The following is a 221,197-nucleotide window of genomic DNA, read 5'->3' on the forward strand; positions in this document are numbered from 1 at the left end:
ATGCATCATAGCATCCCATCAGCAGGATGTCAGGTGTGATGGGGTCTGGTATGATCGGGTGGATGGTGTCTAGCCCCAGCTGCTCAACCCTTCGTAACCTTCCACCAACTCTGATGAGTTCCGTATCCTTATCATATTCGGGTGATAAGGAGTTCAAACAGCTGTTGGTTGGCAATGGTCTGCCAGACCTGAGTGCCTTGGCCTCCTCTGGGAATGACTCTGACTGGGCCTTCATCAGGAGGAGTTTCTCAGCTTTGATGTAATCGTCTCCTTCACTGGGCGAGCTTGAGTTTGGGTCAGCCGCCCCATGTAGGGAACACGCTGTTGTCTGCATGAGATCCTTCCAGGTGGAGAACATGCTGATTTCAGGAAGTTGAGGGCAGGAGTTAACCCTAACCTGTCCACAGAAAGATGATTTCTTCAGCTCACCATCCTCTGGCTCTGGATATGCTGGTGGGCTGGTCGGCCAATGCTCCTCGGATTGACATAAAAACTCTGGGTCTTGGTGCCACCGGTGTGGTCCTGACAGCTCCTTCAAGGTCTTGCCCCGGGTAATGTCATCAGCGGGGTTATTCGCGCTATCCACATATCTCAAGGTACTCCCATCTGTAAGACTCTGGATCTCTGCCACCCGCGTGCCCACAAAAACTTTATAGCTGCAAGATTCTGACTTGATCCATTTGAGAACAGTAGTAGAGTCCGACCAGAGAATAACCTTTCGAATGGGCAGCATGAGCTCAGCTTGAAGGAGACCAGCTAGTTGTGCACCAGTGAGAGCGGCACTTAGCTCCAACCGTGGCATGGAAAACTGTTTCTTTGCAGCCACCCGGGATCTAGCCATTACAAACACAACATAGACTTCCTTCTGAGCAGTTTCTGTTCGCAGGTAAGTGACAGACCCATATGCTCTCTCGGAAGCGTCGCAAAAGATGTGAAGATCTCTGCTTGAAGCAGATGAATCAGCAGACGCTGGTGCATAACATCTGGGGATTTCCATTTGGATAAGATCAGGAATCTCCCTTTCCCAGGCAAGCCATCTGTCACGAAGGCTAGGTGGCTGGATCGGGTCGTCCCAGCCGAGGTGCTCCTTCCAAAGATCCTGTACCAGAATCTTGGCCCGTGTGGTGAACGGTACTGTATAACCTAGCGGATCGTACTGACACACAAGTGTTTTGTAGACGTTCCTCAGTGTGGGTTCAGTTCTCTCCCCCAGTCGATGTCTGTATTTGAGTCACAAAGTCAATCCCAGAGTTGGCTCCCAAAGGTCCATGCTAGACTGAGAGAGCCATAGGTCACTACTCTCAGATCTGACATTGGATGGAAGATGTTCAATGACAGCAGGGATGTTGCTGGCCCATTGACGTATCTCAAATGGGCCAGCAATGCACCAGTGTGGAGCAGCTGGCGCAGACTGTCGACTAGGGCCTTAGCTTCCTCTTGGGAGTGGGTGCTGCGGAGGCAGTTATCCACGTAGAACGACTGCTCTACACAATCGACGAGGTCATGATTGGACCTACAAGTGTCCCGGACGTGCTGCTGCAGTGCATAGATGGCGCAGCAAGGGCTGCATGTAGTGCCAAATGGTAGCACTTACCATTCATAGATCTTCGGCTCTTCATCTTTCTTCATGTCCCGCTAGAGGAAGCGCAGCACTGGTTTGTCTGCTGGCAAAAGGTGTATCTGGTGGAACATACCTTTGATGTCGCCACTCACAGCAACTGGATACTGTCGAAACCGAAGAAGAACTCCTAGCAAAGATGGACCTAGGGCAGGTCCAAGGAGGAGAATAGAGTTGAGGGACTTCCCTTCGTACTGGAAAGAGCAGTTAAAGACGATCCTGTCCTTGTTATTGTGTCGCACCATGTGGTGAGGTATGAACCAGGATTCTGCAGTGGTTCTAGCTATCTCATGTGGAACCACGACTACATAGCCCAACTTCTCCAGCTTCTGAATCTCCTGACAATATACTTTGGCGCGTTGTGGGTCTTTGGCAAGTCTCCTCTCTATACTGTGCAGACTTGGCAAGACTAATTCCATAGGAGCTTGAAGTGTGGAGGAGTTGGTGTGACGAAGCAGTGGTGTGGCATACCTCTGTGTCCCATCGACAGTGACCCTGATGGTGGATGTCTGGAGTAGGTTTAGAGCTTGCTGATCTTGCTTCGATCGGGTTACCTGCTTCTCGCTCACATAAGGCCGCGTATCAATCTGCCAGAGACGCTCAACATTCCTGAAAAGCTCACTGGTTGGCACAACTGTTGCTGTGAACAGGCACTGCGGCTCAGTTGCAGGAGTCTGGTCGATAATGATGGGACCTTGGAGCGACCAACCAAGCTTGGTATGGACAGCGATGGGTCCCCCTGTTGGGCCCAGATGAACTGGTTCTGTAGGTGCCAGGAGATGAGGCATGTCAGAGCCGATAAGCAGCAGAGGTTGAACATGGTCTACCAAAGGCAGAGGTAAGTCACGCAGGTGTTTATCGAGTATTGCATCAGTCTCCAATGTTTGGTCCCTGTTGTACAGCAAGACCTTTACAACCTTCAGCATCACCTTGGGGGAACGGTTTGGCCTATCCAAGTACACTGTTGTAGTCGGAGCAGTCATCATGAGCACACTCTTCTGGATCTGCTGGACCGTACAGTCAGGTGTTGCTCTCTGCAGGTATTACAAGGTTGTTTGAGGGTGCAAACCTCCGGCTGGTGAGTTCTTCCACATTTCCAGCACCGCTGTTCATCAGTTAGCCACCTCACCATCTGGTCGGTGGTCAGTTTCTTAAACTCTACACAAGCGTTCAGGAAATGCTCCTTATTCTCGCAGCGGGGACAGTATGGCTTTGGTCTGGATGAGGACTTTGGTCGGACAGAACTCCCTTCTGAGCTGGGGGTTTCCCAGGAAGTCAGGAAGAAGGCTGTAGATTTCTCTTTTGGTTTATTGGGAAGACGCTGGTCTTTCTTTGTCGGCTTATAAGCTTCAGGACTATAGAGTGAAGCAGCTCTACCTGCGATGCGATTCGCTTGGGATTTCATCTGCAGCCAGGGACTCAGATCAGGCAGGGTATAGGTTTGGTCAGTACCTGTCCGAAGAATGCCTTGGTTCAGGCAATGCTCTACAAACCCATTGTGATAACTGGGTGGCATCTTACTCAGTAGTCGGTCAACATGAGACCCACATCTTAGCTCAAAGCCGTTCTGGCCCTCCAGTGTCCTAAGCATCCCTACTAGAGATTGGATAGACAAGGCAAATGCATCAAATTGTTCTGCGTCGCCGAATTTGATAGCTGGAGCATTCAGAATTGTGCCCAATTCACTTTGGACTAGCTGACGTGGTTGCCCATACTTGTCCTGCAGGGCGTGCATGGCCGTGGTGTACGGCGTTGGGTCATGCATGTATGCCTTAGCTAGCTGGATTGCACTAGGTAGCCGTAGGTGCCCAGGCAGCACTTGATATTTATACTGCTCATTCAGGTGTGGATGACTGTTCAACAGGTTGTCAAGGGCCATTTTCAATAAGGCAAAGTCACTTTCACGGCCACTCTCAAAGGAGGGAATCATAGGTTTGGGAATGCCATACCCTGTGGCGAGGAAAGGGTACGCATTAGCTGTCGGTAGTTGATGTAGCTCGGACTTAGTCCGGGCGGGAGTGCAAGATAACTCTGCTTCGGCAGGGTTGGTGCAGGCTGCACGAGCGTACTGCGATGGCTGAACTGAGAATGGAGTAGATGCCTGGTAAGAGGTATCAGTTGCAAAGGTAGTAGACCGAGGTCCAGCTGGAACAGTTGGGTGCAGCACTTGGGGCATGCATTGAGAATGCAATGGATGCAAGGCCATGGTTACTGGAGGTGGAGCTACCACGGGCGCTGGAGGCTGAGTCACGGTAAGTGGTGAGGGTGGAGTGACTAGCGGTACGGGAGGCTGACCCATGGGACCGACTGAAGGTAGAGCTGCATGGGTGCTCGAATTACTATCCTCCGATGGGCATGGTGAGACTCTGGAACCACTGGGTTCTTGTGCTTTCTCTTTAAGGAGAAAAGTAACCATCTTGGCTATCTCCAACTCGTTTACCCTCTTCTTTAGCTGTCGTCGCCTCTCCAGCTGTCTGTTCAACGACTCTTGGGTTCTAATGGCTTCTTCCTAGGCTGCTGGGCCTCTCTGGCTTGAGCTTGAAGTCGTTGACATTCATATTTGATTTGTTGATCCTCTTCTAGGTGCTGTTGGAATTCCTCAAGTTCTATCTGCTTTACTAGCTCTTCGAGCTGGGCTGTTTCCAGGTCTGATAATGCGTGGGAAGGGAATCTGCCTACCAACGATCGTGATGCCCTTGTGGACCTGGAGCTCCTCTGGGATGAGCGTGTTTTACCACTATGTGAACACTGGGAAGCGGTAGCCGGTTGCGTGGTTTGGGTTTGTCCCTCAAGAGGGAGTGTTGAAACCTCATAATCGGTCAGGTAAGCAGGTGGCCGTCACTCTCTCTGCGGAACACGTGGGGGTGCTGAGTCAGCCTGGACATCTGTCTGTTCCATACCTTGATCAGTACTCTAATCTGGCTCGAAGGACCATAAAATGGAGAGAATGTTGTCTCCAGGAGTTTAGCTGATTTAGAGCGCCAAGGTATGGTGGGTGTGTTCCGGTTAAAGAACACGGAGGCAGCTTCCAAGTTTAGGAGATTTATTCAGCTGTGGTCTGTAGTAACGATACATAAAGCAACTATCAGTACACCACACAGAAAACATTCAACATGCCCAGACATAATTCTAGCACAGAGATAGCACAAGGAACTGTATTCAACACTCATGTCTATAACAACTTCAACAATTACACAAGATTTATAATTAACATTAACTAACTTAGTAGCTTACATAGCGTATTAGCATAGGATAACATTAGCATAGTCACGAGGTAACAAATACACACAATAGCAGCTGACATCCTCAACATCATGTAAACGGAACTCACCTTCTGGCATTCATACACAGCAGTAAACCAAAAACTATGAGATGCTGGTGAGAGGACACAAGGAAAAATGCTGGCTATTAGCAGCTACAAAGGCAGACTAGCAGCACATGGCACAGTGTGGTGCATTCAAGGAGCGTCAGCATAGATATGGTGAGTTCAATAACGTAGGACATATCAATTTCCACAGCGAAAACACTATCTATAAACAAACCACAACACTTCAACCAAGCAAACAACATGCAAACAGTGGGCTTTCTAACACTATTGTACTGTCTTTCCCTCTTCACACTGCACAGAAGAGGAACTGGCAGCAAGGTTCAACACTTTTCTTCCATCAAGACTCTGAAGACCATTACTCTTTGTCCACAGGTTTAATGATGTAGAAAGTGTGAAACTGAAACAAACATAACACAATTACAATTACAGTATATTCTTTAAATCTTACATATACACTGTACCTACAAGTCTACAATAATCTAAATCAACATAGCGTAGCACTTTAGCTGCAAGAATAAGCATTAGCCGTGCTCTAAACATGTGGCTTCAACAACGTATCAGAGTTACACATTAAACTTCCCTCATGTCACAAAATACAACCACAGAACTACAGATAAGTATCAAATAAACAATATACATACAGACGATGCTCCAAAAGACGAAGGATTGAGGGCAGATGCATGTGGATTCATGGCAGTCTCCTTGGCCATGTGCAAACTTCACTAAACCTTACTACTTCCTGCTTCCTGTGATGTCACCAGGTATCAGAACTATTAAAGGGACAGCTGCACTAACACTATCAGCACACTCCCCGCCTGGCATGATAGAATGCCACAACTAACATACAATACAGAACAGTTATACATGGTTATATATGTATATAGATATAGAGTAACAGTTCAGTCTTTGTCTGGATGTAACAGAAGAATGAGCTCCGACACAGGTCTCAAAAATACTTTTGTCCCATCTTGCCTGGATACCTTCACCTCCGCCGTGCGGACCTTATTGTCCTGGCTAGGGAAGACTTGGGTGATTACTCCAAGACGTCCTTCATTTCTCTTGAGCTGCTGATCTCTGAGAAGTACAATGCTCCCAGGCTCCAGATTGGGTTGACTGTCCTGCCACTTTCTTCTTGGCTGCAGTGAAGAAAGATACTGTCGTCTCCATTTGCTCCAGAAAGTCTGGGCCAGATGCTGCACCTGACGCCATTGTTGTTTACACATATCTTTGACATTGGAGTCTTCAGGTGGAGCTGATGGAGTACCCATCTTCTGAGTTAAGAGAGTGGCTGGGGTTAGTAGAACTGGGTCACTTGGATCAGTAGATACTGGTATGAGAGGCCTGGCATTGATAATTGCCACCACTTCTGCCATCAGCGTAGTAAGGACCTCATGCGTCAAGTTTGATGTCTCAAGATGCAGGAACATTGAATCGAGGATTCTTTTGGCTATTCCTATCATCCTCTCCCATGCGCCACCCATGTGAGACGCATGTGGAGGGTTAAAGACCCATGCACAACCTTTTCTAGCTAGGTACTTCTCAACAGACGTGGAATCAATATTGGATGGAATCTTTAGTTCAGCTGACGCACCCACGAAGTTTGTGCCTCTGTCCGAACGTATTTGTTTCACAGGACCTCGAATAGCTAGAAACCTCCTGAGGGCATTGATGAAGCATGAGGTGTCCAGAGATTCTATGACCTCTATGTGGACTGCTCTAATGGCCATACAAGTGAATATAACTGCCCATCTCTTACTATGGGCGAGACCACCTCTTGTACGCTGTGCAACAACACTCCATGGGCCAAACACCTCCAGTCCAACGTAGGTAAATGGTGGTTCCATAGAGAGGCGATCTGATGGCAGGTCAGCCATCTTTTGTTGTTCAGGGAGGCCGCGGAGCTTTTACCATGTGACACAATGGTGGATGACAGTGCTCACCAATCTCTTCATACCTATTATCCAGTAGCCTGCTGCACGGATGGCACCCTCTGTGAAGTGGCATCCCTGGTGCAGGGTTTGTTCATGGAAATGTCTGACCAGCAATGTTGCAATATGGTACTTACAAGGAATGATCTTAGGGTTCTTTTCTTCATGAGGAACCTCTCCATGTCTTATCCGACCACCAACTCTGAGGACGTTGTGTGTGTCAATGAAGGGATCCAGGGTCCTAAGAGGACTCCCTTGAGGGATCACCTTATTCTTTTTGAGACAGGCCAACTCTTCAGCATATGCCTCTTCCTGCACAGTTTGAATAATGACGTGCTCTGATAAACTGAGTTGATCAGGTGTACCTGCTTTCTGACAGAAATGCCACCCCTTGTATTGCATGGTCCCTTTGACCTTACGTGTGTGAAAGCTGTTCACAATGTGAAGGAGATTAGCAATGGCACGTTTCAAAGCTTGCCAGGAAGAAAATTTGGAGAAACGGTGGGACCCAAGTAGTGTGCGAGAAGCCTGTGTTTGCAAAGTAGAGATTTGCGGGCGGATCTCAGCGTCCATGTTTGCATCCACAAGCTCAAAGGAGTCTGGTTCTAGAGAATCTTGCATAGGCTCAGTCAGAAAAGGAGGTCCAGTGAGCCAAGAGGTATCTGAGAGAAAGGCAGCCGGTACAGACCTTGTCGCACAGTCTGCTGGATTTTCCCCTGTAGACACGTACTTCCACTGCTTAGGATGAGAGGACCTTCTGATGCGGACAATACGATTGCTGACATACACATAAAAGCGTCTTGTCTCGTTATTTATGTATCCGAGCACTACTTTGCTATCAGTGTAGAAGGTGATAGCATCGATGCGCATGTCAAGCTCTGATGATATGAAATCTGCTAACTCCACGGCCAGTACAGCTGCACAAAGCTCAAGTCTGGGGATTGTGTGTTCAGGTCTGGGTGCCAGCTTCGCCTTACCCATAACAAAGCCAGTATGAGTATTCCCTGCTTCGTCCACCACCCTGAGATAGGCAACTGCTGCAATAGCCATTGTTGACGCATCAGAAAAGACAAACAGTTCTCTCGTCTTTGTTGTTGAAAGAAAGGCTTTGGTATAGGCTCTTGGGATCATCACGCCACTTAGGTCTTTCAGTGAATCCCGCCAAGACTTCCATTGTTCCTGCATCCCTTCAGGGAGCTGAGAATCCCAGTCACATCTTTGTTGTGTGAGCTCTCTTAGAATGTGCTTCCCTTGAATGGTCACGGGAGCCACAAATCCCAAGGGGTCATACACGCTATTTACCACTGATAGGATGCCTCAGCGTGTGAAAGGCTTCTCTTCTTTGTTGACTTTAAAAACGAACATGTCGGACTCCAAGTTCCAATTTAGTCCCAAGCTGCGCTGTACAGGTAGAATATCTGAGCTCAGATCCAAATCCTTCAAGTCATTTGCGCGATCTTCAGGTGGGAAAGCCTCCATGACCTCTTTGCTGTTAGAGGCGATTTTGTGGAGCCTCAGGTTGGAGTTTGCCAGAACATCCTGAGTTTTCTTCAACAGACAGACAGCACTTTTTACACTTGAAAAAGATTTAAGTGCATCATCGACATAAAAGTCATGGCAAACAAACTGTTTCACCTCGGGGTCATGATGTGGTCCTCCATCCATCGTGGACTGCCTGAGGCAGTAAATGGCAACCGCTGGACTAGGACTATTACCGAACACATGTACAGTCATGCGGTACTCAATGACATCCTGTGTAGGACTGTTGTCTCTGAACCAGAAGAACCGTAGGAAGTTACGATCTTCTTCTCTCACAAGAAAGGAATGAAACATCTGCTTGATGTCTGCAGTTACTGCAATGGCATCCTTGCGAAACCTCATCAGAACTCCCAGGAGTAGGTTGTTGAGGTCAGGTCCTTTCAAGAGAACATCATTCAGAGACACTCCCTCATGCTGTGCACTTGAGTCAAAAACAACACGGATGTTGCCAGGCTTCTTTGGGTGGTACACTCCAAAAATGGGTAAATACCATCGTTCCTGGTTTGGAGTGAGAGGAGGAGCAACTTCAGCATGACCATTTTCGAATATTTTCCCCATGAATGAGAAGAAATGTTGGGACATCTCAGGTTTCCTTGCTAAGTTGCGTTTGAGGGAGCTGAAGCGGTTAAGAGCTTGCTGTCTGTTATCAGGGAGGTGTTGTCTTGGCTGCCTAAATGGCAAAGGAGCTACCCAGCTGTTACTGGCATCCTTCTTGAGCTCTCGTTTCATTATTGCCATGAAGGCAAGATCTTCAAATGATGGTGCTGGTTTATTATCCTCTCGGGTAAGCTGGAACACTGTGCAGCCTAGCCCACCATCTTCTACATCATAGGCACACTTTGAATGTTCGGGACCGTATCTCTCTTTAACCTGGAGAACACTCGGACATGGTTCAAAAATAGTAGGACGAGACTGTTCAAGAGCATTGGTGAAGTACGTGTTCACACTGCGCGGCTTATGAACATGTCCCAAACAGACATTGCCCACACTCACCCATCCCAACTCAAGTTTCTGAGCATAGGGGGCATCAGGGGGGCCATTGATGTATTTGTGAACCTTATGAAGTCTAATGACGTCACGTCCAAGTAAGAGCATAATGGGAACATCAGGTTCAAACTCTGGAATAAGGTGAGCAACTGGTTTCAGATGATCATGGAGGAGAGCAGCACTTGGTGATGGAATCTCTGCTCTGTTGTCTGGTATCTCATTACACTCCAACAGGCCTGGTAGTAGCTGAACTGTTTTACAATCCATTGACTCTATACAGAAGCCTGAAGCTATCCTCCCCATGTTCTCAGTCACACCAGAGCATGTCTTCAGTGTGTAAGATGCAGTAGGGCATTGCAAGTCAAACTTCTCAAAGAAATCTGAGTGAGCCAAAGATCTATTACTCTGCTCATCTATAATAACATAGGCCTTTATGGCCTTTTCACGTTCTCCTTTAGGATAGACTCTGGCCAGGCAGATCTTGGAGCAGTTCTTAACAGTGCGGTCCTCTCCACAGATCTCGGTACACTGAGCAGTAACTTCTGAAGTTTGTGTGGGTTCTGGCTCCCCGCCATGCTCCAAAGGCATGCTTATGTTCTTTATCCACGGTGCCTGACCTGGATGTAGAGCAGATGAGTGTCTATCACTGTTGCATTCAGTGCACTTAATGATACTTTGGCATTCCCTCGCGGTGTGCGTTGAGGAGTTGCAACACTTAAAACAGATGCCATTCTCCCTGAGAAAGTTCATTCTTTCTTCGAAGTGTTTCTCTCGAAAGGCACGACACTTTTGTAATGTGTGAGGTTTCTTATGTATAGGACATCTCCTATCTGGATCCTCCACGTTCTTTTTGTTTCTGTTGTCTGAGCGAGCAGCAGGTGACACTTCTGTTTTGTTGACTAAAATCTCCCTTTGTCTACTGTTTTTCCAAGGAGGTTTTTCCATTTTAACCATCTCGGTTTGAGAAACAAAGTTGAAACTTGGATCATTCCTCATCTGTGCTTGCTGGTAGATGAAGGAAACGAACACTGAGAATGGGGGGAATGTTACACAATGTGATTGTTTGTAACTGGATCCATGAGAAAGCCATTTTTCTTGTATACCATATGGTAATTTTTGGGCTATTGCATTTACACCTCTGGGGGTATCAAGATACAAAAGACCAGGCAGATCTCCCTCGGCCTTGGCGGCATCTAGTTCCATCAGTAAATCACTGAGGTCCCGGAGCTTGGAGTAGTCTTTATTGCCAATTTTGGGGAAACTATCCAGTTTTTGGAACAAAGCTTTCTCAATAGCTTCAGATGAACCGTAAGAAGCATCTAGTCGGTTCCAGATCATGCTCAGCCCTTTAGCTGGTTGATTTATGTGGATGGACCTAATACGCTTTGCATGCTCAGCTGATTCACTTCCCAGCCATTTGACAAGAAGATCCATTTCTTCATCACTTGTTAGATTCAAGTCTCTCACCGCATTCTGGAATGAACGTCGCCAGGCCCTGTAGTTTTCCGGTCTATCGTTAAATTGTAGTAGACCACTTGTAACGAGCTCACGTCGTGCTAGAAATCTGACAAAGTCTGTCACATGTGGATCAGTGGAGTAACTAGGCCGCTGAGAGTTACCATATGGGTGATGGGGAAGAGCTTCCATGGCGCTGTTGGTCTTCCAGGGTGGCTGATGTGCAGTTACACTGCATGAAGGCCTTAGAAAATCTTCATAATCATTTTCTTTGAGTACTCCGTAGTAGTGGTGCTCTGTCTGTTGAGCTGAGTTGCGATTCACATCTGATGTGACAAAGGGATTAAGGCTATTTTGTTTACGTGGAGGATGCAGTGGAGTATCAAAGACAGTAATAGCAGCGTCGGGGGGACCATCACTCAGCGAATTGAGACGTGGCATGCACACCGTATTATGCAAAGGTTCCTCAGGAAGCGGCTGCTGTGTCTCGTCCTGCAAGGGTAAATCCTCCTGTGATGCCACCTGGATGTCTCTTGATACTTCGGCTTGTTTCTCCACATACTCTTTTGTACGCTCAACAGAGTTGACTGATGTTGCAATGAGAGGAAGTTTACAACTGTGTTTTCCTTCACTAACGCCAACCGCTGCTTCTAAAGCTTCTGCCTTCGCTACAGCTGCAGCAGTTTCCTTTTCTATGGTCAGCATTTCTATAGAAGCTTCCAGACGAGCCTTTTCCATTTTTAACTTCATTTCTTGCTCTGCAAACGCTAAACGTGCCTTTGCTGCTTCAGCATTAGCCCTAGCTCTTGCAGCTGCAGTGCTGGTAGCCGATCCATGAGAACGTGTGGTTGACATAGAAGCATAAGACCGTGTCTTCACTGACGATGGCTTTGAATCCATAGTGTAGGCAAGTAGAGGCTATGTAGCATGATAGCAGTAGCTGTTGTCACATGCACTGTGTTACCTTGTCTGTAACTCAACGTCTTTTCACTGTACTGTCTTTCCCTCTTCACACTGCACAGAAGAGGAACCGGCAGCAAGGTTCAACACTTTTCTTCCATCAAGACTCTGAAGACCATTACTCTTTGTCCACAGGTTTAATGATGTAGAAAGTGTGAAACTGAAACAAACATAACACAATTACAATTACAGTATATTCTTTAAATCTTACATATACACTGTACCTACAAGTCTACAATAATCTAAATCAACGTAGCGTAGCACTTTAGCTGCAAGAATAAGCATTAGCCGTGCTCTAAACATGTGGCTTCAACAACGTATCAAAGTTACACATTAAACTTCCCTCATGTCACAAAATACAACCACAGAACTACAGATAAGTATCAAATAAACAATATACATACAGACGATGCTCCAAAAGACGAAGGATTGAGGGCAGATGCATGTGGATTCATGGCAGTCTCCTTGGCCATGTGCAAACTTCACTAAACCTTACTACTTCCTGCTTCCTGTGATGTCACCAGGTATCAGAACTATTAAAGGGACAGCTGCACTAACACTATCAGCACAACTATGCTCCCAGCAAATTTATGCCAAGGTCAGACTGTGCAATGTTCAGAGAAACTGCAAAAAATCCAAGAATTACATCTTAGACTGCAGACCTTAGACTTGAATAAGTGTGGCTTTTTTTTGAGGGGTTGCCTGGAGAAAGCCTCTTCTCTCTAAAAACCAAAATAAACAACAACAAAAAAAAAAAACAAAACAAAACATGGCAGCATGTTTTAGGTTTGAAAAATTGTATCTGAAAGAACAACAGAGCAAACAGAAATAATGCAGTGTTGTATTTGGTGAAAACCAAAAACAACACATCAACACAACACTTCAAACCAAATGGCCAAATTTAGGCTTGTTTTGCCCAGGACCTGAGCACCTTGCAGTCATTGAAATGACCATGAGCTCCTCTGTATACCAAAGTGTTCTAGAGTCAAATGTGAGGCCATCGGTTCAAGAGCTAAAGGTTGGCCAAAAGTGTGTGATGTAACAGCAAAATGAAGAGTGAAGGTGTTGCAGTGGTCCAGTCCAAAGGCTAAACATCAATCTGATTGAAATGCTGTGGCAAGACCTTAAGAGGTCATGACATAAATGAAAGCCACTGAAGCTAAGCAACTTTCTGAAAAAATTTTGATCAGAATTTCTCCACAACAACAGCAGCGTCCGATAAAGTAATGCAGAAAATGATTACTTCCTATTTATTCCCGTTAAAGGAATAAATAGGAAGTTAAAGTTTTTTTGTCACATGACTGCATAAAAAACCCTCATATGTAGAGTACTGCATTGATTCTGTTGCTTTGCATCCTTTTTACTATGCAGGAAGAGCTATTTTGACTGTTTTTTTAGGCAACGCAGTCAGGAATGTCCATAGATGGTATAAAAGATGGATGAGCTACTGTAGAGATTGCCTATTGGTTTGTGAAGTCCCATAAAGCCTCAAGTAAGCAGCTATCTTGTGTTGATGAGTGAAGAGTAGATCTGGACTTGTAGCTAACACACACTGAAACTCAGACTAGGACATGTGAACTTGACACTGATACTGGCTCTAAACAGACATCTAGACATGACAGACTGAGGAGACAAAGAAACACAGAGAGATGAACATGGGACCAGGAAGGGAGAAAACAACGGGACAGGACTACAAATGGGACTACAAATGTATTCATGGAGGCTGAACAAAGAGACACCAGACAGACATGACTGGGGATAAAGGAGGTAAATAAACACGTGGACAATGATGATAGGACACCGAAAGGGGGACAAACATAAACAAACGGGAAATGAGTAACTATATAAATGACAAACTCAGAGGCACTAGAAAATAACATCAGGAACTATAACATAAATTATCTTATACCTTCTATCCACAACTCAGAATAGTGGGTCAAAGTCCCAGGATCATGATGATACCGTCTCGCCATAAGAACAGTTTCTTCCCCTCTGCTGTTGGACACATGAACAATAACCGTATGACTGTTCCCACCACTAACACATGACCCTACGCTGTGTTCACTGCATCATTCCATGTTTGGCACTGATCACCACCTGCACTCATGTATATATCATGTATATATCTATCTACTTAGCACTTTTAATTCTTATTCTTATTTTTTATTTTATTTTTTTTCTCATGTCTATTTAAGCGTTATTTATGACAGTATGTTTGCACTAAGCACCGCAGCAATTTCCTAATGTTGTAAACCTGCTCAACATTTGGCAATAAAACCCTTTCTGATTCTGATTCTGATTCAATTAATTAATCAGCAATGAACACGGCATGAAGAAGCATGAATCTGCTGTATCTGCCACCAACAAGAATCATTTTCAATTATTTCAATGATTCAACAATATTTTCCTTCCAAAGTTACAAAAGGCCTCCAGGAATACTGTATGAGAAGTTAAAATGCCTTTAGAAGACCTTTCTATTACAAATTCCAGTTTAAAAAACATCTTAGAAGAATATTAAATATTGCTAACATTTGTTTTTAAGTTATATTACTATTATGATCTTTTAAATACTTACATATTATATCACATTATATCAGTGTAATAAATCTTCTTGCAGCCTATTATTGTTCAAAAGTCAATGCCTCAGCAATGCATGTGAGTGCATGACTGTGTGTTTTTGCAGGTCTGCCTGCACTATACATGTGACAGACTAATACTGCAGGGTTAAAGTGTTTAGGGAACACACATTGTCTTCTGGCTCATTGAGTTGTAGCAGCTGAAAATGCCTTCAGTGCTTTCTGTCCAAATAAAATGTCTCCTTTGCAGGTGACAAAACAACCTCATTATACTGGGGCTGTTTAAAAGACAATACAACAGGGTGCTATAGCCACCTCAACAATACTGTGAAATTAAAGATGTGAAGGAGCGGGTGGAGGAAGTGTGCAAATGGCTATAAAGGGTTGTAGGGGCTGGGTCTGCTAGTCTATATACTGCACTGAAGCTAAAGGTGCTACAGGTGAGGCGGATCCATGTCTTTTCTTTTTCACTGCCTCTTTCTCTCGGCGCTCATATCCACATCTCCAGTTTCTCTCGGCCCGATTTCCATCCCTCGCCCCACCTAAGTGTGTGAAAGTGTTTGAGAGTGTATCTCCTCTTCTTAGACAGTCTTGGTGTTTTTGTAAAGCAATCACTTGTGTGTGTGTGTGTGTGTGTGTGTGTGTGGGGGGGGGGGGGTTCTGACAAAAGTGAAATTATTGTAATGAATTGTATGATTTTTATGAGGAATCTGTTGATGCTGAGCTTGGTGGTTGAAGAGTTAAAAAGATAAACTGCACAAATTGTGAAAGAAGAACAGAAGCAATAAAAAGCAGAGGAAATGAAAAGGCGCTGGATGGTGGAGGATGATAAGGGGCGCACTCGTCAGAAAGGCAATCAACTCAAATTTTTAAAAGCGAGAAAGAGAAGTGAGAATAAACAGAGATGTGATGTGTCACATCAGGACACCTTTGCAATCAAAGCTGAAAGAATCCGAGGTTCACGAGTGTATGTGTGTGTGTGTGTGCGTGTGTATGTGTGTGTGTGCGTGTGTGTGTGTGCGTGTGTGTGTGTGTGTGTGTGTGTGTGTGTGTGTGCATGTGTGTGTGTGTGTGTGTGTGTGTGTGTGTATGTTTGTGTGTGTGTGCAGCTGCTTGCATGTATGATTTTTGATTTTGATTAGCTCATTATCAGGTCTGACCTTGTCACTTCTGTTGCTCCATGTGAGATATCATTGCTGTGATCTGCCTAAAGGAGATGAGTGTTGTAAACATTGCTGGAGGTGCAACATATCAGATATACATGTTTTCAAACACTCTACACTCATCCTGTTTTCAAACCTGTTAATCTCTGTCTCTTCTATTTTTTAATCTGTTTTGCTTTTGCTTTTCTCCGTTAACAACTTTCTCTGTATCACATGTTTTTCATCTTGTTCTTCATTCTGCATTTGCTTTTCTCCAGTTATTGGTTCCCAGCCAACCGGGCCTCTGCTTTGAGCTGTTGTGTACTTTGCAGGTCACTTGAAGGTCAGGCGAGAGGCAACATTAACAGCAGAAACATTTGGCCTTCAGGATAAACTCCGAAAAGTAATTATCTCCTCTCCACTCAAACTCTGAAGCATCCTCGCTCATGGCCATCATAGGGCATAGTTATTTGTTGGAGTGAACTTGGTGTGCACGGCAAAGAAGAATGTGTCCGCTGCAGACGTGGCACTTTATGTAACACTGGAGAGGAAGAGAAAGGTAACAATTTTGAGCTAGACAATATATGCCAGTGTATAAATCCTGTTCATCACAGCCCATTTACCAATATAAATATGGATATTACATTTAAAAAACGCTTTAAAAAAAAAAGAAAAAAAAAAGAATAATTAAATCTGATTAGCAGGTTAATTCATAATATTGTTGAATGAGTTAATTTTTTTATGTGCTGCAGCCTGGCATTGCTTCCAGTGGTGACATGGAAATACCTGCTCAGTAATAAGAAAATAATGACGTCACATTGCCCACTAACATCTTCAACACGTCCTTTTTCCTTCTCATTCCCGTGATGCGTTCATGGTGCAAATGTAAACTTCCCAGTTGTACTTTAGCATTTAGCTAGCTACAGAAGAGGAGCGAGTATAAGGGGAATAACATTGTTTTATTTTTAAGTGGCAGGTAATTTCAAATGCAACTTTTCAAACAGATTAACAAATGTCAGCAGACACACAAAGTGTTTCTGCAAAGATCTTCACACTGTCTCTGTGAGCTAAAGATTCAGCTGTGCAACACACAATAGATGGAGAAATATGTAAGAAAGAGAGGAAAGATCGAAGATGAGAGATTATTTTCACAGGTAAGCACTCCTCAGCAACTGAGACATTATAGACCAGAAGTTTAATTCTCACACGTGTTGCCCTATTTTACTAGAGTTTTCAAACCAGATGTTGGAGCTATACATTATGCATTACTGAATTATGTTTCTGTGAAAAAGTTTTGCAAAACAAATTGAAATACACCACTTCTGTGCTCTGCAAAGGATTTACGAAAATGCCAGGCAGCTTAGTGCCCCCTAAGCTTGTTAGTTTGCTATATTATGATAACATTTAGAAGGATTTGAAGTTGGTGACTCCTTACATCTGTCATACTGTTGCTAGGTTACATCAAGAGTAACAGATATCAATATATATTTAAATTATGATGCTAATTAGATTCACGTTTTATGTGACTAATGATTTTATGTGACTTATTTCTAATTAATTATTTCCCCCCCACTACACTGCTATACCTGATCTTATGTTTATGCCATGTGAATGGAGCCCCCCTCCTGTCAAATCCCACTTTAACACAGCATTGCAAATATCACTTTATACTTGGCTGAGGTGAAAAAACTAATATATAGATCAAAGCAATGTTATGAATGAACTAATACCGTTCGCTCGACTACTCAAAGCAAAACCTAAAATGTATCAAATCATCCATACGTAGAACCAACCCGTAAGACACTGAGCTGCTGCAACTGCGTGCGCCGCCATCCTACACCACCACCAATTATGACTTGTTTGGAAGGATTAATCATGACCTAAAATTTCCACTGTGGCTTCTTCTCTAACTTTACTCAATTTAGTCTTTATTTAAAGATGAGACAAAAAGCTAAATGGCATCATCCTCTCAAGTCTTAAATAAGAGTAGAAAATAATAACTGAGATCGTGAATTGAAAGTCTTAAATGAGGTGATTTATCAAAAGAATACCATCATCGTTCTTTTTATTCTTGCCACCACAGTCTCTTTGGTGGCTCTGTGTGTTACTCCTGTGATTGACAGGCATCCTGTGCAGATGCAGAGCTAATGGGATAGCCTCCAACATCCCCCCCATCCTTTTAATTATGGCACCTTGGTGAGTTCTGTCCTTTTTCAGTGGCACCTGAAGGGATCATCTCAAAGGCTAATTCATAATGCTTGGACAGTTATCGTGGAAAAACGACTGTTTTTTTTGTGCTAAATGTAGTTGGTAACTTGGAGTGTATCCGTTAGGAAGTGTGTAAATATATTTGCTCAATGTTGCATAAGCATGTGCACTTCAAGCAAACCCCAACTTTTAGCGTATATAGGCCAGCATAGGTAAGATGTACATGAGATGTTTTGTCCCTCCTTCCCGCTTTCTTGCCCTCTTGGCCTAGATACCCTGCCTCTCAGATTTCCTGAGGGCTGAGCCCTGGGCTTTTTGTCAATTTTGTTATAAGATAGTGGGGCCCAGACGCCCAGTCCCAGGAGCCCTAACACACAGCGCATTAGCCAAGTGCCTACAGTGTAGTACTGTCAGGCAGATGTATTTCTCCCTCCCTCTGTCCTGGACCCTCCTTCTTCCTTTCATTGGCTTAACAGGCAGAAGAAAAGAGGTGATTGTTTGGGGACAAGAGGGATGAATTTGTCTGCCTCAGACAGGAGAAGAAAAGCAGTTTGAAAGGGACTTGTCAGTGGTTGTGGATCGGGTGGTTGGAGGGTGTCCCACTTTTCAGAGAGAATGCACCGTGTGTCAGCATGTTCTACCTTTCCTCCCGAGCCCAGTCTACAGTCACAGTGTGTGTCTGTAGTGTGTATGTGTATGCTTGTGTCATGTTATGTGGAGTGAGTACATCAGTGTTTGTGTCTCATTTACATTTTTATTCCAGTATGGTTAGATGGGGACCGGCCTGCATGTGTTTGTAAAACAGATACTCGAACCTCTTGCTGGAATTAAGTCACTCTTTTTCTGTTTGTTACACTCTAGAGAAAGTTGTATCATTGTAGAGGTTTTTTTTTAAGTTTTGCAAAGGTTTGTGTTGTTTCAAGGATCATCAAGAATCATCACACATAACACAGGGACGTCTCTAATGCGAAGTAATGGCTGGAACTGCTTTTATTTGCAGTCTGCAGACAGATGATAGCGATGATGGTCGTATTTAAAGCTGGTCTTCTATTTTTTTGCTCAGTCAGCACTGAGCTGTGGTCAGTGCATGTACAGTTCTAAGGATACAGTAGTACTGAAGCACGGTGAAGTGGCTGTGCCTACCTTTATCTGTGCTTTAGAGCTTAATTTTTGTGCTTCAGGCTTTCCTATTAAGCAACACAGTAAATATGTTCTCTTCCATTCCTTTCATGCCCTTTCTACATTGAGTGTAATCCTTTTCCAATTGCAATTATTGCATCTTTAGTTTTTGCTTTAAATGATTTGAAATTTAAAGTCTTTAAGCTCAGAAGTTATTTGGAGCTGGAAGTTGATGCCATTTGCCAGGAGTTTTGGTGCTAGGGAGGATTTTACTGATAACGGTTTCCCTTTTTCAGTCATTCCTGTCCACTCTTTGACACCAGGTGAAATAAAGCAGATAACTAAAACAGAAAGAATACTTAAGTTTTGGTAAATGGACTGGTTCTTATATAGCGCTTTTCTACTCTTCTGAGCACTCAAAGCGCTTTACACAACTTGTGCATTCACCTATTCACACAAGCACATTGTTCTAAGTGCTTTCTAAGTAGCATTCACACACATTCATACTCCGATGGATGTATCGGAGAGCAATCTGGGGTTAATATCTTGCCCAAGGATATTTGGCATGCAGACTAGGGGAAGCCAGGAATCAAACCACCAACCTTCCGATCAGTAGATGACCTGCTCTACCGCCTGAGCTACAGCCACCCCTTTACATTAACTTTATTTTAAATAAAGTTATTTATTAAAATCTCACCTCATTTTCTCTCTGTAAAATGTGACATGCTAACAGGTGTCACGCTAATGCAGTTTTACACCTTTGCATTATTGGTCAATTGTGTTTCTGTGTCTTTAACCAGCAAGAAGCCTGATATTTTAATCACACACCTCCACTTTTTTTTAAAGAAAAGACATTTCAACAGCTTTAATAAAGCGCATCCATTAACAAACCAAACTGGATACCCTGCATATGTATTTTCCGTATTTTGCCCCTTTCTTATGCAAAACTGAACCCTTGTGTCCGCTATAGCTGTAATAGAAAAAAAACACTTTGTGGCCATTAGCTCACCTAGGTTGGACCCTAGGCACCATATTGCCCAGGTAACACTGTGTCTGTCAGGATGGGACGTATTACAGACTAAAACTACACGAAATAGTGTTCATTTAACATACACTGTTTAGTGTGTTTTAAGCTGTAATGACACTCAAGATTGGCTCTTCTATCACTTCTAACACACTTCTGACACATATTCACAAACTAGGCATGCTGGTTTGCCTTTTATGTCAGCAAAAAATACATATAATTTTCAATTTCTTTTGAAAAGTGCAATATTTTGCATGTTTTTCCTTGCTTAACAATCTGTGATGATGACCTGGACCTAGTTGGGACCTCTATGACAGATGTAACTTCTTTTCATTTATTTTATTACAGAAAATAATAATAATAATAATAATAATAATAATAATAATAATAATAATAATACTTTATGAATTGCCTCCTGGGCCACTTGAACACTCATGCACAGCATAGACAGTCTTGAGACTGGACTTCACCTCTAAATAAAAAAATCTGCATTATGGTCAGTTTATCAGTTTGATAGTGCTGATCCCCTCTTTCACTTCCCTCTAACTTTGTCTTTGTGTATTTCTTGAGATCCCTGCAGAGACATAATGTTTGTGCTTTGAAAGTAAATCTCATTGAATCTCCTGACATTTTCTTTCTTGGTTACTCAGTAGAAAAGTGTGGAACCAGTGTAATCTGTCAGGGTCACTGAGTCTTTTCAGTCACGTAATGTTTCTTGAACCATGTGCAACACAGCTGTTGGACCACTGGCAGCATTTTTCCCAAATGAAATTAATGAATTGTGTAAGATTCTGAGGAAACTGTAAAGCTAATTTCAGCTTAAATTTTTAGTTTCCAGTTTCTTTTAAGTGGCACAATGACTCTAAGGTGCTACATATCTTTAGCCCTTTAAACAGTGGAAATAGTATCCCAGACTTCACCAAGCACCATGCCAGCACTCAGTGCCAAGTGAAAGTTCTCATATCTACAAATTTGCCATCAGCTCCGTAATCGAATTATCTGCACACAGTAAATCCAAATTTTTCTACAGTTGTAAATAAGTAATTTATCTCCGTTTATCACAACAGAAATCCTACAGTGCTACAATGTGATTTGCTGTTTGTTTTTGTCTAAAATAGATTGTTATTGTTAACCTTCTGGAGTCAAGAAGAAGGCCCATGATCGATTTAAGATAACCTAGCAGCAACCACCCTCACTGAGGCTCGTTTCAAATTGCGTTAAAACTGCAGACGTGAAAACTGCATACCGGTTTTTAATCCCAGCAGTAGAATGATGTCGGTTTTATTGACAGTTGGATGCATATAATCTTATACCACAATTACAGAGTGAATCAAACACAATAACTGTGCTTATGTTGTCTATGTTGTGAGGACATGTAGGGCTTAGTGCATATGATGAACTGAGCAGGTGATCTGAATGTTCTGGCTCCATAATAGTCAGGAAATTCCTACAAAATGTATTCATAAATGTGCATAGTCAACATATTTCTTTCTTTTTATCCATAACACATGATACCTAACATGTTCCTGTTGTGCACTTTCATGCTTGCCAATGCACTGCTTAGTAAAATATCAAATTTATCCTCTGTGATCAGCATACTTGTGTCTTTCTCTCTCTTTATCAGCAAAACAAATACAGAAACTTTGTGAGGTGGTTTCAGTTCAGTTTCATGTGAATCCATATGAACTGTCTGTAGTCTCCAACCAGCACTTATGTTTTTTTAAAAAACATGTACTTTATTGATCTCGTGGGGAAATTCCTCTCTGCATTTAACCCATTCACTCAGTGAAGCAGTGGGCAGCCACCAATCAAGCGGCCAGGGAGCAGCGTGTAGGGATGGTAGCTTGTTCAGGGGTTTTGAACCCCTGACCTTCCGATCATGGGGCCACCACTCTACCTACTGAGATATCCCTGCCCCAAAAACCATCCGCCCTATTGCCGAAACCCAGGATTGAACCAGGGACCTTTAGATCTTCAGTCTAACGCTCTCCCAACTGAGCTATTTTGGCAATAGATGCTAAGCTGAAGTTACACTGGCACAGTGGCTATAAGGCCATCCCAGTGATTTATTTAGTTTTTGGTTGGGAGTATAAGTTATTGACTAATTTGTTTCAGGGGTTTCTTCTGTGTGACTATATTATATTACTAACATACTTTCTGGATGCCAATATGCATAAGTTTTGGACTAAAATAAAACTTGGGCTACAGAATTAAAGACACATAATCCTTCAAAAAGTCTGCTTTGATTTAAAAGCTATAAAAGGAATCTCAGCAATATTTTATTTTTAAAATTTTTTTAAATTTCTGGTTTCATTATAAAGTACTCTGTGATTTTATCTGTGAAAAGTGCTATATAAATACATTTTACATACTTACTTACAATATAATCAACTTTCTAAAGCTGAGACTATCCAGGAAATCCTAGAAAACTTTTAAAATATAATTTCTTAATTTGCGTGTAATCATATTCTCACTTCTTGCCTGCTTTCAATTCAGCAGCTGCTCCTCAATAAACACAACCATAATTCAGCACTTAAGGATCCAGACCTAATCTGGGTGAGTTGTTTTCTTCCACTGCTCACTGACACCCCCTCCTTCATCATTATTAGTTTTCTGCGTTGGGTTAAACACCGGTCCTTTTACCTTTCATCTCCTTTATCACATCGGTCTGCTAAGACTCCTCTGAAGTCACTTCTGTCCTTGTTTTTGATTCCAGTAATTGAATTTAGTAGAAAAACAAATGGAGTTGTTGCAATACAGGTGGGAGTTATAAATCTCACTTGTGAGGAGATTTAGGATGCCCACCCAGTCCTAAACCCTTTGCTGTGCCGAGGTCCCCAGAGAGGTTCAACTCTGCAAAATGACTCTCATTACTTGGCTGCTTTTTATCTCCTATTTATAGCAAGTCTCGTGTTTTTGCTTTGTCATATTTTTGGGGAGGACGTGGCCTTTTAAAAGGGTCTGTGAACAAGTCTGTGGGAGGCCTTGGAAGAATAACAGAGAAAGTGCTTCCAAGGTGAGAGGTCGTGAAAGTCTTGAGATGAGGCCGTAGGCTGCACTTAGGTTGACCCGTAGCTGTACGTCTCTGGGCTCGCTGCCTCAGGCGAGGACACCCTTCAGTTTTCTTAGGAACTCCTGCACTCACAGACGCTTCATAACTCTGATATGCATCAGAGATTAGAGACGGAGACATTCCGACACGGAGTATGTTTATGCTTGTTTACATTCTTACTGATTGTTTTCACACTAATTCCATGCTTTTTAAAAACGCATGCATTTTATCCTTGTTTTGTGCAATTTTAAAATCGGTACGCAAAAGCTTCAGAAATTAAAATCAGCTCTAGATACCAAACACTGCAGTTACTGTTGGGTGTTAAGGTTTCGAGTTAGCTCGTGTGGCTGCACAAACACACAATAAAGTGTTTCTTTAACTGTAAAGCATTACTTCTGTTCACTGTGAAACAAAACAGAGGACAGCCCTGTGAAATATCACCAAAATATGAAATGATTCTAAACTCCTTGTGCATCTAAATTGTGACTCAATTATGTAATTTTTTAAGCTGTATTTGTGGCTTAGTCATCTAAAGCAGATCTCAGGTTATTTGGATTGGTTTCTATAATTTCTGTGTGCAACTAAAACCCAGTAACAGCTTTAAAAGATAAACATTTTTGATTAAAAAAAACAATTATTTGAAAAAATATGTAAATTGTATTCGTCTTACATCACTGCTATATTAGTAACAGGCTGTCAAGAGTGTATTTCGTAAGAGTGTTATCGAATGAGCAGATGCAACTGGTTAAGTAACGATGGGAACATATGGCTCAGCCAGCTCCATTTCTGTCAACAGCACTAATCTCCGCTGCCAAGTAAAGTAACCTGTTTATTAGAAAGTGCTGCTTCATGACAACAAAGGCTAGAGGGGTAACTCAAGCACACTGAAACTGTACCATTGCATTTTACTGCAAATGCCGGCTTGTAAAGATGGAGAGCGTCAAAGAGGTCAGTGGGTGGGTTGGTTACTCCATGACATGCTGCATGTCCAGGTCAGACAGTGGGTTTTTTATTTTTGGTTTTACTCTCCCGAGAGCAGTCAAAACAATCTGTAACCACTACAGCAGCACATTATAACCAAGTTTAAACTATTATTAATATTTAAATATGTTAGCAAGATAACAGCATGCACAAACAAACATTTGGAGCCAGCTGAATAATTTGGTTTCCCCTTCCTTTTTAGTGTCTGCCATGCTGAAATTATTCACACACTGCCATTTGGTGCTGAGCAATTAGTGTAGGGTGGAGGACCTGGGTTTGAATCCACTGGATGGCTGAGACTACATGTATGTGGAATGTGTATAATCTCTGTTTGCCAGCACTCTGGCTTTCTCCAACAGGCTGATGTTATATGCCAGGTTAATTGGTTTATTGATTATTCTAAATTGGCAGCAGGTGCAATTATGAGAGAATGACGTCTGTCTCTATGTGTGAGCCCACCTGTGATTGACTGGTGACCTGTTCACAGTGTACCCTGCCTGTGCCCTATGGCAACTGAAATCATTATTAAAATTGATGAATGTACAGTTGGTGTTTGGTGGTTTTATCAGAGATTTTTCACAGGGAAGGAGCATTTGGTTGTGGATTTTTTGGGGTTGAGCATGCTTGGGACTGCTTGGGTTTAGTACCAGGAATTGGCAACATATCGTTGCTCACAGCCAGAACACCATTGTGAAAGGACCGGTTCACATCTGGTGTAGGCAGAATTCGAGGAGGGAAGAATGATTAAAACAATACTGATACTCTCATTAAAACAGAAGATGCTCTAACTGAATTCCTCTGCCAATACTGAAAAGCAAATAAGAGAAACTAATATATTGATGTAGATGTACTAATATCACAATGCAGTTTGATTGCTTTTTTTTTTTTTCCTTATTTGGAGTAATTTCTCTTGTTCAGTTACAAGTAGGGATGGGTACCGGTATCCGGTGCCATGATGGCACCGGTTCTGACATAAACGGTAGAAACCAGACCGTAAAGCAGCGCACATTTCAATGCTTTATTTCGGTGCTTTTTTTTCCTGAGATGTCACACACTTTGGATTCTAGCCAATCATTTTACCTTTGCAAGCGTAGTAGGCGGGCCCAGGTACGTACGTTCTTTTAGAGCAGAGCCAGAGATTAAAAACGCCCAAGGCGAAGCGGTCAAAGTCTGGCTGTACTTCACAGCAAAAGATGCAAACTCAGCACCCTGCAACAAGTGCTTTAAGGTGATACTGTGCAAAGGAGGTAACTCCTCAAATCTGATGAAACACCTGGCGACGTATAGCATTTTGTTAAAAGCCAAGCCCTGCCAGTGTAGCAGAAATGATGACGGATGATAGTGGCAGCAGCAGCCGTTCTTCTCTGCATGAGTAGCTTAATGTTGTCTGTGTGTAATTTACATTGAGTAGGTTAACCACGTTATTACATTAATGCACGTAAGGTGAACTAGCAAACACTGTCGTAGTTACATGGCTGTCTTCTTGTTTGATGGCAGATACTCCCTTCACCCTGGCCAAAAAGGCTAAAATGAAGAAAAAGTGGAAAACAGCTAAACATGAGAGGTTTTCGGACAAAGTTTGTGTTTTTTCCATTGTTTAAGCACTGCTCCCAGCCAAGAGTGATACCATATATGCCCTATAGCTGCAGAAAAGACTAACATTGTTATCTTTTTACAAAAAAACAGCTGAACGTGAGAGGTTTTTGGACCAATTTTGTGTTCTCCATTCTTTAAGCACCGGTTCGAGCACCGGTTCGAGCACCGTTTAAGCACCGGCACTGTTTCAAAAGTACCGGTTTGGTACTGGTATCGGATAAAACCTAAACGATACCCATCCCTAGTTACAAGGATATCTTTAAATCTAATTGAGTATTGTATTTGTGACATATGAGCACACTGAGAAGAAACATAAACAATAAAGACAATAAAACACACCTTCCAGCAAAGAGGAATGGGATGAAACAACTTCTTTGGTATACAAGGATTTGTGGACTTTTTTTCATTTAAGAATAAGTTTATAAATTAATATCATGACGGAAATAAGTGTCTTTAGTCACAACTCCTAGTTTTATATATATATTTTTTTATTATTTTTTATCGCTAACAGTATGCAACGACCACCCGATTTTGTGCTGTCTTACTCTGGATGGTGTAAGATGAATATGATACAGGTTATTCTAAACACTGAAACATCAACATCAGTGCTGGAGGACCTTATGAAGGTAAAATCTCATGCTCCACTGAGGAACAAGAACACAGAAAGGATACAGATTACCTGATGTACACATTAACATTACATTAACGTAAATATCAGTATACAGAAGTAAATCAGTCTGTCTGTACCTGTGATTTGGACTGATGGAACTTTCATGAGGCGAAAGCTTATTTATGTGAATTTTTGTATGTATTGCCCTTTCAGAGACTTATATGTTTGATATTGAACTGACAAAAAAAAACAGATAATGACCATGATTTTTTTTATTTCTTAAGAGTATAAATGTTGACCTGCTCAGACAAAGCGCTTCAGCTAAAAATATATTTATAACTGGGATAACAGTATCCGTATTATGATTCAGGTAATATAGTCCAAAAAAAAGAAAGAAAATAAATTATCTGAATAACAATATTACTTATAATAACAATAATTATAATAAACAGTGTCAAATTAGAATTCATAAACTTTTTCTGTTTGCTTGTTTCTTTTGTGAAAATTCCCATAAAATCGTCCATGAGAAAAAAAATCCAGCATATATTCTTTTAAAGTTGCGAAGGGGATCTCTCTTTCTGGGGCACCCCCCTTTGGTCGCACATATTTACAATATTCACAGTAACTACGAACCTGTTCCGCACACGTTAAACTGCCCTCAGGCCGTCAGCGGGAGCACAGGTTTGAGGTGCAATGACATTTTTGTGTTTACATGTCTGTGCCTGACTGAGAGGAAGCAGATTCGTTTTCCATCAAAATTGGTACCTATAGATAAGGAGTAAAAGGTCCTTGACCCTCATCGCACATCTTTTCTCCGACCCACCACTGGCATCATCAGTCGAGATGAAGACACACAAACCGGGTGCCTGTAACACTGTACACACAGTCCTCTAGTTTAGACCCTCATCCCACTTCATGTAACCATCTCAGATTCTTGTAGGCAACTCTACACCACCTCACCCTCTCACCCCATCGCCGTTACCATGTTGGAGTGGTGTGGGTGGCTGAATGACGGGTGTATCGGGGTGGGCGTAGGCAGCATGTGTCCAGTGTGGCTAAAAGGTGGCAAGTGGCCCATGGTCATGTGACTGAGAGAGGCGGCGCTGAAGTGAGCGCTCTTGTCGTGCAAGCTTTTTGAAAACTCCTCGTAGCTGTCGCTGGGCCGCTTGCTCTTTTTGGACTTGTTGGACATTTTGCGGTTGCGTGTCTGTATTCCTTCCTTCTTCATGGTCAGAGGCCGGTTCACCTGCACAGAGAAAGTTTGGTGAAGAGGTGAATAATGAGGTTAAAGTTAGGTGCTGGAGCTCACACCTAGAAGTATTAAATGTTTGTGAAAATAGCAACATATATTTCAAAAGTCGAAAATCAACTATGCATTAATCCATTCCTTCTTGCTTGTCCTGTCTGTAGCCGTTGGTTCCCACTGCAGTGTAAACCTTGTAAAGCTAGTTTTGTATTTACTGGACTATAATTTTTGATCAAAATATAAATCAATATATGTCAAATCAAAGAGGACTAAATTGTCCAGCTGTTGGAGACAGTTTTCAGCTGCTAATTAATACACAATGCACTCCAGGGACTGGTCACAGCAACAGCATCATGAATCATGCATGGTGGATTAACTACAATAAACTGTAATACACATGCTTGGCATCAAGAAGCAGCACCACTCAGTGCAATTCACTAACTACAAGTTATAAACACTGTCAGTGTTTATTAGCACAAATAATTAATTATTTGTTGTTTTTAAAAGAGAAATATGCACATCCACGACCACAGAGTCCTTTTTTTTTTATACCTTGAGCTTTAATGCTATTCATATGGAGGCTGGGCTTGTGGCAGTCCCACTATATAACAGTCCCACCATTGTGACTCTCAAGGGGATTACACCTACCATGGAAACAATAAAGCACAAAGAAAGAAAACACCAACGAATGCAACAGTGTCTGAGAGTAAAACAACCCTTTGTCTCTCTCTCCCCCTTTCCTCTCTGTCCTCTCCCTCTCTTTTCTGCCTCTCCTATCACTCAGCAATCAGGGTAAACTGCCCGCTCACTTCCCGTCTACTGGACCCCAAACTGGGGATCAAGGATAAAAACTTACATTGTGCAGTTTATAGTAGAGGCCGCAGGCGTTGCACACCGGGTCCCCATTCGCATTACGCCTCCAGAGTGTGGTGGTGGTCGTCTGACAGTTAGCACAACAGGTGCCTGCTCGTCTGGCTGCAGACTGGAAGAATAAATATCAAACTCTGATTAGAGCACAGGAAAATAAGGCATGTATGCAGAAATCTAGAATAGGCTTAACTTTCTAATCCAGTGATTTATACTGTTTTGTGACATTAAGGTCGCAACTGTTGACTCACAAAATTTGTTTTTATTGGACCATAAGAAAAAATAATAATAATCAAATTGTGGAGAATGCTCATGTTGTGTTCCCATGAGCATGTGTGACATTTTCAAATGCTTTGTTTTCAACCAACAGTCCAGTTACAGTTAATGATGACATTCGCTAACATGGAAGAATAAGAAAAACACAAGCTGGCAGTCACTGGGGTTAAAATCAGTGGCTCTTTGTGACCTTTACTAATAAAATTATGATTGATCACTAATTGTTATTATAAAAAACAAATGTATTGGTGACTAATAGTGGCAGCTCTGTTTAACTGATGTTAGCTAGCTCCTCAGTGTATTCACAGTTGATATAAAATGTATTATTATGATGTCATGTGGGAAATAGATTTTGATAGAGTATTGTGGTAACATCAGTGACTTCAAATTATGTTTATGCCCCGTTTTAAAAATAAATAAATAAATTAAAAAGCCAAATGAATCTGGGGTCATACGTCACACCTGATTGCGTCATGCTTTTAGGTGAATCCTTTTTTCACTGAACACCATCATGACTCTAAATGTTCCAGTAATTGGTACTTCACTAAAAATGAAGTGTGACGTCGACACGTCGTTCAAGCATTTTTCCAGCTTTTTTCTTTTTCTTTTTTTTCTGTGAACAGAGTGAAAGTAAGCGTACCCGGGGTGCACTGTGGCACACATCAACAGTTAAGCTTTGCCCCTTGTCCTTTTGTTTAAATTTTTTTTTAATGAAATTAATTTGCTTTCCTTTCTGTGTTGTGGACGGAAAGCCTGACCACTAGAAAGTGAGGTCTAAGCTTGCTAGCTAGTTAGGAGGCCGCAGGAGGAAGCTGGCACTGGCCCGCCGCTTTATCTGGACCGGTCAGATATCCGGATAGGAAACAACTGGAAGGCTTCTGAATACAAGACGCATTCGGAGCTCTGCGAGCCCGGGCCGACGTATACGGAAAGCATGCGTGATATATGATCGTATATGCATTTATTCTGCACTTAATGGCGTCGGGATTTTTAAAAAAAATATTATTATTTTTAGATAAAGCAGAGAATGAATCCTCTGCTATTATCCATCTCTGCTGAAAGGATTTAATTCGGGAAGTGACAGCCTTCAGCGCGCGTCAGCCCGTCTGATCAATGCAGGTTTTTCTCTGGCCGATTCACGTTTATATTTACAGGATTATTAAGACAAGACCTTCTCTTGTTTTGTGATTGGTCTTAATTACTAGCCTTTCCTCGTCTTCTTTACCATCTTTCCTTCGGTGCCAAGGTGTTTTGCGATGTTTGTATTTCGTCGTCCCTCTCGTAGCCAGTGGGATTCAAATATTACTTCTACAGAACGCTATTCTCATTAGAACAAATTACACTTTGACATGTTTAACTATATCAGTTCCCTCGGGGGCTCCTAATGTATTGATCCGCTGTGCCTTTGGTCCGAGCTTTTTAAAGCGCTCTCCACAAATCCTGGTGTAAAGTGTGGTGGCCCACACAGCTACACAGCTGCCTCCTATTGCAGCTGACAAACTGTAAACACAGCAGCTGAGCAGCTGCAGGTGGTTCCACGAATGCATTTCAGGTACAAAGATATAATTATTTATTTATTATTATTTCATTTTAATACGCTGCAGCCAAAAGCTGACGCTGAAAAAAATACAAAAAGCTGGAAAGTAGCATTCTTGTTGCTTCTTTCCTTAAAATTAGATTTCACCATAACTGTGACTTATCTTGTGTTAACTGTGTTAAACAATTGCTAGATGAATTCACAGTAATCAGTGGGATGGGTGTGACATAAGGTTGGAGCTGAACGCTGACCTACTTCTCTGTGAAGCAGTTCATAATAGGAAATATATGTTGCTGATGATTCAGTTCTTTATTGTCTTTTTAAAACAATTTGTCTGACAAACAGCTTTGTTTTGCTTTGTTTACTTACACACACACACACACACACACACACACACACACACACACACACACACACACACACACACACACACACTAATCTTTACTAAATCCCAGTCACCATACAAATTGTCAAAATATCAGCACAGCATATAGCAGCATTATGACCCATACAGTGTCAGCGAGGCTCCGAGTTGTTTTGATGGATAGTAATGATGGCCCTGCTATCGATGACAGTATCAGAAGTAGCTGTAATAATGATAACAAAACAATTCAGACAGACCCACTCTGCGAACAGTCTGAGCTAAAGGAGCAAGAGGTGAGTGAGAAACACAATTCCTGGAAACTGATTGGGAAAATATAACTTTCCTGGAATTGTACCTCATTCCCCTCACCCTTCACCTTACACTCTTTTATTTACTACCCTCCACAATGCATACACACACACATGCATGCATAGCCATTCAATTCCATATAAAGAGAGCAATAGACTCACCAGCCTGCGTTTAGGCTTGATCAGTGGTCTGTTCTGGCCATTCATCTTGTGGTACAGCCCACAGGCGTTGCACAGGTAGTGTCCGGTGCTGTCACGTCTCCACAGAGGTGTAGAGGTAGCTCCACAGTTTACACACTCACGGCCCTCTGAAGGAGAACACACATGGGCATTTGTAAAAACTGCCACTTAATTTAGAGCTTAGCCTGCGGGCCGTATTTATTCTTGGTGTTGATGTGTGCAAGTGTGCGCGGACATGTTTCATTTAGGTGGCAAGGTTGATGTGGCAGCTCTCCCAGCAGTTGTAATTCACACTGACAAACAACTTATTTTAAGCCCATTAAAGGTAAAATAATCTGCTTTTGTATCAAGTGATGCTTTATTTAGACAAGAAAATAATGTCTAAATGTGTTATACTAGACAATGAAGTGACTCTTTCAGAATTTACACTATCAGATGCACAAAGGATCCAAAAGCTGACTTTATTGTTCATCTCTGCTTCCTCCTCAATTTCCAAGGCTTCAACATCGTCTTATTTTTCTTCTAAAATAAGTCTTGACATAAAACACCTGTAACGCTACATTAAATACATTTAATTATTTTCAAGTACTTAAAAAATGCCATATAATTATGTTGTTGTCAAAGAAATACACTTGTAGCCAGTTAGGATTTCATATGTCATAAGAATAATAATTAATAAAAAGATAGTTTGGGTTTCCCTGGACTTTATCTCTGGTAACAAGTTGGTCAAACACAATCAGGCTTGAAGCTGATCTGTTATCAAATAACAATCAGGACAATGTATTAATGTCTTATGTAACAGAGAAGCGACTCTTAGCCTAAATACTGAGGTTTTTGGCTCCGTGCGCCTGCGGATCATCCTTTCACACCTCTGGGCTGGATCCAGTTCACTGTTCGCGCGGCCAGCTCAGGCAATTACAAAGTCACGCTCAACAAAAGAGATTTATCAAAGTGCCTCTGTGCTGGAGATCTGTGGAGTGTATGCTCCGGTCTGTAACATCATTCACTCCGAGAAAACGCTGATACTAAAATTTATTTAGTAGTTGTTTTTCTACTTGTGTTTCCCAAATGTGAAAAATTAATGAGGCAATCAGCACAGCGTGCACATAACAACTGACTGGCTGTGTTTAGTGTAAATTGCGGAGGAACTCAGTGCAGAATTAGGACGTAATTCATAAACAGACATTTTTAAAATATATTAAACTGATTCATGCTCTTATAATGTGGATGACAGTAAGACCTGGGAAAATAAACGTCCTAAAACGGCGTCTAGTTAAGGTTGTATTCTCTTGGTAAATGGTGCTCCTCTAAATATTTAAAATTATTTTTATTTAATTTTATTTAATAGCAGCTATTGTGTTGGTGGCGATTCTAACTGTGGCATTCAAAAACTACTCTAGGTTTAATAAACAGTTGGCTTGTATTTTTTACTGACTGGCCATAATTACCGAGAGTGAAAAATCTGTTTATTATTATTAACAAATTGCGTGAATTTAAAAGGAGGTTAAAAATCGCCAAAGCCAAACGAGTTACGCAAACCAAGATTTCTGCTTCCTAAGTAAAAAAGCCCAAACAGCAGGGCGCCACAGATCGTTTTAAAAACGCATACATCGCGTTGCTTTGTGATTTCCCTAGAGTTAAACATTCTTTAGGTTTAGTTTAGGCTGGTAAAAAAAATGAACTGAAGCGCTTAAACAGCAGTCCTGCAATAAGATCGTTACATAAACCATAGACAGACTTTACATACAGGTTCTGGCTGTGTAGTTTCACATTTACTTTGTTTTATGTGTGTATTTAAATGTGTGTGAGCTGGACTCACCGGTGCAGGACCGTGTCTTGCCTTTGTTCTTGGTAGTGAAGCTGGATGAGCCCAGCAGGCTGCCCGGGTGGAACAGGCTGCTGCCGTACTCGTGGGCCGCTGGGAAAGAGTAGGGAGCGTACGTTGGTATGGGGTGGTGGGTGGTGGGGGTATGGGCGTTCATGGAGGCCAGGCTGCTTCTCAGCGGACTGGAGCCCTCCATCTTCATGCCCTCTGGCAGAGACACTTGGTATTTGATAGATTCCTTCTCGTCGATTCTGGTAGTGGACGACGGAGACGCAGCCCCTGGATCCGGCGACACGTCTTTGGGTGGCGTAGGGGGGAAAGTGTACAGATGAGTGCCGGAGTGGGACGGCGGCGTTAAAGAGGATGCTGAGACCGTGTTTGAACTGCTGCTGCACGGGTAAACGGCGGAGAGAGCGCCGGGGGACGCAGAGCCAGGGTGGTGCAGGCTGGGCTTACTGAAGGGGCTCACGGCCCAGGCGTTGTGGTGGTGAGCCGAGAGGGCAGGTTTCCCTCCGTCCAGCCACGAAATCCCCGGGCTGTGAAGGAGATGAGGCCGACAGACCTGAGTCCCCGTCAGACGAGCTGTGAAGCAGAAGCAAACTTGTTATTGTGGAGCCGATTCCGACTGTGGCGGCTGCAGGTTTAGAGGCAGAAATAGCAAAGACTTGTTGATACAAGGCCTGATTTAAACATGTTAATAAAGTAGCATAATATCTTTGTAACAGAAATGACAACAGTATGCTCTGAACTATGCGTGCGTAAAAGCAGGTTAGGACTGCACTGTAAAAATTCTAATCTAATAAAATAAATAAAAACAAATAAACCATCCAGACTGTGAAATACAGAAGCACGAACATTTGGGTCAATGTAAAATGCCCCAGTTTATAAGAATCATAAGCCTGCGATGTATTTATAGGCAACATAAAATAGAAAATAAATTAACAGACGTTTTCACAACAACCTGCAGGTAAATTTCAGGTTAACTACTGCCTCTTTAATGCCATGACAAACATCAACTCAGCGCACATGTAGAAATGTGTTTTCTCTTCTGTTTCTGATAGACTCCCGATAAGCCAGCTGTTCCTGAGTTTCTCTGTTTATTCGTTGAAGTTGCACGCCTGCGTTAACTCCATCTTACCGTGCGCCTGGCTGTAGGACACTCTGGCCCTGGCAGGGTTGGGGTAGTATGGGTTTCCTTGTGAGTCCAGGTGATTAAAGAAAACATCCACCTCATCCGGAGGCAGGAGCTGCGCCGTGGGCTCCATGTAGTTGTGCCCCAGACCGGGATGGTGAGAGTCTGGGTGTTGTCCGTTCAGCACGGCGTGGGGATGCACCCAGCGGGGCTGATCGGCCGCCACGTCCATCTCTGTGACTCTCTGTAGCGCGTTCACAAAGTCAAACGATATCCAGGTAGGAAGGGGACAGAATACCCCTGAAATATCTCTCCTTCACGAGGTTTTCACTCTCGTCCACTCACAGCACAGAACTGGAGCTTTGGTTTTCGTCCCTCCCTAACTCAGCTCCTCTCCTCTCCTGAACATTCAGTCGAGTTTGACACTGGAAACCTGCAACAAGTAAACATCACAGGTTAATATTTAAAAAGCAGAGGTATTGTGCAGGCTTGTAGGCATCGGTGCACTAAATGCAGATCGTATGGATGAATCTGGTGCACTAATGATGCAGCGGTAGCAAAAAACTAAAACAAAAACAACACACACAAAAAAAACCCAAAACACACATCATTCAACACATCATTCTTTATACCCATCCACGGGCTGATATTCTGCTGTGCGACAATAAGGTAAACATATCTTACCTTTGACAATATTTTATCTACAGTATCCGGTCGGGTGATTCCTCTTTGGAAAACGGCTGTCTGTCCGCGTTTGCTGCTGCAGGTCCTCTACAGTTTACGATTGTGTTTGTCAGAGTAAACTCTGTCCACTGGGACTTAAAGCAACACGTATAACTGTGGCTGACAGCGCGGGGCCTGGCTTGTTAAGCTCATAGGCGGAGTCTCCAATAAAGCTTGGACCCAGCCAATTGAAAACTACCTCCGCAAAACCTCAGAGGCAGCGCCTGCGCCCAGAAAATCACTGAGACATTTCTGTAATATTCCTGCAGACATTGTCTGGCTGCTTGAGGCCAGGCGTGTGCAACTTTTATTGAATTTTAGGTCACACGCTGTTTAAAATTCGCCAAAATACATTTTTAAAATGTTTAGTGCATTTAGAATCAGTGTGAAATATAAAGCTCCCCCCAAGCCTACATGCATTTCAGCCACCGTGGCTAAGAGATCAGCTTCAACAAATCAGTATTTCTTGTTCGAGTGTGTCAGTCTGTTGCCGCATCTTATTTTGCAGGCGGTTTATTACATGAGACAGCTCCATATACAGCGAGCTCGCTGCTGTTTAATTAATAAAGGTGGGCTGATCATTTTCTTTAATGTATACATTAATGTTCCGATGAAGAAGGCATACTGGCAGCGTCAATAATGTTTATTAATCACCTTTTTATGTATCCAGTTATAAAATGAAGGAGTCAGTATTGCATGTCATTTTATTTGTGGTTACACGTTATTATTATTTTAAATATGTTTAATGGTTTGTTTTGCTGTGTGCAGGCTGAAAGCTCTCTCTCTCTCCCCCTCTCGCGCTCTCTCTCTCCCTCCTCGCTGCTTGATTGACAGACAATAATTGGAGAGGGAGCGCGTGCAGCCCCGGCCTGCAAACGCTGCCGCCTGCTTGACGCCGTCTCCTGACGTCAGTGCATCTTAGTGAAGAAAAAACAGATTCAGCAGGACATGAACTTTTTCCAAGACTGAGGGACCAGCAGAGAGAGAGAGATTTATCGGACTGTACTGTAGTCCCAGCGGATGAACTCGAGGAAGGACACTGCAACTGATATTTACACTTTGGGAGCATTAATAATACATCAAGTACATCCTCCTGACCCTGCTGTGATTTCGAAGAACAGGCCAACAACCGCCAATCGAACAGCAAAGATTGGGAAGAGGGCAGATTAAAGATTAGATTCGATTAGATTAAAAAGTTTGACTGTGTAAATGTCCTCATTATTTATTTATTTTTTTTGCAAACGCTCATTAAAGTTTTTTTTTTGTGCAAACGCACTATCTATCTATCTATCTATCTATCTATCTATTTATCTATCTATCTATCTATCTATCTATCTATCTATCTATCTATCTATCTATCTATGCACTATAATAATGTGTGTGTGTATATATCTATATATATAGATATATCTACATCTATCTATCTATCTATCTATCTATCTATATATATATATATATATATATATATATATATATATATATATATATATATATATATATATATATATATAATTCGTTTTAAGCAGTATTAAGAGGACATCCATAGCATAAAGAAAGCAGAGAATACCAGAGGGACAAGTGAGCAGTATTAGAGCTCATCAGCATGATAATGTGGAAATACACATGCTTTGAGTGTGAGCCCTTTTGATCTGGCCTGGCGATAAAAACCTTATCGGCGGCGAACATCCACTTCCATTTTAGGACTTGACATTAATTCTATCCACCCTTTTATTTACGGCTCTTTTTCTCACACGAGCCCAGGAGAAAGAGAGAGGTCGCTCCCCGATTCAGCTCTGAGAATTTCATTATAGGGCGAAAAAGGAAGTGGTTTCCCCTCACAATAAACGCCGAGCAGACTTACAGAAAATAGAGTAAAATAAAATAAAATAAAAAATTCTAAACGTGTTACACATAAATGCAATGATCTACGCCAAATCACAAATTATTATTATTATTTGTTATTGTCGTTGTTGTTGTTTTTACTTGCTGCTTTAATTTTTTTGCTTTTAATTATTTTCAAGTGCCTGTTACATTGATGTGTGCGTGTGAGACTGAAGGAGAGAGAAAGAGAAATCCAATCCTGGTGGGATCCTTGGATCCCCTGATTATAGCCCATCCCGGGGTAATTTTTCATCGGTGCTGGCTAATCTTTGTTCTTTGTGAAGATAATAAATAGCCTAATCGTTATCAGCGAGCTGCTGGAGGTGTCGGGGAGAATGAGGCTGATCGGCCCGGGAAATAGGCTCCAAAGTGCCGCGGAATAAATGGCATTTCTTATCTCTCTCTCCCAGATTATCGCCGCCTTTTCAAACTCGCACAACAAATACATCTAATGCAGCGAATGCATCACTTATACTGGACTAGATCTGTGTGAATGATTGATAGATAAACAGATAGAGAGAAGAGGGGCGGCGGGGGGTGATGTTGGCTATTATTTACAAGTTTAATGTTGTGCATGTGCAAAGTCTTTATTCGGTGCATTTGACAGCATAAATACAGCTTGGCTTCCCATTATTTTTGGGTTATCTGCAGGAGCCATCTGAGGTTCCGGCTCTTTGTTGTGGGATATCTAATTTCTTTCTTCTTGGATTTGACTGCATAAGAGTTAAACAGACGCAGCCGCTCCAAGCAGAGAGAAGAAGAAGAAGAAAAAAATTGAATAATGTTTTCACGTGTTGGAAATTTTGCAAATGGCAAAAGCAGGCAATAGAGGTATTAAGCCGCGCAACGGTTTGGTAACAGCGCAGAGATTGATATTTGTTTATTTAATCAGTCATGATCATGGCTGAAATCATGCATGACTCCGTTTTGTTTGAAAAAACTCCTGCTCATTTAAATAACAGAATAAAAATGTTTGGTATGTTTGGAGGAAATTAGGCTATTCTGAAATTCTCCCATAGCCCCAAGTTGAAAAGCAAATTTCAACAAAGAGAACGGTTCTACCATTATTTGTCATTTCTGCTATGTCAGGAATTTCGATATAAAGAGAACACTTTTATAAGACAATATGCTGTTGATAAAACTAATCAGGACAAAGCCTGTGGTTCAGGGCTTCATTCAAAGAAAAGGAAAATCAGTGTTCCGTCATGCAGACAAAAAGAATAGGAGGAACCTTTTTTGTTGTTGTTGTACTGTGGATACGTGTGTTCGTGGGGAGTGATCGGTTAATGCAGAAAAAAGGTATTTTCCAATATATACAAACTGGATGCTTAATAACTTGGCAGCTGCAGCAGGCCTGGGTGCTGCTGATGGTCTCCAGGGTAACGCAGATAACAGCGCAGTCATTTTCCATATCGTACAGTCTATTATATTCAAGGATTAGTTCTCCTTCCCGAAAAGGTCAAACAGAAAGTCAAACCAGGCAAGAGCGCTCCTCCTCTCCTCGCTCCACTCCCCCAACAATGACAGAGCATTTCCCATTTCTTCCCCCCTTTTTTTTTCATATTGCACCAGTGTGAGGGCCTTTGCTCAGATGCTTTGATAGATGCAAGCATCGCATAGCGGACAACAAACCTCTTTGCATGTTCCTAATAGCACTAATTCTGGGTTGAAGACTGTGACAAATTATATAAGGCTTCAAAGTGAGGTAGCATATCAGTCTTTGCAAACCCCTTCAAGTTGTGCCCAAGTCTGAGAGAAGATAGGGGTAGGTTGATGACTCCCGCACAGACGTAATTACAGTTCTTCAAACGCTGCAGGTAATCTGCCTGCATAGGTTACTCTAAAGTATACATTTTGAAGGCAGTTGAGTTAATACGCGAAATACCAGAGATGACCATTTAAAAAGTCTTTTCTTCTTCTTCCTTTCAGAGCTGATTGCTGAGACATCACAGCGGTGTGTGACAGTTATTCCTGAAGTCAAAAGTTTTCCTTTCATAGCAAATTTTTTGCGACAGGTCATTAAGTGCACATGATTTAACATCTAATGGAAATTAATGAATGAATGAATAAAGGGTGAGTTTAGAAGCACTTATAGATTAGATTAGATTCTGCAGTCAACAAAAAAATAATGGGAAAATAAAATAAAGTTCCTTAAAGTAGTGGGTCTAATTTAAAAAAAATAAAACTGATGTAATTCTCAGTTTCATTTTATTCAAAGTTACTTTTAAAACAATGTTTGTTTTTTATTTGATTTTTTCCTTATTAGAATTTTAGCATCATTCGAATTTGTTTGATTTCATGGATAATTAAATGTTTAGATAACTTAATTACTTGAATAAAATTCAATTTGAATTAGTTAAAATGTAATGTATTTTCCGATTTTATTGGATTGAGCATACAGTGACAGTCAGTGTTCAAGAATCCTTTTAAATAAAGTGAATACATAAAAAATTACAAATATGACGCCCATTAAAAAAAAAGTTAATCTCTCGGCAGCTTTTTGAATAACTTGTTAGAGCTAGACTAACTCTTGGCCTGCAAATTAGGAGGACTCCTAATGGTAAGACAAAACTGTGCTGCTGGTTGAAATAATCAGGCAGACAGTGACACCTAGGGGAGAGTAGTCGTTCTATTCACCCTGATTGGGAAGATTTAGATTCTGCTTCATTGTATATTTTGCAGCAAAAAAAAAAAAAAAAGGGGGGAGGGGGGGTTAAAAAGGCCAATGACTAGATCTTTGTATTTTTCACCACCATCATCCGGAAAACAAATGTGCCACAATGCTTTTGAGAGAAAGCTGTTCATCCCTTAAAGTGTCTGAGATTTACAGGATCTATGCCGAGGAGCAGAGATGCTGTAATCTCTCCTTTTCCTTATGCACACTTTACACTTTATAAAAATAACCATAGTTAGGCCGCTGTCCTTCATGCTTTGCAAGCTGCCGAGCAATGAGGTTAACAAAACGGGCCCAGCAGCCTCAGCACCTTAATAGTGTCATTAACAGATTCTTATTTACACTGTAATCCAGTGATGAGTTCTAACGTATGCCCACTGTGGTGACCCCTTGTGACAACAGAGCAGGAGAAAGTAGCTTTTTATTCTGTAATTACTGATTCTTCCCTATTCTCTAAACTCCTGCTGTCCACACATCTCAGTGAAAAACTATTTCAGCATCTTGAATATCTTTAAATATTCTCATTTGATCTTGCATTTCTCTCTGTGTAGCTTTTCTTAGTCATTACAGGTCATAGGTTCACTTCCTGCCCAGAGAGCAGCAGGATATGAGAGTTTACAACACCTTGTCACTAACCACTTGTCAATCAATCTCTGTTTCACTGCAGCTGTCCGGGGAGTTGTAGAATTCAAAACAACCTTTTCTCCCCCCTCAACCTTCGAGTGTTCATCAATTTCACTTCATCATTCTTTTGTTTTGTCTTTGTGCTAATCCAGTTCCTGTGGGTAGAGTGAGTGTACGTCCGAGTGTGCAGTGTATATGTCAAGGTGTGCGCTCAGTAAGGACTGTTCAGGGAAAATGGCCAGAAGTAAAACTAAAGGCTGAATTTAATAGTGACTTGTAACTTTTTCAACATTTTCTGTAATTACGACACCAAACTGAATAAGATAAATATGTTCACAGTTTAAAAGGAGATTCTCTGTGCCAATTCATCAAGTTCAGCTTCAGGCCAAAATCAGCAGTGAAGGGTGTGATGAAGGTGTGAACTGAATTTCACAACAATCCATCCAATAGTTGGTAAGAAATTTGTCAAAAAGACAAACTCATTTTGGGCAAAATGAGGCTGATAACTGCACAATGCCCCTTGTTTATTTCTGTTTCTGTCAGTCAGCCAGGAATCTTTAATGAGTTTTTCACAGATTAAATCAAGTAAAGTTAACCTCCAGAAATAGCCAGAGGAAATTTATCACCATCTATATGACAGAGACTTTGATGGATTTTATGAGGGCTTCAATAAGACATTTACAATCAAAAGAACCAGTTTTGACCAGAAGAAATCAGTCTGGAGCTGCAAAACATATTCTAGCTTTATGACGAGAGTGACACAGCTTATTTATCTAATTTAGTGTTGCATTTGCATGCAGTAATATCATGTTTTGTTGCTGTTATGAACTTACAGCAGTCATCTTTATTACCAACCGATTTTAAAATGCTTTAAAAAAAAATTAAATTTCCATTCATCTTATTAATCAGCTAGTTTTTTGTTATGTGGCTCTGGGAGCCACAGGCTCGAGACCCTTGGACCAAACATACATTTTTTGCATGCTCTGCATGTACATGTGCATGTGTCCTGGTACACATGGTGGTGTTGTGTGTTTTTGCATCTCTCTGCTCATTCTGTGTCTGATCCTCAATGATTTCCCGTCTATAAATCCCCAGACTTTCTGCTTGGCTTAAGCTGATTCTACAGAGCTAACCTATCCTATATGTCACACGCACATCAGACACAGAGGCGCTGAAAAAAAGACATCTGATCCATTCCTGTCTCTTACTTGGTCTTTGTGTAAAAAGATGCCTACAGCACACACACACACACACACACACACACACACACACACACACACACACACACACACACACACACACACACACACACACACACACACACAATAACAAAAGAAAATCTCGTAGCATTTAGAGAAATTCAGTGTGGCTTTTGCGGCTGCTCAGGCAGAAGACAGTGAAGTCATCAGAGTGCAGTGACAGAGTGTGTGTGTGTCTCTGTGTGTGTGTTTTCCCTCTTTGCCACAACTTTCTGCAGGTGCAAGAGAGAAAGCTACAGAGAGAAGAGAAACACAGCTGACCATTGGGCTGCTTTACCACATCCTTCATACTGAACTTTACTTTACAGACACACACACACATACGCTCATGCACACATGTACGCACATTCATTCTTTCTCTCTCAGTATTCATATTTCATAATTTGATAAGCACAGTGTGCATATTTAAAGGATTTATTGGATTATTAATTGTGAAAGGTCTTCCTGGTATATTATGATGAGCTGCTTCTGACCCCCTGGAGGTCGCCCGCATGAATTTTGTTGTCAGCAGGTATTATCAGATTAGATAATCCTTTGATTTGGAGTCTGCCTGATCAGCACTCTCAATCGTTTCACCCCCTCTCCTGTTATTTTCTCCGTCTTTCCCTCACATCAGAGGTGGATTATTATGGAATCGCATGAGACGTAAATGCTGATGGAAGTAAAGCGCTTTGGAGCAATAATTCACGACACTGAGAGCGCGCCATGTTCCTCTCCTGTACTCGCTAAAAGAGACTGAGGCTATACAGGGCAGTGGGCAAAGGCCTGGCCACTCAGCAGATGTGAAACCAATAAGATGCCTTTGGGAGATGTTAGAATGAGGAGATTTGTATCACAGCTGTGCAGCAGACACATTTGCAGGATGGCAGCTAAAGATGAGCAAATGAAGCACCTACACAGCATTAATGATAGCATTAATGTGGTGTTTCTAATAAAGTGCTTGTGAGCATGTATATTCATACACATGTGAGTGAATCAGTGAACCAGCTTCCTTCTGTGTTAAAAACACTGAAGATTCATTACTATGAGCAGCACATTTAATACGCAAGTGGTCAACTTTAATCTAATGTTAAAGTTGCTGCTTTAAAGTATCAAGTGAAGCTTTCTTATTATACCAGAAGTTCATCAAACACTGTTTTATCAAAACTATTATAACTGATTACATAAAATTTAAATGTCATGAATGACTAATTTTGATGTAAAGCTTATTGACTTTATTCACAAGTATTCAACTTTTTGATTAAAAAAAAGTGCTGTACCAGCAAGCACTGCAATAATTTTAGTCTCCAAAAGATTTTAAACATGCTGAATGTTAATCACATGAATATTTAGTTAATTAAAAGTTGTTGTTTTTTGTGTCAGAAAAAAACCCTGCAGTGCCTCCGCTCCCTGCCTGCAAACCCTCTCCACCTCCACTTTCATGCGCACATTCATGCATAAAGATGGAGCGAGGCCTGCCACTTGGCGCCCTCTGAGCCCTCCCTCCCTCCTCTCCCCTCCTCACCTCAGCTCCTCACCACATCAGGATACACTTGTTCTGGTGAATTCCGGTTTCAAACGGAACGCTGCCTTTCTCTGGTTTTTTGCAGGACCAGTATTAAAAGCAGGCACATGCTGTCTCTCAGTGGTCCTGTGGTCAGGGAAACAAGCCTCTAACGGCCTGTTATACTCACACACCTTTCAAACCTCACCCGCTCCTGCTTCCTCCCCACCCTCAAGCCTTCCTCCTACTCTCCTTGCACTTGACAGCCGCCATGCATGCCCTTATCGCAATGATAGCAGATTAAAGTATGAAAAGTTCCTTCCACTGCAGGCCACTAAGTTCATCCTCCCGCCTCCTTCATGCTGTCACCTCACCAGATTCTTTTCTGCTATGCAGTGCTGCTGAGCCCGAGGCTCATTTACACCACAGTCCGCATTAACACACCTGTTTTGTAATTTTGTAAAGTCTTAATTTCAAAAACTTACATCACTATGAGCAGATTTTGTCCTTTGACCTCCAGTACCAATTATGGTGCCCCCAGTGTTGAAAAGAGGCACGGCAACCTGAAGCTTACAGTCAAGTCAGGGCTCTTGTGCTTTCAGCGGTTCTCTGAAACCTTATGAGTTGAACAAAACTTATCAAAACCCCTGAAATAATTCACATTAACATATATGGCTTCAAAAATAAGACCTCAGTTATTGTTTTTACTCATCGCACTTCACATAAACAGGCTGTAGGTTAAGCACAGTTATTGTCTCCGGCTGTTTATTTTCTGACAGAGCACAGTGTTGCTATTGTTCTCTCATTTCTATAGACACTTTGTTTGCCTTGTTTGCTATAGACTACTGTGCAGTTTCTCATGTGAAAGTTGTTTTCCAGATTTGCTCTAAGCAACATTGCCACCTGCTGTTAAACACATGGATGGGAATATCACATTCCTACAACTTCAGTCATTTCCAGCAGTCAAAAAAGGGGCAGCCCACGTTTAAAACTGTCTCTGCCTTCATCCATGTTCTTAAAAAATCCTTTGAGTGTGAAGAGAGATTATATTCATTTTGGAGCCAAATCTGAGGAAAAACATAAAATGTTTCCAGGGTGAAATATTGAAGTGTTTTGTGAAGTCTTACTCTGCATTTCAATATGATATAAAGAGAAAGTGAGACTGATTATTATTAACGTTTGGTGGACTGATGGATATTACCTGGATAAACAGATTATTTGATTGGGAAACTTTTTTTTTCCCCATTTGCAGTGATTATTGGCCACCTATCCATATTATAAGAGCTTATCCATTTCAAGGTCACAATGGGGCTTGAGCAGGTTCCAGCTTTCACAAGGTGAGATGCAGGACTTACCCAAGATAGGTTAAGAGTCTATCATAGGGCATTTGAGATCATATTATATTTTTAAGTTTTTGTAACCAGATGGGCTGTTCTAAATTTTTTACATCATGTGAAAGATTATAAAAACATATTTTATAAGCACCACAAAAATAAATAAAAATAGAGCCTCCTGCAGAAAGATGAACACACTACTACTAACATGAGTTCTGTTTTAAATCTGATATTTTCTTGTGTCACTCAGAAATAAATGACACATATCTGAACTTCCCTCAGAGGAGCACAGTGTTTCTCAAAGGGATGTGCTGGCTAACCGCTGCCCAGTCTGGGCTTCCGGCCCTGGGGCAGCAGAGCCTGCTGATACCCCTCCGCACCCCTCCGCACCACCACTATCACCCCACTCCAGACACTGTGCCAGGATACTGTGGTGACACAACCCTGGGCGTCTGTTCCTCCCTTGTCAACAAGACTGATGGATGCAGAAAGGAGGAGAGAAGAAGAGATCAGGAGGAGTGATTGAATTTATTGAAAGCAGTTGCAGCTCGGAGCATGAAGAGTCGAAAAGGAGGAAATTTGAGAAGGTCTGAACAACATCAGTCAAACTCCTATTAAGTGATAGAAAGCAAAAATAGAGAGTGATGATGAACAGAAAGTGGTAGGAAGAAGTTTTTGCTCCATTTATTGATGACATAGAGTGAAAATTGATTGAGATACTGAGCTTGATTTTAGATGTTCATCTCTATACAGGCAGAATCTCTTAAAGATAAAAAAAAATTAATTTAGACTGACAGAATTTTATCCTGGTTTTAATTTCTTTTGTGTTGACTTCACATTTCATCTTCAGCTGAGACAAAGCTTTTCTCAGTCTCTACAATACAACCAGGAGCCACCAGGGGGCAGAACGCGGAGCCATCCAGCTTTGTTTCCAGCACACACGAAGACACACAGAGAAAATTAAACTAGAAAGCTGATATGTATAATAGGTTTTATGGGTGATTGATCATAATTGCTTATTGTTAGCCTGTGTGTGTGTGTGTGTGTGTGTGTGTGTGTGTGTGTGTGTGTGTGTGTGTGTGTGTGTGTGTGTGTGTGCAATATTATGTGTGAAACAGGTGAAAAAGTGAAAAGCAGCTTGTGGTTGTGTAACAGTGATTACCTTCCCATGATGTGTACAATGGGATCCATTTGTTTTTAAGAAGCCAAGCACATCATGCACCTCCTTATCTGCTGAGAGAACCACTGACTCGCGCGTGCGTGTGTGTGTGTGTGTGTGTGTGTGTGTGTGTGTGCATAAAACAGACATCTCCTTGTGTGTAGATAAGTAGTGTATGTGAAATACTTCGGCAGGTAGGAGGTCTGACAGCAGTGTGTCTGTGTGTTTAGATGAGAGCGCTGTCACACAATCACATTAGACAGCCTGCTTGTTGCAGAGACTGACAGCTCACTGCAAACAATGCTAAAATAGGGGCAGCATTTTACAAAGACTGTGAGACACACACCCACTGACTCACATACCTACTCCCAAAACGTCTTTGTCAAACACATCTGTGGATGAATCACCCCCGCTGACACCAACTCTAGAGGCCAGGGGAGGGTGACTGTTTCTGTATGTTTGTGTTTGATTTAATAGAGGTGGGTGGAGGACGGTTTGCCAACAGAAAAGAAAAAAAGAAGGTCCTGAGAGTTAGCGTCAGTGTGTTAGACCTCTACCTGGGAAAGTATTAGTCAGGTGAGATGGCCTGTCTAAAACTGGGCTACTCTTGGTTTAGTATCAGACTGTGAGCTTTGGCTCTTTGGCTTTCTATTAAAGCAGCTGGAGGCAGAACATACAGTAGGGGACTGTGGTTAGACACCCTGTCACATGAATCACAGTGTGATGAAGTTTTAGTTTTAGGAGTTGTGTATATAACAGCTGAGCTCTCTGCAGGGACAGAGTAAATGTTCTCCCATGACTTCATCTGACCTACAATGTCTGCAAGCTGCTGCAGGCAGCTTGTATTTCTGTAGGTCACAGAGCATAGACAGGTAGGAACACAAGCAAATTACCAGTATTAACTCATGCATGTGAAGGATGACTTTCATGTGTGGTTTGGGTTGTTTGTCTTGTCCTTAAACTGTTAACACAGAGAAAACATGCCTCCCCTGGCATCCTGTGATACATTAAGGTAGCCTTTTGCAGGTTATTGATGTGCAATAAAGATTCTGGAAATTTATTACAGCAACCTCTGCAATATTTTCAATATGTATTTAACTGTTTCACTGTTATGAAGTAACATGTATTTTTTGCCAGAGTGAGCCCATCATAAAAAAGTAGAGCTTCACAGTCTGCTAATCAGCATTTAAACATTGTTTCTTTTAGTCAAAGGAGCTTGCAAAGAAAAGCGTCTGGACTCTTTAAGTTGCTTGAAGACGTTTCACCTCTCATCCGAGAAGCTTCTTCAGTTCTAAGGTCAAATGGTGGGGAGTCCCGACGCTTTTCTTTGCAAGCTCCTTTGACTACGAAAACCTGGATGACTGAGAACCTTCACAGACATTATTTCTTTTATACTTTTTTTTTTTAATCTTTTAGCTGCCATCTGCATATAACTGATAAGTGACATGAAAGCTATGCTAAATATAGTGACCAAAGCATCTATCGATTATAAAAGAAGAAAGAAAGTGTCTGGTGTGATTATTACTGTAGTCTACTGCACAGCAAATTTTCCCCATTATGTTGTCATCATTATCTTTAGTCTGTTCCCATAAAGTTTCTGGGTCTTGTCTTCATCTCCACCCTCTTGAAGGAGTAGCGCTCTCCAGTTCGTCCATCTGTCAGGATGTACCACGTTCCCCAGTAGATGCCGTTGGTCACCCCGCTGTATCGCCCACGGTAGTACCGTCCATTCAGATTAGCTGCCAGACAAGCATCAAACCACCAGCCTGCACCATAGTACTGACCACAACTTCCCGACACATAACGGTCATAGTCTCTGTCAGCAGTGCTGAAGGACCTGCCGTCGTGGTTGTAGCGCTTACTGTAGCTCAGTGCATTACCTGCATCACCAGAATACTCCCGTGCTGTCAGGCGATACCTGGAAGATAGAGAAACAACATTTGAGGGTTTTTTTTGTTTTGTTTTTATGTGTGTGTTGTTTGTTAAAAGCCGAGTAAAATTATGTTTTATATTAATTTCACACTCCCGGCAAGGTGGCAAATGGATTGATTCTTATACAGTACTTTTCTACTTTACTTGAGCAATCAAAGCATTTTATATAACACGTCTCATTCACCCATTGATACAAGCACTTTTGGCTGTGTTGAAGTGCCTTCTAGCAAACATTCACACTTCTAGCAACCTTCACAAACCACCAACCTTCCAATTAGTAAATGACCTGCTCTACATCCTGAGCCACAGCCACACCAAGACAGTGAATGGGTGATGATGGAAAGAGTCCTGGATATACAAGTCTCCTAGCTTGTATAGTGTTATGTAGACTATCGTATATGTGGAAAACTAGAATGCAAAACTAAACTACAGTTTAAAGTAAGTTAAAGATGGTCATTTGAATTAGATAAAGACATTATTTCCCTTTGCTAAAGTTTGAAAGGTAATGTTAAAAACTTTATTAACTTTTAATTTATTAACTCTGCTGATCTGCTTCAGGATGTAGTTTGATCAAAACTGATTGGCAGCCATACAAAAACAACACACATCTCTCAGGACATTAATCACATTTTGACTGGTCACTGAATCCTATTTCCTTCAAACCAAAGCAGAAATAGCCCATTTGAAATATTCAGAACCTTGTCTGTTCGTGTAAACATGCAGTTCATGCTTAAGAAAAAAGTGATTGGGCAAACAAGTTTTCATGGCTGTGACTGAAGATAAAATAAATACATTTTTGTTGTAGCTGACTTCCAGACTCAAGTCTCTCTTTTTCTGACCTTTGGTCTAATCCCCAGGTAACTTTAATCCCTTAGCGCAGAAAATATATCTGTGTGCAGAGTGCTTCACCTCTGTGACTCCGAGGCCACTTTGAAGTTGCTGTAGGTGGCTTGGCGCCTCTGCTGGTGCCAGTCCTCCAGCTCAATGCGGAGTTGGTGTTGGCCACTGGAGGTAAGGGCATGCAACGCTGCGTTACCCAGCCAGTGTTCTCCTTGCAGATTTCCAAAGCCCTCCCGGTATTCCTGCCATGTTCTGTTGAAGTCCACTGAGCCATCTTGCCGATTCTGGATGACTGTCCACCCGCCACCCGCAGTCTCCATGTCACATTTAGCCTAAACCAATACAGAGATTCTAATATTATAAGGCCCAGATTTTACTGATCCACAGATAGCATGCACATCTCCAAAAGAAGCTGACCAGGGTGGTGTGGGCTTGGGGTGCGGGCGATATGTCTGTCTCATTTATGAGTGCGGTGAATCTGACATACCTCTAGTGCCGGCCCATTCAGGTCAGGCTGGATGGTGTAGATTCCATTCTCTTTGATCCCCAGCGTGTAAATCTCTGCACAGTCCCGAGGATGTAGCCTCTCCAAGGGGGCAACTAGGGCACACACAGTGCATTTTCTGCTTAGAAATGAACAACAATTCACGTGGCTACCTGTAATGCCCTCACCTGTGGGTGGATGTTGAGTGATGCTCTTGAGGAAAAGCAGCAAGTCTTTCTCCCCCTCTCTCCCCACCGCTGCGCTCTCTGCCAACCAAGAGATAGATTAGGTTATCAGTGAGGCCAGTCACGCTGTCGTCAGGGGCTGAAAATAGACGCTCCCCTGTATACCTCACAGAGAGGATGCATGATAGCGCTCTCAAGGCTTTTTCGCTTTGTGAGCTGTACCGCATGTGTCTGTGCATCTGTGTGTGCATGTATACAGAGTTTTTGCCATGCTTCTTAGTGCAGTTAAATTCCTATGTACTCACCTATGACCGACGCCTAGCAGGTCTCATTGAGGTTCTGTTTACTATGTGTGGGGGAGCGACTGCACTGGCATTTATGTGTGTGCATGTTTGTGTGTTGCAGAGATTGGGGATATAAAGGTGTACTACTTACCCAGTCGTTTAGCCATTGCCCCAAGCGCCTGGCTGTGACAGTGGAGGTCACACTCTGTCAGCACAGCTGCCATTAAAGCCAGGATGGCCCCAAGAGAATTGCTCTCCTGGCCCTCGTGACTCCAAGGTCCCCCAGTATCCTGGACAGAGCGCATGCAGCGCTGCAGCTGAACCAGGCGCTCTCTGACAACCCCAGTCTGTTAGACAGTGACACACATATATCTAAATCATTTTGTGAAAGTCAGAAATGATTCAGCACTCCTTAGTGTTATTCAGTCATGCATAAAAAGTCTAAAAATAAAGCAGTGCATGTGCATAAATATCATCCACACATCCTCACACATAACCGACAGCTCAGTTTTGTGTCACAGTGTGTCTCTTACACTTACATCACCCATGTTAATCATGTCCCTAACACACCTGTTCCTGCATGAGCTCAGCACAGCCATATGATAAGGATATTTTTAAAGCAAACCTAATTTTGTCCCTTCTTTGATTGCTGACGGTTATTGTTCCCTGGCTGGTAGGTGGTGCCAAGTCTAGCGTTCCATGAGAAAGAACCTGTTGGCATGAGTTTGGTAGTATGCCGCTCACTCTCACTACAACACGATGAGTAAAAAGGTAAACTTTAAGGTCTCTCAGGCTGCTGGAGTTAATTGACTGTTTAAGAGTTGTTTCTGGCCCCTCTGAGATTTTATGATTTTTAAACTGGGAACTGTGAAAAACACACACACACACACACACACAATGAAAGGTACTGTATAAAATGTCAGTTACCTTGTACTGAAACTGGGGTAATTCATGTTTGTGCTCCACTTTCCGAGGGACGTCCGAGATTGCTGCAAGTGAAACCCCTGTCCTGCAGGCAGTTGTCCCAGTTTGACCCTCACAAGCCCCGGTACCTGCTCCAGCTCCAGTCCCAGGCTGGATGGGTGAGGCCACTAGATTATCTTTGCAGGGAGGATTTATACAGGCTGGAGAGGCAACTGAGGATAGCAGCACTCCCACATAGAGGAGAGGAAGCATGCTAAACTTAAAGGAACTGAAAGGAAACATGGAAAAATGTTTTAAACCTCTTAAACCGTGGTCTAACGTTGTTCCTCCAAGTAGTTGCTTTGTGTTGACGATTCCCTGCAAACTTTCTCTTCACTTTCCTTCAGCTCATCAAGCAGTGCCTCTTCAGGCAAATAGACTTTGCTGACTTTGTCCTTTTTTTAAGAGGGAAAATTAGATCTTCATAGTCATGTCCTTGTCCATTTTGTGTTTTCTTCTCTGGGTTTCTTTCATCTTCTTTCTTTCTTCTCAGATCATCTCACTTGTTGTCCCCTTTCTCGTGCTCCTGCTAGTGAGGTTGCTTTGGCTCAGATTCCTAGATAAATGCGGCACTCTTTGCTGTCTGACACGGACTAATGCACCCACCCCCTAATACACACACACACACACACACACAATCTGTTCATCTCCTTAACTCATCTCATTGCCTCTCCTCCCCTCCCACACAGCCACACACAGAGATGCATGTTTACACATACACGCACTAAGAATGTGAATGAAAGTGCCGTTATATCTCAAACACACAAGCACTTTGATGGCTGTCTCTCATGATTTAATAGACTCTACACCTTGCCGATATGTCTGTCCTAATGATATAAACGATGTGTCCCACCTTGAGCAGCTCTTACGTTTTGCCATCATCAAGGTGCAAATGTGACAATGTTTGCAAGGATGAAAATCCAGCAGATGCTCCAAGTATGTGGCGCCTTCCCACCCATGAACCGTTTTCTAGCTCACACGCTTTTGTGTTGCAGTGTTTGTATTTACAAAGAGGCCATAAAGACTCCAGATTCAATAGGTGTAAGAAGGGAGGAATTTCTCTATAAACACCAGAGTCATCCCAGTCATCAAGATTCTACAGAGGCACGCTTCCAGTAATGAGGAGAACAAATGCACATACGACATTTAGTATGGAGAGATGATATATTAATGTGAAACCATTTTTAAAGACATTTTCTGTATGACTTTACTAGTATCTCATATCAATCTGGAGGAATTTAGGCCCACCTTTTTTTTACTGTGTTGCTCCATGAACTTTAGCATTTGACATGCCATTCGAGGTCTGTAGAGCCTGAGGTGTGCTTCATGTTTTGTTTTGTTGTTTTTTTCTTTAGCTTTTCTTTAATTTTTTAAATATGTGTCAACATTAGTGTGAATTTTCTGGGAAGTCCACTTTTGGGAAGATTGTGGTATTTTGTTAAGACTCACCTGAATACTCCAAACAAGGCAAACTACAAACACCTCTGCTTTCATAGAGGGGCTGATAATCAATTAATCAAGTGTACGTGATTAGCAGATCCTGCTGCTACTTAATTCCTGTGGAAGTAGTAAGGGTGTACTTTGTTTTTCAAAAAACTTAATAGAGTCCTGTGAAGACTTTCTTTTTCATGACTGCACTTCTGTAAGAGATAATTCATGTGAGTAAAACTGACAATATAGTAAATAACACTAACAGCCAATGAGAAGTAATAGGAAAAATATTAATGTTAAATTTATTGTTTTACACAGAGTGACAGCATGCATTTGAAAAAGGTCTGAGTTCATTAGTTCGCTTGGTTCTTCTGTTCAAAATGAATTTCCACTGCCCTCTAGTGGTGGACTACTCACTCCATCCATCCAACCATTATCTTAGATGACTCACTGGTGGAGTGTAATAATGCACTATAATTAAAATGACAACTCTAACATATCCTCCTGAGAACCAAGGATAAGAATCTTCCTATTGAACTTATTTTGTGATTTCCTTCCTCTTTGGAGCTAAAAGAGGCCACCCAAATACATGAGATATCAATGGAAAGACCAGTATGTCCTCTGTTTAGTACACCAGGACTTAGTAGGGTTCCTCAAATAAGTCAAAAGATATAACCCAAAAACAAATGTCCATCACATAAATGAATAGGCTGGTTCTTAGGAGAATATCATCTTAATAATACAATGAAAAAAAAAATGGTAGTTGGAAGTTTTGAGAGTTAGATTAGTTAAGATCAGTTCAAGGTGCCTCCCCAGAATGGTGTTTCCCACTGAAAAAAAAATGCTCATGTTCACTGGATGTTTTGTAAAAGTTATGTAGAATTACTTGGAATATGCAGCTCATCATCTCACTCATTATGTTAGAAGATTTAAAATATTGGTTGTGTTTTTGAATAAAGTGGAACAGCAGCTCTGAAGCCGATTTATTATCAATTTAGGGAACTGTAATTACTTGAGTCTGCATTAAGGGGCATCAGAATGACTACAAAGCTCCAACATGGCTTTCTATTATATATCCAGGCAACAGACTTGTCAGGTTTAGCCCAGTTATCTGTTATGTCATCCAGTGGGACCTATCTAGTACAAAGTCAGGTCTTGTGAAAAAAACGCAACCAGGACAATAAGCACACACCTGATAAAAATCATGCGAGTCAGGGTGATGATGTGGTCAGATCTGTCTCAGTGTGGGAGTTAATTTTTAACTGAAAGCTTGGCAACTTGCCTGTTTAATCCCAGTGTTTACTGTAATCTATCAATACATAACATCAGCAGGTTAGCATTTGTGCTCAAAGCCTGGGTAATTCTGCAATCTACGCTTAAAGAATTTTAAATGTTTTACAGTATTTTATAATATTTTAGTTGTTGTGTATTATGTTTGGTGCAACCCTAATACCAATACTCTGAAACTTGAAAACTTTATTGAACAAAATATTAATTTCTTGACCACTAAGTTAAAGCTAGTCACACTCATACTGAATACTAATTCAGTTTCAGCTTACACTTAGTAGGAGTTTAGGCAAGTTTCTAAATCAACCTTGCCCAAATTTTCACTTTTCATAGTCACATACTTTTTTGTTTCACTGATTTCAGTTTTTTGTTTTCAAACATTTGCCCGAATACACCATAGACACATCCACAAATAATAATTCAAACTGTTAAAAGGCAGTAGTTTAAAACTTTGTGAGCTAAGAAATCCATAAAATAAAATGGGTAAAATTAGGACAATTGAGTTTAATATTATTTTAATGTTTTTAATACGTGTCTGTCATGTTTGTTTTATATGAATGGCAACAGGGTTGAGAATCAGTACTAATATTAATGTTTTCTCTGAAAAGACCCGAGCTGTGGCATTTAATGGGCTGTGAAAGTCGAGGATAGAGAAGTTATACGGGCCTTAATTAATATTTCAGAAGGGGTTGTTATTGGCTGTTTACGTCTGACGTAGGGCACAAGCGTTGTTTGGGAGGCGGAAGTGAAAGAAGACAAGGGAGAACTAGGTAGTTAGCTGGTTGGGTGGCTTGTAGGCAGGCAAGCCTTAAGGCAAGTGCCAAATTTAAACACTATTTGTAGATAAATTACCTCGTGAATTTACGACACGGTTTTTGTTGGTGTCGACGTCAGAAACTTTTCTGGGAATCTCAAACGGGACATTGCCAAATCAACGCTAGCTAACGTAACGCCTAGTTAGCAACTGACGCTAGCTGCGCTGCACAACAACGGCTAGTTTTCTCGCAGCCGGCTTCGATACGGTGAGCAAGTCTCCTCTACCGTGTGTTACGAGCTGAAAGTAAGTTTTTGAGACGACAAGAAACTCTTTATATGTATAATGTTTGCCCACTTGTCAGTGTTTTGGATGTCCTGACGCTGTAGCTGCTAATGGTGGTGAGGTGTTTTTCGGCAAAAACAAGGCCGGCCTGTGGCTCCTCTGGGTCGAATCCAACAAGGAAGGAGACCGGCTAGTCGGGGTTGGTCTGTCGGCCAAAGCATCGTAAAAGAACAACAACAAAAAAAAAAAAACCCTAAACAAAAACAAAAAAACTCATCATTGTCAAATGTTGTGAAGGGGGATATTGGTGTCTTTAAACGGTGTTAATGCTCATGCACACAGAGAAGGATTTTTACCTCAGAACTACACATCACCGAGTGGCTGATTAGCTACTCGTCACTGTGTTCTTTGGCTACATCTTGATCCTGGTCAGTGTGACCTTTAAGCGATCTCCTCACCCTTATTGTCTACAGGCTGTGTTAAACAGATGTTATAGATGTCTGAGTGTTGCTAGGGAATCTTGACCTGTCATGTCTGTATTATGCGTTAAGTGGGTTTCGTTTCGCTTGTGGCTCACAGGTCACGCGGTTACACGTCGTTCAAGTTGTCTTAATTATACAACGCCCATTGCTTGTACCAACAGGCTCGAGACAGAAAAGAAACATCTTGCTATACATTTATTCAGGTTTTGAGTATTTTACTTTTCAATGACAGATGCTGTCTGACATTTACGTCTACCATTTTCTTATTGTTTCATTAAAAAAAAATACTGTGCACAGTATGATGACACATATATGGTCTTGCACAGTTTTTTAATTAAATGGTTGGAGTTGAAAAACTGGTCCTCCGCTGCAAACAGCCCTGTGAGTTTGGATTAGTCCTAATTTGTGTGTCTTTTGACGTTGTTCAGCATATCTATCTCTTCACTCATACTTGTTATAGCTAAAATACACACGTTTAAAAAGATGATCCTTCACTACTGAAGCATCTGTTTCCCATGTAGAAGCTGGTTAACAAGGACAAATGATGATGGCTTCCCTCTGTGACCTGGAGTAATTGACTGAACATTGTCTGAACTCTGCTTTCCAAAACTATTTTTAGTTTAGGGTTTGTTTTGTGTTGTTTGGTTTGCATTTATAACCCATGTCAGAGGTGAAGACTAGATGCTCTGAGCAGAAATGTATGAGCATAGAGAAACTGTGGTGGAGTCCAAAACTTGGACTTGGTTTTTAAAATAATAAATAATAATGAGCCTAATTCATGCACAGTCATTTCTTAACTGAGAAATACTGTATATTCATTCAGGCAGAAGAAATTATTTAATTTGTTTTGATCATATTAGTGAAAGGCCACCATCTCATTTTGGACTGAACCGCCTGTCAGAAATCGTAGTTGTTAATGAGAAATCATGGACTGCTGTTCATGAAAGTTTAAATGTCTGATCTCTGCTTCTGCTGTAATCATGTGACTAATTTAAGCACACCTCCGTGACAGTGTGTTGCTGTTGTTCATGCTACTGTCAACTATTTTGTGCTTCACAGGTATTGGATTTCCACTCAGAAAGAATGCTGGTGCTTTCCAGCTTATGGTTGTGTTTTACTTTAGTAAACTGATGCATGCAATTTGAAATGAAGTGTTCATGTTTACTGTTAAATGTTACCTAAAAGGTTATTGCTTCACCACCAAAACAAGATACAATTCGTGTATTTTTTTCACCCAAAAGGAGAAACATAATTGGACTTGACAATTAGACACTGCCACAGTGTATAATATATACAGTACATATCGTTATATGGTACTTTTCCAGCTCAGAGGAATTTCTGACTCTCAAAACAATAATCAGGCTGCGGGTTTCATTTAAATTTAAAGGTTTTTTTTTTTTTTAAAACATGTACACAATCTAACTGGAGCAGTAAGGTATTTCAGGCACATTAGCAATCATAAAGGCTACAGGGTTTTTTTGTTTTGTTTTGTTTTTTTCTTAAAGAAAATTCCCAGTGGGAGGCCATGTTTGTAATACACTGGTGAAACCTTGCTGATGTTTGTATACTACTAATTGTATACTATACTGCTATAATATACAATTAGGATCATCTTTAGCTTTGAGGAAATACTGCTACATGTTACTGCCAGACATCTGCTATTTCTGCCCTCCTTATTGACAGTGCAGTAATTTTCCCAGGTTTTGTTTTGTCAGTTGCATTGTGATCAGTGTTTACATAGCACCGATAGGACAAAGGTATGGGAGAAGATAAAGCAGTGTCTTAAGAAATCACATTTTATTTTGTCTATCTAGTCTATTTGTATATGGGAAAGGTTTATACATAGCCCTTCAAGACATTAATATACATTTTCACTGGAACCCACTGCAGAATTGGACAGAACTTAAAAGATTTGCTATAAGGTCAGATTTGCGTCAACACTGGAAGCGAAGCACTCATCGCCGATCCCATCAAAGCTGACATCTTGTTGCTTGTGGACATCGTAGGCTGTGGTTATCTAAGTAATGTTCTAACGTATTTACTACCAGATTATATGTCAAGCAACAGTTTTGTGCACTCTAATTTTCACTCACTTCAATCACTCGCCTGGTGGTGGTGAAGTTTCTTGGTTTCCACCAACTTTACCTCGCCAGCTGTTATTTCACCCTTAGTTGCTCTTAATCGCTGAATGCCATTCACTTTCTCTGCTCTCTTGTTGAAGCAAATCACTTTCTGTGTGGATGCAGCTTCAGTCTTGCATTGTATAATGATACTGGCTGACAAAATCTCTTTTTTTTTTTGTCCTAGTGAAACACCAAGGTATCTAATTTTCCTCTTTTTATTTATTTCAAACATTGCATTCTCAAATAAACAATTGATCACTTAAAGGGGGTGATACAGTATAATACAACACATATTAACTTAATCATGCACTGGGTAAGCTCTTGCTGAAATCTCTGAGTATTGGGGAAAATTGTGCACATCCCTGAGCAGTGAAGAGTGTTTGAGTGTTCAGAAAAGGCACAGATTGCACAACAGTTAACTACCACTCTTGCTCAAACTAAAGTGGCATACCCACTCTGGCTGACATAATCCATTGGTCAGTCAGTCAGATCCAGTTGTTTTGTCCAATTCTCCAGAATTTAGTCAACATTTTAGCCCCAAATTGACTAATATGTGTCTTTCACTTTTGTATAGATTCTGGGAAAAAATAGATTTAATTTTATTTATACATCTATTTGCATGTTGTCTCCCAAGTCATGTTGTATTTGTGACTGTGGTCATTTTATATAATTATATCTTGCAATGGTTGACGGTGTATTAAGCGTTACATTGTGCAGCATTGGTTTGTCAACTTAGTGACAGTGAAATCAGCAGAAAATATCTCATATGTCACTTGGTTTGGACTTTGAGGAGGAGTCAGTATTCTTAGAAGCAACCTCCCCGTGTGTGTGTGTGTGTGTGTGTGTGTGTGTGTGTGTGTGTGTGTGTGTGTGTGTGTGTGTTGAAGTGAGAGGGAGAGAGAGAGAGAGATATGTTCCTCGTGATTTGCCCAACAGCTTAGGAAGCACATGACTGAAATGAGTGGCATTCATACATGATTGGTGCAGGGCCATGAAACTCAAGACATAAAGTTGTCCAATAGGCCAGTCTGTAAAGAAACTGAATTATTTTTTGTATTGATTATGTTGTTCCTGGTATATAGACAGCTGGTGGTTAGGTTGTGACTTGCTATGACGAGGTCAGGAAAGCATTAGTAACTAAACCCTCTTGCTTTTTGTCTTACTGCAGCTGTGGAAAAATGACATCCAGGAAGAAAGTGCTCCTGAAAGTCATCATCCTGGGAGATTCAGGGTGAGTCACACAAACTATTCAATTTTTTTTCCTATTGTTGTTTTGCGGTTAATGTCTTTTAAATTTAATTTTACATTGCGCTACTTCCTCGTTGGCACAAGTTGTTGTGGTGGTGCAATAAGCTGTCGCCAGGCAGAATACAAACTGTGCTTCTTGTATATACAGCCCTTATCTGCTGCTAATCACTACTATTGCTATCAAGCTCAGTTTTCATGCTCATTATGCCGTCTTTCAAAAGTAGTTTTTATATTACAGTTATTCAAACATGGTTTCAAGGGAACTTTTAATTTTTCACAATAATTTATAAAAAAAAAAGCTTAGTAAACAGTTTCATAAGAAACCTTAAAGCTGGGTGAACCTGAGAACACTGAAATCTTTTTAGTATCCCTTTGATAATATGATTCACCAATAAATTACAGTATTTTATATGTAAGGAAAACATAATGGCCAAACAGGTTGAATCAACCACCATTCATTCATTTCTTATTGTTAAGCCAGGCTGAAATGTAACTCCAGGCCATTGAATATTTTAACTTGCAAAAATTTAAATAGGAATGATCCCTGTTTTGTTGAATCATATGACCACTTGGAAAGAATACCAAAGTTGACTCTGGTTCTTTGCTGATTGACCAGTAAGATGAATTTGTAGGTTATGATGTAAACAGTTCTCTGTACGCTTCAGTAGGAAATCTACGTCTTAATTTAGAACATAGCCTAATGTGCACCTCCTGAGAAATTCTACATTTCAGGTTGACACAGCCCGCAACGACTGAATGGCGTGGCAGGCTGTAGTATAGGGTTAAGAGGGGTTTCTGGTTATTTCACGAGTTAGGATGTTAAAGCAGTTAGTTAAAGCATCTGAAATGGTTTGTTAACTGTGTGAAGATACCTTAGTTTTGTCCTTGTATTTATTTATGTATAACAACAACATAGCAGTTTGGCAGGTAGCCACACCTGAGAGTGAGGCAAAGCCTTTACTCTTTGGACTTGTTCACCATTCTCTCTTACCTGTACCAATCGGTGCTCTGTCACCCTCACAGGTCAGTAATTGTTTGCACTGATTAAGGATCACGTTAAATTTGCTGAGTGTGTCTTCTTGTTCCACAAGAATGACACACTGATAACATCATCATAGCATGCAGCATTTCAGTTTCCTTTATCGCATGCTTTACGACCCTGTAAGTGGCTATACTGCTGTACAGACCATTTGCTAATGTGGTTAGCGATATGGTTGAAGCAGTCATCATTCGTCTTATATGTAGTGGATCCTTGTATTTAAAATCAGCTTGTCTCGATTAAGATGGATACCCAATGTGCTCAAGCTGGTGGAAATTCTAAAAGCTTTAACCACATTCATATATCACCAAACACAGTAATTTAATTGCTGCATATTTCATATTTCTGTTGTGCTGCTGTTTCTCTTCTCAGTGTTGGGAAGACCTCCTTAATGAACCAGTATGTGAACAAGAAGTTTAGTAACCAGTACAAAGCCACAATAGGAGCAGACTTCCTGACGAAGGAGGTGATGGTGGACGACCGACTCGTTACAATGCAGGTGTGGTATGATAACTAGTCGGAGGACTAAATTATGTGAGGACAAATGAAGCTTTAAGTTTTCATGGATTCAAGCACAGTTTTATTGAGAGTTGTTGTTTTGTATTATCTTTAATCCTGGTGTGCCTAACTATTGTTCCTCTTTCATTGCCTAGATCTGGGACACAGCTGGCCAGGAGAGGTTCCAGTCTTTGGGTGTTGCGTTCTACCGTGGAGCAGACTGCTGTGTGCTGGTGTTTGATGTGACTGCGCCCAATACATTCAAAACACTTGACAGCTGGAGGGATGAGTTTCTGATCCAGGCCAGTCCTCGAGATCCTGAGAACTTCCCGTTTGTGGTGCTAGGCAACAAGATTGACTTGGAGAATAGACAGGTTGGTATGAGATTCCTGGTTCTAGTTTCGTTGTTATAAGAATGACTTTAACTATGTGTGCGTGTCAGCTGTAAGTGCACACAGCACACTGTGGCTGTTACTGTTGCGCTGCTTTGTTTGGTGGATCTGTAGAAGGAGAAAAGACTAAATCATTAAAGACTTGCTGTGACCATAAAGATTAGCGCAGGTGTTGATGGGGTTGCTGTGTAAGGAATGTTAGAGGACTTGGTGAAACTACAAAAGTCACTTCACCTGAGCAGAGGAGCTTCTTGTGGCTAGTGAAGTGCATGCCTTGACTGGGCCTTTGTATAAGCTTGGAAAGCTCGCCTCAAGTTTATGTGTTACATAACAATATCAGAGTGGCTTTTTTCCAACGATAGTAACTCTAAACATTGAAGTAACTCTTATCCACACTTTGAAGTGGCATAATCAGAGCATAGACTTCAACATTACAATGTGAATTGACAAATTGACACCTCAGTAAAGCTATTCACGCCAGACATCCAAAAACCAAATTAAAAGCAGTTTGTGAGAACAAATGATACATGTTCCACCTGAAAGTTGTGCACTCACCTATGAGAAATGCTTGTTGAGCAGTTATTCCCCAAATGTAGCTGAAAAATCAACATTTACTTTTCCTCCAGCACTGGGAATATCTTTTTTTTATAAGCATAATATGACTTTGTATGCTTGTGACCTAAATATCAATACCTATATCATAATCAAATAATGCAGAAAATTGAGTTATTGTATTTTACAACTTATTTTAGCTTGTTGTTGTCGATGGACTCAATCTCTCTTTATATCCACAGGTGACCACCAAAAGGGCTCAGGCCTGGTGTCAAAGTAAGAACAACATCCCCTACTTTGAGACCAGTGCGAAGGAAGCCATAAATGTAGAACAGGCATTCCAGACAATCGCACGTAATGCACTCAAACAGGTGAGTTACAGGTTAATGGTGTGTGTGTGTGGTGTGCTGGTGGTGGGTTTGAAATGGGTTGTTGCATTGTGTGATTGTTGAATTTTAAAAAATCTTTCGGCTTTACTTAACTTCTTTTTTTCTTGGTGCCTTGCAGGAGACAGAGGTGGAGTTGTATAATGACTTCCCAGGGCCCATAAAGCTGGGAGGGAATGAAGGACCTAAACCCGCAACAGAAAGCTGCAGCTGCTAAGAGAAAACTTGGACCATCTTCTCTCTTGGCTTTTTGGAAACGCCCTGTCACTGGTTACATCACCTCCACCTCGCTCCCAGGGAAGGGAATTCCCTACTGGTCTTCCTCCTCCATGCCATTGTTCATTCCACTGACACGACCCTTCGCACAATGTGCTGCACATGGATGTGTCCCCCTCACAATTAATACACAAATTAATACACTAGTGTTCTCTTGTAAAATATGTTGACGAGTCCAGCGCCCAAAGATCACACAAGAGAAAAATGACACCCCCCAGCCCCACTCTGACCTCACGGTCCCTGACTTGATCTCCTGTGAGTGATCTCCTGTCCCAGCAACCCATTTGTGCAGATGATGCCCGACATTCACGCTAAGGGGACAAGATGGAGCCATTTCCAGAGTGCAATTGGGAACTCTAGATGTCCTAGCTGATTATCTTTAATGTGAGGCGATGTTGGCTAATGTCAGCATCCCAAGTTTCGCATTCTCTGATTTCTCTTTTGCTTTCTTTTGCCTATCTGTCAATGAATAATCTTGCTGAAGTATATATACAGATGTATTAATTGGCTGATGATGTTTTTGAAGCCAATCTGAAACACTTTCTTTCTTTTTGCACTTTGTATGTTTTTTTTGCCTTTAAAAATTATACAGGGATGACTGATTTTTGGGCAACGTCTGCTGCCAGATGCCTTTCAAATTAGAATTCCTCACTCTTTCCTTTTTTGATATGTCCTGAGAATTTGTTGAACACTCTGGTGATTATCTTTGCCTTTGCCCTTCAAGATTGTGCTTAAAGGGTTTATAACTGCCTAAACAGCACAGTAGAAATGTTATTAAGTAGACTCAAAGTAAAAGCTGAGTCTACTTAATAAGTCAGTGTAGAACATGGATTAATTGTCCCTGATATATTAATATTGGCCTTTTGTGTAACATTACTTGTACTGCTACTATTACTGCTGTATATGTTCTGTCCTTTCATCAGACGTCTTTCCTCGCTGTAGAATTACAATATGCATCACCAACACAGCTTACACCTGTCTTCTGTCATGTCTTTGTTATTGCTGTTCTATCTATCTGCTTGTAGCTCAGGTTGGCTAAGTACTTAATATTTTTAACGGATTGTGTATTACAGTGTATAGATGGTGAAGGTATAATGGACTGAAATCAAATGGATATTCTATCTTTCCATTTAATGAAAATATCCAGTTATTTGTCCTGGTAGTACTCCTCCTTATAAGAACAAAATTACTGCAATGCAAACAATGTTGTCAAAGAAAATTCGGACATCAAATAATAAAACTCTTGACTATATTAACAGTCTGGCATTCTGTGTCTCAGTGTATGTATGGTTGATGAAATTCTCAGTTTCTTTTTCCATTCAGACACCCCCTCAGGTGTGTAATTGTGTGAAGCCTTAATCACAGATGCAGAGAACTGATATACATTTGTTTTGTTTTTTTACTTTTTCCATCTACTTTGGCCTTCAGTTCACAACGTTTGAATTCACTGTAAACCAGTTAGTGTTATTGGTATGGTTTGTTTTGTTTTTTTAAGTAAATGAGAAAAAACTACTTGTATAGGTGTTGAATGCACTGTGCTTCATGTTTTAAGTCATTAACTATTGTTATCAGTTACTTTTTTAGGTACACCTGTTCAACTACTTGTTAGCTCAAATATCTAATCAGCCAATCACATGGTAGGGCAGGGGTTACTTTGAATGGTACCAAAAGGGCTGATCTAACATTTTTAGAAACTGAACTACTATAACAGACTAGTGTAATTTTTTTCCACCAAAAGTGAAGCACCACCATTGGTCAGATTATTCTCTTAAAAGCATCAGCTTGTCCCAAGGTCCAGTTCAGCAGATCAAATTTACAGAGGAAAATGTAGCTGAGCAATCAGTTAAAACAGTGCATGACTGTCAAAGCAGCCCGGCCTCTAATTTTATCCATCTGAGTTAGAAAAATCCACCTATTTAGCTGGGCATTGTTTGCCTTACTTTTAGAGGCAGCAAGTGGCCTGTAGGGGCACTACAGCTTCTAATTTTCAGTGGCAATTCCAATTTTCAAGTTGGAACTAACTCACTTCCTTGTTCACCCATTTCAAATTTTCTGAACTCAAAAGTTTCAAACACAGGATGGAACAATGAACTTCAATGAAAACAGGGTAAATCCCCCCCAAGATAACTGCAAACATGGCAATTCAGGGTTCAACATGCAGACTAGAGAAGCTGGGGATCTAACTACAGACAATCTGATCCGCTGATGACTCCTAAACCACCCCTCAGGAAAAATGATGGAGGACATAAAAAGTTATTTAGGCTTTTTCCCTGCGCAGCAGGGATAAAGCTTCTGTCCATAAAAAGCATCGTAAAATGCCCCTTCCTCTTTGTGAAATTTTGTCTGGGGGAATATTGACGTCTTTAAATAGACAGTCTATGTTAAATAAATATGCTAGACATCTTTGTGCCAGCGTTGCAGGCAAACGTGTCCTGTCACGTTTGTTTTCTGTGTTGAATAGTTTTTCTTTCATTTGTGACTTGCAGGTCACGCAGCTACCCGTGATTGTCTGATCATACAACAACTATTTCTTGTACCAACAAGCTTGAGGACAAAATGAAATCTGTTGCCATACATGCAACAGATTTCTTTTTTCAATTCTGTCTGACACTACCATCAACTTTTTTCCAACAGATATTGTGCAGAGTATAAAGACTGAGATATGTTATATGGACAAAATTACTGGACCTCATTCCCCAAAATCTTTAAATTCAGGTGTTTTCAGTCCCATTGCCACAGCTCAAGCACTGAGACATTTAAAAACATTTGTGAAAGAATGGGTTGTTCTAAAGAGCTCGCTGAATTCGAGTGTTGTAACAGCAACAATTCAGTTTGTGAAATATTTTCCCTCTTAGATATTCCACCATTAACTGCAAAATGTAACACACTGCAAAGTGGGCCAAATTAGGCCAGACACAACAGGCTTATAGTTTACTGGTAGAAAAATGCATGTTTGAGCTCTAAAAGGACATTCTGAGTCAGGAATACACCTGTATGCTATTAATCAGCTTTAAGGAAATACTGCTTACTGTCAGAGAGCTGCTGCACTAGTTTTTTCTGTTTTGTCAGTAAAACTGTGACTACCGTTTACTACTGATATGACAAAGGTTTGGGTAAAAGTTAAAGCAGCCTCTTATGAAATCTGTCATGAAATGGCTGTGCTGCAGGCAGGATAAGGATCCAGATGCATGACTTGTGAGACAAGAACTCAAAAAAGCTTTAACGCTGGAGTCTTTACATAAAAAAAAACACAAAAATAAAACGCAAAACAAGACAGGGCTAGAGCCAGGAATACAAAACTAGGACTCTAGGGGGGAGACACAAGGAACAAGGGAGCACACAGCAGAGAGGGGGGGCACAACAATAAACAGAGAGAGTCAGACAATAAATACACACCAGATAATTAGGGAAATGAGAAACACTGGCTGAAACTGCTCAAGGAAAACAAGAAAAAGGAAGCAAAACAAAACACGTGACACAAGAGACTATCAAAATAAAACAGGAAATAACACAGAGACAGAGACTCAAAATTACAAACAATCTAATTTCTCTCTTTCTTTTTTTTTACTTCAAGCTTTGGGCTCTAAAATATATCAGCTGATCACGACACTTAAAGGTAGCAGTACAATATATATTCACTTACTTATATTCACTTACGTGTTCAAAAAAGATTACACAACAGTTAGATCCAGTTGACACACTGGATGTGGCTGACCCACGGCTTAGATCAGTCATATCCAGTGTGGCAAACAAATTCTTTAATCAATGCATGTTGACACAGAACTCATGTTTGTGATTGTGGTTGTTTTGCATAATTATACCATACAAAGCTTGACAGTGAATTGAAATCTGTGTGCTGTCAGCTTAGTGACACCGAAATCAGCTGAAACATTTGATGTCACCTGGTTTGAGGAGGAGTTGGATTGATTTGCCAAACAGGTTATAAGGTACATGACTGGAATGAGTGGCATTCATACATGATTGGTGCAGGGCCATGAAAACTCAACACAGGAAGTCAGGAAAGCATTAGTAACTAAACTCTCTTGCGTTTTGTCTTAATGCAGCTGTGGAAAAATGACATCCAAGAAGAGGGTTCTCCTGAAAGTCGTCCTCCTGGGAGATTCATTGTGAGGTTTTGAGATTAATGTATTTTAAATGTAATTTTAAAGTGTGTTACCTCGTCGTTGGCACGAGTTGTTGTTGTTGTGCAATAAGCTGTTGCCAGTCAGAATATTAACTATGTATCTCGCATGTAAGACTTAGTTAATCCTATTGTTTTATGCACAATTATACCTTAGTTGCTGAAATACTGTTTAAGGGAATGTTTAAAACTACTTAATAAAGGTGGTTTAAGTGTGCATAACAACACAAAGCTGTGTATCAGATATCCACAACTGAGAGCGAAACAAACATTTTTCTTGATTGTCAGAGTTGCTTCCTCGTACCAATCACCGCTCTCTCACTCACGTGGATTATTACGTATTTGCACCGATCAAAGATGAAAATGAATTTACTGAATCTATTCTCTTATTATGGATGGATAATATTACCCTACTCTTGTTTTATTTTCCTTTACCACATGAATACAGACAATATAACCAGCTATACTGCTATACAGACCACATGTTAAAATGGTTGGTGATATGTTTGAAGCAGTCATATTTCAACCTGTCTATACTACATGCTGCTTTTATTTAAACTCAACTTGGAATAGAAATTAAAAAAAGCTTTAACCACATTCATATATCTGTTGTGCTGCTGTTTCTTTTCTCAGTGTTGGGAAGACCTCCTTAATGAACCAGTATGCCATCAAGAAGTTTAGTAACCAGTACAAAGCCACAATAGGAGCAGACTTCATGACGAAGGAGGTGATGGTTGGAGACCAGGTTGTTGTATTGCAGGTGTGGCATAAAAAGTAGATGGACTCTTTGATCATATGAGGACAAATGAAGATTTAATGTTTAAAGCTTCAAGCACAGCTTTATTGAGAAAAGACATTTCCAGGTCCTTAGTAGGACGTTGTTGTTCTGCATTATCTCTAGTCTTGGTGTCCTGGTACTAACTGCGTTTCTCTTTCATTGCCTAGATCTGGGACACAGCTGGCCAGGAGAGGTTCCAGTCTTTGAATGCTGCCTTCTATCGTGGAGCAGACTGCTGTGTGCTGGTTTTTGACTTGACAGCGCAAAAAACCTTCAAATCGCTTGACAACTGGAAGGAAGAGTTTCTGTTCCAGGCCAGCCCTCGAAATCCCGAGAACTTCCCATTTGTGGTGCTAGGCAACAAGATTGACTTGGAAAACAGAGAGGTTGGTATGAGATTCCTGAGACAAAAAGGTCCGGGTTCAGTATGTTTGTTGGAAGGCTGTCTCTGCCATAGCATAGATAACTTTACTTCACAGTACTGGTATTGAATTTCCTATCAGAAAGAATGCAGGTGCTTTCCAGCTCATGATGGTAAACGAAGTGCTTGTGTTTTAAAAGATTAGCTGATAGATGTATGTTGACTAAAATGAAAACTGATGGAAGTGTTTGTGTTTCTATTAAATTACTGCCTGAAGTGTTATCGACCGATTGTCTAAATCACACTTGATATTATTTAAAAACACTGATGAATGTACCTGAATGAGCAGACATCAGGGGACAGAAATCAACTGACCAGGTAAAACTGTATAACATAACATTTGCCTGTTTTTATATAAGAAAGCAATTAGGATGATCTTTGAGGAAATACTGCTAAATATTATAGTAAGACGGCTGGAGCAGTAGACTTTCTGTTTTGTTAGTAACAATGTGATGACTGTTTACATGCCACAGATATGACTAAGGTAAGGGAAAAGATAAAGCAGCCTCTTATGAAATCAAGGTTGATTTTGTCTCTCAAGTCTATTTATAAATGGATAAGATTTAAAGATAGACTTTCAAGACAATTTTTTTCTGATATGTTTCATAAATGAAAGCAGAGTAAAACCTTTTCTAGTGTCTGTCAATCAAAGCTAGGAAGGAAAGTCCAAAGCACTGAGTGCGGTAGGGTTGGAAGAGCCAGATCTTCTCATTCAATTTAATTATTTCTCTGTTAAACCTTCTCTTAGTTTTAAAATGTATGCTAAGCTGTAGGTCCATCTTGCATGCCATGTCAGCCTGAGCAGGGACAATAGAGCGAGTTCCAGCATTGGTGGGAGTTTAAACTAAAGAAACTGAGGCTGAGACAGATATTAGGTTGCAGCGATTGGAGCTGATAAGCTCTCGTTCTGCTACTGTAGGTGCACAGGTGTCTCCTGTGGAAATATTCACCCAGTTCAAGTGTTTTCTGAGAACAGAACTCAGACCTTTTTTCACTGAATTCAAGTGCATAGAGGTTTCGCTGCACTGGCCTCAGCATGTGTGAGCCATAATGCTGCAGTGTGAATTTACAGATAAGTCCCCGGAAGCTTGTTCTGCCTTTTCTGCTGAGTACGGTCTGGTTTATAAAAAGCTCAGACACCATCCTTGTGCCTGACGCCTACTGATGGTGTTTTAGAAGTCTCAGATAAACATCTGGTCAAAGCTACGATCATTTTACCAGAGAGAAGAGAAACTTGAACTGCTGGTGCTCTGCATCTAACGCTACTGAGGTGTGATGTTTATTTGGCTGCCACTTTGGATGTGTGACAATAATTGTGACTACATAAGGTCAAGGGTCAAGATTTCAACATCCTAGTCACACAGCCCTAAAGACTGGTTAGTGACCCTCTGGCAACTTCTGGTCCTGAGGGCTACATGTACATCCCTCAGGACATGGAGCTACATGTGTATCCGCTGACCAAAAACCTCCTTGAAATTGTTTCGGTTGCTAACAGATTGCGAATACTAGGCAGCTCTCCAAAGTACAACAAAAAACTGGAAATGGGCATGGCAACATATTGGTTAAACTTTAGTGAATACAAAGGACCTATAGAAATTCTGCATCTTTAAACTAAGATAAAAGCCAAAAGATAAACAATACAGCTGGTTTGTGGAGATTACTGCACAAAGTTTTTGTGGGATGGGAACCTCCCATCTCATGGTGCCTCTTGCTGTTTGCAGTCTTGCGTCACAAATCCAGTCAGTGGCAGTGACAGCCTGTATACTGGTTTTTCAGCTGCTGCTGAAGAAAAAGCTCCAGCACTAGAGGAGCTCCTTACTCATACTCTCTGGAGAGGAGGGTGTGTTTGATCATTTTACATTTCTCATTCTTTTGTATAGTAATCAACTGCTGAGTTTTATTTTGTTTATTTATTTTGTTTTTATTTTGATAGCAGTTTGTCCATCTTTTAGTTTAATTAATAATTAAAAGAAAATATATTTCTGCTCTTAAAAGTGCCTCCTTCACTATTTTTCTGCCTCAACACTTCTTCTTGCTTTTTCCGCGTCCGCTGGACGTCTTAGGGGACATAACAGATGTGTGAGAAAGGAGAAATTACAATACTGAGCAGAGGGAGTAAAGGCTATTGGCTATTGGCTAAAGGCTATTGTATGGGATAAATAAAGATGTTTGTTTCATGCCATTTGTACATAGCTTAATAAACTAGTGTTTTAAACATAGCTGATGTCCATAAAGTGTCACAAAGTAATCTCAAAGTTTAGAAATTCTTCAGTCTATTGTTAGATAAATTGTCTATAAAGGCAGATAGTTTAGCACTTAGGCTAACTGACCTAGTTGTGGGCCCACAACTAAAGATAAGAAGATAAGAATAGTGTGTCTATCTGTACTTTTGACTTAAACATTGGATCATACTTTATGATCAGTTAATACAGAAAACGGAGCATTTACAAAGTGTCCACACTGTTCTGACAAATCTGCAGCAACCGTGTGATTGTGTCAAATCAGAATGAGCCAGAATCTCGGAGGAATATTTCCAGCACTTTGTTGTTATAAAGAAATATGGCAGTTCTGAAAGCAAACAGGGGTCCAGCCTGACACCATCCAGTGAGTATAATTTAGATGATTATTAATGATATTGTATATCCACAGGTGACCACCAAAAGGGCTCAAGCCTGGTGCCAAAGTAAGAACAACATCCCCTACTTTGAGACCAGTGCGAAAGATGCCACAAATCTAGAACAGGCATTCCAGACAATTGCATGTAACACACTCAAACAGGTGAGTTACAGTTTTATGGAATTAGGGGAAAAAATGTTGGTTTTGGAATATATTGTGGCATTGTGTGACCGCGGACTTTTCAAAACTCTGTTGGCTTTTTTTTTTCAGGCCTCACAGGGGACAGATGTGGAGTTGTATAATGACTTCCCAGAGCCCATAGTATTTGGAGAGAATGATGAATCTAAGTCTTCAGCAAAAAGATGCAGCTGCTAAGGGAAAACTTGAACCATCTTCTCTCTTAACTTTTTGGAAACACACTGTCACCTTGGTTACATCACCTCCACCTCACTCCCAGGGAATGGAAACAGCCTACTGTTCTCCCTCCTCCATGCCATTGTTTATTCCATCAACACTACCCTTCACACAATGTGCTGCACATGGAAGGGCCCCCTCTATCTTTATAAACAAATTAATACACATTTCTAGCATCTCTCGCAGGAATCTTGGGGTAACCTTTGACTGATTTTTCACTTTGAATGCTCAATAAATCTCTGGTTCATCTTTGCTTTTATCACTTTAAATCGCTTAAGAAACTGAGTCAAACTCCACTGTGTCATGCTCTGAACTGGACTGAATATTTTTCATGTCTTTACTTCATTGGGTTTAAGTTGCTCATTTGTTTTGATGGTTATTATCTTAACAAGACCTCCTTGGAACTTTCAAGCTTGCACCACTGACAAACTCTTCTAAATACTCACGTATCACACTGTTGCTAATTCAGCTGAACTGACTCCCGATGAACTTCCGTGTACATTTTAAGATTTTTATTTTATTTTATTCGTTTTGGTTTATTTTTATAATAGACAAGCATCAGTGTACATCAGTGAACTTTTGCATCCATATATCTCCAGCATGTCCCAGAGGTCATGTGATGAGGGCTTGCTGGCTCTGCAGCATACAAAGATAGAGATAGAGTACAAAACACATCTCTCCCTCTGAGCCTGAGATCTGTGGACTTGGTGGATTAGTTTTTAAAACTTAGATTTATAAACTTGTTTTGGAGTAATTTTTTTGTTCTCATGTTTTAGTATTTTGTTGTTAAAAATTTTGATATTTATCTTAAAAGATCCTATGTACATAATTGTTTTTTGCTATATTTTAAACATGGTCTTTAACGCTATTTAGCATTGTTTTAACATGGGAGACTGTCAGGTTTGACTTGCTTTACAAGACACCATCTAGTGGCTATTAGAGGAACTGCAATTTTGGCACTTCTGCTTTAGCTAGACGTGTCTAGCGTTCATCCTTCCACAAAAACCACTACTACTCCTACTTAAACTTTTTGATAACTCAAAATATAATTTTGCCACACTTTTTCGTATATCACTTGTATCTTGTTAAAACGTGATGATCATGATCTTATCATTAATGATCATGCTGTGAGTGGTTCTATTTGTTGACTCCCACATTAAGGGTGGTGGGACTGGATATCGGGGCCTTTCTATCACCGTGTTAACAAAAGTAATATAGTCAGTCCAGTGACACACTGATACATATATTTTCATGCTTTTTATTTCAGTGTAGTCATAATACTCCTGAACTCAAACTCTTTCATTTGCCGGTGAATAATAGGAATTTGCACTATTAATGACTGTTTTTGAGCCTCCTTGACCTTAGGATGGATTTTAATGTAATGTACTTGCATTTGGAGCTTTTCTACTGACCACTCAGAGCACTTTAGACTAAAAGTCACATTTTAACCAAACATTTCTGCAGTGTTTTATTCTATACAATTCAAGCACTTCTCACATCCACAGCCACTTTAGAATCACCAATTAACCTAAAAAGCATGTCTTTGGACTGTGGGAGGAAGCCGGTACAGGCACAGTGAGCACATGCAAACTCCACACAAGTAATATTGCCACCACCTGTGAATTGTGATGGATAGTGAGATGGATGGGCTACTACGTCACTTACGTTCTCGCTTTTTAATGGCAGATGTGGCCACTTGGGATAAATTCACTTCTGGCAAAAGACCCAATTCACACACCTACGGTCATTTTAGAGTTGAACATTAGCCTAATCCCACACATGTCTTTGGACTGTATGCAGTTACCTGGAAAGAATACTGAAACTCAACAGAGAAAGGCTCTAGGCCCTTCTTGTTATGAGGCAACAGTGCTAATCACTGCATCACCATGCCTGTGAAGATGAATTTTCTGTCTCTATTTAGCTCAGTGACAGATTGGTAACCTGTCTATGGTGTCTATGACAGCTGGGATAGGCTCCAGTCCCTCCTGCCACCATGAATTGGATAATCAGATGAAATTGGATGGATGGGTGCAAAACACTAAAAAGTTAGAAAAATAGCAATAGGTTCTCCTAACTTTATAGAAAAAATGGAAATCACCCAGAATAACTGCTAACATGTTGGAATGGCCTTATACAACAGAACAATGCATCCTGTTGCAGACAGGCCTCGTTCACATAAAAGCATTTCTTTTTATCCATGTTCAAAATAAACATAGGGCTTACTAAAGTGTGTGTCACTGAGCAGTACCATGCAGTACTGTGTATTACCAGAACTCTCAAACTCTGAAAAAATAGAATTGGAAAGGAATCAAATGAGCATCTGGTATTCTTGTTCTGCTTTCCAGGCAAAGCAAGAATACCGGAAAAAGCAGTAATAGCCACAGGCTCTTCAGACGTTACTGACAACTGCAAAAGCTGCATTCCAGTTAGGTAAGCAATTATAGCTGCTTTACTGGAATGACTTACCATTTAAGGAAACTAAAATACTAGCTGGGATTAAATTCTAATTCAAGGTTTGACAGCGTTTCTAGTAGATAATGGCAGATGGTGTGAGCATAAATTGAGGCAATTTAAGATTTGAACAAACAGCTTGTAGTACAAGGGGTCATTTAAAGACAGAGAACCGGAAGGGGCATGTATGGAGGTGTGGTCCCACTCCTGAAGATATATCATCTCCATTTCCATTTCACATTACGGTGCATTATAATGTTGGTAGACGTTAATTAGCTATAACAGGCACTCACTTTGCTTTCCTTTTTAACGTAATAGTTTCGATCTACATGAAAACCTGAAAGGTGTGGTTTGTTGTGTTAACTAATTATCGTGGAATGTTCAGATTTGCAAATTGATGATGATTACTCTCAAGTCATGACAAACAGCTCATGATACACTTCTACATAAGTAATGCTACACTTCCTTTATAAATTATAAGTATTATTATCGATACTGGTATCAGCCATACTGGCCCTGTATTTGCTTGGTTACAGATCGACAGTAGCAGCGGATAATTTCCGGAATATTCACGGAAGAGACTCCGTTAGTGCAGCTACTTCCGCCTTTAGCCGCCTCTCCTGACACTGAGAAATGGTAAGAGAAATTAGACATATGTGCTTATGAAACGACATAGCTGAATAGTCGTACATATTCGGCGTTGTGGGTTTTTGGTTTGTAGCCGTTCGTTAACGGAAAATGCACCCATAAACGGATTTTGTTACTCCCCATTTGTGACACTTAGAGTAGCTAGGTGACCGGGATAGCTAACAGGCTAATTTTAGCCAGCTAGTTTTCTTGCTAAAAGAAAAGGCAGATTGCTGTTTGGTTATAGTTCATGCTGATGGTGAGAACAGATAGGTCCTTACTCTGTAGTAATATTAATTGTTAAATAGCGTACAGTGCTGTCTGCGGTGTTGAAAAGGGAGGGTTGCATCTGGCGAGCTGGTTGTCACAGCTGACCTGATGTTATGTTTGATAAGGAGAGATTTAGGGTGGAGGTGCTGCACCCTCTGGAGCTTATGTAAAAAAATTATTCTATTGCTAAGCCATGTTGCATGTTTGAATAAAAGCTTGTAACATTTTTATTTGTCTTACTGACTTTTGTAGGGCATGTGGCAACACTCACCGAACACTTTATTAGGCACACTTTGCTAGTACGTTTTGCTTCAGGTGTGTCTTGAATGTTAATAGCACAGATTGAACAAGGTGCATTCATCACAGATTTTGGGCCATGTTGGCACAATGGCATCACACAGTTGCTGCAGGTTTGTTGATTGCATGTTCTTGATCCAAGCCTTCTATTACACCGCATCAGAAAGGTGCTCTACTGGATCATTATCTAATCTCTCATCATTTTCACAAAACCAGTTTGAGATGTTTTGAGCTAGGAAACATGGTGTCTTATCCTGCTCGAAGCAGTCATCAGAAGATGGGTACATTGTATACAACAATACCTGGGTACTCTGTGGGATTTAAATGGTGCTCAGTTGGTGACAAGAGAATATTCTCATGCCATCACACCACCAATGACACCAGGCTGGATGGATCCATGCTCTCATGTAGTTTACCTCAAATGTTGATGTTACCATCTGACTGTTGAAACTGTCAGCAGCAATTGAGACTGATCAGACCGGTAAAGCTTTTCCAGTCTACCGTTGTCCAATTTTGGAGAAGGTTTTTTGTGTTGTTGTTTTTTTTTTTGTTTTTTTTTTAAGTTGTTGCCTTCCTATTAGCTTGAAGCACTGTGGCCAGTCACCTGACCTGTGGCATCAGCAAAGCATTTTCACCCAGAGAACTGCAGCTCACTGTATATTTCTTTTCCTTTTTTTTTTTTTTTTTTTTTTTGGACCATTTTCTGTAAACCCTAGAGATGGATGTGTGGGGAAATCTCAGTCAGTCAGCAATTTCTGAAATACTCACTTAAAACCTCCTTTCTTCCCCACTCAGATGCTCAGTTTGAACTTGAGCAAATTACTCGACCAGGTCTACATGACTAAATGCACTGAGTTGCTGCCATGGGACTTGCTAATTAAATATTTCCATTAACAAGGAGCTAAACAGGTGTACCTAATAAAGTGACCAATGAGTGTATGCTGCATTGTGATATTGATGACTTTTATTTATGCATGTGATCAGAGGATAAAGTGAACAAAGTCATTACCATTTTTTGGCAGTTAAAAAATATACAATATAAAATAAAATAAAAACATGTTTGATGAGGATCCCTTAAGTGTCATCAAACAGTATGTATCTCATTATGGGCTAACTCGCCAACTGAAAATCCTACTTTGGTTTTCAACTGGGTTTAGATCTGGTGAGTGCAAATGCCATAACATATGACTCACATCATTTTTAATACTGAGCAAACAATTCAGCCCTTTCATGCTCTTTGGATGGAGCCACAGTCATCCCCGAAAACCCCCACCCCGACCATGTTAGGAATGTTTTCTTGGTGTACACATACATATGGTTAAAGATGACTCGCTTGACCACATCCATTCTAATCTCTCTCAATTTATTTCTAATAAGGGGTGAAATTCTCATTAACCCTATTATAACATCTGTCTGTCACATCACATTGTCAGTTAACTACAGGAAGTTGCTAAATTGCAGTTGCCGACAACTTCCTTTTGGGGATGTTTTTACAGTAGATTTAAATAAATCTCCTGTCGTCCATGTGCCAAAAATGAATCGGTGTCACTCAGAGCTACCTGCGTTACAACAGCTGCATGTATTATGTTGGTTTCCCCCTTATTGATTGAGATTTTATATATCTTCTACACCAGCATCAGTAGTGGATTTCTTGGTGGTTTCTTTCTCCTGTTATGGATACCTTTATCTCGGTGTTAATGACAGGACTGTATTTTGACTTGACATACCTTTTGAACATAAACAAGTATTGCAAGCAGGAGAAATTGTATGAAACACTCATGACCTCTTATTGTCCAGTCACACTTGGCTGTACCTGGGAATAGACAGACATGGTTAAGAAAATATTCTCTTGTTTTTTTTCTTTGATTTTCACTCTCAGACAGCAACGTTGCGCCCGTATCTCAACGCTGTGCGTGCCACACTGCAGGCCGCCCTCTGCTTGGAGAATTTCTCCTCACAAGTGGTGGAGAGACACAACAAGCCAGAAGTGGAAGTGAGGTGAGCCTAGCAACAGCGTAAAAGTTGAAGGAGTTTAACATCACAATGCCTACGGACCTATAGTGTTTATAGTCTGTGTGTTTCTCTGGTTCTTTTTAGGAGCAGTAAAGAGTTGCTCCTCCAGCCTGTAATCATCAGCCGTAATGACAAGGAGAAGGTTTTGATCGAAGGCTCCATCAACTCTGTCAGAGTCAGCATTGCTGTCAAGCAGGTGAGTGCAGACCCTGACTTAGACCAGATGTTAGTAATTAACACACTCATGTAAACGTCACAGCTGTTTATAATGCCCATTATTATTTTTAATTAATTAACTAATTTGTTCTAGGCCGATGAGATTGAGAAGATTCTGTGCCACAAGTTCATGCGCTTCATGATGATGAGAGCAGAGAACTTCTTCATCCTGAGGAGGAAACCAGTGGAGGTAAGTGGCCTTGGAAAATGCATCAGTCACACTTAGATGGTTCCTATTAGAGGTGTTGGGCATTTTGTTGCCATTGACAATAATTATAATATTTAAAAAATGAAAAAACTTTAAAATTCTGCAGCTTTCTACACTCATATTTTATTATAATTCATTTGCCAAAAGAAACCAAAGACAACGTCAAATTTAACCCGCATCGTTATTATTGTTATTATTACTAATAATGATATTATCATCAGTACATACAGTACATCAATATTGTTTAGTCAGAGGATTTTAGTCAGTTGGTAGGTGGTTGCTGGGCAACATGGTGCCATTATGTCATTCATAATTTTGTGTATATAAATGAGATGTTAGTATTGTGAAATTAAACTGATGCAATGCCTATAACATGTTATAGGTGCATAAATGCCACAAATGGGTCATTTTGCACATGATAAATGTGCAAAAATACAGAAAATCGTATGATAGGTCATTGCACAGACTGTCCTGTAATTATGAAAGATAATGTTTTCTTTATTTACTGTGAACTTTCCTGTCATTTAATTGTTTATCTTTTCGTTAAGTATTTTTATGTAGTATGTAAGGGGTGGGCAGTGTTCAAGAGGAAAATTAAAAATAAAAACTTTTATGAACCTTCAAGTGTCATAAACATTATTAAACACAAAAACTTTATATAGTTATGTAGGTAGCGACATGTTCTTAAAAGTTGTTTTAGGTTAAAATAGCAGCTGCCCTTTTACCTCCAGTGTTTTCCACAAATAAAAGATACAGTTTAGTTGCAAATAACAAGCTCATTGATTCAAGTATTGAGAGTTATATTAATTTTTGAACTCAACAGCATTCAGTTCAAGTGAATGTGGTGATGAGATCATCGTTAGCGTTACTGTTCTCTTTAATTTCACAGGGCTATGACATCAGCTTTCTCATCACCAATTTCCACACAGAACAGATGTACAAGCATAAGCTAGTGGACTTTGTCATTCATTTCATGGAGGAAATTGACAAGGAGATTAGTGAAATGAAGCTGTCTGTCAACGCCAGGGCTCGCATCGTCGCTGAGGAGTTCCTCAAAAATGTGAGTTTCAGTAATTCTTTCACGTGCAAAACTTTAAATAAAGATGACCAAGAGTTAAAATATGATTTTCATTGCTTTTTGTTCTTCTGTTGCAGTTCTGAGAACGAAGAAACTCGGAAAAATGCATTCCTTTTGCAATCTTGGCCGTCACTGTGGAGCGTTCACATCAGAGGAGACAAACTATGATCAGCCAATAAAAGCTGAGCTACATAAGACGTACAGTAATGATGTACAGGCCAATGAGCTTTTAGCCTTTAAACTTAAATTCCCTCTGTGCTCAGAAATGTTGGTGGTTGTACATAATGAACATTTACGCGCGAAACATTCATTTCTGCCTTGAACATAATGAGTCAGGGCAGGTCCTTAAAAAGAGTTATCAATATTCATGAGCACAGGCTAATATGGATCTTTTTTTTCCAGATAATTTAATTTTTTTAAATATATAGACAATATATATACTATATGCATATTAATTTCCTTTTACTGTTTTGTTACAACAGACTTCAACCCATGAATGCAATCAATTAGATAATGATTCTTGCTGTAGTTCACAAGTACACAGACGAGTCTGTCGTCGATGAAACAAGAATACATTTGCTGGCAATGAAGACGAATAAAAAACCCCAGTCTGCTTTGTATTTTCTGTGATTTCTGTTCAGTCTTTAAACACAACTCCACAGTTTTCTTTACAAGAAACATTCAAATGTATTGAGGTCTAACAGCTGGAAACACAAAAGGCATATTGGGTTATTTTTCCCCCCAGTATAGTAATATAAGCCATTACCCCACAAAAAGTATAATACACATGTTTTTACACACAAATTTAACAAACATGCATGTACAGTTTTCACAGTTTTATGTTATACTCTTTTTCATTTGTGAAGGTTGGAGTGATTTAAAATGCTTTATGTAACAGCCTTTGAACGTTTAGTCTTATACACAAATAGCTTTGTATATAAGATTACAACAATGGAAGTGCTTCATTTTGTATTTTTAGCATATCAGCTTACGTTTTTGAGAAAACACGCTGCATGCATTTATTATCTCAACCCCCCCATAATGTTTTTTCAGGAGGGGTGGGTTGCTCGCTGTTAAATCTCTGGAATGATTTCATTTATAACACCGAGAGCAGTCACGGCACGTTTTTCCATTTAGTTAAAAAAATAAATAAAAATGAAACGTTAACAGCCAAGAAAAGGAAAACACTTAAAAAGCAATTTGTGATTAGTGTCCTCGATCTTTTTCTGGTGTTGTTTTTTTTCCTTCTCTTTCTTCATATAAAAACACCTTCAGAAACGAACAACGGGCCCATATGGCAGTATACACAATGCCCACTATACAGTAAATATTAATATAATCATGGAAGACAATGATTAAAGTTAATATTTTTGCACCTTTATCAAGGTCCACATATAAAACAAAAATCACATCTGCCTTTTGTTGCCCTCCCCCAAAGAGAGTCAATCTCTTTGCGATTAAAATAAATGTATAAAATGGAGGACATTTAGTGAAAGTGCTTTACAGTGAGTGTAAAAAGATGTCTCTGAGACAGGCAAAAAGCTGCCTCATTCAGCAGCTGAGCAGCACCGTGAAGGCTGTTCAGAAATCCTAAAAAAAAAACAGTCAGATGAGGTCTCAGCTGGAACAGGAAGTGGAGGAGTTTAGAAGTGAGCAGGGACTGTCTGCAGAGCGTCTTCAGTGCTGCGCTGCACATTCACATTCTGGAAGAGGGACGAGAGGAAAAAACTGAGTTACATTTAGTTTTACATTAATTCACCTGTTCATTAATTACCTGATTTCCATATTCAGTATAAGAATGAGCCATTGTCTCATGAGGTGGTACTAGCAGACCTTGTGAGTGCAGCTACAGTGATTCTTAATGATGACATTAAAAAAAATCTGTTTAAACTGTTGATTTCAAATAATTAAAACATATTCCAGAGGCCTTTAGAGCTTCGAAAGTTGAACAGATTTTTAATGTGTGTTAAAAGGGCATTACAGAAGCTAGCATTTAATTTTCAAGTATTGATACACAGCTTAATTATTGATAACTTATTCCGTTTCACACTCGAGCACGACTGATGTCAGATTTGTTAATACTGATATTTGGTTATTTAAAAACCTCATATTCATATACACTGACAGATACTTTTGTAATTTGTAGTTATTTATTCAGCCCGGCTACTCAGATCCGCTGGTTGTTATTTGTGGCCTTCCAAATGTGTGTTGCTAACAGGGAAGCTGCAGAGTGCCCTCTGGTGGAGAAACCATGCATAAATTATACCACAGCAACACTCAATTTACATTTTTCAGCTGTTATAAACATCAGTGTTAACACATCGCCAAACGGCTAATATCAGCCGCTGATCAAACATCTACCCACACCCCACTGACATGTATGACTTGAAGTCAGTTTTCTGCGTTAAGTGTAATCACTTTGTGTAATTTAGCTTTGACAAAATAAACACTTTGACCAAAAGAGTAGTGTGAGAAACAAACGTATTTATTTTTATCTAGATTTTTATGTGTACAATGTGTAAGACTCAACACAGTTGAGAAGAAATGATGTTACATTCAATTAAATCAGTCTTTTTGTATCCAGCAGCAAGTTAACATTAATGCTGATTTTTTGTAAAACAACTTATTGGTTCTATTGGAGGTTCGACATGTTCACTTTGGTAGCACAGACACGAAGCCTAGATTGCAATAGTGAAACTGTGAATCATTTTAGAAGCAGCAACAATGTTGAGATCTAAAGCAACAGTCTCCATCACATAGTTAAGAAAACAAGCTACATTATGCATAAAATACACGTCTATAAATAATGAATGTAAATACAAATCAGCCACAATCAGAAATAAATTAATTTTTTTGAAATGCCATTAAAACAACTTAAAAACACTGATGGAGTGCCCCTGTTATTTTTCCTCATTGTGTTCACACATATGCTACATATTTAAACTTAAGACAATAACACAGGATGGGTCGACTTCAGTCAGTGAGACCTCTGCAGTAAACAGAATCAATGCTGAGGTGTACGAGTTCACTTGTGTTCAGTAAAATTACACATCAACCAGAACTGAAAACATCATGTGCTAAGAAAATAGATTTAAAACAAAGTTAAAAATGTACTTCACAGCATAAAACGTTCAATTTCTGTTCTTATTTTTTTTTGTTTGACTAGCATACATATACCCTTTACTCACTCTGACACTATCTAACACCTGCCTAACTCCAAACACAATGTCTCACACAATCACAATCTAACACAAAGCTATTGGTACATGTTCATGAGCGCACACATTTATTTATCCTAAAACAGCCATCTGAGCATGCAGCTCTAGACACTAGCGAAAACGCCCCAGACGCCCCTAATTTGACGCGTTGTAACAGTTGCTGTTGTAATGCAGTGTATCACCACATGGCGGCGCCTCCTGTCTCATGACTGGTGTGTCACCCTTTTTTTGTTCTTCTTCGCACTCTCCCTGTAATGGATGCTCCCGTGTGTACGCGGACTAGTGTGCTCTCGAGTAATGTGTGGTAGATGTAGCACTTTTATTTTTGATATTGTAAATAAATGAGTACTTTTGGAAAGTCAGAAGCTGTTGCTCATTCGCTATCCACCTGCACACCTCCGCGGCTGGCTTCATCTCCACCGCACGTTACAACTGGCGCCCGAACAGGGACACCCAACCTCATTTGCCACAACAAGCCTCAAACACCGCTAGGCATGGCCCAGTCCAGCCATTGCTGACGCCTGGCCCCTCTGACCCAGGCCATGAAAAGGTGGAATTAAGCAGCACCACATCCCAGCCACAATACAGGCAGTCGGGAAACTACAGGGGGGGGGGGGGGGGAGGACATTTCACAGAGGCCAACCTTCCCCCAGTTACTAACGGAGCCTCACACGCCCGATTCACTACAGGGTGGACACAGTCTTGGACACTTGGAAGACAATTTTTCACAAGTCCACTGGAATACCCCACTAAGAACGAAAGTGAACTTCAATGCTTCATCCGTGGATGCTACCCTCGACACGGGTGCTTCCCTCTCGGCTGTACGAACAGATCTCATTCAAGTAAATGACTCTTACCCTAGAAACACAAGTGAGTGGAATGGTCCTGCAGTTAACCTCGCCAATAATGCTCCCTGCATCCCTGAGGGTGTTATTTGGCTCAATATTGGATTCATGAAGAAGAACTTTTACCAGCGTTTTGCAATAATACCAGATTTGTCTTCTCCTTTCATTCTGGGAATGGATTTTATGGCAAGAGCTTCTGTTTCTATTCACATTCCCACTAGAACAGTCTACATTGAGGACATCCCCTGCCCACTCGCAGACGATGAGGAGGACCTTCAAAATGATTACTCACATTCACCTGGAACACTGATGTCTTTGGACTTGGTTTGCTCAGACTTAACAGCCAAACTGTCTGAAGCAAGTCTCTCAGAGAACAAGGATGCTTTACTCAATCTGCTCAGCAAGTTTAGCTCCTTGTTTGATGGTCATCTTGGTCGAACGGCTCTCACTGAGCACGCCATAAAGACTGGCAATGCAACACTTGTCAATCTCCCACCCTATCGCACGTCACCTGCTAAGAAACGTGTGATTGAAGAACAAGTGCAACAAATGTTGAAGGACAACATCATTGAACCCTCCACAAGCCCTTGGGCAGCCCCTGTAGTTATTGTAAATAGAGCGGCCGCGGAACCAAGGTTTTGTGTGGACTTTCGAGGGCTCAACCAAGTTACCCGAAAAGACTCTTATCCCCTGCCTCGTGTAGATGAGTCTTTGGACTTTCTGGCACGGGGAAAGTTTGTCTCAACATTGGACTTAGCGCAAGGCTATTGGCAGGTTGCTGTAGCAGAGGACTCGAAGCCTAAAACTGCCTTCATCTCTCACTGTGGTCTCTTCCAGTTTCGGGTGCTGCCCTTTGGGCTCTGCAACGCGCCTGCAACTTTTCAACGACTCATGAACTCTGTGCTTGCTGGCCTCATTTACAAAACATGCGCAGTCTACCTGGATGACATTGTTATCACCTCACCTACCTTTGAACAGCACTTTGTGGACCTTTTGTGAGTGAGCTTTTTGAACATGTCGTTTCTGCCTTCGGCTCGGTGCACAGACTCACTACAGCATATCACCCTCAGACGAATGCTACCGAACGCGTCAACCGGACTCTGAAAACTGCAATCCGCGCTTATGTAGGTGATAAACACATATCATGGGACAAGTTTCTCCCTCAGATTTGCTTTGCTCTGCGTACCGCCCCCCATGACAGTACAGGTATGACTCCTGCCATGATGCTTTATGGTCGTGAGTTAGACACCCCTCTTGACCTTATCACTTAGCCTTCTACAGCAGGTGTTGATGAACCAGGTGTACCTTACCCTGAGACTCTGAGAGCCTCCCTGCAGGAAGCTCACGACCACGCCAAAGCAGCTCTGGACTATAGCCATGACAGACAAAAACATTACTATGACTTGAGACATCGACATGCCACGTTTCGTGTTGGTGACCTTGTGAGAGTTAAGACGCACCCCAGGTTGGACACTCAGTCTAACTTTACTGCTAAACTTGCACCACTGTTTGAGGGACCATTGTGTGTATCTCAGAGACTCAGTGATGTTAATTACAGGCTCACTTGGGTGGATGCAGGTGTTTATCATGTTGTGAACATGTAACCGTTCCATACCTGGGACTCTCTCACTTCCAAAGAACAATCTGTTTCATCTCCTGCTGGGAGAGAGACTGCAGAGGATCTGAACTCTGACTCTCAGGCACGCCCTGGCCCCCCTGCAGACACTGACATTGACTCTGAGCCATTCGCCTTTGATTTACCGGACGTTGACTCTTCTTCTGGTGTGGGCGCTGTCCCAGACAGTGTTTCACCCAGATCTGTCCAGCACCCAGCTGCTGGTGGACATTACAATCTCAGGCCCAGACGTGGCCCCAGAATTATGTCTGGCTGGAGCAACAAAAGATGGACTAATGATTTTCACACTACTAGGCTTGATCTGAAGTGAAATGTTTTGGTTACACCTGTTTGATGCTGTCTTGTTGCATTGCTATTTTGAGTCATGATATGTAGATGTTTCTGTTTGCTCTACTTAATCCAGTTTTATGGCTCTTTAGTGCGTTAAGGTTCATTCTTGGCATTTACAAAAAAAAAAGTGACAAAACAAAGAAAATTGATTTTCCACTGTACATGTTCACCTTATTTTCACCAAATTCATTTTTGAATGGTCTTTTGCCCTGTGTGTGTGCCAATCTTAGCTGTAACCTCTATGTATAGGGTACTGTTAGGGGTGGTGTGTGCTTTTTCAGCTGTGTACGGCTGAGGACAGCCTTTTTCTCACCAGGGGGGACTATGTAACAGTTGCTGTTGTAATGCAGTGTATCGCTATATGGCGGCGCCTCCTGTCTCATGACTGGTGTGTCACCCTTTTTTTTGTTCTTCTTCGCACTCTCCCTGTAATGGATGCTCCCGTGTGTACGCGGACTAGTGTGCTCTCGAGTAATGTGTGGTAGAGGTAGCACTTTTATTTTTGATATTGTAAATAAATGAGTACTTTTGGAAAGTCAGAAGCTGTTGCTCATTCGCTATCGACCTGCACACCTCTGCGGCTGGCTTCATCTCCACCGCACGTTACAGCATGCACATTCGCACCTCGACGCGCACCTCAATACAAATCAATTGCGCGTCAAAATTGCATATTTTGACACGCGTGAACCGGAAATGTCGGAGGAATGTGGGAGGAAGTTGTGCCAGACGGTATCTTTGCAAGATGGCAGCTGTCGAGCTAGCGTTTGAAGAGAGAATCTCCCTTCTCTATTTACTGTGGAGAGCAGAGCAGCGGCGTTAAGGAAACGTGGGGCGCGACTCGAGCAGAAGTGGCTGCGCTGGTTTTTCGCTGGACATTAGAGTGTGACACACAACTAGAAAAGTTTCGGCTGCTGAGAGAACAAACTACCTGGTGGAGTGGAGGTGGATGGAGGAGAAAGGACGGATGGCAGCGTCGTCTGCTGGCAAAACTGGTTGGAGCAATGCCAAAAATTCAAACCTGGTTGGCAGTCCACCCGTGGCGGAGGTTGAGCACGACTGTTCTGTGAGTGGGTCAGCTGTGGGCAGCTGGGAAGACTATGTTGATTTTGACGAAGAGGAGGAAATGCCTCTGGAGCAAGTGCAAGGTGAGCAGAGGAGGGAAAAGCATAAAAGAGGTGGGAGCAGTAGTGGTAGGGATGATTCTTTAGAAGCTAGAGAGAGAACAAGAATGTTTGTTGTTCTAAGATTCAATGAAAGAACACACGTCCATATTAAAAAACTGAGTCCGTTCGTGTTGACAGCTGAACTTAACAGTAAAGTGGAAGATATAGTTTCTGCTAAGGTACTCTCAGATGGAAATCTTCTTATGCAATGTGTGAATGAAGAGCAGCTCAACAAGGCTTTGAACTTAAAACAATTGGGGAAGTTTAAAGTAGAAAATGCTGGGCAAGTGGGTGCACAGACGGGAGGTGGATGCAAGGTGGTAATTTCTGGGGTGCCCATTAGTGTGAAAATGGATGATCTGAAAAGCAAAATCAAAGGAGGAAATGTGATTTCTGTGGTCAGAATGAAAGCAACAAAAGAAGGACTTAAGGTGGATAGTGAAAGTATCCTGATACACTTTGAAGAAGGAAATCTGCCAAGGAAAGTGTTTTTGGGTTTCATTAGTTATCCAGTACGAGCCTATGTTCCAAAACCTCTGAGGTGCTTTAACTGTCAAAGGTTTGGACACCTAGCAAAAAACTGTAAGGAAAAGAGGAGATGTGCTCGGTGTGGTGGAGATCACGAATATGGGAAATGTGGAGATGGAGTTCAACCAAAGTGTTGTAGTTGTGGTGGGAGTCACAGTGTTGCGTATGCTGTGAGAGAATGAAACAAGAAAATCATATTCAAAAAGTGAGGGTGGAGAAGAAGATCTCCTATGCTGAAGCAGTGAGGGTGATGAGAGTGAGTGAACAGGTCAACGTCAACCCAGGACAGGGTGCATCTCGGAATCAAGGAGTTACCCGGATCAACACGAATAGTATGGTTATTGATAAGATGGCATTGGTTACATTCATTGCAGGAGTGATAAACACCACAGCTGATGTGAGATCTAAGCAGGAGAAAATTCAGCTCATTGTTAAGGCGGCGATTAACCACTTGGGGTTAGTAGGACTGACATGGGAAGAAGTGAGGGACAACCTCAATTATCAGTCAAGTCAGGAAACATGATGTTCTTTTATGTAATCATGGTACTTATTCTTCAATGGAATGCAAGGAGTCTGTTGGTCAATGGCCAAGAGTTGAAGCATTTCATCAAACTACTTGATGTTAAACCGGATGTCATTTGTGTACAGGAATCTTGGCTTAAATCTTCTTTGGATTTTGTGTTGTATGGGTACAAAATAATAAGAAATGACAGGGACCGTGGTGGAGGGGGAGGGTGTGCAACGTTTGTCAAACAAGACATTCCATATAGACTCCTGGGTAAAGGCAATGATTTGGAGTATATTGCTATTGAGGTTTGGGACAGGAATGAACCAAATGTTATTGTGAATTTCTACAATCCTTGCGCCAGATTGGAGCTGCCGCGTCTTCGTTCAATTGAAGGAAGTGACTGTCGTAGAGTTATTTGGTGTGGGGATTTTAATGCCCATAGCAGAGTGTGGGGAGGCACACACACAGATAAAAATGGTAAGGTAATTGAGGAATTGATGGATACATGCAATTTCGTGTACCTGAATGATGGTAGGGGGACCAGATGTAATGTTGTTAATGGAACAGAGTCAGTTTTGGATTTAACTCTAGTCTCAACTGTCCTTGCAGGAATAAGTCAGTGGACCATCAGAACAGACACTACCATAGGCAGTGACCATTATCCTGTTTTCTGTGATGTTGGAGGGAAGATACAGGTATCTTTAAGAGAGGTGCATAAGAAGTGGAGTTTTCATAGGGCTGACTGGACAAAATTCCAAAAATTATGTGAGGAAACGATTGACAAGGTTGATAAGTCTGGTAGCGTTGATCAAATGAATAATCAGTTTATTTTATGTACTTATGGTAGCCACCAAGGCCTCAATCCTGACCAGTAAAGACAAGGAAAGTAGGACTTTGGTGCCATGGTGGACAGAGGAATGTCGAATTGCTGTAAAGGAAAGAAACAAGGCGTTTAAATTTCTCCAAAGAACCTTTAACATGCAAGCTCTGATTGCATACAGAAAAGCAGTGGCAGTGGTCAGGAGAACAGTGAGACAAGCAAAGCGGAGCAGTTGGAGGTTGTTCTGTTCTAAAATAGGAAGAACCACTCCAGTGGGGGAGGTTTGGGGCATGGTCAGAAGAATGGGAGGTGACCGGCGGGAATGGGATTACCCAGTTCTATCTTCAGGCCAACAGAACTTTGTAACAGCTCAGGAAAAAGTGGAGGTTATGGTGAAAACTTTTGCTAAGATTCCTAGCTCTGATAACATATCAGTGTTGGGAAAAGACAGAATGTGCCAAACTAAAACACGGTATTCGGAGGCTCTAGTAAGAAAGGCGCACATAGGCAGTAGTTTGGATGCGGCGTTTTCTCGGGAGGAAATGGTGAAAGCACTTCAAAAAACAAAGCCCACAGCCCCGGGAAAGGATCAAATTTGTTATTTAATGTTGAAGAACCTTGGTACGAAAGCGCTTAATAAACTGCTGTGTTTGGTTAACACAGTTTGGATTAAGGGTGAGCTCCCAAGTACTTGGAAGGAGGCTGTTATTGTGCCAATAAGAAAACCCGGGAAGGATCCATCTAAACCAGATAGCTACAGACCAATCGCTCTTACATCAAATGTGTGCAAGTTAATGGAATGTATGATAATGGCAAGACTGTCCTTTGAGCTGGGAAGAAAAGGGGCTTTAGCCAATTACCAAAGTGGTTTCAGGACAGCTCGGAACACAACTGATGCTATTATTAGACTTGAGAATGTTGTTAGGAAAGCGCAGACCAATAAAGAGTCTGTTTTGGCAGTGTTTTTGGACATAGAAAAGGCATATGATATGTTGTGGAGGGATGGGCTTTTAATCAAGTTGCATAAGTTGGGTATTGGTGGCAGGACATTCAATTGGATCCAAGACTTTTTATCTGGTAGGAAGATCCAAGTGCGAATTAGGTCTACAATTTCTAGTCAGTGCATGGTTGAGAATGGAACGCCACAGGGCAGTGCGATTAGTCCCCTGCTTTTTGTTATAATGATCAATGATGTTTTTTCTAATGTTCCTGAGGGAATTGGGAGGTCTTTGTTTGCTGATGATGGTGTGTTATGGAAAAAAGAAAGAAATATTGAGCACCTAGTGGGGAAGGTTCAGGAGGCTGTAAATATGGTGGTTGAGTGGGGATTTGACTGGGGATTCAGGTTTTCGGTGGAAAAAACTAAAATGATGTTATTTACCAAAAGAAAAGTGAGTGAGACTTTGACATTGAAACTGTATGACAAGGTAATTGGGAAAGTGAGCTCTTTTAAGTACTTAGGTGTTGTGTTTGATTCAAGACTGACATGGAGGGAGCATATTGACCGGATTGAAACCAAATGCAAAAAAGTTATTAATGTTATGAGGTGTGTAGCTGGGAGGGGTTGGGGAGCGAGCTCTTCTGCTTTGAAAAGACTTTACCAGGCATTAATTAGATCGGTCTTTGATTATGGGTGTGTGGCATATGGTTCAGCAGCTCCTTCTGTGTTGAGACGTTTGGATGTTCTGCAATCGGAAGCCCTTAGAGTGTGCTGTGGAGCTTTTAAAACGTCTCCAGTCAGTGCCCTACAGGTGGAGATGGGAGAAATGCCCCTAGATCTTAGGAGGAAGCAAGTATCGGTGAATTACTGGGTTCGTCTTGGTGGTCATGGTGACGCACATCCCACAAAGGAGGTACTTTTGGAATGCTGGGAGTATGGAAGAAGTCAGAAGGATCATTTTGGAAAGGTGGGGAATCAGTGGGCTAAGGAGTGTCATGTGTATGAAAATATGTCCTGCAGTAGTGTTCTCTGTGGTTCCTCCATGGTTATTGGAGACCCCTCCTGTGGACTGGTACTTGCTGGATCTGAAGAGAAAATTGAAAGGAAGAGTCGATCTTGTTTCAGCATTTTATTTTCACAGCTTGAATGAATACCCTGAGTGTATTCATGTGTTCACGGATGGTGCTAAAAGTCCAGGGACTGGATGTACAGGGTTTGGAATAGCAGTTCCGTCAAAAAATATTGAAATAAACAGACGCACTTCGGATGGACTGGCAGTGTACACGGTTGAAATGGTAGCAATTTTGGTAGCATTGAAATGGGTAGAGTGTTCAAAAATCAGGCAGGTGGTAGTATGTTCTGACTCGGCAGCTGTTCTTTCAAGTCTACAATCATTTTGTTCGAAGACAAGGCAGGGCATGCTGCATACTATTCTGGAGACTATAAGCAGAATAAGGTGTTGTGGTGGCAATATTCACTTTCTTTGGGTGCCAGCTCATGTAGGAATCAGTGGAAATTAAAAGGTGGATAGGTTGGCAAAAAGAGCGCTGACTAAAAATAGGACTGAGATGGAAATTAAAAGCAGCGGATCTGAAGCAAAAGGTATTGTTTGGAGGCAGGTTGTTCAGGAGTGGCAGAAGCGGTGGGATTCAGGGAGTAAGGGCAGGCAATTGTATCATCTTAAGAAGGAGGTGGCAGAGTGTAGGTTGTATAGGGGTAATAGGAGAGAAGAGGTGGTCATTACCAGGCTTAGACTGGGACATTGTGCATTAAATAAAACACTACAGATGATAGGAGAACATGAGACGGGGCTTTGTGGAGTGTGCCAGGAGGAGGAGGAGACAGTAGAGCATGTAATACTGCGGTGCAAGGGTTATGATGTGGAGAGGAAAGTTCTGCAGAATAGATTGAAGGAGCGGGGAATTGGGGAATTTAATCTGAAGAGTGTGTTGGAGGGTAGTAGGGCACAGGTGAGGGAACTGGTGGGGTTTCTGAATGATATAGGTGTTTATGAAAGAGTGTAGGTTTTTGTTTGTTTGTTTTGTTTTGTTTTGTTTTTTTGGACACAAATTGCAAACTCACTGTCTGACCCATACTCCGGAACAGTAGGAGGCGGTAATGCTCCTTTACGTTGGTTGCCAACCGCCGTTAAATACAAAGAAGAAGAAGAAGCGGCGTTAAGGACGTCCTCGCCGTACCTGGGTCCATCAGGTCCTCCAGAGGCGTGAGCAGTTTGGTGAGTTTCACCATTTGCTCCAGGAGCTGCGCCTGGACGACCGCGGCTTTCAGCGGTACCACCGTCTTTCCCTCGCCCAGTTTGAGGACTTGCTGTCCCGCGTTGGTCCAAGCATCGCCCGCCTAGACACCAACTACAGGCGCTCAATCCCACCTGCAGAGCGCCTGTCCATCTGCATGCGGTTAGTAAAAGTGTTTAATACGGTAGTCCTTTATTGATACCTGTGCTAATATATGCTAAACTATTGTTTATACACTGCTAACATGGATGTGGTATGCTAACAGTGAATGCTGTCGGTGTTTACTGATAGCAAACTGTGGTATGGAGACGACTGTTTATAATATTTCTAGTGATACTCAAAAGGTCTCATCAAGTCCCGATTTAATTCGATTTATGCTGTTATCAGTGTTTGCAATGATAGCATGGCTGTGATGTCATATCAGTGTATGCTCTTGGTGTTTGCTGATATCAAACTGGTACGAGGACCACTGTGGGTTAATCTTTGTAGTGATACTCACTCTTTTTTTTTTTTTTTTTTTTTTTTTTATTTAGACCTGGTTTAATTCTGGGATAGTTGAATATTTGTATATAATCCTCGCAGCTGTCAGACTGTGAACAGTTTGCTCCATCTTTAGTTATATGGTTCTATCTAGCATATTCTATCTTGATAAGCTATGTCTTATCACAGGTTAAGTTTTCAAAAATATTAACAATGATTTAAGCAAGGAAAGGGCTACATGTCAACATACAACTCTTTATTTCTATTAATGTCTTACTTCATTCCTACCTGATTGACATGTCTAGGAATTATGAGTGATTGGCACACTGTAGTGGTAAAAGTTGCTACCAATCAAATTATGATATGGTAAAGTTAAAACAAAACACAACTGACTGTTTTATATTATATCTAATATATATTATCAAATCAAATCACTTTTATTGTCACATCACATGTGCAGGTACACTGGTACAGTACATGCGAGTGAAATTCTTGTGTGCGAGCTTCACAAGCAACAGAGGTGTGCAAAAAAAATACAATAACATAAAACAAGCAAAATCTGAGAGTAATAAATATATGTACAATATAAGAGTGTATGCATTACTGGATGTGTATACTAAATATGTTTTTCTACGTGTGTGTGTGTGTGTGTGTGTGTGTGTGTGTGTGTGTGTGTGTGTGTGTGTGTGTGTGTATACATATTTTACAAATTAAATAGAGTAAACAATAAAATAAAATATATAAAATATACACAGGTTGGTAGTTGAACATGTGCAAAACAAGTGGCATTTATATACAGTGTGGAGTGCATAATGTTGAAGTTCCAGTAGTGAAGGTGAGGTGTCTATGAAGTGTTCAGCAGTCTGATGGCCTGGTGGAAAAAGCTGTCTCTCAGTCTGCTGGTACGGGACCGGATGCTGCAGAACCGCCTTCCTGATGGAAGTACTCTGAACAGTTTATGGCTGGGGTGACTGGAGTCCTTGATGATCCTCCCCGCTTTCCTCAGGCACCGCTTCCTGTAGATGTCTTGGAGGGAGGGAAGCTCACCTCCAATTATCCGTTCAGAACACCGCACTACTCTCTGGAGAGCTTTGCGGTTGTAAGCGGTGCTGTTGCCATACCAGGTGGTGATGCATCCAGTGAGGATGCTCTCAATGGCACAGCGATAGAAGGTCCTGAGGATGCGGGGGCTCATGCCAAATCTTTTCAGTCTCCTGAGAAAGAAGAGGCGCTGCTGCGCCTTCTTCACTGTTTTGTTTATGTGTACTGACCACGTAAGATCCTCAGCCAGATGTACACCAAGGAAGCAGAAGCTGCTCACTCTCTCCACAGCAGCGCCGTTGATGGTGATGGGGGTGTGTACTTCTCTGCACCTCCGGAAGTCCACTATCAACTCCTTTGTCTTTGCGACGTTGAGGGTGAGATGGTTGTCTTGACACCAGTGGGTCAGGGCGCTGACCTCCTCCCTGTAAGCCGTCTCATCACCGTTGGTGATAAGACCCACCACTGTAGTGTCGTCCGCAAACTTCACAATGATGTTGGAGTTGCTAGTGGCCGTGCAGTCGTAGGTGTAGAGTGAGTACAGGAGAGGGCTCAGTACACACCCCTGTGGAGCACCAGTGTTCAGTGTGATAGGGGATGAGGTGATGCTGCCCAGTCTGACCACTTGGCGTCTGTCAGACAGGAAGCTAAGGATCCAGCTGCAGAGGGAGCTGCTCAGTCCTAGATCCTGCAGTTTCCTGTCCAGCTTTGAGGGAACGATGGTATTGAATGCTGAGCTGTAATCCACAAACAGCATTCTCACATACGTGTCCGTCTTCTCCAGGTGTGACAGGGCAGTAGGTAGTGTCAGGGCTATGGCATCATTAGTGGCCCTTTTGTGGCGGTATGCGAATTGTAAAGGGTCCAGTGAGTCGAGTAGTGAAGAGCAAACGAAGTCCCTGATCAGCTGCTCGAAGCATTTGCTCACGATGGGGGTCAGGGCTACAGGTCACCAGTCGTTCAATGAGGAGATGGTGGAGGATTTGGGTACAGGGACGATGGTGGCCATTTTGAAGCAGGCTGGGACTATAGACAGAGAGAGGGAAAAGTTGAAGATGTGTGTAAACGCTCCAGCCAGCTGAGCCGCGCATGACTTGAGGACGCGGCCGGGAATCCCGTCCGGACCAGTAGCTTTGCGTGCGTTCACCTTCCTGAAGCACTTCCGCACATCCTCCTCAGACACAGTGTGCGCGCTGACGTCATCCGTGGTGCGCACACTGTCCGGTCTCATGGTGTTCGCTGTGCCGAATCTAGCGTAGAATACGTTTAGATCCTCACACAGAGAGGCCGTGGTCTGCGGTGTGCTGGTTTTCCCTCTAAAGTCTGCGATTGTGTTTAGTCCCTGCCACATACTCCGAGGGTTGTCAAACTGTTGCTCCACCCTGTCCCTGTACTCACGTTTGGCTGCTTTGATCGTTTTCCGGAGTTGGTAATGTGCATGTTTGTAGTCCGATGTGTTCGCGGAGGCAAAAGCGGTGCTCCGTGCCGCCAGTGCCGTGCGAACATCTCTGTTAATCCAGGGTTTTTGATTTGGGAAGGATTTAACTGTTCTGGATGGGACGACATCTTCCACGCATTTACTGATGAATCCGCAGACTGAGTCTGTGTACTCATCGATGTCATTAGCAGCCACGTGAAACATTTCCCAGTCCGCGTGAGCAAAACAGTCCCGCAGCGTAGACTCCGATTGGTCCGACCAACTGTGCACCGCCCTCAGGGTTGGAGCTTCCTGTTTCAGCTTCTGCCTGTAGTCGGGCAGGAGCAGGATGGAGCGGTGATCTGATTGGCCGAATGGAGCGCGGGGGAGAGCTTTGTATGCATCCCGGAAAGAGGTGTAGCAGTGGTCAAGTAGCCGGTCTCCACGAGTGTTGAAATGGATGTGTTGGTGGAGTTTTGGTGAAACTTTCTTCAGGTTTCCCTTATTAAAGTCCCCGGTCGTGATAAACGGCGCCTCTGGGTGTGCGGTTTCCTCACTGCTGATCGCGCTGTACAGTTCCCTGAGTGCTCGGTCAGTGTCGGCTTGTGGGGGAATGTAAACAGCCGTAATAATCACTGCTGTAAATTCCCTCGGTAGCCAGAATGGCCGGCACTTAATCATCAGGTACTCCAGGTCCGGTGAGCAGAAGGATTTGACCGGGTGCACGTTCGCATAATCACACCAGCTGTTGTTGATCATGAAACACACACCACCGCCTCTGCTTTTCCCAGTAAGAACCTGTGACCTGTCCGCGCGGTGCACAGAGAACCCCGGTGGTTGTATTGCGGAGTCCGGTACCTTATCCGACAGCTAGGTTTCTGTGAGGCAGATCACGCAGCAGTCCCGCATCTCTCGCTGGAATGAGATCCGTGCTCGAAGCTCGCACAGCTTGTTCTCCAGAGACTGCACATTAGCCAGTAATAAACTGGGTAACGGTGGTCTGTTAGTGCGCCGTCTCAGTCGAACTAGAACACCAGATCTTCTCCCTCTGCGTCGCCGTTTGCGGCCTCCAGGGTCAGAGAACAAAGGCGTCTGAGGTGAGATGAATGGGTGGTCTGCAAACGGAGGGTCCGTGTTGCAAAACTTGAACTCCGGAAAGTGATGAGAAAGTCTGTCTTTTATGTCCAGTAAGGTTTGTCGGTCGTACACAAGGAGACATGTGCTACTCGTGAAAAATTAAAGGAAAAGTAAAATTAAACACAAAAAACAGCTGTTGCTTGGGGGAGCTCGCGACGAGGCTGCCATACTCGGCGCCATCTTACAACATCTGACATCTATTATGTAATTATCCTTATAATTACAAAATGTTTTATGTAAGATTTATGTTTTGTAATTTAAATCTGACATCACAAAAGTATTTTGGAATTTGAATAATGTATTTTGTAACTGCAGTACACATAATACTAATTTTGAACAATTTTGTCCAGGTTCCTTGCCACCGGGGACTCCTTCAGGACCATCGCGTTCAGTTTCAGAGTCGGTGTGTCCACGGTGTGCCAGATCACCCCCCAGGTAGCGACGGCCATCTGGGACTGTCTAGTGGACGACTTCATGGCTGTGCCTTCAACTGGAGACTGGCGGTCCATCACAGAGGGATTCAAGGAGCGCTGGAACTTCCCTCTCTGCTGTGGAGCTCTGGATGGGAAGCACGTCCAGACAAAGGCACCCCATATATCATATAGGAGACACACACATTGATATACACTAAATATTTATTCCATTTCTTTTTTTTGTGGTGCCCAAATTTATGCACCTGCTTGATTTTGTTTAAACAATTGTTGCACACTTTTTGTAAATCCAGTAAACTTCTTTTCACTTCTCAAATATCACTGTGTGTGTCTCCTGCATGATATATTTAACTGACATTTTTTATTGTAACAACCAACAATTTATACAGGAAAATGATGGCTATTAACAAGGTTGCCCAAACTTTTGCATCCCACTGTATTAGTATATTTTGTCATTGGTATAATATGAAATAAATTCTACATGTGTCAAGTCGTGTGCCAACATTTGCTGTGTAGTAGAACTGAGACATTAGTCATTATAAAAATTTATTTGAAATAATATTAAAATTCTCAAACAGAAAAACATTAAACATAAATATATAAAATATAAGTATTTACAGAGAGACAGGAATAAAAACGACCAGCTGCTCTCCAGAGCAGGAACAAGGCTGAGGAGGAAATGCTCCATTGGAGACTGGTGTGGCCTCTTCAGGGACACCAGGATGGCCAGCTCCACCGCCGATGGACCGTCCTGGGACCCGTCCCTCATCTGCCTCGGAGCCGTCCTCCTCCGTGGGCCTGTAAAACAGCACAAAACACAAAGAAATGAGAAGGCTGCTACTAGATTTTCATTTTCAACATTGAGAAAAACAAAACAGGATATAATCAGATTGGTTGTAGATATTTAGTAAAGGTGATCACAAGGGAATCCCACCGAGTACAAAGCTATCAGTGCATGCTATATCTGATGCTACAATTACATACCTGTGGGTGCAGCAGCAGGAGCGGAGGGACTGGGTAGCCAGGAGAAGCAACAGGGGATGCTCTGCTGCAGAATCAGTTGGTTCTATCAAGACAATATTAAATGTTAACAGGTCGAATACAATAATCATAGAGAAAGTATATATAGTGGTCCCTCATTTATTGCAGCAGCCGTTCTCAGAATAACTAGCCCCTTGCCACGCACTTCATACACTTTTTTCCCCACAAACATGAACATTAGTCACAGTTCTCACAAGTTGATTCTCAAAGTGCAAACCTTTGTAGATTGCAAAACGTATTAAAATTACTCCACAAATTAAAGTATTATTATGCAGCATTTTGTCTTCATCTGCCTGCCACTTTCATGCGCCTTTTTCCCTCGCGGTGCAGGTGTCTATTTCCGAATGAGGGTCATACTTATGAGTGTTTTTGTGCTGTTTTTTCTATTGGACGTGATGGTTATCAAAACCAAACATGATAAATTTGGCAAGCGCAGGAGACACGACAAGGGGGAGATTTCTCAATCAGGCTGCAGAATGCAATGCTGTACTGTGCAATTAAAAAAAAAATCAGCGAAAAAGCGAGGCAGTGACGGATGAACAGCGGGACCACTGTATGCTGTTTATTAATAAACAAAATATATTTCTATATGACAACAAGCATAAAAGCAGAACGGTATTTGTACGTCAGTGGGAAAATAGCGGTGGCTTGCTAGCTTTTGTGCGGCTTCCCCGGGTCAGTGAAAAATTTCAAAAGAGAAATGAATGAACTTACCAGGTTGCCCGATCTCTTCACATATCTTCCTCCAAGCTCGGTCCTTTATATTCCTGTCTCGGTACAGAAAGCAGCTGGTGTCGTACAGCTCCGGGTTGTTTGCTACAGCGTTGATTAGCCTTTCCTCCATTGAATGAAGGGCTTTGGCTGGATCTGCCCCTTTGACCTAGGTCAGAGCCACGTCATCAGGCTCCTGATTGGTTGTCGCGGCGCGATTTGACGCTGGAGTTCAGATTTCTCCAACTGGAGCGGTTGACGCGATACGCGCGTATGCACAAAATGCAACACAAAAACTGATGCGCGTGGTTTTATTCGCGAGTCAAACGCGCCAGACGCGCTACACTGACGTGCGTTTCACGCATTTTTGCGTTTTTCGCGACGCAAATCTGCTTCCGAATTTTCGCGGGACCCGCAATCGCGTGTCATCGCGCTTCTACATTGACTTTACATGTAAACCTGACGCTCTGGCCGCCTCTATCGCGTTCGGTGTGAACACACACACAGTTGAGAAGAAATGATGTTACATTCAATTAAATCAGTCTGTTTGTATCCAGCAGCAAGTTAACATTAATGCTGATTTTTTGTAAAACAACTTATTGGTTCTATTGGAGGTTCGACATGTTCACTTTGGTAGCACAGACACAAAGCCTAGATCGCAATAGTGAAACTGTAAATCATTTTAGAAGCAGCAACAATGTTGAGATTTAAAGCAACAGTCTCCATCACATAGTTAAGAAAACAAGCTACATTATGCATAAAATACACGTCTATAAATAATGAATGTAAATACAAATCAGCCACAATCAGAAATAAATTCATTTTTTTGAAATGCCATTAAAACAACTTAAAAACACTGATGGAGTGCCCCTGTTATTTTTCCTCATTGTGTTCACACATATGCTACATATTTAAACTTAAGACAATAACACAGGATAGGTCGACTTCAGTCAGTGAGACCTCTGCAGTAAACAGAATCAATGCTGAGGTGTACGAGTTCACTTGTGTTCAGTAAAATTACACATCAACCAGAACTGAAAACATCATGTGCTGAGAAAATAGATTTAAAACAAAGTTAAAAATGTACTTCACAGCATAAAACGTTCAATTTCTGTTCTTATTTTTTTTTTGTTTGACTAGCATACATATACCCTTTACTCACTCTGACACTATCTAACACCTGCCTAACTCCAAACACAACGTCTCACACAACCACAATCTAACACAAAGCTATTGGTACATGTTCATGAGCGCACACATTTAGTTATCCTAAAACAGCCATCTGAGCATGCAGCTCTTAGATGGCAAACCTGAGGAAAAAATCAAAGTCATAGCTGATGAGAAAAGAGGTAGAAATGTCAATAATAAGCGACTTCACAGTTGTTTTGATTGCTGTCAGGGATCACTGGAGGACAGACAGTGAACGTGTGACTGAAAGTTTACAATCGCTGTGTGAAGAAGAAACAGACGGATTAGTACTGACTGCTAGGCCTGCTCAGGAGTGAGAGCTACAGTAAATGTTGGAATAGGTGTTGTGCCTCTCGAGAGACCAAAGGTCTGTAATACGAAACAGGACTGGTTAACCCTGGGTTTTCTCTACTACGAAGGCAGTTCACTTCTTATCGGAATACATCCTCCTGAGAACCGAGGAAAAATTCCTCTTCCCATTGAATTTTTGGAGCTAAAAGCAGAGATATCAATGGAAAGCCCAGGATGTCCTCTGTTTAGTACGTCAGGATTTATTAGCATAGCTCAAATAAATCAAAAGATATAGACCAAAAACAAATATCCTTTACAGAGGACATAAATGAATAGGCTGGTTCTCAGCAGGATATTGCCACGGTAACCCGATACAAAATTACAGCCTACTGACAGATCAATTCTCTGGATTCTCTATTCAGATCCCTCAGACCCCTGTTTGTACTGTGAAATGAGCATCAGCAATACATACAGACACAAATTTATTCTAAACCCTAAAACCTTATACTGAATCTGCACACAGACTAACCCAAACTTTAAATTCTATTTTTATATGAATTCTTTTCTCTAAAGAGTGTGAAACACCACTGAGTCTGCAGCTTAGAGAATCTAAACATTTGTAATAATGTTGCCTGAGTATTATTTGTTTCGTTGAATATTATTTGTTGTCGTGGTTCCTATGTATACAGTGTGAGGGAGCCTCCTGACTGAGTTGTGGGTCGGAGGGTAAAAATGCAGTGAGGTCAAAGGTCTGAGTGCTGCTGGTGACACCTACCTCTGGTCTGTCTCTTTGTGTGTTTACAGCATCCACGCTTAAACAGAAAGACTCCACTTCACATCCTGCATAAGAGCAAACAGTAGTTAGTTATAATACAGAAATGTTCCTTTTTAAATATACTAAATAAATATAATATGTTCACGCCCACTGGCAAGCCATTTTTAATATCTCAGGTGTTTTATTTTGAGAAACATTTTCACAATATTTATCTTAAAGTTTACATCTAACTGCTTTTGATACAAGTTAATACAAGTTGAAATGTTGTTTCCAATGATACAACAAGAATAGAATTTAAGGACTCATGTATAACTGTGAACGTGTTAGAAGCTTTTTAATTTACAGAACTTACCATAAGCCACTGGTGTCAACTTCAGTACTGTGTGCAAAGGGCACTTAAGATAAGGCAACTCATCTGTGGTGACAGAAAGTTATAGTAAGTTTCAGGGTCAGACTTTAAAAAGCATACTCTGATGGTAAAGTAAAAAAAACTTCAAACTACCTACTTTGAGTCCTTCTTACCTGCAGTCTTGTCCAGGAAATATGCAAGAAGACAGCGCAAGACTGCCTGGTGGCAAATCACCAAAACGTTCTCCTGTCTCTCCAACTCCATGATGACAGGCTCCAGCCGCTGAACCAGGTCTTCATATGACTGAATGAGGTTCGCAGATCAGTCACACTCAACTGTTTTTAAAACTCAAACAACCAAAAAACAACTAAAAAATCCTTAAAGAAGAAGTTTTATGCTCACCTCTCCTTTTGGATAGCGGTACCGGTATTTGTCTTGGTCTCTCAGGGCAAACTCCAGAGGGTAACGCTCTTGGATTTCCTCGTACATCATCTCCTCACACACGCCCTGTGGAAAGAGAGGAGGAAACATGTTCAGCATTTACGCAAATGTTTCCACAGAGGCTTTTGCACACAAGGAAAACTTGAGGTGGACATACAGCGTCGATTTCATTGAGAGATTTCCACTGTTCGTACGACACTCCAAGGATCTCCGCGGTCTGGATTGTCCTCTTCATCTGGCTCGTCCACACTTTAAGATTTTTGATGTTTTGCTCCTGGAGGAAATTCCTCAGACGTTTGGCAAACTGGACAACAAGAGAGCACCACAGAAGGATGCATTAGATCAACTCGGTGATTTGAAACATATGTGCTGCCATATTTTCTCTACATGCACAGACACTGACCTCTTTTCCTCTGTCAGACAAGCCCGAGTCTCCTCCGATGCGTCCCTTGATGTTGAGGTCGCTCTCACCGTGGCGACAGAGGTAGATGGAGCGCGGTGTGATGTGGATGTTCATCAAGTAGTAGACAATTCGGCTTTGGACGTGGTCAACGACACGGTTCACCAGGTAACGACGGCCCACGTCCATTATCTTTATGTAGGACAGATCCCTGAAACGAGACGTTCTGTTAATCGCCTGTGAGCTTGAACTGATTTCATCCACTCTACTGATGGGTGCACACTGTGAGAGGGTAGGGCTATCCTAAAATTTGACCCTCTCATGTAACTGCAGCCATGACCTAACTAGCAGATGTGCAGCAGATGTGTACATCACAAATTCCATAGACTTTCACCATACTTAAGCTATTGTGCAGAGGTCTGGGGCAATAACTATAAAACCACATTACATTCACTTTTTACTCTTCAAAAAAAAGCAATTCGAATCATCCACAATGCAGGTTATAGGGAACATACAAACTCACTATTTTTGCAGTCTGAAATATTGAAAATTGACGATATAGTGAAATTCCAAACAGCACAAATTCTATTCAAAGCAAAAAATAAAGAACTGCCAGGTAATATTCAGAGTATGTTTTTTTTGAAAGAAGGAAGTTATAATTTAAGGGGTTTTTGTAACTTCAAAACAATGAAGGTACGTACTACAAGAAAAGGCTTTTGTGTTTCTGTTCATGGAGTGAAACTATGGAACAGTCTGAATATGGAATTAAACTAATGTCCAAACATAAAACTGTTCAAAAAGAGTTATAAAAATATGATCTTCTCGAACTATAAAGAAAAGGAAAATATTTAAATTAAGTGAATGTCTCTATTTAAAAACAAACAAACAAAAAACTCATGATGTGATATTATAGTATATAGTATATCAGAAATCTGTTCACTATTTTTATTACAAATTATATCAGTAAGGAAGCTGACTAAATATTAACCGATAATTTATGGCAAAGGGGTGGGATTAAATAAGTGTATACTTCTTCCCACTCCCTTTCAACATGTAAATTAATCAGAATGTTTTTTTGTATGTAATTTGTATAGTATTTTTTTTCCTCTCTTATTTTCTTTTCTAAATGTACTTGTATATTGTTCACATGTTGAAATAAATTACCAATTAATCAATCAGCTGATAAAGACAGAAACCCGCTCCATTGTGAAAAGAAGCAAAACAAGCCTAGATACAAGATAGAGGTAAAATGTGCAAAATGCAAAAAAATTAAATAAATCTAGCTCCATTTGTTTTCATGACTGAAAGAAGAACTGCATCCCTGTGTCAGAGCCTACTATTCAACATCTACATACATCAAACCTAATGTTTAACTCATGTTGCAAGAAATCCAGCTGAAAATCCAGTGCTTTCATGTTTTGTATGCCGTCACCTGTCGAGAACCTCATCCAGAGGCTGGTAGGATGACTCATAACACTTTATTCTCTTCATGAAGTCCTTGATGGCCTCATCTGAGTTGCAGTCAATGTAGTCTGGGTTTCCCAGCTTAACTTGCTACAAAGAGGAAACACAAGGAGAGGATGTGAGCAGACAAAACCAGGAAGGGGAAGTTTGCTGCCTCATGCTGCTTTAAGTCTGACTCTCTCTGTCTTGGTCTGCAACCTCAGTGAACTCCTTCGTAATTAGTTTAAAGTCTAAGCTAGGTTCAAGACTCATTCGCAACAACTAAACAACCATTCAGACGAGCATCCTTGTTTTCTGAGTCCCATCCACACCCCGATCATGATGTGTGTTTTCAAAAACACCAAGACAGCAGCACTCTAAAAAGCTCAACACGAAGCTTCAAAACTGGACTTCACTAACCAACTGGTGACGCTACAGCAGCTACATCCATCTTTCATATAAAGTCTATGTCTGCAACTCAGTTCTGATGAATTTTAAAGCTAAATTTTCTCTTGATTTTTATTTTGGACTCAGCAGCCAATGTTTGGGGAGGTATATCAGAAATTTTAAAAGTCCTGTTTTGATTCTACTGGATTCAATGAAAGGAGACAAAGCTTACCATTATATTTTGGGCAATGACCTCTGGGTCTTCACACACAGACTCCACGAAAAATACCTGAAATGACAAGAAAATACAGGTCGCCAATCCAAATTTTAAAAAAAGAAAAAGAGAGTACCATCTTGCTTTAAACATACCCTGTATCCATTCTGCTCAGCAAACATGATGATGGTCCTTCTTCTGTCTCTTGTTGTATTAGTGGCATCAAAGACCTGAAACAACATGGAAAAACAAGCGTTATGCAGCCGTTCTATATGCTTCTGTATTCTAGGATTACAGCAGAAGTCAGGGACAGAATCAAGGACTCACCGCAACCTGTCCTCCTTCGACGCTCAGGTACTGCCGTACATCATTAAGAGCTGACAAAGCGCACTGACTGTGGAAAGACACGAGAGAGATTTTTACATTTCAGATTTGTACTGAGATTATTCTAGGCTTTGTGGTCAGTCTTTGTTGCATTCTTTTTTACATCGTGAAAGAAAAATGTATTATTTTATACATAAAACCAAGCTGTAGCGGTTAATCCATGTGCCAACAATAGCTGAAAGCTACCAGGTTTTCAATCTGACCGATCAACCCAGCAGGTAATTTCACAGCTGAGCTCTCCTCTCTTCAACACATGGGTGAAGTCTGGTGGAATGGTTGGAATGAAACTTTGCATGACATCCAGAAAACCATGTGCAGACTCACCGTCTGATTTTTAGGCCTTCTTCATTGTCTGGACGGAAAAACTCAAAGGATTTGTAGATTTTCAGGCACTCCCTCCGGTACTGGCCAACATTGAACTCTGTTGAGAGGAGACGGCTGTCATGTTTACACAGAGCAATGTTGGTTGTCACTTTATGCATGATTTTAAGGAAGTGGCTCCCACCTTTCGTTGGCACGCCTATCCAGTTTAAGTAGCGTGTGAGCTTCTTTGAAATGTAGGTTTTCCCTCGGGCTGGAAGTCCAACTGTCACAATGAGGGTCGGGCAGTTTGTCATGCACACTGACAGAGACGGAGAGACAAAAGAAACTAAATTTGAAAGCTTTTCACGTATTTAATATGGTGATCAACAATAATTCACACTAATTAGTCTAGAGGGCTCTTTTGGAGAAAAAAAAACCTTTTTGTAACAGTTATATGCACTGCTACAGAATAAAGATGAGGTAAAACAATGAGACTGCTTAAAAATGCAAGCCACGTGCTTCAGACTAAAATCCTTCATGTGCATTTTATATTCGCTGGGCTCTATGAGAGCTGGGGGCCAGCTCCGACATGTCTGAGACAGGCCGAGATCAAGAAAAAGTGAAAAAATGACAATTAAAAGTGCAGCTAAAAACAAGGCTGTGAGGAGCACATAAATTCAGACAGCAGAACAGAAGCCTACATGTTTCCTTAATAGCTAACCAGCAGCACATGCTGATTAATTAGGTGGAAAAATGCCAGGTTTGTGCTCTGCAGTCGCAACAACTCAGACTTGGCTGAAATTCAGCTGGACCACCACAAAAGTCTGCTTGTTACAGCCCCAAACAAGTGTTTAAATTAAAGACTTAAACTAGCGATTTCCGTTTTTCTTCTGTTACTAATTACTTTTTTGCTGTTATTTGTTTGTATAGTAAAAAAAACCCAAAAACAAACCTGCTTATGCAAAAAAAATTAACATCCACATGAATATCTTGAAGTACTAAGACACTCCCACACATCACATACATTTGAGATAAGGAAATTTAGACTGATTTCTAAGGAGCATAATATTATTACATGGTCACTGATAAGATAACGTGTGTTATGCCAAAACGGGACTGGACTAGCTATAGCTTTTTTAACTAAAACTAAAAACAGCTCTGGGGAAGGCAGACAATGACTCAGCAAAAAAAAAAAAAAATTAAAAAAAAATTAAAGTGAGAGAGAAAATCAGACACAAAACAAAGCACATTACAGGACAGCTGTCCAGTGTAACACCTACAAGACAAACTAACATAAGCAGTAGACCTGTGTAATCGGATGCTAAGCTGATTCAGAATCCCACTCCCTGCATGTGATGTCAGGAGAAATATGGACCAGACAAGATGCGCCTGATGCAATATTACCAAGCACGCAACATCTCAACCAGCCGTGATAAGTTCAAGCACAAATCTGACCATTAAACGTGCAAAACGGAACAAAAATGAGAGAGACCAGAGACGAGATCATATCCACAGATGAGCGAAATCGCATCTCCGACACACATCCTTTGCGCACTTGACGACCTGCTGCATCTTACCGCGTCTATGAGCGATGTGGCCGTTTTTGCACGGCATCCAGATCTTCCTGAGAGGGTTCTGGGTGAGCTCCCGCGGGTAACCCTCCACCATAAACTCTTGATTGTCTATCATCCTGGTTGTTGGGTCATTTACGTTACCCTCCTGAAAACAAACTGAGGAGGTGGGCTTCAGCCTGGCACTGAAATTCTGCAGGGGGGTAGATGTTATATATCAGCTGAGGAACAGCAGTTTCCCCATTACCGTAAGGACTGGATACTGAGCGCAACGGAAAGCGAGGGAGGGAAGAAAACAAAATGTCCCGGTACAGGATGTAACGATACTTCAGTCGTTTTTTCACCATGTCAGCGTGAATTAATGTATTTACATATTTCACGTGACAGTATTATCCCAGGTGCTTACATAAAAACTCCCACCATGATTTTACGTATGGAAGTCTGATTAAGAGCCCCAACTGAGTTTGAAGAATTCAAATGCAATTGTGTTAATAACAGACAAATTACTCCAAAGACATTATAATGTTTACCCAAATAATACTCAATCAAGCAAATACTCAATTCACTCCAGGGTCATATAAAGTTCAATGCTTTCGTTGACCATTTTGTGTTTTAAAGTCTTGTGAAGCATTTTTCTTAGCGTCTTGTGTTGAAAATATCACAAGCATCCAACATCTGTAAAATAAATAAATGAATAAATAAAAATTCAAATCCACGAAAACGCGACTGTTTACAAGTTACCGTAATAACTCGTGAACTACGTACGTATGATTCGAAGACGCTAAGTGAAAAACAAGTTTTAGGCGTTCACATGAAGCACACATGGGCAGTGAATGCAGCAAGAAATTGAGCCAATCAGAAATGGAACGAGAGGCCCAGCAGCCAATAGCAGAGGCGCATGGGCAGGAAAGAAGGGCATGCGGACTACTGGGAGCACAGCTCAACATCATCGTGAAAACCATGGAAGCCTCAGCTTTACACGACCCAGTCACGGGCCTCACTGATCACACATGCTTCATGTGGCAAAAGTTGCCAGCAAAGTAAGATACAGCAGAAACTCCCGTCTGATAGATGTACATATTTTTTTAAACAAAAAATGAAACTGGTTAATAAACACGAATATAGTGTATAGTATAGTATTAAGTATAGTGTTTGACAAATTATAGTAGTTTATTTTTACTGTTATATAAAATGATATAAGAAAAGCCGAGGGGTTTCTGAATAAAAACGATAAAAAACAAAATAAAAAGCGGGGAGAATAACAATAACTATCCTCATTTTTACTTTTTAAACACACATTTACAAATAGCTTTACAGTCTGTCAAAAAACATGTATTTACCACCCCAACATATAGTACATAAACACGATTCAAGCATAAGTGATTACTTAGCCAAAAGTAACAGGCCTGGGATTAAAGGAAAAGGTAACCTGTGAAAAACGAGTTCTCAGCAGTCGTTTTAAACAAAACGTTGATTCAGCCAAACTGATATAAAGAGGAAGGCTTTTCCAAAGTTTAAGCCCCACAACTTCGAAAGTGTAGTCGCCTCTGGATTTAAAATAAGAGCGTGAAAGAGTTGAACAAGAGAGGACGGTTGGAATAAGCAGCTGTACGTATTTAGGCAGGAGCCTGGCTTTTTACTGAGTGACAGTAAAGACTGAGCTTGACAAGGATGAGCTTGAAGACAGGAAAATAATTCCAAGATTAGCTGAGGATTTGATGTTTCTGGCCAATGCGTTGACCGACCTCAGTAAAACAGAGTCGAACACAAGTACCTCGGTTTTGCCAGACAATTTAAAGCCATCAATTAAGTGGTGAAACAGTCACTGAGGTAGGATTCGCTGCTGAGCTGTGTGACATTACCATAGCTACAGTAAGAAATACCACAAAAGGCACTAAGTAGATGGCCCGGGGTAACATATACAGCAACAGTCCAATACTCATATGTCCACTTCAGCTCAGTGCTAACACAGAGACAGACATTATTGTGTTATACTGAAAAAATAAGTGTGTTGTCTTAAAAACACAAATACTTTAAAAAGTATGGGCTCAAAATGTGGTCATAAATATTTTGTACTTGTAAAAAAGATTTGTATGTGTAAAAAAGATTTGTGTGTGCGTAAAAAAGATTTGTGTGTGCGTAAAAAAGATTTGTATGTGTAAAAAAGATTTGTGTGTGCGTAAAAAAGATTTGTATGTGTAAAAAAGATTTGTGTGTGCGTAAAAAAGATTTGTGTGTGGACTTAGAAAAAAAAACCCTGCAAGTTACAAGTACGAATTTTGACCCTATTTTTCTTCCTTTCATCTGATTGGTCAATGTCATGTCAATCACAAATGTAACAATCCAATCAGAGAACAGATGGGTTTGGCTGTCGGAGGGGCGCTTTTTTTGAACTGCAGGTCTTTGAAGGGAATAAATGCCCTTTTACATGCCAACCCAGCGTTTTCCTTCATCACCACGAAGGAAAACAGTCTGTGGTCGTCCGAGTTTGGTGATTTTTGTGTCACAGGTCTACGTGTTTAATATAGGGACTTCCACAGCCTTTTCAACAGCGCTGCGGACCGCGGGGTGGGGGCGGGCAGTGTTTTGGAAATGACAGTCTTCATTACAAAGCTTTCTTCGTTATGAATTAGCATACATGTTTTTATTGAACATTTGAAGAACCAGCAAAAAAAACAGAAACTCTTGTAGAGGACATAAAGTCAGAGATAGAAAAGACAAGGAGCAGGTGCATCTAGTACAGGTAGAGCTGCTGCAAAAACCCACAGAGCCCAGCAGCCAGCGTAATAAATTCTGGATCCTTTGCTTTTAGTTAGCAGTTAGCATTAGCAGCACATCCTGCGTCTGATGTGAAAGGACTTTTATGCTGCGCACTGTGACTCACAGCAATGGTCCTGGGTCAGCCCTGACTTTGTGTTAAACTAATCCTAAAGTAATAATGGTATTTCTAACCACTGATATACCACAACTTTTTCCTTTCAACAGCTACTGAAAGTTAGGGGACCTAGCTGCTATCGGATATTTATATAGAGATCCTCCAGCTTCAAACTGTATCACCCTTCAAGGACCTGCAGTTCAAAAAAGCGCCCCTCCGACAGCCAAACCCATCTGTTCTCTGATTGGATTGTTACATTTGTGATTGACATGACATTGACCAATCGGATGAAAGGAAGAAAAATAGGGTCAAAATTCGTACTTGTAACTTGCAGGGGTTTTTTTTCTAAGTCCACACACAAATCTTTTTTACGCACACACAAATCTTTTTTACACATACAAATCTTTTTTACACATACAAATCTTTTTTACAAGTACAAAATATTTATGACCACATTTTGAGCCCATAAAAAAGCTACAGCAATTATGTAACAATGTAACAAATTCCTGTTCAAATAGGATAAGTTTATATTCTCATCAGATCAAAGTAATCACATCTAAAATGCATCTAAACCAAGAGCTCGGGTCTGAGGAGGATAACTTACATGGACATGGACCAACACATCGTCACATTTCTCTCTGTTTCTCAAAAAAAAAGCAGATTAATTTTCTGTTAGGTAGGTGTGAATCAGTTATTTGCTCCTACTTGTAGTAAAGTCTACCATGCATCATAAATAAACTGAAAATAAATAAACTGTATTCACAGCTGGGTAAAAGTCAAAGTCAGAAGCCACAATGTGCTTGCTTGACAGTTTTTATGTCTCAAACAATAAATGGGAACCTATGAGAAAATGCAGACGGCAGCACAAACCTGCAGAGGCAGGAAAAGATCAATCCTGCAGCCCCAGATTAAACTCAGCGACAAATTTAGATGAACAGAGGACTCGAATTGCACTTTTAAGTAATAAGTGAGTCATGTGAGTTCAACAACATCCTGTAATCATCGTTTATCCTCAATGCTGACAAGTTCAAACATAGAACCAAGGTTCTGACACCAGAGGGCGCTGCGCTTCACCAAAGCAGGCCCTACAATGAGGACAAATCTGTAAGGAGACGTTTATAGTGTCACCAGAGGTCATTAGGCAAAAGGTCAGCAGGCAGGAGTGTCTGAGAGCAGTCAGCATGTCAGCAGCACTAATCCCATCAGCCTTTCACTTCAGGGCTTCAGGAAATCAACAGACATGCTCAAACATTTGGCTTTCTAAGCAAATAAAAGCACTCAAGCATGCATGCTACAGCCTAGGGAGGCTTTTAGGGACAGTAAAAGTTATTCTTCAACAACTCAGAGGCTGAGTTCTTGGAAAGTTTGTGTCAGTTTAATCTGGTGAATGACACAAACAACACAAGTGGCATATCTGATAAATGTAAATTATAAATGAATAACAAATACATCATGTCCAGTAACGACTATATAAATTAGTCTTTAAATTCATCCTGCTAAAATACAGCATCTAATGACCTGCAATGACCCGAGACATTTGACCTTTTCAATATAATCCTTAACAAACTCTTTGTATGTATGTATGAATATTTGGTATATGTACAAGTTCTAAGTCAACTCCTCTGGTTTCATAATTTCTTCCACAAAAAACATCTCAGAAAATCTCTAAGTGAAAAGTATCTGGATTTGAAACTCTGTTCATGTGGGCTGCAGACGAGAGCAGATGGCAGTCCTGTTTCTGGGCCACTATGATCCTACTTTCCCTAAATATAGGCTTTGACCCGCAGCATCATTTAGAGGAATATGTAACAGATTCCAATCTAATGTGGGCTAAAGTTTACCCCGAATTTACACAACCAGTGCCAAACAGCAGCCTTTATAACCCATATTTCACCTGGATTGCTTTGGTTTGAGAACACTTTCTTTCTCTCTTCTTGCTCGAAGCAGCTTGTTTGAGATGGCTTTGAAATCTGTTAAATACACATGAAACCGTCCTGCAAACAGAATATGATCCAAATTAAGAGTGATGGAAAAGATGACCTGGCCCATTTTCAATCCCTGCGGCTGAGGCATTCCCTGATTTCTTTCCTCCCTCAGATAGACTCCAACACCACCATCTTTGGACTTGCTGGGTAGTCGTTGTTCTGCTCTGTAGCTTGTGGTGAGCTTGCAGGTTCTGGTTAGAGTTTCCCCTCCTGCACCAGCACAACAAGGACTGTTATAGATATCTGCAGTCCAACACAGTGGAGTATGAGTCGGTCTGCAGGCAGATGCACTGGAGGGGTAGCTCAAGGTTATCAAGAACCACCATGACAATAAGGAAAAGCTGATTGGGAGTAACAGACATTTTAAAAATACAAAACACTCATATTTAGCACCTTGAAATGTTGACGAAATGTTTGCCCTTGTTTTTCTGGCTCATTTTGGACTGTAGGAAATTGGCAACAAGATAATCCTAAAAAGACAGAGTTTGATTTTCGGACTCATCTGAAAGGATTTGTCTACACTGCTGAGTGATAATGCCTGAAGCTGTCAAGCTATTAAAAGTCTGTGGTCTTGTCTGCTTTATTAAGCATTTAATTCCATTTCGACTCTGATAAAGGACTGAAAAATCACACAAAATATTGCTCACAATTTCCTGTGTTCAAGGTGATTGAAATTCCTTTTCAATCACCTTTAAGCCAGCAAAAATCAGCAAATCTTCACAGCAGAGAAGCTAAAAATAGAGCCTTTTTACTGTTTCTGCTTTTCAAATATGCTGCCAATGTGCTGCTTTTGTCAATTAACACAGATTAAAAGAGTAATATTTTTGTAACTAATCTGTATGAATGGTGTGACCCAGAATCATTTTGTCGGTTCATACTTAATTAAATAGTGTGGAGAACAACAGAGGAGACGTTTCATCCGGGGGTGATTAACAAAGACCAAGTAAGGCACAACAAAAACATCTCAAACGACCTTGAGGTTGAATTCTCCCACATGCAAAAACAGCAGCTAGATTAGAGCACCGTGGAGCTGCACACTCAGTGCATAAACATGACACAGCCTCAGCCTGCATCAAGCCTTCGCTGCAAGTCTGTGTGAGTGGGTGAACTTTCACCTAGATATAGAGCAGACGGAGAGAGGGAGGGCAGGAGGGAGAGGGAAGTGCAGGGAGAGTGAGACCAAGCCTTTAAGAAGGGACTAGAGGGATTTAGAGCCACAATCTGGAGGATATGAAAATGTCCAAATATAAAGATTTTTTATGGTATTTTATTACAGAGAGAAGAATGGTGAAAGAAGGCGGTCTTATTGCAGCGTCTGAGGCAACCTCTGAGCCCCGGAGATGAATATCCTGTGGGAGTTACAGCTATTGTGGCTAAACATAATGATATAATCTGTTAAGACTCTGCTGCACATGCTGGAACATATTCCTAGCCAATCTGCAGTTATAACCACATATTGGTGCTCATGACTAAGCCAACTCAGTGCCTTTCCAACCCTCCACTCCGAGTAGCAGTGATTATTGTTAAACAGCAAGGGCAGCTTAATATGCACATCAGCTGCCATCGCCACACTAAACAGCCCCCTCAGTATAAACAGATCAGCTGCACACAGATAGACTGATTCCAGTATGACTTTCCTGTTTTTCTGCCCAGCCCCACCTCTCTCTGTGTACTCTGTGTCTATGCATAATAAGGACAGCCAGTGAAGCACGTCTCCTCACCAGTGCAGCCTGAGCTCTGCTCATCCCTCGTACACCTGCCACAGCAGCTCAGCCTGCACACATTTAAACCTCCGTGACCACAGCTGCGAAAAAGAACAGCAGGAAATCTGTGTACCTGCCTGCATGGTGTCTTATGCAACGTTAAACAGACTCATCGGGATACACGACTAATAGAATTACATAAGAGTCTGTTCCTATAATAACTAAAACGTTGTATTATATGGGACATAGCATTAGAGCTAGGCCAAGTGCCGCTGTTATGCACAAGTGCAAACGAGTAATGGAGGAACAAGAACAGCAAGCAGAAGTAAACAGAGTAGTAAGCAGTGAGTGACAAAACCTGAGCGTCTGTTTAGACTTTGAAATCTCTTTTAGTCCTTGTGCACCATCCCCCCTGCTGCACAGCACGTGTTAATAAAATGACTTCACAGGAGGTGCTTTGGGAAATCATCGAGTTACTGCTAATAAAGATCCACACGTCTCTGAGACCCTGGTGTAACAGCAAGAGGGAAGTTTTCTTATAACTGGTTAATGGATTACAAACTTATGAAGCCACGTGGGAGAGGACAAAGCTACCCGGAGGTCATAGTGAATGCAAGAAGAGCCAGAAGTTCTCCTTTTACCAGTATGCTCATAATTATCTCCTAACCATCAACTTTTTCAAGTTTGAGCAGTGCCAGATCAACGACCAGGTCCAGAAATGTATCAAATATTCCCGAATCACAGCCCAGGCAGTAATAGGGATGAGTCTGGGGCGTGATGTTTGACACATAACTACTATGACCCTGTGATAACAGTGTTTACAAGTCTCTGCTCTCCTTCCCATGGCTGTCAGCTGCGTGCAGCTAGCTAAGCAACAGCTGCAGCCACTCTGCAGGAAGCTGCTGCCAAAGCGCTTAAAAAGTAACAAAAATCCATTATTTACTGCAACACATCTGAAAGCAGCCGTCTTTTACACATTTCCTAGGCTTGCCCCGCAGTCTGCCTCCCTCGTTTGCACGGCAGAAAGCGCTGACAGCTCCGGAGCAAGCCTACGTGACACACACTTGTTTACTTCATCCGCCCGTTAGCCCAGCTGCTCGCGTACAGCACACTCTGTACTCTGTGCCAGCGAAGACTCGCAGCAACGTCACGTACAAAGGAGCAAATAACGAAAAATAAAAGACAGGACTCAGCGTCCTACCTGGCCTCTCCTGCGCGTTTCGTAGAGTGTAGGAGCCTCTCATGGTCCCCGTTTTAAAAGCCTCTTTTTCCAAGCTTGGTGAGCGCAGTACGCTTAGAGCAGCTCGGCCACTCAAATGAATGAAGCGTCTCAGTCTGCGGGAGCGTGCGCACACCCACCTCTCTGCGTTAGCGCTCATCCACTTTCATCCCCACCTCTCCACGAAAACAGACTTCTAAGAATTCCTTAACCCCATTTCATTTTCTTCTTTTGAGATTTAGAAATATAGTATCATGGGGGAGGCGGGGGGTCATTAGAAACATTCACATTGGTTTAAATATCTGTTTGCATGAGGTTATTCCCAAATCTCCTTTTTTTAAACACTGGTCCACAAATAGCACATGAAAAGCATCGAAAACAAAAAGTTAAGATCACCGAAAAGAACATAGGGGGTTTTACCTTTGCGATTGACTGAATTACTTACCACACTCACCTGTTTGTCGACTTTGACCTTGGCCTTTACACTGTTTATGTCTGGATAAGTAAAGTCAGATTTTACTGAATTGTAAGCAAACTGAAAGCAGGCAGTGCTGTTATAGTACAGGACAACAGAGCTTCCATATCTTGTCTATAATGCATGCTCCACTTTGTTTATTCTTTAGGTTCCACCATGGGTGTATATTAAAGCACTTAAAAAATACATAAAACATTGCACCCCACAGAAATCAGAATTTTTAAAAACATAAACATTACAGTCATGACAAATGTTATACAGAAGACAAGTAAAACATACACTTTCAGCTAGATTTCCAGAAAAGAAACTAAAGCAAAAGAGTAGTTAAAAATTCATCTGTTTCTTCACTTATCTTTATATTGCTGTAGGCTACATTTAAGGAAGCTGGGATTTACGTTGGGAAGTGAAAATCTGGCCCTTCATTATCTAATTTAGTGACATCTATGACTCTAAACTAAGACTTAGCATACTGTACTGATATGATGGCATTTTATATTTTTTTTAAATGCACAATGTGGCTTTTCATTTTACCACATTGCCTTATGGCAATTTAATCCGACCACTGCTTTGTTTGACAATCAAAGCCAAAAAGCCGCATCTTTAACTACATTTACAGTACAAGCTGACTTCCAAGATCTCTTAAAAGAGTCCGTCATTGGTTAGTATTAGGAATAGTAGCAGTAGGTTCTCCATCTTCGCTGTTGCTTTGCTGAAGCATCCGTTTTTCTTTGAACGCTTCTCTCAGTGCAGCCAGGATTAAGTCGCCTGTCTCTGTTGATTTTCGGGAGCCAGCCTAACAGCACAAAACACAAAAGTTTGTTCAGCCCACCCACTGTGTACAAATATGGATGCTCAATTAAATCTTTTCCTCTTACATTTTTGAAACTTGCACTCTTTCTGATCCTCTCTGCAGGAGCTGGCAGAGGGGGAGGTGGAGGGAAAGGATTCGGAGTGTTTGTCTGACTCTTGTCTACCGTGTCCATGTCCTTTGGTGTTTGTTGAAAAGTGTTGCTGTCTTTGATGGAAGGGACTGGTGGCAACGGGCCCTTCTTCAGATAGATGGAAGCCCCTGCAGATCTTGGCAGTGTCTGAGAGATTGGGCCTATGTGCATATGACAGAACACTGTCTTAAAAACATAAACAATAGTATTTTTCCTGAAACTAAAACGTAAATAAATATTTGCACATACTAATAAACTTAACGGGATATAGTACCTCTGTTTCTCAGCTCTCTCTGCACAGCCTTCAGCCCTCCAAACTTGTTGATGATGCAGTCAACAGCTTCGGCAACGTCTTTGCCTTTCAAGTCTTCTTCAGTGAGTTTTGCCTGCATCAACAGCCTCCTCATAGCCGGGTCAAGATCCTTAAACTTCACCAAGCAGACATAACAGGGAGTCATTTATCATGCTATTATTAATGACTAATAACAGCTTAACAGTTACCCCATTAACATTTCACTGTAGAGTTTGACATACAGAACTTGAAGCTGGAGGAGCTGTCGTGGAAGATGTGTCCATAGGGAGCTCTTTCTCCCCATTCAAACTGTGCAATGGTTCAATTCTAAAGAGAACAAAAAAACACAAAACTGTGAACCACCTCTTTAACGCTCTTTTCTTCACTCTAAAGACACAAAGTGGTGCTATCTTTCTCACCCCAAATCATCAGCAGGCAGTTCCCTCGTTGAACTGCCCACTGCTGTCATTTCAATCATGCTGGTCATCTTTTCTGTAAATATAAAGGTTGTGTTAAAATACGAGACAGGGCTGAGCCTTTGAGAGCATTTATACGTGTAGATGTGTTTGTTGTTATTCTAACCACAGGCAGCCTCCACGGTATGATGAAACTCCTCTGCCTCAGTCTCATTTGCAAAGTTGACGCCTACCTGGTAGTCCTGCGAAAACACAGCAAATCTACCCAAATCCAACCTAAAAGTGGCACTCACCGATGCCAAAACAGGATCACTTACATCTGCGGGGAAAGTATGGAAGAAAGCACGCGCTGCAGTGTACTTGAATGGAATGTACATTTCCTGCTCCCACAGTAACTTGGCACGCTGTGTTTCAGAATGAGAGGAGTTGTTAGAGTTGCACGAGGAAAAGCACAGGCGCACACATCTGGATGAGTCTTCCTATTGTTGCTGATGGAAACCTCAAAGTAGAGGAAATACTTCAAGCTGCCCCATGCTGTGCCATGCTGGAAGCAGCGTGCACGTTTCAGCGTATGTGCCAGTTTGAGTGGGTGGAGTGAATGTGAGCAGTAATGATGTTCTTTTTACCTTGACGCAGTATAAGCGCAGGAAATAGGAATGCATGGACGAATCCTCAATGAGACACACCACACCGCATTCTAAGCGACTCCAGCTTGGCCTCTCTCCTGGGGTACTTATGGCCTGTAGTATCTGCGCTACTGTAGATTTCATCAGCTGAAATAGACAGTAGTGGTCCAAAGTGCATCAATACATGATGTGCAATTTATTAAGTTACAAGGCACAGGCATGTTTATGTTGGTGTTAAATTTTAGAAAATGCCAATTTAATGCAACATCCTGGTGTCTTTGTGTAAATGTCTCTTCAGTAATGATCTTGTGCAGTTAGCTTTGGTTTGTTTTTCTGATATTTTGCATTAACCCTGTCCTTAAGACACTGTGCACCTGTCCTCCTACACAATCACTTCTTTAATGAGTAACATCCGATTTTAAAAAAAGAAATCATTTACTTTCAAAACCAGCTCACGTTTCCTGACTGACAGTAACCCTTTGAGTCATTCTAGTTTCATTTTACAGCAAAGATGCTGCTCCTCAGAGAGACTGATGACCTCTTTTCCATTTAACTTCTTTCTGTTGCTTCAATTAGGTAATAGTGGACTACTTTTAAGTAATCCTGTAGTTTAACTACATTTTGTAATACCTTTCTGGTTGTTCAACTACATTCAATTTTGCGTGGTGATTCAAATAGAGTAGTTATTGTTTTTTAAATAGTTTTTGTGCACTGAAATGATGAGACGTGCAGAGGAGGGATAGTGGCTATATTAGACAAAGGATGCTAAAGATAGAGCTGCCATGCAGGAGGGGAAAAGGAAGCTCTCAGAGCACTTCTTCACTCCACTGACCTCTTTTCACTGCCCACGTGTTTATATTACCACAGCAGCATGCCATTGCCTTTTTGTCTTCTCTCTCCCTTAGTCTGTGTTTTGTCCTGCCTCCCTACAATCTCTTTTCTTTTCTCTTCTCTTACCTCTCAACCCCCAGCTGGTCATGACAGATGGCTTTCCCTCTCTGAGCCTGGTTCTGCTCGAGGTTTTGTTCCGTCAAAAGTACATTTTTTTCTTCTCCCTGTTGCAAAATGCTTGCTCATATGGGGTTGCTTGATTTGTGGGGTTTTCTCCAATACTGTAGGGTCTTTACTTTACAATTTAAAGCACCCCGAGGCAACTGTTGTTGTGATTTGGGGCAATATAAATACACCTAAACTGAACTGAATACTGTAATATAGTGTAATTTGACCTGCATTACACCTCTCTTCCTCTAACCCTGCAAAGGCCCAGGCAATGTATACATCAGGCAGATAACCATACACACTTGACCTATGTGTAGTGCATGTGAAAAGTGGTGGAAGCTGCTTACTGTCTGCAGAATGAAAAATCCAAACCTCAGCCCTATAGATTTACCACTGCCTTAGGCAAATCCATGACAATGATTACAGCCACTAATAAAACATTTGTTTTTATTTGAGAGCTAATGCACTTGAGTAGAGACTTTGTCTTCTTTCAGATCATCACCACAGCTGATCTATCATTCTCCTCATCTGTCACAACAACGCTCTGCATGTCCTTCTTCACTACATCCATGAAGCTTCTCTACAGTCTTTCTCTTTTCTTCCTGCCTGGCAGCTCCACTGTCTACCGTCTCTCCTGTGCATGTGTCCAAACCATCTCTGCCTTGTTTCTCTAACTTTTTCTCCATTCTGGTCACTCCCAATGAAAGTTTAAGCATCCTCGGCTCTGCCACCTTCATCTCCACTTCCTGTTTTTTTGTTTGTTCCACTTTCTCCACACCGCACATAATAGCAGGTCTAAGTCCCATATTGTAAACCTTTCTTTGCACTGCTAGCTATCCTGCTGTCACAAATCTCCCGCCCCGTTCATCTCCACACACTCTACCCTGCCTGCACTCTTTAGTCTTCTTAAGCAGGACTAATCAACATGTCTTTCCTTTTCTTTTAATGAAACCAAACCTGGAACCTTGCACTTTTCAGTGGCATTTAATGTTTCAGTTCATGTATATTAGAGTTTCTGTCGATTTTTGTTGTGATTTGAATGCTTTAGCATTATAAATTGTTATAATTGTCTTTCATTGTGGTGGAGGCATGTGGGTTTGGCTCAGTGACAGGGGAGGGGTGGAGCATTGTAGGCATTGTATAATTATGTCTCTTGTACTTGTGCAGTAGTACACTTGGGCCAGGTGTGTGGAGTGAGTATGGACGGGCAGTTGGTGAGGTTGTGTTAGCAGGTGAGTGAACTTAACGTTGTTTGGAAAGACAATTTTATTGTGAAAGCAAACACAAGTAATAAAGGAAGGAAGCACCATAAAAGAACCATCTGTACGTGTCTCAGGGAACCCACAATGGCAGTGACATGCTGCATCATAAATTACTGTCAGTAGTTTGTACTTCAAAATGCACTTTCAAAGCAGCTTTTGCTCACCAAAAGACAAGTCAGCCTCATCCATACCACATAAAACATGGAATAACAAGACTGCAGACTATAAGAGATTAATCAAGATGTCTAATGTTCTCTGTTGTGCTGATGACACAGTTACATCTGTCTAGAATGTGTTAGTCAGGCTATACTGGCCCTCCTGGATCTGGATGTGTGTTCTTCACACTACAGATTTTCAGTTTAACATAATTCAGTTTCTACTGAGTGCCAGTTCACAACACCAGGCGCAATGCAGTTTGTGTGCATAAAAACACAGGATACCATACAAGAACTTTATAGTGCCCTAAAAAGGGGTCATTAACCATTTACATGCCACTATAAAGGATGTATTTGTGAACTCTGGAAGTTAACCCTAGAATTTTGTTGGAGGATATAAAAGAATGTATTTTTTTCACTTTTGTGATTTTTTTTCTCCATTTAGTATTTTTATGTTGCCAATCAAATGGCCATCTATGGCTGCACCATGAAGACGATGTCTTTCCTATCAGTGTCTCTGTTCTGGGTCTGCTCTGTGTCTTTTTTCCCAAATTGTTTCTTCTTGGTAGCGATAATGTCAGTGTAACGTAATGAACTGGGAGAGCCTGTTTGTGCATAGCCTAATTTGATCTACACCAGAGAGAGCCGACACAGTGCCTCTGTGTTTTGCAACAGAAATGTTTTGGCCAGAAAGAACACAGCCTCTACTCTCTAAGCAAAAGAAAACAGAGGGAAGGTAACAAATATACCACAGAATTTAAAATTTAATTAAATAACTGTCTAAAGCTCTAACACTGAAAAAAATTTAAAAATGCCTCATTTATTTACTGTGGAGTGGTATTTAAATAATATTTAAATAGACAAAACAAGCATCTGAGACTGCGGATGACAAGATTAGGCTAAATGTAAAACTAAAACAGCTCTAACACATGGCCCATTCATACACCAGGCTCCTTCTGATAGTAGCAGATGATAACATGAAAACAAGTGTGAGCATGAAATGATTCAGAGAGACATACATCATAGCACATCGAGCTACTACAGTAATATTATCATCATGTAGAATTTAACAGATGGTGGGGATGTGTTTTACCCTCTTAAAACACATTCAATTTTCTCAGCCTTGTTATTTATTTTTCCATCATATTTTACAGCATTTATGAATAAATGTATCAAATAAATGTAACAAATAAACACCAAACATTTTAAATTGGACGCTAATCTGGTTAAAATGTCGCTACACATGCAGCAAAAATGAGTATATTTCAGCTGTTTTCATACAAATTAATAAAGTGTACCTTACACTGCGGCTCCAGCAGACCGATGAGGACGCCTTTCTCACGGATCGTCAGGAGGTCACTTATAACCTGACTTCCAGTAATCAGAGCCAAGGCCATCACAGAGACTCCTGTTTTCCTCGCCTTACCTCAACCCTCTTAATCTCGCCTTTCCTCCTGTTCCAGATGCGTCCAGTGGACCTGTCCTGAACACACCACTTCCTGATCCTAACCATAGTTTGAATGGTAACGTTTCCATTACAGCATGTCATCATGCAAATTTATGGACGCCATGTATCCACTCAGTTTCGAGTAACCAAATGATTGAGGGTGCATACTCAAAGGTCACTTGTACAATCGTCAGTGAAACAAAGGAGTGCTTATTAACCATATGTGGGATGAAGTGTAAATAAAGTCGTTTTTAAGGAAGGCAGTTCACTGTTCTGGTTGGGGCACAACTTTTAAAGACAAACACAAAACTAAACACCTATATTCATACATTTGCTTAAGTTCTGTACCCAAGGAAATTATTTTAATTTCCCTGAATATTTACATTTCCATGTTGCTTTAAATCCATGACCCTTCCAGTGGAAAATATTGACTGCACTGCATGAGATCAGGGTTTCACACAGAAATCCCAGTAGAAGGCATTCAAATCTGACATTGTTTAAGATTCAGTCACAAGGTTTAAAAAGTAGTTAGTATAATTATGTTCTCTAATGGTTTTGTGTACATGAAACATCCAAGTCCGAATTAGCGAGCTTGTGTTTTGGTTTTGCACACTTTAGAGTGAAAAAGTGAACAACATTTATCTTGAAGCCAAGTACAACGGGAAACACTAATGGCTTGGTAAAGAAAGACATTTCAAGCAAGCGGAAATGTTTGGCAAGATTAATAACGAGCATGAACCATGTTAACACCTTCACTTCTCAAGGTTTATTAGTCCCTTGACAGCGCAGTGACATAACCACGTAAACAGTTGTGACTTGTAAAGAGGAATTAGTTGTATGTTATCTTGCCTAAGTAATTATCTTTTATGGCTTCCATATATCGTCTTTCATTGGTTACAGAGAGGAAAATCAGTTCCTAATGCTTATACAAAGTCTCTAAGCTTAATGCTTTTTCTTGTTTTACTCACAATCAGAATAAATGTAAAGTTTCCAAGTCTCAGTGTTCTGTATAAAATGAGCTGCCATGTAAAATGTGACAGGACACCAATGTAAAAGATAAAAAACAACATTTTATTTCACTTTAAGTAGTGAGAGTTAAAAATAAATGGCATTCTTTAAAGTGAGTGCAGGAACACAAAGAACGAGTAAAGTACAACAATTGATATGTGGATGGAAAATGTTGCTACTCTGGTTTTAATGCTACTTTTCTTCCGTGATCAAGTTACCATGTTCTTCAGAAAACAATACTTCTCTCTGACTGTTACACACTCCTGATCCATCTCCATCCCCTCTGTCAGCTTCCTCCACGCCGTCAGCTCCCGGAGGAACGGGCCTCTTGCGTCTCTTCAGCAGAGGGTTGTTGGATGTATCCAAGTCTTTGATCTTCACCTGGTCGTAGTCCACGCGCATCGTGGCCAGGGCACTGGTCATTTCCTCCTGTTGGAAGACACAGTTTGTGCTTTAAATCTGAGATAATGCTCTACTGCCATCTTGTGGCCAGATTCTGAAGTAAATACAATTCTCACCTTTACATCTTCCCATAGTTCCTTGTCCTCTGTCAAAACCTGAGAGGTGTACAAAGGTGTTTGAGGGACCACCATGGATTGCTGTTGAATAAAAACATTCACATCAGTGTGTGCACTGGGAGAAAACACAGAGGTGAACGGGCACAGGTGTTAACTCACACTAATCCAAGGATGGTTCATGAACTGTCCAATGGTCATCCTCTCGCTGGGGTCTGTCTTCAGTAACTGAATGATGAGCTGTTTGGCTGCAGGTAACATTAAAAAAGACAGTCAAGCAATCCAACAGGGCAACGTGGATGTGGAATAAAGATATGTTTATGGGTTTATCTCAGTTGTTATGTTGCAAAAGCTCTAAAGTTCTGAGAAGTGTTATGTTCTCAATTCTTCAGTGATTGGAAACTGGAAACGAGAACTAATGTAAAAGAACAAAAAAAAAAAATCCTCTTCACTCAAGAGAACAAAAAGATACACACAGTCAACACCATGGGAAGTTTAAACATACAGAGATCTAGTGTTGCAAACCATGAGGTTCCTATTACAGCGGAAAGTTTATGCAGGTCATTTCCACTCTCTCTGTTAAGCACATGATTATGTTGTTAGAGCGTGCGAGGATTAAAGTGAGGCTGAACGCTGAAGCGCCGTGGCACAGTAATTTACACTTTGTGGACCAATAGCATATTCATTTAGAGCCTCTCTCTACTTGCATTTTATTTCACAGCAGTGCGAGTATTGTTTAGTTATTCTGTTAGTCTAACCTTCCTCAGAAACGTCTGCCCACTCTGGGTTTGGAAACTCATATTGGCCCAACCTGATCCTCTGTTTCATGCCTGGAGAGATGGCCTGGCTTGTGTTTGAGTAGAATGGAGGAAACCCACAGAGTCTAGAGAAGAGAAGAGAAGAGAAGAGAAGAGAAGAGAAGAGAAGAGAAGAGAAGAGAAGAGAAGAGAAGAGAAGAGAACCTTACACTTTCTTAATTTTGCACTATGCAGAATTGATTTTTTTGTCATTAGTATTGCTAATTAGAGAGGCACAAGATACTCACAGGATGTACATGATTACACCCAAAGACCACATGTCACATGATTTGTCGTATTTCTCTGGCCCAAGCACTTCTGGCGCTGAATGGGCAAACAGATACAATACGATAATGTGGGCAGAGTCACACAAAAACGTCAATCATATGCAGACACACATGGAGACAGTAATAAATAAAATAAAACAACTTTTGACTCTAATACTGACAAATATGCAGTGCACCTGAAACTCCTGCGATCACATTTCACTGGACACTCACCAACATAATACGGAGTGTAACATGGAGTTTGCAGGGAGTTGTGCAGCGTCATCTCCTTAGCAAAGCCAAAGTCAGTCAGCTTTAGAGTAGCGTTGCTCTCTTTAGTTGTGTAGAGCAAGTTTTCAGGCTGTGGTGAGAATAACAAACAAGGAAAAACCCTTTAATCTGACTGTGTTTTATAAAATATTTTCTTTTATTTCTTTTATTAACTGTGTAAATGATTTCCAGGGCACAGCGTACTGCTGCATCTCACTAATACGCACGCAGTGGCCTTTTTCAATGCATCAACTTTACACTAAAGTTAGATTTGTCTGTCACCATCATCTTATTACATATGTACACTTGACATTGTATTTAAAACTCTGGGTATGCGTCATTTTGCTGTGTGGAGGGTTAACTTTTTAATGCAATGTTGCATATTTTAACCAGACTTGCGGTCTTCAGCAGCTTCTGAAAGATCAGCGTTACAGTACCTTTACATCTCTGTGAGCAATGTCCATGTGGTGGAGGTATTCTATGGCCATGCCAATGTCATGCATGATCTCCGACACCTCTGATTGGAGGATATGAGAGACATGGTAGCACAGATTGCAATGCAGAAACCATTAAATTAAACTGTTAAATGTGAACTCTAACCCACCTCTCTCTGTGAAAGCCTGGTCCCCTCTGGCCTGAATGCGACTGAACAGTTCCCCTCCCTCCATGCTGAGACAAGATTAACAAAGAGATCAGAACTGGGGCAGTGAGGGTACTCTTGGCAAATGACCGCAGTTGTCCACTGCAATCACGGTTTTATAACAAAGCAAGTCATTGTGCCGACTATTAACTGCTCAGGCAGGTTCAGTCTTGAGGGTTTTTGTTTGACCACCATTTCTTAGACTTGTATGCATTCAATTATTATTATTATTATTAGCTATTTATATTTATTTATTTTATTACTTCTTTTGTTGCGTCCACTTTGAGTTTTAGTTTAACTGTTTTAACAAGTTAAAATTTAACAGGAAGCAAAATAACAACACGAAGGAATAATACACATGCTCACATAAACTCACATTTTTTAATTTTGGCGAATAATCACACTCAAACCACCTCTTCAGTGAAGTTATAATGAGTTTTTAAAATTCTGGAGTGTTTAAAACACCACTGATTAATCAGTGAAATGAGAAAATGATTAGGGGAGATCGTGGCTCAAGAGTTTGGAGTTCGCCTTGAAGGTTGCCGGTTCGAGCCAGGGTTAGCTCAGTTGTTGTGTCCTTGGGCAAGACACTTCACCCGTTGCCTACTGGTGGTGGTCAGAAGGCCTGGTGGCGCCAGTGTTCGGCAGCCTCGCCTCTGTCAGTGCGCCCCAGGGTGGCTGTGGCTACAATGTAGCTTGCCATCACCAGTGTGTGGATGACTGGATGTGTAAAGCGCTTTGGGGTCCTTAGGGACTAGTAAAGTGCTATACAAATACAGGCCATTTAGTTACAATATTTACTTTGAAAAGTCTGTTGATTAAATCAGATTCACAAACTGTTCTCCAATATCTGTAAAAGCCATTTTTAAGCAACGGCTTTTGCTTAAAGGTGCCAAAAAACCATGTGATGCTGTTCATTCTCACCATTCCATAACAATGAGGAGACATTTCTTCCCATGGTGAATGTTCTCATAGAGGCTGAGTATCCGTACAATGTGGGGACCTCCGGAAGCTCGCCAGTGCAGCTCGACCTCCCGTCGAGCTTTGGGAGTGTCGTAGAGAATCTGTTGAACGTGACAAAATGTTTTAAACATTATAATGAAATGCTTCAAAATGCAAATCAGTGTTCAAGGCAGGCAAAATTAAAGGCATTAAATTACTGCTGTTTGCTGAGCAGTTATTCCAGAGGGAGCAATAAAAGTCAGGATTTTAAAGCTGCACTCAGCACACATATCCCAACAGCTGTGACAATGCAAGCTGAGTGCTGAAGGAGGAAGATAACACATCAACATACATTGCCACTCACACAATACCACTTATTTCATCACCTCCAAAGAAAAGACGTGGAGGAACTGGAGTGATTGCCCTTCCTGCCTAATTCTATAAGGCTTTCCTGCAATCCCATAGCCAGCTGTTTATTTAATTAACACCAGTTCCTTGGGAGTTGCATCAGGAATTACATCCTGTGTGAAAATCTGCCAAATCAAACATGAGGAGCAACCCAATCTGGCCACAGCCTTGTGAATAAGAGAGCAGCTGAAAGTAGCTTTAGAGCTGCATTTCTCCAAACACATAAGCTTTTGTGGGCTCAACATTGCTGCATGGATGAGTGAAAAATGCGCCATTTTTTTTTTCCTTTTTATATGTCAGAGACACTGGTATAAAGTTTTAACAGAGAAGCTCATTGTCCACATAACAACATCACAACAGTAAAAACTGTGCAGCAGCATCCCAGACAGCATACAACAGCGTGTGAGACACAACTACTGTCTGGGTAGTTCAAAAGGCAAATCTGCTTCAGGTTACTCCTCCATCCATCCCTGGTTCATGTGTATCATATGATATATCATTCAAAGAAATTTGAAGCTGCCGCACATTAAAGTTTACATCAAATCCTGAAGATAAAACGACATTAGGATATTTGCACAGATTTCCAGTCACCATTACACGGTGCAGACCACAGCAACTGTGGGGAAATGAATAATTGATGGCTGTTCTCTTTCTTTCCAGCGACAACAACAAAATAAAGCGGCAGGCACAGTCACAAACCTTGAGCGCACATTTTTCTCCTGTTTTCTTGCAGTAACACTCCAGTACTTTGCCATTGATTCCCAGGCCAAGGACCTGAGATGTTATTTTGTAGTCATCGGTCACCGCGTTTCTCCTGAACTCCAGTTTGAAGTAAGCAGGTGGCTGGAGGTCAGTCAGGCCGCTGCCCAAGTTGGAGTCGCTGTTGGTCGCTGTCCCGTGCTGCGCGGTAATAGGATTTACCGACTGCTCCTCCTGGTAATGATCCATTTTTTCTCTAAAAGCCGACGGTGGCGCAGAAAAGAAAATGTCACCAGGCTCTGCCGCATAAAATACCCAGTGTCATCTTAGCTCATCCACATATATCCAGACGACTTTCGTACTTACTTACAACACGTCACGATCCATTCTTTTTATGGCTGAAGAAAAAAATGAGGCAATCTAAAATTAAAAAAAGAATCCTCGATGTGCAGAAAAGGGAGGAGAATAAGCACCGTTATACTGTCACGGACTTCAAACGACTTCAGCAATTGGCTGGGTAAATGTAGAGGTTAAAAAAACACAACAAGTGGGGGAAAAATCTCGGCAAAAAATCTGGTACCTTTGCCTGGTCCTCATCACTGTTATCTGTCTCTTCCTGCAAGGCACACCGACCTCTCCAATTCCCTTACGTCAGCGCGACGAGGCTCAAATTCATGGACCATTCACAGTTTTCTTAAAGGAACAATCCCGCGTTAAGACGCACGGCAGGATCTCAGCAGACAGAGCAAAGACCTGTAGTAAGTACGCGACCATTCGCCTTCGAGAGTGTAACAAAACGGAACTCGGATCCTCAAGAATGAAATGTGATCCAATTAGCAAGAAGTTGGCTCCCTTTGAGTTTACATATATATATATATATATATATATATATATATATATATATATATATATATATATATATATATACACACACACACACACACACACACACACACACAAAGCTATGAGCAGTGCAAAGTGAAGAAATGTTCAGGGCAGAATCCATATTGTCTTTTTTTATGTGCTATCAACTGTGACCAACTTGGCCTTGGCTCGAACATCAGTCGTTTAACTCTTACTGCGGAGAACTGCAGCTTTTCTTACTTTACATGTTGTACATGTTACATTTACCTGTATGGCACATGAAATATAGGACTTGGCATTTTAATTACTTGATAGTAATAGCAGGTTCAGTACACACAAATAACACAGGTTTTATAATGTATACAAGTTCGAAAATAAAGAATACATGCATTTAAAATATATGAAACACCGTAGCAACCTGATAGAGATTTGTTTTAAAAATTGCCACTGTATATAGATTTATTACCTAGTGCAGTACTGACAAATATTTGCAGGCTTTCTGCGTATTCAGATGTCTTTGTGGTATGAATGTGGTATGATAAGTCTGTTATGTAAAATTTGAACAGATGGATAAGTTTTGTGGCTGTTTTTTTACACAGCCTGCTGGTTTTGCCTTGCTGCTTAGCCCTGCAGGGCACGATCCAGCACATGCTCGTCCTGCACAGGAAAGGGCATGGTGACATGCAACTGCCTGTTCTCCTCCATGGTGCGCTGGATGGTCTCGTAAGCGTTTGAATTTCCAGACCAACAGCGACGAGCCACCTGCAACACACAGAAACACACAGATAGCAGCAGGACAATTATCGTCTGCAGACTGTGAAGTGAGGCTGTAAGCTGCTTCGCATTCAGCTATCTCACCCCATTGGAGACATCCCAGTTGAGCATCAGACGGGCACGCTTTGCTGCCTCCTCTGAGCCGTCCAGCACCAAACCAAATCCTCCATTAATGACTTCACCCCTGTAAATGGGAGGCAGTTATAATCACCCTGATTTAAATTTGTATTAATGCATAAATATGGCTTTGGCGAACTGTTGTAGTCAGACTTACCAGCCAACACCACCTCCATTGTGCAGGGCTACCCATGTGGCACCTCTGAATGCATCACCAACAAAGTTCTGAACTGCCATGTCTGCAACAGGTACACGCTGTGAGCTGTGAATGGACTTTTTTATTACTGCTCAAGTATTTATGGATTATATGAATGTGGAAATACAAGAACGATGAGAATATGAAAAAAGGCTTTATGTCACCAAAGTTATACGTTTGTGGGCCAAGCCACAACTTTCAGCCACAACAGTTTTCATATCAGCAGTAGTCAAGGAGATTCAGTTTTGTTTTGTTTTTAAGACACAATTCGGTTTCAGTACCGTCCATGAAGCAAAGCACAGAGCATTTTTCTTTGATACTGGTTTCCTGCAGAGGCACTGAAACTCTCTAAAACAGTAATGGGTCATACGCTCTGTTATAAAGCTGCATCTGTCACCACAATGTGGTGCCTGGAAGTGAGCTTTAAAATATTTTAAGTCTCCCATTCTTGCATTCAGAATGCCTTTAAGGAACTGACTTGCGTCATGGGACACTTGTGTGTGGCAGGTTGAGTGCGGACTCAAATGCAGGACTCGGCAGACAGACTTGAACTAAAAAACTCAGCTTTATCAGCCGGCAAGTGGAAGGCCAATAAAATGGGCAGGGCAGAGCTGGAACAAACTACCTAAAATAACTAACACTGCTGGACTGATAGGAGACCACACAACACGAGGGGAGATCACAACAACAAACTAAAGAAAACTAGGGGCTTAAATACACACATGAGGTAATCAGGAGGATGGGACACACCAGGGAACACAGGTGAACTAAATCTGACTAACGAGACAGGGGAAGCAAAACTGAACATACACACAGGATACACGCGACTCCAACAAAATAAAGAAGGAAGTAACACACACTGAGACTTAATTATTTGATCTGGCCCACTTAAGATGACTTAAGCTCAACATGGGCTGTATGTGGCCCGTGATGTAAAATGAGTTCAATGTATTAAGCTTCAAATTTCAGTTGTATTCAGCTGTAGTGAGTGTACCACGTACCTGCGCAGAAGACAGAACCATCATACACATTAGAAGTCTCTCTGAAGGGGCTGTCTGTGCCACTAACGTCATGATGGTCTCTGCTAATAACCACTGGCGCCTGAACAAGAGTAACAACAAAGACACTATTGAGACTACACTCAAAACTGAACATCAAGCCTCATGATCACCTTAGCAGACAGTTTATCCTCTTACTGAAACGTTTCCATCAGCAACAGCCTGGTTGATCGCCAAAGCAATGGAGACTCTTCCTTTCTGGTCAGAGTACAGGATTCTGGCTTGTGATCCTACAACCTAAACAAAAAGAAAAACAATACATGAAGCATATGGTCATTCTTGTTGTATTATTATTTATTTATTACCTGTGTAATTTACACTGAAATATCCAGTGGGTGGATTGTTTTAGTAGGAAGCTTACCATTTTATGTTTTCCAGCCTCTCTAATCCAGCGAATGTTGTCATTGTACTGTTGTTTCACACGATCAGGTACATTGGCGCTCATTTCCTCCAGGACAGTAGCGGCAATGTTGTCAGTTACAGCGAGATCTCTGGGGTCGCCAGATGTGCACACCCAGCGAAATGGCCCAAAGCCCAATGAGAAAATATCCCTGGGTAAAGGCATATGAAATGAGATCACAAATATTGCACACAAGCTTATTCACACATCTCATTAAAGGGTTTAGTCACAGTATGGCAGGCTTCACAACATATTTAAACTTAGTGAAGTTTAGTTCATTCAGGAGGTTTCTCACCCCATGATGTGCTGCACATAAGAAGGGTAACGGAACTCTGTTGCTCCTCCACCAACTTTTTGAACCTCTGCACCTGTAAATCAAAGGACAATATTCCTCGTTATTAGTCTATAATTAACAGCATGATAATAGATTTCTTTGTGTTTGTTAAATTACCTACCAGCTCTTTGGGCCTCCAGGAGGAAAGCATTACCGTAGTCCCAGAAGTGCATGCCTGCATCAGCTAGCTTGTTGATAGCCTTTATTTGTCTTCGGAGGCTGTGATAGCATTTAAAACACATTTCTTCAGCTTAATAGAGAGACATATAAAAACAACAGCACAACAATAAGCTTTGTTAAGCTCTGTGATTAATTTAACCTTTCTTGGACCACGTTGCGGAAACGGTCAGGATCAGTAGACATGAGCTGGTTGGCCTGATGGAAACTGAACTGGACTGGATAGTAACCACCATTATATGGGTTGTGAAGCGAGGTCTGGTCTGAACCCAGATCTACCAGGAGCTCGCCTGTCCTCTCAAACTCCAGCAGGATTCTCTCCCTGTTTAGAAAGAGCAGACTATGACTGAGACCTCAAGGGAACAACAACAACAAAAACTGTCTCCTTCACTGCAGCTGCAGCTGTAGACCTGAGTTTTATAGTGTAAACGTATCCTGTCTGACTCACCACAAGTCTACAACATTGCCATGGTATCCCAGACTGAGGGGAGTCTTGGCGCTCTTAGCCTCTCTGTAAGAAACAAAGTAGTAATTAGTGACTTTCACAGCTGAGAGATTTACCTGTGGAATCCTTCTAACATTGGATCACCATGCTACTTGTATGTTTATGGGGTTTGTTGTAATGTACGAAACATTTTACCACCTCTAATCCACACAAGGTTAAAAGTATACATACAGGCGCAAACACCCGCACTGATATTTGGTTAAATGTCCCTTCGTTGAACAAAGTCTCAACAAAGAGAACATGCTCGAGTGAATCCTGCAAGCTAGTACAGGCAGTCAGCTGGATATGCACTGCTTCATCCATAACCAGTCTCCTTACATCAAAAACCAAACACATCTTCCCAACTTCAGTTGATTTAAGGGCCACCTTTTCAATCTCTGATGTAGTAAATCATTTCAAACGAGAGCAGTCTGACTGAACCTTTGATAAAGACTTTTAATCCAATGTTCTCAGTTACCTTATGCGTTTAATGCACTGATCCAAGCTGCTAGTGACCTCCATTAGCCAACCCTGCTCATGTCTCTTTCTCAGAGGAGCCTCATCCACCTAAACGCAAATCAAATATACACAGTCACATTGACTTTACACAGTACTTCCTCTGTTATTGCTTAGTCATCAGAGTTCATGGGAAATGACTTGAAACCAGCTGACCTCTGCAATCACACTGACGCAGCCGGCAATGACGGCAGCTTTAGCCTGAGCGCCACTCATTCCCCCCAAGCCAGAGGTCACAAACACACGCCCCCTCAGATCACCAGAGCCCAGGTACCTCCGGCCAGCATTCAGTACCGTCAGCTGCAAAAAAGGACCACTAATACAAATCTAAAACAGGCACTACAGCGTGCATTATTACATTTTTGTGTGAGGGACTTTCAGACTGTGTTGTGTGCATCTGTTTGTAATTATTACAAACCATAGTTCCATGAACAATCCCTTGAGGCCCAATGTAACAGTAGCTGCCTGCCGTCATTTGACCGTACCTGAAAATGCACAGCAAAGAGCAAAGAGACCACACTTGGCATCTCCAGACAAAAAAAGCAAGTAGCTATAATGGACCTTGAGGACTTACATTGATACACCCAGCGCAAACATCTTCTCATACTGATCTCTGGAGGAGTAATTTGGAATAACCTGATGCAAGCAAAAGAAAAACATGTGAATGCGTCATTTATCTCTTCATATGACATTACTGAGCTAAATGCCTGATGCGCCGTTACCATGCCGTTGGTGATGATGGCGCGAGGTGAGGAAGGCAGACTGGGGAAAAGACCCATGGGGTGACCGCTGTACATAACCAGAGTTTGTTCCTCTGTCATCTCGCTCAGGTAATGCATCACGAGGCGGAACTGCACCCACACAAATGCAAAACTTAAAAGGGATACACTGTGATCAGAGACGTGCATACGATCATGTTAACTCGGGCCATACCTGGGCCCAGTTACTGAACACCTGTCCGTTCCCTCCATAGGTGACAAGCTCTTGAGGAAACTGAAGGACGAAGAACGAATTCTTCGTTATTCACATCAAACACATAAATTATACAGAAAACCTAACATTTTATTCAGTAGGCTTAGCTTTGTTAAGCTGTGCTTACCTGAGCAACTGCTGGATCCAGGTTGTTCATAATCATTAGCATCATAGCGGCTGCTTGACGTGTGTGACATGGGTACTGATCAATGGGGTAAGCTCTTAGGAAGCAGAAGGAAATTCATGTTACTTGTAAAATGGGGGAAAAAATCAACAAAATACCACTTTGAAGTTGAAATGCAGTTTAAATATAAGATATATTTATATTATAGTGGTCTCTCAGTTTCATACTGTTATAGTCTTTGTGATTTTTTAAATCTTTTCTTCTTCTTTCTTTTCTCTGTTCTACCTGTTCTGCCTAAAGATTCCAATGACTGTAATTCTGAGCACCTGTTTTGAATCTTTATATAAAAATTATGTAAAAAATGTGAATGCACGCCCACACTGGTAAGTGCCTGTATAGCTCAGCCCATATATTAGTAGATTAATACATTTTAAAAGTATTACAAAGTGCAACTGTTTGCCTTCTATTAGTTGTAACAGTCACAGAAAGATTCTTCAGTGTTAAATATCTAAATAGAATAGGAATATTGGCTGTCCTTGGTGAGCCTTACCTCATCCGTAATGTGGGACAGAAGCGGTACATGTATATGTGCCCATACTGCCGCAGCTCTTGAGCAAATTCAGGTGCGAGCGTTGCATGGTGGGAGGGGGGGAAATAACGCAGGGCATTTCTCAGCGCTAGCTAGAGGAAAGAGGCATTTAGAGGACGTTAGTCAAGAAACGTAAATGATCAGAAGACATGATTAGATCTCTTTCTGCTCCCCGGTCTTCTCTTGTAACTTATTAAGCATCTCTGTGTTTTTCTTTAAATTATTCACTCACTTAGTGGAGGACTTTTGAGAATAATCAATTTTTAGGAAAGGGCATGATCCAGGAGAGGTGACGCAATAGGACAGAGGACACAAATGCACTTTCCCATCAGACATATTTAGAGAAGCCCAATTATGTGACATGATAGTGCAGCTCTGTTTGGATAATGTCCAAAAGTTTCCTGTGCACAAATTGTAATGTCACCACTTTTAATGTTGGTCACGTCTTTTAAATCTGAATTATCATCATTAGTGCTTAACATTAACTAAAACTATGAAAAAAACTATGGCAGGATATACCTGTGCTACTCACGGACTTATTTCTTGGTGGTAAAACTCCTACAAACTGTGCGAGAATATAGTTTTGCAGTCCATTTACTCACCCGCTCCTCTTCTGCGGTGAGGTTGGGAGTCCGAATAGGTGCATGTGGCACATTTGGATCTCTTCCCCGGTTAGGGGGCAGCGGGTTGAGGGGCAAACCGCTGCATATCTCCTTCAAAGTAGACATGCTGTATTCGATATTTGCTGCGACACACCTGATCAGAAACCTGTAGACAAAGGTAAGACTGGAACCTGACAGTAGCTCTAACGATCCCCTGTGGAGAGAAAGAATTCAAGGGAGGGAGAAACATTTGAGGGCAATCGCTCTTTGGCTGACTGTCCCATTGGCTCTTTGGTCATCTTTGCCCTTCACAGTGCACCAATGGTACACCACAACTAGAAGAGGTTGTTTGGTAATTATTGATCCCTCGCGGAGTTTGAAGCAGCACATGCTTGAGTAGACAAACACTTACTGAGACCTCTGGCCCCTGATGCTTGCATATGTAACTGAGTTACACAAAAGTGTGCGTCACAACTTACCAAAACCTTTTAGACAGCACAGTGACTGTGCAGAATCATATAAATGTTGCTCCCCATTAACAAAACCACGAGTGCAACTAAACACCGCAGTTTCACTGAGAACAGGAAACTACAGGCACGATGTCAGTTTTCAAAGATGGTGGGTACACTGACTTACTGTTTATGGTTCTTTAACCTGATGTACTGATATATTATCAATACACAATATAATATCTTGTGTTGTACACCAGTATGTTTTTTGAGTGAAAATTCAATGTCGGTAAGCAAACACGTGATGAGTAACATTGTTCATTTTCCCATCGTTAATGATATAAACCTGCAATATGATGTGTACAGTCAACAGTATCTCAATTGATTTTATTATAAAACTTTTAACAATATCCACTTCAAGTCAAGTCAGTCACTCCTGTGCGGCACACACACGGTTCATTTTAGCTTAGATGAGGTAAATTTTTCAGGTCTGGTTATAAAAAAAATGCAGTCTTACTGGACAGAGAGTGCAAAGACACAAATAAACAGCTCATAAACAAAAACAAGTTGCAGTCATTTCCTTCAGTTTGTGCTTCATACCTCGTAAAGCTGGCAACTTTTTCAATAATGTTACTAACATAAACTTTTGAGACAAATTTGATATAAGTAACATTTGTGTAACAATGTAAAACACAGAAAATTAAGACAATATACTGTTTACACTCTCTGAATCTGTGATGGTTAATCACACAGCAGACAAATGTTCATCCTGAGACACGAAGAAAAAGAGCCAAACGTATACACACAGTGCACTGTGTGGGTGTAGGAAGCTTGGTCCTTAATTAGCACTCAGCTGAAGATTATTTACAACCATTTTGGATGAGCACAGCGGCAGGATTAAACAACTTCACAAACCTTTTTTTCTTTTGTCCATTATATCGCTTTGCTGGCAAAGTTTGTAAATGAAACTGAAATAAATGTGTTATCTGCTACAGCATGCAAACAGTATCTGCTCTGTAGCCATTTTCCTTTAAGGACAAATCAGAAACCAGTGGAGGGAAAATCTTAAATACTTTTTGATATTAAGGTGGCAGCGTTTGCTTCTATCTAGCCAATCAAATTACTTTCAATTAACTCATAATAATCTGTAATCTGTGCTGCGTGTTTCCTCACTTTGTCTATCCAGCTTCCACACAGCCCAAAGCAAAACAGCCATTTCTGATCATTTACTGTCGATAGTAAAAATTAACTAATGACAAATAATGAAAAAATATCTCTGCATTATTTTTGCTCAATAAAGGGATGATTAATTATGTCATGTATGGATACTGAGCGTCGCTGTTGCTGCGGAGACTCATTATTAGCTCTCTGTGTTGGCCTGTTTGGTATCAGAGTCCTGATCTGAGGCAGATGTTGAGTTTTCATCCAGCGCATCTGTGGATTCAGAGTCTTTTGGGGTCTCGCTGGGTGATTTGTCATCTTCTTGTGGGTAGAGCTCTGGGTAACGCTGCATGCACTCCTGCATAGACCTGAACTGCTCCAGGCAGTCAGAGCCCTTCACCTCCTCCTTACTATAGTGGAAACAAGAGAAGGCGTCCTTAAATTCAGTCCCACAGGGACCACTGGCCATCCCACCCAGGCAGGGGCAGTTCCAATTAATCTCCCCATTGGGAAGAATTAAGCCTGGGACAAGAGAGGAGAATACAGAATAAATAACTTGTAATTGTGCAACTTCACCAAAGCTTTCTTTACCGTTTCTCACCTCTCTCCTCAAATGGGTCATTGGGGTCTTCCTCCACGAGCTCCGCAGTGCTGGGTGCTGCATGATCCTCTTTGGTGGCAAAGATGATCGTGTCTTTACCTGTTGTGTGAAATAGAGCATTTTAAATAAATCAGGAAGGTATCAAAACTTTTTCCTGTCGTTGTTTTGTTTTTTTTGCCATATATAAGTCAAAATTTTGAATTGAACATCTCAAAATTTCCACTTATTAAATGGAATTTTTACGAAATAACATGAAATGCCGGCTTACTTATGACTGGCAGTTTCTTGTATCTTTTTCCAGTGGAGGAAACGAGCTTCCACAGGAGATGATTGGTGGAGTTCTTATTTTGTTAACACACTTAAAACAATGCTCAGCAATTCTTAACAGACTCTCTGAAGTGAAGATTTGCTGCTTTCTTTCTTTTTTGTGTTTTGTTTGTTGGTATTTTATACAATTTTCGTTGAATCATTTAACAGCCAATAAAAGATTATTTGAAGTTATCACTCAAAGCACTTCAAACTAAATCCCAGGATTTTTTTCCAAGGACATAAGAGCTTTACCTGGCATTGAGTCTTTTCTTTGGTTGGAGGAAGCCGAAGTATACAGAGAAAACCCCATAGACACAGCAAAAACATGAAGACATAAACACTCTTTCGGGGTAAGCTGAGAAAATCTCTCTCTGTCTGCCTGTCCTTCTCCCAATCTGTGATGTGTCTTCTCTGGTATCTGTTATTCAAGTTCCATCAGCATTGTGTTCTAGCATGCTATACAACTAAACTGTTTTCTCTGACACACATCTGTTCCCACAGTACATGTTTACTGGTTGATGTGAATGGGGAAATGTATAAAACAGGCTCAGCGGGACTGCCCTGGCAAGCACTCGCATACACTATTACTCTGTACTGCTTTTACTCCCTTGCAAGTGAAATTAACATTAGAGCAAACTGAGATTAAACTGACTTTGATTAAAACAGAGATATGAAGAGGGGTCATTATATCATAAAGGCACCTGAGCTGCCATTTCAGTGAGTGTGCAAAGTTTCCTGCCACTCGGTTGCATGCACAAACAAGCTTGCAATAAGCTAGTTTCATTTAGTTAAATTCACATGAATTTAATACTGATCAATAGAAAAGGTAGTTACGAGCGTTTAACAGTTGTGATTATACACAGTTATATAATAAAGAATGTTCTCTTTCCACCTTTAAATGAAACATATTTGTGTGATGATAATTATTATTATTATGTGTGATTATAAACTCTTATCTCCAAGAACGAGTGTGCACTCTCCCTGTTCTCTGAAACATTAACTAAGGATTAATAAGCTACGTAATCATAGCTTATACATTACGAATTCAGCTGTAGTTCAGAATTTATTATAGGCACTTTTCCCCCAATAAATAACTAAACTTAATCTACATCATAGCCAATAAGGGCTGTGTAGTGTAAAAGCATCTTAAAACCACACTTGGTGTGACGAATTACTTAATCTGCTACCATGACAGTCCAAATACATTCACACACACTTTAAACTATAACTAGACTAGAAGTGACTTTCTAACGTGCTAATATTAGTCACTTTAATAATTACGGTATGTTGCTGGCCTGGTTGACTGTAGCACATTCTGGTCAAGGTTAAACTCTGACGGCCACAGGTGGCAGGCACTGTTGCCCTCTCAGGATAACTGTCCTAGCTAAGATCCTATGAGGGAGCTTCTTAATCCACCTTATTATTACACCAAGATTCATTTTTCATTCAGACTCAACTAAGCTTTAGAGAGTAGCTTTGCAGAAAAGTTAGCCGGCTATCACAGCATGCTTACCTTCCTCTCTGACCGAACTCATCTCTTCACGCCGAAGCACATTAACTTCCTCCTCTTGACTCCTTGAAACAGATGGCAGGTCACTGATGGTTGCGCCTTTTACTGACACACAATGCAACAAACGCAAATATCACAGCAGCGCAGGTTTTAATCCATCCTTCGGAAGCTGTTTCACAACTATCCTTGCCAGAACGTGGTTACTCTTCTTCTCCGAAAGTGTTGCTGAGATCGTTCACGCCACGGTGCGCGTTGCTGCCTCCTGGAGTTCGTAACAGAAACATCCTCTTCATCTTGTGTTTGGACCACACTTTATTTCTGCGAAATTACATAAAATGTTATCCGCTTAATTATTGAATATTATTCAAGTAATTACAGGTAGTTTGGTACACATTAAAGCTTTTATCCCTAAAGTTCGGTTGTATTACAAATCAATTAACGTCACTGAAAATAAGGGAATGAAGAGACAATATTACATCTTCTACTTTTTTAATGTTAATTACACACTCATATGTTAAACATATGAGTGTGTAATCAATATAAAATGATAAAATAGAGATTACAAAAAGAGCTTTCCAAAATGTTTATTTTTGGAGTAAATATATTGTGAGTTATAATCACAGGTGTTAATGCACACTGAGGGAAAAATATAATTCAGCAAACTGTTTCACGCATGAAATGAACAATACAGGGATGGCCAGTCGTAATACCAGTTATTCTGGTATCTAATTAAAAAAAAATCCATTTGCTTTGCCCAAACCAAACACCTGCTGTTCCTGAATAATACATTGTACAAAATTAAAAATAATACTACTAATTAAAGATTATTACAAAAAAATTAATGAACAAATTACTGCATTAGCATTCACCATTGCTCAATTCCTCTTTAATGGGGAAAAAGAGGAAATATCTGAAATATCTATTGAATAACTGATGCCTTGTGTCCAACAAATTACTTCCTTTGTCAAAATAACTTTTTCAGATCTTTAATGCTTAGCAAATATGTTATACTTCTCCCACAATCAAAGCTGTGGTATAGACTTTTATTTATTTTATTTTAATTTTTTTAAGTTAACTAATTTATATTAGATTATATTTCATTTAAATTTATGTGTAATGTTGATGCAAATTGAATAAAAGAAAAAAAACAAAAAAAAAAACTGCTGAATGCACAAATGCTGAAAGAGAAGGAACAACAGGAAGCAATACACCAGGAGATGCAACGTAAGCTCCACGATGTGAAAACAATGCACGTTGAGAAAAAAAATGAAGGGTTGCAAACAATGTTTGATGAAGCACTCCATAGAAAAATAAAAATGCTGAAAGAAAAGGAACAGCAGGACTCAATACACCAACAAATGAAGTCTAAGCTTCAAGATTTGGAAGCAATACACCAGCAGATGCAGTGCAAGCTTCAGGTTACTGAGAAAAATAATGGAAGTTTGTGCGTAATGTTTGGTGAAGCGTTGAAAAGAAATACAGAAGTGGTTAAAGAGAAAGAACAGCAGGAGGTTATACACCAGCACATGCTGTGCAGGCTCCAAACCATGGAAGCATTACATCATCAGATGCTGTACAAGCTTCACATCATGGAAAAAAATAATGAAGGCTTACACGTAATGTTTAATGAAGCACTGAGACGAAACACAGAAATGTTGAAAGACAAGGAGCAAATGAAGCAATGTGCAAACAAATACAGGGCAAACTTCAAGACATGGAAGCAATTCAGCAAAAGCTCCAGAGCAAGCTTCAAGTCACCAAAGGTTTACACATAATGTTTTGCTAAGCAATGAGAATTAATACTAAATACTGAAATGCTTAAAGAGAAAGGAGAAACAGGAGCTATACACCAAGAGACTATGTGCAAACTTCAAGTATCAGAGAAAAATAATGAAGGTTTGCGTGTTCGATAAAGCACTCCAAAGAAATATGCAAATGCTTTAAGAGAAGGAACAATAGGAAGCAGTTCACCAACAGATGCAGTGCAAACTCAAAGACACAGAGAGAAAATGGAAGCATTACAAGAAATATTCGATAAAGAACTCAAAGAAAATTCAGACCTGCTAAAAGACAAGGAAAAACTCCAGAAACCCAGAGAGAGATGCAGTATATTCTTTAAGACTTTGAAACATAAAATACAGAGTTGTGAGTATTAATAAAGTAAAGGACAAAAACACTGAACTCAAGGAAGAGAAAGAACAGCTTGAGAAAATATGCAGAGAAATAGAGCCAAATCCAAGAAGTGGTGACCAAAAACACCCAATTACAAGCACTCTACAACAAAGTCCATTACGCAAACACCAAAATCCAAGAGCAAAAGCAACGACAGGAGAAAATCTCAAAGACATACAGTCTTTATTTCAAGAACTACAGAAGAGACATGAAGAGTTAAAAGCCATCCATCACAAATAACAACAAAGAAACAAGGACATGCATGAGGCAAACAAAGAACTGCAGGAGAAAAACAAAGCCCTGCGAGAAAAGCAAAAGGAAAACCAGGAAACATTAGAAGAACTGGAGAGAAGGTGGAAGGTCAAGATGACATGCAGACGTTCAAACCAAGTATCGAAATGGAGAAGAACTGTGATGAAAATGACTTTGAAAATGGCATGGATGTTGGTGCAATGAGGTTGGTGCGTAGTCATTTGAATATTGCCTTCAGCAGCTTAGCGAACCAAACCCGAGATAACACCATTTTTCTTAAACCGCTGTTATGCTAAAGCAGGATTAGTTCAAGTTTCTTCATTTAAAGACAACTATAATCAATTCTTATGGAAGCACACTTTCAAAAAAAAACTTAAAATTTTTTTTTGAACAATTGTGTTTGATATTTGTAAGATGTAGATAACTCCGATGTAAAGCTTTGCAGGCACTTGAATGTTTATTTATACATTTTTCAGTGAGTCCTTTCTCCAATGTAGCATACCCAGCTCTGCTGTCCTCCTACTCAAATAGGAAAGGCATGATTATACAATGGAAATGGAACCTGTGTTGGTCAGCCTTCCCCTGCAGCTAAGCCACAAACCACGCCCCCTCACAATGAGACTGCCCAAACAGTCCTACTTAGTATTATTCTCTGACAAAACCACATTATTTCATCATGTTTTTATACTGTCTGTTTTCCTCTTTGTGTAATACTTTGGCGGTTTACGTGCAAAGACCAGAAACTCAAACTGAAACCACAAGTTTAATTCTGACAGGGTCCTGCGGGCTGATCTGTAAACCACCAGACAGTAAAGCCATCATTTGTTAACGAATACATCAAAATATGGGAACTAAATCCACAATATTGTGCTGACATAAACATCACAAAAACCTCCCCAGATTCACCTGTATGTATAAAAAGGACATTCCAAGCAAATAGTTAAAAGTCAGTCTTTTTCCACAAAATGTTTTATTGAGAATGTTTTTTGTACAAGTTTGCTCTGAAATGCAATTATTTTTACATATTCAAAGACTTTATCTTACACTTAAGACAAATTCAAGTTATTTAATATATGGCCTATGTACAGTCTGTTTGGAAAAGTTATTATTGAAAGTACACAAAGCAGACAACTAAAAACAAAACATGACATAAGACTGCATGATGTGGGCAACAAGAGTCAATGAAAGCTGTCATTTAATACTGAAGCTCCCTGGGAATGCCTTAAATTAAAAATGAGTTTTGAATGTTTCCCAGAGGTTGGAACCCAATGTGAGCTCCATCTCTTCTTCTCAGAGGACCCTGACCCAATAAACGCTTCAGTGCAGTGTCCTGATCAGAAACATACACACTCCTCGACTCTGACAGTTCACCTCCTGGTTTACACCATTAACTGACTGGCAGGTTAACTAAAAAAAAAAATAAAATAAAGCTGAAAGTAAAAGTAGGAGATAACACTAAGCACACTGAAGACAGATGACCGTCACCATCCAAATCAAGTATGCCTGCATACCAAAGCATTTGTCAGTCCAGAAGGGGGGAGGGACTCCTGCAGGAAGCCTTTAGGTGAATATAGGAAGCTTTAATCACGTTTAATCAGGTAGAAACATGGATAAAGCACAGCCAAATGTCTTTCTTTGCATCATTTTGGAAGGTCTGTGGGGAAAACAAATGGAGTGAAGAGTCAGCATATTGTCCCAGCACCTCACAGTACCCGATTTCAGCGGAGACTCCTGAAGGTTCCTCAAACGTCCTAAAAAATTGCAGTGCCGATGATGCAGGGGCTTCTCATGGCTGTAAAATAAACGCGGGTTTTGTGGTGCTGAAAAAAGTTGGGTCAAAAGCAAGAGCACGATGGCTAGAAGAATAGGCCTTCAAAGCTCCCTACTTCACTCTGTTCTTTCACAAATATTTCAAAGTACTGGTAGATAATGGTAACGGCCAGCAGGATACCAGTGCCAGAGCCAATGGCTCCAAGGAAGTCTGCCATCACTGACAAACCACCGATACACAGTCCACCAAAGGCAGCAGCAGTGGGAATGTATCTAAAATGAAAACAGAGAAATTAAGGAAATTACACACCCGGTGTTTTTTTGTTGAAAATGCAATCTGTAGTGAGGATGATTGCATTCACATATACGGCTTAAGAAAAAAAAGACGAAAGAAAGGGAATATTCAATCACAGTTTAACATAAAGACACAAAGTCAGTTAAAATTAATAAATATCACCCTGTCAATTTAGAAAGCACAAGCCATTGTGAACTCATTTCATCTACTGTGGTGTAAATGAAAGTGACAACAAATGCACTGGAGACACAACAATAATAATTCCTCCAAAAGGGAATGATTGTGAAAGGTTTTGGTGACTACAGAGTTTTTACTAGTGTCTTTTTTGTTCACTGCTGGCAACATGAGACAATTCAAATTCCAGCTCTTCCTGGATGGCACATTGAAAAGTGCCGCTGCACCTACCACAGTCTCAAGAGTGTGGAGGAAATAGTAGGAGAAGATCATCAATTCAGCAATAGGAGCTGTATCTGCTCCAGCACTGCCAGAGCCCTACAAAATGACCTACCCCCCCCCCAACCCTCCATGTGCATTATTCCAACTAAAGTGTCAGATACAGACTCGACAAGTGTTACACAAAGGCCGCAATCCTTTAGTGGAACATGTGCCAACAGACTGGCACCAAGCAGTTTGACTGGCATTCCCCCAGAGAAAACCAGAGCTGGCAGGTTCGCCACTGGCGCCCTATTTTCTTCAGTGATGAAAGGAAGGAAGTTCACCTCATGTGACAGGTTTAAATAAGTTTGTAAACACTGTGGCAAACATTATGGTGTCTGCAAGATCATCTGTGAAGAGAAAAGAGCCCTCTAATACACCTGATGTCCCTTTTACTTGCACCACAGCATGTGAAAGACAGATGTTCATGCTTCCTATCCCTGACTTTGTGTTATACACTGATGATCATGTTCCCTTACATTTTTGAGAAGTGTACACTCACTTAACTAAGTAGTGCTTAAAAGAGCAGTTTAGCAAAAAGTGTGGGTTGGCATTATTTATATGTAGGAAATGTGAAAAGCAGTTATATGGAGGCTGTGTCTGAATGAACTCATGACATAACCTCCTGAACCAGAGCATTGCATAACAAACACTTGAAACACAAAATTGTTCTGTATATTTTGGGAAGCTGGCGAAAATCTAGAAGGTCAACAGGTGTAACAGATTTTGTATTTTACCTGTTAAGCTCATGGACCATTGAGGTCTCTCTGTGTCCTCTCATCACCATCTGCTGCTCCTTCAGCTGTTTTGCAACCTGCATGACAGGAAATGGAATAGATCTCTAAGACCGAGTTTTCTTGAAACAATGTCATAACACAACCTACTAGAAAACAGTAATAACTTACATCTTTTGCAGAGGAGCCTGATACTTCAATCCAGGTTTTGGAGAAAAAGGCACATGAACCAAGCATGAAGATGATGTAGATTACTGCGTGGACTGGGTCCTCCAGAACAGAGCCAAATGATTCAGGTGGAGAGAAGTAGTAACAGAGTCCCCCGACTGGGTAAGCACGGGCCGGGCCACCAGACGATGCGTCCTGGGAAAACGGGAACAAAACGTACTCCATCAGTCACTAATGTTAACATGATAATGAGTTGTCAGACTCCGGTACATCCTTTCCACAATTTTATTTTGTTCCCTTTTATCAATAACCAAAAATATCAAAGGATAGGCTTGTCCTGGCACACAGGTGTGAATGTCATGGTAAGCTTACATAAATGCAGCTTGTGTAGTTAGGAAAATATGGTTAAAAAAAAAAAAAACCTGACTGTTTGAGAGGAGGTAGTTTTTATAAAGAAAAACCATTAGCAGAGGCATTTATTTTTGGGTTGTTGGGTGTTGGGTCTTTTTGCACTTTAAATAAGGCATTTTGCAGGTCAACACACTAACAAACTGAACTGAAGAATCTATAAAACGCAAACATGTACTCACAGACCACGTTCCGAGCAGATTAACCAGGAAATTGCCACTGAAGCGCGTGGAGAGCATCTGGGATATCACATACAAGTTGGAGACCAATGCAGACTGCAGGATGATGGGAATGTTGGAAGTATAAAAGAGCTTGATGGGGTAGGTGTTGTACTGTCCACGGTAACGAGCTGACTTTATTGGCAGATCCACCCTGAATCCCTGTGAGAAGAGATTAATTCATCACACTGATTTTTTTTTTTTTTTTTTTTTAAATACACGTTTTAAATCTCAAGTGGGTTAGTGTGAAGTCAGACAAAAGAAAAGAAAAGCAACCGACCTGAAAGTATATCACTACAGCAAAAACAAAGACTGTAGCAATCAGGTTCATGAGGTTGGGCAGGTTCTGTCTGTAGAAGGCCTCTCTCAGAGCACGCACTTTGTCGGTCCTTGTGGCAAGCAAATGGAAAAGAGCGATGATCGCACCCTCAAACTCCGTGCCTGGAAACACAGAAAAAAAACTCTCAAATGAGAAACCTCGTTTTGGATTGCAAAGATGCAACATGGTTTTTTTTTTTAATTATTACTTAATTAAAAAAAATAAATAAATCACTTTGTAAAAACCAATTATTGGTTCCTTACCTCTTCCAGTGTTCACAGTAGTGGGACTGAAGGCCTTCCACACAATCGTTTCACAGATGTTGGTAGCAATGAACAAGGAAATGCCTGAACCAAGACCATAGCCCTTTTGGAGCAACTCATCCAGCAGCAACACAATCAGCCCAGCCACAAACAGCTAGAGAGAAACGTAACAGTTCGAGTCATGTGAGATTGCTATGGAGATTTGCCATGTTTGGAAAGTTTTGAGTATCGACTCCAACAAACACATTATGTCTTCTGTTTTTACATTTAAAATTAATAAAAAATTACGTAGGCTTGTGGAATGAAAGATTAATAAAAAAAAATAAAAATACTGACAGCAGATGGGATACATTCAAAAATTTTACTCCACTTCGTTCTCACATTCACAAGATTATAAGAAGCTGTGGTGACAGCAAAACCCCCTCAGCTCACAACCCCAGCAGGTTGTGAGCTGAGCAGAATAAATGAAAAAGAAATGATTTCAGTTGATTCATTTTTTTGAAAATTACTGCATCTATACCTGTTGTTACGTTATCAATGAGTATAACAGTTACCCTAAATGATAAATGAAGCCGAAAATAACTGAAATTTAATTATGTTTCCTAGCCCAAAGATTTCTTTAAAGTACCAGTAGCATCATCTCAGTAACAGAAAGTACAGCGTATGTGTGCTTTAGGTTGATTTCAAGGTGCTTTCCTGTTTCTCTAGAGCATGAAAGTAACATCTCCTTGGGAGTATATTTATACTCACAGGTTTAAAACTATTACCAACTAATAACAATTTAAAAAAGGCTGATTTTAATCAAAGGGTTTTCACTGATATTCTTTGAGTGTTTATGAAAAGGTAGCAGGCAAGGCTTTGGGAAAAGACAAGCTGGAAAAAATAAATAAAAATCTCCGTTGCCTCAGCCTTTTGTAAAGAGATAAGAATTTTGTATTGTTGTATAATCAACTACTAATCACACAACTCTAATATGAATGCTGAACCAGACCTTGTACTTAGTTACCCTGTATTTGACAGAGTAACTAATGAAACCTCTCTCTGAAATGCGCCTCGTGCACTTCTTTAATTGTGATGTCAACATTAAGTTTAATAAGAATGACATTGAATAAACAGTAATGCCAGTGTAAGGGACATGTCTGTAATAATAACGTTCATAAAAACAAAAACAACATTGTTGGAAACTCTGAGGAACCAAACAATTAATAATTAATTAATAAAACAATTTATAGCTAATTTATATACATGTCCTGACATTACACAGTTCAGGTATGTTTGCAGATATTCATTCTGTTCTCACCTGAATGATGATCAGCAGACAGATCCCTGCACCCATCTCTGACGGATCTCCGTACATGCCAGTCATCACATACACAATAGCCTGGCCAATGGTGATGATCATGCCAAACACTGAAGAAAATAAATAAATAAATAAAAAAATCAGAGGTCAGAGACCCTAAAGTCTTGATAGGCAATTTCAAACTACTTCAAACCAGCACCTGAGCAGAGTTTACATACATTTTTGTGCACCATTAAAAAGCGCTCTGTCCTTTGGAGTGTCTCCAACTTCGATGATCTTAGCTCCAGCAAGCAGCTGCATGATCAGGCCTGAGGTGACAATTGGCGAGATACCCAGCTCCATCAAAGTACCTAGAAGAAAATGTTCAAGTTAGACCCCAGAAAACAGCAGACATATATTTAACTTATACACAAATATATTAAAAGGTATATACCTCTGTTTGAGGCCAGAATGACTCTCATCCAGTAGAAAGGATCTGCAGAGTCTGAGGACATTATGCCAAACAGGGGAATCTAAAAAAGCAACATATTGCATTTATAGTTGAGTCTTAATTGGCTGCATGAAGTGTTATAATTGTGTGTCCCCTGAATTCACTGGCTTCAGCTTGATACTTTGACTATTATGTAAAAAACATTCCTGTAACAGACAACTTAATGTATTAATAACATTGTAATAATTGATGCTAAGTTTTTTTTTTTACTTATTTAAGCTGTTGAGGTTTTTTCCCCTATTAAAAATATCATAAAGATGTAAATACACAAACTAATCAACAGTGAGACTCACCTGGCAGCACACCAGAAAGATGAAAAGAGTGATAGCAGTCCATAACACCTTCTCTCTGAACTGGATCTAATGGTTGAGCAAATGTAAGAAGTTTAAAGGGGGGAGGGGGGTTTAAAAAAAAGAAAAGCAAACACAATCTAAAGCTTACTGATTGCTAATTGCTTATTTAGAACTATGAAAACAAGGGGGAGGTATTTAAAAACACACATACCTTTCTTTCGGGTTTTTGGATCTCTGGCAGCACAGCACAGAAAGGCTTTATCACCTCCAAGAATTTGACTGAAAACAAACAAACAAACATGAGTAAAAAGGTGATCATATCTGGTTATCATCAGCGGGACGTGGTAATGAATGGGGGCGGACTTTACAGACAAATGTGAATGTACCAACAATGTACCTGGATGTAAAGCAAAGCTTTGAAAAAAAAAATCTGTTTCCTGTTGTTATGTCAGATCTTTACAGTACCTCTACAACCTACGTGTTTCTAGTAATGCAAGGCAGGAAACAGGAACAGCGGACTCACAAAAAACAGAGCGTCTTATGCGTCGTCATCACTAGACTGTCAATGTCTTTGAATGAGTGGCTAACAAGTTAGCGTAAAGGTCTCGAAATAAAGCCACTCACCGTATCGCTTTTAAAGGATATCTACAGACTAGAAAACTAGTTTGCCAAAATATCACCTAGTTATTAAGCTAAACCCTACAACTACTTCTTACTAGAAATGTTTTTATAACAGGGAAAAAACCATTTATCAACCAGGAAGCTAGCGACTAAATGCTAGCTGCATGCGATCAATGCCAGTTGCTAGTTACCGTTAGCTAACTAAGTTGTCAAAAACACATAAAACACTGTTTCAGTTTTGCTCCTCGTTTTTTGCAGATCACAGTCTTAAAAATCACGTGCCAAAGTGAAACTTACTGCCCATGATGTCCCAACTGGTCTCTTTGTACGGTTCTTCACAGTGAAAATGAGACCAGCTTGAGCCTGAGTAACTGAGCCACCGGGAGGAAAAGAAGGAGACACGTCATCACTACAGACACGAAGACCAGCGATTTAAAGAGACAGCGACCTTTTAACTGAACATCACATATCACAGTTGCAATACAAAGAAACGAAGGACAAATATGAAAAGCTACATTTTAATAGACCTACTTTAATTTTTGACATACTTGTGTAAAGCAAACAACCCCGGAGCCTGACAGTCCCAGAGAAACAGAGGGATAATATTTTTCAGCTGCTACTACTGCAGTTAAAGTTACAAATGGTAAAATATCGGCACTTGATGTCAATAGATTGCAGAGTGCAGTCAAATGAATTTATCCCTTCCAATTCAAGAGCATAACGATGCCATTATGCTCGCCGTGTTGCCTGTGTCATGCGCGCTGATTTTGATGTCACGTCTTGTGTCCTGTCCACTGGGCAGTCCAGCACCTCTCGATTTTTGTAACCTGGCGCACTGTGCCGCAGCTTGGTTGAAGTAACAAGTGTACAATCGTGTCAGATGTTATTGCCATTTTAGTGGAGTTGTTGGAAAAGTTGGAAAACGTTACAACAACAAAAAACGTTAGACAACATCTTGGCTTTGACCTTTTTCCTCTCCTCCGTGCTTATGATAGAGTAATTTTAGGAAACTCAAGCCAGATTTTAGCTGGCATAACCAGCCAGGCTTGTAACCAACCAGTTGGACATGTCTAATCTGCTGATAGTAAGTAATTGCAACAATATTGGGAATAAATAAGCATGTTTATGCATATTTTCACGTGTAACAGTTCAGTTCAGGAAATAAATCTTGATGTGATGAGGAAGAAAATGGTTTTTTAAATAGATGCTAGTTGCATTGTCTCTTTCCTTTGCATTTTTGATTCTTTGGTTAAAGACTTTCAGTGGAGCAGCTGTAGAAGACAGTCAGCAGCTCCCTCTTCAGGTCCATTTTTCTGAGGATTCTCAGAAAGTGGACACGCTGTTGGGCCTTCTTCAAAACCGCAGAGGTGTTTGAGCTCCATTGGAGGTCTGTGTCTATGTGCACACCCAGGAACTTGAAACTGGACACCCTTTCCACACACTCCCCGCTGATGTTGACAGGCTGCAGCTCAAACTTCCTGCTTCTGAAGTCAACTACCAGCTCTTCTGTCTTGGTGGTATTGAGGTCCAGGTTGTTGTCTACACACCAATCTGTCAGCCTCTGAACCTCAGCTCTGTATGCCGTCTCATCTCCCCCAGAGATGAGCCCCACCACGGTGGTATCATCTGCAAACTTAATGACTGCGTTGTCTGGGTGGGAACTAACACAGTCATGTGTGTACAGATTGTATAGTAGAGGACTCAGTACACAGCCTTGTGGAGAGCCGGTGTTAAGGCTGAGGGGTGAGGAAAGATGAGGCCCCACTCTAACTCTCTGTACACGGTCTGACAGGAAGTCTCTGATCCAGCGGCAGGTGGTAGAAGGAAGTCCAATATCCAGCAGTTTAACTATTAGTCTGTCCGGGAGTATCGTATTTAAAGCAGAGCTAAAGTCAACAAAGAGCAGCCTGGCGTAACGGCCTTGTTGTTCCAGGTGAGAGATAGTGGTGTGGAGCGTTGTAGCAATGGCATCTTCAGTTGGTCTGTTAGCTCTGTATGCGAACTGGAGCGGGTTGAGTGTGGGCGGCAGGCAGGACATGATGTGCCTTCCTGGGGTTCACTGCCCTCAGTGTGCACCTCATCTCATATTCCTGCACCACGAGGCTTCGGCTGCTGCTGCTGTCCGATTTAGCAGTTTAACACTCAAAAGAGGCTATTTCATAATGACTTATTTTATTTCTGAGGGTATATAATACAAAGTACTACAATATCAAGCATTAACTTCATCATAAACTGTACAAAATATTACTATTTTGCTTAAAATCGACCTGACTACTTGTTCCTCCACTGCTGAAACATGACTTTCTCCACCAGAGGGCAGCGCTGACCAGAGGCAAAAATGTAGCTCAGGCAATACAGGGTTGTCAAGAAAGTGGTACAGCTCCTTTTGAGTTTCACTTTCAACAAAGACAAAATAATATACACAAAGGAGTTTACAGAATAACCAGAGCAGCTGATAGTGTCAGTAAAGGCAAAACAATAGGCCAGCATCAGTATTAACAATGATGAATAAGATTAATATATCTGCTCTTTCTTTTTAAGTGGTGTGCAATGACGTCAGCATATACAAGGGTTCCACTATTTATGCTTTGATTTGATGCTCCTGGTTTAGATACAAATAGCATTTAAAGGTAACAACATTACGTAATCAAAGTGGCGATTTGTTGCAAATGCAAACAAGGTTTTGATCTACATGGAGGTGAAACACATAGTAACTTCGAGGATCTTCTTGTTTCTTCTAGTCATTTCTATTTTTAATTCCACATTTTCCAGATCAGTTCCCTGTATGTTTTAAAGAGGACCTATTATACCAATTCCCCATTCTTAGACTGGGCTTTAGTGCAGCCTCTTAACACCAACTGTCTAAAACTACTCTCACTTTAAGTGAGAGGCAAACCCTCCCTGCAACTTTCTCCTGATTGGCTGCCTCTCACAAACACAAGATTTGACCAGGACCTTTATATACTGCAACACTGTCAGATCCATCCATCCATTTTCTCTTTCACTTATTTGGGGCTGGGTTGCAGAGGCTAAGCAGAGAGGTCCAGCCCTCCCTCTCCTTAGCCACCTCCTCTAGCTTATCCAGGGGGACACTGAGGTGTTCCCAGGCCTGCCAAGCAATATAATCTCTCCAGTGTGTGTGTCCTGGGTCTGCACTAGGGCCTCCTTCCAGTGGGACATGCCCAAGACACCTTACCCAGGAGGCACCCAGGAGGTACCCTAATCAAATACCTAAACTACCTCAACTGGCTCTTTCAGCATTGAGGAGTGGCACACAATATCATAGTACATTGTCAGATCTCAGAATTATTCATACATTTTATTTAATTCTAAAAAGAAGATATTAGTGTCTTGAACAAAAATTTTGAACTAGTGCCCCAAAACATTATATGAATTGTAAATGTGACTTGTGACATGGTCACTGTGAACACAAATACTCAAGCTGAACAAAAACACATGCAAAGAAAAGTTCCTTGGCAGCTGGTGTTGCACGAGAGTCTTTGATTTCATTGAAATATGAGCATGAAGGAATTTTGAGTTCATTGGACTGATACTGGTGAATGTTTGTTCTCCTTCCTTTTTGTCTCACATTCATCTCATTCCTTGTTTTGTTCCTGGAGATCCGCCCTCCTCTCATGCAAGTCTGCCAGTTAATTCACCTCCATGATCAAGGAACTGACCTCCCAGCCCATTGTTCATTCAGTGGTGCTAGTTTCAGTCATTGTGCAATGTACTGTTTATAAGGTTGGGGAAACGTTTCTCCCACTGCAAACGCTACGTCCAGATGAACAGAACCTTTAGGGATTTACTTACCTGGATGGTTGAGCATGCATCAATACATTAATTTACCTGCCATCAAAAACCAGGACACTCACAGCATACAGACATCAAAAGATCCACATTTTTCTCTAATTTAAATTAATTTGTGTGTGTTTGAACTGACTTGCATGTTTGTGTGTGTAAAACAGATGGTCACACTAATAGCTGACTGTGAGAGAGACAGAGTTAGTCGCCAGGGGATTTATATGGCCACATGCTGATGTTCTGTGCCTGTACCCCACGGATTGTCTGTCAGTAAGGAGAAGCTTGTTGAGGAGAACTTGTTGAAGCTTGTTTAGCCAGCATACTGGTTTATTATGCTATAAATCCTCTACATACTGATTTAAATTTGGGTTCATCCACTTGCTCTAAAGTTAGCCAAGCCTTCACTGCTCAGAATAAACAGGCTGTGTCTCAGGCAAACAGCTGATCTGAACTCTTGGTGACCCACAGACTGCTAACATATAGTATTTCACTAGGTCTGTTTAAAATGTAACTGCTACATATACGGTACTAATGTCAGTGTGTTATAACTGGTTGATTTAAATTGTTCCTGTAATCCGCTGCACTGATCCAGCACACAGAAGAACGCCATGTCCTCGACCCTAAACTCCAGGCTAGATAAACCCTAGTGACCAAAGAGCACTAGCTCCTCTCTGAAGGAAATTTCCTACGTAGTCTTAAGAGGGTTGACGGAAAATAATTAAAGCTGGTAGCAAGAGCATAATGTTGGAGAAGTTCTGAAAACCAATTAAAAGGATTAAAGAGCTATACACGGAGATGAGAAGCTCTGTGAAGCAATGCAGTTAACACAGCAAACACAGCAGTGCTTTGAGCTAAATACCAACAAAAACAATGCTGACTTTTAGTTCAGTGTGTTAGCATGCCATGATAATTATCACTGAAAACAAAGCACAGGATTGTAAATAGTTTTGCTGTCATTAACTTAGTGCCATCACATTATTATATGTTGTGTTATGGTGGGAAAAATCGCATGTTAAACCCAATAAACATGATCCACAAAGCAACAGGAATGTCCAGGAGTTGTTGTTATGTATGTCAATTTTCTGGTCCACTAAAATCTGCAAGATACAAAACATGGGACTCATGAACATCTGTAGAAAATTTCCTAGTGATCGATCCAATAACACAAGAAATTTGTGTCTGAAACACCTACTGCTGCCGTTTGGTCACACTCACTTTACAAATAGAGATCACAGAGTTTAAGGAGGATATATAAATATGTCTTTGGGTGTCTTATTTAGCAATAAAACTTTGTAAATAATGGCACATTTAAATGTCAGTGTAACAAAATGGGGACAGAGTTGTTGTGTATTTTCTCTTTTTTTGCTTCTGTCCTCCTAATCTCATTGGGCCTGATTGGGAAGACTAGCAACCACTGTTGTGGAAGCTAATGGGGTTCCTTATAAATAAACAAATAAACAGCAGCTGTACTCAGTTCAGCCTCATTGTACCTGTCTTATGTAACCTGTTCAAAGGTTCTTCCACATCTTTACTCTGAACATAAACATGACCTTGACAGCCACTGAGCAGAACTGCTTAGGTTACTTTTTAATAAAAAAAAAAAATCATTATGAAGTGTCTAAAAAACCACTGTGGATGTTAATAATACTGTAAGGATACATCTAAATCTCTTGGAGATAAAAACAAGACAACCAACTGAGGAAAAATTGATTTATCTGGTCAGAACATATAACGTGTTTTTTAAAAGCACAATTAAAAAAAAAAGCAATGAAGAAGATTTTAAAATCAAGACAGCCAATGCTCCTTGAAACTATTGCCATAGTTCACTTATATATACTTTAAAGGTTTTCTGATGACATCATTATGCTGTAAATGTATGGGCGTGTTCATCATAGAAACATCCTGCCTTCACCTCCTCCACCCACATACTTGCTCATTATATTCATTATAATCCATCCCTCCATGAGAAATGCAGTTATTCCATGGAAAGAGTTACCCAGCAGAAAACCAAAAACAGTCCCACTGACCAGGGAATGTGTTGTAACTGACAATCCAGAACATAACCACACAGGAGTTAATCATCTTTAACGGGGCTGTAGTCATCAGGCTTAATCCAGATTATTGAGTTGAACACTCAACGCCTTCTCTAGTACGTGTCTCATCTTGTCTGGGATATTTTAAGCATACAGAGTCATACAGTCCGCTTGGTTTTTGCTTCGGGGAGAATGAGTGTACCTGTACAGTATTAGGGTTGTGCGTGGGTTTTTGATTTTGTTTGTTTTTTACTTGACAAAAAGGATTTCTGTTGAGTGCACATAAAGGATTCACTCAGTCTTGCCCCCACATCACATCTTAACATGCTTCAGCCGTCATATAAAGAAAATTCATCTTCACAGTGGATGTCTGCAAGTTTGAGTTTGTCAACTACAGTTACATCTAATAAATCAGGCCAAAAGGTAGTCGGAACCACACACAGGGCCCATACCACATAAAATGCCACATAAAGCCTTATAGATTATTTATTAACAAAACACTTCATGTTTATTAACAGTTGTAAGTTACAGATGAGTAACAAATTGAAAGAAACACCTGGATTTATATATATCAGATTAGTATAGCCCTAAAAGTTACAGTGATCCCATCTGTTGCAGTTTGCAGTTTGGATACACTGCCCTTTATACAAGAAAAGGTCACCACAAATGAGTTTAGATGAGCAGCGCCCTCCTGTTCTGATGCCAAAACACCAAATGAAGGAATTTCTTTTGTAAAGATGCCACTCATTTAAGAAACTTAAACAATCCATACCATAGACTTTCTACAGGCTAATGGTGGTCTGACACATTACACACTATGTTCACTTCTGCTTTAATCCATTAAGTCTGTAGTCTGCATTAGAATAAGAAACAGACAGCACAAAGTAATTGCACAGACAACAGACTGTGGATTAAGTAATATAAATAAATGTTCAAATTGATGTTGATGTCCTGACACAACCCTGAGAACAGACAACAGTCTGTGAAAATAAGGACTTACACAACCCCAGTCCCATTTTTGTTCAGTCTCACAGACATTCCTTTGTCCTTCAGTTCCTTAACAAACTGTGACTTACACGACCCTTGAGATCATTTCAACCCGCCTACCTGCTTGGATAAAGTTATACATTTCATCAAGTGTTTATTAATTAACCAGGACCAAAAGTTAAAGAAGTGATAAGACAGAGCAAGCAGAGTTATAGCACAGCTATCAAGTGACTGTGACCCCACTTGCTTGATATGAAAATGGGACAAGAACTGGAAGAGCAGAGTGTGTTCAGCTTTATAGGATCATAAATTGACAGTCAACCATAATTTTATTCCTAATGGTGGCGAAGCCTTATCTGACCAGTATGTTATGTACGGTTCAAGGAGGGTTGCATAACATACTGTGATGTCATAAAAAATATGACATGTGTGTGGTTTATCCACAGCAGTTTGAGTTCTTTTATAAAAAACACATGCACCTGTTGAGACAATCTTATTTGTACTTATTTTGCGCTTTTGAATGTGGTAAAACACTTTGCTTCCTCAGCATTTACCATTTTCTAAATTGCCTTTGGACATTTCTTAAGTTCTCAGCACTAAAGATGCATTTCCCAAAATAGCTCATAGTACATGCAACAGTTAACTTGCAAAAGGCTGTAACAGTTTTTGTCAGTTGCTTTGGCTCATGTTAATTTTGAAGTTTCCAACATTAAAGATGCATATGTCAAGATAAAGGTGTTTTTTTTTGGTCAACCAATGAGTTATTCTCACCAAATTGACAAGTTGCGTTGAGTCTATATAAAGCAGGGTATTGAAAATGTTTCAGTGCTTTGTCATAACGACTAGCAGTTTTCATTTACTTTGAATGCATGCTGTATCTGACTATTCTTTTATGTGGAGTATAGTTGACTGCTATTGTGTCTAAAAGTGAATTTTCCAGAAAAGCTTATTGCAGTATCACATGTGTAACTTGGACAAAACAATTTTATTTTCCCTTCAATGTTCATACAACACAGTACAATACAGTAAACACAGGAAACTGAAGAATTTCACAGCACTGTACAAATCACTATCAATAAACAAAAAGTACTTTGGAAACAAAGTATAATCTGCTAAACAGTGTTTGCACACTGATCAAGGGGGTCCTGCTCTTGTTCCCTGTGGATTTTTTAAGAGATGATGGGGGTTTTATTCTGCACGGTTTTACTGGCAATCTGCACTGTTCTACTCACAAGCAAGTAAAGTCGCATATGTACGTACATGCTTGTGTATAATTCGGAGTGCCATGATATGCACATGTGATACAAGACATGAACATGTGTGTATTTGCTTTCAGTTGAAAGACTGAAAGCAAATACTACCATCAGTATGCGACTGGTCTCATGCTTTCATACATGTATGAAACAAAGTTTGAATTAATTTGATTGAAAACACTAATGAAATGTTGGAGAGTATTAAGATGAGTGAAAGATATGTAGTTCTGACTGATTAAAAAAATAAAAAACTGTTTTGATGAGTATTGCGATTGAGATGAGAAATGGATCAGCACAATAAAAAAAATTCTTCAACAGTGAAGTAACAATAGCAACAATAGCAGTATGTACAAACAGACAAAGGCTATTGTGGGTGTAGAGATATGTTCCTGATGTGAGAACTGCATCAAAGTGATTGAGATAAAAAATAACAACTGCAGGCCAATATCTATGTTGTATGTTTGAGCAAATTCTTGAAAAATTTATCAGTGAACAATTAAAAGATTTTTTAGATGAAAATTCTATTCAACAATAATTGCTGCTGTTAACATGAAAATTGACCCTGTTAATGAGATGGATTGAATAAAATGCTGTTTCATTCTTTTTCTTAATTTGTAAATGTTTCTGACACAGTTGCTTAACAGACGTCACAATATTGGCCAGAACAGTGTGTTTACTTTGCTTGGTCTTGAATTTCTGTCCATCCTCTTTCCCCCCCTGTAGACAAAGAAGTTGCTCAGGGCTTTATATCAGAACCGCTGACTGTCTATCTATATGTAGATATATGAAGCGCTGCGACGCAGTTATTTGTTGTTCGTCACTAATACAAACCCTCGAATTTCTGCAGCCTGTCTTTGATGTTGATCGGTCCCATTTAACTCAGCTTGAGTTTGTGTTAAATGCAGACAATTTGCAATTGCAAATTCATGTTATTTTGAAATGGCAAAGCCATCGAAACTTCCTCTAATCAAAACCAATCAAAGGGTTGAACTGATACGGTCACAACATAGACAGTAAGTACTTTGGTATCTTTATAGATTAGAACTTGTTACTTAAAATTCACGTTAAAAAGCTCAAACATAAATTATGTTTCTCTATTAGGAGTAAATCTGATACCTTTGCTTTATATGAATGCACCTGATCTTTACCTAAGGTGGTTAGTTATGGTATTTCATTGTGCTTTACACAATGAAATGCATAAGCTTTATAGTTCTTATGTATTGATTGCTATGGAGATTCTGTACATCTGTACATTACTGCCAGGTCTCTCTAGAATAAGAGGTTTTAAACACAATCCTTTTAATATATATTTATAACTTAAATAATCTGCAAGGAAAAATCTCTGTAATAGGTACTGGCAGTATACTATGCATTTTTTCCATCTTCAACTTAAATCTTGAATTCTTCTTGTATAATGTTGCACTTCTACCCAAAGGCTTTGTAGAACACTGAAATAATACAAGGTACACTGGAGGTATGCAAACAGTAATTTCACTCATGCTATTCATATCTCTGCTGGGCTTTACTGCTGATAAATTAGCGGTGAAAGGTAAAGAAATCTTTCTTCTCCAAGCCATATTTCATCTTAAGGCTTTCAAGTTTCATACATTAATCATTTTGTAAAATAGCACCTGGGGCAAAGAAACCTTTCTCTGTCCACTGTCTGAAGACACCATCCTGCTTTTCTGCTTATTTCTGTGCTTTTTTGAAATAGTACACTATTCTCTGTTGTTGCTGGAGGGAGGAGTAGAGTGCATGTGCCATATAGCATTCAAATCCAGTTTTGGTAGTTTGTTTTGCTGAGAAGCAACTTCTTTTGTGAAGAATAAGACAGTGTTTGCAACAAAATGCATTTCAAAGTCATTCAAGCACACAGAGCTGGACTGACACGCAATCAGATAAGAACATTTATAACCCTTGAACAGTAAAGGCTGTAATAGCACATACAGGGCTGTCAGATATGCAGTTTTCCTTGCACCAAATAAACTCAAACACTTATGTGTTTATCTTCACGTATGCAAAGAGAGCTGCATTCATGCATTATTAGAGTATGATTAATAACACATCTTACATAATAACAAGTGCTTTCCTACATCCTTGGCCTGAATAGGTCTCCTTAGCCTACTTTGATCTAGTAACCTTCAACCTGATCACATTTATTACAAAGCTGTTGGTATTATGCTTCTAATTTGTGTCTTTCCATGTCATGCTCCATGTCATGTCATCACAGCAAAACAGTTTGACTCATCCCCAAAATGCCAAAAGTTAAAAATATAGCAAATCAAAGTATCCACTCTGAGTTCTTTGCTGATTACATATGCTTTTTCAGCTTCATCACAAAACCCATATAAACAACCAGCAGTATATTCCAATGAGGAGAAAAACATTAATCCAAATCTGTTTTGCAGCAGGCAGCACATGAGCAGCGGATGTGAAGTTATTTTTAGATCTGAAACAAGAAAATTATAATCTCTTTCCTCTCATGCCTCCTACTATCATCGCCCCTAAACTGACTCCATCTCTGTTTACCTTCCTGAGTTGATGTTCACTGAACCGAATCCCCTAACATAGTGGGCAGGGCCAAAAGATCAGAAGTCAACTGATAAAACAAATGTCAAAACAATATATTGTTGATAAGAAATCCATCCATCCATCCATCCATCTTCTGCTGCTTGTCGAACCTTTCTAGTGGGACACTAAACTGTTTCCAAGCCAGCCGAATGACAGACTCTTCCCAGTGTGTCCTGGATCTTCCCTGAGATCTCCTCCAGGTAGGATATGCCAAATCCCCTTACCTTAAAGAAACCCAATAAGTGCCACTGTCAGATGCCAAAACTACCTCAACTGGTTTCTTTCGATATGGAGCAGTATGAGCCCCTCACGACCATACTCCTTGCTTAACTTCTAAGGCTCAGCCCAAACATCCTACTGAGGAAGGCCAATTCTGCTGCTGGCATTCACGATCTCATTCATTCAGTCATTACGTAAAGCCTGTGGTAAACTGAGAGCTTTTATGCTTGACTCTGTCTTTACCACAACAGGCAGCTTCCGTTGACACCACACCAATTTGTTTGTCAGTCTCTTTCTCTACTTTCCCCCCACTCTTGAACAAGACCCCAAATAATGAAGCTTCTCCACTTGGGACAGAAATTCCTCTCTAATTTGGAGTGGGCACTCCACCATTTTCCAGCTGATATGGGATTAATACATTATGTTAAACCTTTCTCAAAACCACAACTAATGCCAAAACCTGACATGCACCCTCAATACAACCCTCAATCACTCCTAGCCATTTCTGGCTATTTCTTCCACTGCTGCCATTTTTCTAGTGAACAGATCATTTCTAAGAGAGAAACTTCACTGCTAACTAGTGCTTTGGCCATGAAATTGCAGAGCACTGCAGTTGCACCATGCACAAAGATACATGCACTGATAGCTGCTCGTGGATGCTACATCATTAGCTCAACTTAAATTCATTATGGACTGCAGTTTAGTGGTAACAACTTCAAACTCAGCTAAAAACTGCAAGTTGGAGGCCACTGCTTGATGAAGCCTAAAGAACCACATCTTCTGCAAAACGCAGAGAGGTGATCCTGAGGCCTCCAAGGCCAGACACTGTCACACCCATTGGTTGCACCTAGAATTTCTGTCCATAAACAGAATTTTAACTACAACTAAAGAAGGGAGAGGAATGTTGCACACAAAGTAGGATAATGTGGGTCAATTGGAGGCTTTGAGTCCAACCAGTTGTAAATGAAGCTAAGCTTGATGAGTGGTCGTGGCATCAGATCATTTGCATGACTGACTTTCTGTTTCATTTCTCTTGTAATTTGAACTGCTTCCTCTCAGCAGGTATTTCTGTTCCTCATTTCTGGTCACAGGCTTCTCCAACCTTAATTCTAATTTAAAGTCACATCTTATTTCACACACACAAACGCAAGAATGGAAGAACCTGTTCACCATATTTACTTTTCCAACATGGAAAGATAAATAAGAAATCCTAATAGATTAAACCATCTCTTCGTGTTAACTTTCTCCACCCATTTCACATCAGGTTGTTGCAAGGTTAAAACCAGTACCTGCTATACGTCGATACAAAGTTATTGTTCTGTCACATTTCATTCCACCCTTCCAGCAGGTGTGTCAAAATTCTAGCCATACTTTCCTCACTCTTTTCCAGCACTAGAAAGCTGATTAGGCAGACTACAAAGCTGGCAGCTTTAACAGGCAACACATTTCACTGTGGAGCTTAGGGTACATACAGTATGTTAGAAAATACTAATCTGAGCTGCTGGCCAACACCTTCTCATTCTTCCTGCTTATCACTATGGAACTGTTATTGAATAGAAGTTTGTAATCTGAGCTTTGTGCAGATCAGTCACCAATGTCACCGCCGAAGAGCAACTGTGCCAAAAACCTCAACTAAACTGCTTAATAATGAACTCTGTAACGACAGTGACGCATGCAGCGTAAGCAATCTTTGTGTTTATGCCGTACCAAGCAAACTTGCGAAAGGAAAGGAAAAACCCAAAGCCAGTTCTCTGGGAAGCTTTCTGTGTCAGGGTGGCCAATTAATTTTCCCAAGAAGCTAGATGAGAATTTAGCATTGTTGTTGAGGGCTGCACCAATAAGCTGAACTCAATTTTGCTTTATTTATTGCCACTTGGAAAAAATCATTGCCCACCCCCACAGATTAATTCTGTCTAAACAGAGTGAAAGGGTGTCTGATATTTTCATACTTGTACTATAGTAATGGTTTTTATGCCGAAACCTTTATCAAAATGAGGATGAGGTTCATCACTCACATCACATCACGATTAAGGCAGGAGTGGTTTAATCTTTCTCTATATTCGAGCTTAACAACTAAATTGAGCTTTCATAAAATCCCAGACTTCTTCAGAGAAAAAACATTTGTCTCTGTGTGGTCAAAAAGCAATCCTATGTTCACAATTTCACACCTCTAGTGAACTCTCTTAGGAAAAATGATCCTTTGAAGTTCAACTTGCGCACAAAAACTGTTTGTCATTTGTCAACATGGTCTCAACTCAAAATAATTGTTTGCTTTGTGAAGGTTAATGTTTTTATGCTACATTAACACTGCACTTTATTTAGTTACGTTTACACTTTCAAATATGAAAACATGTTTTTTCTTTGAAACAACGACTCCTTTCTTTTTGTACTATACAGCATTAAGGAGAGATGTTACTTTCATAAAAGAAAGCATTGTTTGTACCTGCCTAATATGAACAATGGATAATGGATGGAAAAACTCATAGTATGAGGTGCAAAAAAAATAAAGGCGCATGTTTTCCACACCATTGATTCCTTATGTTACAGTTACAGGGCAGGTCTAGTTTCAGCATTGTGATATTTGATCTTTTCCCCATTCTAGCAGTTCCAGTTCAGCAAATGACTCTTACTGATAATTATGAGTCACCTCTTCCTCAATCTTTGACAGCCATTAGCCTTAGGTGTATTGAAGTGCAGCTTCAAGTTTGATTCATTCACACTGGAACATTAAGTGCACTATGAAAACATCCAATACCTCACAGATGACCTCACTTGTGATCTAAATATGATGTCTCCAGTTCAAATGCAGGTGATAGTCAACACAAGCAATTTAATTTCAGGGGTTTTTTTTGGTTGTTGTTGTTGTTTTTTTTTTTAATATAGCGCCAAATCACAATAGTCACTTCAAGGTGATTAAAACTGTACGGTAAACACCGTGGAGTAATACACAGAAAACCCAGCAATCAGATGACCCCTACCACCCCATGAGAAAGACCTTGGCAACAGTGAGAAGGAAAAAGTCCCTTTTAACAGGAAGAAACCTCAGGCAGAACCAGACTCATGGAGAGGCAGCCATCTGCTGATCAGGGGAGGGACACAGAACATAAGACAGACTTCAGGAGAGAGAGCCAGAGTTTAATAATAACTAGTGATGAAATTCACAGCAGTGTATAAACACATGGAGTAAAAGGAGGTGACTGAAGAAAACCTTATTGTATCCTGGGAAGTCACCAGCAGCCAAGGCCTATTGCAGCGTAACTAAGGAATCGTTCAGGGTCACCTGATCCAGCTCTAACCACATCCTTTATCGAAAAGGAAAGATTTAATCTTGACACTGGCAGAGGGTGTCTGTGTTCCCAAATCAAAACTGGGAACTGGAAGTACTACTATTAGTCAAAAGTACACAGTTTTTGGTACTCATTAGGATCCTCACGATCTATTTCATAACCCATACTTGTTTCTGAAATTCAAACCACAGACAATGAATTTTATCTCAATGAATGCCTTTATTTTCAAGATACTGTTAACACACAGTTATACAAGAGAGCTCTTCCAATAACAAAAGAAATCCAAGTCTGTATAAGAAGGACGTAACATTTAAAGTGGTAATATGGAATGTACTTGTTTACATTTTTAACAATCCGTTGAAATAAATAGTCTATAGTCTTTTTAGTGTTTTATCAATATATTCTCTTTGTCAAGTCAAATTTTCAGGAATGAAAAAGAGGAAAAAGATAATGACCAGAAAAAAAGGATAATATTCCCTTTCCAAAAAGTCTTTTGTTTATAGGCAATAAGTACAGGGGAACAACTGTTGAAAAAGGCAGATCCCTTCTTATTGAACTAAATAATATTCTTCCACCAAAAAGTGTAAATCCAAGTGCTTACTTGAACACACAAACCATATAAGGGTCTTAATAGACACAAAATGTCCTTATTTGATGCAAGCTTCTCATTTGCTACATGTCTGCTGACCCAGTCAGCCAAGGTCAGCTTGTTCAATCAGCTTCCCCATGATTGTGTTGTGCTGTTGGGGACCAGCAGTCAAAGTGACATCCCAAGGGAAAAAAAAAGTATCACAGGTAAAGCACCACGACAGGTTTCTAGTTACCTACAGCTTCAATGTTCTCTGCCTCAGGCTTTCTCTCTCAGAGAGAACTTAACAATAAAGAACTGTATCTGTACCAGGGGGCGAGAGGAAGGAAGAGAGCCCTAGGATGCTACAGAAGTCTCTGTTGAAGGACCTCTCTCATACTACACTTCTCCTATCATGTGTTACAAAAAAAAAAAAAAGGAGCAGTCTCTGAAAAGTGCAAAAAGGGCACAGGCAGCCCAATCCTCTGGCAGGTGAGTGAGACCACAGGTACCACCATTGAAACGATCCCCTCACGCAGAGGCGTCCAACGTTCCCACCAATCAGACCCCTACATAGGCATAGGGATAATGCATCTTGGGGTAGCAGGGTTTCAGCTCAGTGAGCTCATCCCACGCTTAAAATTTAGACCATGCTGACTAAAGTCCAGCCTCAGTCTGCACTGTGATCCTCGAGCTCGGAGATGATTGTGATCAGGTTCTGGAGGCCGAAGATGAACCCACTGTCCTGGCCTTCGTGCACTACGCTGTCTTCTCCATAGTGGCGACAGGTGGTGTGAGCAAAGTCAATCATGCGTACATCCACCACAGGGCTACTAGCCTCTCCTGCGCTGTGGGATGAGCGACTACCGCCACTGTTGCTGCTCCCCCCGGACACACCTGCGCCGACACCCGCAGAGGAGGAGCGAGGGAAACCAAAGGCACCTTCTTCCTCCTCCTCCTCATCAGATGGCTCATCCTCATCACCTTCCTCCCCACCTCTATGTCTAGGTCTAGTGGGAGCCCTGGGAGGGTCGCCATCGTAGATGATGAGCAGGGAGCTAGAGTAGAAGCGGTAAGACTCGCAGGCCTCGAGGGCAGCTTGCATTTCGCGAAGTCTCCGCAACACTGGAGACAGCAGCTCATGACGCAAGCGATGCCCATTGTGGAAAAACTGGTAGAGAGCCTCCTTGAAGCCTGCGAGAGTCAGCTTTCGCCCATGGTATTTATTCATGAACATCAGCTGGCCTGGCTCTGACTGGTACACCTGCAAAGGTCACACAGCAACATAAGCACTACAGCGGCACATAAACAAGTAAATACAAAAACCCCCACACGTATATATGGTTTCATTTATAAATATACTTTACCTGCATGCCACAAAGTCGCACCCCAATAGATGCAGATGTGCTCTGTTGACACTTTCGAATCTGATTGGCTTTCTTTTCCTCTGATGCATCATCTCCATGCTGACGAGTTCCCATCTTCAAGTCTAAGACACACGGTACTCTATAGCGCCACGTAAGGTTTTCTAAAAGGATAAATTCTGTAAAGGGAGAGTCAAGGATCACATGGCAAAAAAAAAAAAAAAGGGAACACTTCAGTCACTTCAGCAGACACTGAGAATTCTCATATCTTCAAGCATGTGGTAAAAGGATACTGTATTGGTTACGGTGCTTTGCATTCTCCTTCATCCTCTGTAAGTGCTGCTGGTGACATTTGAGACTCCAGGGGTTGTGTTTGATCTGTGACACCACATTGCCTTTTTCCAGGCTAAAGTAAAGTACCTCTGCCTGCTGTTGCTGTTGCATCTCATCACGATTATAACTGCAGAGGAGAGAACGAAGAAAGACATCAGCTTCAGTGCTACAGAGCTTCATAACAATACACATCTTCAACATGACTCTTATTTCCGTGAAACAATAAAGTTGCTCTCTTACCTTATAATCTTGTCTTCTTTACGACTGTGTCTACCTCTGTCTTTGCTATAGTTGTCATTCTCAGGGCCCAAAGGGGATTGCTTTTTGTTGCTCCACTTCACCATCTTGCTCTTGGGCTCACAGTCTGTTGAGGGGTCTTTGTTTTCCAGGTCCCCTGATTCGCTGTGGAGGGGGTAGGCGATGAGGCACAAATTCCCTTCCTCATCCTCTTCAAAACTGACTGAAACTACACCTGAGAGAGTGAGTGTGTGAGAGAGAGAAATAGAAGGAGAGGTTTTATCTTCATGTTTGTTACATTTACAAATTCTCACAATTTGAAAAAGCAATTGCACAAAGAAAACTATATGATCCACCATGAGTAAAAGAGCAAGTATATCTACATAGTTCATATTTCAAATGCACTACCACATTATGCACTGAGGGCTTCAGTTGGTAATAATTAACACAATTTGATAAACTCATGGACTAATGGATGTTTCTGGAAGGCCTTCAGCGGGAAAAAAAGAAACCCAGTGTACTTTGACGCCAATGCTAATTTCTGACATGACCCGCAAAAAGCCACCGGGGTCCCCCCCCCCAAAATAACACTCCCTACAAGGACCTGCGTCTTGCAGGCAGAGTGGGGGAGGTGTTGCACTGAGAATAAACATCACAGCTGCAAAGGCCGAAACAGATCAACCACAGACAGGAAGGAGGGAGGGGATGTGGTTGAAACAGTTCAAGAGGAACTGTTTTAGATCTGGATGTAACATCCAAGTTACATGACACAAAACATGATACCAAAACCAAGCAGCAGTAGGAGTCATTACAAATCAGCCACTGAATTAGAAAATTAAATGACAGTTTATTACAATGACCAAAAAACAAACAAACAACAAAAAACAGCCATGCAAATAACATGGCACTGGATTTGGATGTTAAATGGCAGGCCCCGGGATCATGGGTGCCATCCTTCTACGCAGGCGGAGGCTTGACTTATGTCATGCGCACTGACGTCATCAGTCTGCAGGAAGCCCCGCCTCTGAAGGAATGTGTGCCTCAGCACTGCACTGTCATTACACCACTGCAGCCAGCAAAGGAACTTATGAGTCACTCCGAGTTTCTTTCAATAAAAGGGCTCATAAATTTGTGATAAACGTATATCAAGTGCGCGATTATTGCACCCCAGTTGCGCAAATCGACTGTAGTACAGGAGTAGGGCTAAACTGACTTAGACATTATTATTGCTATCAATATCATTTTATTAGGTACAAACGTTCCTGTCCAATCTTTTTTCAGGTCACTGCCGTGACATTAAATTGCAATATAGTATCCTCTACACAGCATAAGTGATCCCTAACTTATAAATTTAATCTACATCTGCTCAAAAGTCTTAATGTTTCTAATCCAGTATTCCACTGCAAGATGTCCCTAAATCATCAGATACTGCTGAGACACATTTATCTACAATCGCGGATAAGGAACCTTACATTCCTTTAGAAGAACACAGCTCTTTCCCCGTCTCTCATCATAATGTGAAATGTAAGACTGGAAAATGCTAGTGGGGTTGAGCATTTGAAGGCCCCAGACGTCTACTATACTATCAGCTCCTCACATCCCATTCCATATCCAGGACCTTTTTATAGCCCCATGCTGCATGACCGTGGATTCAGTTACCACACATCACGTCAAAAGATCTCTGCCTGAAGATCTCCGTATCAGCATGTACTAGGTGTAATTGTCTGTAGGGGAAACTGTGAGAGACTGTGGACCTGAATGCAACCAGGGAACATAGCATTCCTGCTTCAGGTCTGTGTGTGTGTGAGTCTTTATGCGTGCGTTCCCTGAAACCAGACCTGGAAATCTCCTCAAATGACTTGTAAATTATTACTCTGGTGATCTGCCGCAGTTATTTTAGATTTGCCGTGGCCCACTAATACGCATCTTGAAACTATAGCTGCCTTAAAAGCGTCACACAGTCAAAGACCTCTGGATACTCTGGCTACTCATTCTCTTGGCAGGAAGTCAAGCCATTAGGTTTGACGCTACTTGAAACCCTGCCTTGCACATGAGGGATATAGCCAGAAAACGGATAGCTGTGTCTGCCAAAGGCTCCAACATGACTGACAATGTAACGTGAGTCGTTTTGGAGCCAATGCATTCAGCTTACAAATATTCAACATACATTCTGTAGTGTTGTTGTGTACACAATGCACTTTAAGGTATTGCAACGGCAAATAAGCGCAAAATTGCATGTAATAGAGGTTTTGTTTTTTGCAATGCAATATTAAAAGCACCCATGAGACTCTTATATAACGCATGCACAGAGGTGAGAAAATGAAAAGATGCATGCTGCTCTAACGGGCAGCTCAATAGTTCATATTTGGGATGCACAGACTCACCTTTATATTGAGGGGTGAACTTCCTCATCTCTGGTGGGAGACTCTTATAGAACTGGTGTTCTCGGGGGATGAGGGGTTTGCAAATTGTCTGTTCCCCAAACCGTAGCACACAAGAGTGGCCCCCCACCTGGTGCACGAACGGCTCAAGCATCACCCCTTTTCCGGGATAAGGAGTCCCTTCCGCCTGCATGAGGGCTTCCAGAGCGGGACTCATCCTCACCCCGCATCGGACAGCTGAGCTGGGGGGGCCCACGTCGTACGGGAGGCAAGAGGCTCGGCCGCTCGTTTGGCTCCCTATCCTCAGGCTGTTTCCTGTTCGCTCACAGGGGGGCGCTGCTGCTCTCCCACTTGACCGAAGCAGTAAAAAACAAAGGGCTGAACAGGAAGGACGACGAAATCCCGTATTCCGATTAGTTTCCTTTCCCGGAGAGCAAATTATAAGGCTCGCCGACTAAGCGGTATGTTCGTTGTGCTTGTACATTTAGTAAAAAAATGATTATAAAGCTCCTACAAGCTGCCTGAAGAAATTCAAGCAGCGTAAGCAGCGACCACACTCGTCGCCTCCTGTTACCGAAACTGACAGCTGGGCTGATCCGCCTGCTAGAAAACAGCAGAAGCAGTGAGCAAGCCCCACCCCTCACCCAATCAGAAACACGCAGCTGTCGCTGGGAGGAGACGAGATACCTAGGAGAGGATCAAGCAAACAAAGAGGAAGGAGAGAAAACATGGGGGAGGGTAGAACATGAAAAATGCTTCATACAAAACAAAACACTGGAGATTTTTTTTAAGTTTGCTGTACTTGAAGGTTTTATCGATGTTTTTGCTTTAGAGATCGGCTACAATTTCCAAGTGCTGTTATTTTAATTTGCACCAAACATAAGCAGTGAATTTAACACCAGACCAAGCAGGAAATCCAAATTGTTCTTACACTATACCTCTTTGATTCTTTTTTTCTTTTCGGGGGGACTTTTTCACATCGCATTGATCAGGGCAAAGGTGTGAAAGGTGTACGAGTGGAATACACAACAAATGAGATGGGTATGAAATCTAGATGTTGCTTGTGTTAATGTCATAAGGGAAGGTGGCTCAGGTGGCTTCACATAACAAAAGCTCTTATCTTTTTTAGATGAGAATGAGAGCGTTTGCCTTAAAGCAGGAGCTCAAGAAGTTAATAACTACTGCCTCATATGGAACAGATCATACAGATCACTTCCTTGTTTACAACTTTCAACTGCACATACCATCCATTAACACGCATGGGTCGTGTGAGGGCTGAAATGTGTGTTGCCAAAACAACATAAGTTCTTATAAATTACCTCAGAAGTACAGTCTTTAAGTTTATACTTAGATGAACACTGGGCTGGCAACGTGAGACCTAAGTTCAGACCTAAAATAGAGATGCACCGAAAGAAAGACACACACAGTGTCATCAGTCATCAGGGATGACCATGTTTCATCGGGTACCAATAACAAAATGGCACACAATCCAGGAAGCCCAGTTTGCATAGCACATTTATCTGTCACTCTGCATCTCCCCAGTGCAATTTCAGGGAAAGTTGTTTATCCAAATCACGTGCCAAAAAGCCTTTTGCCAGCTCTCTTGCAAAACCATTTCCTTCCGCGACCCCATCTGTTGATTTTACAGAGATAATAATACACACATGAAAACAGCTCTCATGAGCTCAACACCTGGGTTTTGTGTGGCACCCAAGCAGTAAACAAGGAGTAAATAACTGAGGAGGTACAACTTTTTTTTTTTAAAAAGTACTTTATCAGCATCAGAGCCATTTATTTACACTGAATACAAACAAATCATGTTACTGTTGATACAGTTTTCACTATCTTGACAGTGTCCCGTCTGTATCTTAAAGAACAACATCCTTTTCAATAAAGTGCACATTCCATTAATAATTTCCATTATTCCTTTATGAATTGAACATTTGTCCAAACAGACTCCAGATACAAGAAAGAAGAATGAAAGACCTCTGAAAGAATCTTCTAGTCAAGCTAGCTAATATAACCCGAAAATCCCCTTCAATATCAAAGAGGTCATTGAAAAGCCCCAAAACTTCTTTTTGAGTGTCAGTTAGCCTAATAAGTTTGACTAGTGTACCAGGCCACATCAAGGTGCATGCACTAATCTCTTATGTTCCAGTTCTGTACTGGGATTACACACAAGAGGAAAATATCCCAGAGCCATACAGGGAAGGATGTTAATGGTCAGCACACAGAGAAGGCATCCACTTGCACTTAAAAGCTTGAAATTCTTGAAAGCATTATTTATGAAAGAGGAAGAGACCACCTGGCTTGTTATCACCAGATAGCTCCAAAAGAGGCAGGGTGCAAAAATGGCTTATATTTCTAAGTCACAGTGAAATCACTTTAGAAAGAATTTAGTGCTACTAACATTAAATGTACACAATTTTTGAGTTCACAAATCTACGTAACAGTTGTGATATTACAGCAGATCCAGTCTGAGGATACAACAAATCGCGTGGGTATTTAAACATAATGAGCTGTCAGCTTTCCAACGTAGTCTCCTTAGCCACAAATGATGGATCGGTGTTATGTCAGCTTAGCATGGATCCATGTCTCTGGAAAAGAGTGCTTGGTTGTGCCACAGGACCCGCAATCCAGCTGTGAATCAGAGCAGTGATTCAATTTCCTTGAACCTCTCTTCATATATGCACACCACATAATACTCAAAACCCAGGAATCACTGCAAACTCTGTCCACCATAGATGCAGCAGAAAACTCACTGAACAAAGGCATAAGTATCTTAACCAATGAAAAACAAAAATGGTCTGTTTTAATGCAACAACTTTTAAATTCAGTACTACTTATAAATGGATCAATCTGATATTAGTGGCAGGTTCTTAGTGCCATGGTAATACATGTTTACATATAAGCAGTCAAACAAATTAGTGGTTAACACTGTTACCTGACAGCAAGAAAGTCCTGGATTCTTGCTGTTTGGATTTTGCATGTCCTCCCTGAAACTGCGTGGGTTCTCTCATGTACTCTTGCTTCCTCCCACACTCCAATGCATGGGGTTAGGTTAACTGGTGGTTCTCAGTTCGCCATAGGTGTTGATGTGAAAGTCAGTGGTTGTCTGCTTCTCTGTCTGTGTTAGCTCTGCAACAGATCGGTGATGTGTCCGGGGTGCCTACTGTCTCTCAGCCTATGACAGCTGAGATTGGGCCCAGCACACCCGTGAAAATCAAAGAAAATGGGTTAATGGATGAATATGGGTGGGTGGGTGGGTGGATCGAGCCTATATCAATAGAAATAGTGGATTTGTTCAGAGCAATGCAACTTTCAAAGGGTCATAATCAGGTCATAATCAAACCATAATCAGCTCAACTTATAACAGAGAATACACGTACAGCTGAAGGTAGCTACATCTAGAAAATGTGACCTATCTTGTTTTTCCATAGCAAGCTTAGGAAACACTATCTGTCTACAATTGTCTACAATAAACCCAGTTTGTTTAATATACTATTCTTTTGTATTCTTACTCAAACGGATGCCAGTCATTTCTTTAAATGGCACTGGTTGGTCACTGGACAGCTACAGCTTAATAATGCAAATGGGCCATGGTTAAAGGAAGTAAAAGCTTAAACAAAATCAGTATGCCACACTGCAGCCTACACTGTGGATGAAAATGAGTGCCATGAAGCTATGCCTTCAGATGAATTTCTTGGGGACATCTCAACAGTATTATGCTCCTAATTTGACTTGGTATTTTCCAGTCAGTCTGTAAGGCCTTTTAATCATTCCTGCTCTCGTGAGGAAGTGACACATGGGTGTCTAGGGGAGCTTACCAGCTCTGCCCTGTGTGCTGATAGTGATGAATCCTGTTGGAACTCTGACAGCTAATGCAAAGTCAAGGACAAGCTTGTTTATTCCTGCACTCCACACTGCCACCCACAATCCTCATATAACTCCTTCAGTCATTCCCTTTGTCTAGAATGGAAAAAAGGCGCTAAAAATAAAATCAAAGCACCTCTTTGTCAGCTTTTGTGGATCTGTCAATATAATTAATAGCACAAATAATATATATACAAATGCACAAGTTCCTGGATGGTGATTCCTGATTAAGAGTAAATAAAATCATAAAGCGTGACACAAGGCAATATTCAGTCACTGAGTCAATAATTCATTGGAATGATAAGAGTTTCTCTGCTGTTGGTGTGTATTTCCTTTTTAAAACTAAAAGATGAGGAAATGCAATAAATTCTCCTAAGTATATAAGAAAAATAATCTTTGGCATGGTGCTTAAATAAGGACAGAAAGTAATATGTGGCCAAAAAAAGTTAGGCTTTACACAGATTGATAGTACTGGGGGTGGAAAAAGGCTTATGTAAATAGTATCTTCTGCCAGTGGTTCTCAGGGGTAAGTTCATTTTAATCATCAGAAATGGTCACAAGAACAACAAAAATGAGACTACACTGAATCAAAATGCCAATGATACAAAATCCCAAGTAATACAAAATCTGAGCTGGCAATGGCCTTGTGTCGATATGACATGTGGTTGCTCAAACTGTAGCGAGCACCTAAGCAACCTGACGGATTTAACAGCATTATCTTCAAATACACTAACACATTCCTCAAGTACATTCCCGGAGCTACATGGAGCCCATTAGACCAAAGCGCAGTCACGTCCTACAGTGGGATGACAAAAGGGGAGAGGCAGTCTGCATAGTTTATCCCCATAAAAGTTCATGTTGCTGATGTCCTCCTCACTGATGATGTTAATGAGCAACATGGACATTCAGTTTTAGAAGTTGGAGGCCACAAATCATTGTGCTTCTGAGTGCTGAAGGTGCATGCGTATGAGTGACAGTTTAAAATATTAACGTATTGCTTCAAAGAAAGCTACTCGGTGCACTGAGCTATGGCAGCAAAATCCTTTTTAAACTGGTGGAGACAAATGCATGCATTCACCAGATGCCTTGACATCAGATAATTGCAGTGATTAAAGTTGCTGTGTCCTCATCAAGCTGATGTTGAAGATAATGCTATGCTATGAGACGCAGACTTTCATGAGACAATCAGCTAGAGCGTAACGTCCCCCGCCCCCACCCCCACAGGAAACATCTTGTCTATTTCTCTTGAGTATAAGGAAAGGTGTAGACAAGCCTGGAATCTCTTGTAAACATGTCATACGTGAGAAACTTTATGGTCAAACAGATCACTGGTAGTGTCAAAGTTTATGGTTCCGTCTTTGTATTTGTCATCACTCACGTGCCTGTTTTGGAAATACTGGGACATGTTTATTGCCTCATTGTTATGGCTTAGTTTCTACAGTACGTGCAGCACATCAGTGCTTGGCCTGCAACAGCACGTCACCATGGGAACAGTTTGGAAGGGATGGTGCCCAGAGACTGGAGTAATTTAGGAGAAGATGCAGATTGGTTTTCCAAAGTAGAAGTACTAGTTTTTAAAAGAGAAATTTAAAGGTGTAATTGAAAAGTCAAATAAGGAGTTCACGTTGGACTCACTTATTAATATACATGAACACATAGGACACGTCGACGTCAGGCCCCTTTCGACATCTGTCTGGTGATCTGTTATAGCTCAGCTGACACATTTTTCTCATGTATGAACTGCCAACCAAGCCACTGCCAGTACCACCCCTCCTCCCCCACACAACCTTACCCTTGACTCCTAACCTCCAGTAAACAACTACAAGTTAGATTTATACTAACAATGTACACTGATACTAGCTCCTCAAGACCTGGAAAAGAAATTAGGTCAGATTTTTATGCTCCTTGTCCAGGATCCAGGTGGCCAGGTTCTGTCTGCAAGTGGGCTTTGGGTACAAGCCAAGCGGCTGCACCAAGTCTGTTTCACATGATCTGACCCAGACAGTCGCCAGTAGCCCGGCTCCCTCCAGCCCGTGCCCCACATCCTGACTGGCCAACCATCGCATCCAATTTTCGCTAAAGTTAAAGGAAAGTAGGTGTCAGTCTCGGACAAATGGACCAGAATGAATCAGCGCTTGGAGGGAATTATTGAACATCTATAGCTAGGGCAACCTATCACATTTAACACATCCTATCCAGTGCTGCATAAACCCTTCATCATCCCATAAATCTGCTCTGCACTCACTGCCACCAGCGTTCATTTTGCAGCTTTGTGAAACATGAAATATATGTGATGATGATGATGATTTTCTGATGATAAAGGTGCAATATTTTTATCTCTATTTTTTATTTTGCACATTCTCTTACTTTTTTCCTTTTTATACCCAGTCACTGGAAAACATTATGGATATTTTTTGTGTCTGAACCCCCCCAATATACTTTCATACGTAAGATTACAAAGCATCCTATCAACACAGCAATCCTCGATGTTTTACTGCTCACTGTATCTGCACTCCAAATCAATGTCAACACCTCCATGATTTAGGAGCATGCTGCATGGCTCATGGTTTCTGATGCACATGCAAAGTCTGATGCACGTGCACAAACACACACACATGCACACAGAGATGCACACAAATAATCACAAAGTATACTTCACTGAAAAACAACAAATCAACTCCTCTTGATGCTAATCGCCAACATGTACATTCAGTACAAGCACTGTGGTCATAAGTTTAAAGCCACCATGCTTCCCAGTGCTGTAAACAGGACAAGTGCAAAACAAAACAAAACCACACACTGTCCACACTTAATTTGATTTTGTGCTGGTAAAAAAAACTTATTCAGCAGATAAGCAAAGTAATGGGTACTTCTTTGTTTTCATGAAATGCAATTTGAACCTCTATGCATGTTCTATTTTGCTTTCTCAAAACAGCAGCGGAGAGTCATAAATATTAACTGCCCTTGACTTCCAACTAAAATCTGGTCTCATGAATGCATTCTTTGAGGTTTACTATGAAGCTGAGCGAAGTTTCCAACCACGCAAATTAGTCCAAATGATATTATCTGTCTTAAACTGTGCAAACTTGCAGGACTTGTTGTGCTGGGCTCTTCCTGTACCTAACTGTACATTAACAAGTTCCATATGACCCAAGTATGCTGAGGTTGAGTGAAGGAAAAAAAAAGCTTCTTAAAAACACCCCCTCGCTCCTCCAGTTCTACACGTGTTACACAAGATGTCACGTGGCTTAGAACCATGAAAATGTAGAACCATAATATTTTGATTTTCATGCACACACACGTGCACACTCAAACACATGAGGCATGATTAGTCTGAGCTCTGACTTGTGCACGCTGAAGAGTCAGCCCCAAAACAAACAGTGCAGGGATACAATTACCATTCAAGGGCTTTCATGAAACTCAAGTGGGCACATGGAAATAACTCTTAGTTCAAACTGGAGAGGCATGACTGACTTTTTTCTAGTGGTGGTGAAAAGTGAATTCATAATTGTTTTTCAACTTCAAAAGCCATGTACATGAGTGCTCCTGCCGTGTGCAGTGGCCTCCTCACTACTCTGTGGTGTACACCAGTTTTCTTTTTCCAGGAAAAATGGGGTAAACATCATCTGTTAAAAGTCAAATTCAAGACTCCTCCCACTTGGCTGCACAGAGTAAGGTTTTTGTTTTTATTCTGCAGATATAAGGGCTTCTGGAGTTCCCTCGCATACCAGTGGTGTCTGAGCTTGTGCGAGTGTGTGTATGTCTCTGTGTGGCACATGTGTGCATGCCTCTGGGTTTGTGTGCATGTGCAGCTGTACGTGTTTGAGAGGGAAGGAGTGAATATAGGTCCTGTCTTCTCATGCTGTGTTATGTAACAGTCCAGTAAATTCAATCTGTCTGTATCTGAACCCCATGACATTATATTGATACAAAGTACAGGCTGTCCAGAGGTGGCAGCTCTACGAATTCAAAAACACAGCCATGCTCTTGCAACTAATTTCAGACTTACCATTAAACTGCCTAACCTCTAATTTGTATATGCTGCCCCTGTCAATTCTGTCAGTTCAAGCTGGGAGGAGTTTTGAGCATGACTTTGAGCGCATAATGTTTACCTCATTGTTCCTGGAAAAAGAAAGTACATATAGTGGTGAGGACTGGCGTACAGGACCTTTGCACTTTCATTTTTCACCACCTCCAAAAAAAGCAAAAACAGGATTTTATTTTTCACTGCATTAAGCAAAGTTTGGACAGCAAGCAGCCTTTGACAATGATGCAAGTCAAATGCATGGCCTCATGTATCAATCCAGTTAAATGTCTTTAGAACTGCAAACTTTGAAAGAATGTGAACCTCCAGAAGTTATCCAACTACCTAGAAACTAGGAAATAGTTCAATATTTTGGTGGGAAATCCTGGAAGATGTCCTTAAAGGGAGACGCGTCTTAAAGGGAGCTAAAATGTTTCGTTTTAGCTCAAAACAGAGAATTAACTGCAGGGCAAAAAAAGATGATTTTGAGATTCAGAAAGAGATCGTGATGTAGCAGGTTAAGTTCCTCAGTCAGCATAAAGGTTTGCTTACATTGCTTATTTTCCCATTTATGTATTCAGTTCTGAATTAAATTTGAAATTTACTCAGTCATGTGATGTACTATAAAACCCTCGATGTTTAGTTAGTGACCTGGCCAGTTTGTACTTCAATACTGAAGACTGAGTAGCCTGATGACTGTGAGAAACCATCAATACTCTATCACATCAGAATGGCTTTAAACTAGGCTACTATTGACTTTGGTGCTGCATCTGCTTTCAGTTCTGAGCAGTGAAACACACCAATGCAAAAGCTGAGAGTTGATCTGTTTACAGCACAAACCTACAGCCACAAGAAACTGCTCTTTTGCATGAGTCCATAACGAGTTGCTTAAGACATTGTCCAGATGGTGTTGGCTTTGTGGGGCTCACTGCCAATATCGTTCACATCAGCATGTATTTGAAAGTGCCATCACATCCCTACTTACTCTGGTACAAGTTAGGAAAAAAGAGACCAGGGTTCATATGTTCCCAAGGCTGCTGTCAGAAAAGAGTTACAGTGAAGCACTTTGAGAGCATGCATTCCCAAAAGTCCATCTCTGTTCCAAAAACTGAAGTGCAGTTCTTAGTATTATGTTTCTACGAACTGAATGTTTTTAGTTTCATATCATAGTCTGAGAGTATATCAGAGGAATAAAGTAAAGTCAATGTTATCTGCCACTGCAGAGCATTTTGCTTAGACATCTCTAATCCTAATTCCAAAATAGTTGGGACACTGTGTAAAATGTAAAAAACAACAAAATGCAAATCTCTGCAAATGTCATAAAATTTCATTCACAATAGAACATAGAAAACATATCAAATCTTTAAACTGATAAAAGTTTGAATGTGATGACAGCAACGCTTCTTAAAAATGTTACATTGGGGCAACAAAGGTCTGAAAAGTAGGTGGCACTAAAAAAGAAATGGCTGGAGAAACATTTAGCAACTAATTACATTTATTGGTAAGAGTTCAGTAACATGACTGGATATAAAGAGAGCTTCTTAGAGAGACAGAGCTTCTCAGAAGTAAAACTAGGCAGAGGTTTACCAATCTGCAAACACCTGCATCCACAAATTGTGGAACAATTTCTGAATAATGTAAAAGAGTTTCAAAATGTCATCATCTACAGTATATAATATCAAAAGATTCTGAGAATTTGAAGAAACGTCTGTATGCAAGGGACATGGCCTTGCGTTTAGGCCTGCATTAAAAGCAGGTATGGTTCTGTCATCAAAAGCACTTCATGGTCTCAGGAAAACTTCTAACACTAGAAATCGATGTCTGTGAACACAGTCCACTGTGCCATCTACAAATTCAGGTCAAAGTTATATCATCAACAGAAATGTTGTTGTCTTCTCCGGGCCAACGTTCATTTAAAATGCACTGTCTGTTCTGTCAGACAAATCAAACTTTAAAATCATTTTTCATAAAAACACTGCATATTGCTTCATTACAACAACATAGCTTCACAGTGGTGCTGAGGTTTCCTGCCTGTAGGCCACACCTTTTAGCAACTGAAACATCTGGCACATCATTATATTAAAAATATGAAAAAGAGGACCCAGGGCTGTTGCCTCAGACAAGAATTCCTCATTTCTCTGCCAAAATTGTTAGCACACATGCTACACAGATGCTAAACAGTGGTAAACATTTCCAGTTTATCTAACAAGCAGCAAAATGTTCCTCCAGCTTTTTCTTTGTAGAACCTAGACTTGTAGTCAAGACTGCCTAAACCAAGACCAAGACAATACCAAAACCAGAGGGTATTGAGACCAAGACAAGACCAAGACCAAGACCATGACAGACCGAGTCAAGACCAAGACAAGGTTGAGACGAGACCGAGACAAAAAAGTCTTTAAACTGCAGCCAAATGCTGCTTCGTTTACAGGTGTCAGGCATATTTATGTGTTTTTGCGTTGCACTCGCACAGCCCTCCTCACCGCTGTCTACTGTCTCACTCACTTACTGAGAGGACAGACACACGCTGTCGCATCTCTCACCTTCTCTGTTTTTCACATAATGATATTATCCTATATCCTTGCATGCGATTGGCCACAATATGGAGGGATTGGAGCATAGCTGAGCCACTGTGTGAGAGCTGAGCAGCAAAAGGAAATTAAGTGAGGAGCTCAATGCTCAATGGAATTCGACTTTTCTGATTCACTACAAAGCACTCTCTAAGCACAGCTCTTAGAGCTGATGCTTTTGCGCATGACACATTATCGAACGTCATGTCGTGGATACTGTTGACTCCAAATTTCCCGACCACTATGTCGATCTGAGACAGCAACACCAAGACATTGAGACCAAGACAAGACCGAGGGATCCGAGACCAAGACAAGACCAAGACCAAAGTTCATCGAGACCAAGACAAGACCAAGACCACGTAAAAGTGGTCTCAAAACCGGTCTCAAGACCAAGACCAGTCTCGAGACATCCAACTCTAGTAGAACCACTTACTGTTCCAGCCCTTTGTTATCCCAACCCAACTTTTTGGAGATGTGTTGGAGCCATCAAATAAAATGTTTGTTCTTTTTAAGTTTAAACATATTTAGGATTTTATGTTCTATTGTGAAAAGAAATGGCTGCATGAGTTTTGCAGATCAGTGCATTCTGTTTTTAGAACAGCCAATTGTATTTCAGATCTCAATGTAAGTTACATGCGCTTAGTAACTTAACTCGAGCTCTTTGCAACATGAATTAGTTTTGTGGAGTGTTACTCTTTCATTTTCAATATTAAACGGTCAGAGCCTACTTTATAACACACTGATTTTAGTTGAAGAAGTAACCCCATGATAGAAGTAAACCTGCAGATTTCAGAGGTATATGTACTGCTGTGTCCTGCAGCAGCATCACACAAAGTTAGATTTCTCTGAACATCCCTGAAAGTGCTGACTCAAAAGCAGTACTTGACTTCCCTGAAGTGCGAGTCACTCTTTGCAAATTGAAACAGGCCAAAAACAGAACTTTGATAAAGGAGAGTGAGTGGCACTTAGGACTTAGCCTCATTGCATATAGTGGTATCTAAAAAAGTGGACTGAATGAGAGCTGGCACAACACACATGTTGTATTCACGTGTCACAGTCCTCCCCTATTTTCTAACTACTTGCCAGCCCATCTGCAGTCTGCATGTTGTTGCTCAATAACACATTAGGTTAGTTACTCTGAATCAATCTGTGTGCTACAGTGATTGTTCTGCAACACTGCAGTGGCTTTTTTCCGGCCCTGTGTTTTAATGTCACGTTGATATCTAGCCACAGTGAATTGTTCTGTTCATAACTTTAATGGACAGAATACACAGGTGTAGATAAGTGCTCAGTGGTCCTGGGATCAAGTCATTGCTTTATGTAGATGATGTTGTCCTGTTGGCTTCATTGACTGATGACCTTTAGCTTGGGATGGGCTGTTTTCTTTCCAGGCTGTTGCAGCATCTGTAATCTGGGTATCTCTGAGTTCCTGAGCACTTACATATCACTCTAATTGAGGTAAAAACCGAGCCTCTGATAAACTTGTGTTTCCAACCTGGTGCACAAGTTACAAAAATCAACAAGCTGATACAACACCAAAGCACAGTGGGTGTCAATGATATCATTTTTGGTGCATAGCATTGTTCACAAGGGTGAAAACATCAAGTGCTATGAGTATGCATATTCAAAGTGTGGAAATAAGTGATAATAAATAATATAATGAGTTCCATTTACAATCTAAATCAATCTAAGAATCTAAAGAAACAGCTGAGAAACAAAGTCCCTGACATTTATCAGTCAAAGAGTTACAAAGACATTTCTAAGGTTTTGGGCCTTTGGTGAATCACAGCGACAACCATTATCCAGAAACAGAAAACAAAACTTGGACCAGTGGTGTACTTTACCAGCAGTGAACAGCCCACAAACTTTACTCCAAGAGTGCATGGACAACTCATTCAGGAGGTTGCCAAAGAACCCAGAACAACATCTAAAGAACTACAAACCTCACTTAAAGGGAACCCCGGCTATTAACACATGTTTGCGCTAAAATATGCACTGTGCTTTCAATAACATATATGTGGTATTAAAATATTCCAAATGTTTTCTTTTTAAGCAAATTTGATATAAAACCGATTATAGATAGACACCAGTAGTTTTACCTCACTCTCTCATCCCCGTGTGACGGATTGTTATCATCTTCATTTAAACTAAGTACTGGTTGACTATTTTCATTCTCTCTCTCTGATTGCTCTGGTTCAAACTGGAAAGGTGGAACAGAAGCCATTTCCAGTGTGCTGGTAACTGTGAGCCAGATGCAGTGCAACCGTATGACGTCACTACCCAGAGTGCATTGAGAAGTAAATAACAATGGCGGCCTACTGGCAAATCGGTTTTATTTAAAATGTGCTTAAAAGGAAAACATTTGGCGTATTTTAATACCACATATATGTTATTGAAAGCACAGTGCATATTTTAGCGCAAACATGTCTTAATAGCCGGGGTTCCCTTTAAGGTCAGAGTTCATGACTGAGCAATAAGAAAGAGATTGGGCAAAAATGGCATCCATGGGAGAGCTCCAAGGAGAAAATCACTGCCGACTAAAAACGACACAAAGCAAGCAAGCCTCTGTCTGATTTGTCGATGTGCGGTAGAGGAACTCTATAGGGGGCTTTGCTGTCTCCATTCCTGTTCACCTTGTACAACTTTAATGTGGCACACCTACAGCAATACTCGAATGTTTCTATTGTGGTTGGATTTTTAGTAAAGAGGGCGAGGAGCACAAAGCGCTAGTGGATGATTTTGTGTAGTGGTCTGGGAGGACTCATCTGCTTCTGAGTATGAATAAGGCCAGAGAGAGATGGTGATGACCTGTGTCTTTTATGGCACAGGATGTTGATGTGGTGCACACTGACAACAACTGGAAGACCAACACGGAGGGTGTGTAAGCCCTATTTCCTAAGGAAGCTGAAATCCTCCAACATCTGCAGCAAAGGGATGATTGAGATCGACTCGCCACGGATCGCCACGACTCGACTGAGATCGACTGTTTTTCCATAACAATCCAGTACTGTCTAACGTGCGTGGTTGTCGCCATAGCAATGCATCCCAGTGTCTCATGACGTAATTAATATGCAACATGAACACTACAAAAAAGGTGGAGGTCACGGCAAGAGCATACCTGCTGCTTGGTGTGTGGCTTTTCGTCAGACTCGGAAACCACGGCATTGTTTTTTATAGTCATTTTCCTCATTGCCAGGTTTCAAAAAAGGCGGTTTTAATTTTTGTGAAATGACTTATCGAGTGATTCTATTGACCAGCTAATCGGTGGCACTGAGTCTGACGATGTCACATTTTAGTACCTTCTCAGATCACTTCAAACCCCGCAGGTACTAAAAAAATACCTGGTACCAGGTATGTGGCGAACTGTGCTGAGTCGATCTGAGTAGGTACTACTAGAAAAGGGGCTATTGTGATATCACTGTTACAGGTCATTCAAGCAGTCCTAGAAGTGTGCATATAATACCAAATTCGCATATAATGGCAAACATCCTCTCGGAAATTCTCAATGTCAGCAATGCCAATTGAGATCTAGCCTCAGCTCAGTACACTTACCCAATTACAGGACCTTGTATCCATTTTCATATCTTTAACTTCCATCTGCAAGTTTTGGAGAGTGCAACAACTCGCAAATTTCTCCCTTCCTTGGTTTCCATGTGTCTTTAATGTGGGCACAAGAATTGAAGAATCTGCAAGGTAAAATCAAATTTAAATGGTGTCTTGCTGCGATCCCCATTCGCCTCAATTTATTCATAGCAGTTAGCTATGATTAGTCACTTATCTAGTGCTATTTAGCGATCATCTTAATTTTGTGTGGAATTTTCTCTTGTCAACACTAAAAAACCCACTAAATTTCAGTTCAGTTCAATACTTGCTTCAGCTAGTCACTCCTTGTTAACAAACTTAAATTCCTTGTCTAATCATTCAGGCCAATCAATCCAGCAGCCTGATCATTCACATTCATCTAGTGTTAAATCTGCAGCAATTCTAGCTAAAACGATTGCATTTAACCCTCCGGAGCTTCCTCCTCGTAAACCTTGTAAAATTTCAGTAGGGTCATGTTTTGAATTAACTGCACAGATAAATGCCTTTTTAGTTCTAAGGGTCATGAGGTGCATTTCCTTAACCCTAACCTGCATAGGCCCACTACGCTGCAATAATTATCACATTAAAGTTTTTCACTACCAAGTTATATGAAGTAGTCAATGTTTATCTGCAGAATTCAGTTGAGGGGTCCCAGTAACTTTATCGGGTAGGCCTGGATTCCAGAAGCCTCTGTATATCGCAGCTTCAGCCTGTGTTCATATCCTCGTTTTAATCAGGGACACCTTGTGTCCGTATATCCTGATAGGATGATATGTTTAGCTTTGATTTTTATATCCACATGAGCCATTTGTACAGAAGTTCTTTCAGTTCAGTACAATGAACCTTACATAATAATAATAATAATAATGATACTTTTCTGTTAGTCTGAGAAACATCCATTAGGTAAATCTCTCTTGTTGTTCACATGTTGATTATTGGCTTACTGACCTCATCTTAGGCCATCTTATTTCTTAGATGATTTTGCATACCATGTGTGCAGTTTCTAGGCATTTTAAGTATCCTAGATAATCAAATGCTTCTCAAATTTCTGAGTTAACCATCTATTAAACTTTAGCTTCCTCCCCTGTTTGGCCATCTGACTCTCTTTACTCAAGCCATTGTTTGTCTTCAAATCATTGCCGACAATCATTTTCTCGTGATTATTCATCCTGGCTCTCCAGTGCGACTTCTATTACTTTCTGCCATTAAAGGTTATCTCGGAAGGTTTGCCATACCTGCTCAATATTTTGATTTGTATGTCCTTTTCTATGTCTTCATATTTTTTCTGTCTTTGGGGTTTTAAACATTTAGCACCATGTTTCAGGGGTACTATTGTCAGTAATAGTTAGAAGGAGTAGCCCACCTGAGTTTCTGCTGTTTCCTGTCCTCCACAGGAATTATTCAAGCATGCTTCTTATAAAGTCAAGCTGGCAATATGTGCATCCTAAAGATGGATCCTCGAAAGGACCTGAAATTAGAACTAGTAAATCAGTATCTCCATCTCTGCTGTTTCATGGTGAAATTTCAAGTTCAGCCTCAGCAGCTTTACAAGCCTTTCCATCCCATTTATTTATATAATGCCAAATCACTCAAGTCTAAAACTCTTGGCACATCAGCACATAGCTGGTGGTGGTATCACGGTCTCTGTCTTTTCTCCTGCTCCTGCTCCGCCAACTCTCAGCCTCATTACAGTCTCTGTGATCTCTCCTGGCCAATAGTGGCCTTGAGCCTTAATACAGGCTCTTTTTTCTCCTCTTCCTTTAGCAACTCTCAGTCTTATCGCAGGCTCTCTGCTTTCTCTGCCTTATTGCATGTTCTGGCTTTGTCCCAGCCTTCAGTGGCCTTGAACTTTAAACCAGGCTTTCCTTTCTCTCCTGACCTTTGCCAAACTCTCAGGCCTATTGCAGACCTTCTGCTCTTGCTGCTGTTTTTGCAAATCTCAGCCCATTCAAAGACCCTCTGTTGTCAACTGGCCTTCAGCGGCCCTGAGCCTTAGTGCATGCTCTTCTCTTTTCTGTCTTGCAACTTGCAGCCTTTCGCAGGCTCTCTGCGTTCTGCTGTACATCAGCTCCGAGCCTATCAAAGACTCTCCCTCTCTGTTATGCATTTTACGCCTTGCCCTGTGCCATGCATTACTGCCAACATTCATGTATTAATTTCCCTGTAGGTAAGATCTTCCTGCCACGATAAGACTGCTTTCTTTTCCTTGGGAGTCCTGGTGGCTAATCTAAGGTTTATATCACTTCCACATTCCCACACTGTCAAGCTGATTGTGACAGTCAGCTTGTCACAATCAGTATGCAGAGTGAAGACTGATTGGCCTTCTTCAGGCCAATCAGTCTTCACTCTGCATACTTTAAATCTCACTGCACATTTGTCATTCTTCCTTGCAGACGCTTTGTGCAATCCACCTCCATCCCATCACTGCCTCTCTCTCCTGGATCAGGTTCCATTCAAGTCTCCATCTGAATAATAATATTGCCCATAAGTTAAATATCTAAATAATATCTGTGACTATTTGTAAACAGGCTTGCAATAACAACCTGAGGTGATAAGTAACCACTGGACTCATGAGTTCACATTGACTAGAAAAAGTAAATCCAAAATCACTTAATGTAGTTTAAGTTTTCATTGAGATACTTATATAACATTGGACTGAAAATCAGCTTGTAAGTTTTTATGGTGACCCTTGTGTTACCATAGGCTGCTGTATTATTGTATATTTTATATCAGTGGTAATAGTGTGTGTAGGACACCTGCAAATGGATTTAGATTTGACAGACATTATAAAATGCATGATGCACATTTCCAATAGTCTTTGTGAGTAGTCTTAGCATAAATTCTGGGGGCTTGGATTAAATCTGTAGCTAAGCGTTTGTGGGTGCCAGCTCTAAGCTGTAGTGCTAGGGCGCTGCAGTGCTTTTCTGCTTATTCTCAAAGCACGTGATGATTGATGCACGTTTCTGCAGAGGCTGTAGCCAAAGAACTACATTTTCCTATCCCTCCATCACTCCATCACCCACTCCCTCAAGGTCTCTCTTCCTCTTTCTGCTGATATACAGGACTCCGTCCTTTATCTCCAAAAGTATTTACATAAATTAACATGATTGTTTAAATATCTCAAAAATCTACCTCTGTCTTCATATCCCTGTATTTTATTGCATAGTATCAAGGTAAGATAATGATAATAAAAAACAAAACAAAACCTTTTTCTCAGTTTTGCAATGTAATGCATTTCAACATTGTTCATTGCATTATCACAGTTAACCGAAAGCCCAATTTCTTTCTTTAACTACTGTCACTTATAATATTTTTATCATTGAAAGTGGTAGCATCCTCCTACGATTTATTGCAAAACCCACAGCACGGATTACTTCTTTCAAGCATATTCTATCCCATCCCACCTGCGTCTCCCTCTCCACTGCCACCCCTCGCTCTGCTGCAGTGTGGAATTTTCCAACCAGAGCAAGTGCTGCAGTGCTGAGGCTCAGAGTGATGGCGTACAGGAAGATGAAAAGGATAGAGGAGGAGGGCAGGGTGAGCGCTACTTAGCACACATCACAAAAAAACTGAGCCATTGTGAGGATAGATCCATCACCTCACCTCCCTACATGAATTCATTGGAAAAATACCAGACACAGAAGCAGCACTGAAGAGTTGGCGAGCACCCACAACATAGGATAATAGATGTGAGCATATTGATGTAAATGGAATAATAAGTATAGCACTATAATTAAGAAAATGCACAAAAATACTGCATAATATCCTAATATATATGTGAAACTAGCTGTACATATATATATATATATATATATATATATATATATGTATATATATATATATAAAATTACAGTTGTGTAACTGAAAAGGCAAAAAGCAAATATAGACCATTAAGAATGAATGAATTACTGAAGAGGCAAACTACATTATCAATCAATTGCAAATCTTTTGAATAAAACTTATTTGTCATCAGAAACCTTAATGATCTTCTATTTTTCTAACTTTTTTTTATTTTTATTTATTTTTTTACTTGCTAACAGGGCCTGCATTTTTTTGAATGCTTTTACTTCTGGCAAAATAACTCCATATGCATTTGTCACATATGACAAAGCGCTCACAGATTTATAATATGTCATAAAATTCAGTATCACTATGCGGCCGGAGGATGTGCGGTAATTCTCAGCACTGGTTAGATTAGTTGTTAGGGACAACGAGTTCCCATCAACTGATCTGACAAACAGCAAACAGTCAGATACTGCAGCATCTTTGGTGTGAACGTGGAGGAGGTGATTGGAAATGTGTTAATGACAATCTGTGACTGTGACAACGATGCAGCAGTGAGCATTTGAGATAACGTGGCAATGTCTGCGACTCCGGGTATTTAGTGGCTAAATCATAAGGGAAGATTTCTGCTGCAGTCTGTTGGGCCAGTGTTAAAATGATGACGTTGTAAAAGGTAATCAGAGTGGGAAACTGTGTGTGGGTGTGTGTGTGTGTGTGGCTACTCTTTAGATTATTGCCCTGCGTCACCGGATGTGTAGAGCATGACATCATTTACCCAGTGGACATCTCCAGTAACCTCTGTGGTGACATTCTCATACTTTCTCTCCTGCACACGACGAGGCATGCACTCACCCCAAAACATTAACTCTGTGCAGTTAACCATTAGATGTATCATTCTCCAATGAGAGAAATGGCAGCATACAGGATTCCTGGAAAATAAAATCAACTTATAACAAGTAAATAAGCTGTCAGTGCAGAGATATATGCAAAGAAAAATCAAACCTAGAAGATCACGCAAAATTGAATATGCCAAAAATATAGTTATCAAATACCACTAAAGAAAGGTTATAATCAGCAACATATCATGTTTTCAACCAAATTCAGTCCAGTTGTAATAGACTGCTGTGGTAGTGGGTATTGCTGAGTAAATGTATCTGTAATTTGCTTACACTTTCAATTTCTTTATAATAACGATATCATTTGTATTTTCTTCAAGCAGCCTTTTAAAAAGTCTCCATTTTTCAAAAAAATCATAAAGATGCCAAATGAATGCTAATATTAACATGTAAATAGGGTAACGTTTAAATTTGTGCCACTCTGTTGCTTCCCAGCCTTCTATGCCTGCACTGTTACCAGTGCTCACATAAAAGAAAGAAAACACTGACTTGTTTGGTAATGGTGGAGCAGGACTACCCACTTTAAAGCAGACAGTGGATGTTATTGCCAGTTCTACCAGCCTGTTGTCTATAAAAGAAAAAGGCAGCTGATAGTGAACCTGTCCAAAAAGCTGAGCATCAGGAGGGGGATAAACATTCCTCATACTGTGGCCTTTATAACCTAATAATGCAACACAGGTAGGTTACACTCATCTACAGAGAGAAAATTGATTTAATATTATTTCTGATTGCAAAGATTTGTAATCTACTTCTTATTAGATGGCATCTTATTCTTATTTTAAGTAAACTAGATTTCAGGGCACAGTGTTGCAAGCTTAAGATTGATCCAGTCTGCAGTAGTGTATCCTGCAACATAAACTGGAGCTCAGTGGAATATAAAACCAGTCCATATTGGATTAGAAATGTCAAGGCAACTATTTGGCAAACAGCTAAGCTTGCATCACATTAACTGAAAGTTGATTAATAAAGTTTGACGTACATGAGATCTATCCAGGAAAACAAATACGCACCAGTGCGGATATGTATGTTTGAGAAAACCCAGCCACTCCTCCTGAGTCATCCTATCATTTGGATTCTTTTTCTTGCATTCTTTTTCTGTCACTTTCTGATGCCAAAGGAAACTGGACCCAGTGAGCCTCAGTGACAGGAGAAGTTTTATGAGAATCCTGAGAGGTTTGGGACCTGGGCCAGTCTAGGCCACTGCCACAGATGCCAATCATCTGTCCTTGTATGTAAAAAGTCTGGGACACTGTCAAAACAACCACAAAAGAATGGAAGAGTGGAATGAAACTCTAGTTTAATAAGTAAGCAGTAAGAAACTCACATGTTAATTCATACTACCTTAAGAACAAATCCCTATGTTAGCCCTTTATATACACGGCATATACCATCATTGACATCGCCATCTCCTCTAAGCTTTTAATATTATAAAGTGTATTCTTTTCAGTGATGGTTCTACAGCAATGTTATCTTAAGCCCTGGCCTATGTACTGTCCTTTCAGCCTGTCTGAGTCAATTTGTCCCATGTAATAATCGCAGGGTTGCATAACACTGACCCGCAAGCCCATCATCACAACTACGAGCGCTAAATCCCAGAGATCAAGAAAGGGTCCAGACAAAAGGAGGACAAAAAGAACAATGAAGAGATAGGATGAAACAGAAGAAGTCATGGATGTAAAGCCGTTTGACTGGCAGGCAGCAAAGGGCATTTGGCTCTATTCCCTGAGCACACAGACAGCTGAGAACATTGTGCTCAGACGAAGGGCACTGCCAGAAAAGATAGCAGCTTACACTGTGAAAACAAATGTCAACACAAACTCCCAGTGAACAGCGTTCCCATTTACCATTTGCTGTCAGGAACACTAAAGTGACAAGGCTTAAGGAAATAAGTCAAGTGGTAATTATGCCGACAGGTAATGCACTGCTGGGATAATGAAATGAGCTGCTTGAGGAGTCAAGAGATTCTCTAAGCTAATCCGTATTTCCCACCTATTCTCCCTGATTGGGTGCATAGTCTTCATAAAAAGCTCTGCCAAAAAAAGCGCTGGGAACTGGGACAGGTTCTCCCAAGGTGTAAGAAAAAGTATGTGAGAAAAATTAGAAATGAGATGGAAAGTTTTACTAAAGCTTCACATGAAGGAATGAATGACTGGTAAATTAGTGGCTATGCAGGAGAACATTTTCTGTTAATGAGAACAGCTTAAATATAGCTGTAGAGGAAGAGGAAGTTGAGACAGAATCCCCCAGAGTTTCCAGTCAGCATGTTTTTCATCCATGGTCCTGAGGATGAACTTACGTATACGTCCACAATATACCATGTTAGACTTGGAGCAGGACATGGGGGTCTTGCACTGATTTGTGTTATGAATGTAACAAATGATCCACATGCAATAATTTTCAGTAGCCCTAACACAATCTCTGTGCCTGTGTTCACTAAATAAATGATCTGAATGGAGGTGCAGATTTGTAGCACAAACAGAGATTAAGACTGTCGGGGTCATTTTATGCTGTCAAAAATTCCATTCCATTACATCATAACTGCTTTTTAGATAGTTAAATAATGTCTGAAGCCCTTGCCAACGACGCCTCTCTGATGTGAGAAAGTAGCAATTTCAGTAGCTTTCCACTGCAAGCGGAGATTTATCAAATGTGTGGAGGTGAGAAAGTGAGAGTGGTTTGGCTTTTTATCTACATCTTCATTCTGTTTATGCCACTCCTTCCTCCCATTGAGCACACTCAGACCCACATAAGCCAGTGAGTGCTACTCAGACCTTCTCTTGCATAAGTGAGATGTCAGGTTTTCAGCCGTAGTCAACACCCAGCTTTGTTTTGCTTTAATCATGTCAAGACACTTAAGCCAAGCTTGTTGCATTTAATTATTTTATTCATATAAATGTCTTTGAAGTGTTGATGTTTTTTTTTCCATGGGTGTGCATGATTATCCCGTCTAAGCAGAACTTAGCTGACGAGGAAATTTCGGAAGTTCACCACAAGGAGCAAATGTAAGCACAAGCCAAGGGTCAGGGATACTGCTAACATGCCTCCACAGAGATCCTTTGCCTTACATAACGTCCAGTGAATGTTAGCGCTGCACAGTTTGTGACAGATGCACTGAGAAAGATCCTTGATTTTTTTTTCTTCACAGCCTTGGCTTAGAAAAGAAGAATGAAAATAGCGCTCTGGCAGTGGCTCAGTAATTTTCTGTTCTTTCTACTATGGAGCAATGGAGGATGAGAGATTTTGTGAATAGGATAATTATGTGTAAGACATGTCAGACTGCCTATATCTAAATACCTGAAGATGATTCTTATGAGAGGGGACTAAAATTAAGAGTAGTTCTAATGGTTATCATACTATATACACAGACAAAAGCGTTTTACAGTAATATTCCATCACTTTACATACCTGATGCTAATCCAGACTGGGAGTTATTTCACTTGTCAGCTCCTCTCTCATTGTTCTTAAATAAAGGCATTTTACTGGGAGATGCTTTTAACAGAGAAATTTGTTTTTCCATTCTCCATCACCTCCAGCGTAATGCTAACTACTGTTAGCTTGCCTGCAAACACATTTGAATTGCCAGCTGCCTAAAATCACAAAACTAGTTTCAGCTAATTCTCCGAATGGATGGTGTTACATGTTAATTAGCTTCTAACTGGCTTCTTTGTGCAAAATATTTTAAAGTTACAAAGTAACCAATGAAAGATTCATACTTTTCATTGCTCAGTAGCTACCCCTCAGCATGCTTACTTGCTAACAGCTTCTGTGTGATGGTCTGGCACTGATCCCGCTTGATAATAGTAATGCTAACAAGATATCTAATATGAAACCTGATCAGTTTTTCTTTTTTGTATCGATATGCAGTATATGCTGGTGGTTTTTTTGGTTGCTGTATATGCTGGTTGTTCATTGACCTAAGCTAACATTAGTTTGAAACACTGTTGCAAGGCAGTAAACAAGAGCTAGATAGACATATATCTGTCAAGTCTGTAGATCTCTTTAAAGACATGCAAATGTTCAGTTTTGTATGTCTGAGTTCTTTCATAATAATTAAATTAAATATACAATTGTTGGAGCCAATCCAACTAAAACTATAAATGTGTCTGTTTCATCTACCCACCCTGTGACAAGAAAAGCTCAGAATATATTTATAGTGAGCTTAAAATTACAACTCTATGCCCTGGGTACTTTTTTTTTTGGAGTTGTACTGTAGCTGTAATGGTACAGATGTTTGGTGATATTGCACGTCATTGTGTGCCAGGACTCCTCAGGGAGTACGTGTTTCATTTGTTCATCCTAACCCCTTCACTGTGTGTCCTGAGATCCTGGAATGTGGTAATGCAACACTACACAATCTCTTTGTGTAGACTCAACCAGCTGCTTAACACTTCAGGGCACCTTACACAGTTAACGATCCTGTGTAGGACAACGTGTGTTTCTGCCAGTGAGTGGAAGATAAAATGAGTTCAGAGAGATAATTATACCAACCCTATGGGCTCTTTTGATGCTCTCAAGAGAAACTGTAAGAATAGAATAGAATGATCTCATCACAACCTCGACCTCATTTATTTTCCATCACGTGCGAAAGACGAAAGGACCTCGAGGGTGTTACAATTATCCCACTACTCGGGGTGCCCGTGCTGTCAAGTAGTGATCTTAGCACCAATCTACTTTCAAAGAGACTGGATCGACGTGTAGTCTGCAGTCATCACAGTTGGAATATATTGTGAAGGAGATTAATTTCACTGGATGGAAGTTATATGGAGGACATTCTCTTAACCTATAATAGAAGTGCAAAATCTAATAATGTTTACTGCAAGAAGAAGTATAAATGAAATATTCGGACTCGACCTAATATTGCCAACTTGTATAGTTTCTTTTTTTGTGTTTAATGAGCCAGGCTTAGCAAACTCCCAGCCAAGTGTCTGCTCCTTTCCCTGCCTCTAGAAAATGTCTGATCTGTGTAAACAGCGGGAAGGGCCGGATTATGCACGACATTAGGTCTACATAAATGCATGTAGAGAGAGGGATGATTGGTAGGCTTGCGAAGATGCGGTTGCTTCACCTGGTGTTTAGAAAAGCTTGCTTCTGCTGAGCTGACAGTCCTGCCACACTGTGACCCAGCAAAGACAATGCCAAATGATGGCCCTGACTCCCTGATGGCCGGAGGTTTTTAAGAGATGACATCCCTGTCTCTGCAAATCCTGCAAACATCACAGTTGGAGCATCATTGGGGTGCGATTATACCAGATTCCCTGTCATCAGAGGACTTATAGGAATAATCACCTTGCTGTCAGATGATATATGAGGGTTTTGAAAATAATTTTCTTTTTGCTGGAGTCAGGGCTGAGTAAGACTATCTTACAAAGACGTGCACATGTGCCAACGCCCTTGATGTGTTTCCTCCCGATCTGAGCAACAGGGCACAGGTAAAGAAGAACACGTCGATCACGACAGCAGTCACCCCCAAAGCATTGCAACACTAATTGTGGAAGCACTCCTTTAATGTTCATTCCCATTCTATAAATAAAGATTTCCCAATGCACTAGTCAATGGGAATTCTTACCCTGATATAGAAGAGTCACTCCCGCTGTGGTATGTGTCTCACTGGATTGCATTACACTGTTTTCCATCAACAGCTAAGAGAACGGTGAGAAAAGGGGACAACCTGTAAATAATAATATCAAAGGACACCTCCGTACAGTCAAAACAGACACAAAGTTACCTCATACTTATATTTTCTCTGCAAACATGCATGGCAGGAGTTTGACCTAATGTTCTGTACCTTTCTAGTTTTAGCTCAAGGTTTGTCTATGGCATTCCAAACAATTTACATTTTTTTAAGATGAATTACATTAATACTAGTCTGTTATGGAAACAATCAGTGGACTTTCTGTTTTTTCCCTACTTCAGTGATATGCTTGGAAATATAAAGCATGATTACAAATCCACACAGGTCTTCTGCTGATACATCGGAAACAGCTGCACTTACCAACATCTGTCCCACTTATTTATTTATTTATTGTTTTTTTCATTGACAGGGTGTGGTTGAATTGGATGAATGTTACTTTCTAACATCCCTTCTTAGAAAATGAAACATAGAGCAAAATGAAAGGGAGTGTTTACTGCATCGGTGGTCTAGTTTTGTTTTTATTTTTCCCTTGTGTCTCCAGGTGTTTTCCTTTCCCCCCCTTCATTCTCTGTCTTCCCGTTTCCCAGTCTGTCTGAGTCACCCCTTGTCAGGGCGCCTGTTTCATTATTCCTTATTCCCGTGTGTGTGTGTGTGTGTGTGTGTGTGTGTGTGTGTTGGGGGTGGGGGCAGTTACTCTGTTTTGGGTTTCGATTTTTTTTGTTGTTGCCTGTTTGTGTTTTCTTCTTAAGTCACCCTTTGCACTGAATTTAACACTGAGGTGGAAGATTTCTGTCACAAAGAAATTAACAGGCATGTGATAACTTGAACATACACAAGTTGAAAAATAAATAGATGAACACACATTTAAAAAATGTGTGTCTCTTTAACAATGAACTGCATACATCCCATGTCAGCCCCAAAGGAAACAGCTACCCACAAGGTATTTTCAACAATACCACATAAAAATATACACTACTATTACATTAGAAACACATGATATGGGCCACAGTGGCTGTTAGATGCCATTAACAACTTTAACAGCCAGATGAATTTAATGTTTACTTGGCTTGTTTTTCCTCTATATGGAATTGTTACCGTGGCACCATTATAATAGCAGACCCAGGGGTTGAAGTGGGACAATCCAGGCATTCGGTCCCCTTCAAATAATGAGCAATTAATCTGATAGGCAGGTGAATGCATATTTCTGTTCAATTATTCATTTTTGGTGTGATTCAGTCTGGAAGTGACTCCAGTAATGACACGAAGATCATCCTTGCATATGGACTGCGTGGACTCTCGATACGTGCTTTTTTTCTTCTCACCTCTGTGATGCGTTAATGGTGCAGATGTAAAGTTGTGGTCATACTACTTTGGTATATGACCACGAGCATAAACAATTACATTTTTAAATGCAGCTTTTCAAGCAACTCAAAAAATATCAGCAAAGACTCAAACTCTCCCTGAAGAGTTTGTCATAAAATGTGTCTGCTAGTTAAAGGTGCACACACTTCATTTAACGGGGGAGAAAAAGAAGTTCAATACTGACAGAGATAGAAAGATGTAAGAAAGACAGGTCACGGGAGGAAGAAGAGAGATTGTTTTCAAAGCAGGTGAAATTTGGTAAACTGGAAATTTAAATCTTACTGTCCTAATTTACTTTAAAGTTTTCAAATCGGATCTATAGACGATATGTTGCTGTTATGTTATGTTATGTTTTTGTGAAACTAATTGCAGTATACAAATGGGTAGAAAATATGATGTGATTTGATTCACTCAATGAATTTGACATTTTATGCCAGCCTTACAGTATCTAGGTTGTAAAATCGGCCATACAGCTCATGAAACATCTGCTTATATCTAGTTGAACTCAGGTAGTTAAATCCACAAAGCACGGGTCAGCTGAAATAAATTACTATTTGACTTTTTTCTAAGTGATCCTTTGCCCCCTGTTGAACGTTACAACCGATCTTAAGGTTCCTCAACCTGCCAAATCCCAGGTGTTAGATAATATGTATTAAAGTCTCAAGGTGGATGAGAAAACCCATCACACAACCTGTCACTTTTGCTTTTGTTGTGATAATGGAAATTTTGCATTTGTGGTAACATGAAACAGCTGCTGACTATCTGGAGCAGGTGAGACTTGAACAGGTAGAAACAGGAACTCAGACTGGCTTTTGTGCATTTGGCTCCATGTCTGTAACTAATAGACAGGCCAGTGTCTGTGCTCAATGATAATGTATTGAAAGTAACAATATCAGTGACTGGCTCTTTTTGAGTGTCTGTTTTTCCACTTTCTCAGAGGTCAGTCTCTGTGTTACTCTGGGTTAGAAGTCTGATTTCTTACCCAGTGACTTTGTCATTTCTCTTTTTCAGGGGATCTGAGGTCTGGAAAGAGGAAGCACACTGTGGGAGTGGACTGGGTAAGTACAGGAAGTTAGCCTATTCTAAGTATCTACACAGCAAAACAAAGCACTCATCCTGTCCTCTGCCTGCAGTGCTGACATTGAAATTCAACACAAATGCTGAGTAAACAGTTAGATTTTTTTTATAGGGGGAAACGCACGAGTGCAGCGAATAAGGATTCCCAACTGCTTTCATTCAGGTCACCTCTGGGCCAGACTTTTTAAAACTGAACACACTCCATGTCTTTTTCACACAAGACAGTGGAAGTGATCAAATCACAATCTAACTGTTTAAGGTGCTGCAGTGTGTTTTGCTTGCCTTTCACTGCTTACTGGGTCATTTCAAAGAAAGTGGCTTATAGTCCATGTAATGAGTTACCCTGCAGTGACATGTCCAAAGGTCTTCAGTGAGAAAGGCTAAAGCTGAGTCAGAAATTTCTACATAATACAGTACACATCAAGAGTTTATTTTGTTGTTAATATGTAATGACTAATCTGACTAACACATCCACAAGCACACAGACACACACTCACACTTCTACCTGACCATAATTGTCCATAAAGGGTTGAAAAGGGGGGAGTTGCACAATTTCTGAGTCATCAGTTTGTTCAGTGTGTTAGTTTTGCATCCTTGGTCAATACAACGCTGAGGTAAATATGGGTTAGGATACCACTAAACATGTAGTATATCTTTCTTTTTTTTCAGACTGCTCAGGAAGAGCGTGGTTTAGCATAAATACCATTTTTTTTTACCCAGGCACTTCCTTGTTATATAATGCTCTGTTATATAATAATACTAAAGTTAAATGTTAAAACACAAACCACTTAACTATTTCTAAAAAATTCATATGATGCCCTTTTTTGTATCTGTATATCAGAAAAGTGTTGACTTAAACTTTTCAGTTCAGTTCACTAGAGTTTTATTTATATAGTGCCAAGTAACAACAACAGTCATCTCAGGGCACTTTATACGGCAAGTTAAAGACCATATAGCATTAGAGAGAAAACACAAACAATTTGATGACTCTCTATCAGCAAGCGCTTGGCAAAAGTGGGAAGGAAAAACTCCCTTTTACCAGAAAAAAAACATCTGGCAAAACCAGTGTATACAAACAAATACATTTACACAATCCATAAAGAAAATCTGATTTTAATAGTTCATATTCACTGTTAACTTTTTGAAAATGGAAAAACAATCCTGTAAGCTGGTAAACCTGTTACAAAACATGTTCTGCAAATCAAAATCAAGTACAAACATGAACTCCCTTTTTTCTTCATGAGCACACAGACACGTGTATTAACAAAAAAAAAAAAAAAAAAAAACCCACAAAAAAGCATTCCCATGTCATGTTTACAGAGCACTGGGTTCAGAGTTTTAAGGGAAAAGTGTGTATAAATCAACTAGCAAAGAAACAAAACCAGTTGAAGCTGAAAGGCAGGTGAATGAGTTTAGACTTTGATAGAGCCATTTTTACTGTGTACAAAGGTCAAAAACATGTGGTAGATGGAGAGGAGGCAGTGACAGGAAGCAGGTGCCCAGGGTGTGTGCTTACACTTTTTTAAATGTACCAGAAAGGTGAACTCTTTTTTTTAGGAAAATAAAGAGAAAGGGGAGACCTACAAATTGTAGGAAAGAAGTAAAGGATTCTGTGTGTAGGATATTGTAGGTTTTCCAAGGATTGCCTGATCCTAAATATATGGACATGGTGACTGTGAGAGCTGTCTTTAAGTGATACCTTCATGCACACAGATTAAAAGCTTTTCATCTGGATCCCATTTGAAAACCCAAAATAAGAAACAGTGAAAATGATAAACAAAAGTGACAGAGATCACTACTGTGTTGAAATACTGAAACAAAACAAATGAGTGGCAGTAAATTCCAGGTATTTAACGTGTAAAGTGATGTCACAGAAGTCACGTGAGCGACTTTCTTTGCATATAGCTGCTGATAACGACGCACCTTTATACCCTCAACGAGATAACAGGTCCACAGTGTAAGGAGCTGCGTTGGCATGGTCATATTTCTTCATTGTGCAAGATGAAAGATGAAATATCCAGTTTCAGAAATTTCTGAAGACCACACAGATCCTAGTTACTGAGGAAAGACTGAACACTTTTAAAACTTTTACATGATCCAAAAAACTAAAAAAAAAAAAAGAAGAAGAAGAAGAAAAAATAGGATGTGTCCATGCACTAAAATCTGTTGACCAAATCTGTAACTTTTTTTAAACTGTCTGTCATGCCATGCTTTTTTTTGTTGTTTCTACATTTGGATTGAATTGTACTGCAGAAAAATTCATGATCAGCTTAACCCAAAAATGATTCCCACCTCCTGTTCTTCAAATGAATTGTTCTCCATGCACTGAATGAGTAATGGATGTGAATATACTATTACATCAATGCATTCCACCAGTAGATCCTCAAACACCCTGTACTATGACAAGTTTTATGCCTACCTCTAAAAATATGTCTTTTCTTTCCTTCTTTAATATCCTGTCTTCATGCTTTGATGTTGAATGGTTGCATACATAAATTCTACATTACCTTGAAAACAATAAATTGTAAGACAGAAATAAGAGATGCTATAATATATATTCTTTGTAGCTGGCCTTTATAGCTCACACCACGAGAAATTTGAAGAAATTTAAGTAAACTTAATGCCTAAACTGTTGCTTTAAAGCAGACACATTATTCTACAAACTATCTATATGTAGACAGAATGGATAATATTAATTAAAGTTAAGTACACGGGCTTTTCCAGATTCTGAATATTCCCAGGAATGCTGGAAATGAATTACTGTTAATCGAAACAAGTCTGTTATTTGAATGAAATTATCTTATTTGGCGATAAGCGCCTGTACGCCCCTTGTTTACTGCTCTTTATGAGTTTGAAACTTGCTAAACTAACTGTTAATTGCTTTGAGCTCTGCAAGTAAACACTATGCTGTTGAGTGATTTGATTACCAAGACCGCCCTCTAGTGGAAATATCTGCGAATTGCAGTGCTGCTGATTTGCGTCGATGCCTAAACATTAGATTTCATTTGTCGGTCGACACAGGACAGAACAAACCCATGCAGCTGGCACATGACAAAGGTGTTCAGATACTAAGATCGCACACTTTTATGGTGTTAATTTGTGACTTGTTAGTATAATTAAATGCTCTAAAACTACTGAATATTATTCAGTTAAAAATGATCCAAACCATAAAATAATGCATATTTGTGAAACCTAATATGTTTAAAATAAACAATTTAAACATTTTTATAAAGCTGTGTAGGAGTGAATATGGCATGTGGCTCTTTCGTATTTTTTATGTCGATGAAATGAAAGTTGTTGCTAATGCTTAAATATATGCTATGTCATGTTCGACAAAACGTTACATGATCCACTTTTAGTGGATGCTCATATTTAAATTAAAGTCCTACTAAAAAACGCACTGAATGGTCAAAAAAAAGGTAAAAAGTCATCACCCTTACTGCCGAAACCCGGGATCGAACCAGGGACCTTTAGATCTTCAGTCTAACGCTCTCCCAACTGAGCTATTTCGGCGGTATGAGCCGCAACGTCATATATCTATACCAAATGCTTCTTACCTATGTGACACGTATGAAGTAAATATGTTTGTATGTGAACTTCGTATTCTCTCCCAACAGCTGATAGTTGACGTAAGTAGATAGAGCCATAAAGCTATCTAAAGGACTCAGGTAACGATAGAATTTCCCTTCAAGCCGCTAGACGTCATAGTCCTGAGCCACAGGGAGCCATAAAGCAGTACGAAAATAAAGGTTTTAATAATACCGCCACTGCTATTACAAAGACAGTGAAAAGAACGAAAAACGACGGAAAAGTTTCAGATAATGTTGCATTTCAGCTGTGATCAGTTACAATTGTTCAAACGTTTGGACACAAGATGGCGCCATTGGCGACCATAACATGCTGTTCCCGTTCATTATTATTATTATTATTATTATCATTATTATTATTATTACTGTTGTTGTTGTTACTGCTATGCTATCTATGGCTCGTGATAAAAAAAAAATAGCTTCAAAATAAAACTGATATCCAGCATAGTAACGAGCTTATTCTGCTCATTTTGTTGGTCAAATCACCATAGACTAGATGCATCATCAATTTGGGACTCAACTTCAATCAGGCCAAATAGATTTTTATTTACCTCAGACTGCTCAGCTGGGATGGGGTGGGATTTATATGAAATGAAGGCAATAAAAATAGTACATATTTACTAGGGAAAAAATAAATATATTTAACAAAATAATTGCAGCATATTTTACGGTTACTAGCATGCTGTATTCCATGTATCTGACATAGCACTGGATTATTTTTCTGCAATTTGTCCTTCACTGTCTTTTTTCTTCTAAAGCCCACATTTCTTCATTCTTAAAGTGCTCCTGATACACATCCTACCAGATATTAATTACATTTGCTCTTACACACATTAAAGAAGGCCTTTAGAAAAACTGTGTGAGACTTTGTCATAAAATTGCAGTCTGAAGCAGTATTATGGGACTCCTCTTGGCCTAAAGTAGAAAACCATAAAGCCTGCTAATCTTATCGTTCTACACTTCTCTTTTTTTCTAACAGGGTTCTGCAGTGATGCAGTGCTGTCCCTTTATTAGTCATACAATATCACAATGCCAGTTTCTCTGCCTCCCGTCCCCTCTCTGTTTTCCCCCTAATCTCCCCTCCATTCTGCCTCTCATTCTCTCTCAATCTCTCTCTCCCATTTTTGTCCCTCTGTCATCCCTCAAGGTGACTTTCCTTCCTTCACAGACACTGCAGCTGTTCCTCGCTTTTGTTCTTGAAGGCCTGAGTGTGGATAAGAGATGAGAGAGATGCAGACCGGCAGAATAAAGAGAAGGAGAGCCAAAGAAGAAAATGGAAGTGCGAAAGAGGAGGGGGACTGATGAGATTATCAAGCAGGATGGAGGAATGTACAGTTTTGACTCACTGCTCAAATCAGTAAGGCAACAAACACAAGTGCATGCGTGACGCGCGCAGACCAATTTGTTCTGGTAAAATTAAAAATGAAGTGTCAACATCAAGCGATTGAGCCGCCTTGACAGATGCTTACCTGAATAACAGGTTTCATCTTCATTATTACTGGATATTAGCACAGTTGTCACATCAGAGTGATGCATAGTGAGGGTTCACTACAGTCAGCACTAAATACTGCAAGTATCTGGGACGGAGTTTCTAAATTTAGGAATCAGAGAAACAGGGAGCGGAAACAGGAGATGTCGAAAGGGAGGAACAGCTGGGAAAAAGAGACAGATTTGGGTAGTGGGGTCCAGAGAAAAAGGGATGGAGGAATTCCCAAGTTGTCCCGATGAATCCAAACAGTTCTCTGTTAAAACTGCAGATAACTGGGTGCAATTATGATAAAGACCAATCACATTATTCATGTCTTTTTTTCATTTGTCTTAAAAGCTTTTGCTCATAATTAAAGTGACGCAAATGTCATATTTTATTCTTCTCTTTACAGATCACATCCTAGTCAAATGTTAAACAGTCTTGAGATTTGAGAGAGATCACTTGAAGTGAAGACTGTTTGACCTTTCGGTGTACTTGTCCGCAATAATTCTGAATGATGATCGAGTCTGTCTGTAGTAAAGGTCTTCTTGGTTGTTCGGTTAGAAATCTGTATAATTTCTATATGATCTGCTCGGCTTTGTGTTCATATTTTCCTCTCCTAGCCAAGTACCTCTAACCAATAGAAAGTTTTCTTATATCAAATATTATAAACGGACTACTATTTGTATGGTTAGTTTTGCGACAGAATGGCAGCCTGTCCGAGGTGTACCTCGCCTCTCGACCTACGACAGCTGGGATAGGCTCCTTTCCCCCCTACAGCTCTGTTAAGGATAAGCTAAAGAGAATTGATGCATGGATGGAAACTACTTGAATGGTGCTTTTCTACTATTTCTGAGCAATCAAAGCGCTTTAGACTACAAGTCACATTGACACAGACATTCCTTAAGTGCTTTCTACCTATCACACTCCCTGTTGATGGATAAAGTAGGGTCATCCCGACTGCACTGACCTTTCAGCTGGTAGACGACCTGCACTACCTGCTGAGCCATAACCACTTTTAAAATGACTCGACGCAGACATGTGGGAAAACAGCTTCTCCTGTGTAACTAAACTGGCTAATAATAGCAGTTCAATATTTGAGTGTTGACAAAAACAAACACCTTGGACATGATATGAGTATTGAGTGACACAGATGGACTTTGATCACCTTTTTAATACAGATGCTGTTCTGCTCTATACTATGACACATATTATAAATCTTATACAATACTAATATTTCTCTATACACATGGTCATAAATGTACAGTACAGTGTACACACATACAGTATTAACACAAATTCACTTACATGTATCTTCTCTTTACAGTAACTTTCCAGCTCACCAAGAGTTTATCACAATGGCTGATTTTCTGTCCGGCAGATGATTGTGGCCAAAGTAAAAGATTTTATTATTATTATTATTATTTGGACTAAACCCTAACTCAGACTCTTTATTATTTACATCCCTGAAAAAATGTACATGAATACACAATAATTACTGCCTTCTGTCTCACAAATAGTGTAAAAGGGGTGAGGATGAAAGAGGAGATAGCCCAAAGCCCTCCGAAGGAGCACTCCAAGTCTTGAGTCCATACAAAGTTAAAAGTGTAGTCTAACTACTTAGTGGACATAAATCTTTACTTACTGCAACACCCATAATACAACAGTTGATTGAGGGCTGGCTTATTGGGTTTTTTTTTTTGTTTGTTTGTTTCATTTTGTTTTATTTTTTTATTTTTTTTGGTTGTTTTTTTTTTGTCCAACAAGTCTGGGAATTTGACATAGAGCCCTGAGGAGAAAAAGAGACACCAATATTGTGCAACATGTCCAGGACTCAGTCCAGAGGCGGTCTGTCTCTGTGATCATTCAAACCCCTAACCAAAAGTAGTAACTCTGCTAGCCAGAGAAACAAACAGCTAACACAAAGAGGTGTCTCGCGTCTGCGGTGATTTCACCATCGTTCTGATCTCTCAAGTTCATCATGCTTGTTAACCTGCTGTGCCTTGAGAGCCTTTTATTATTGAAGTTTTCAGAAAATATTGCCCTTTAATTATCACTTTAAAAGTGAAGTTGATCCTTTTTCAGCAGTATTTTTAGCAGTTTCCTGCCATTTATACATAGTTACATATTCTCTATATCGTTCACTTTTATGTTCAGCAGCTCCCCCCCCCCTGTTAATCAGAAGATTTCCTTTTGCCTTTCTGTTAAACATATGTTGAAAGCCAAAAGGTCTTTGTTCACACTCTCTTTGTTCACATCCTACGGGTCATTGCTTTGCTCGTTTATTGCACATAATCAGTGACACACGCACACATTTCTTCATTTACACAACCACGCAGCTTTTGCAAACGCACATGCATACATGCACACTTGCAAACAAACGCTATCATACAAATATTCTCCATAACCGTGGTCATTAAAGTTCATTTTTCCTTAAAAACAAACAAAAAATAAAAACTCATGCCTTTTAGCTTTTGCTTGCACACATTCTTCTAAAACATGGTGTTTATTGAAAATCAGGTCTAAATCAGTTTTTTGTCTTCTTCATTTTTTGCAGTTTCCTGGTTTAGTATGAGCCTGTAAACTTTGAATCTCAATGCTTGCATTTATCTGCCTTTGATTCTCTATATGCAAACACGTTCACTCGAAGTTGATACATTGTTGTAAACATACAGCAGGACAATCAGCACCATAAGAATACTAATAACTCAATTAAGGCATGAAAAAAATAAAGCAAAGAACAGGAAACAGAGACTTCCATTAATAATTTAGTTTTTGTCACTGAGAATATCTGTGCAGGTAGATATTGATGTGCTTTCACAGATAATGATTAAATATAGATCAATGTGCAATAATTGGATGAGTGTGTGTGTTCTACCTGTGCATATGTACATGCACATGCAAGTTGAAAGTGCACGCAGGAGCAACACTGTACTGTATGTATTCGCGGTTATCTATCCTTTACCCTACATTTGGGGTGGATGTGAGTATTATTAGCAGTCATGGCTATGATGTTGTCATAAAAATGTTTGACTAGTATTGCCACAGAGACACACTGGCCATCTTGTCAGTCAGAAAGTGGACTAATGACAGCCTTGGTAAGGAGAGCAGACTCTAATAGAGCTCAAGTTTCTCCACATCTGTATGTAGCAAGAGGTCAAGAGACTTTCTCCTGACCTTTATAAGCTAGCTGGTTGTCAGTTTTCCTCACACCCCATGGATCATTACACTTCATCTATACAATCCATCTCCATTGTCTTGGTAAGATACATATAGTTCTTCAAATTCACACACATATTCATACATCCACACTCTAAAGACCAGCCTCATTCCCTCACTGCCTCTGTGAGGCACCGATCAGTGCCATCACTGGCCTCCACCCGCGATTTGCGATTCTTTCTTTTGCCTCCTCCCTCTACCCAAGAGTTATGAATAACTGTCCCCCCACTAGGAGCTGGGTCCACTTGCAGAAGTGAAACGACCCTTTTCTTAACACGTGTTTTGAGTGCGCGGCGCAGTTTCTGCCTGGTGAAAGCATAGAGCAAAGGATGAAAGATGGTGGTTCCATAAGCCATCGCCAGGAAGCACAGACGGAGCCGCACCAGGCTGTCGCTCGGACCCATACACAGGATTAAAACATTGACTGCAGACAGAGGAGCCCAGCAGCCGAGGAACGTGGATATGATGATTAGGGACATTTTTAGGACGCGACGCTGACGTTCCCGACGGTCCCGGTGCCGCCGCACTGCTCGCCGCAAAGCGATGATGGCAGAAACTGAGGCCTGTACACCCATGGAGGAAGCTGGCAGTGGTGTGTTGGCGTGGGTCTGAGCTGAGGCTGAAGGTGGGGTTGGAGAAACTGGGGTGGCGGGTGTGGTTGCGATGGGGGTGGTCGCTGCAGTGCTGACAGTGGTGACTGTTGCTCCACTGTCAGACATCCCTTGGGGCATGGAGGAGAGTGGCGGGGGTGATGTCGGTGTAGGCGTGGGGGAGGGAATGAGGGAAGGATGACTGAGGTTCTGGTTCTGGTTGGAGGACACTACCTCTGTGGGCAGGCTTAAGTTCTTCTTCCTCTGCCTCCTGCAGCGTATCCTGCAGGTGGAGTCCTTTGCACGGGTACTCCTCATCATGTGAGAGCCGATGCGGATGTTGAGAGCCTGTAGGATCCTGGAGTAAGTGAACAACATAACTGCCACAGCGATAAAGAAGCAGGGCACTTGGAGGAGCAGGTGGTAATACATTGCCAAGCCTGTGTAATACCCCTGCCCTCCAACACAAAGCAATGTCCTGTTCTGCCATACTGGAGGCAGGTGTTGTGAAGGGGATGGAGGTGTAGTTGCGGGTAATAAGGAAGGGGACAGTGAGGAAAAAGTGGTGGTCTGTTCAGTGATGAGCTGAGAGTCATTGTTCTGCCTTTCCAGCTCCTCATGTTCACCATCCTCAGCCCTTGAAGAGAAGAAGTCCCCCTCAAGGAAGGGCAGGAAGAAAACGGCCAGAGACAAGGCCCACACAGTTGCCAGGAGTAGCGCAGCACGTCTGGGGGTCAGCAGACGACTGGCTGGACGCACTGAGATGTCATATCGGTCCAAGCTGATTACTAACACGTTGACTGCCGTAGCCACGCTAGTGAACGTCACACAGGCCTCATGGAAGCAGCAAAGTGTGGCCAGGCTGCTAACTCCATTTTCATTTGCTGGCAGCAGGATCACAGCCACAGTGAGTGGCAGACACAGCACGCACACCAGTATGTCGAGCACATGGAGGTTGACTGTGACCAGGTTGCTGACTGAGTCCACCAGGTTGGACTGAGCGCAGTACAGCACAAGAACGGTCAGGTTGCTGCTGAAGCCCAACACAAGCTCCAGCATCAGCACAGTGGTCAGAGATACCTGAAAGCCCAGAGGGTAGGGCGTGCTCCAGCCCTCCTCCACGCCCACCTCACTCCCTCCATCCAGCAGGCCTACCCCCTGGCCATCACTGGTCTCCAGGAGGTCACGATAGCCTTCGGTCTCCATTGACGCCGCAGCAGTCCTTTACACATAGCAACAGAGGCCGGCGTACCTGACCATGTTCCCTTCTTCTCTGGCTCAAAGGAGACAGCGATGGAGGAGATGTGGTTGTATCTAAGAAAAATAAAAAGAACAGACATGGAGGAGAAAAGAAAGAGAAAGAGAGACAGAGAGTGATCAAGCAGTTCGGCAGTCAGTTTACTCAAAAATAACGCGGCACAGCAAGTACAAGTCAAACTTGTCAAATTTCACAAGCGAGGGGAAGCTACTAGCTGAAGCTATGAGGGAGGTGAAAGTGATCTCGGCAGTCGAGCGGAGTCGTGGGGTGCAGTTCAAGCTGCTGCTGATGACCCATGATGTCTCGCTGGCCTCAACAGTGAAACAACAACATGCTTCATACAGACAGTGGTAACAATTCAGGGAGGATGTGGGGCAGGATGTGTCTCGGGGTGTACGTGGAGGTCTGAATCAATTAAACAGAGACAAAGCATCTCTGAGCTGTATAGATTTTAACAATCGAGTGAAGATGTGTTTTTGTGATATACCTATAATCCACATAGTATGCAGAATTAAAAAGAAAAAAAGATTCCCTCATAAACATGAGTGGGCGAATGTTTGATTCATTCTTATGCAACATACATTATGTGGGTCAGAAAGCTGGCTGGATAAAGCATATACAGATAAACAGGAATAAACCAACACACCTGCACCGTCAAGATGTCAGTGACGTACTACGTGTTGTGTCTAACATCTACCTCTACGAGTACCCATTCCTAAGTGATTAACAACCCATCTTGTGAATTTACGACATACCCGTACAAATCCAATAAATGTCAAGCTTTGTTGTTAAATCATCTTTCTGTTTTTTTGTTTTTTTCACCGGCTATATAAAATCTTCAGCTTCTACTTTCAGGAGCAGAGGTGGCAGGAGCATTGGTAGCAAGGACATTTGCAGTGCATGTCAACATTGCAGGCAGCCAACTGAGGGTGGCAGCAGTTAATAGTTCTCACAGGGAAATGTAACGAAGACGAATAGATCAATGATCCAAAGACAGTGGCGCACAAACAATGCTATCAGAGAAAGACCAGCTCCCCTGGCATCCTCTCTCCACACCCCCTCTTTCTCCTTCTCCTTCCTACATCCTCCACATCCCTTTCTACTCTGTTGCCTTTCAGTTTTCTGGCTGACTGCTTTGCATGTACAGCATGTTATTCACGGCTGGTTGGACGCTCTCCTGCATTAGAGGGAATCATACAAAGTGATTAGGTCAAGAGAAGATGCCTTCATGATTTGCTTTAAGGAATTAAAGTATTCCCTCGAGTGTCTGTCTAAAGAAGAGCTACAGATCAGCGGCAGCGCTGACCCAAGCTTTCCTCTGCCACACTTTTTGTTCTCACCCTCTTGTTTGCCCTTTTCTCTTTGTTTTATTTCACAGTTTCCCTCCCATTTGTCATGTGGAAAGCACCTGCAGGCAGAGCAGGACTCAATGCGGAACAGTGGTCTATCTTAATTCGCTAATGGGTTTCATGGGGTTTGCGGTGGTGCTGGAACATTGATTTAAAGCATCATCGATCTGCCAATTTAACAAGCCTGTGGCGAGGGAGCACATAAACACACTTCCTGTCACACCCTCCCAAGTGTACCTGTGGTCTCATTTTGATTTTGAGAGGCCGGATAAAACAGTTATGAGTGACTGTGTTCAATTCCTGTGTTTTAACTACAGTTTAAGATGTTTTCTTTACTTTATCATTATTGCAAGGCAAAGTATCACGCACGGCTCAGGGGAACGAAAGTAAAATGTGGTGTTTCCCACTTTTATTATCAAAGTTTTTATGATTTTTTTTTTTTTCAAAATCATAAAAACTGAATCAATTCACAGACCTCATCACAGGAGTGAAACTTTAAAACTAAGTGGGCTTAGATCTTTTAATGTTACCGATATTGGTTATGTTTGTCTTTGATCAATATGGCGAACAACATGCTGCAACAGAGTGTCATGGAGCTAACACTCACTTAAACCAATCACAGTGGCAACATTGTCAGCATTGTGCTTTCCAGCACATGTGAGTGTTGTTTAACCGCTGTGGCAAATTACGGTTGGGAAAGACTTTTAAATCAATAAATGGCTGCCAAAAACTGAAAGGTGTAACACAACAGTCACCTGTCACCTAAATTGTAGTTTTCACAGACATTGCGACAACAAAACAGAGAATAAAATTATCCACAAGTCAATCTCTTCCAGCAAACACCAGGTCATCATTTTTTACTCTTAACTGTCCTGCCAATAATTACAAGAGGATGACTGTGTAGCGGGCCGGCAAAGAGCAGACGGCATAGCTTTCAACAAGTGCAATTTATTCTTTTCTATGGCTAATGATTCCTGCGACAGAGGATACTTGGGATGAAGCTGTAAGAGTTACAAAGGGACAGAGGCAATAGAGTAGAAAACATCAAAGTTAGCATGTGTTTGCTCCCAGCAAGACAAAATGTCAGAAGGCCTTTATATGAGCAGCTGTGACTTCGACCTGCGGGCAGCAAAACTGACAATAACCTAGTTTTTTACAGGGACGTGGGGAGAATAAAATTAAAGAAGACAGACGGGTAAACTTTGGGGAGTTTTTATAAAAATCACAGGTGTTTCTGTCCTTTTAGTGAGAACTTAAAACACTGAGGTTCATCTGAGGTTGCTCGTGCAAGTTGTTATCGCAGTAACTGAGGAAAGTTGCAAGAATCATCATCAATCAATTTATTTCTTTAGTTCTAACAAGTGTTTTGTGTTATTGTGGCATCCTTTTTGCAATCAGTCACAGGGTGTGGGTGTTTGGATGTAAGAAAGTGGGTTGTTGGGTTGAGCGAGTTGTGGCAACAGAAGATGGCTGTAAACAAGGGGAAACTTTGCCAGCTGAAATCACATCAACAGTGTGATTGCCAATTTAGACAGGCGGGGGAACGATAGGAAAAACAAACTTAGAGGTACAAAGTGTACGACTGCTTGAAAGTTTGAAAAAAGAGGTGAAAGTAAAAGAAAGGAAAAGATTTTTGGATTGATTGTAAACCCAACATTAACTGCTAGGATGTCTGTGTATTGTGTTGCATAGATGTCCACTGAAGTTAACCAGCTAGTGCCAGAACCATAAACATAGCCAGCATGACATCACTTGAGCACACACGTAACTGTTAATAACAAGAAAAAAAAATGACATAAAATATTAAGAAGATAATAAATAAAATACAGATGTCTGATCACAAAACAATAGGTGAATGTCTTTTGCAATGTCCAAGGCTTGTTTAGTTTTTATGTTTCATGTCTTCTTAAAAATCAATCATGTTATTCCTGAAAATTATGCCCGTTATTTAAGAAACAGCATCTGTGGATAAATTGTTTGGCCATAATAACAAAGATGTGGTACAGTAATTCCCTTTTCCTGTCCATCATTTTAAGACCAAGTTTAATATCATTAAATTCTAATATGGGTTCTTGATAGTCTTTTTCAGAAAACCAATTTTGAAGTGTTATCCAAAAGGTTTGAGTGTAATTACAATCGAAAAACAGATCCTTTGAAGTTTCAATCTCTAAATCCCAAAAAGTACAGGTATTTTTGTCAATGTTGAATGTCTGTCTCAAAAATTCATTACAAAGATTAATGTCATTAATGATTTTAAAGTAAGTGGTAGACAGTTATACCAGATACCCTTCCTGGTTTATGTTTTCAGCTGGGCTTGAACCAGCATCATTTTGATTAACAAAGCAAATGCGTAAGCCACTACTGAGCACAACAAAGTGGGCTCAGGCGACGTGGCCCGAGCCCATGGACTCAGAAGGACAGTGCTTACAGAGGAAGACAGAAAGCCATTTTCCTGTATAGAGCTAGCAGTCTTCCTGAAACCACAGCTATCGTCTTCTGGTGGTCTTCAGATCGAATGCAGGGTTAATGCATTTCTGCATTGGCTTAATGTTTGTGCTCCAGAAGCTACGTCAATGTTTTATAGAGTCTATGGCCTGAACATACCCTTGTAGAACACCACTTTGTACTTAAATATGGGACAGTAAGTCAAGTGTCCACTCTGCCCACAATCGAGGGAGGACAAGCGGTGCTGCCTAGAGATAAATTCTTTCCATTGTCTCTGATTTCAACCTTTTGGGCCATCGTGGTGGAGAGCAGGCAGTTAATAAATTAAACAGTAAATACAACAATGTTTGAGAACAGGGTTAAAGAGACAGGGCTGTCTGTCTCTGGTCTGTTTTTCCCTGCGCAACTCTCGTCGCACTTATGCCTCCTTGCACACCACTTACCACATCCTCTCCTCCCAGCCATCATAGTCAAGCCATCAGATCATGCTGTAGCACTGTCTGGCAACACAAACACCAGCAACCCCTGCATTAATGTGCCTTAGAATTAAAGTTTGGCTAAGAAACTTTTTTTTAAGTATTCCTTCAGCCCTGAAACAAAGTATCCCACTTATTACATCTTTAAGGCATGTACAAAATTTTACATTGCAAAATGGCTTTGCCTTTAGTGCTAAACCAGGCAAATAAATCTGAGAAGCAATTTTAAAGTTTAATGCAGCACCACTGTTCAATTCTGCTAAATTGGTTTGGGTAGCCCCATGGGTCTTCTCTTATCAATCACCAGCAGAATTTACAATCATCTACTGAAAGCGAAATACAATGACTGCTTGGTTCGGTGCGGAACCGAATGAGTAGCTGTCATCGGGAGATTTTACTCAGGCTTTACAGATGTTTTCATCACATCTGGTCTCTCATTTACTGTAGCTTGTATGACTCTCTCCAAAACAACAAACTGTGTCCTAGATTTCACAGCTTCCTGGGCCCTGCTGTCGGGGTCGTTATAGGTGTTGGGCAGGAGATGACAAGCTGTCAAGCCTGTTCTCACATTATCAGAGGGTGAATAGTAAAGCAGATCCCGTTAGTGCCAAAAACTTCAGTTTCCTCCTTTCTTTTCGAACTTTCCTCCTGCTTTGTGATCTTGCATTCACTCTGCACACAGGTACAAACAAGCTCTCCATGTATTTAATTTGTACTCCTGACAACAAGTTTGCTGCCAGAGGCTTAATTACTTCTTCCCAGCACAAGACAAACAGTCGGCATGCTCGCGTCCCAGGCATCATCTAAAACAACATGGCGTGAGGTGTTTCTTGCCATATTTCTTACTGTGAGAGAGCGAGGAAAAGGAGAAAAATAGATGAAGAAAAGGTTGTATATAAATAATTATAGCAAGAGTACAATACATTGTTCCAATCGCAGCCACCAGGGATTCAATTCAATTCAATTCAATTTTATTTATATAGCGCCAAATCACAACAAAAGTCGCCTCAAGGCGCTTCATAGATACAGAGAAAAACCCAACAATCATATGACCCCCTATGAGCAAGCACTTTGGCGACAGTGGGAAGGAAAAACTCCCTTTTAACAGGAAGAAACCTCCGGCAGAACCAGGCTCAGGGAGGGGCGGCCATCTGCTGCGACCGGTTGGGGTGAGAGAAGGAAGACAGGATAAAAGACATGCTGTGGAAGAGAGACAGAGATTAATAACAGATATGATTCAATGCAGAGAGGTCTATTAATACATAGTGAGTGAGAAAGGTGACTGGAAAGGAAAAACTCAATGCATCTTGGGAATCCCCCGGCAGCCTACGTCTATTGCAGCATAACTAAGGGAGGATTCAGGGTCACCTGGTCCAGCCCTAACTATATGCTTTAGCAAAAAGGAAAGTTTGAAGCCTAATCTTAAAAGTAGAGATAGTTTCTGTCTCCCGAATCCAAACTGGAAGCTGGTTCCACAGAAGAGGGGCCTGAAAACTGAAGGCTCTGCCTCCCATTCTACTTTTAAATACTCTAGGAACAACAAGTAGGCCTGCAGAGCGAGAGCGAAGTGCTCTAATAGGGTGATATGGTACTACAAGGTCATTAAGATAAGATGGGGCCTGATTATTTAAGACCTTGTATGTGAGGAGCAGGATTTTGAATTCAATTCTGGACTTAACAGGAAGCCAATGAAGGGAAGCCAAAACAGGAGAAATATGCTCTCTCCTTCTAGTCCCTGTCAGTACTCTTGCTGCAGCATTTTGGATTAGCTGAAGGCTTTTCAGTGAGTTTTTTGGACATCCTGATAATAATGAATTACAGTAGTCCAGCCTGGAAGTAATAAATGCATGAACTAGTTTTTCAGCGTCACTCTGAGACAGGATATTTCTAATTTTAGAGATGTTGCGCAAATGGAAGAAAGCAGTCTTACATATTTGTTTAATATGTGCGTTGAAGGACATGTCCTGGTCAAAAATGACTCCAAGGTTCCTCACAGCGTTACTGGAGGCCAAGGTAATGCCATCCAGAGTATGAATCTGGTTAGATACCATATTTCTAAGATTTTCAGGGCCGAGTACAATAACCTCAGTTTTATCTGAATTAAGAAGCAGAAAGTTAGCGGCCATCCAGGTCTTTATGTCTTTAAGACATTCCTGCAGTTTAACTAATTGGTGTGTGTTATCTGGCTTCATGGACAGATAGAGCTGGGTGTCATCTGCATAGCAGTGAAAATGTATGCTATGTCTTCTAATGATGCTGCCTAAGGGAAGCATGTATAATGTAAACAGAATTGGTCCTAGCACTGAACCCTGTGGAACTCCATAATTAACCTCAGTGTGTGAAGAGGACTCTCCATTTACATGCACAAATTGGAGTCTATTAGATAGATATGATACAAACCACTGCAGTGCAGTACCTGTAATACCTACAGCATGTTCTAATCGCTCTAATAGGATATTATGGTCAACAGTATCGAACGCTGCACTGAGGTCTAGCAGGACAAGCACAGAGATGAGTCCACTGTCAAAGGCCATAAGAAGATCATTTGTAACCTTCACTAAAGCTGTTTCTGTGCTGTGATGAGCTCTGAAACCTGACTGAAACTCTTCAAATAAACCATTCCTCTGCAGATGATCTGTTAGCTGTTTGACAACTACTCTTTCAAGGATTTTTGATATGAAAGGAAGGTTGGAGATTGGCCTATAATTAGCTAAGACTGCTGGGTCTAGAGATGCTTTTTGAGTAAAGGTTTAACCACAGCCAGCTTGAAGGCCTGTGGTACATAGCCGACCATTAGAGATAGGTTGATCATATTTAAGATTGAAGAATTAATCAATGGCAGGACTTCTTTGAGCAGTTTTGTAGGAATGGGGTCTAAAAGACACGTTGATGGTTTGGAGGAAGTAATTATTGAAGTTAACTCAGAAAGATCAATTGGAGAAAAAGAGTCTAACTTAACATCAATGGTACTAAGAGTAGCTGTAGATAATATTACATCTGTGGGATGATTACTGGTAATTTTTTCTCTAATGATAAAAATTTTATTTGTGAAGAAGTTCATGAAGTCATTACTAGTTAACGTTAAAGGGATGGTTGGCTCAACAGAGCTCTGACTCTTTGTCAGCCTGGCTACAGTGCTGAAGAGAAACCTGGGGTTGTTCTTATTTTCTTCAATCAGTGATGAATAGTAAGATGTTCTGGCTTTGCGGAGGGCTTTCTTATAAAGCAGCAAACTATTTCTCCAGGCTAAATGATGATCCTCTAAATTTGTGACACGCCATTTCCTCTCCAGATTACGAGTCATCTGCTTTAGGGTACGTGTTTGAGAATTATACCACGGAGTCATGTACTTCTGATTGGAGACCTTAGTTTTCACTCGAGCTACAGTATCCAGAGTCGTACGTAGTGAGGAGGTGAAATTATTAACAAGATAATCAACCTCTGTTGGGGTAGCGTTCAGATAGCTGCTCTGCTCTGTGTTGGTACAGGGCATTGAAGATGATAACAGTGGGTGGATTATATTCTTAAACTTAGTTACAGCGCTTTCAGAAAGACATCTACTTTGATAAAATCTACTCTCCACCGCTGTGTAATCAATTATTGTAAATGTAAATGTTATCAGGAAATGATCAGACAGGAGAGGGTTTTCAGGAAACACTGTTAAATGTTCAGTTTCTATGCCATATGTTAAAACAAGATCTAGAGTGTGATTAAAGTGGTGGGTGGGTTCTTTTACATTTTGAGAGAAGCCAATTGAGTCTAATAACAGACTAAATGCCATGTTGAGGCTGTCATTTTTAGCATCTACATGGATGTTAAAATCACCCACAATAATTATTTTATTTGAGCTCAGAACTAAATTAGATATAAAGTCTGAGAAATCAGACAGAAACTCTGTGTAAGGCCCAGGTGGACGATAGATGATAACAAGTAAGACTGGTTTCTGAGTTTCACAGCTGGGGTGGACAATGTTAAGCATCAGGCTTTCAAATGAATTAAAAGTCTGTCTTGGTCTTTCATTAATTAATAGGCTGGTGTGAAAAATTGCTGCCACACCGCCCCCTCGGCCTGTGCTTCGAGGTTTCTGGTAGTTAGAATGACTCGGGGGTGTTGATTCATTTAAACTAACATAATCATCCTGCTGCAACCAGGTTTCTGTAAGGCAGAGTAAATCAATTTGTTGATCAATTATTAAGTCATGTACTAACAGAGACTTGGAGGAGAGAGACCTAATATTTAATAATCCACATTTCACTGTTTTACTCTTTGGTTCAGATGTGGATACTGTACTGTTCTTTCTTTGTAATTGTTTATGTTTAAGTTGTTTGTTGCTGGTTTTTAGTTTGTTTTTTGTCTTTTTGGAAGCTGACACAGTCTCTATGGAGATGGGTTTTTGGGGGGGTAGCAGGAGGAGAGAAGCTGCAGAGAGGCGTGTAAGACTGCAACTCTGCTTCCTGGTCCCAACTCTGGATAGTCATATTTTGGGGGGTTTAATAAATTTGTCCATATTTCTAGAAATGAGAGCTGCTCCATCCAAAGTGGGATGGATGCCGTCTCTCCTAACAAGACCAGGTTTCCTCCAGAAGGTTTGCCAATTATCTATGAAGCCCACATCGTTTCTGGGACACCACTCAGACAGCCAGCAATTTAAGGAGAACATGCGGCTAAACATGTCACTCCTGGTCTGATTGGGGAGGGGACCAGAGAAAACTACAGAGTCCGACATTGTTTTAGCAAAGTTGCACATCGATTCAATATTGATTTTAGTGACCTCCGATTGGCGTAACCGGGTGTCATTACTGCCGACGTGAATTATGATTTTACTGAATTTACGTTTACCCTTAGCCAGCAGTTTTAAATTTCCTTCAATGTCGCCTGCTCTGGCCCCTGGAAGACAATTGACTATGGTTGCCGGTGTCTCTAGCTTCACATGTCTGAGAACAGAATCACCAATTACCAGAGTTTGACCCCCGGCGGGTGTGTCACCGAGTGGGGAAAAACGGTTAGACACATGAACGGGTTGGTGGTGTACCTGGGGCTTCTGTTTAGGACTATGCTTCCTCCTCACCGTGACCCAGCCGCCCTCTTTCCCCAGCTGACAAAATCCACTTTGCACAAGTTCAGAGTGAAGCAGTAGCTCAGTAGAAGTCAAAATAAAATTCAGGTTCCAAGTTAATGGCACAGCTCTTTGCCACCTGTGTTTACTCAACCGCTGTTTTTATATTTTTTACTGCTTTCCTTTCATTGAACTTGGCTTCGAGACCCAACTTTGTAAAAACACTATAAAGTCATTTCCATTATGCTACCTCAATTGGTAAAGTCACTTGACATTCACTTCAAAACTAGTAGAACTCCCTGGACATGAACCACACACACATTTTCCTTGCAAGTCTGCAGTGAAGCACAAACAGTTTATTGAATCTGGTCCTGCATGTCGTGACCTCAGTCCATTGTGCTGCTGCGTGGCAGGGTATCTGCAGTACCTGCTGCTGCTGAAAGTGCTGATCTGTGCCTAGGATCATGTTCCAATTTTCACCTCAGTCCAAGGCAATATAGAAGTGACAGTGGTTGGTATGTATGAGACTTGGGATGATGGGCCAATTATGTAAAAAAAAGACCAGAAAGCTTTTAGTGCTCAAACTGCATCTATCTGAGGAAGAAACTAATTTTTACAGAAGACAATATCCACAGAATCTCTTGTTTGTTGTATGAAGCAGTTTGTTGTCTTTGGATGATTCATGAATCTGAGTGTTGCTGTAAGTTGGAAAAATAAGACAAAGGTGTCAAAGGTTGAATATGAAGTGGAGGCACTTCAGGATGGCAGATATACAGCTCTTTTTTCCCATGCAGTAAGCATTACTTTTACTGGCACTGTGGATTGATTTAAGTTAGTCAACTTGGTGTCTCCTACTGCAAGAAGTTCTTACGTTCTCCTGATGGACTTAAATATCTCTTTTAATTTGTTTAAAACTATTTAACTGTGCTGCGTCACATTGGCGACCTGTCCAGGGTGTACTCCACCACTAGCCTTATGGTAGCAAGGATAGACTCCAGCCCTTCCACAGCCCTGATAAGAATAAGTGGATGAGAATGGATGGATGGATATTTAACTGTGACTCTCTCCTCAAGGATGGAGATCATCAGATTGTCAGTGTTCTTATGTAAATGTCGAGGCTCTTACCAAAAGCGATGAGAGAAGGAAAATGTTATAATATTAACCTGTACCAAGAGAGCACTGCCTCTGAGTACAAAGATGGAAGCTTCATTGTACTATGGCTTATTTAGGTTCCTATCTACAATATGGAAAAACTGTTATCTCCTTTTCTGATGGATTTTTCCTTGTAAAATGTCAGTACAAAATGGTAAAATGTGAACAAAGGCTTTGTTCTTTGATTCGACAAGACTATCACCAAAAGTTGACATTTAGGGAAGAAAGTAAATCAGTAGGGAGAGTGATAGGACAGGAGAGGAGATAAAGAGGGGGGAAAGTGAATGCAAACAGGATGATGGCGGATGCGGCACGCTGACTCATGGTTGTCTTAGGTATTCCTGATGTCCGCAACAAGACAATCGATCAAAGGCTTAACTTTCCCATGTAATTCATCTCGCAGCACTAAGGGCAAGCAGCCACCAGCTGGGCAGCAGCATCCCTGGCAGGCTCCCAGTAAAGCAGCCTGGACAGACCAGCAATAGATCCAGCTCAGTGAGAGCACCAACCTACCTAATGTGCTCCTCATTAGGACAGCTTTCGGAACTTCGGGAGAAACACACACAACAACATCATTACTGTGTGCTTGTTACAGGTGGAAATATCCACCTGTAACTCAACAACACTTCTCTTAAGTGAGGCCAAACAATCACAAACCCATAAAAATTTCAAAATGGGTTATCATAAATCCTGCCAAGCTTACCAAAGACATACAAGCACACGATGTAGTCCACAATGTATTACTAACTGCCACCCACTGCCAGCCCACGTCTCTGCTTGCTCTCCCTGCCCGTCTGCACTCCACAGATACAGTGAAAGATGGATTGCTATCTGAGGTGAATGACATGTTGTGTGCTTAAGAAACTGCTGAATCCCAGCCACACAAGTGGAGGAGAAAGGTATGGGGGTAGCAGGAGGTAAGATAAAAGTGGGAGGTAGGTGCAGTGAGGGAGTGATGGATAGGAGGGAGGCTTAGGGGTGTGCAGATGGATGCTGAATTGTGTGCTTGCTCGAGGGGAAAGTCTGCTCCCCGCTCACTACCACAATCCATTTCTCCTTTGAATAGTTGCACCATCACCCCCCTACACCATCTATCTTACAACCAGCACATGGCTCTTTGCTTTTATACTCTACAATATCTTTGTGTAATCCCCCAAGACCTTCAGGACAGACTATGATTTTTAATATTAAACTAGCTTTATAATGCAACTGTGCAAGGAGCCTCCCATGGATTACACAAATTACATCAGAGACGCATAAAATAACACAACACTAGAATATCCAGACATCTTCTATATGATACATTATTTCTGACAGGTTGCTACCTTGACATTAATAAAGATGCCATGCTAGGCAGGTATGTAATCTATTAGTTCAGCTCTGTATAGAAATAAGACTCTGGTCCCTAAACAGCTCTGGTCCACAGGGTGTGAGACATCGTTACCACCTGACAGCATGTTCGATGGATTTCATTTGGCTCCCCCGTTCTTTAAAGATACTCCTCTATATCATCTATCCAGCTCTAAACTGTCAAGCCCATAATTTTGTTATTGCACACACCACCCATCAATAAGCACTAATCAAGGCTGCTGTGCAATCACAGCTTTCTAAAAGAAGCAGCGATTAAAATCAAGTGTGAGAGCTGGTCAAAGCATAAATAAAACACAATAATAACAATAACAATAATAATGATGATGATGATGATGATGAGGTGGAGGAGGAGGCTGTCCACTGCCATATAATGACAGAATGGAAAGGATTAGCAATTATATAAGACAACAAAACAGGATAGATAAATGCTCCTTCATTTCTTATGTGCTCTAAAGTGATTGTGATTAGCAATGTGTCGCTCCACTTTTCCATTTCAGCAGCATTTTCCACCAGGAATAATGGCCAGTCTGAATGGAGTCATCACGCTCAAGTGCTGTGCCCACCTCTCATGATTTATATTGTACTGGAGTGTTGTGAATAAATAGTCAAGTCACAGTGTGAGCTCTGCGGCCACTTTAATGACACTCTGGTAATGCCAAACCAGCAGCTGTGTGATAACAGGCTTAGCGCCACTTATTTAGCACAGAGTAGCTTGAATCCATGTTATTTTACACATATCTACATTGCCACACTAAATGTATCAATTCATAAATGCTCAAAGTCTCAGACAAACATGAGCTTTTATCCCAGGATGGTGGGATTGGTCTTTCTTTATCCTTTAATAAAAGGGTGACTCTTATTTTATTTATTGCTGAAAACTTGTATCAGATTTACTTACCAAATTACCTAGTACATAACCTGTGGAAACAGTTAGATTATGTCTGCAAACTCAGAAAGAAACATCATCATTTATATCTTAAAGATGACAGGGCTTCGGGCATACATAGCAAAAATTTTGGATTCAAAGTTTTATATCAGGGGTTCATAAATAGTGGACAGTTAAAGATGCTGTTTAGCTGCCTTGGGGGAATCTGGAGTTCCCTAATATTTGGATATTCAGTATGAAATTTCTGTTTTTCTCTGGGAAGGCATCCAACATTGTTTCAACAGAGTAAATCTTGACAAGTGCATTAATTGGGTTTGCACACTTAAGTTTTTCCTCCATCTGGAAAGATTACTTAACACAGCAGAATAAACAATAGTGTACATGTAAAGAAAAGTATCCCCACAAACATGAAGGCTTATTGTGCAAGATTTGAATCAATGATGCAGTGATTGTATTTTGGTTTTTTAACACAAAACAGCAAGTTGGATTGCGGCTCCTTTATTTTCTTTGCATTTGCAAAGAGAGAGATAAGATCTTTTTCACTGTGTTCTGTGGAGTCGTATGCTAAACAAGCATATTTTCATGTTATCAATCCTGACTAGGCTCAGTTCACTGCACAATAACATCGAATTTGGTTAATTCTTTTAGGCTTATCGAAATGTTTTGCATGTTTCCCTGCAATCGTTGGCTCATTAAGGTTGTATCAGTGGAAAAGCATAAAAGCATGAGACCGTTGTTGCTCTCTGACTTGAGCATGAGCAGCTTTGTACAAGCAAAAACAGCAACTCAAGCATAACGACACTGCTCCACTGCACTACTAATGGTCAAAATCTCAAAAAAGGGTGTAAAAGAAAGTGACCCACTGAAACTGTGTGTCAGCAACAGAGCAGCTATTTTTTTTATTTATTTATTTTTTATTTATCATTCAAAGCTAATGGGACAATTTTGCACTAATGTAGTGCTCCCAGTCAGATTAAACTAAACCTGACCTTGCTTTCAATCAGTGGCTACAGAGAGAGAAATCTCTCTATGCACTCTCTCTCTCTGCTCTTTGAAGCAGACTCACACTCAATGTCCACTCAGTGCCTGAGCTTAGGAGAACTGGGGAGCAGCTCAAGAGGTCCAAAAGCTGAAAATTAAAGAAAAAAAAAAAGATTTGAAAGCATTGCAGTGCAGTGGAGTAAATCTAAGTGATGATGAAGTTGTCTGCACCAGGTTAAAATGATTAAGCTATCTCACTCTAGAAGGCAATTAAATCTCAATTAATTTCATTCATCTCCTGCAGACAGGACATCATTGGCCAAGAGGGGAACGATTCACTGTAAGCATCTATATTGATGACATTTAGAAGTTTAATCTCAGAAAGGGAACACAAACACATGCTCAAACATGGTGTACATAACACCATAATTTCTATACACACCTTCAGCCAATGTAGCAGAGGTATATGTACATGTAATTATATTACATCATAAGCAAATATGTTATGTAAGCAAAGCAAAAACAAAAAACTGCAGTGTTAGTATACAGATGGGTGGAATAATGGAGTTCTCTTCCTTGTTGCTTCTGCCTCTCTTTACTTGATAGTCTATTTACACATGCTCACTACACTCTGCTTTTCTAATGATGTATTGTTCCATCCTCTCTCTATATTTGCTCTTCGTGTGCTGTTCTTCTACTATCATCCCCCTCATCTGCTTCACCTATCTGTTTCTCTGCACTCGCACACATCAAGGAACAGTGTTATTTGGAAATTAGGTTTAGTGTGGATTTTAATTTCACACAGTGACCGGCGGTGCACTGAAAAGAAGGAAGAGCAATCTCAGCCATCATTTATCGCTCTATCTGTGGACAAGGAAGTTAATGGCATTTATTAAGTCTTGAGTTTTCTTTGTTGTGCTATTCCCAAGGCTGCTTTTCTTTAAAAAATATTTTTAATTTCTGACAATTTTATGCACGAATGTGGGCGCATTTATACTTCATGTTCAAAAATAGCACAGAGGTCTGACAGCTTTTATCAATGATTCAGGTTAACCGAAAAAAGGATGTGACCAGCAGTGGAAATATTGTTCTAATTAGGAACATACAAATATAGACACTGTTTGATTCATTTAACTACAGATATCCTTAATTACAGCTGCTTTTAAACCTTGCTGGAGGCTTGGACAGCAGTAAATTAGATTTTCAGTGACTGCAGAGTGATTTTGCACACATCCATCAAAACGTATTCACGACAAACAAGCAAACAAAAATTGAACGTGACACTTAAGTCGTTGAAAGTTTCATTGACAATTAAACACAAATTTAACACATTCCTTACATATAAAAAGTAAAGGGATATAATAAAACAATCACTTGTGTTAGAACAAGATTCTGCCAACAGAGAAACTGGGAACTTACTATAGCAAAGGAACAGCTCTCCCATAAATCTTGTGTACTTTTCCCACACTGATGTTGTCCTGCAGTACCCTTTAATCATCTCCACTTCAGTGTTGATATATAAATCAGCGTGTCAGATTATAAGTACAGTACTCCATTGCTTATTGCGCTGAAACAAATTATTGCTGCTTTTGACTGTGCTGCGACATCTAGAGTGACACGCGTGATGCACCAGCAGCATCAAAGCTCCTCTATAAATACACGCATAATCGCAAACACATAATGACCCATATGCAAAGCAAACATACAAGCTGCTACTATATAAGAGTGAATGGAAATGGAAAAACACTGAAACAATTAGCCCTTTTGAGACTCACAGCGGGGAATGCAAAAGAAACAGAGCTCTTAAATGAGCACACATGTACAAAAACAAGGTTTTCACTCTTGTACTCCTGACACTCAACATGTAGCTACATGTGAAATACATTTATCTGTCTTGTGTAACATACAATTTAACAACAGAGAGAGTTCATCTTTTTTGTTATTACAAGACTTTTTAAAAACAGGTTTTATTGTTATGTTCCCAATCAAGTTACTATATATGCATCTTTGTCCAAAAAAGAGTTAAAAGTTACCAAAATTGATATGGTTGTGTTCCTGAAGAGTAGTCTTCAAGCCCCTTTTTTAGCTGGATTTTGAATGCGTTTAGTTTATCTTTGTAAAAAAAAATAAACAGTGAGCCCCCTTTTATATGTATTTTTTTCTAGTTAGATTCACTGAGACAAAAACAATGCCCCAGTATTTTAGGCTGAGCTCAGCAGAAATTGTAATTAGCTAACACATTAATGCAGTATATATAGCGCTAGGTGTTACAAGTGATTACGACATGTCAGAGGGTGTGTGAAAGAGGAATTCAGTGCAATAATGCGGGAGAATGTGAGAAATGAGTGAACAAAAAAGTTCATAAAAATTCTTAATTCATATTAATGAATTAATTAATGCAATAATAAAAAACTTCCTGCTATGCACAAATATGATGCTATGTAGCAAAATATTTTCCTTCATTTGTATCATGCAGATGACTTCTTGTAAACGGGCAGCACCACTGTAACTACTGGAAAATATGTTGCTTTGCAGGTGCAAAGTTGTTTGGCAGGCAGAAACCTATCTCACAAGACCAGTGTACTAATGCTCTCCTATTTTATATCTAATGAAGAAGAGAGGAGTGTTTAAAACCGTCCTGCTCCTCACTCAAAGAGACAGTCTGCGGGAAACTATCAACATAATAATGTAGACTTTAAAAAACATTACTATTTCCTCCAGGAAATTTAAGGTAGACCGGGGAGCTTAACGGTGAGACATCATCATCTTTTTTTTTCTTTTTACATAAAATCAAAACTCTACAGCACAAACCATCCAGTCATTAATATTGATATTTTTCGCAGGCTTTGATGAAGGGCAGCAGCTCGGCCAAAAATATTATGCTATTAAGCATATATGCATAAATGTAAGATATGTAAATAAATGCAGGAGAGCCTTGATAAACTATCCTTTGAAATCATGATATCAGTGGGTTATAACAGTTGGAGACCAACAAATCATGTTTAATGTGGAATAATTTTATCTGACTAAAACATTAAACGTCAAAACGTTAGTTTATGCACCGAGTCCTCGCTCTTAAAACGATCAAACGGTGCACCTTCACCAAGCGTGGCGCATGCATGTGGCTGAAGCATAACAATCACTGTGGGTCTCTGAAAAATGGGGGACTTGGAGGATGAAAATCATCATCTGATCATATTCAAAAAGAATCAGAGAAAAAGAGCAAAAACCAGCACAGTGCCCGGCCCCAAAAAAAGAAAAAAGATTTGATTTAGATATATTTTTTACTGCAATACAAGAAACTTACTGTCTGCTGTTACTGAACAGAACGATGAAGCCTATCTACACCGTCACAAACTGCTGAATGATTGCTGTCCTGCTGATCACTTTATATTTGAGAACGAAAAAAAAGCGATTAAAAAGATCCCCCTAATGTGCTGTTCTGACACCAGGGTGATTTGTTATTGTTGCCTGTAAGATGCAATAAAACTGTCTTATCCCGCCATAAGAGACCCAGCATTTGTTTTATTTTGCAGTATCCATTTGACAGCCAAAAACCTTTCTAGTCAAATGAGACTAGTATCTTATGCCTAAGATACTAGGAATTAATAAAAGCAAGTCTAATGAGAAAAAGTGCCTTAGACAGATGTTAAACTTACCAGCTTGGTTAATGGGAATTCCCTTTACATCCTACTGCAGGTGTCGGTGCGCTGCGCTTTCTCGAGCACTGGACCCCCGATTCACTCCAGCGCTCTCCAGGACAGCCGGCTGTCAGCCAAAAACGTGACCGGAATAATTTGCCTCCGTTTTGTCATAAATATTACAACGGGAGGGGGGGGAAACCCTTCACGGCTGCAGATACGGGGCGCAGCCAGTGGCTGCTGTGCGCTCACGAATAAGGTAAGATGAGAGTGTGTCTTGGCGTTTTCTTAGCCTCCCCCATTCAACAAGGCGCGTTACACCTGTCCACTTTTATTCCGCGGACTTGTACAGCATCCCACGCAAGGACCGGCCAAACGCATGATCATGCGCTAACCGCTCGCTGGAGCGCAGTCGCCGCTCCATCCCAGCGACCAATACGGTGATCTGCAAGCGGAGGGTGGAGGGAGGATGGAAAGGGGGGTTTTCGTTGGAAGGGGTGGAGACAGGGATGCAGGAGGAGCGGTGGGGGGCTGGTGTGTGTGTGTGTGTGTGTGTGTGTGTGTGTGTGTGTGTGTGTGTGTGTGTGTGTGTAAGATGGTAGCCTTTCACAAGGACGACCTGAAATTCCTCAAGGATGAGCGCTCTTCTGTAGTAATTCAGTGAGATTTCCCAGTCTCCTACCCTCCCTCTCGCAAAACATTAGGCACACTTCACGTCTCCCTCAAAGGAAAATGACTGGATATATTCTTGACATGATAATATCACTTTGCCCCGCCACCATTGTGAAGGAGGCTATTTGAGGGTCTGTCTTGGTTGCACTGGGGGCTGTACAGTGAATGTCTGCACAGCTCATATCAGATTCAGAATTTTCATGTGCATGGTGCTGCTGGTGCTGGTGCAGCTGGTAGATAAGCTGGTTAAAGAACAGATTCATGAAGTTTGACATCATAAATCACACAAGACTGCCATCCACTGTAAGCCACATCCTTCTATCTGCTACACTGTGAACAGTGTGCCATTAGCTCTGTGCAGGGATCAAGGTCACCCACTGATAAATGTGTGACCTTGAGCACAGAGTCGATATAAGGTCCCTTGACAGCGCAGTTCTCATGGCACTGTTTGTTTTAGGGGCTTAAATCACAATGCAAGTATCTGTAACATAATGTGCAAAGGTGGATTTAGATAAAAGGTATGTGCACTTGGCAGTCTCTAAAGGGGAGCTGGGGCAGCTGATGTCAGCTGTTCTTTGTTCATAAACTCCCACAGGGCGAAAAAAACAAACAAACAAAAAACATTAAGGCGCTTTCTCATGTTCAAATGTGTTAGGAAAGCAAAAATAATTACTAAACACACTTTGAATAGTTAAATGCTTATTGAACCTTTTACACCTGCGTCTGAAATTTCAGCGATGACTCATGTATGCTAGAGGCATACAGATGTAACAGATGGTGGAATCATTTCTGAATGACAAACCTTTAATGTTTTTAAAAAAACTAATTAGTCATCTGTTGGATCAACATATTCTTTAGAGAAGAGTTTAGTTTTTCTTGTTTGAAAATGTTTAGGTTAGTTTGATTTTTATTAGTTTTAGTCATTTCATTCAACAATCAAATACTAAAAATAAGAATATTGCATCAATATATTAATTTACTTTAGTTTTCCAAGTTAACAAAATTGTATCAGATAGTTAACGTTGTTTTTTTAAATAACAAGGTGTGGATAACAAGATGTATACAACAAATAAATGGACTGGTTCTTATACAATACTTTTCTGCCCTGTTTGAGCACTCAAAGTGTTTATTACAAGCGCCGTTCACACCAGATTTTTTTTCTCTATGCTTAAGTGCTTTCTGTCTAACATTCATACACATTACACACATATGGCTTAATAGACTGGTAAGGAGGGCCAGTCTGTCCTGGACAATTCCCCTGAATACATAGAGGTGGTGGGTGAGAGGAGGATGTTAGCCAATCTCATATCCATTATGAACAACACCTCTCACCCGCTGCATTCGACTGTAGAGGCCCTGAGCAGCTCCTTCAGCTGTAAACTGCAGAGTGCTATCACAGCTCCTTCATGTGCATTACACATATTCAAGTTTTTGCCTTTTAAAAAGATAATTTATGCCTTTTTCTTATTTATTTACATTTTTAATGTGTCTAATATATCCCTAATTCACTTTTTCTTGCTGACCATTGTGCTTCTGTAACAACTGAATTTTCCCAGTGTGGGATAAATAAAGTCTATGTTATTCACACTCTGATGAATACTATGGGAGCAGGTTGGGGTTCAGTATATTCCCCAAGCATGATTTGGTATGCACAGAGGGATCAAAACAACAGCCTTCCAATTACTTCCTGAGCCACAACCACCCCACAAGCGAACCGCAACAGTTCACTTAGCTCAGGACAAAGACTGAGCTGACTGACCAAAATGGTTGAAGCTGCGTGCAGTGACCTAGTGATCTCATTGCTTTTGGTCTGGGACCAGCTGGTAACTGTTAGAAATCATCAAAAATCGCAAATTGATTGTCATTTACATACACAGAAACAAACGTCTTACATTCAATATTGAGGCAGAACCTCGTAGATCTGAAACAGAATTTCAGGAATTCCTCAACAAATAGTGGCACAGTTGCTGCGGGACAGCAAGTGCAAAATGACACGGATGCTCGGTAACACAATAACCACAATACAAATACCTGGCAACCAGCTGAGTTGAGTCACCTATTGCAAAGTGACGTCTATCAGACAAATAGATATCATGCAGAGTCAGTGCAGACTGACTTAGTTTGATTGAAACATGTTGGAAATTGAATTTATCCTTAAATTAAATGGCAATTATTTGCAAACTGTCTGAGAGGGATTTCAGTGTGTCCAAATCAGACCGGGATGGTTCAGACAGAGGCTGCTGTGTTGCAAGCTCAACCTCTGGGTATTCACTTGGTTGCAGCAACTACTTGCAATATGTCACTGAATGTGAAAAAAAAATCAGTGCAATCACCAGGCAAGTACAGATTGTTTCTAGTCGCAGTGAGCATGCAGTCTTATTTTTACTCTAGTGTGACTGAGCTTTTAGACAGCTGACTGTGTGTGACTATTTCCAGATTTTACAAAAGACACCTCATGGTCTCAAAAGAAAAGGGTTGGGACAGTGTCTTTGTTTTTTTGTTTAATTTATTTATTTATTTGCATATTTGGTACCACCCACTACGCCAACTATCAAACACATTTTACTTCAGTCCCCTCATTTTTTTTCAGTAGCCCACCTTTTCCCTTTTGCTGCACCCGACATTTTACAGGACACCAAGGGCACCCTGTGAGCTCACAGCTGCATCTTTTTTAACAAACAAAAAAGCAGCAAATTGCCCTCGGTAGCAATCTGAATCTCTTGTGAAAACAGTCACATGCGAATGCAAAGCTAGGCAGTGATTACAAGCATCTGCCAAACACCCACATACCATATGCCTGTGTCACTTAGCCAAGGAAAAACAGACACCACACCTAAACATGCACGCACAACTCTAGAAAGCAAAATAAATATAACCATAAGTACCAAACCATAATTTGGATGCTTCTGTTTCCAAGCTGGGATGGGTACAGGCACATGCTCACACTCACATGCAGTGTGGCTCAGACATACTTGGGCCTATACAGATGTATGATACTATGGCACAACTGCATTTGCCTGCATTCAAGCACCAATCAACTTATAATGTACTTGTCATTTCCAGGGCAACTAAAGAGTCATTACTATTTTGATCCAGTGTGTACCCCATGATTTCCCATACATCCACCATAGCTTCTCAGAACATTGAGGAAAGGGCTATGATCTTGCTGCATAGCCTTAAGAAGCTTAAACAAAAGCAGAGCATCACCTTGTTTCCAGTTGAGAAACTCAAAACATGAACTCTGGTCCAGCCTATAGAGAATTGCACACATCTCCTTCCTCTGTGGAGGAGTCCTTTCCATTCATTTTTAAATGTCAGGTTCAAGATGATAAGACTAAAAATAAACCCTTTCTCTTTGATTTTAAGGGTTGATATCCAAATATGACATTTTTCTCTGATGTGTTAGAGAAAGTTTCCTGTCAGGCCTTTACTGTAGCAGACCTGGAAACATCTCAGGTTGTCTGTCTTTGACTAATTATCCCCTGGAATAAGAAGAAAAAAAAAGCTCCCCAAAACACAAAATGCCTATTTTTGTGAGTAGTTAAGCTCTTGGTTTTCTGAAGTCTAAATTTACCGGATCCAAGAATGTTACCAGTAATGTACATCTGCTTACTGGTTTCATTGCTATAGACATCAATAAGACACAAAATCATTTTAAATGCACATATGCACTAGTTGGTGTGTTTACAGTACTCTCATGTTGTGGACTTTTGAGTACATCCGTGTGTCCTGTCCGACAGCAGGCAGAGCAGCGAGGTGGTCTGCAACCCCGTCTGTCCAGTGTAGTTTCAAGGACACTGGCATGAATTCTGGTAAACCTGGAAAAAAGTCAAGACCTGGGGTCTAGCCTAGCTTGAGCATTGATGACTAGTCAACAGAGAAAGTGGGTGGGCCTGGATTACAACACATATGCATGATAGATCCTGAAGAGACTATAATAGGAGATGCCTTTTATATTACAACTTTTTTCCCGTAACAAATAATAATACTGTGAGTCTTGTTTTATGGAATTATTTTAGTGAGACTAGATTTACATCAACAAAGTTTTGTAACCAAAAGGTGAAAGATCAAAGGAATAAAATGTT

At 40.8% G+C, this 221,197-nt stretch overlaps 14 protein-coding genes and 2 non-coding genes across 25 annotated transcripts in view; 3 read left to right on the forward strand and 13 right to left on the reverse strand.

The window, feature by feature from the left end:
* The window catches only part of LOC146387044 (uncharacterized), a 6,256-nt gene extending 3,308 nt beyond the window's left edge, over positions 1–2,948 (reverse strand). Inside the window, exon 1 of the mRNA XM_084928365.1 lies at positions 1–2,948. This exon is cut by the window's left edge and continues 593 nt beyond it. Within this exon, the coding sequence (XP_084784491.1) occupies positions 1–997 (997 nt within the window). The 5' untranslated portion in view covers positions 998–2,948.
* Positions 2,949–21,820: 18,872 nt separating this feature from the next.
* On the reverse strand, positions 21,821–21,893 carry trnaf-gaa (transfer RNA phenylalanine (anticodon GAA)). The gene has a single exon. It is a non-coding gene; the product is annotated as a tRNA-Phe (tRNA).
* Positions 21,894–24,844: 2,951 nt separating this feature from the next.
* On the reverse strand, positions 24,845–34,708 carry gata2b (GATA binding protein 2b). Its single transcript, XM_084928367.1, has 6 exons — positions 34,543–34,708; positions 33,865–34,291; positions 32,721–33,308; positions 30,884–31,029; positions 28,226–28,351; positions 24,845–27,369 (listed from the first exon to the last, which is right to left on the reverse strand). Exons 2-6 carry the CDS (start codon positions 34,088–34,090, stop codon positions 27,088–27,090), a joined length of 1,368 nt encoding a protein of 455 aa, XP_084784493.1. The 5' UTR covers positions 34,091–34,291; positions 34,543–34,708; the 3' UTR covers positions 24,845–27,087.
* Positions 34,709–44,367: 9,659 nt separating this feature from the next.
* LOC146387047 (fibroleukin) lies at positions 44,368–50,359 on the reverse strand. Of its 2 annotated transcripts, XM_084928369.1 has the most exons (6): positions 49,648–50,359; positions 48,872–49,067; positions 48,440–48,517; positions 48,255–48,367; positions 47,837–48,099; positions 44,368–46,913 (listed from the first exon to the last, which is right to left on the reverse strand). In XM_084928369.1, exons 1-6 carry the CDS (start codon positions 49,924–49,926, stop codon positions 46,571–46,573), a joined length of 1,272 nt encoding a protein of 423 aa, XP_084784495.1. In that variant the 5' UTR covers positions 49,927–50,359; the 3' UTR covers positions 44,368–46,570. The 2 variants fall into 2 exon arrangements, with proteins under 2 accessions (XP_084784495.1, XP_084784494.1); XM_084928368.1 differs by having other exon boundaries at positions 48,255–48,517.
* Positions 50,360–53,127: 2,768 nt separating this feature from the next.
* LOC146387048 (ras-related protein rab7-like) lies at positions 53,128–61,688 on the forward strand. Its single transcript, XM_084928370.1, has 6 exons — positions 53,128–53,461; positions 57,214–57,276; positions 58,705–58,831; positions 58,986–59,204; positions 60,017–60,145; positions 60,282–61,688. The coding sequence occupies exons 2-6, from the start codon at positions 57,224–57,226 to the stop codon at positions 60,375–60,377; spliced, it is 624 nt and encodes a 207-aa protein (XP_084784496.1). The 5' UTR covers positions 53,128–53,461; positions 57,214–57,223; the 3' UTR covers positions 60,378–61,688.
* A 2,745-nt stretch (positions 61,689–64,433) lies between these two features.
* On the forward strand, positions 64,434–70,412 carry LOC146387049 (ras-related protein rab7-like). The gene is made up of 5 exons (XM_084928384.1): positions 64,434–64,563; positions 65,211–65,337; positions 65,523–65,741; positions 68,426–68,554; positions 68,663–70,412. The coding sequence occupies exons 1-5, from the start codon at positions 64,511–64,513 to the stop codon at positions 68,765–68,767; spliced, it is 633 nt and encodes a 210-aa protein (XP_084784510.1). The 5' UTR covers positions 64,434–64,510; the 3' UTR covers positions 68,768–70,412.
* Positions 70,413–71,777: 1,365 nt separating this feature from the next.
* On the forward strand, positions 71,778–76,586 carry arpc4 (actin related protein 2/3 complex, subunit 4). Its single transcript, XM_084928385.1, has 6 exons — positions 71,778–71,893; positions 74,331–74,449; positions 74,549–74,660; positions 74,775–74,870; positions 75,778–75,948; positions 76,044–76,586. Exons 1-6 carry the CDS (start codon positions 71,891–71,893, stop codon positions 76,047–76,049), a joined length of 507 nt encoding a protein of 168 aa, XP_084784511.1. The 5' UTR covers positions 71,778–71,890; the 3' UTR covers positions 76,050–76,586.
* On the reverse strand, positions 76,563–110,121 carry pfkfb4b (6-phosphofructo-2-kinase/fructose-2,6-biphosphatase 4b). 7 transcript variants are annotated; one of them, XM_084928373.1, is made up of 14 exons: positions 109,978–110,120; positions 100,845–100,961; positions 100,664–100,760; positions 100,283–100,349; positions 100,111–100,185; positions 99,974–100,030; positions 99,344–99,465; positions 97,915–98,122; positions 97,669–97,815; positions 97,473–97,577; positions 97,244–97,373; positions 97,074–97,136; positions 96,722–96,786; positions 76,563–77,669 (listed from the first exon to the last, which is right to left on the reverse strand). In XM_084928373.1, exons 1-14 carry the CDS (start codon positions 110,018–110,020, stop codon positions 77,610–77,612), a joined length of 1,356 nt encoding a protein of 451 aa, XP_084784499.1. In that variant the 5' UTR covers positions 110,021–110,120; the 3' UTR covers positions 76,563–77,609. The 7 variants fall into 7 exon arrangements, with proteins under 7 accessions (XP_084784499.1, XP_084784502.1, XP_084784498.1 ...); XM_084928376.1 differs by lacking the exon at positions 109,978–110,120 and adding an exon at positions 102,220–102,804; XM_084928372.1 differs by lacking the exon at positions 76,563–77,669 and adding an exon at positions 88,931–92,842 and having other exon boundaries at positions 109,978–110,121.
* Positions 110,122–110,585: 464 nt separating this feature from the next.
* LOC146387052 (actin nucleation-promoting factor WASL) lies at positions 110,586–117,236 on the reverse strand. Of its 2 annotated transcripts, XM_084928383.1 has the most exons (9): positions 116,460–117,236; positions 112,746–112,892; positions 112,437–112,523; positions 112,286–112,361; positions 112,123–112,195; positions 111,946–112,030; positions 111,686–111,839; positions 111,346–111,572; positions 110,586–111,263 (listed from the first exon to the last, which is right to left on the reverse strand). In XM_084928383.1, exons 1-9 carry the CDS (start codon positions 116,556–116,558, stop codon positions 111,123–111,125), a joined length of 1,089 nt encoding a protein of 362 aa, XP_084784509.1. In that variant the 5' UTR covers positions 116,559–117,236; the 3' UTR covers positions 110,586–111,122. The 2 variants fall into 2 exon arrangements, with proteins under 2 accessions (XP_084784509.1, XP_084784508.1); XM_084928382.1 differs by having other exon boundaries at positions 112,286–112,523.
* A 422-nt stretch (positions 117,237–117,658) lies between these two features.
* On the reverse strand, positions 117,659–122,840 carry LOC146387053 (MAP kinase-activated protein kinase 2-like). 2 transcript variants are annotated; one of them, XM_084928380.1, is made up of 11 exons: positions 122,524–122,840; positions 122,154–122,409; positions 121,029–121,168; positions 120,069–120,133; positions 119,902–119,981; positions 119,429–119,555; positions 119,177–119,252; positions 118,890–119,014; positions 118,294–118,379; positions 118,135–118,215; positions 117,659–118,045 (listed from the first exon to the last, which is right to left on the reverse strand). In XM_084928380.1, the coding sequence occupies exons 1-11, from the start codon at positions 122,538–122,540 to the stop codon at positions 117,809–117,811; spliced, it is 1,290 nt and encodes a 429-aa protein (XP_084784506.1). In that variant the 5' UTR covers positions 122,541–122,840; the 3' UTR covers positions 117,659–117,808. The 2 variants fall into 2 exon arrangements, with proteins under 2 accessions (XP_084784506.1, XP_084784507.1); XM_084928381.1 differs by having other exon boundaries at positions 122,520–122,836.
* Positions 122,841–123,129: 289 nt separating this feature from the next.
* On the reverse strand, positions 123,130–130,073 carry uroc1 (urocanate hydratase 1). Its single transcript, XM_084928371.1, has 19 exons — positions 129,361–130,073; positions 128,720–128,850; positions 128,173–128,266; positions 128,007–128,066; positions 127,796–127,924; positions 127,648–127,709; positions 127,492–127,558; positions 127,230–127,373; positions 127,036–127,124; positions 126,522–126,584; positions 126,216–126,395; positions 126,018–126,115; positions 125,858–125,930; positions 125,524–125,713; positions 125,301–125,399; positions 125,106–125,205; positions 124,066–124,147; positions 123,876–123,975; positions 123,130–123,779 (listed from the first exon to the last, which is right to left on the reverse strand). Exons 1-19 carry the CDS (start codon positions 129,484–129,486, stop codon positions 123,639–123,641), a joined length of 2,028 nt encoding a protein of 675 aa, XP_084784497.1. The 5' UTR covers positions 129,487–130,073; the 3' UTR covers positions 123,130–123,638.
* A 97-nt stretch (positions 130,074–130,170) lies between these two features.
* chchd4b (coiled-coil-helix-coiled-coil-helix domain containing 4b) lies at positions 130,171–133,624 on the reverse strand. The gene is made up of 3 exons (XM_084928386.1): positions 133,394–133,624; positions 131,572–131,670; positions 130,171–131,492 (listed from the first exon to the last, which is right to left on the reverse strand). The coding sequence occupies exons 1-3, from the start codon at positions 133,413–133,415 to the stop codon at positions 131,170–131,172; spliced, it is 444 nt and encodes a 147-aa protein (XP_084784512.1). The 5' UTR covers positions 133,416–133,624; the 3' UTR covers positions 130,171–131,169.
* Positions 133,625–136,754: 3,130 nt separating this feature from the next.
* LOC146387056 (protein transport protein Sec61 subunit alpha-like 1) lies at positions 136,755–143,540 on the reverse strand. Its single transcript, XM_084928387.1, has 12 exons — positions 143,426–143,540; positions 142,719–142,786; positions 142,508–142,573; positions 142,158–142,236; positions 141,943–142,074; positions 141,725–141,834; positions 140,425–140,578; positions 140,123–140,283; positions 139,807–140,004; positions 139,220–139,411; positions 139,052–139,128; positions 136,755–137,857 (listed from the first exon to the last, which is right to left on the reverse strand). The coding sequence occupies exons 1-12, from the start codon at positions 143,430–143,432 to the stop codon at positions 137,671–137,673; spliced, it is 1,431 nt and encodes a 476-aa protein (XP_084784513.1). The 5' UTR covers positions 143,433–143,540; the 3' UTR covers positions 136,755–137,670.
* A 13,941-nt stretch (positions 143,541–157,481) lies between these two features.
* ip6k2b (inositol hexakisphosphate kinase 2b) lies at positions 157,482–162,486 on the reverse strand. The gene is made up of 5 exons (XM_084928389.1): positions 162,169–162,486; positions 159,788–160,019; positions 159,508–159,674; positions 159,218–159,393; positions 157,482–159,114 (listed from the first exon to the last, which is right to left on the reverse strand). Exons 1-5 carry the CDS (start codon positions 162,380–162,382, stop codon positions 158,521–158,523), a joined length of 1,383 nt encoding a protein of 460 aa, XP_084784515.1. The 5' UTR covers positions 162,383–162,486; the 3' UTR covers positions 157,482–158,520.
* Positions 162,487–192,401: 29,915 nt separating this feature from the next.
* Positions 192,402–192,474, reverse strand: trnaf-gaa (transfer RNA phenylalanine (anticodon GAA)). Its single transcript has one exon. It is a non-coding gene; the product is annotated as a tRNA-Phe (tRNA).
* A 2,698-nt stretch (positions 192,475–195,172) lies between these two features.
* LOC146387059 (G-protein coupled receptor 22) lies at positions 195,173–216,916 on the reverse strand. The gene is made up of 2 exons (XM_084928390.1): positions 216,459–216,916; positions 195,173–199,139 (listed from the first exon to the last, which is right to left on the reverse strand). The coding sequence occupies exon 2, from the start codon at positions 199,029–199,031 to the stop codon at positions 197,343–197,345; it is 1,689 nt and encodes a 562-aa protein (XP_084784516.1). The 5' UTR covers positions 199,032–199,139; positions 216,459–216,916; the 3' UTR covers positions 195,173–197,342.
* Between the last annotated feature and the right edge of the window lie 4,281 nt (positions 216,917–221,197).

The sequence above is a fragment of the Perissodus microlepis genome, chromosome 5, assembly GCF_051167445.1.
Source record: "Perissodus microlepis isolate ML-2025 ecotype Zambia chromosome 5, ASM5116744v1, whole genome shotgun sequence".
Classification (NCBI taxonomy): domain Eukaryota; kingdom Metazoa; phylum Chordata; class Actinopteri; order Cichliformes; family Cichlidae; genus Perissodus; species Perissodus microlepis.

Coding starts and splice junctions, on each gene's coding strand:
- gata2b (XM_084928367.1), bottom strand. CDS start 34,090: ATGGACGTGGCGGCCGATCAGCCCCGCTGGGTGCATCCCCACGCCGTG. Junction 31,030..32,720: donor CAAGACACGGTCCTGCACCG/GTGAGTCCAGCT, acceptor GTTCTCCTTCAG/AGGGCCGTGAGTGTGTAAAC. Junction 27,370..28,225: donor TCTACTATAAACTGCACAAT/GTAAGTTTTTAT, acceptor TTCTCTGTGCAG/GTGAACCGGCCTCTGACCAT.
- LOC146387047 (XM_084928368.1), bottom strand. CDS start 49,926: ATGTTTCCTTTCAGTTCCTTTAAGTTTAGCATGCTTCCTCTCCTCTAT. Junction 48,518..48,871: donor GGCAATGGCTAAACGACTGG/GTAAGTAGTACA, acceptor CTTGGTTGGCAG/AGAGCGCAGCGGTGGGGAGA. Junction 48,100..48,254: donor TGAATGGGCCGGCACTAGAG/GTATGTCAGATT, acceptor GTATTGGTTTAG/GCTAAATGTGACATGGAGAC.
- LOC146387048 (XM_084928370.1), top strand. CDS start 57,224: ATGACATCCAGGAAGAAAGTGCTCCTGAAAGTCATCATCCTGGGAGAT. Junction 57,277..58,704: donor ATCATCCTGGGAGATTCAGG/GTGAGTCACACA, acceptor TTCTCTTCTCAG/TGTTGGGAAGACCTCCTTAA. Junction 59,205..60,016: donor TTGACTTGGAGAATAGACAG/GTTGGTATGAGA, acceptor TTATATCCACAG/GTGACCACCAAAAGGGCTCA.
- LOC146387049 (XM_084928384.1), top strand. CDS start 64,511: ATGACATCCAAGAAGAGGGTTCTCCTGAAAGTCGTCCTCCTGGGAGAT. Junction 65,338..65,522: donor ACCAGGTTGTTGTATTGCAG/GTGTGGCATAAA, acceptor TTCATTGCCTAG/ATCTGGGACACAGCTGGCCA. Junction 65,742..68,425: donor TTGACTTGGAAAACAGAGAG/GTTGGTATGAGA, acceptor GTATATCCACAG/GTGACCACCAAAAGGGCTCA.
- arpc4 (XM_084928385.1), top strand. Junction 74,450..74,548: donor AAGCCAGAAGTGGAAGTGAG/GTGAGCCTAGCA, acceptor GGTTCTTTTTAG/GAGCAGTAAAGAGTTGCTCC. Junction 74,661..74,774: donor TCAGCATTGCTGTCAAGCAG/GTGAGTGCAGAC, acceptor AATTTGTTCTAG/GCCGATGAGATTGAGAAGAT.
- pfkfb4b (XM_084928374.1), bottom strand. CDS start 102,331: ATGATAGACAATCAAGAGTTTATGGTGGAGGGTTACCCGCGGGAGCTC. Junction 100,031..100,110: donor CTGAGCAGAATGGATACAGG/GTATGTTTAAAG, acceptor TTGTCATTTCAG/GTATTTTTCGTGGAGTCTGT. Junction 96,787..97,073: donor GTTGACACCAGTGGCTTATG/GTAAGTTCTGTA, acceptor GCTCTTATGCAG/GATGTGAAGTGGAGTCTTTC.
- LOC146387052 (XM_084928382.1), bottom strand. CDS start 116,558: ATGGCCTTGGCTCTGATTACTGGAAGTCAGGTTATAAGTGACCTCCTG. Junction 111,573..111,685: donor GAGAGAGCTGAGAAACAGAG/GTACTATATCCC, acceptor ATATGCACATAG/GCCCAATCTCTCAGACACTG. Junction 111,264..111,345: donor AGAGTGCAAGTTTCAAAAAT/GTAAGAGGAAAA, acceptor TTGTGCTGTTAG/GCTGGCTCCCGAAAATCAAC.
- LOC146387053 (XM_084928380.1), bottom strand. Junction 120,134..121,028: donor CTCCTCATTGTTATGGAATG/GTGAGAATGAAC, acceptor ATCTTGTCTCAG/CATGGAGGGAGGGGAACTGT. Junction 118,216..118,293: donor TGAACCATCCTTGGATTAGT/GTGAGTTAACAC, acceptor TTTATTCAACAG/CAATCCATGGTGGTCCCTCA.
- uroc1 (XM_084928371.1), bottom strand. CDS start 129,486: ATGTCTACTTTGAAGGAGATATGCAGCGGTTTGCCCCTCAACCCGCTG. Junction 126,585..127,035: donor CAGTGCATTAAACGCATAAG/GTAACTGAGAAC, acceptor TGTTTCTTACAG/AGAGGCTAAGAGCGCCAAGA. Junction 124,148..125,105: donor TGGTTCTGTCTTCTGCGCAG/GTACGTGGTACA, acceptor TACCTGTTGCAG/ACATGGCAGTTCAGAACTTT.
- chchd4b (XM_084928386.1), bottom strand. CDS start 133,415: ATGAGTTCGGTCAGAGAGGAAG. Junction 131,671..133,393: donor GAGTTCGGTCAGAGAGGAAG/GTAAGCATGCTG, acceptor TTCACACAACAG/GTAAAGACACGATCATCTTT. Junction 131,493..131,571: donor TGACCCATTTGAGGAGAGAG/GTGAGAAACGGT, acceptor CTCTTGTCCCAG/GCTTAATTCTTCCCAATGGG.
- LOC146387056 (XM_084928387.1), bottom strand. Junction 142,237..142,507: donor TCTTTCTGGTGTGCTGCCAG/GTGAGTCTCACT, acceptor TTGCTTTTTTAG/ATTCCCCTGTTTGGCATAAT. Junction 142,075..142,157: donor CATTCTGGCCTCAAACAGAG/GTATATACCTTT, acceptor ATTTTCTTCTAG/GTACTTTGATGGAGCTGGGT.
- ip6k2b (XM_084928389.1), bottom strand. CDS start 162,382: ATGAGTCCCGCTCTGGAAGCCCTCATGCAGGCGGAAGGGACTCCTTAT. Junction 159,675..159,787: donor AAAGAAGACAAGATTATAAG/GTAAGAGAGCAA, acceptor TCTCCTCTGCAG/TTATAATCGTGATGAGATGC. Junction 159,394..159,507: donor AAAGCACCGTAACCAATACA/GTATCCTTTTAC, acceptor CTCCCTTTACAG/AATTTATCCTTTTAGAAAAC.
- LOC146387059 (XM_084928390.1), bottom strand. CDS start 199,031: ATGGAGACCGAAGGCTATCGTGACCTCCTGGAGACCAGTGATGGCCAG.